General features: G+C 39.0%; 2 protein-coding genes, 1 non-coding gene and 2 pseudogenes across 13 annotated transcripts; 2 read left to right on the top strand and 3 right to left on the bottom strand.

Annotated features, from left to right (window-relative positions):
* Positions 1 to 76588: 76588 nt before the first annotated feature.
* On the bottom strand, positions 76589 to 76690 carry LOC119625976 (U6 spliceosomal RNA). The gene has a single exon (XR_005242189.1). It is a non-coding gene; the product is annotated as a U6 spliceosomal RNA (small nuclear RNA).
* Positions 76691 to 82849: 6159 nt separating this feature from the next.
* On the top strand, positions 82850 to 174373 carry DCBLD2 (discoidin, CUB and LCCL domain containing 2). Of its 2 annotated transcripts, XM_038003220.2 has the most exons (16): positions 82850 to 83441; positions 102876 to 103103; positions 126580 to 126717; positions 147081 to 147132; positions 149689 to 149761; positions 150057 to 150190; positions 152129 to 152169; positions 153014 to 153229; positions 154514 to 154638; positions 159948 to 160098; positions 160863 to 160949; positions 161091 to 161216; positions 164151 to 164244; positions 168372 to 168421; positions 169306 to 169443; positions 170500 to 174373. In XM_038003220.2, the coding sequence occupies exons 1-16, from the start codon at positions 83237 to 83239 to the stop codon at positions 170967 to 170969; spliced, it is 2328 nt and encodes a 775-aa protein (XP_037859148.2). In that variant the 5' UTR covers positions 82850 to 83236; the 3' UTR covers positions 170970 to 174373. The 2 variants fall into 2 exon arrangements, with proteins under 2 accessions (XP_037859148.2, XP_072865776.1); XM_073009675.1 differs by lacking the exons at positions 149689 to 149761; positions 150057 to 150190.
* On the top strand, positions 112539 to 112634 carry LOC119626134 (small nucleolar RNA U3; annotated as a pseudogene).
* ST3GAL6 (ST3 beta-galactoside alpha-2,3-sialyltransferase 6) lies at positions 173291 to 233507 on the bottom strand. 10 transcript variants are annotated; one of them, XM_007986082.3, is made up of 11 exons: positions 233406 to 233506; positions 215203 to 215372; positions 202697 to 202796; positions 199546 to 199623; positions 197618 to 197721; positions 196570 to 196633; positions 185551 to 185646; positions 182377 to 182563; positions 182140 to 182277; positions 178333 to 178485; positions 173291 to 176643 (listed from the first exon to the last, which is right to left on the bottom strand). In XM_007986082.3, the coding sequence occupies exons 3-11, from the start codon at positions 202783 to 202785 to the stop codon at positions 176557 to 176559; spliced, it is 996 nt and encodes a 331-aa protein (XP_007984273.1). In that variant the 5' UTR covers positions 202786 to 202796; positions 215203 to 215372; positions 233406 to 233506; the 3' UTR covers positions 173291 to 176556. The 10 variants fall into 10 exon arrangements, 9 of the variants coding, with proteins under 9 accessions (XP_007984273.1, XP_007984272.1, XP_037859153.1 ...); XM_007986081.3 differs by lacking the exon at positions 233406 to 233506 and adding an exon at positions 232895 to 233083; XM_038003225.2 differs by lacking the exon at positions 196570 to 196633.
* Positions 185800 to 188410, bottom strand: LOC119625616 (PDZ and LIM domain protein 1 pseudogene; annotated as a pseudogene).
* Positions 233508 to 288358: the final 54851 nt, after the last annotated feature.

The following is a 288358-nucleotide window of genomic DNA, read 5'->3' as shown; positions in this document are numbered from 1 at the left end:
ATTCCTCCCCTTCTTCTCCTGCTAAATACTGGTCACAAAGCTTAGATTCAATGTCAAATAAATCTGAAAGCTGGTACTCGAAGTCACTGCTGGGGAAGAGAAAAGCTTTATGCCTGTAGCTGGGCCCATGGACAAAGCCAAGGATTCAGTAAAGTACTGAGGCTTACATTCCAGCTGTGTAATCATCTCCCTCTGTGACCTCGGACAAATGATTATGCTTCCACATTCTTATTTCTTCATCTGTAAAAAATGACAAGAAAAGTTTGGAAGGGGAGATCTCAGTGTTCATACTCAAACTATAGATCAAATTGTTATAATTAAAACCACAACATAACCCAGTTCTACAAACCTATAGCAGATGCCGTAATATTATATCATTTGTCAGTAAAAATCTGCTTATATTCCATCTTATACAGACACAAAGGTGATGTATTCCTTAACAGGCGAAATAAATCCCTGTAGAGCATACTACTGGCATTGTTCTTTCCTTGCATTCAGCTCGTTAAAAACAGAATGATCATGTGGGAACCTTGAAAAAAATGACAGAATATACTAAGTGAAGCACTTCTTTAAGAGTATATAATTTTAATTTTAATCAAAATCCCAATTTTATTTTTAATATTAGCCTTCATCAAGAATGTGAAAAAACAAAACCAAAAAAATCTACTTTGTTTATTCCTTTAGTTTAATAAGAGCAAACTGTTCCTAGTCTTAGTTCTATGAACAACAAGGTATATGACTTGGACAGATATGGCTAATTTATAGAAAAGAATATTGTATGTAATCATGCATTTATATTTAAGAGCCTTTACAGTAACATTGAAGGTAACTATAACGTCAAGTAAAAAATTATTTAGAAGAGTTTTTACATTTTTAATCACTTAGAAAAGTGTTCAGAGAATACTAAGTGAACAGACAAAAAAGAAGTAAAGCACATATCTATAGTATAATATCAACTACCAAAAAATGCCAGGGGTAGTAGAAAAATCTACCAAAATGTTAGCAATACTGGTCTTATTTAATGTGGTGAAATTGTAAATGGTATTTTTCTCTTCTTTCAACTTTTATCTTCATTATAATCTCTAACACCTATATATTATTTTATAATCAGAAAATAATAAACTATTCATGAAAGAAAATATAACTCCCAGGCAATGAGGATTTCAGCTTCCATCTGTTAATTTCTGCAAACAGTAGTACCCATTATTACTGAGAATGCTCAGATACTCTTACACACCAAGGACGTTTCAGAATCAAAGGATTAGTTATATCCCATGCCATACAAAAAAAAAAAAAAAAAAAAATTGATTCCCAGGTATTACTTACTTCCTCTGCTCATTACTGCAGCCAGAGATCAGGGTTGGCAGTGAGGGAATAATTTTCCTTACCTCGGACCAGGAAGCCTTCAATTCCAGGGGAAGAGATGACAATGTGAAGGAGTAACGCAGCTGGGGAATACCTTATTGATGAAGCCACAAAATAGCTTTCTAAATGACCAGAAGTCATGCCTAGCAAATGTATCAGCAAATCTCTGTGGCTTCATCATCCAAACTTCTTCCTCTAGGAAACCACCTACTTCTCCCACAGAGGAGTCATGAGCAGTTAGTGTCAGCTCAGGAGCAGCCGCAACTGCCCACATGCTCCCAAGAGCTTCTAGTGTCTTTCTAAAATATACACACAGCTCTCTCTGAGTATAAGTATGACTCATTTCTTCATTTATTCTATAATTTTTAAGTACCAAGTATGTGTCAAGCCCGGGAGACAAAAATATCTCCTCATGTAAAACAGGTAATTCAAGCATCTTGAGGTTATAATTTGAAGTTTGCCTCAAGGTATTACAGAAAAAGTTTGCATTTTAGAGTAAGGTAGACTTGCGCTTGAACCCCAACAGGAAAATAATATTTATGGTTGGACTTGGATAATTTACTTGGCCTTTCTGAACTTTGATTAATATTCTATAATGGGGCTTGCCATATTGATATTATTTTAAATATCTGGTACATAATTGTGATTCTCAATAAACAACTTTACTTTGTTAGTAACATATATTTATTAACAACTAAACATAAGAGAGGCATATTCTGGAAAAAATCATTACTACTTAAGAAGCATACAGAAAAATAGAATAATCAATACATATAATCAGAGCAGTATGTCCCTGAGGAACTTTGATGGAGAATAGCCCATTAGTCCCTCAATAATTTGAAATAAACTGAAATCCTTCTAGACATTTTAAATATTTTACCTATTTCTGACAGAAGCACTAATTTTAACATAGAATCTCTTCAAGTAAGTTACTAACTGTAAAGTACCCTATTAAAACCATCTCTTTCTGATCTACCAAAACTAAGGAAAAAAGAGAGAGAAACATACTGTTAAATGTTGGCTAAAGCCAAAGTCAAATGCTTCAGAAAAAAAGGTAACCAGCTCCTCTACTTGGACCAGAATCATCAAGAAAACAAATTAGAAAAGTCGCTTTGTATCCTCATTCATTATTTTCTAGGTAGTGGGAAATAACAAAAGTGTTCCTGAATGAAAATAGAAGGGAAAAGTTCTGAACAAGAGTACCCAGGGTCAATCAAATGTTATTTTGTTTTGCTGAGAGGGAGGATATGTAGAGGAATCATGTGGGAACGAGGCTGAGGGAAAAGTAGGATGGCATTTGGAGAGGTTGCAGATTCCAACCTGAAGTATTGGTATTTATGTCCTCATAATTTCATTTAAAATTCATAACATCTGCATGAACTAAGCATTTTGGAGATGAGGAAACCAATTCCCATTAAGAGATTTGGCCAAGGTCACACAGCAAGAAAGGCGAAAACAGGATTGAAACCCAATTTCCTGATTCTTAGGTCAAAGTTGACTGCATACTTCCTAATAGACTCCTTAACAATGACCTAAATTCAAAATCTAGAAGACTGGAATAAGGAAATCTGCTAATATTGGTTATGTTGTTTTATAACCGTATCCCATAGCATGTAAAATGACAAATTTGTTTTGGTAGCATCCTTAGAATTCATGTAAACAATCGGTGTCAAGAAAGTATCATAATGAAATAGAGACAGAAATCACATATGGGTACTAATTATTAAAAAATCACTTAGAAGGTAAGCAAATCATCAAGATTTTCCTTTCTAGAGAAATGATCTAATAGAGGAAAAATATGTTTGTCTTTCCTCGGATGGCTTCCCACAATTTCAAAAGGATTGTTTTGCTTTTGACATATTTTCTCCCATGACATTCTTTGATCTTCAGATTAACTAAAATGTGTGAAGTATCTGTTTGCTGAGAGCAAAAGAGAACTACAACTATTCATAGCCCTTCACCTGCTCTCTTCAAGCTATAAGAGGTTTCAGAGCAAGGAAATATCTGCCAAGACCTGAAAATGCCATCTCTATGTTCTTGCCTATGCTGTTCCAGAAGAGGCAGGTCCTTACTCCTCCTGACCTCTACAACCTTCCTTTCCCCATAAATGGAATTACTGGATCCCCATTTGCAAAATCCATCCCTTATCCCCCATCTCTAAGACCAATTCTGACATTTGGCAGAAAAGATGTAAATCACGTTGATTCTCTATTATAGCATTCATCATCCTGTGACTCTTGCTCCTAGACAGGTCTTGAACTTGTATCTCAGTCTCTAACTGTGAGCAATTAAAGGATAGCAGCTATATCTTATTTTATTTTATGCCCCAGAACCTAATATATTGGTGGCATACACATAGTCAATAAATGTTTGCTGACTGACTGACTGGTGGAATGGAGCTTCTGACCTGTTGGTGAAACCCAGTCGCCACCTGTTTGGTAACTGAATCCCTGTTCTACTCTCTGTGTTTAAGTTCTTGCTTTGGTTACCTTCTTAGTAGTCTAGCCCATCTGGGATGTAGGACCATGTCTTACACCTGGAAATGTACTTCACAGGATATAGTTCCTTTCCCTGAGCTCCTACTGATAAATTTTTGACGATGATAGAATTTACCTTGCTTCTTGAATCTCCACACATCATTTCTCCCCAGCCTCACCACAGCCCTGATATACTGACTTGCTGTTACACTGCATCACTCTGGATGGGTTGAGTTTGTTTAGGCTACCACATTGGTGAGTATAATATATACTACTAGATATCTTCTGCTAATCTGTTTTTCTGGTGGTACATGGATCACTTGTTTTTATAAAAAGTAATTCACATCTTACCACAGACTTACTTCATTAATCTATAAAATCTGTTACTATCCAAATTATATCACGGTTCCATGAAGTAATCTGTCAATTGCCAAAAAAGAGAGATGAGATAGGTAAAATAAATAAATTTATTGACCCACACAAAATAATTGTCACTTTGAAAATCCTCATTGTCCTTAACAAAATAGGATGTGTATATTTGTATGTGTTTGTGTGTCTATGTATGTGTATATTTAATTTTTGTTTGAGTAAGTTAAACAACTGTCTCTGACCTCTGTTTTCCTTCTATTGAAACAATAGGTCTGTAAACACATTACGGCAGATTGAAAGTTTTCATCTTAAGCTCCTGCTTCATCTTATTTCTGAAAGAGCTGAACAACCTAACAAGCTGAAGCAAATCACACTCTGGAGAGCTACATTATTTTAATTCACTAATGATTCCATTTTAAGGCATCTGGAGACCCAAGAGTCTTGTCCATGACAATTAAAACCTCACATCCAAGACAACACCCCAACCAAAAAAAAAAAACAAAACAAAACCCTATGCCAGCTATATGGGTTGAAAAAAACCACAAAGACTTCGAAAAGACTCCTCACATTTGGAAAAATCAAAGGAGTTTGTTGTCTTCACAAAATAATTGATGGCACTGTTATCAGTTTTTCAAAATTATTTCTGAGCCACTAAGCAATGAGTTGTTTAAGAGCATTTTCACTTTCTAAGAGGAAGGATGAGTCATGGTTTCAAAGACAGCTTGGTGCCAAGTTGAGGCAGGGTGGTGATCCCATTTTATCTACCTCAATGCACTTAAACCTTAAACCGATTGTTTAAAAAATATGCTTAATTTTTCACAAAGATTCACATTAGCAGAGGGATCATGAGGTCATGTTTGTCCATCTAACACCACATCCTGCCTCCAGTAATGGCTAGAGAATTTCTCAGAGGAAAGAGTGATGTTTATTTCATAATATTTCTCGTTAGCAATGAGATGAAACACCCAAGTGAAAGTATTTTCTTTTAATATTTCTTCACTACATGAGAAAATACAAGATACTAGATTTAACGTTTAAGGACAAAAATATTAGGTCGATTTTCTTCAGTCCAACTCCAAGATCTAATTAGGTCACTAAATGTTAGAACTGAGTACTTTTAATAATGACTTTGATTTAAAGTTCAGACGAAGTAAACTTTTAAGTTCATATGCAATTATGGTAGAATATGGTAATTATATTCAAATTGATCTCCATGGCTGATTTCTATAGACAGTCACAGGAAGAATCAGGGAGAAGGGATGTAAGACCCCAGAAGCATGCCAACATATAAAACCCCAAGTCAAACCACGCACTTGACTCTCAATTCACCTGCTTGGCCCTCTTCCTTTACTTCCTTTCATTCCTGCTCTAAAGCTTTTAAATAAATGTTCACTCCTGCTCTGAGAAAATCGTAAGAGGAGAAAGGTGAGTCCTATGAACTGAGTATCTGTGTCCCCCCACCAAAACTCATGTTGAACCCCTATCCCCCAGTGTGATAATATTTGGAGGTGAGGCCTTTAGAAGGTAATTAGGTTTAGATGAGGTCTTGAAGGTGAGGCCCACATGATGAGATTATTGTCCTTATAAGAAGAGAGAGGGACCAGAGCTCACTCTATCTCTGCCATGTGAGGACACAGAAAGAAGGCAACCATCTGCATGCTAGGAAGTGGTCCTCACCAGAACCCAACCACTTGGGCACCCTGATCTCAGACATCCAGCCTCCAGAACTGTGAGAAATTGTTCTTGTTTAAGACACTAGTCTATGGTATTTTGTTATGGCAGCCCAGGCTAACTAAAACAGTGGGTATAGTTCAGTACTCAGTTGTCTACTTATAATTCCCATAAACCTTCCTTCCGGAGTAGATCAGACCTTTTTCTCAGAGGTGGGGAAGGGAAAAAGCCCATTTTGTTTTTTGTCTGTGAGTGTGAAGTGTCCATCCCTGGACTAAGTTTAGGGAAATATTCTAAAGCACTTAGTTGTGGCTGCCTATGGCCCACAATGCACAGGAACTAAACAACCACAATGTACAATGCTTTGCCTCTGCACAGATTTTTCAACAGTGTTGTATTATTATATATTTTTAAATACCTCATATTGGTCATTCAGAGCAGCAGAATTTTTTTTTAAGTCCTGGAGTACATGTGCAGGATGTGCAGGTTTGCTACATAGATAAACATGTGCCATGATGGTCTGCTGCACCTATGAACCCATCACTTAGGTATTAAGCCCAACATGCATTAGCTATTTTTCCTAATGCACTCCTTCCCCCAATTCCACCCTCCCAACGGGCCCCAGTGTGTGTTGTTCCCCTCCCTGTGTCTACGTGATCTTGTTGTTCAGCTCCCACTTATAAATGAGATTAAATGGTGTTTGGTTTTCTGCTCCTGCATTAGTTTGCTAAGGATAATGGATTCCAGCTCCATCCATGTCCCTGCAAAGAACATGATCTCATTCCCTTTTATGGCTGCATAGTATTCTATGGTGTATATGTACCACATTTTCTTTATCCAGTCTATCATTGATAGGCATTTGAGTTGATTCCACATCTTTGCTATTGTGAATAGTCCTGCAGTGAACATACGTGTGCATGTATCTTTGTAATAGAATGATTTCTATTCCTTTAGGTATATACCCAGCAATTGGATTGTTGGGTCAAATGGTATTTCTGGTTTTAGATCTTTGAGGAATCACCACACCATCTTCCACAATGATTGAACTAATTTACACTCCCACCAACCATGTAAAAGTGTTCCTATTTCTCCACAGCCTCACCAGCATCTGTGGTTTCTTGACTTTTTAATAATCACCATTCTGACTGGTGTGAGATGGTATCTCATTGTGGTTTTAATTTGCATTTCTCTAATGATAGTGATGTTGAACTTTTTTTCATATGTTTGTCAGGAACATGAATGTCTTCTTTTGAGAAGTGCCTGTTTCATGTCCTTTGCCCACTTTCTAACAGGTTTTTTTTTTTTTCTTGTAAATTTGTTTAAGTTCCTTATAGATTCTGGATATTAGACCTTTGTCAGATGGACAGATTGCAAAAATCTTCTCCCACTCTGTAGGTTGCCTGTTCTCTCCGATGATAGTTTCTTCTGCTGTGCAGAGAAGTTCTTTAGTTTATTTAGAACCCATTTGTCAATTTTTGCTTTGGTTGCAATTGCTTTTGGCAATGTCATCATGATATCTTTGCCCGTGCCTATGTCCTTAATAGTATTGCCTAGACTTTCTTCTAGGGTTTTTATAGTTTTGGCTTTTACATGTAAGTCTTTAATCCATCTTGAGTTAATATTTGTATAAGGTGTAAGGAAGGGGTCCAGTTTCAATTTTCTGCAAATGGCTAGCCAGTTCTCCCAGAACCATTTATTAAATAGAAAATCCTTTCCTCATTGCTTGTTTTTAGCAGAATTTTAAAATTATATTTAATGTGATTGATTCTTTCCCTTTGCCTTTGAAAACTGAGCTAACATGTACACTGGCTTCCTGTTTGTAATTATGAGATCAGAGGCAACTCACTAACAAATAGTTGGTAGTCCAGTCCTTCCCCAAAGAAAACGGTTTAAAGTGCTGAACAAACATGACACCAATATCTCTCAACTTCTGTGGGAACAGGAAATCACTGGGTGCCTAAAGGTTAGTTCTCTAAGGACAGATGCAAAAAGGTGGGTCAGGGACTTGATTTTTTTCTGTATCCCACACCCTTTTATTTATTTTTCCAAAAGAAAAGACCTGTTACAAATGGTAGAACAAATTAGGATAAGAGATTATTAAGGCTGAACTTAAAAAAATGGACTTTTGAGAAAATAAAAGCACTAGTTTAATGACAGCACAATAGTCATGTATTGAGAAGGGGAATATAAATCGAAAAAAAGAAAAATATCATGCATAAGATATAACAAAAAAGGATGAGATTTATCCGTAGTAATAGTTAAATTAGTATACTTTGCTACATGCCATTTAAGTACTGCCATTTGAAATCCTCAGAATAACCTCCAGAGGTAGATGCTATGGTTTAAATGTATTTCCTCCAAAATTCAGGTGTTGCCAAAGTGACAATATTAGAAGGTGGAGCCTAAACCTTAAACAGGTGCTTTAAGATTAGGCCACGAGGGCTCCTTCCTTGTGAATGGGATTAGGTTCCCTTATAAAACGGTCTGACTTGGGGAGTTCATCCTTCTATTAGCCTTCTGCCTTTCTTCATGTGAAGACACAGCAAGAAGGCTCTCATCAAATGCCAGCACCTTGATCTTGGACTTCCCAGCTTCTAAAACTGTGAGAAATACATTTCTGTTCTTATCAATTAACCAGTTCTTGACCAGATCTTGGGCAAGTTACATAACCTCTCTGTGCCTCATCTTTCTCCATGGTAAAATAAAGATGTCAGTAATTTCTATACCAAGGGATTATTGTGAGGATTAAGTGAGCTACTTTTCCTAAAGTGTTTAAAATGGTGACTAGTCCATAATAAGTATTAAAATGTTTTAGTTAATTAAATTGTAAAAATTCACATAGGTTAAGGCAAAAAAGTTTAAAACTTCAGTATTAATTGACTACTTACTGCTTTATAGTCAATATTGACATTACATGTAGCCCATATTTGCTCTCTGCCAATTATTTTGTAAAAAAAATCAATCTCATCCTTAAAAAAAAAAGCTGTTCTGTGAAAGAAATTAAATATGGCCCTTAGCACTCAGTCTTTTTTCTTCTCCTCAACAGTACTTCCTTCTTTTCTGTCTCTATTTTCAGCCTGGTTCTGCCTGTGTGGTGGTTCCCAGTACCTGCAGGCCTCCTTCATCATCCTACAGCTAAACATCGCAGTGAAAAAGATACTTATTACCTTCATGTATAACTAAGTTTCAGAAAGAATTCTCATTGGCCTAAATTAGGTCACATGATAATCCCTGAACCAATCACTGTGACCAGTGGATAGGATGTGTTGATTGGTCAGGCTCACACAGCCAAGGAGGAAGGAGAGTTCGCCCCAGCAATACCACATAAACTGTGAAAGATTATATCTTAAGGAAAATGAAGGTGCTGTTATGAGAAGACAGAGTACCCGAGGCTAGAGAAATAAGACAATAAATCTTTGTATAATGCCCAATAATATTTTTGTGTCACAAAAAAAAATTTTACTGGGAAATAGAAAACTTCAGCTTCATACTTTGAAAAGTTATAACAAACTCTCATTCCAAGGTTAAAAAACGCTAATAATTTTGTTCCTATGGAATTTTCCTTCTGCTAAACTATGCATTATAGTTTTCTTTCCTGTTAAGAAAAGATTCTTTTCATAAACAGAACAAATTTAATGTGTATTTTTTAAATTTTGTTTTGTTAACCATTTGCAGATCTTATTGGAAATTCCATTAACTTTGTTCCTTTTAGGTCTCTCATAAAGAAAAGTGAAATAATGAACACATACTCAAGGAAACAGAGAATGACGGACTTGCTGAAAGTGCAGTGAAACCAGCCTCAGTGTGTGTGTGTGTGTGTGTGTGTGTGTTTTATTTTTCCATGATGACTCCTGGGAAAGAACCTCTGGGATTTATATTCCCTTCAAATCCTTCCCTCCCCCAGAGTGAGATCATAGCTCATTCGGTCCTTTTGTATTTTCTTTACATTGCATTTCAAAACACATTTAATAATGCATCCCGAAAAACTAAAATTAGGGTAACTAGATGAAGAAAATTTAATGTCAAAATTCATATTGGAGAACCGCTGCTTTTTATCTTCTTAAAGTCAGAAAGAACAATGATCAAAAACCAGTTTTAGTTTAATTTCTTAAAATCTTAGTACATATACTTAATCAGAAGCCCAAGATAAAAGTGGTGTCTGGAAACTCCCGATATTCTATTCTGTGGTTAATTTTGTCATGCTATGTTATCTAGGAATTTTTCTGTGCTCTTATAAAGTGCCACTCATCACATTTTAAAGTGTTTATCTTTTGTGGTTGCTTACTTCATCCTTTTCCTAATTTGCTGAAATGATTTTTCTAAAGAATTACTTTAGATAAAATTTGGCATTTGAAATGTAGGCCATTTTATAAGCCATGGTGAATTCTTCACAGCACAAAACTGACATTACATATTAGCTCTGTGTAACGTTACCTCAGGGACCATGAAGTGTACTAAATATTAATTTGCCCATATTTCCCTGACTACCTACTGAGCATGAATTCCCCCATGTGCACACTCGTTGGGCTGTCCTTCTACTGACTCCCTCTACGTCTTATTCTCAAGTGAGATATAAGAATTTTTTAGCTCAGAGGTGCTAGTGCCAGTCCCATGACTCTGACATGTGTGTGTTGTAACCCCTGCCGTACATCGTTCCACAGACAGGGTATAACAAACTGATATTTCTATGAATAGAGGGAAAAAAACCTCATATACAAAGTCCCCAAACCTCATTCAATTATGTGGGTGATTCAACCAAGCCCAACATCCAAGTTCACATCTTGCAAAAAAAGGCCCATTATCTTTCTTTATGTTAGAGGACATTATGACTAAACATCGTGCTCATCAATGATTATGCTCCTCTGATATGTCAAGAACCTCTGTCTCATAACCATGAGGAAATGTCTCATCTAGTAAATCACCCTAACTTTCTGGGGCGATGAAAGGATCAAAGTAGGAATAATAGTTTGTATGATTCATCGGCATGTAATTTAGAGAAGGTATATTGTTAGGATAATCATTTTTAGTGTTTTGGAAATCTTGCCTCACTTCTTCAAATTTCTTATTCTGAAATTGAAGTCCTTAGATCACTAGTAAGTTCTTCAACAGAGCCTTAAAAATAATGGTGACATTTTCAAAACTTCTATTGCCATGTTCTCAAGCACTTTTATTTGCAATAGAGGGCTAAAATATGAAAGGTCATTCTAATGTATTCTTATTTAAAATGAAGCATCAATGGAGATTTGATTTTTTTTTTTTTTTTTTAGATGGAGTCTCACTCTGTCACCCAGGCTGGAGTGCAGTGGTATGATCTCAGCTCACTGCAAACTCTGCCTCACAGGTTCAAACTATTCTTCTGCCTCAGCCTCCCCCGTAGCTGGGACTACAGAGGCCCACCACCACGCCCGGATAATTTTTGTATTTTTAGTAGAGACAGGGTTTCACCATATTGGCCAGGCTTGTCTAGAACTCCTCACCTTGTGATCCGCCTGCCTCAGCCTCCCAAAGTGCTGGGATTACAGGCGTAAGCCACCATGCCTGGCCGAGATTTGATTTTTTATCACCATACAATTAATAACTTAGATGCTACTATGAAAACAAGCAATGTCTTTGAGTGTGCTAATAAATCTCAGTAATGTTTTATGCAAAGGCAACTAAAATAATGGGAGTGTATGAATGCTGTAGGAAGTGAAGGAGAAAGAAATAGAGGAAAATGAAGGGAAGGGAAAGGAGGAAATGGCAGTAAGAAGATATAGGTGTAGCCTACATAAAATATCCTTGACAGGTTAAATAAGCAATTGTTCACAAAGGGAATAAGTGCCTGACCCATCTACACAGAAAATGTGACAGAGTTCTCAGACCTCTGGATAAATGTGAGGAGCATTTTTCAGTTTAGACTAAAGGCAGAGGTTTCTCTAGTCCAAATCTAAGTATTATAAAATCTTCCCATTGCCATAATTCAAAACAAAAAACAGTCATGCCTACTTGCCTTCATTCCTGAATAACTCAATTCAAAAACCATTAGGTGGGGTCTTAGTGAGCTACTAGTCCATATGGGGTAGGAGGGAAGATAGACTACAGTGGCCTACTGCTGGGTAAGAGCCCCAGTGAAGGCGTAGCAGTAGCTGAGCATAGGACCAGGAGACTGATTAAGAATACAGGTTGAGGCCGGGTGAGGTGGCTAATACCTGCAATTTGAGAGGTTGAGACTTTGAGAGGTTGAGACGGGTGGATCACAAGGTCAGGAGATTGAGACCATCCTGGCTAACATGGTGAAACCCTCTCTCTACCAAAAAAACAAAAAATCAACCGGTCGTGGTGGCGGGCGCCTGTAGTCCCAGCTACTTGGGAGGCTGAGGCATGAGAATGATGTGAACCCGGGAGGCGGAGCTTGCAGTGAGCCGAGATTGCACCACTGCACTCCAGCCTGGTTGGCAGAGCAAGATTCCATCTCAAAATAAATAAAAAATAAATAAATACAGGTTGAGCACCCCAAATCCAAAAGTAAGAAATCTAAAATGCTCCAGAATTCTAAAGTTTTTAGTGCCAACATGATGCCCAAAAGAAATGCTCATTAGAGGAGTTCAGATTTTGAATTTTCAGACTTCAGATGCTCACCTAGTAAGTATAATGCAAATATTTCACAATCCCAAAAAATCTGAAATCTGAAACACTTCTGGTCCCAGGCATTTTCAATAAGAGATATTCAACCTGTATATGAGCATAATGGGAATCAGCTTTCTCATTGTCATGAAAAAAGAAAAAACTGGAATGAATCCTGTGGTGTTGGATTGGATTTCAAGGTATTGATATGAACTCATAGTTTTTATCAATTGATAGATAAGTGCATAGATAGAATGATATCAAAAGAGATAAAGAAATAAATATAGATGTTGTGGTAGCCTGTCTCTAAAATGGTCCCCAATTTTTCTTGCCTCAACGTATTCATACCTCCGTGTAGACACCTCCCATACTAAACAGGGTTGGCCTGTGTAAGCAATAGTATACTGTGAAAATGACAAAGTGAGACTTCGAGACCAGGTCATAAAAGCCATTCTGGCTTCTTCCTGGCTATCCCTCTGGGAGAAACCAGACACCATGTTAGAGACACTCAAGCAGCTCTATGGAGAGGTAATGACATGAGGAAATGAGGCCTCTAACCAATAACCAGCCCTAACTCTTCGGACATGTGAGTGAGCCGCCTTGAAAGTGGATCCCCCAGCCTCAGTGAAGCCTTAGGCCGCATCTTGACTGAAACTTTATGATAGTCATGGAGCCAGAACCATGCCCCCTAAATTCTGGATAAAACTACGAAGTAATTAATGTCCATTGTTTTAAGCACCACTAAGTTTTGAGGTAGTTCTTTATCTTCCAATAGATAGTTAATGTACTGGTGAATATATGCCTGTATATAAAACACATGCCTACATATATTACCTAGCTCTATCCATTGACAGACTCTGGATACAATAACACTTCAAAACCAGTGAGCATACCGGTGCCAGATCTTGATTTCTAAAAACAATTCTTTTTCTTTTTTTTTTTTTTGAGACGGAGTCTCGCTCTGTCGCCCAGGCTGGAGTGCAGTGGCCGGATCTTGGCTCACTGCAAGCTCCGCCTCCCGGGTTTACGCCATTCTCCCGCCTCAGCCTCCCGAGTAGCTGGGACTACAGGCGCCCGCCACCTCGCCCGGCTATTTTTTTGTATTTTTTACTGGAGACGGGGTTTCACCGGGTTAGCCAGGATGGTCTTGATCTCCTGACCTCGTGATCCGCCCGTCTCGGCCTCCCAAAGTGCTGGGATTACAGGCTTGAGCCACCGCGCCCGGCCCTAAAAACAATTCTTTACTAAAAGGAACCAGTGCCCCTCAGAGAAATGGCTAACTTCAGGGTGACAGCAGGAAAAATGAAAGATGAGTCTGAATGTTTTATCTAATATATCAAGGAAATGGTCAATTATGAAAGCCATTGGAATAGCTCCCACTGGTGAATCTGGGACAATCCAAGCATCAGAATGAGTAATAACCTACTGAATAAAACAGGAAGTTATACCTCCACACTGATATGAATAAATAAGTCAAAAAATAAATTGGAAAGAATAAATTATTGCAGTAGAATGACAACTAATAAATGCAGAAGAAATGGTTACATTATAAGATAACTAGCTGGCAACCATCATAGTAATAATTAATTCAGCCAAAAAGTGTCAACAGATACTAAAATTACCAAATGTAAGTTTGATGAGAAATGAAATATTGCATAGGCTCAACTATTCACAAAATGCTTATTAAATATAAGGAAGAAAAGAGTGACTGTACAGTGGAGAAATCTGGCAGACACCACCTAAACAAATTATTAAGGTTAACATCATCAGTAATGGGACAAATTGAAAGCATGTGCCATCTAATTGGATGCAATAAGAAGAACACAAAATCATTACTGTGGTATTCCAGCCCTAGGAGAAGCACAACTTGAATCTAATAATAAGGAAACATTAGATAAATCAGATTTGGTGACTAATGTGATAAAAAGAGACTGAGGACTGTTCCTGATAAAGAAGACAATAGAAACACAACAACTGACTGTAACACGTGATCTTGGACTAAATTATTTTTAAGGAAATTATTGGGATAATTGGCAAAATGTTGAATGATATTTGTGATTTAGGTAATAATAATGAATCCTTCTTAATTTCTTGATTTGATAATGTTACTGTGGTTATACAGAAAACTACTTATTTGTATAAAATACTCACTAAGGTATTTCAAGTTATGAGGCTTCTTATTAACAGCTTAGCTCAAATAGTTCAGAATCAGAAAGCTCTCAAATCTAGCTTTGCTAATTCTTTGTAGGTTTTTTACTATTTTAAAATAAAAGGAAAAAAGAAACACATTACAAATGTGAAAATGACAGCGCTCATTTGGCAGAGAACATAAAGGCGGAGAACACAAAGACACATAATGCTAAATAGAAAAACTACACAGAAAAGGCATGCATAGCAGACATCATATACCCATAAAGTGCCAACAACAACAGCAACAATAAAAGACAAAGTAGGAACATGGAGAGTAGATCCAAACAGAGACATCCACTGAATTACCATCTCAAGAGAAAACAGATGGTGTAGTTCAAAATAGAATAATTTCATAAGGGTTTATTTACAAAGAGACTATTTGCAAATATGTTGATTATGGGAACCATACATCCAAGGATTTGTAATGGCCTAATACCTAAGCTATTAAGAGGGGCAGACATAGTACAGGAATCCACAGTCATGCGTACTGTCTTACGGAAATCAATATTCTTTTGGAGAGACACAGCCAGCAGGAAGAGACCTTGCAGCAGGGGTGCCAGGGCCTCACTCCCCTTCCCTCCAATCTACTGCCAGGGCTCCCCACTGGCAAACTGGCCAAACTCGTAGGAAAGAAAAGAGTGTGGGAACCTGTGATGTGGTCCATGTGAATCAGCCTGTCTGGCAGAAAACAAGATATAGAAGAGTTGAAAATGATTGAGGAGGCAAAAGAAGTGATCTGACCTATCCGCCTTGAATTATATGAAATTAAGAACAGCAATGCTTAGTTCTTTAAAAATAACCATACACAAGAACTCTAACATATCTGAGAAAATTTTGTAAAGACTGAAAATTCCTTGAAATTGCCAAAAAAAAAAAAAAAAAGCAAACCAAATCAAAACAACAAAAACCCATTTGGTACACTGGTGGGTCATCAACAGCAAAGATCACAAAAGTCATTGGATGATTCAAAATGGTACAACAAAAGAGAAGAGAACCAGGAAAGCAACAGGAAGGAACTATTAGTCACAGTTCTTTCAAGCACACCTGTCTACAAGTTTTGCCAGTTCCCTAGTCAGAAGAATTGAAAGTAAATATCAAAATTATTGGTAAACATGATTTCACTTGTTATCTGTTTAAACAGATTCAATCCTTTCCATTTTATCTTTTTGTTGCTGTATAAAGTTCAAAAGCTGAAATCTCTCTGGATTGAGTAAATTCCATATTTAAATTTCAGTCAATATGTTTTTTACCCCAGATTGGTAGGTAAAAGTCTGTTCTTAAAAAATGTCACCTTAATCAACCGTCTTCCTAGATGATTGTGCTTAAACTCCTGTACAGAGCAGACAAGTGTAGAGAACCAACATAGTTAGAAATCAGATAAGTCTGTCTCATGGGTTTCCTCAAATTCAAAAGCACTTAATAAAAACAAGCAGAAATTATAGAAAAAAAAAGTGTTCTCTACTAACAGTACCTCTGGTATTTATGGTGATATTAAAAGAGCCATTACAACCATCATATTTTATCTTCACTATATTTTTATTTTCATAACAATACTGTGAAAGACCCAGCATCTATTAGCCCCATTTTGCAGATGAATAAATTAACTAAATTTCCACAGCTAGTAAGTAGCAGAGACAGAATTTAAACCTAGATTTCCTGAATTCAAGCCTGGTGAATTTTCCATTATAATTCTATCTATAATTAAATCCAAATGTACAATCAAGCCACTTCATATTTCCTAAGAATAATATGCATTGTGCTGTTATAATGAAGAAATAATTTTCCTCCCAAAAAAATGAAGGAAGGATAATCTTGAGGCAAGAAAGAGAGGAGAGAGAAAATGAGAAAGAAAGAGAAGTAATGAATGGGTTTGTATTTGAAGGACATTCTGCTAAAATTCACTTGCAGACAGAAATGATGCTTTGAAAGTAAGGTTAAGAGGAGCCATGGGTGGCCCTGCTCATATTTTTCATTATAGCTCCAGGTTGTGCATGCCTACTGGCTTGAATTCTATCCAGGGAACTATTAGAAAATTTGTTTATATTGCTTGGGAACATTGTTGCTAATAAGAGATACCAAGGTACACAAGAGAAATAGTAAAGCAAGTAGAGGAGTCACTTAAAAATCCCTTCAACAGTCATTTGTTGAGTCCCTAGTATTAAAGAAACAAAGATGAAAACATGTAATATCAGTGACAGTGGAATTAAATCTATTTTGCTGATAAACAGTCATGTACATCCCAGAGACTTGAAACTGGAATTTATTTCACATTCTTACTACATGTCTGTGTGATTTGGCTGAGTTTCTGCTTCCTGTCATGCTCACTTATGTCCCCAGGCTAATGCAGCAACCTCTATGTGGAACACCACTGGTCATTGAGGCAGATGGAAAGATAGTACTCAACAAATTGCTTAGGGAGTCCACCTGGAAGAAATACATTTCATTCTGTTTACATTTCATTGCCCAAAGTAATGAATGACCTAAGCACACGACCAATCCATCTCCAGAAAATAGAGAAGTACAGCATGCTGGGGAAAAGAGCTGGAAATGTTTGTTGAACATAACTAATTACTACCTGATACTTTTCTTCCAGGATATTCCTGACTAATGCCTAGTCTTCTTCTTACATTTTTGTATTCCCACAGTAGGTTCCAGGGACAGAAACAGGACTCACCCACTATTTCATATGCTCCTTGTGTTTCCCAACCTCTCTTGCAATTAGGTTACAGCCCGGTGACTAGTTAAGGCAAATAGTCCATGAATAGAAAAGATATTTATTTATAACTCCAGGAGTTGGAAATTAACGTGTAACCTCATCCTTCCCTTCCTGTGCCAGGGAGACCTCAAATGCCAAGTGTTCCCAGTGGTGTAGCTCCATTAGCCTGGTTTCCTGAGTAACTGCGTGGATCATCATGTCCACCAACTCCTCTGAGCATGCAATGTGAATGAGATCAAAGCTTTGTTGTGTAAGCGCTGAGATTTCAGAATGTCTGTTGTGGCAGATAGCATTAATTATCCTAATAAGATAAGTAGTACCTGAATGTGAGGTGTTGCTATAAAAACAACCTAAAACATAAGAATTTGCTTAGTGGGTAATGAGCAGCAAGGAAACTGATATCAACAGCTGAAATGACAATGAGATGTGTTTTGCAGTGGTGAAATATTTGACAAAACCATCACATGCAGTGACTTGGAAGTCAGCTCATATGGGTATTGAGCCAGGAGTTTAGAGACAAGGGTAGAAAATAGAACTTTAGTACTGTGCATTGGTGGCTCTTAAATAAACTCAGAAAGAACTGACCGTGGGAAAGCAGACTGGAAGAGAATTTGTAGGGAAAGACCAGAAATTCAGGGACTTTCAAGTTGGAAAGTCAACTGCTTCTATACCTCAAAAGTAAGAAACAGGACTAAAAAGGCTTTAAGTGACAAATACCCAAGAAAAACTTTTAGTTCATTCAAGTGCTTCTAGGCAAATTCAGATTAAGGGTATAATCTTCCCGCTTAAGCTCAGTAGCCCCAAGATAGCCTCAAGAAAGCAAGGCACGTGTATGAAGAAGCACAGAAAAAGCAGATCTGAAAATCCTATTTTGAAAGGAGCTTTTAGTGTGATTACTGGTACATAAAATTTACTTGCGATATACAGATCAAAAAGCCTACTCTTGATAGATTGCATTGCCAAAGATACGGAACGTTGACCAAAAAAGCATTTGATTGAAAATAAGACTTGAACCTCCAAGCTGTTTTCATGTGAATAGTCCAAGAAAGCTATTCAGCACCCAAGGGAGGCATATACTTCCAATATCCACTTCAGATTCACTGAAGAAGAAAGAGGAAAAGGATATATCCTATAAATATCTATAGAAAAAGAGATGCGTCCTATAAACAGAATCACAGCCTAAAGAATTAAGGAAGCTGTCTCATTCCAGAGTCTACTCCCAATGTCTACTCAGTTGGATTTCAAAACTTCCACAGCCTAATGACCACTGGCTGTCTCCCTTCTCCCTCTCCCCCTCCCCAAATCAGAGTGGGTAGTGCTGTTATCCTGTCCTTTTTATTCATCATTGTCAATTGGGGAGTGGGGATACTGGGAGAAAAGCTGCCTTTGTGGTTAAGTGTCTCAATAAGGGAAGCCACATCTGGACCTAATGGGGAGACTACATTAGGATGTATGCACACTCTGGGTCACAGATGAGGTAATATAAAGGAAGATAAAAAGTCTCTTCATATTTTAAATGATTTGAACTCTTTTGCTATTAGAATTTAAAGCTTTCATTTTTAGATTTTTAATAATTTTGCTAGATTTTGAGAGGAAATTTAGAGATGGTAGAGAACCAAGGTGAATTATTCCTAACTTTGCGTCACCAATGGATAGTGAGGGAAATTTTTGCATAGCATAAAAGCTGATATTTCAGATCCCAGACTACTGCTAGATGCCTGCTCCCCTGCATTATTATACCCTTAGGTAAGGGGTAATTCTATTAGTTAAGATTCCTTTGGTTGCATATGACCACAAACCAACAAAAATTAATGGAAAGGAAAAGAGAAACGAGTTGACTCATATGGTTAGGAAGCACACTGAGATAGATCATAAACTTGGAAGAGAAGCCGTCAGGGGCCTCAGGGATACCACAATGCTGTCGTTCTCTGCTTCTCTTTGTATTTGGCTTCTTCATTTTCTACTCTATACAGTCTCACTCTATGCATGAAATGATGGTCACTGACAATTCACATCCACATTCTTACAGGTTGCATGCTAATCATGAGAAAGTCATTCCTATCTACCTCCCACTGTAAAGTTTGGGGGAATAATTCTGATTGGCCTTGTTTAGTTGATATGTACACTCCTGTCAATAATAACTATTCTAATGGATGTGGTACCGCGATTGGCTCTGCCTGATTCATGTGTTCAACTATGTGCCTGGAAAGGTAGAGGATAGGAATGCAATGATCAATATGTATACCAGGACCATGTAAAGAAGAGAGGAATCTGCCAAAGGAAAGGAAATATTGCAGCTATGAAAAGGAAGATGGCAAAGTTGAGTGGGCAGAAACAAGAGCTACCAGATTCTTCTAAGATAACCTAGATACAAATAGCAATGCCCACCATGGAATGTACCAAAAAAAAAAAAAAAAAAAGGCATACCTGTGAGCAGAGGCACACACTCTTCAATCTAGGGCAGCCTGACTTTAATCAGTTCTAATGATTATCCAGACTCTTTGTCAGGGTTTCCCCATTTCTCCATTTTGAACTACTCCCACTCTTCAGTAGAATACATGGGTCCCCTGGGACAAGTAGTATGATTATAATGATATTCTACTGCCTCCTTCTCATTCTCTTCCAGGCTTGGGAGTGACCTCAGACTGAGTTCACATGCTCTCTTCAGCACTAAAAACCACAATATTTATATAAGCCCATATACATTTTTATTAAATGACTAAATGCTTTGTAATTACCAAATACTTTCTAATACCTTCACCAGATTAATATTTCTACCATGTCACTTTATGTCACCTCTTAATAGGAAAACACATTCTGTTTTCTCTAAATCCTCCTAAATAAACTACTAAGTCCAGGCTTTGAAAGCATTCAATAATCTAACTCACAAATATCTTTGCAGTCTGATCTTTTACTATTCTTTTATTCATGCCTTCCTTTACATCCAAAACAGACTATTCCCTGTCTCTAGGATACATATCATTTTTTCATCCCTCCCCATTTATTTACTAAGTCAACATATATTGGTTGCTTATTTATGTGCCAGATACTATGATAATTAGTGGGGATGCAAAGATGAAAACATGAACCCTTTCTTCAAAGAGTTTGCTCTAACTATAGAAGAAACATACATCGTAGATAATTACAATTCTGTGAATTATATTGTAGGTGAGGTATTAAGAAATGGTTAGACCAAATGATTGCATAAACAGTGGGGGCAGGTTTCCCCTTGAATGTGATATTTAAGCTGAGGCTTGAAAGATAAGCGTAAGTTTGCCAGGTAGAAGAACAGCAAAGGGATATGCAAATGTCCAGCAACAGAAAGATAGGTAGTTTGTTCAGGAAAATACAAGTTAAGTAAAAGCTGCCTTAATTAACACCCACTAAAACAACACGCAAGGTTAAACAGGGCACTACATGCCTGTATAAATGTATTAGCTAACATGTAGGACATGCTAAATGCTTATAGCTAATAGATTATTCTCCTGCCTACCCATAGGATTATATAGACACTAGTTAAATTTTATGTTTGTTAAGAATCAGTGGTCTCTTCCAAAATCTGTTGTATTTGTTGTTATAATTACACAATTGAATTGTTATATAAACCAAGGTTTCTTAACCTAAGCACTATTGACATTTGGGCCAGATAATTCCTTGTTGTGAGGGGAGGCTATTCTGTGCTTTACAGAATATCTAACAGCATCTCTGACCTCTCCTGTTGGATTCAGGGAGCACCCTCCCCTGAGTTGTGACGATTGAAAATGTCTCCAGATGTTGCATTGTTAATGTTCTCCAGGGTACAAAATCACCACTGGTAGAATTGGGCCAAACTATGGAGGACCTTGTAAATGAACTTGATCAATACAATGAGAAGCTATTGAATGTGTTTTAGTAGTAGAATAACATTTGTGGCAATATATTTCCAAGGATAAATTAGAAGAGGTAAGACAATGAGACTTGATAAGGAGGCAGTTACCATAGAACAGGTAAGAAGTAACTAGGGTATTGATGAATACAGTGGCAGTGATAGTCAAAAGCAAATCAAAGAGAGATTTTAGATGCAAACAAGTGTCATTCGCTCTATTGAGATTTTCCCCCACTTTGTCTTCCTTTCTGTGTTCACCTATTAAATCCAATCCAACCTCAAGGCACAACCAAAATCTCATGTCCCTAGATCAAACCACTGGAAATGCCATGTTTTCCTGTGAATCTTGTAGCTCATTATTTGAGCTTCTCTTAGGTCACTTCATGATATTATTAATTTAACGCCTACATTATAAACTAGATTTTGAGTCTAGATTATAATTTGAGTCTAGATTATTTACAGGGCCATATTTTGCTCATATTTGCTTTTAAACTCAGTGCCTAATAATATGCTTTTTACATAGCAGATAATGAATATTAGTTATTGAGCATATTGTAGAATTCTAAACCAAATTGCTTCAATACATTTATGTGTCCCTTGAATTCTTTAGCTCTAAGCATTGGGGGTGGAGGAGAGTCTGGGCTCAATTTAACCAGCACTGCATTCTTTATAGGTCTGTTTCCCACAGTTTCTATCTGCTCACATCACTGGAGGAAGTTTATATTCATTAGTCTTATAGCTTTTCTTATAAACTGCTCCTTGGAGAAATTCACAAAACAACATCGAAATGCCCCCGCAAAAAAAAAAAAAAAAAAGTAACCGAGGCCTAGATGGTATCAAAATAGTAAACGATGATATCAAACAATATTAAGCACTATGTGAATTAATGTTAAGCAAAAACATCCATCTGGATTTTTCTCAAAGTCAGTGTTTTTTTCTGCCCATATAAACCACCTACACCATCATTCGCTGTATTCTCTCAACTATATTTTTATTCATTTGCTCATAGCTATCCTATTAGTTTTTACCAACCAGTGACAGGAAATACTAATTGTGAACAAAGCTTTAGTTGCGTACTTGAGATATATCTCTTGTGATAGAGGTTGGGACAAATATGTAAAATCAAACTGAACCTCTGTCACATTGTACACCCTAATTGTTTTTATCCATGAAAATAGCTAATTCTATTATGTGTTTCATACTTTATTGACAAAGTAGGAAGTGCAAAAAACGCCAAAGTCTCTGCTAATAAAGATCTTACAGGGGGAGACAAATGAAACAAATGTCACTCTTATCAGTGGCAGCAGGGGGAGATGGGTGGCAGGCTTTTCAGTTACATCTGGTTCCAGCTCCTTGTTCCATTTTAAATTATGGACCATCTTGAGGTTTTATGTATGCTGTCCGTATTCCACACCAGATAACTCAGACATAGTATCTGTGAGTTTTCACAAAATTAACCCCACACATACAATGCCTTTGTGCATATTGCACAGTGTACCAATGGGTTAGGGTGACAGCAATGCTAAAAACAATTACAAATGAATATTAGATACACAGATTTAAGAGTCTCTTAGCCATTTCCATCAACTTAGCTTACATCTCCAACCTCTAGCATTCCCTTCAATCACCTGGGAGAAACTATCTTATTAGAGTCAACCCTACCATGGGTAGGGAATCTATCTATTATTATTATTCATACTTAAGAAATAAGAAAAACTGTGGCCAAGGAAGTTAAATGACTTGTCTGAGGTCACAATTCTGACAGTCTAGCCTCAAACTCAGGAATTCTGACACCCTATACACCTCTGTCTACCACAACTTCATGTTCTCTAGTTTCATTACATGGTCCTAATGTCAGTTGATCCTCTGATAAGATCTGCCACTTCTCAACAAAATCTCTTTTTTTTTCCTTGATTTTATCTGAATGTTCCCAATACCACTGATTCTTCAAATGTCTGGTTTTTACATCTATTACACTAATAAACAGTTCTTCTACAGGCAGTAACTGTTAATCTTGTCAATGTAAATGATCAAATTGGAAATTTCAAAATAAAAATAAAACTTCTAACAAAATAAAATTAACTGGCAAACTAATATGACTGTCTTCAAAACACCCCACAATTGATGTCATTGAGTATGTAAAGTGTTCTGGCAAAACAGCCCTTAAGCCAAAGGCTATTAAAGGACTAGGTCTGTGTAGCACTATACAGTATCCCTTATCTGAGCCCCACTCTGTTTACCTATGGAGAGAGAAGGCTCTGCGTGATACAAATTGTATCAGGGAAAAGCCTTCCCAGCTTTTATATGAACAACATGAAATGCTTCTTCATATTTTTGCAACATCCGTCTGATGGGAAGGACCCCAGATATCAACCCTAAGGAGGCTGTTATATTCCCCAAAGTTACAATGATTATCTCTTCCAAGGGGTCTAAGCAAAAGTATTTTTGCTTTTCAAACTTTTAGGTCAAAAGTCTTTTAAAGACATAACACTAGGCAACTTTTGATAAGAAACCTACATACTTTGACTACAAATAGTATTTTGCAAACAATATAAGTAAAAGCAAGCTAGTCAACATTATAATTTAATCTTAGTAATGAGTTAACAAAAAATGAACATTTTCAGTATTTGACATCTTATTCATTATAAATTTTGGTGAGTTTGCCCTCTTACTCATTTTGGTCTGCTTTATCAGAATTTGGCAAGAGTAGAGAAAACAAAAGCGTGTTTTACTTCTAATTGACTTTCAAAAAGTATTTCTGCTTTGAACTGTCTTTAATGTGGAAAGTTAGAACATTAATATCAAAAGAGTCCTATTGTATAAACACAGTAATTATTTGTTTAGTGTAGGGATGAGCCATGCATCCCACCTGACCAAAGACATCCAGTGTCACCCACTCTGGTGCACTGCGGGTCTTTCCCTAACTTTTTCTATGCACTTATTTTAATTTACTTGTACAAAATAATATAAGAGTACACATACTGTTTGTCAATTTTTCATAATTAATTTCATATTATCTGATTGCTCCCATTAATACCTCCTAGTTTATCAAATTAGCCCTCTAATTGCTAGATTAATTTTTTTTCATGATTTTACAGATGAAGAAATTGGAGGCTCAGAGAAGTTAAGCTATTTACCACTTGTTTGACTTCTGGCAGCTTAACTTCTATAATTTGTTTCCAAGTTATGCTACCTTTTTATATGACTCGTTTCTTGTTGCAATGATGGTATTCACTACACTGTTCCAATCTTTTATCTGTGTTCCATTTAGGTCCTTGTGTGGTGTCCAGCTAAATTTAAAATAATTCCTACTTTGAAACAACATTTTTTTCCAATCGATAAGGTCAACTAGGACATATAAAAATTGATCAATAAGAAACACGTTCTCATTGTCAGAATAGTTCAAAAATGGAACTGACAGAACCAACAGGGAGAAATTTTCCTTTATGGGAAATAATCACTAGATGGGAACATTGTAAGAAGAATTCAAACTTCAGAAAAATATTCACCTAAATGACTCTTGAACTCAAGAATGTTTAATGTTGATGAGGATAATGACATGAGTGTGAGAAAGAGAAGAAGGAGGAAGGGAAGAAGGAAAGAGGTACAATAAATGATTTTATTTATTTGTGTTTGTCACCCAGGCTGGAGTGCAGTGGTACTATCACAGCTCACTGCAGCCCCCACCTACTGGGCTAAAGCAATCCTCCTGGTTCAAGCAATCCTCTTACCTCAGCCTCCCAAGTAGCTGGGACTGCAGGTGCAAGCCACCATGTCTGGCTAATTTTTTTTTTTTCAATTTTTTGTAGAGATGGGGTCTCCCTATGTTGCACAGGTTCTTCTCAAACTTCTGGGCTCAAGCAATGCTCCCACCTTGGCCTCCCAAAGTGTTGGGATTACAGGTGTGAGCCACTGTAGCCAGCCATAATTCTTTTTTGTTTGTTTGTTTGTTTGTTTGTTTGTTTGAGATGGAGTCTCGCTCTGTCACCAGGCTGGAGTGCAGTGGTGTGATCTCCGCTCACTCCGGGGTTCAGGCGATTCTCCTGTCTCAGCCTCCTGAGTAGCTGGGACTACACGCACGCACCACCACATCCAGCTAATTTTTGTATTTTTAGTAGAGACAGGGTTTCCCCATGTTGGCTAGGATGGTCTCAACCTCCTGACCTCGTTATCCACCTACCTTGGCCTCCCAAAGTGCTGGAATTACAGGCATGAGCCACCGCGCCCAGCCCATAATTCTTATAAATAACTAACTATATTCTATGTTGAATGCGATTCCCAAAAATAATGATGTTGAGCAGTGATACAGCAGCCTTGAACTGGAATCAAACTTTGCTTAGTTTGAATAAATTTTCTTAAAATATTTGTTTGCTTAAAAAATGAGGGATTTTATTGCTCCAATTTCTATAACATTGCATTATGCACATGCTTGGGAGCTAGTCACGTATAGTTGTAAATAATTACCGTATGACCTTGGGTAAGTCACTCTAACTTTTATAGTCTCAGTTTACTCACCTACAAAATGGGCATAGTAATAACAGCACCTCCCTCATGGTATCACTGTGATAATTAAATGAGCAGCATTTCACACAGTGCCTGGTACATGGCATGTGGAGTATTAGCACCATGTTTGTTACATAGAAAACACTTTATAAATGAGGTGTATTATTAAAATTTGTTACATTAATTAAAAGCTATCTGCCATACCTTGATTTCCCCCATGAGGCCATTTCTTTCTGACATTCTCTAACAATGAAATTATGCTTCATATGGAATTATTTTACTGTAATATTCCTACTGCAGGATATATTATTTATTCAGTGTTCTGTAGATCCATTAAGCGATGCCTCTCTTTCAGAGTTAGCTTCTGATCATTGATCCATTTTCAGATGGTTTATTAACTTTTTTATTTTAAAAAATACAGAATCATATTTCCCTCTGAGAAATCACCACATGATATTAGATCAAAAACAGAATTTTCATAAACTCCAAACTTTTGCATTTCTAGATAGTCAGTAAAGAAAGATGGGCAATGCAGTATGATTTCCAGAACATTTACATTTGTAATTTAAAAGATTTTAGAAAAAATAATCATTGGAGAAAGTGCCATTGATTCTGATTTATATAGAAGTGTTTCAACTTTCCTTTTTCTTTTTCTCTATAATTTAAGTTGATATGTTTGTATTTCAGGCACCCATTCTCTCATTTTAGTTATAAAATAAGATGGATGCACACAAGTTCAAAAATTTACTCCTGGGCAAGTGTGTGCACTATTGATGCCAACTAATTCACTGTCTTGTTGGAAGTGGGGAATAACTGATGTTCCAGCTTAATATATTTTCCTCATAGAGGCTGGATTTATGCTGGAGGCAACTAGTAACTTCTCTCTACCAGTTTTAAAAAGCACAAAGACAAGAAGACCAAATGTCTCCTGTAGGCCTCTCATTCACCAGCAGACACCCTCCCTTGCATATTCCTTGATTCTCCACTAATTTTTCGCCTAGGTTATTTTTTCTCATTCCTATAAATCCAAATGGTCTACAGACACTTCCTCTGAGATCTCATCTTGACTAATCACTATATATGACTCACCCCCAGGAGTCTAACACAAGCCTGGGTGTATAGCTAAATTATTCAATAAATAAGAATTTCTAACAAAGAAACTTTGTAGAGGCAAATGTTGCATTGTAACTTGCAGCTCTCACTCTGGGCCAGCAAGGCACAAGTGTTTTCATTCATCCCATATAAAATCAGCCCTGAATGTTTGCAAGACTAGTGGGGCAAGCTCCACTTTTGTAGAAATTATTCACATACTTCTGTCATCTTGGACATGCATGTTACTCATCTGGCTTTCTTGGAGCCATTCCCGTAAATAGCTAATCCATCAAGAAAGGCACATCCAGATCAGGAGTTTTTTGTTTTGTTTTTAAGAAAATTTCTTACCAGCTTCACACCTTACTAACAAGTTGGTCAGTGAAATCAGCACAATTGAAATGTGTCATGCTGCTTTGCACACTGAGCAGACAATTCATAAATTTAATTTCATATTTTTATGTAAAACAAAGAATTCTATAAATTTATAACATATGAGGGTTTATGCTGAAAACTGATGTACATTTGAATGTACTCAAGAGTTCTAAAAGAGGACACAAATAATGACTTAATGGCATTAATGTTATAGTTGGATACCTCAAAGGAACCACAAGAATTAGGCTTCAAACAAGGAATGACAAACTGACATTTACTGCAGTGTGCTCCAAAGTTGTTTAGTATGAGGACAGGGTATACTGGCATATAACATTCTTTTCACAGTTCATTATGTGACTTAAACTATAAGAAGAACAAGATGGAATGTATGGCTATTTTGTAAGCAGAAAATTTATCCTCCAGAGAAAACAGACTGGTTAGGATGTATTGATATTGTTTTGGTCTTTTTTACATAGAGGAAAAAAATATGATTTGATTTTACATTATATTTCTGTGATTGACTCTAAAATGGTTTTTAAAATATCCCTTGTGCTCAAATTAGTGAGAAAAAACAGAGATGCAAATGAGCCAGGGGCTGCTCAACTTGCTGAAGTAAAGCCTGCTAACAATCCAATAGCTTTAGCTCATAATCTCACATCTCTCAGTATTAAAAGAACACTAAGATTATAATTTTATTAATTTATAAACATAAATACATATATCACAAACTAAAAATAATATTGAATGTGTTTCCTTGGTCCTGATATTAATGCCACTTCCTTGGTAGAGATTTGATTAAAAAGCTTAACCAAGTGTTGCTAAAGAAAATATTCTGATCCCTTATGGATCTCTTCATTTTATCATCTTAGTTTTTATGCTCATTCATTTACTCATTGTAAACTAAAAAAATCTAATAGCAGATTATCCCTCTCCTTTTCTCACATGATCAATATTCAGCTTTGAAGGAAAAATTTTCTGAGGGGGAAGAAGATGGTGGATAGGAGACAGGGCTAATGTGTAGCTCCCACTTGGGAGGGTGGAACAGCATGTGGAGACACACACGTGAAATTTTGCTTCAAGAACCACCTCAGGAACATTCCAGGTATATTAGTCAAGGTTCTTTTAGAAGGACAGAACTAATAGGAGATAGATAGATACATACATACATACATACATACATACATACATAGATGATAGATAGATAGACAGACATAGTATAAGTTACACATGTAAAGGGGAGTTTATTAAGTATTAATTTACACAATCACAAGGTGGCACAATAGGCTGTCTGCAAGCTGAAGAGCAAGGAGAGTCGGTCTGAGTCCCAAAACTGAAGAACTTGGAGTCTGATATTCAAGGGTAGGAAGCATCCAGCACAGGAGAAAGATGTAGGCTGGGAGGCTAGATCTGTCTCTCCTTTTCACTTTTTTCTGCCTGGTTTATATTCACTGGAAGCTGATTAGATTCCTACCAGATTAAGGGTGGAGCTGCCTTGCCTGGCCCACTGACACAAATGTTAATCTCTTTTGGCAACACTCACACAGACACACCCAGGATTAATACTTTGTATCCCTCAATCCAATCAAGTTGACATTCAGTATTAACCATTATACCAGGAAAACTGAAAAAAATTCACAAATCCTTGAAAGAAGTGGCACACCACAGCAAATTCTGCAAAACAGACCAAAAAAATTATAAGATCCCAAAGTCTGAGAGTGGGGAAGCTGCCTCCAAACACACATCGTCATTGGGTAATCTGAAAATCCAGATCATGGGAGAAGGATTTAACCTTACCTAGAGCTGAAACAGATCTAGAGAGCTGCACGAAATATCAAAGTAGAAGCACAATGGGAGGAGCCTCCAGACACTCCCAGTCTCCAGCTCCAGCCCAGGGAAGCCATCCCTGATGGTATCTCACAGGGGCCCTCAGGGAAGGCAGCCAGCAGAATTAGGGAGGGGTCACAGGGTGAAAGAAGCTTCTAACTGAACTTTGCAGTAATTTCAACTGGACACAAACTTTCTTGAGCAGAATCTGAGGAGTGAATGAGAACTGCTACAGATATAAGCAGAAGAGCCACCACCATTAAGAGCCATCTGCCATTGTGGGCAGATGGGGAGCGGTGAGGCCTGAAAGCCATGCTTGCTTTCTCAGTAGGGAAGCCTACAGCCTGGGGTAGGCTGCCTGGATCTAAACTCGATGCTATTAGCACTGTGAGAGTGAAATAAGCCTTGCCAACTGCATGGGAGCTTGGTAAGGCCTTTCACTACCAGTTATCCCCAACTTCCCTGGAAAACTATATGGCACAGCAGAGGTAGCCATGATCCCTTCTGGAACATAACCCCATTGACCTGAGAAACACCCTCGCATCCACAACAGTGGCTGCAGCAAGCTCCGCCCAAGGAGACTCTGAGTTCAGACCCACCTAACCCTGCCCCACCTGATGGTATTTCTCTACTCACCCTAATAGCTGAACACAAAAGACATAAACTCTTGGAAGCTTATGGCCTCACTCATCACCTGAGAAACCAGACGATTCACCCTGGCCAACACAGGGCAAGCTTATGTCCCCCTACTATTACTGCAGCTGGTGCTCTCTTGAAAGCACTAACTCCTGGCTGGAGGAAACCAACTCAAGCCACTACAGCAACTCATTACAGAGTAACCTTGCTCCCAGGAAGGAGAAAAACAACAGGTAATACCACTGACTCCAGCATCCTGGCTAACCAGAGGTCCTGAGTCTGTCAATGTGACAACTTCACTGCTAGCATAACCAGAATTCAAGAAAGCCAGCACACTAAACATATGTATAACCAAGGATTCTCACAGCGTCTGCTTCACTCCACTGCTACTTCCACCAGAGCAGGTGCTAGTTTACACAGCTGGGAGACCTGAAGATGGATTACATCACAGGACTCTGCAGACATTCCCTAGCACCAGTTCAGATCCTGGTAGCCCTACTGGGTGGCTAGACCCAGAGGAGCATTAACAATCATTGCAGTCCAGCTCTCACGAAGCCCCATCTCTAGGGAAAGGAGGAGAGTACCACACTGAGGGATCACCCCATGGGACAAAAGAATCTGAACAGTAGGTCTTGAGTTCCAGACCTTTCCACTGAAATAGTCTACCCAAATGAGAAGGAACTAGAAAAGTAATTCTGGTAATAATGACAAAATAGAGTTCTGTAATACTCCCAAAAGATCATGCTAGCTCCCCAGCAATGAATTCAAACCAAGAATAAATATCTGAATTGCCAAGTAAAGAATTCAGAAGGTTGATTATTAATCTACTCAAGGTGATACAAGAGAAAGGTGAAAAGCAACTTAAAGAAATTTTTTAAATTATAGATTATGGATGAAAAATTCTCCAGAAAAGTAGATATCTTTAAAAAAAAAATCACAACTTCTGAAAATGAAAGACACACTTAGAAAAATACAAAATGCATTGGAAAGTTTCAACAATAGATGAGAACAAGTAGAAAGAATTTCAGAGTTTGAAGACAAGGCTTTTATTATTATTATTATTACACTTTAAGTTCTGGGATATATGTGCAGAATGTGCAGGTTTGTTACCTAGGTATACATGTGCCATGGTGGTTTGCTGAACGCATCAACCCATCATCTATGTCAGGTATTTCTCCTAATGCTATCCCTTTCCCTACCCCCAACCCCCTGACAGGTCCTGGTGTGTAATGGTCCCCTCCCTGTGTCCATGTGTTCTCATTGTTCAACTCCCACTTATGAGTGAGAACATGTGGTGTTTAGTTTTCTGTTCCTGTGTTAGTGTGCTGAGAATAATGGTTTCTAGCTTTATCCATGTCCCTGCAAAAGGCATGAACTCATTATTCAGTTCCCACCTATAAGTGAGAACATGCGGTGTTTGGTTTTCTGTTCTTGTGATAGTTTGCTAAGAATGATGGTTTCCAGCTGCATCCATGTCCCTACAAAGGACACAAACTCATCCTTTTTTATGGCTGCATAGTATTCCATGGTGTATATGTGCCACATTTTCTTAATCCAGTCTGTCACTGATGGACATTTGGGTTGATTCCAAGTCTTTGCTATCTTGGACTCGGGAACGGGAACATCACACACCGGGGCCTATCATGGGGACGGGGGAGGGGGGAGGGATTGCACTGGGAGTTATACCTGATGTAAATGACGAGTTGATGGGTGCTGACGAGTTGATGGGTGCTGACGAGTTGATGGGTGCAGCACACCAACATGGCACAAGTATACATATGTAACAAACCTGCACATTATGCACATGTACCCTAGAACTCAAAGTATAATAAAAAAAAAAAAAAAAAGGCATGAACTCATTTTTTGTTATGGCTACATAGTATTTCATGGTGTGTATGTGCTACATTTTCTTTATCCAGTCTATCATTGATGGGCATTTGGGTTGGTTCCAGTTCTTTGCTATTATGAATAGTGCTGCAATAAACACACATGTGCATGTGTCTTTATAGCAGAATGATGCATAATCCTTTGGGTATATACCCAGTAGTGGGATTGCTGGGTCAAATGGTATTTCTAGTTCTAGATCCTTGAGGAATTGCCACACTGTCTTTGACAATGGTTGACCTAATTTATACTCCCACCAACAGTGTAAAAGTGTTCCTATATCTCCACATCCTCTCCAGCATCTGTTGTTTCCTGACTTTTTAATGATTGTCATTCTAACTGGCATAAGATGGTATCTCATTGTGGTTTTGATTTGCATTTCTCTAATGACCAGTGATGATGAGTTTTTTTTTCATATGTTTTTTGGCCACATAAACGGAAGACAAGTGTTTTGAATTAATACAATCAGACAACGACAAAGTAAAAAAGAAAAAAAAAAAGAACAAAGCCTCCAAGAAATTTGGAATTATGTTAAATGGCCACAACTAAGAATAATTGATATTCCTGAGGAAGAAGAGAAATCTAAAAGTTTGGAAAGCTTATTTGAGGGAATAATTGAGAAAAACTTCCCTGGCCTTTCTGGAGATCTAGATATCCAAATACAAGAAGCTCAAAGAACAACTGGAAAAGTCATTGCAAAAATACCATCACCTAGGCACATAGTCGTTGGGTTATCTAAAGTCAACATGAAGGAAAGACTCTTCAGAGCTGTGAGACAAAAGCATCAGGTAACCTACTAAGGAAAACCTACCAGGTTAACAGCAGGTTTCTCAGCACAAACCCTGCAAGCCAGAAGGAATTGGGGTCCTATCTTCAGCCTCCTGAAATTTAAAAAAAAAAATTGTCAGCCAAAAGTTTTGTATACAGCAAAACTAAACTTCATAAATGGAAGAGAGATAAAGTCCTTTTTCAGACAAACAAATGCTGAGATAATTTGGCACTACCAAGTCACCCTTATGGGAAATGCTAAAAGGAGCTCTAAATCTTAAAACAAAACCTTGAAATACACCAAAATAGAACCTCCTTAAAGCATAAATCTTACAGGGTCTACAAAACAAAAAAAAATATTAATACAATGACTAGCATGATTAATAGAACAGTACCTTACATGTTAATACTAATGCTGAATGTAAATGCCCTAAATGCTCCAGTTAAAAGATACAGAATGGCAGAATGGGTAAAAATTTACCAACCAAGTATCTGCTGTCTTCAAGAGACTCACCTAACACATCAGAACTCACATAAACTTAAGGTAAAGGGGTGAAAAAATATATTCCATGCAAATGGAAACCAAAAGCAAGCAGGAGTAGCTATTCTTATATCAGACAAAACAGACTTTAAAGTAACAACAGTGGCTGTGCACAGTGGCTCACGCCTGTAATCCCAGCACTTTGGGAGGCCAAGGCAGGTGGATCACCTGAGGTCAGGAGTTTGAGACCAGCCTGACTAACATAGTGGAACCCTGTCTCTACTAAAAATACAAAATTAGCCAGACATGCCTGTAATCCTAGCTACTTGGGAGCCTGATGGCAGGAGAATCACTTTAACCCAGGAGGCAGTGGTTGCAGTGAGCCAAGATCGCACCATTGCACTCCAGACTGGGCAACAAGAGCAAAACTCCATCTCAAAAAATTAAATAAATAAATAAATAAACAACAGTTAAAAAAAAAAAAAAAAAAAAAAATGACAGAGGGACATTATATAAGGACTTGTCTAATAGGAAAATATCACAATCCTAAATATATACTCTCCTAACACTGGAACTTCTAAATTTATAGGACAATTACTACTGGACCTAAGAAATGAGATAGACAGCAACGCAATAACAATAGGGAACTCCAGTACTCCACTAGACTTCACTGACAGCGCTAGACAGCTCATCAAGACAGAAAGTAAAAAAGAAACAATGGATTTAAACTATACCCTAGAACAAACAGACTTAACAGACATTTACAGAAAATTCTACCCAACGACACCGGAAAATACATTCTGTTCATCAACACATGGAGTAAATGAGTCACAATAAATATAAGAAAAGGCCGGGCACGGTGGCTCACACCTGTAATCCCAGCACTCTGGGAGGGTGAAGCGGGTGGATCATGAGGTCAGGATATCGAGACCAGCCTGACCAAGGTGGTGAGACCCCATCTCTACTAAAACTACAAAAATTAGACTGGCACGGTGACAGGCACCTGTAATCCCAGCTAATCGGGAGGCTGTGGCAGGAGAATCGCTTGAACCCAGGCAGCAGAGGTTGCAGTGAGCCAAGACTGTGCCACTGCACTCCAACCTGGGTGAGAGAGTGAGACTCTGTCTCAAAAAAAAAAAAAAAAAAAAATTGAAATGTTATCAAGTACTCTTGCAGACCCCAGGAGAATAGAATTGGAAATCAACTCCAAAAGGAACCCTCAAAACCATGCAAATACATGGAAATTAAATAACATGCTCCTGAATGATCACTGGGTCTACAATGAAATCAAGATGGAAATTTAACAATTCTTTTAACTGAGCTATAACAGTTACACAACCTACCAAAACCTCTGGTATACAGCAAGGGCAGTAGTCAGAGGAAAGTTCACAGCATTAAATATCTACATCAAAAAGTCAAAAGAACACAATAGATAATCTAAGGTCACCTTCAAGGAACTAGAGGAACAAGAACAAACCAAACCAAAACCCAGCAGAAGAAAAGAAATAAAGATCAGAGCAGAACTAAATAAAATTGAAACAAACAAAAAAATACAAAAGATAAATGAAACAAAAAGCTGGTTATTTAACAAGATAAACAAAATTGATAGACCATTAGCAAGATTAACCAAGAAAAGATGAGAGAGGATCCAAATAAGCTCAATTAGAAATGAAATTGGAAATACTACAACTGATACCACAGAAATCCAAAAGATAATTCAAGGCTACTATGAACACCTTCACACATACAAACTTAAAAACCTAGAGGAGTTGGATTAATTTCTGGAAATATACTACCCTCCTAGATTAAATCAGGAAAAATAAAAACTCTGAACAGACCAATAACAAGTAGTGAGATTGAAACAGAAATTAAAAAGTTGCCAAGAACAACAACAAAAAAATGCCCAGGACCAGATGGATTCACAGCTGAACTCTATCAGACATTCAAAGAAGAATTGGTATGAATCTTACTGTAGCTATTCTAAAAGATACAGAAAGAGGCAGTCCTCCCTAAAGCATTCTATGAAGCCAGCATCACCCTAATACCAAAACTAGGAAGGGACATAACAAAAAAAGGAAAATTACAGAACAATACCCTGATGAACATAGATTCAAAAATCCTCAACAAAATACTAGTTAACTGAATCCAGAAGCATCCTCTGCTCAGAATGACTAACTGACAGACCATGAGACTGGAATCCCTTGGAAAGAGCTTTAAATAATCTAGCCCTTACTATAGGAAAACTGTGGTCCTTCCTACAACCTTCTCACCTCATTCCCATATTAGCTCCTAACCTCTTGGTCAAATCTTGTCTTTACTTGGATTCCTTTAGCTTTATCTTTACTTCTCAGCCTCCTTCTTGTCCTTATAACCTGAGAATGGATTTGACTTTTTGATTTTGAGTTCTGGAACTCTTATTTCTTCAGATACATTTGTTCTGACTCCATCTTATTCCAACCACCCCAGGGAAAAGCACTGACATTAGTTAGCTTAAGTGACTCCCTGTTAGGAGGCAGAAGAATCCATCGTATTTCATATCTCCTGCTCCATACCAGGGTTTATACACCAGACTCTTAAGCATTCTCCTAAATTGAAGTCATTCTTTTCCAATCCATTCTCCATCACTTTGCTACTGCCATCCTAAAACACTTTAACATCTGCATTAATCTGTTCTCGCATTGCTATAAAGAAACACCTAAAACTGGGTAATTTATAAAGAAAAGAGGTTTAATTGGCTCATAGTTCTGCAGGCTGTACAAGAACCATAGCAGCTTCTGCTTTTTGGGAGGCCTCAGGAAGCTTCCAATCATGTTGTAAGGCAAAGAGGGAGCAGGTGTCTTACATAGCGGAAGCAGAAGCAAGACAGAGAGCAGAGAGGTGCTACACACTTTTAAATGGCCAAATTTAATGAGAACTCACTCAGTGTTGTTGTAAGAACAGTACCAAGAGGGACAGTGATAAACCATTCATGAGAAACCCACACCCATGATCCACTTACCTCCCACCAGGCCCTATCTCCAACACTGGGGATTACAATTTGGCATGAGATTTGGTGGGGACACATGCTCAAACTATATCAACATCTCATTAAAGCTCTGCATAATTCTATACTGCTATAAAATGTAGTACAAACTCCTAAGCCTATGACCTAACTTTACCCACTCAGCTACTTTTTACAACTCCTTTGTTCTAGCCACAATCGTCTTTTCACTGTCTCTTAGAACATATCAACCTGATCCTACCTCCCACTTTGTATGCTGGCTTCACCACCCTCTTAAATTTTACCCAGCATTTTATTCCTAGCTCAAGCTCACCTCCTTCATGCAACTTCTAATGCCTAGTCCATGTTGTTCTACCCCTACTTAAATACACCTAGAAAAGTTTGGAGATTGCAAGGGTTTCCTGTGTGTATTATTCATTGTAGTAATTAACAAAATATAATTACGTGATTACATGTTTATCTAATGTATAATGGGAATTTTAGTTTTACTAATGGTATATTTCATGAAGATAAGAACTATATCTTACAATTATTTAAGCTGTTTATAATATTAACAAAGAAATACTTATTGAAAAAAATCCCAATAATTCAAATGAATTTGAAGATTGTCATTCTAGTCATCACATGGGTTGAAGACAAAGAATCTACTAGGTTATCTCATAAAATGTTTTCTATCTGTGTATTTCTCAGATAGCCTGAGGTGGTTGTTTATGGAAGCTATAATTACAATTCTTGTTTCCAAACAACCAGATGGATTAATATCTCAAGGCATCTGTTAAATTTCTCATTTTGCATGGGCTTTTAATTTCCATGAGTAATTTGTTTTGAGTCGCACAGATTGCTTTCTTTTTGAATATTTCTAAAGTGAGCTCTAATTAAGAGAAAGAAGAGCAGCATGATTAAGATTTGCATTTAAATCCAGCTCTGTCCAATTATGAGCTTCTTAATTCTTAAGCAAGTAGCTTAACCTCACTCTATATTACTTCATCTGTAAAATGGAAATATTAATAATAAGTGATATATACCATTAGGTAGTAGTAAGCAGTACTTATATATAGTAAACATAAAACACATGTTAGATCTTATAGTTATTAATCATTTATCTCTAGGCAAAGAATCAAACATAAAGAGACAACATACGAGTTTTAATATAATTCCTTTTCTGGAACAGGCATAGCTGTTAGCGCTATGTTTCATAGTCTAATCTGATTCAGTTTTGGAGCAGACTAAAGATAATGAGCTTGATTCTTTTCTTAGTCACAGACAGGAAAGGAAGTGAATTTTCCTCACCCACATGGTTCCAAAGCACAGAGACAAATGGAGCCAAGCAAAGAGATAAGATGAGAGCAGAGAAGATGGTATTCTGGCATTCTTTTGGAGGTTCCCCTCTCAGTGTTGTGTTCAAACTTACAAATAAAATATTGAGTAGATCAAGCACCAATATTTCTCATTCTTGCCATCTGATTTGATTGTGCTTTTATCTAACTAAACTAGCATGTTGGCCAACTGAATTTAACGAATTTGGCATAACTGACTAGTTGCTTTTGCCCTGAGTTCATTCAGCCACATTGTATAATAACCACAAACTTGTCAAGATAAAAACTAGTTATTTAAAGCCAAATTTTTAGCCAATGTTCAGCAACCTCAGTATTCTCTATAACTCAACTCAAAAAATAAGAATTCATATTTTAAATGTTTTCAAAAATGCATTCATTGTTAGGTGTGGTGGCTCATGCCTGTAATCCCAGCACTTTGGGAGACCAAAGTGGGTGCATCACTTGAGATCAGGAGTTCGAGACGAGCCTGGCCATCATGGTGAAGCCTCATCTTTACTAAAAATACAAAAATTAGCCAGGCATGGTGGCGCATGCCTGTAGTCCCAGCTACTCAGGAGGCTGAGGCAGGAGAATCGCTTGACCCTGTAGTCCCAGCTACTTGGGAGGGTAAGGCAGGAGAATCACTTGAACCTGGGAGGCAAAGGCTGCAGTAAGTGGAGATTGCACCACTGTAATCCAGCCTGGGCAACACAGTGAGATTATGTCAAAAAAAAAAAAAATACATTCATTATTATTAATTATATTCAATTGAAAGAACACTAATTTGTCATGAAAATACATTATAATCATCTTGCTAGCATTTGTCCTGTGTGTCTTAAGACCACAGTGGAAACAATATAGAATGAAGAAAAATAAAACTCTGAACAACAAACGCAGACATTGAGATACTAAGAATGTTAAATGTTGAGAAAATTATTTTTTAAAAAAAGCTTTTTCCAAACATATTCACATAGACCACCAGATGCGTCTACATTCCAGGTGGGCCACTTATCTCACCTGTGTCTTTATCATCATCCCTTCACTCTGTATTACTTACTTATAGCTCCTCACAAATCAGCAGGAATACATCACTAATAATCAGTTTTTCTTGATTTAAATCAAACACTTTAATGAAGTGCTTGGAAGTACATCGGTACCTAATTCCTGCAGTGTAATATTTTCCTTTCCAAAATATGTCTGAGTTATAAATTTGTTTAAAAACTCCCATCAAATAGGCCTGAAGGAATTGTAATACTCTGTAGACATTTGGAAATGCTGGGATTTAGTTCATTTTATTTACTATTGACTTTACAAAGCTCCAAGAGGCCTATTTCTATGACTGGCTCAGTCACTAGCTTAGTTGTATGACCTTGAGCAAGTCATCTAACCTCTCTGAATCTCAGACTTTTTAAAAACCTGTAAAACAAAATAGTTAAATCAAATAATTTTTAAACTCCTTCCTCATTTATGTCCTTATCTTTTTCACAGGATATTTAAGATCTCCAACTCATATGGTATATTGCTTCTATAAATTGGGATTATAGCTCATCTATCCTTTTGCTATTATCCTGGCTGCAGAGTTTGAGTTGGGAAGATGAAAACATTCCACTCAGATGTGTTTTGTCTGGAAAAATCTGTACTTCATAGAAATGACAACTTGATAATTAAGGATAAAGCACCAGAATGGATAAACACCAAGTTAAACATTAACAATATGCCATACCTTCTTGAAAGGGAACTGGACAGTTATGAAACCTCATGTATAAACTGATCCTGTAGCTGAAATTTATTTTTAATCACATACATTAAAATTCAAAGTTATTGTATTATAAAGACAGGTGAGGAGGTTGGTGGAATCAGGAATAGTAGTTAAAGCAATTCTCATGTTGCTGAAATGTAGCCAAGAAGAATATCTGTAATAGAGGTTTTCTCCTCTATGTGCATTATATCACATAATGCAACTGTGATATAGTCGGTTGCATTATGAATGCTCAGGGATTTAGATGAGGGCATGTGGCTTCACCCTCTAAAACTGAAAGGAGAGAGGTGTCTGGATACACCAAAGTAGAGACTGCATCTTATGTGATGCTTCTACCATGGGAATAAGCAAAAGTTTAAATTTAAATAAACTAGTCTGTTTGGTGAAAATCAGTCCAAGGGCCTAAAAGAAGACTAAGTGGTGACTTTAAAGAAGGGCAATGCACTCTCCTTCTTGCCATTTCTGTTTCCTTTCAAGTATTTTGCCTAGAACTTTGACTTGGCAGAGTTACCACAAAATGGCAGTGCTGTACCTGAAACAACAAGCCGCTGGCTGTACACCAGAACTGTTTATTCTGCCATTCTGTCTGTCCAAAGAGAATGTGACCAAACAAATCTGGACACATGGGACCCAACAATCTTTGTTTATAACAAAAGCTCTTCATGTGTTTATGATGCACACTAAACTTTGAAAGCCACAATACTGAGATTTCATAGTTTCACTATGCTTCTTCCCCACCCCACCCCCCCGAAAAAGTAAAAGGCTTAAATTCACTGGAAATATTAGATCCAGTTTCTAATTTCAGTTGCTTCCATTTTATTGAAGGAATCAGCAAGATCTGACACACCTTGATTTTTGTATCATTATTAAAATCCTATAACTCTGAAATTCATTTCTATTAAAATCGACATTCAAGTATCAATTGAGTTGAATAGAATATGTCAATAAATATCTGCTGATCTGAGCAACCCTATCTTTCAATCTCTGAATTAAAGAGAAATGTGATATTAACAAATTTAGTCTTTCATATTTAGAAGAACCCTAGCAATATGTCACCCCAGATATAAAAAGAAGGAAAATCTCTTCATGTGTTTTCTTCTTTGCTTAGCTAAAAACTGGAGTAACTCTCCAAAAATTATAACTTCCAAACAGATGACAAGAGAGCTATGTGTAACAAAAATAAAATTTTATTTTTCACCTATGCCATAAAGACTAAAAAGAATGATGTGAAAGTGAGAATAAATTTAGCTGCAAGTAGATTAAACAAGTTAGAAATGTATTTCTCTGTCAATATTCTAGAGGTAGTGAGTTCAAAGTTCATAGTACAGGTTTGGGTGTCATGGACTTAGGCCCTTTCTCTCTTTGTGGAAACATGGTCCAAAATGCCTGTTGGATCATCAGATACATTTACATTTTGAGTAGCAGGGACAAATATGGAAGAAAGAGAACATGTCGTTCACTTAGAGAAAACATTCCAGAAACTGCACAGATTGCTTCTTTGTTGATCTCATTACTAAAGCTTGGTTGTATTGCCACATCTAGCTACAGGAGAGGCAAAGAAGAAATCTTTATTGCAAGCAACCTTGTGTCCAGCTAAAGAAAGAAGAGGGGGAAAAACGACTACTGAAATTCTATCACAAATGATAATACCCAGTCCTGGCCAAAGTGTGGGAAAATAGGCACTTTCTTTTTGAACATTGCTGTAGGAGTGTAAATTGCTATAGTGTTCTACGGACACTTGACAACATGCATCAAACACTTCAAAACATGACCCCAACACTTTAGGAAGTTATCCTTTAAAAAAAGAAAACAAATAGATATACTATTAGTCAAGGCTCTCCAGAGAAACAGAACCAATAGAAGATACTTATTAATAATTATTATAAATAATTATTATTATATTTTATAATATATATAATATATTATAAATGATTATTATTATATTTTATAATATATATAATATAAATAATTATTATATATTATATATTTATAATATAATATAAATATTATATATATTTTATAATATATAGTATAATATAAATAAGTATTACTATAAATAATTGGCTCATGCAGTTATGGAAGCTGAGAAGTCTCAAGATCTTCAATCCAAAGACCTTAGAACCCAGGGAGTCCATGATGTAAATTCCAGTCAAGTCCAAGTGTATAGGCAGGAGAAGACCTATGATGTCCCAGCACAAAGACAGGGAGGGAGAGAGAATTAATTATTTTTTCTCTGCCTTTTGTTCTTTCAGGCCTTCAATGGACTGGATAAGGCCCACCCACATTGGGGAGGACCATCTCCTTTATTCAGTCCATGGAGTCAAATGTTAATCTCATCCACAGACAGCCTTACAGACAGACAGACTCAGAATAAGATTTAATCAAATATCTGAGCACTCTATGGCCCAATCAAGTTGACACATAAAATTAACCATCACAGATATATATTACTATGATATTTACCATAGTGGTTTTTTAGTTGTGGTAAAATACATGAAAATGGTTAAGATAATAAATTTTATAAGTGTAGAGTAGTGTTAAGTACATTCACATTGTTGTGCAACCAATCTCCAGAACTTTTCTCATTTTATAAAACTAAAACTCTATACTAATTAAACAACAACTCTCCATTTCCCCTCCCTCTTATTCCTGGCAACCGCTATTCTATGTTCTATCTCTATGAATTTGACTACTATAGATAGCTCATATGAGTAAAATCACACAATATTTTTTATTTTTTCTGGCTATTTCACTTAGCATAATGTCTCCGGGTTTATCCATGTTGTAGCATGTATTAGAATTTTCTTCCTTTTTAAGGCTGAGTAATATTCCCTTTTATGTATATAACACATTTTGTTTATCTATTTGTCTGTCAATAGACACTTACTTGGGTTGCTTTCACTCTTTGGCTATTGTGAATAACGCTGCTATGAACATGGATGCATACCACAGTGATTTTAAGACCACAGGTTTTGCTCTTACTACTATTGGTGGGAATATACACTGCTATAAAATGACAAAAGTTAAATATTATTTCTCATTAAATATATGTTATCTGTAATGATTAACCCAAGAGTAGCCATTTGTTTAGATGTGACCATGATCACTCAAACACATCTGTCCAATTATATCTGGACAGCATCTTATCAGGAATGTGTATAAGGATTTATGTGTTTTGCAGGGAATTGGGTAAAATCACCTTCTACTTCTGAGATCCTATGAAACTCTTTCTCAGAGAAAGTTACAGCTTGAGCCTGAAGATCATATGAGCATCGAAGTCATGTAGTATTAGAGCTGAAAGTAATTTTAATAGTAAACCAGGACAATGGCCTATTTTAAAAGTGAAGATGCTGAATCTGAAGATAATTAATGAATTTCCCAAATTCAAGGTAATTTGCATTAGTTCTAGGACCTCTAAATTATATATGAATGATTTATGGATATGAGAACTGGCTGTAGTAAAGAACCTCTAAATTACAGGAACAAACCTGAACTTCATCTACATTTCTACAGAAACTTATACTAGATCTTCCACATATTTATGTGATAATGTTATACTTGCAATGATTTTTTAAGATTTAAAAATTATTTTAAAATTTATATACAGAAAAATTGATCTTTTTAGGTGGAGTTGTATAGGTTTTAACACATATATAGATTTGTGACCACCATTAGGACCACAGTCAGGACACAGAACAGTTCCATCACACCAAAAACCTTGATACTTTCTCTTTCATAGTGAAACTATATGCCATTCCCTAGACCCTGGCAATCACTGATGTGTTTATATCCATATAGTTTGCTTTTTCTAGAATGTGATATGAGTAAACTCATAAATGTGTTATATTTTATGACCGGCATTTTCACTCAGCATGGCTTTGAGATTCTTCATGTTGCTATAGCAATAGTTCATTCCTTTTTATGTTGAGTGGCATTCCATTGTATTAATGTAGCTCGGTTAATCTATTCACCTGTTTAAAGGCATCTGGGTTATTTCCCAATTTGGAGTGATTGTGAACACAACTGAACACAACTGCTATAAACATTGAGGTACAGGGTTTTTGTGTAAATGTAAGCTTTTACTTTTATATGTGTTTGCATAAACATAAGTTTTCATTTCTCTCATCCCTAGGAGTGAAATTCTAGGTCATATAGTAAACATATATTTAACTTTAAAAGAAAACTGCAAAACTCTCTTTCAAAGTGGATGTGCCATTTTACATTCTCATCAATATGTATGAAAGTTGCAATTGTTCTGCATCCTTGTCAGCACTTGAAATTGCCCATTGTTTTTTAAAAATAGTAGTCTTTCTAATACATGTGTAGCTGGATTGCACTGTGGATTTAATTTGGATTATCCTAATGGCTAGTGATACTGACATTTTTCTTGTGGTTATTTGTCACCTATACATCTTTGTTAAAATATCTGTTGACATATTTTGTTCATTTTTAAATTGGGTTGTTTTCTTATTGTTGAGTTTAGATGGTTCTTTCTATATTCTGGATGTTAGATATGTAATTTGCAAATATTTTCTTCCAGATTAAATCTTGTCTTTTCATTTTCTTAACAGTGTCTTTCACAAAGCAGAAGTTTTTAATTGTTTGGAATCCAATTTATCAATATTTCCTTTTGGAATTAATGCTCCTTTTTTTCTCTTTCCCTTCTCTTTCTTCTTCCTGTTCTTGTTCTTGTTCTTTTTCTTCTTGTTCCAGGGGTACATGTGCAGGTTTGTTGCATGGGGACATTGCATGTTACTGAAACTTGGTGTATAAATGATCTTGTCACCCAAGCAGTGAGCATAGTACACGACAGGTAGCCTTCAGGAAGCACTAAATATGGAAAGGAAAAACCATTACCAGCCACTACAAAAACACGCTGAAATATATGAGCCAGTGACACTATGAAGCAACCACATAAACAAGTCTTTAAAATAACCACATAAACAAGTCTTTAAAACAACCAGCTAGCATCATGATGCTAAATATGGAAAGGAAAAACCATTACCAGCCACTACAAAAACACACTGAAATACATGAGCCAGTGACACTATAAAGCAACCACATAAACAAGTCTTTAAAATAACCACATAAACAAATCCTTAAAACAACCAGCTAGCATCATGATGACAGGATCAAATTCATTCATAATAATACTAAATGTAAATGTAAATGGGCTAAATGTCCCAATTAAAAGACACAAAATAGCAAGCTGGATAATGAGCCAAGACCCATTGGTATTCTGTCTTCAAGAGATCCATCTCACATGCAAAGCACACATATGCTCAATATAAAGGGATGGAGAAAAATTTACCAAGTAAATGGAAAACAGAGAAAAGCAGGGGTTGCAATACCACCTTCTGACAAAACAGACTTTAAACCAACAAAGATTTTTAAAAAAGACAAACCGAAGGCCAATATCACACTGAATGTGCAAAAGCTGGAAGCATTTCCTTGAAGACTGGCAAAAGACAACAATGCCCTCTCTCACTACTCTTCTTCAACATAGTATTGGAATTTCTGGCCAGGGCAATCAAAGAAGAGAAAGCAATGAAGAACACTCAAATAGGAAAAGAGGAATTAAAATTATCTTTGTTTGCAGATGACATGATTCTATATGTAGAAAACCTTAGCATCTCAGTCCAAAAGCTTCTTAAGCTGATAAGCAGCTTCAGCAAAATCTCAGGATACAAAAATCATTGTGCAAAAATCACTAGCATTCCTATACACCAACAGCAGGTAAGCAGAGAGCCAAATTATGAATGAACTCCCATTCACAATTGCTACAAAAAGTATAAGATACCTAACACAGCTAACAAGGGAAGTGAAGGACCTCTTCAAGGAGAACTACAAACCACTGCTCAAAGGAATCAGAGATGATACAAACAAATGGAGAAACATTTTGTGCCCATGGAAAGGAAGGATCAATATCATGAAAATGACCATACTGACCAAAGCAATTTATAGATTCACAACTATTTCCATTAAACTACCATTGACATTCCTCACAGAATTAGAAAAAAAGCTATTTTAAAATACATATGGAACACAAAAGAAGACCAAATAGCCAAGACAATCCTAAGCAAAAAGGTCAGCATCACGCTACCCAACTTTGAACTATACTACAAGGCTAGAGTAACCAAAACAGCATGGTACTAGTACAAGAACAGACACATAGACAAATGGAACAGAATAGATAACTCTGAAATTAGACCACACACCTCCAACTATCTGATCTTCAACAAACTTGACCAAAACAAGTAATAGGGAAAGGACTTCATATTTAATAAATGGTGCTGGTGAGTGCTGGCTAGCCATATGCAGGAAATTGAAAAAGGACTCCTTCTTTACCATATCCAAAAGTTAACTCAACATGGTTTAAAGACCTAACTGTAAAACTCAAACCTATGAAAACTGTAAGAAAATCTAGGCAATACCATTCAGGACACAGGCATGGGCAAAGATTTCATGATGAAGATGCCAAAAGCAATTGCAACAAAAGCAAAAATTGACAAATGTGATCTAATTAAACTAAACAGCTTCTGCAAGGCAAAAGAAACTATTATCGAAGTGGACAGACAACCTACAGAATGGGAGAACGTTTTTGCAATCTACCCATTTGACAAAGGTCTAATATCCAGAGTCTACAAGGAACTTAAACAAATTTACAATTAAAAAAAACTTCTTTAAAAAATGGGCAAAAGACATGAAGAGACATTTCTCAGAAGAAGACATTCATGCACCCAACAAACGTATATAAAAATCTCAACATCATTGATCATTAGAGAAATGCAAATCAAAACCACAGTGAGATACTTTTTCACACCAGTCAGAATGACTATTAAAAAAAGTCAAAAACAACAGATACCAGCAAGGTTGCAGAGAGCAAAAGGAATGCTTTACACTGTTGGTGGGAGTGTAAATTAGTTCAGCCCTTGTGGAAGACAGTGTGACTATTCCTCAAAGACCTAAAGGCAGAAATACCATTTTATCCAGCGATCCCATTACTGGCTACATACCTAAAGGATTAGAAAGCACTGTATCATAAAGATACATGCACATGTATGTACACAGGAACACATGAGGGGAGGAACAACACACACTGGGGCTTGTTGGAGGGTGGGGATGGGAGGAGGGAGAGCATCAGGAAGAATACCTAAAGGATGTTGGGGCCGGGCGCGGTGGCTCAAGCCTGTAATCCCAGCACTTTGGGAGGCCGAGATGGGCGGATCACGAGGTCAGGAGATCGAGACCATCCTGGCTAACACGGTGAAACCCCGTCTCTACTAAAAAAACACAAAAAACTAGCCGGGCGAAGTGGCGGGCGCCTGTAGTCCCCGCTACTCGGGAGGCTGAGGCAGGAGAATGGCGTGAACCCGGGAGGCGGAGCTTGCAGTGAGCTGAGATCCGGCCACTGCACTCCAGCCCGGCGACAGAGCAAGACTCCGTCTCAAAAAAAAAAAAAAAAAAAAAAAAAAAAAGGATGTTGGGCTTAATATCTAGGTCGTGGGATGACCTGGGCAGCAAATCACCATGGCACATGTTTACCTGTGTAACAAACCTGAACATCCTGCACATGTATCCCTGAACTTCGAAGTTGGAAAAAAAATAAAGCATGAAGATTGGAAATGAAGCAATAAAACTCATTCTATTTATAGATGACGTGGTTATCTATGTAGAAAATCTAAAGGAAACTATATGTGAAAACCTGCTCCTAGGATGAATGGGTGAGTTTAGCAAGGTTACAAGTCAGAAAAGCAACATATGGATACCAATTGTATTTCTAAATACTAGCAGTGAATGATCAGAAACCAACATTAGAAAGCAATACCATATTAACAGCTCTATGAAAATAAACTACCTAGGTATAAATCTAACAAGATGTATAGGATCTGTATGCTGAAAAGTATAAATGTTGATGAAATAACTTTTTAAAAATCTAAATAAATGAAGAGACACACCGTGTTTATAGATTAGAAGACTCAATATACCTAAGATATCTGTTCTCCTCAAATTGACCTATAGATGTAACATAATTCCAATTAAAATTCTGGCAGGATATTTGTAGATTTAGACAAGCTGATTTTAAAACTTACATGGAAAGGCAAAAGAACTGGAATGTTTCAAACAGTGACAAAGAAGAATAAAGTGGAAGACTCACACTACCCAATTTTAATCTCACTATAAATTTATAGTAATCAGCAGACTGTTACATTAACAAATAAACAAACACATAGATCAATGGAAAAGAATAGAGAGTCCAGGAATTTACTCACACAAATATGGCTTGACTTTTTACAAAGTTGTAAAGGCAGCCTCAATGGAGCAAGCATAACCCTTTTAACAATTAGTGTTAAAACAATTGGACAACTATAGGCAAAGAATTGATCCTTGGCCTAAATCTCATACCTTATTAAAAAAATTAACTCAAAATAGATCATATATATATGAATATAAAATAAAAAAACTATAAAACTTTTAGAATAAAACAGGAAAAACATCTTTATGGCTTTGAGTTAGCCTAAGAATTCTTAGATATGACACCAAAAGCATGATTTCAGCCACCCAACACGTGGTCCTGTGTTCACTGCTAGTTTCCCGTGATCTGAGAAACCCCAAGATGCTTTGCCAGCCCTGTAACATAAAGGTAAGTGGGAGATCCACAGGGATGACGTCCAGACACCCCAGCGTCTGGGAAATGGTGCCTACATATTAGGAATTTAAGATCAGGGGACAAGACGGCCCACTAGACACAGCCAAGAAAACTCCCACTGAGACAGACCAGAATATTGAGTAGATTAGCATAATCTGAACAGATCTTCTGAGAGAATGCACCGAAAGCCGATAGATAACCCAGTTGCCAGAGTTAAAGGGGGTGGAAGCGAGGAACCCCACACCAGGTCCAGGAATGGCTGCAGTGGAACAAAGCCATAGAGCACATCATCCAAGGTTCTCCATATTCCTCTAGGTAGCTCTGACCTGAACAGTCAGCCAGACCTGGAGAGAGCAGGGCTGTCTTTCTCATAGAACGACAGCTAGTCTGATCTGCTTGCTTCTGTCTGCCAGCATCTCCTATAGTCTCTGCCTGGCTGTGACAGCACACAGAGCCTACCTCTTGAATGAGCCTACCTCAGCTACCCTACTCAAATGCTTTTGCTAGCAGCCACTGCCATACTGCTTTCTCTAGAGGCCCCTGCCACTCTGTTGGAGCACCTTCTGCCTTCAGCTCTCCCGCCACCCCTGCAGGAGCACTTCCCACGTGTGCCCCCCACCCCACACTGCACCTGATGGAGCACTGTTGCCAGTGGTTTGGGAGCAGCCTGGCCCCTCCAGCCCAGCCAGGGCTTGACCTCAAGGGATCAGAGGACAAAGCCATGGGCCTGGTTCCAGCCACTCAAGGTTAGGGCACACAAACCAGGAATGTGGAACTGAGTCCTGGCCCTCAGAAAGCATACAAAAATGAGGCCATTCAACTATACCCAACTTGCACCACACAGTCAAACTCTCAAGGGCAATAAAGAACACAAAAATAAAAAGGCCCATTCAAAGGACAGCAACTTCAAAGGATAAAGGAACATTAGCCCTCAAAGATGAGAAAGAACCAGCACAGGAACTGTGGTAAGTCAAAAAGCCAGAGTGTTTTCTTACTGCAAACAATCACACTAGCTCCCGCTCCCCAGTGGTGGTTTTTAACCTCCCCAGTGGTGGTTCTTAACCTGATTGAAGTGGCTGAAATGTCAGACATAGAATTCAGAATCTGGATGGCAAGGAAGCTCATCAAAATACAGGAGAAAGTTGAACAAGTAACAAGTCCAAGGAAAACAGTAAAATTCTCCAAGAGTTGAAAGGTAATATAACCATTTTAAGAAAAAAACCAAACTGAACTTCTGAAAGTGAAAAATTTGCTACAGGAATTTCAAAATACAATTAGAAGCATTAACAACAGACCAAGCTGAAGAAAGAATTTCAGCATGTGAAGAATGCTTCTTTGAAACAACACAGGCAGATGAAAATAGAGAAAAAAAAAAAGAATAAAAAAAGAGAACAAAATATCTGAGGAACATGGGGTTATATAAAGAAATCAAATCTATGACTCATTGGCATTCCTGAAAGAGGAGAAAGAGCAAGCAATGTGGAAAACATATTTGGGGATATGAAAATTTTTTAATGAAAAAAAGTTTTTAATGAAAAAATTTTCATATTTTCCTGGAGACATTGGCATGAAAATTTAAGAAATTCAGAATCCCTGTGAGATACTATACAAGACAGCCGTCTCCAAGACACATAGTCATCAGATTGTCCAAGGTCACCATGAAAGAAAAAAATCTTAAAGGCAGCTATGAAGAAGAGGCAGGTCACTTACAAAGGGAACCCCATCAGGTTAACAGTGGACCTTAGAAATTCCAACCAAGAATTTCATACCTGGCCAAACTAAGCTTCATAAGTAAAGGAGAAATGAAATCTTTTTCAGACAAGCAAATGCTAAGGGAATTCATTACCACTAGACCTGCCTGATAAGAAGTCCTAAAGGGAGTGCAAAACAGAAATTAAAGAACAATACCTGCCACCACAAAACACCCTTAAGTACATAGCCCATTGACACTACAAAGGAATTAGGCAATCAAGTCTACATAACAACCAGCTAACAGCATGATGACAGAATCAAATCCTCACATATCAATATTGACCTTGACTGTAAAGTGGCTAAATATCTAATTTAAAAGGCATAGAGTGGCAAGTTGAGTAAAGAAGTAAGACCCAACTGTCTGCTGTATTCAAGAGGCTCATCTCACAAGTAACAACACCCACAGGCTCAAAGAAAAGGGATGGAGAAAGATCTATCAGGCAAACTGAAAACAAAATAGAGCAGACCAGGCATTGCTATTCTTATATCAGATAAAACAGGCTTTAAACCAATAATGATCAAAAAGGACAAACAAGAATATTGCAAAAATATAAAGGGTTCAATACAACAAGAAGATTTTACTAGCCTAAATATATACACACCCAATATTAGAGCAATCAGATTTATAAAACAAGTTCTTAGAGATATACAAAAGGATTTACACAAACACACAATAATAGTGGGGAATTTCAACACCCCACTGACAGCGTCAGATCATTGAGGCAGAAAACTAACAAAGATATTTGGAACTTAAACTCAACATTGACAAATTGGACCTGGACATTTACAGAACACTCCATCCAAAAACAACACAATATACATTATTCTCATCTGCACATGGCACATACTTTAAGATTGACCATATGGTCAGCCATAAAGCAAGTGTCAACAAATTTTTAAAAAGCACTGAAATCATACCAACTACAGTCTTGGATCACAGCTGAAAAAAAAAAAACAGAGATCAATACTAAGAAAACCTATTAAAACTACTCAATTATTTGGAAGTTAAGCAACTTGCTTCTAACTGACTTTTGGGTAAAGAACAAAATTAAGGAAGAAATCAAAACATTTTTGGAAACTAATGAAAATAGACACAATATATCAGACTATTTGAGACACAGCTGACACAAATAACACAGTGTTAAGAAGAAAGTTTATAGCTCTAAACATCTACATTAAGAAGTTACAAAGCTCTCAGGAAAAGAAAACAAGAACAAACCAACCCCAAAGCAAGCAGAATATATGAAATAACAAAAGTCAGAGCTGAACTCAATAAAACTGAAATGCAAAAATTTATATAAAAGATCAATACAACCAAAAGTTGGTCTTCTAAACATTAAACACAATTGAAAGATGGTTAGTTTGATTAATGAAGACAAAAAGAGAGAAGATCCCTCAGCAAAAACTCTACAAGCCAGAAGAGATTGGGGGCCAATATTCAACATTCTTAAAGAAAAGAATTTTCAATCAAGAATTTCATATAGCACCAAACTAAGCTTCATAAGAGAAGGAGAAATAAAATCCTTTACAGACAAGCAAATGCTGAGAGATTTCATCACCACCAGGCCTGCCCTACAAGAGCTCCTGAAGGAAGGACTAAACATGGAAAGGAACAACCGGTACCAGCCAAATTGTAAGAAAGAAACTGCATCAACTAACAAGCAAAATAACCAGCTAACATAACAATGACAGTACCAAATTCACACATAACAATATTAACCTTAAATGTAAATGGGTTAAAAGCTCCAATTAAAAGACACAGACTGGCAAATTGGATAAAGAGTCAAGACCCATCAGTGTGCTGTATTCAGGAGACCCATCTCATGTGCAGAGACACATATAGGCTCAAAATAAAGGGATGGAGGAATATCTACCAAGCAAATGGAAAACAAAAAAAGGCAGGATTTGCAATCCTAGTCTCTGATAAAACAGACTTTAAAACAATAAAGATCAAAAGAGACAAAAAAGGCCATTACATAATGGTAAAGGGATCAATTCAACAAGAAGAGCTAACTATCCTAAATATATATGCACCCAATACAGGAGCACCCAGATTCATAAAGCAAGTCCTTAGAGACCTACAAAGAGACTTAGACTCCCATACAATAATAATGGGAGACTTTAACACCCCACTGTCAACATTAGACAGATCAACGAGACAGAAAGTTAACAAGGATATTCAGGAATTGAACTCAGCTCTGCACCAAGTGGACTTAATAGACATCTATAGAACTCTCCACCCCAAATCAACAGAATATACATTCTTCCCAGCACCACATCACACTTATTCTAAAATTGACCACATAGTTGGAAGTAAAGCACTCCTCAGCAAATGTAAAAGAACAGAAATTATAACAAACTGTCTCTCAGACCACAGTGCAATCAAACTAGAACTCAGGATTAAGAAGCTCACTCAAAACCACTCAACTACATGGAAACTGAACAACCCGCTCCTGAATGACTACTGGGTACATAACAAAATGAAGGCAGAAATAAAGATGTTCTTTGAAACCAATGAGAACAAAGACACAACATACCAGAATCTCTGGGACACATTCAAAGCAATGTGTAGAAGGAAATTTATAGCACTAAATGCCCACAAGAGAAAGCAGGAAAGATCTAAAATTGACACCCTAACATCACAATTAAAAGAACTAGAGAAGCAAGAGCAAACACATTCAAAAGCTAGCAGAAGGCAAGAAATAACTAAGATCACAGCGGAACTGATGAAGATAGAGACACAAAAAACCCTTCAAAAAATCAGTGAATCCAGGAGCTGGTTTTATGAAAGATCAACAAAATTGATAGACCACCAGCAAGACTAATAAAGAAGAAAAGAGAGAAGAATCAAAAAAACACAATAAAAAATGATAAAGGTGATATCACCACCAATCCCACAGAAATACAAACTACCATCAGAGAATACTATAAACACCTCTATGCAAATAAACTAGAAAATCTAGAAGAAATGGATAAATCCCTGGACACATACACCCTCCCAAGACTAAACCAGGAAGAAGTTGAATCCCCAAATAGACCAATGACAGGCTCTGAAATTGAGGCAATAACTAATAGCCTACCAACCAAAAAAAGTCCAGGACCAGATGAATTCACTGCTGAATTCTACCAGAGATACAAGGAGGAGCATTCTTATACACTAATAACAGACAAGCAGAGAGCCAAATCATGAGTGAACTCCCATTCACAATTGCTTCAAAGAGAATAAAATACCTAGGAATCCAACTTACAAGGGATGTGAAGGACCTTCTCAACGACAACTACAAACTACTGCTCAACGAAACAAAAGAGGATACAAACAAATGGAAGAACATTCCATGCTCATGGATAGGAAGAATCAATATCGTGAAAATGGCCATACTGCCCAAGGTAATTTATAGATTCAATGCCATCCCCATCAAGCTACCAATGACTTTCTTCACAGAATTGGAAAAAACTACTTTAAAGTTCATATGGAACCAAAAAAGAGCCTGCGTTGCCAAGACAATCATAAGTCAAAAGAACAAAGCTGGAGGCATCATGCTACCTGACTTCAAACTATACTACAAGGCTACAGTAACCAAAACAGATATATAGACCAATGGAACAGAACAGAGCCCTTGGAAATAATACCACACATCTAATACCACACATCCACAACCATCTGATCTTTGACAAACCTGAGAAAAACAAGAAATGGGGAAAGGATTCCCTATTTAATAAATGATGCTGGGAAAACTGGCTAGCAATATGTAGAAAGCTGAAACTGGATCCCTTCCTTACACCTTATACAAAAATTAATTCAAGATGGATTCAAGACTTAAATGTTAGACCTAAAACCATAAAAACCCTAGAAGAAAACCTAGGCAATACCATTTAGGACACAGGCATGGGCAAGGACTTCAAGACTAAAACACCAAAAGTAACAGCAACAAAAGCCAAAATTGACAAATGGGATCTAATTAAACTAAAGAGCTTCTGCACAGCAAAAGAAACTACCATCAGAGTGAACAGGCAACCTACAGAATGGGAGAAAATTTTTGCAATCTACTTATCTGACAAAGGGTTAATATCCAGAATCTACAAATAACATAAACAAATTTACAAGAAAAAAACAAACAAACCCATCAAAAAGTGGGCAAAATATGAACAGACACTTCTCAAAAGATGACATCTATGCAGCCAACAGACACATGAAAACATGCTTATCATCACTGGCCATCAGAGAAATGCAAATCAAAACCACAATGAGATAACATCTCACACCAGTTAGAATGGAAATCATTAAAAAGTCAGGAAACAACAGGTGCTGGAGAGGATGTAGAGAAATAGGAACACTTACACTGTTGGTGGGACTGTATACTAGTTCAACCATTATGGAAGACAGTGTGGCAATTCCTCAAGGATCTAGAAAAAGAAATACCATTTGACTCTGCCATCCCATTACTAGGTATACACCCAAAGGATTATAAATCATGCTGCTATAAAGACACATGCACATGTATGTTTATTGCGGCACTATTCACAATAGCAAAGACTTGGAACCAACCCAAATGTCCATCAGTGACAGACTGGATTAAGAAAATGTGGCACATATACACCATGGAATACTATGCAGCCATAAAAAAGGATGAGTCTGTGTCCTTTGTAGGGACATGGATGAAGCTGGAAACCATCACTCTCAGCAAACTATCCCAAGGACAAAAAGCCAAACACCGCATGTTCTCACTCGTAGGTGGGAATTGAACAGTGAGAACACTTGGACACAGGAAGGGAAACATCACACACTGGAGCCTGTTGTGGGGTGGGGGGAGGGGGCAGGGATAGCATTAGGAGATATACTTAATGCAAATGACGAGTTAATGGGTGCAGGACACCAACATGGCACTTGTATACATATGTAACAAACGTTGTGCACATGTACCCTAGAACTTAAAGTAGAATATAAACAAATAAATAAATAAGTAAATAAATAATAAAAGAAAAGAAAAAAGAAAAAAAGAAAAGAAAAAATTAGCCAGGCTCTTGCAAGGCAGGCCCAGTGGTGACAAATTCCCTCAGCATTTGCTTATCTGAAAAAAATCTTATTTCTCCTTTGCTTATGAAGTGTTGTTCAGCTAGATATTAAATTCTGGGTTGGAAATTCTTTTCTTTAAGAATGTTGAATATTGCTCCCCAATCCTTTTGGCTTATGTAGGGTTTGCACTGAGAGTTCTGCTTTTAGTATGAAGAGTTTCCCTTTGTAAGTGAACAGTCCTTTCTCTCTGTCTGTTCTTAACATTTTTTCTTTCATTTCAACTTTGGAGAGTCTGATGGTTGTATGTCTTGGGGTTAATCTTCTAATGGAGTACCTGACTGGGGTTCTCCGCATTTCCTGAATTTGAATGTTGCCCTATCTTGCTAAATTGGGGAAGTTCTCTTTGATGATATCCTGAATTATGTTCTCCAACTTATTTTCATTTTCCCTGTCTCTTTCAGGTATCCCAATCAGCCATAGGTTCAGTCTCTTTACATAATCCCATATTTCTCAGAGGTTTTGTTCATTCCTTTTAATTCTTTTTTCTCTATTCTTGTCTATCGTATTTCTGAAAGATAATCTTCAATCTCTGAGATTCTTTTCTCTGCTTGGTCCATTCTTCTATTGATGCTTGTGATTGCATTATGAATTTCTCGTGTTGTGTTTTTCAGCTCCATCAGGTTGGTTATGTTTCTCTCTAAACTGGTTATTCTGGCTATTAGCTTCTGTAATGTTTTATCATTATTCTTAGCTTGTTTGCATTACATTATAACATGCTCCTTTAGCTTAGCAAAGTTTGTTATTACTTACCTTCTGAAGCCTATTTCTGTCAATTCAGTCATCTCAGCCTGTCTAGTTCTGTGCCCTTCTTGGAGAGGTGTTGCAGTCATTTTGAGAAGAAGCATACTGCTTTTTTGAGTTTTCAGCATTTTTGTGTTGATTATTTCTCATCTTTGTAGGCTTATCTACCTTCAACCTTTGACGATGCTCACATTTGAATAAGGTTTTGTGGGGTTTTTTTAATGTTGTTTTTTGTTTGTTTGTTTTTCTTTTATAATAACAGTCAGGCCATTCTACCATAGGTCTGCTGAAGTTTCCTGGAGGTCTGGTCCAGATCCCAGTTGCCTTGTTTTTTTTCCCATACCTGGACTTTTCACCAGTGAAGCCTGCAAAACAGCAAAGATAGCAGCCAGCTCCTTCCTGTGGAAGTTCCATCCCAGGGTGGGTTCTGACCTCTTGCCAACCCACATGCATCAGGAGGTCGCTGGAGACCCCCATTGGGAGGTCTTACCCAGTCAGGAGGAACAGAATCAGTGACTTACCCAAAGAAGCAATCTGTCTGCTTTTTGGTAGAGCAGTCCCAACCCAAAGAAGCAATCTGACTGCTTTTTGGTAGAGTAGTCCCAATGCAAGAACCTGGATATTTCAGTTGAAGGTGCTGAATTCACTCTCCTCTTTCATCATTCCTCTCTGTGAATGCCACAGACCACAGCTGCTTCTAATTGGCTATCTTGGCTCAATTGGCCTAATTTCTTTTACTTATCTTATTGCAATAACTAGAACTTTTAGTACATTGTTGAATAGAAGAGTTGAGATTAAATGTTCTTACTTTTTTTTTCTGGAAAGCATTTCATCTTTCACAATTAAATATTAAATTAGGTTTGCCATTTTTATAGTCGCCTTTTATCAGGTTAAGTATATTCCCTTATAGTCTGAGTTTGCTGAGTTTTTATAAAACTCATAAATATTGAAAATGAATTTTTTAAAGTATAAAACTCATGAATGTGAATATTAAATTTTTCAAATGCTTTTGCTGTGTCAATCGTTATGATCATGTGGTTTTCCTTTTTAATCTCTAACATAATGAATTAAATTGATTTATTTTCAAACATTAAATCGACTTGGCACTCATGTAATTAACCTCACTCAGTAATTAACCTCACTCATGTAATTAACCTCACTATTTTACATATGGCTGAATTCAATTTACTAATATTTTATTGAGCATTGTGTATATGTTCATGTGGAATATTGCTCAATAGTTTACTTTCTTTCTTGTAATGTCTTTACCAGATTTTGGCATCAAATTAGTGCTGATCACATAAAATGAATTGGAAAGTGTTCTCTCTTCTATTTTCTGGAAGAGGTTTTACAGAATTAGTATTAGTTATCCTTTAAAAGCCTGGAAGAATTCACCAGTGCAACTGTCTGTGCCTGGAGGGTTTTTTTGGGGGGAAGGAGAAGGTTAAATTATAAGTACAAATTCTTTAATAGTTATGGAGCTATTCAGATTATATATTTCATATTGAGTGAGTTGTGGTAGTTCGTGCTTTTTGAGGCATTTATTCATTTCAACAAACTGTCAAGTTTACGTGTAGAATTGTTTGTAATATTTACTTACTACTCTTATGATGTCTGAAAGGTCTATAATCACATGCCCTGTTTCATTCCTAATGTGAGTAATTTAAATTTTTCTCTTTTTAAATGTTTTTAGTCGTTTAGAGGTATATTAATTTTGTTGACCTTTACAAATAACCAGTTCTTTGCTTCACTGATTTTCTCTATTGTTTTTCTGTTTTCTTTTTTTTTTTTTTTTTTTTTTTTTTGAGACAGAGTCTTGCTCTGCCACCCATGCTGGAGTGCAGTGGCCGGATCTCAGCTCACTGCAAGCTCCTCCTCTCGAGTTCACACCATTCTCCTGCCTCAGCCTCCCGAGTAGCTGGGACCACCGGCGCCCGCCACCTCACCTGGCTAGTTTTTTTGTATTTTTTAGTAGAGACGGGGTTTCACCGTGTTAGCCAGGATAGTCTCGATCTCCTGACCTCGTGATCTGCCCGTCTCAGCCTCCCAAAGTGCTAGGATTACAGGCTTGAGCCACCGTTCCTGGCCTCTTTTTCTGTTTTCAAGATTGTTGATTCTGTTTTATTACTTCCATCTTCTGCTTGTCTGAGGAGTATCTCGCTATTGTTTTTCCAGTTTCTTTAGATAGAAAGTTCAGTTGTTAATTTGAGACTTTTTATTTTCTAAAGTAAGCATTTAGTACTATAAATTTCCCTCTCAGCACTGATTTCATGCATTCCATAGATTTGGATATATTATAATTTTATTTTCATGGAACTCATTGTATTTTTTAAGTTTCCTTTACAATGTAGCAGCATGGCAGACACTAGCTGCCAGGGCTGTTTGATTCACACTTATGACTTATATAAGAAATAAAATTATATAAAACATCCTGGTAATTTTTCCTTGATATTAAGATTATGTTTACCTTAAAAAGTTTATTTTCTATAATTATTTTTATATAAGTTGTGGAAATAAAAATGAAGAGTATAAAACTTAAATGATGTTGACCCATATGAAATGATACTGTTTTACTTATTTAATACACAAAAGCATTAGTCTCCTGCGGTTCAATCTAGTAATTCTTAGAATTTGATACATATGGTTCTCCTTTAATTATTGCTTCTCAATATCTCATTTTAGGAATTAGGGTAACAAAGAAAGACAAAAATTTGTGGTGTATATCAGAGTCAGGGCTAGATGAGGCCTTGTGAGTCTTCTAAGACTTCTAGATTTAAAAAAAAAAAAAAAATTAAATTATTGGCTTAGCACAGTAGCTCACACCTATAATATCAGCACTTTGGGAGGCCAAAGTGGGAGAATTGCTAGAGCTCAGGAGTTCAAGACCAGCCCAGCCAACATAGAGAGATGCCCAAATCTACAAAAAATATAAAAATTATCCAGGTATGGTGGTACACACCTGTAGCCCCAGCTACATGGGAGGCTGAGGTTGGAGGGTAGCTTGATCTTAGGAGGTCGAGGCTGCAGTGAGCCATGATCATACCAGTCCACTTCAGCCTGGATGATAGAATGAGATCCTGACTCACATAAACAAACAAACAAACAAACAAATAAATAAATAAATCTTTTTTTTCTCTCTCTCTTTTTTTTTTTTTGAGATGGAGTCTTGCCATGTTGCCCACATTTGTGCGATCTCTGCTCACTGTGACCTCTGCCTTCTGGGTTCAAGCAGTTCTGCCTCAGCCTCCAGAGTAACTGAGATTATAGATGCGCACCACCATTCCCAGCTAATTTTTGTATTTTTAATAGAGATGGGGTTTCCCATGTTGGTCAGGCTGGTCTCAAACTCCTGACATTAGATGATCCGCCCACCTTGGCCTCCCAAAGTGCTGGGATTAGAGGCATGAACCACCTTGGCCAGTCAATAAATTCTTAAGACCAGGTTAAAGGAGGCAGATGCGGCCTCGACTAGCTAGTTCAAGTTTTCTAGAGTGTCCAAGAAGTTATTTAGACACAAATATCAGAATGAGCATGAAGACAATGCCAAAGATGAGGCCTCAGGTAAAGGCTACTTGTTGCATCTCTAGTTACAGGCCATACTCTAGTATGTTCTAAAGAGGGTAACTTACAGAATCAGCTACATGAAAATCTGTTTTTGTGGCTCACAGTTAAAAACATTGGACAATGTTTTTAACTTTGTTTGTAAAGCAGAGATAATAGTGCCTAACTTGTAGTATTGTTGCAGAGATCTAGCAATATAACACATGGGAAGGCCTGGGGCAAATTAGGGAACCAGTATATGTTAATTTCCTTCTTCCTTAGTCTCTAAGGAAATCGCTGCTCTGGAAGACCCCAGAGTTAGAGGAGTGGTGCATATTAATGGTTCAGGCATGGACTTTCAATCACAGTGCTATATTCAGACCTTGTATTAGTCCGATCTCATGCTGCTATGAAGAAATACCTGAGACTGGGTAATTTATAAAGGAAAGAAGTTGAATTAACTCGAAGTGCCGCATGCCTGGGGAGGACTCAGGAAACACAATTATGGCAAAAGGCACCTCTTTACAAGGCAGCAGCAGAGAGAATGAGAGCGGAATGAAGGGGAAAGCCCCTTTTAAAGCCATCAGATCTCATGAGAACTCACTCAGTATCATGAGAACAGCCTGAGGAAAACTGCCCCCATGATTCAATCATCTCCAACGGATCCCACCCTTAAGACATGGGGATTATTACAATTCAAGGTGAGATTTGGGTAGGGACACAGAGCCAAACCATATCAGACCTCATTAGCCATGTGACCAATGGCAAATTATGTAACTTCTTGATATTTCAGTTTTTCTTCTATGAAAGGATTTATCAGTACTACCTATCTCCTAGGTTGTTGAGAAGATTAAATGAGTCAATATATGTAATGTGCTTAGAACACTGCTCTGCAAATAGCAAGCACTATGTACATGCTATTATATTAGTGGCATCGCAAAACTGATTCGGATCAAAAATTTCATTTTGAAGGTAATCATGGAGTTGGGAGAGGAAGGACAAGGTGGATGAGAAAGAGAAGGAGGAGAGAAAAGGAGAAAGGAGGGGCAGGTAGGAAGAGAAGAAGAAGAAAAGGAGAAGAGAAAAGAAGGAGGAAGAGGAGAGAGGCATGAGGAGAAGGGGAGGAGGAGGAAGGGGGAGAAAGGAGATGTAAAAGAGAAGAAAGAGAAGATAAAATATATATATTTAAAACAGCCCCTTTCTTTGTCTAAGAAGCTGGGAAGAATAGTACTAACACTGTGGCAGACAGGACACTTGCTACATCAAATATTTCTAGTAATGAAATCTTAAAGCTTCTTTTTTGTTTGTTTTGTTTTTTGAGACAGGATCTTGCTCTGTCACCCAGACTGGAGTGCAGTGGTGCAATCTCAGCTCACTGCAGCCTCTACCTCCCAGACCTGGGTTATCCTCCCACCTCAGCTTCCTAAGTAGCTGGGACCACAGGCACATGCCACCATGCCAAGCTAATTTTTGTATTGTTTGTAGAGACAGGGTTTTGCCATGTTTCCCAGGCCAGTCTCAAACTCCTGGGCTCAAATCATCCTCTCACCATGGCCTCCCAAAGTGCTAGGATTACAGGCATGAATCACACCTGGCCTCTGAGAATATTTTTATTGTTTGCTTTTGAAGAATAAAAGCAGGTAATAAGGAACGTCCAGAGAAATTAACCAATGAGAATACAGGTAAAATGGTGAGAAAAAAGAGAGAGGGAAGTTGCTATGCAGCAATGCCACGGCCATTGTGGATTTCATTTCAGGGAGGATAAACTATGAGTGACAGATAATCACTTCATTTACTTTAGGTCTCTGAAGATAAGATAATCCTTCATGCAAAAGTATCTTTGAGGAGCTTAGTGATTTTTCCCCTTAATGGATTATGTCTGCATAGTACACATTGTAATAATTGGTTTTGCTTTGTCTCCTAAATGTATGACCTTATGACTTTCTTTTTAATAATTGTTGGCAGCTAGCTCTGCATGACAGCATTGAACACAAATACCACTGATGATGATGAATGGATTGAGGAATGCGGAATGCATTGTACCAAAAGGGTAAGACATTGTGTCTATGTAATTGCTTCATCTCCGTTAGGATATACAAAGTTCAAAGAAATGTGAACAGAGATGACTCACAAGACATGTTCTTTAGGGTGACCCAGAATGCATTTCTCTGATTACATTAACCTTTTCTCCCTTCTGCACTTATCACAGGTGCACTTGCTGTACAGGGCACCTTGACAGGGTGCTCAGCCACTTAACTTTCCCGCTTTTATTTATTACAATATTTTCCCAAAGACAGCACTCAAAAACACTAAAGTGGCAGGAAAACATTCATTTGAAATTGAGTTTCCAACATTTTTTCAAAACACATATTAAGCAGTTTATATGTTTCATCATAAATATTATTCTTTCATATTTTGTTTATAATATTGCCCATTAGTGTGTACTAGTAAGAGTTCTGAAAAGCCTATGCTAATTTGGTATTTTCTAGTTAACAACTGTGTGAGAGACATTTTGTTGGGGGGGCTAACCTGTCTTTGTAAAACCAGATGCTTAAAACGGTCTTGTTGGAATGGTATTCTAATTGATATAATTTTCCAACAAAGAGTGTTCAACAAATGATGATTCAAATACTTGAAACTTCTATTGCCTGAGAGCTCACTACTTAATGACGTAACCCCGACTATTGTCTTTGAACATTTTGAAGACTTTGAATATTTAGATGATTCTCTCTGGTCTTAAGATATTAACCCTGTAATCTCACAATCTATGCCTCTTCCTTGTGATGATTCTTGGAATATCTGAAAGCTGGCATTACAAGCCCCTTTTGCCAAGCTTTTGTCTCCCCTCATGAGAAGTGGTCACTGGACTGAAGAAAATGTTGGCAAATGTCCTACACATCTTGAGCCTGACAAAATTCGTCATGAACTCTGACACCAGACTTAAAGTATTCCAGCATAGTCCTATGGGTCAAAGTAATTCGAGTATGATAAAATATTCACTTTCTGTCTCCTGAACCATAGTTTTTTTGTCAGAAGACTGCTTCCTTTTTAGAAGCAGCTTACTTATCTGCTGTTCAAATCCAGATTACAACCAACTAAAATGCCTTGTTCTTTTTTATATAGACCATTATATAGTCACCGCCTTCCTGCTGTCATTTTCTATCCCTTGTTTTAGCAAACTAAAGAATCCATTCTATTATATCATGCTAAAGGTCTTCAAAACATAATGATTAAGAACAAGTACTTTAGATCTAGTCTACTTGAGCTCAAAACTTAACTCTATCATTTCCTTGCTATGTGGCCTTGGGCAAGTGACTTGATGTCTGATGTACCATTCCTCATCTGTGAAATAAGAATCAAATGAACTAATGTATGTAAATCACATAGAAGAGTGGATATAGTGAGCACTAGATAAGAGTTTCTGGCTATTATTTTGTGTTCAGCTATTTCCCCCAGCATTGTATCTTCTGCAGACTAGAATACTATGCTCTCTATGCAGTAACCCAAGTGACTGATAAAAAGGCAAACAGTATAGTAGCAAGGACAGACTCACAGAATTCCTCTCAGGTTTCTCTTTGAGTTCCAAGAGTAGACATTTTCCTATCTTTCTGTCTGAAATGTTGGAAGAAGCACCTTCACATAGTCATAGCAAGGTCTATAGAGATAGCAGTACAGCAGATCTCGCCATGAGAGGGCTACAGATTATCCTCCTCATCCTCCCAAGTTGTTCATAACCTAAAGTGGTATAGAGAGCATTTGAAATTACCTGTGGGTTCTGAGTCGGGTTTCAGGAGAGTCCTCTGGAGAGAAAGCAAGATGATATGCCTATTTAGGGCTGTCCAGTCTGAACAAAGAATGCATGTCAGTAAGATCCAGGGTACATAGTGCACCACTAAAGTTTGGACTTGGATTTATTTGTGTCTTTGCAGGTTGTAGAAGCAGGGGTGGAGCATGAGTTGGGTTGTTGTCCACACACCATACCATTGCCAATGCAGCTGGAGCACTATAGTCACCAATGCAAACACCAAAACAGAACGATCACTTCTAGATCCAAAGGCTAGCCAGTGGCACCATAAATCAGGACCTAAAAGCAGACATCTCCCTCCCTAGTGATGTCTTGAGACAGCTGCATTACAGACCTTCTCAATTACATTTTTTGTATGCTTCAGCTTTTCTGAACTGTTGTGATTCCATAAAATGTATACACTACATAACTAAAAACCTCACACATACACACTCTAGCTTTCCCACCCCTCCTTCTTTTTATATGGTAGTGCTCTTTTATTCTCTTACCACTATGAAAGGATTTGGGGCACTCCTACAACTATCTCAGAGAGAAAAGCTAGTTACTTAAGCACTATAGATGAGGTAAAGTACACAAATACATCATATTATCTAGTTATGCTGAAATACTTTTTAAACCCTAATTAGGTCATTTAAGCATTCACTAAGATGTCTCTTTTTTACTGCAGTGTAAACCACTGCCTTCCAAACTTTTGGAGCTATTTGGATATGTTTGGTTGCAAGTGACATAAAACCTTATTCAAGCTTATTTAAATAAGAACATTTATTAGCTCGCAGGAAAGGACGCCCAGACATAGTTCAGGCTTCAGAACATTGTTGAACCAGTGGCTCAACAATGTCATGAAGATTCCAGTTATTTTCCTCTCTTTGGTTTTCCATCCATAGTGTCAGATTCCTCATCTCATATTGTAGGTTGGTTTCCAGGCTGGGCCACATGCTTCCTCAGACACATGCATTTGGAGGAAGGTCAGCTTTTCCCTCTCAAGGGTGAGGGGGAAAAGCTGGGTGATGGGTACATCAGGTTTATTCTATTCTTTCTGAATTTGAAGCAATTTTTGCAAAAGAGCATGGAGTTACCCTCAGATCAAGTATGCTCCCCCAAAACTGATATTAATTCTCAAAACTATAGTGCTGACATACGATGTGTAAGCCATGAAATCAGTACTGGGCAGTTAACTACCAGAACCAGAAGAATCAGACACTCTTGTTGAATCTGAAAAAATCAACGGAATCTGCTCCCAGAAAATACAAATATGTACCAAATTTTGCACTCAACTTCAGGAGGTTCAAAAAGCCTCCTAAAGCACACTTAGAGCTCCCCCCGGAGTCTATGAACTTCAAGGCTATAAACCCAACAAGGCTATAAACTGACCCACGGGGCACAATAATTCTAACAGTATGCCTTTCTTTTCACTCTAGGTCCAGACATTGCCGCAAGTCTCACTTTGAATCTCAGAGGAGCAAGGCCATCATATATAAGCCAGGTTGCTCTTTGATCTTAACCTGATCAATGAAATCAGCTGCTGATATCTCTTCAGCAGGCCCCAGCTTTATTCTTTCTGCTTCCTGTATTGTATACTCTTCTTTCAGCTCTCCACACACTCCACAGACCTCAGCATATACAGACCCATCCAGTTTTCAGGTCACGCTGACCCTTCCTTTCTCTTTGCCTTAGCCTACTCCTTAGTTTCTGCAGCTTGCATCAAAATATTCTAGATTCTAAAGTATAGATTTATTAAGTGTTTACTATGGAGTAGGGTTGCTAGTAGGTATTTTGCCTACATTAAATTGCTAAATGTTGACAACAACTTCATAGGGAAAGGAATATTTACATTGTTCTAAGATGAGGAAGTCATTCTACACAGACATTAGTTACCAAAAGATAGAATTGGGATTTGAACCCAGGCCCTCCTGACTCTAGATTATAATGCTCTTTCCACAGTTTCAGCACATCCCTAGACTTTCTGTCTTTCCCTTATTTACTTCTGTGCACTACAAAAAAGATACCAACATTCCAAAGAAGTTTTTGTCAACTGCCTCTTAGCATTTTAAAAATTTCAGATCCCACATTTATATAAAGCCATGAAAATATCAACTTTTGATAGAGAGCTCATCCTTCAATTCACACTTGCCCTATGGGAGGGGAGTATTTCATCCTTTTTTTAAATTAATGCTCCTAAAAACAGGAGTTTTTTGTTTCATCTCATTTTTTTTCCTTTTCCTCTCTTGCTTCTGGGAAGATCTTAATTTGACCCAATAACTGAAAATATTTTGGTATATGATTTTTAAGCAAAAGACACAATAGTTTTCTTTCTTCTTTTTAGTTATCTAAACATTATCTGTTTTAGTGCCTCTTTGAAACCCTCCTCTAGTTTTTCTAATCTTATTTATATAACTAGTCATCTTCTCCACATTCCAGTCAGGGGAGTAGAATGACAGACAGAAACAATCTTCTACAATGCTGTGATTGTGACAAGAGACAGAGCTCTTTTTTCAAGGCTGCTTGCTTAAAGTAAATTTAATCATACTGCAGTTCTGTGATGTTGATAACAAAATCAAATACCTTCTCCTTGCATCAAAAAATAGCTTGGTATTTATTACATGTATACAAATAACACCTAGAAAATTGGATATGGCACACATGTATGTAGGAATGAAATAGCAAACTAAAGCTTGAGTGTCTTCACAGTCCTGGGACTAGACCTTAATAGAATGACAAAGTTACAGAGAAAAGTGGGGCTTTGTAGATAGATAGAAAATGGCTAGGGTAATATCAAAATTAGTTAGTAACTGGTACAGCACAGGTCCTTATCAGATGCCAACCTCAGTCCCTGTGCAGGGGCCTAGAATCCTTCAATCATGCTATAGGTTGCCATATTAGATGCTAGACAGTAAGGAGATCTGTAGAGGAAGAGCCACAGTGCTGAGGGCACACTCGGGGAAAACAGAACAATGACTACTTACTGAATGAAAATATTCCAAAACTCTAGTATCTGCCCTTTATGGTATAAATCTACTGCATATCAGTTGTAAGAAAAAGGGTCAGAGATTAGATGCCCCAAAGTCCCCAGAAAAGTCTCGGTTTATACTTGATATTCCAGTGCTATTAGCAAAAGCTCCTTTTTACACAATCACGTTTGCTTTTTGTGCCTTTATATTAGGATGACCATATATCTCAAAGTGTCTCTGATTGGGCAATATATTATATAGTCACCCTAATACAAGGACAAAAAGACAAAACATGATTCTCCCTGAATAAAAACACATAGACAGGGGAAGACCTTGACATCCAGAAGAATAAAAAAACGGCAACACAGAGAAACTTTCCCTACTAATTCTTAACAGAGATTGTGGGTATATGAATGCCAGTGTTCAGTGTAATCTAGGGAGTCAAGGACACAGTTGAAGACAGCCCAAGATAACAGAGCTGCCAAGGAACCCCACTGCCATGTTCCAGGAAAAGTAAGAGCCAGAGGAAAGACAGAAGACAAACACAGGGAAACTTGGCAAAGAGACTCTTCAGCCACAATAAGCAAAACAAAAGACAACCCAAAGAATGGACAGGATTGCCTTGTATGGCCATGGAAGTTGTGCACTACCCAGCAACAGAAATTTTATTTCCTCCATTAGACAATGACACGAATGCCATTCCCTAGAACTGAACAGTGCATTAGCGTATGTGGCAGTCTCAAAACTAGCATTGTCTCAGCTCCCATGTGCCTGCACATTGACCTAATTTTTTATACAAATTATCCACTAACTAAATTTCTTTTCTGAAACCCATCTATACAATAATTCAGATGATATGTTCAGGATTGTTATTCAGAGTTATGTGCAAACAATTCCATGGTATTAATTACTTGGTAATTTTGAAGAAGAGTAATCACTTCATCCCACAGTCAAAGAAAAAAGTAAGTCATAGAGTGCATTTTCAAAATAAGTCAGATAAAGCAGTGAACAAAGATTCATTAAGGGTTCTTCCACACTGTGGAACTATTCATAAAGTTCCTACACTTACCAGTTCACTTTATCTCTATCACTTCCTTTATATAATACTTTTTTGCTTGACAAGGAGTGCAATTAAGGACAATTACATGTTATATAGTGGGCAAAGATAATCAAAGAGATTGCAATTATTATGATCTTTATATCATTAAAACAGACATCTTTTAAGTCACCATGGAAAATAAAGATGTCTTAGTATATTCCAAACTCTTTCACAGAAAGTAAGTACAAATAAAAAATTCACATTTATATTATACTCCCAAATTGCAATGTCTTCAAGTTTTACCTTCCTTGCTGGAACTAAATGGAGAAATAAAATGTTTCTCTGACAGAAAGGTCAGAGGTGGTTGAATTAAAATGCAAATGACGAATCAAAGCAACCTAAATAATATTTTGACAGCTGTTGGAAGTTGAAAAAATTAATATAGTTTTCACGGTAGCTAGTAACTCCTAAGACAATACTTTGTATGTGTCTACCTTCATGCGTTTGTCCATGCCATTTGCTTCTTTGATAGTGTCTTAAACTTTCAACTTGCTAAAATCCTGTCCATTCTTCATGGCCTCCTCTGTGAAGATTTCCAGATCCTTCCAATAAAATGCAATATCTCTATCCATTACATCTATACCTATTTCATGGTATGCACTGGACTCTACTTTGTATTATATATATTTGGATGCTTATCTAATCATCTCTAATAAGTTTCTTCAGGGAAGAGTCATTACTTATTCATGCTTATTTTCTACTACAGTATTGAAGACAATATGTTAGACATTCTAAAAATTGCTTAACATTTATTTAATTAAATTAGGGAATAGGGAATAACAGTCATACCATAACTCCATACTCAGTATCCATGAAAGAGACTATTATACCAACTCATAACAAAGTCTTTTCAATAAAAAGTTCTTTTAAAGTCTCCTACCATCTTCCACAAGATGTTCTGGATGCTTGTGGTTCTCTCTGTGGCTCTGAGGGGTCTGGGGTTGGATTTTGTGTCCCTGAAGATGATGGTGTACTGCCAGAGGGTAGTTGTGAGCTTCCAGAGCAGAGACAGTAGATTCACAAAAAGGTGAAGATGTTAGCTTGCCATATCCAAAGCAATCATTGAGCCTACTGCCTAGAGTGAACAAGATTTGGGTGATACTGTCTTCTCTAGAAGCTATCAATTACTGGGTGCTATTGGAAGGTTTGGTCCAATTTTCATGGGGCAGCGGGGGAGGGAGAGCTGTAATTCCAGCATCATCTATGTGGTTCCAAAAGCAAGGAAAATTAATACATCTCTGATCTTCAGAATTTAGCAACTGTCATGAAGTAAAAACTATGCTGTGGCCCCTAAAGTTGCCAGTAGTGAAAGGTTATACTAAGATCCACCAGTGGTTGAGAAGAAATGCCATCAGGACCCAGTTCACTTTGTTGTGACATTCTAGTATTATTACTCAGAAAACTGCATGTTTTTGTGTGGACAAACTGGCTTAGTAAAAATGAGCCTGCTGTTTCTTGACTAGCTTGGCACCAAGTCAGTACATGCTCTTGCCCCACCAAGAAGGCAGCTGTTAAAAGGCAAATGGGGTCTTCAGACTACAGGGATACAGGATGGAAGTATCCACTGATGAAGTCTGGCACACTGAGACTAATGGCAGGCTCAAGACCAAAATTAAGCAGTGTGAATAGTACTGGCATGCAGGATATTCCAGAATCTCAGTGAAATTTCAGAACAGCCTATTTATTTTTTAAGTACACACTATGCCCTGGTCTTTGAAATTGTGAAAGCAGGATGGAAAAAGTTTAATATATAGACATTCATTTATTTGCTTCCCAGTCTCATTTTCAGCTCTGATTCTCAAACTCTAGCTCTTCTGCCTGATGTTCCCTCAACTTATAAAACTGTAGCCCTTGTCCTTATTGACAGATACCACTTTAATTCTTCTAATGTCACTTTAACATCATTTTTAGGGAAGGAAGAGGGAATAAACATTTGTGGTTAATCCCCCATAATTAGCTAGAAATTAATGTCTCAGATTCTTTGAAGCTTGGGAGACTACATTAGGTAAAGTTGAAGAATGCTGATACATTCTTTAAATACAAAATTCAACCCCAGCTAAACTCCGGGACCTGGGCTTGTATGTCTTTCAAAATATTCAGGACTTTAATTTTTATTTTTTCTTTTTTTTTTTTTTTTTGAGACGGAGTCTCGCTCTGTCACCCAGGCTGGAGTGCAGTGGCCAGATCTCAGCTTACTGCAAGCTCCGCCTCCCGGGTTCACGCCATTCTCCTGCCTCAGCCTCCCGAGTAGCCGGGACTACAGGTGCCCGCCACCGCGCCCGGCTAGTTTTTTGTATTTTTTAGTAGAGACGGGGTTTCACCGTGTTAGCCAGGCTGGTCTCGATCTCCTGACCTCGTGATCCACCCGTCTCGGCCTCCCAAAGTGCTGGGATTACAGGCTTGAGCCACCGTGCCCAGCAGGACTTTAATTTTTAAATGAAATGTTAGAAAATACAAGAGATAAAATGAGTATTCACTAACATCGTTATGAAAATAGCCATTTGTACCAAATGACAATTTTATGACCACAAAAATGCACTTTTATTAGGTATTTACCTTGTTACCTGTTGGTAGCAAGCTTTGGAAAGAACCTTGATTGATGCAAGCAAAATTTCCAAAACAACCCAGTTGAGACCTAGCCTAATCACTGAACCAGTGTGCCCATAGTTGTAATTATACTCGCCTCACTGAGATGCCATGAGACATCAGTAATACATGTCGGGGAAATGTCCAGCAGAGGTTGATGCTCACTAATCATGAAGCCCCTTCTCCTTCTCTTCTGGCCAGGGTTGCTGAGCATGGGAGGTGACCCAGTATTAGAGTATATGATTCTTCATTTGCTACAAGAGAATACCTCATCTGGATCACCAACAGCCTTCTGAGGAATCCTGAGGAAACTGTGTGCAACTAATTCCTACAACAAGAATCCCATACCCACTGTGACAGGCGATCTTTTTGCCCAAGGCAGAGGAGCCCATTAAGCAAGCATCACGTTTGACCTGTTCCCGGGGTTTAGATACTATCTGCAGCCTGGCTTGCTGCCCGTTGCTCCTTCTGGCTGTGAATCAACATTGTGACAAAGAGGGCACTGGGTCAGCTACATTCCATTAACGGATCAAAGTGTTTCATTTAGATTCCTACAGCAAAGGAGAAGGAATATGGATGATATGCAGCCTGGGATGGACAAAAGCTTTGTTGGTCGAAACAGACATATAGAATTTTTAAATGTAAATCTGACAAAGCCAAAGCCCCTGATGAATTTACACAATGTGGTTGCCATAATTAAATCTTCCAACCAATTGGTTCTCAATATTTTTCCCACCGCTATTCAAGGAGGCCACAGGGGCTATCAGGGGCTATCAGGACTTATAAAGTCCCCATCAGGTGATTCTGTTGGTACTTACCACCTCAGTAGAGCAGCTCATTTTACTCTACAGGCCAAAAACTTTACCATAATAATTTTAATGCAGCTTGTTTTTAATCCGTTTGGAAACCTGATTTTTAAAATTAACATTCATTGTTCAGGATGTAGAATTTTCAGCTGCTTTGCTTTTTTTCCAAAGACATTTTACATTCTCAATATATCCATAGAGACATAGTGACAATTCATATTATATTCTCCAAAATACAGTTTCTTATCATTTATTAACTACATCAAGTCCATAAAGGCAATTTTTAAAAGAAGATATTTAGCAGCTACTCACTCTACCTTTCATTAATATTATGTACCTTTGGTATCATTTGGTTTGGAAAAATAAAGGTGGGGTTTATTTTACACAATAGAATGAAATTAGACCCACAATTATGAAAATATAAGACCAGGAAAAAAATCTTGATAAAGAACAACTCACATTTTTTACATGCATAATATACATAATATATAAGAGTTGAGAAATAAGTTTTAGAAGAGAAAATTTGATCACAGATGGGATTTGAGTGTAATATTTTAGCATATATTCAAACATGGCTTGTTCGTTTCACTTTTTTCTCCATTAGGCCACAGATGGTGTTAAACGTTTCATTCTGGGCCATGTATAACTATAATTTGTCTAAATTGATGGCTGCCATAAGAATGCATGAATGATTGTGTGAGTTTGTTCACTTGGAGAGAATTTCAATTATATACAGTGTTGTAGTTATTATTAAAATAAAATCTGAGGGCTGATTCAGCCTGGCTTTCTGGTGAGCATACTGTTTTGTAGGTGATTTAATTAATTGCATGCATATATGATTAACAGTATCTAGAGTGAATATATTTATGGGTGAATATATTGATATTGTGATGATCATGTACTTTCTTAATGTTAGTTATTAATATGAGAATAATAGTAAATGACAAGAAGACTAAAGTGAATCCTGAATTAACTTTTGTCTGGTAATTGATCTTAGGGGGAAAAAAATCTTAATATTTCAAATCAAACAGCTAAACAGATTTTGTCATTAGATGGGGCTGTTAATAACTGAGTACCTTCCAAATAAGTCCCAAATAAGAAGGAAATCCATGAATTTTGTTACTACATGCCTCTTTGTGACTCAGTAATTTATGATTTTTATGAAGGCCATATTCTTACCCTCCACTTAGGTCAACTCAGTAGGATAAGCAATGAGCATCAAATATACTGATTATGTTCACAAAGTGAATCTACATATCTTTGGAACCAACCATTGATTTAGAGAGATCACCAATAAATAATGCCAGATATGTGGTTTAAAAAGCGTTCTTTTTAATTCAGAATTGTATAAGCACTAGGCATGTACAGTTCTTTACAACTAAAAGAAAAAATAGCTAAGTCAGGGAAATTATATTCTCCTTTGTTTCTCTTCTAGGAATTATTTTGGTCTGCAATCAATCCTTCTGAAGAATCTCTCACATCTTCACTTTTGTGCAGTATGTTAAGTATGAACAAAATGATAGTGTATGTCAGTCAAATGTAATCCTTATATTAAAACCTGATTATTAATGCAGAAGCTCATGGGAAGTCAGGTTAATCTGAATAATATATTATTTCTCTTAGTCCACATCTATCATTTCACAAACCATGGTTAATAGAATGACAAAAATAAAAAGCTTTGTTTAAATGAAAATGCATAATATATTCTTCATCTGATTTATATCTTATTGTGTTAGTAGGCTAACATAGCTAGTCTGTGAATGTGATACAAAGATGATGATACATTTCTTTGTTTTAAAAATCTTAAGCATTCATGCTAAACAGTGAATTTCCAAAGGCTTGCTATTATTTAAAATATTACTTCCTATTCTATTAACTTATTAAACAAATATTTTAAAGTTTAATTAAAGGATTCAAAAAAGGTGGTTAAAAGAAGAGATCTATGCATTTAAAAATCCCAATTTCTATTTTTAATATTAAAAACATTCCTTTTAAATATCTTTTTTCCAATTTTTATTTTAAGTTCAGGGGTACCTGTGCAGGATATGCAGGTTTGTTACATAGGTAAATGTGTGCCACGGTGGTTTGCTGCACAGACAGTCCCATCACCTAGGTGTTAAGCGCAGCATCCATTAGCTATTCTTCCTGACCCTCTCCCTCCTCCCATCCCCCATCCTCTGACAGGCCCCCAGTATGTGTTGTTCCCCACTATGTGTCCATGTGTTCTTATCATTCAGTTCCCACTTATAAGTGAGAACATGTGGTATTTGGTTTTCTGTTCCTGCGTTAGTTTGCTGAGGATAATGGCTTCCAGCTCCATCCATGTCCCTGCAAAGAACATGATCTCATTCCTTTTTATGGCTGCACAGTATTCCATGGTATATATGTAACCACATTTTCTTTATCTAGTCTATCATTGATGAACATTTAGGTTGATTACAAGTATTTGCTATTATGAATACAGCTGCAATGAACATATACACACATGTATCTTTATAACAGAATGATCTATTCCTTTGGGTATATATACGCAGTAATGAGATTGCTGGGTGAAGTGATATTTCTGCCTCTAGGTCTTTGAGGAATCACCACACTGTCTTCCACAACAGTTGAACTAATTTACACTCCCACCAACAGAGTAAAAGTATTCCTTTTTCTCCACAACCTCACCAGTATCTGTTGTTTCTTGACTTTTTAATGATAACCATTCTGACATGCATAAGATGGTATCTCATTATGGTTTTGATTTGCATTTCTCTAATGATCAGTAATGTTGAGCTTTTTTACATATGTTTATTGGGCACATGCATGTCTTTTTTTTTTTTTTTTCTTTTCTTTTCTTTTTGAGACGGAGTCTTGCTGTGTCACCCAGGCTGGAGTGCAGTGGCGTGATCTCAGCTCACTGCAAACTCCACCTCCTGGGTTCACGCCATTATCCTCCCTCAGCCTCCCGAGTAGCTGGGACTACAGGTGCCCGCCACCACACCAGCTAATTTTTTGTATTGTTAGTAGAGATGGGGTTTCACTGTGTTAACTGGGATGGTCTCTATCTCCTGACCTCGTGATCCGCCTGCCATGGCCTCCCAAAGTGCTGGGAGTGAGCTATCGCACCCAGCTGCATGTCTTCTTTTGACAAGGGTCTGTTCATGTCCTTTGCCCACTTTTTAATGAGCTTGTTTGTTTTTTTCTTGTAAATTTATTTAAGTACTTTGTCAATGCTGGGTGTTAGATCTTTGTCAGAGGGATAGTTTGCAAAAATTTTCTCCTATTCTCTAGGTTGTCTGTTCACTCTGATGATAGTTTCTTTTGCTGTGCATAAGCTCTTTAGTTTAATTAGATCCCATTTGTCAATCTTTGCTTTTGTTGCAATTGCTTTTGTCGTTTTCTTTACGAAATCTTTGCCCATGCCTATGTCCTAAATGGTATTGTCTAGTTTTTCTTCTAGGGTTTTTATAAATTTGGGTTTTACAATTAAGTCTTTAATCCATCTTGAGTTGATTTTTGTATATGGTGTAAGAAAAGGGTCCAGTTTCAATTTTCTCCATATGGCTGGCCAGTTAGTTCTCCTAGCATCATTTGTTAAATAGGAAATCCTTTCCCTATTGCCTGTTTTTGTCAAGTTTGTTGAAGATCGGCTGGTAGTAGGTCTGCAGTCTTATTTCTGGGTTCTCTATTCTCTTCCATTGGTCTGTGTGTCTATTCTTGTACCAGTACCATGCTGTTTTGTTACTGTAGTCTTGTAGCATATTTTGCAGCCAGGTAGCATGATGCCTCCAGCTTTGTTCTTTTTGTTTAGGATTGTCTTGGCTATTTGGTCTCTTTTTGGGGTCCATATGACCTTTAAAACATTTTTTTTTCTAATTCTGTGAAGAATGTCAATGACAGTTTAATGGGAATAGCATTGAATCTATAAATTGCTTTGGGCAGTATGGCCATTTTCATACTGATTCTTCCTATCCATAAGCATGAAATGTTTTTCCATTTGTTTGTGTCATTTCTTATTTCTTTGACCAGTGGTTTGTAATTCTCCTTGAAGAGGTCTTTTGCATCCATTGTTAGCTGCATTCCTAGGTATTTTATTCTTTTTGTGGCAATTTTCAATGGGAATTCATTCGTGATTTGGCTCTCTGCTTGCCCGCTGGTGCCTAAGAATGCTTGTGATTTTTGCACATTGATTTTGTATCCTGAGACTTTGCTGAAGTTGTTTATCAGCTTAAGAAGCTTTTGGGCTGAGACAATGGGGTTTTCTAAATATAGGATCATGTTACCTGCAAACAGAGAGAGTGTGACTTCCTCTCTTCCAATCAAATACCCTTTATTTTTTTCTCTTGTCTGATTGCCTGGTCAGAACTTCCAACACTATGTTGAACAGGTGTGGTGAAAGAGGGCATCCTTGGCTTGCACTAGTTTTCAAGGGTAATGCTTCCAACTTTTACCCATTCAATAAGATATTGACTGTGGGTTTGTCATATAAGTCTCTTTTTATTTTGAGATATGTTCCTTCAATACCTAGTTTATTGAGATTTTTTTTTTAACATGAGGGGATGTTGAATTTTATTGAAGCTATTTTATGCATCTCTTGAGATGATCATGTAGTTTATGTGATGAATCACATTTACTGATTTGCATATGTTGAACCAACCTTGAATCCCTGGGATGAAGCCTATTATTCATTCTCAGAAAATAAAAATTTGATTATATTATTATTTGCTTATCCTAGTGTGAAAGATGTTACTTGCCTGGACGATTCCAAATCTCTAGCTTGCTATGGTTCAAACATCCTCACTTATACAGGGATGGGAACCTAGCTTCTTGTCAAGAGAGTGGGGAGTGGTGTGAAGATTTATGTTTCTCAAAACCTCTGGTTTTTGATGTCTCCAGCTTTGTTCTTTTCGCTTAGGATTGTCTTGGCTATTTGGTCTCTTTTTGGGTTCCAAATTTGATCATGATGGATAAGCTTTTTTATGTGCTTCTGGATTCAGTTTGCCAGTATTTTATTGAGGGTTTTTGCATTGATGTTTATCAAGGATATTGGCCTGAAGATTTCTTTTTTTGTTGTATCACTGCCAGGTTTTGGTATCAGGATAATGTTGATGTCATAGAATGAGTTAGGGAGCAGTCCCTCCTTTTCAATTCTTTGGAATAATTTCAGTACAAATGGTACCAAATCTTCTTTGTGCCTCTGGTAGAATTTGACTGTGAATTCATCTGGTTCTGGACTTTTTTTGGTTAGTAAGCTATTTACTACTGCCTCAATTTCAGGACTTATTATTGGTCTATTCAGGGATTCAAATTCTTTCTGGTTCAGTTATCAGGTTGGGGGTATGTGTTCAGAAGTTCATCAGTTTCTTCTAGATTTTCTAGTTTATGCGCATAGAGGTGTTGATAGTATTCTCTCATGGTTGTTTGTATTTCTGTGGGGCCATTGATGATAGCCCTCTTATCACTTCTGATTGTGTTTCTTTGAATCTTCTCTCTTTTTTCATTAGTCTTGCAGCAGTCTATCTATTTTAATTTTTTCACAAAACCAGCTCCTGGATTTGATTTTTTTATGTGTTTTTTGTGTCTCTAGCTCCTTCAGTTCAGTTCTGATCTTGCTTATTTCTTGTCTTCTGCTAGCTTTGGGGTTTGTTTGCTCTTGGTTCTCTAGTTCCTTCAGTTGAAATGTTAGGTTGTTAACTTGACATCTTTCTAGCTTTTTGATGTGGGCATTTAGTGCTGTAAATTTTCCTCTTAACACTGCTTTCACTGTATCCCAGAGATTCTGGTTCATTTTTCTTCGTTCTCATTAGTTTCAAAGAACTTCTTGTTTTCTGCCTTAATTTCATTATTTACTGAAGAATCATTCAGGAGCAGGTTGTTCAATTTCCATGTAGATGTGTGGTTTTGAGTGAATTTCTTAATCTTGAGTTCCAATTTGATTGCATGGTGGTCTGAGAGACTGTTTATGATTTCAGTTCTTTTGCATTTGCTGAGGAGTGCTTTATTTCTGATTATGTGGTCAACTTTAGAGTAAGTGCCATGTGGCAATGAGAAGAATACATATTCTGTTGTTTTTAGGTAAAGAGTTCTGTAGATATCTCTCAGGTCCACTTGACCCAGAACTGAATTCAGGTCCAGAATATCTTTGTTAATTTTCTATCTGAATGATCTAATATTGTCAGTCTGAATTCAGGTCCAGAATATCTTTGTTAATTTTCTATCTGAATGATCTAATATTGTCAGTGGGGTGGTAAAGTCTCCCACTATTATTGTGTGGGAGTCTAAGCTTCTTTGAAGGTGTCTAAGAACTTGCTTTATGAATCTGGGTGCTCCTGTATTGGGTACATACTCACGATAGTTAGCTCTTCTTGCTGAATTGAACACTTTACCATTTTGTAACATCTTTATCTTTTTTTTAATCTTTGTTGGTTTAAAGTCTATTTTCTCAGAATCTAGGATTGCAACCCCTGCTTTTTTCTGTTTTCCATTTGCTTGGTAAAATTTCCTCCATCCCTTTATTTTGAGCCTATGTGTATCTTTGCATGTGAGATAAATCTCTTGAAGACAACATACCGAAGGGTCTTGGTTCTTTATCCAGCTTGCCATTCTGTCTTTTAATTGGGGCATTTAGCCCATTTACATTTATGGTTGGTGTTTTTATGTATGGATTTGATCTTGTCATCATGATGCTAGCTGGTTATTTTGCAGACTTGAAAAATATGGAATGCTTATTTGTGTGTCATCCTTGTGCAGGGGCCATGTGAATCATCTCTGTGTTGTTCCAATTTTAGTATATGTGCCACCGAAGTGAGCACCCAATTTCAATTCTATTCTCGTCATTCTTAGAAAATAAAAATTTGAATTATTATATTATTATTTGCTTATCCTAGTGTGAAAGATGTCACTTGCCTGGATGATTCCAAATCCTCTAGCTTGCTATGGTTCAAACATCCTGCCTTATATAGGGATGGGAACCTAGTTTCTTGTCAAGAGAGTGGGGAGTGGTGTGAAGATTTAAGTTTCTCAAAACCTGTAGTTACAGTAGTCTTCTGTTTCCTCTGAATCCTTGATCCATGCTTTCATTTCAGCACCTGCTGATTCTTCCCTTGCTTATGTGGAAATAGGCATGTCCTACACTCACAGTGCCGAAAGTCTCCCCCAATCAAGGCTGTGATTGTAGTAAACTCAATGGAGAGTTTGGGAAGAAGGCAAGGGGAAGATTACAACATAGCATATATAGCAAACAGCTTGAAATTATTTATTAGATATCCCTATTTTCAAAGAATCTTTGCATTGAAATGACTGGGAAATTCTATTTCTTATTTCTCTGAAGCTCCAGCTTCCTGCCAAGTTGCTAACTAGCTTTATTTCATCTGACCTGGCCCCATCTCCTCTCTGAAAAGGTTACCTTGCCTGTCCAAGGTTCTGTTTGCTTTTTTCACAGAAAAAAACGGGGGCTATTCACGTAGCCTCCATTCATAAAGACATTGCTGCGATGCAGTTGGGGGACCTGGGGATTATTTTCCAAATCAAACACACCCTTTAAGGTGCACTGGTGTTCAGCAAAGACAATTATTTCCCAGAGACCAATTCTGCAGTTATCAGCTTTTGGTTCTTTTCCCTCCTCATTAGGTAGAAATGTGGGAACTGAAGATTTAGAATTTGGCGTGAGGTGAAAGGGAGATGTGAATAAAGAAAATCTGGAAATATTATCAAACTTCAGATTTAGAATAGGATCCAATCATTTTCTGTTACAGGCAAGGAAACTGAGGCCTAAAGAGATTAGGAGCCTTGCTGGAGGTTACAAAGCGCTTTCAAGCAGAAATTGTATACAAGAGTCTCATCTAGGGCTGTTTCCATGATCTCACAAAACGTAATTTCTCAGAATCCAAAGAGTATTTCAACTCTGTACATTTAATTCTCAACTGTGTTGCCAGCAGAAGTCCCACAGGAAAGGATACAGGCATACAGCAGGGGAGGCCTGCAGGACACCTAAATCATATTATCTCAGATATGCTAGCATGGTCACTATTCACATTTTACTGCTATGTTAACCATCCATGTATAATTAACTTCCTAATTTCTAGGCACGATAATAATGTTATGGAAGGCACTTTTCACATGCTTTTACTAAAATTCTTTGAAAACTCCATCAGAGATAAAATACTAAACTGAAGCCTTCTTGTCATGACCCATAAGAAAATGAATTGGTTAATTTCCTTATGTTCCTAGGAAAACCAAGAGTGTGAGAGAGACTGGGGCAAGAGATGGAGAGAGAGAAAGAGAGTAAGATGGTTGCAGTAGATGAAGATGCAAATGGAAAATGCTAAAAGTGAGTCATGTTGCTGATACATACAAACGTTAATCTTTTAAGAGAAGCATTTAACATTGTCATCCACTGGCAGAAATTAAATACCTTCTATAATAAATTAGATTTCTGACACTTTTGCCTTAAATTTGCTATAACAAATATCTTTTTAAAAGTTTACAAATGTTAAGAAAATATGAGTAATAAACTTAGGAGAGCTGACGGAAATAAGTAACTGAAAAAAGCATGCAAGATAAAGAGAAAAATGTATCCAAACTACTTCTGTTCACAGAAAGAAAGAGTCTTCGGTGGGATTCAGACATTTAGCAGCAAAGCTGGCTGTAAACATTTTCCCAAACAGTCAACAGGACAAAGAAAATGCTCCTGTGAGAACAGTAACCAGATCTTAAGGCTCTGGTCTTTGATGTTTGAAGTATTTCACCAGAACTGCCACAATCTTCTTTCTCTCCTACCCCACTGGAAGATCACAAAAGTACATTCTTATTCATTCCCTCTTTTTGTTATCCTGCCAAAAATACACAGTCACTGATAAAGCTCACCAATGATTCATTACATACCATCATCCTAAGGTTTCCAGTATAAATGCCATTTTTAATGAGCCTCTTTTGTTTCATTAATGCTAACAGACATTTAATAGCAATGATGGGTGCCAAATGATTCTTACCGTATCATTCTATTGAAACCCAGATGTTTCTGTACAGACAGAAACAAAGGCACCAGCCCCCAGGTTCTTTTCCTACATTCTCATTTCCTCAGCAGTTGGCTGAGCTAGGATTCATTTGAAAGTAGGAATAGTGGAATGTAACTATTCTTTTTCTATTTCCCCTTTTCTCTATAGATTAATTCAATTTTCTTTATTTTTCCATTCTTTACTGATTAAGAAACATGAAATAAAGAATGAGAAAAAGAAGAAGAGAGAGAAAAGATAAAAAGAGGAGAAAGGTCTGATAAATTAAAATTTAGGTTGAGAATCTATTTTTATTTTTAAATATCTTAATGTAGAGTAAACAACCATAAATACGTTAAAATAATACACACTTTTGAAACCCTGTAGAAAGAAGCCGGAACCTGGGCTTGCCTTGTGGAGGAACTTGAAGCTTCTGGGAGCCTCTATCTGCTACAATGATGGCCCTCTCCAAACCTATCCACTCTGAGACTTGATTAGAATCCCCAGATCCGCCCCTGGGTTATGCATCTGGGTTGCATGGGTAAAATGGTCCCGGACAACTATTGCTCCCACTGCCTCATAAGATGTCAATCCCCAAATAAAGCAAGTACCCAGAAGCAAAGATCATGACACAGTTGTCTAGAACAGCATGCAGAGAGTAAGAAAGGTACTATAAACTAGAATTCCACTTTACCCAGGCATTGTCTTAGAAATGAACGCCTGTTATATTTCTTTGGTGTGAGGTCCCAGGAGAAAATTTTGGTCATTTCAGAGCAGCCTTCTGTCATTGTTTGGCAACTCCGTAGAGAGACAACAATCAGAAGTAAAGAGAGAATAAGGGTGTAACAGCATCAATCCTCTCCCACATCTGTGCTATATTTGTAATTTCCTATATACATTAAAGCAATAGGGGGCACCACAAATGTTCTCTAGCCAGACTTCCAGACCCTGTCTTCCAAAGCAAACCTCCGGGAGCTGAGGCATAAAATAACACAGAAATAGTCAAATGGCATCAGTCACTAAGACCTTTTGATTTTGCTGCTTTAAATATAACTCCAACTTGCTCTCACCTCCCTCTCTTTTTCCCTGCCAGTGACCCAATTCAGAACCTCTTCACTTCTCTAGTCTCTACTTCTAACAACCCTTTAAAACACTAGGCAGTAAGACAGTGATAAGAAATGTAAGTGCTCCTTCCTCTTGCTTTAGAGGTATGTAGTCTGGATCTTTTCATGCTGTATTAAAGGGTAGGGGTTGCTAGAGACCAAATTTTGCCTCTTCCAGAAATGCTCCATAACTATGCTAGTTCTTAGGTGAATTCTCTGCCTCTGCCACAGTTGTATGTAGTCAATAGAATGCCAGGCTAAGATTCATAATACCTTGCTCTGCCACCACGTCTGTGACCTCAAGCTTCTCTTTCAATGGTCCTATGAAAGGAGTGATTCAGCATGAAATAGGTTGTCTCAGGCACTGTTACTAGAAATCTTATTTCATGACTGACTGCTTGCCACATTAGTACATCATGTTTGATAGGTTCAATTCTGAATTTATGATTTTTATCTTCTACTTCTTTATTCAACCAAACCAATTCTCCTTCTTGTACTCCTTACTGTGGGAAAGACATAACCTTCTATCAGAAACCTGAGGACTTCCTCAACTCCTTACACTCCACATGTAATCAGTCACTAAGTTTAAAAATATTCCGCTAGTTGGTCCCCCCTTCCCAAGACCACTTTTAATGCAGTAAAAACTCACCATCACTCCCTTTAACTGCAGACTGGCTCTCCCTGGCTTCCAGTCTTGCTCTTACACCAATGTATTCCTCACCCTACTGGCTGATTGCGGTTTTTACAATAAAAACCTGATAATGACTGGGCGCAGTGGTTCATGCCTGTAATCCCAGCACTTTGGGAGGCCGAGGAGGGTGGATCACCTGAGGTTGGGAGTTCGAGACCAGCCTGACCAACATGGAGATACCCCGGCTCTAGTAAAAATACAAAATTAGCCAGGCACAGTGGCATATGCCTTTAATCCCAGCTACTAGGGAAGATGAGGCAGGAGAATCGCTTGAACCCAGGAGGCAGAGGTTGCAGTGAGCGAGATCGGGCCATTGCACTCCAGCCTGGGCAACAAAAGCAAAACTCTGTCTAAAAACAAACAAACCAAAAAAAAAAAAAAAAAAACTGACAATGTCATTCTTAGAACCTTTTAGTTACTTTTCAGTGATACAAAGTAAAATCTTCACTCTTAGCTTGCTTTAGATCTTGCCGCTCATAACTTTTCCAGACTAGTCTCCAGTTCCTCCCATTAAGTCAGCAGTAGTCAATTCAGCTCCATCAACACCATTCCCTATTGAGCCTGTGACCCAGCCTATTTTGCCTCTGGCCTGAGATCACCTTTTTCACTTTAGTTTCTTATTCAAGACACTGGAGTTTCAAACTGTGTCGGGTTTTTTTTGAACTTCTTTCACTGTGTTATTTCGGCACCAGTGCACACCTCTAACACGGCACTAGTAACAATAGGTTTGTTGACATGTTACCTCCTCCTCCAGAACGTAAGCTCTTCTCAGTAAACTTTTTATGCCCAATGCCCACAATGGCTTAGAGCATAATAGGGTTTCTTAGGCATTTAATAAGTGCTAATTGAATAAATTTGGTTAAAGAGGTTATTGTATGAGAAATATCCAGGGGAGTTGAAAAATACGACCTCCAAAGTCCTTTCCAACTTAGATTTTCATTTGAGGATATCAGTCCCTTTCATGTTTTTGAATATCACATCTATGTATGACTATGTATACATATGTATATGTATACATGTATGACTACGTATGATTCCCAGAGCCATAATTTCAAAGCAATCTGAGCTTTCGACTAAAATATCCATCTGCCTGTTACGTAGCTTCACTTACTAAGTTGGCATCTCAAATTCAATACGTCCAAAATTAACTTAGTTTCCCACACAACTTGTTCTACCTTAGCAGTTTTTTGTATTTGTTAATGACACCACTGTCCTTTTAGGGGCTGCTGTTAAAAACATCCTAGATGGCCACTCTCTTCTCTCTAAAATAAATAACTGCATAGACCTCTGCATTCCTCTTTTTGTGGTGCCACAGGCTTACAGTCTTCATCAAACTGCTTGTGACTCTAATTAGCACTTACTTCATTCTGACTTGCATGCTATATTTCCATCTCTGTTCCACATTTCAAGATTTCTGTAGCAACGTGTGCAAATAGATACCAGGTGCTCAACAACTCCTTGTAGAATGTTTGAATGAAGGTTAGGATGTTAGGTTTAAATTGCCTTTGGGGCACGGATCCTGTTTTACACTTTTTTGTTCCTCACCCCCCGCCATAAAAAGGGCAAAGAAAACAGGGAACACATATATTAAAAACTGAATACTGCATCTATTATTGTAACTCGGAGCTGTTGCAACAACTGGCGGCAATTTTAACAAAACAAACCACGCTCTGCAATTTAAATAAATAAATAAATAAATAAAGTCCCCTTAGACTCAGTTCCCAGCTAAAACCATCAATCCAGGATCCAGGTTTCCCACCCGCTTCCAGTGGTCTGAGGTGCGGCGGAGGAGCGAGGAGCAAGGAGCAAGCTGGGCCTGAGGAGCAGGGAGCGCGGGATGGGGGACGTCCCGGAAGTCATTGACTAGCTAGCTGCTGCCTCTGCGGGAACAGTTTGGGCTGCGGTCCCAACAATAACTGGCGCCCGGGCCGGGCGGGGGCCACGGGGATCCGAAGCTTGAGGGCGGGACCCGGATTGGAGGAGGCGGGTGGGACGCCTCCAAAGGCCGAAGGGGATTGGAAGAGGGAGATAAGGGGCGGTGGAGCTCGAGGGATGGGCCGGAGAACTAGCGGGTCGACCGAGGAGCGAGCATGCTGATTGGGTTTCGTGGAAGGAGACGGACCAGAGCTGGCCGAGGATTGGCCGTGGCGCCGAGGGGGCGTGGCCGGCGCGAGCGAGAGGGAGCGCGAGGGAGCGGGTGGCTGGCCTGCCTGCCAGCTAGCCAGAGCCGCGGGCGAGCGCGGCGAGCGGGGATCTTGGTGAGGAACGCTGCGCGGGAGGCGCGTCCCCCAGCTCCGCCGCGGCCGCCCTCCGCCGCTCGAGCACTCCGCTTCCTTCCCTCCCCTCCCCTGCGCTCCGGCCTGGGGTCTCGGCGCGGGGAGCGGAGGGAAGGGACGAAGGAGGAGGAGGTGAAAGCGGGGTGAGGGGCGGAAGGGTCCCGGCGCAGGGTGAGGCGAGGGCTGCCTCTCGTTCTCCCGCCACTGCCGCAGTCTCCTGGTCGGGTGCCGCGGCCCGAGGCGCGCGGGGCTCCCGGGGCGCCCGCACTATGCAGGCGGACTGCCGGCTGCCGCGATGGCGAGCCGGGCGGTGGTGAGAGCCAGGCGCTGCCCGCAGTGTCCCCAAGTCCGGGCCGCGGCCGCCGCCCCCGCCTGGGCCGCGCTCCCCCTCTCCCGCTCCCTCCCTCCCTGCTCCAACTCCTCCTCCTCCTCCATGCCTCTGTTCCTCCTGCTCTTACTTGTCCTGCTCCTGCTGCTCGACGACGCCGGAGCCCAGCAAGGTGAGTGAGTGGTCCCAGGGGAGTGAGCGGCGGGGCAGCCTCCGTCGGGGCGCCGGGTCTCTTGGCCCCTGAACGAATCTGCAGACGCTGCAAGGAGGCGCGGTGCGCTTTAGTGCGTGGCCAGACCTGGCTGAGTACTCACAGGGTTGAGTTGCAAAGGCAGGCTCTTGCCCCTCTGTCCCCCAAGTTGGCGCGGCTTTACTTTTTGGCAAGGCCATTTATTTCTCTGAAAGGGGGACGTGAGACTCTGCTATGAAAGCCGTTGATATTAGATCCTTCTGTGGAAAATTTTGGGGAGGAAAAAGAACCTTTGGAGATAATGACCCCTAAAGTTAAGCTGCACGGATGGATGGACGCTGTAGGAAGGCAGGTTAATTAAACAGCACCTTAAACCTATTAAAGGTAAGTGGTGGTAATTATCTTTGTGAAAGAGCTCGGGTTCTGAAGCAAATGGAATAGTTTCTGCTTATCTCTGAGTCTTGGATTCAGAACATGTTCTTTAAAAATCCGTTATTGAGGCTGGTGGTCTAGACTGCCTTGGTCAAACACTGGGTCTGACCCAACGCTATGCTAATTTGCCCAAGTGAAGCTTTCCACATTAAAAAGGTAAGCCTTCCCAGAAAGTGACAAAACTTTTTTTTTCCACCTACAATCCTTGAAAAACCTGTTCCAGAAACAAGCGAAACTGTTTATTAAATAATTATCATAATGGAAAGAGAATGCGGGGTGATTTCTTTTCCCCTTGAGTACTATTTTCCGGTAGTGTAGCACAGTTTTTTGAATCAGTTTGGCATCAGTTTTTGAACAGATTTTTCCATTGCATTTTCCATTTTATTGCAGTGGGAAGGATAAGGATTGGATTGTTACTTATTGCTAGGAAGAGAGTTTTTTAAAAAGAAAATTGTTCTCTACCTTTAAGCCCAGCTTTATGTTGCTTTCATGGTTTTCAGTAAAGTGTGGAATCATGACCTGTCATTGAGAAGATGCTGAACCTTGACAGGCATGTGGAAATATAATCTCTCTAACTATAAGGAAAAAATGTATGTGGCGTACTGACCCCTTAGATCTAGACACATTTCTGTATAGAGTAACTCAAAATTAAATGTTTAGCATTTAGGTTTTAGTTAGATCGTCTTCTAAATTGAACATCATCAGCATTTAATATATTGAAGTATGAAATCCTTCTCTCCATTGCAGAGATGTATTTCCCTCCTGGTAGCCGGGAAAACTGGCTTATATATGGCTAACACTTAGGGCTTACTTTGTGGCGGGCACGACTAGACTAAGTGGTTTGTGTTTATTAACTCCTTGAATCTTCACTACAGCCAGCTGAGATAGTTATTGTTATCCCAGTTCAAACGTAAGGAAATTGAGACACAAAGAATATAAGGTACCTCGATGCAGGAAGGCATATTACTCCATAGGCAGAGTACTCTGTTTTGCTTGTTTCTGGATCTGATAGTGTTTGTATCATGTTATTAAAAAAATCTTGGGACAGTATAGAATCAGTTACATGTCTCCCTTCCAAATGAGGGATTGCCTTGTTTTTAGAAAAGGCCAGTCTACCGGCCTAATCCCAGCACTTTGGGAAGCTGAGGCGGGCGGATCACGAGGTCAGGAGATCGGGACCATCCTGACCAACAATGGTGAAACCCTGTCTCTACTAAAATACAAAAAATTAGCTGGGCGTGGTGGTGCACACCTGTAGTCCCAGCTACTCAGGAGGCTGAGGCAGGGGAATCGCTTGAACCCGGGAGGCGGAGGTTGCAGTGAGCCGAGATAGTGCCACTGCACTCCAGCTTGGCGACAGAGCGAGACTCCGTCTCAAAAATAAAAAAAGGCCAGTCTAATCAGACATGCAACATTAGTTCATTTTTTAAGGTTTAATTTATTTTACCAGAACATTTTAACAAATACATTTCTCTTTAACAATTAAACAATGTCATCTTATATAAACATCAACATAAATAGAAATGATTCTGATAATTATTAAGATTTTATTTCCTTTTTAGTTCTGTTCTTCTAAATTGTTTGGGTAAATTTTGCTAAATCATTTAATATTTAATCTCTTTGTACCTCAGTTTTCTGCATCATTAAGATGAGAATGCGTAACTATCTCATAGCTTGATATAAATGAAATGATAGTATGCAGGAATTTTGCAAAGGGAAAAGCTTAAAATAGCTATAAATGATTATCATTAATCTTGATCTTACTAAATTGATAAATTAAGCGTTAATTAGGTATACATCATCTGAAAACTCAGAAATTATTTGAGATTTGAATTTACTCATTTTTAAAAATTAAATTTTTTACCCAAAGGACCCTAAAGCAGCCTGTGGTGGAATTCCTTTTAAGCCAGTCTTCCCTGTCTAACAGATGTTCTTTTGGGTCTACTGATACTCCCTCACATAACTTGAAAAGACGTCTGTTTAAAACACCTTTAGAATTTTTCATAATGGGGATTTGTACAAGTAGTAATGTTCAGCTACAAGATAGAGTTTTTACTCTATAAGAAGTCTTAAGACTGGAAGGAAATAAACTGTTGACAGTTGTTGTCTTTTGGTGGTAAAATTGGGGGACATTTCTTTATATTTTTCTACATTTTCTGTAATTTGCATATAGTCAGAATAAAAACTAAACTGCAAAAAAGGTTTCTTTGATAGATTTTTTTTCTTCATAACAACTGAAGGTAGAAATGCATCTAGTATGTATGTTGAGGTAGAAATGTGCTTCAGTGTCTTTTTTCTTTCTAACATCATTTTGAATAGCAGAATATATTACCTTCATTCCAATTAGTGTCATACATAGCTGTTCCTCAATAGATTTTCTTTTCACAATGACCTTTCTTTTTATTTGGCTCCGAATAAAATGTATCACTAGTTTGAAAACTTACCGACTTTTCACAGCAGATGTATTTTAACCAGTCCTGTTTCAGTCATAGATTTATAAATATATTGTGTTTGTTTACCTCTATTTATTATGTTGATGTTTCAGATATGGCTCGTATTTGTGTAGAGTTCTAAGTTGGATATCAAGAAGTTGGTCTTCGAAATCTTTTTTATTGAAAACTTTTTTTTTGTAAAATGTACATCTCTAAAAAATTTAAATCGGTGAAACTTATGCTGGTAGCATATTTACTACTGTATTAAATTTATAGGAAGTTGATGATCTATGATTTTATGTCTCTGGTTTCCATTATGACTGTAGGAATTTGGGTTACTTCATTTTAGGGGCTCAGCTTCATTTGTGTCCTGGAAGGCTTGCCTACTGTCTTGGTTAGAATGTGACTTGAACATGGTAAAATATCAGAGAATTAATTTTTAAGATCCATTAAGCCTGATTTGTTTAGGCCTATTAATATATAACATGTTGTGAAGATACTAGTTTTTCTTTTCTAATTTAATCTGTGAAACAAATCAGGTTTATTCTTAAAAAGGATGTTTCAGTTATCTGATCATATTTGGAACCAATATGTGAAAAAGTTTATATTCTGTCAAAGAATGCCTTTATTTGCTTGTGATGCAGGAAATATTTTTGAACAATATTTGTGAGTTGTCAGAAAATAAAAACTTATTTCTCTCTGCAAATAAACATTAGTAATTATTTTTCACATTGACATTAGGTTAATTTAGAAATTTCCGTTGCCTTTTCTTTGATAAACATCAGGGCTCTTATACAGTTTTGTTCAGAAGCAAATAAATCAAAGCATCCTTTTCTGCTATATTTCTAATTAGTTTTACAAAATGAAAATTAGAAACAGCACACATTCCACACGTGTGAATGATCAGATTTAAACACCACGTTTTTGAAACTTGTAAATGAAAAATTGATTGTAAGATTGCAGGTAAATTATAGGTAGATTTCTCAGTGTTAGAAACAAAAAGAACACATTATTTTCCCTGGGGCTAGTTGATAAATCCATTTGAACATCTGAGCTTCATTTTAAATACGAACATGAAAAAATATCTTAAAATGGTGGAATTGGCGTAAGTAAAATACCAGTACTAGAATTAAAATGACAAATGAATTAATTCCCAAAAGTTAATCAGATCACGTATGTGAGAAAGGGCTAGATTTGCATAGGAGTAGAATTTAAATTTAGGACTACACTTCTCAAAGTGACACTGGGAGGTGAAGTTCAGGTAGTAATGTTGGACATTAATTGAATGCATACAAGTAGACAGTTTCTGCTTCCAGTTCTTGATTAGTTGGAAGGATATGGAATGATGACCTAACAGTAGAAGGATTGGGAAAAGCTTCATAAACATAGTGATATTTGCTAAGTGTGATTGTTGAAATATGAATTGAGACAATTTGGCAATTTTTCAGTTTTCTTTATAACAACCTTATGGCCATAGCACTTTGTGTTTATTTTAAAATATTGTATAGATAATGATTATCACTCACAACTAAAAATGTAGATGATTATCCACAGTTCCATCTTCTAATCCATCAACTTGTAATTTTTAATTTTCCTTTCTAATATATATTCACATGCCTGCATAATCTTATGTAGTTGTAATTTTAATAGTGTGTTTATGTAAAATTAATTTATAGGCTAATTTAGCACATGTAAGCATACCTACGGAATACAGTAAGACAAATATTTCAAAATGCGAAATCTTATAAGACATTCAGTATTTATGAAGTAATTACTATATTGTTCAGAGCTGTTATTGTATTTAATTGAATTCTTCATTCTGGAGAAAAATCTCTGAGAAAGTATTTCAGTTCAAAATGTTAGTTTAGAAACAAATACCATGCTAATTTTTCAGTTCATTATTTGAGTTAAATTAGTATAACCTATGAGGACAGAAAATACAGATATTCAGATAAACTAGTATCTAATGAGTGCCAGTGCAGTGCCCACTGAAGCTGATGAGATACTGGATGATTTCCAAGGGCTACTAAAACATCGCTTACCAGCTCAACCTGCAGCCTGACGGGTGTGTAGTTGAAAGAAAAACTTTGATTCGCTACTTGAATTATGGGAGAATCCCAAGATGCAAGTTCCCTCAACTGCTTTTTAAGGAGAGTGGCCCAGAATTCCCTGCAAGGCTTTTGTTGAGTAGGGTGCTTGCAACCTTGCCTTCAAAACTGAATTGCCTGGGATCAAAGAGAAGATATTAGCACTCTTTATTACGATATTGGCACTCTCATTCAGAACTATCAGTATGAAGGGGTACCAACTGTGAACTCTCAAGAGAGTGTGCACGTACCTCAGTACAGTCCTGAGACATTCAGAGAAGAGTAAAACATTGTTACCGTCTTCAGAGAACCTACAGTCTATTTGAGAAAGTAATTATCTTCAGGTTGGAATATATATGATAATAACCAAGGAAGGCTATCAGAAGATTATGTAAGACAGAGAGACCTCACCACTCCGGGAGAAGCAGAAGATGCCTACTCTTAATAGTAATCAAGGAAGATTATAAAAAGGTTATATAAGGCAGAAAGAGCTCACCATTCCTGGAGAAGTAGGAGACGCCCCACTGATAAAGTGGTTTTAGATTGGTAAGCTTTGAAGGGTTGGCAGGTTTCTTACCCACAAGGAACTGCAGATATTTGAAGAATAAGGTCATAAGATTAGAACATGGGGAGTCAGTGAAGTGGGAGTGTGAAAGTCCACCTTTTTAGAATGAGTGGCAAAACTCATTCTGCTCCTGCTCCACTGTTTGCTTCTTGAACCCATGCCCCGTGTCTGCCCAGTTATTGGAAAAACACTTGTTGGTTAATTCCTGTGGGCCAGTCACGGTACCACATGCTGGGACATTTTCCTCTTGGAGCTGTGTTAATGACTTCCATAGTGTTGCCAGCAGCCCCTATATAATCTGTAAGATACCATCCAAACTCCTTTGCATATTTTGTATGTAATTTTTTTCACAGTCTGGTCCCTCCCTTTCTCTCTGACTCAATCTATTGCCAGCACTTATCGCACTGTATAGTTCAAATATGAGACTGAGCTAATTTTGGTCTTCTAAGATATAACTTCATGTTGTTTTGCCTTGTTCCCTATACCAGCCTCTTTATATATGCAGTTTCTTCTACTTGAAATGTCCTTATTTTCCTTATCTTCTCGGTAAACTCTTGATCAGCCTTCAAAACCCTTCTGGGGTATCCTCCCTTTATGAAGAGTTCTCTAACAGTCCCCACACACTCATCTCCAGATAATACATTCCACACTGTACTCTAAGTATTTATTCCTGCCAGTAGAGAGAATTTTATTCATTTTCTTATTTCTAATACTTATCGTCGTGTCTGTCATTTAAATTATGTGAATTAACCCCATTTCTAGAGTTAATCTGCTACCCTGAGCACATTATTTGGTTCCTTCCTGGGCACCGGCATGCACTTCATGCTGTTGTCTTTTGCCTAATCCGCATAATTAGTGGTCAGTTCAAGAGCTAGGAACAGAGCCATGTCTTGACCCTTACTACTTGTTTGCTACCTGGGAAGCCTAACAGTCTTCCCAGCCTTTCCCAGCCCCACCTCTTCCCAGGAGGAAGACCCCTTTGCTGCACACCCTTGACTATGGGAGGAATCCTTCAAGCTGAAATTCTGGAAATAGACATGGCAACTTCTTAGAAAGCTTTGCTCCCCTTAGATGGGCCATCCTTTAGAACGGTGACAGCTTAAATCAGTGCCAGCAATTTGGGCAAACTTTCTCCTTTGCACGCTTTTTCAGCTTCTGACTTCAATAGGCATCTCCAATATTATAAAAGTTCCCCTAGTGTTTGTTCTAGTGGTTGGCCTGTCCCCTTTTTCTTGCCAGTGGATATTCCTGGGGAGCATTCAGGTAGCTTCACTAATCTGGTGTAATAGAAAAGTAATGAGAAATGGAAGCTGGAAAGATTGGTGGGGACCGTATTGTGGAGGACTTCCCATTGAGGGGCAGACTGAGGAGTTTATAGCTGCGATGTTAGGCCTGACATTAGCCTCAGGTGCTTCCTCTTTCACCTGGTTCACTTGTCTGTCACCAGGTTTGGTTACCTCTTCCCAGCTCAGGCACCCCAGATCCATCATCTCAGCAATGCTCTTTCTCTGGTCTTGGACAGTTCCCAAACTTGGGCCCATGTTATAATCCCCACTGTCTGCTTTCTCTGGTTCTGGATAGCTCATAGTTACAAGAGTAAGTCATGTGGTCATCATGATTAGATCTGCCACAAATTAGGACTGGCTAATCAAGTCGAAAGTGGGGATTACTGCTTAGCAGACTTTCTCACTTTGTACAGCTGATTTGTACGGCCGAACTCCTGCCCTGCTGCTAATCCTTGCACAGTATGACTCCCTCCTGCCTGAAACCTTGTCCTCTTCCTCTTTATCAGAGCACTGCTTCATTGGGGAATGTGAGTTTTGTTTTGGTATGCTTTACACTTTTATGGCACTTTTACTTTATATCTGGAAACATGCTCAAAATGCCACTGGCTTTTACATATCTCTTTTTTCAATTGTTTATGGTACCTTATATCTCTGCTTTTTTCAGGGACAAACTTTCTAAACGGTAGACTACATCTGTGCTGTATATTTTCTTAGTGACTGGCACACAGCAGATATTTGTTATATTATTAATTTATTTTTTAACCCTTGCAATAAAAAAGCAAGAGTTTTGTTTCTGCTTTACTGAAACTGTCATTTAAACTGTCAGATTTTTGTTTGTTTGTTTCGGTTTTTGTTTTAGTTTGAAAACCAAGCAGCTTTGTCTATCTTTATTATTAGTTTTAGTTTTTGGGGTTTTTTTTTCTTACTACAGTGGTCTTTGAAAATCTGGAGGCTTTGGACTTGGACATACCTGGATTTAAATAATAGCCTTGTTGAATTTGACATCCAGTTACCACTCTGAATGTTTTAAAATATGTAACTCATCTTTCTTTTTAGACTGTAACGAGGGCTGGGATTGAATCTGGGTAGCAAGTAAATTTTTGTTCGATGAATGAATCAATATGTGAAAGAAAATTTTGTTTCTCTTTACTCTGCAGTTAAAATTTCCATTTTTAAATGTTTCCTTTCCACTAAGACTCACTTTTCCATCCCTCTTCCCCTTATCCCCAATTATTGTTCCACCCCTAGCTCAGTGAGAGGAGTCAGAGTGTGCAGTAGAGGAATGTGACAGAAAGGCATGACTGTTCACAATGATTTGTCCATTCAGAGGCTCCAGCCCACCCAAACCTTAATATGAGTTCTGTGCTCTCCTTTGTGACCTTTGCTCTGCCTTTTCAGCCTTCTGCCTATTGATGCGTTTCAATGTGTTTTGATCCCCACCATCTCAGATCATTTTATCTCTTCCCTCCTGACATGCCTTTGTTTCTGCTTACTCTTGGCCTCCTAAAAGCCAACTTTATAGGTCGGGATGTGAGGTGGATATTCTGTTGCTTGCATGAAGGAAGTGTGTTTTAGTTAGGACTTTTGAGGTTATAGAGAACAGAAATCTGTATCTGATTAAGGTAGAAGGAGAAAGTATTGGGAGGATTGTGAAGTAACTTACAGAGTTTTTTTTAAAGCTGAACCTACCTAAGCCAAGGGGAAAGCAGGAATGCAGCTAGACTTCAGGAACCAAGGACTCAGCTCAGTTGTTCTCTCTTGCTACAGTCTGGCTTTCTCTTTGTGGGAGGAATCATGGCTGCTGGCAATCCCGAAGGCTTACAGTTTTAACACGGAGAGATTCTGTATTTTCCCTATTGTACAAGGTCCGGTAATTGCAGGAAAGGGTGAGTTGGCCTCACGTTGGCCCAGTGTGATTCAGTACCCACCCTTGGACCGGTCAAATAACCAGGGGGCATGAGGTCATATTAAAACTGTTGGGAAACTGCAGAGCACATCCCAGAGAAGGATAAGGCGGGGTACTAGATAAACAGAGACATCCTCTTCTTGGAGAAAGTGTTACATTTATAAAAAGTCCACTGTATTTTGAAGAAGTTCTTATTGAACCTTTACATTTATCTTGGGAGATGGGTGGTGGTATCCTCATCTGTGAGGTAGTCACGTCCTCACCAGTGTACTGGTTAGGGTATGTAAGCTTATGAAGGGTAAGTGTCCAGGATCTTGAAAACTGGCATGTCTAGAATTTGACTCTAAGTCTTTTGGACTCCAAAGCCTATGTACTTTCTTAATGTGTTAGTTGTTTACCGTAACATTAGTTTAGGCTTATTTCTCATTCAATAGCATGTGCTAAGAGCGTTGTATGTTTTATTTCTGTGTGTATGCTTATAAAGGTGAACAGAATGCATTGCCTTTCTAACCAAATTTTACAGCTGGGTATGGTAAACTGACATAAATTTGCATAATTAAGCATATTAAGTACAGAAAGATATTATTATTATTATGGAAATAGGGAGAAACACCAGGAGCTTCAGAAAGGTTTCACAAAGAAAATAACATTGAGTAGGTATTTGCTAGGTGGGTGAAAGGACGAGGGACATTATTCTTGGCAGAGTGCAATGTCAAGTGCGGTGGCACAGAGGTGAGAGCATGCAGCATGTGGGGAGTCACCTATAGTTCAGGACTGTGGAACAAAGAGGTTGTGGGAAAAATGAAGAGATGAGACCAGAAAGGGAATCGGGCCAAATTATGATAGACTCTGTATCCTGGCCGAAGTGTTTGAACTTTGTCGTATCATCAGTGGAAAACAGTTAAAGGATTTCGAAATAAGGGACCTACATGACCCAGATAGTATTTAAGAAACTCTGACTGGTGTGTGGACAGTGGATTAGAGGGAGGAAAGATAGAAAGTGGGAAACCTGTTAAAGAACTTTGCAAGGGCCTGCACTTGTTCAGAGGGACTAAATTTAGAACTGCTAAGGAGAGAGAAAGTATAAAATATAATGACTAGTTAAATTTGAGAGAGCCAAGAGTCAGTTTAATGTTGAGATTTTTCCTTCTGGAATCTTCTTCCTCTTCCTGCTTTCCACTTCTCTCATTCACCAGGATTTCTGCCTAGGTAACTGCTATTCCTCTCTCTCTCTCTCTCTCCCCCACCCCCGCCCCGCCCCCGTCTCTCTTTCTCTCTCCCTCTCCATGTCTCCTTCCATCTCCCTCTCCCTCTCCTTCCTTCTCCCTCTCCCTCTCTCTCTCTGACACACACGCACACACACACACGCACACACTGAAGCACTCATTACTTCCTTTAGACCTCATCATCCCTGGAATGACTCTCTGTGTCTTACTCCCTATATTGTAAACTCTGTAAGGACAGGGGCCTTGCCTGACATTTTTACTGTTGTTCCTAATACCTAATAGCACACTGCCAGGCGTGTGAAGGTCGTTCATTGAATGCGTAGGACATGTGGAGTTTCAAATGCTTCTGAGCAAAAGTGCTTAATATGTATATAGATAAGATTGAAGACTTTGGAGCTTTCTCCATTTGGTGGTAACTGAAGTCAAGGAGTAGGTGAGATTGCCCACATAGAATACAGAGTGGGGAAAGAACTCTGAAGAACAGCAACGTCAACAGCCTGTAGTAACAAGGTTATATACAGTTAAGATGTCTGCCAGATGCAGTTGGAGAGTTAAAGGAACTCAGACATGGGAGGAGAGATGTGAAGGAAGGGAGAAGGAAGCGAGAGAAGGAAGTGCCAGCAATCCCAGATGCTGTAGAAGGTAACAAAAGATAAGGATGGAAAATTCTCCATTGGCTTTTGGCAGCTCAGAAACTGCTTTAGTGAAGAGTTGCACTGGATATGTGGATCTGTGTGTTTCCTAGGGCAGCTGTAACAAAGTACCACAAACTTAGATGACTTAAACTTACTGTCTCACAGTTAGGGAGGCTAGAATTCTGACATTAGGGGGTGCAGAGGGCCATTCTCTTTCCTAAGACTCTAGGGTAGGATCCTTCCTTATCTCTTTCTAGCTTTTTGGTGATTGCAACCCTTAGTGTTCTTTGGCTTGTAATTCATCACTCCAGTCTCTGCCTCTGTGGTTACATGTGGTTCTCCCTGCATCTGTGTCTGAAGTTTCCCCCTCTTAGAAAACACCAGTTGTTGGATTAGGGCCTACCCTAAATCCAGAATGACCTCATTTTAACTTGATTACATTTGCAAAATCCAGTTTCCAGATAAGGTCACATTTGCAGGTACCAAAAATTAGGACATGAACACAATTCAACCCGCAACAGTCTTGAACGTGAATTGCAGTGCACTGACATTAGAAAAGGAGGCAGAGAAGACATCAAGCATTGGCAACTAAAGAAATCTGTGTACAAGAACTAAAAAGTGAGAAAAACGATGGTAGATGTGGGGTGATGAGGGGACACACCACGTGGAAGGAGGTTTTTTGAATTTTTAGTTGTTACCCTTAGTGTTTTAAAGTTTGTGAAACTGCAGATCCAAGGCCCCACTGAAGAGCTACAGTTACAGGTTATAATTTGCAAAAAGAAAGGCAAAATCCATTTCATGCAAATATAAGATGAACACACCAAATATTTTGTTCAACTCATTCATTAATGAGGGAATCAGTAAAATGTTAAAACTGTCCATAGAGTATTTGAGAAGCTAGGTGTTGATAGGCAATGTTAGGATATGATTGCTGCGTTAGATGGTCAAAACTGATTAATGGCCAACAAGGCCTTAAACTTTTAGGTTATTTTTTTTCAACTATACAGAAATTATATTCATCTTTACCAAACAGCAATCTGTAAGTTAACACATAACCAAGACTGCAGCCTTTAATCAGCATTAAGTAGCAGGTGGTAATTATTTTGCCCTGTAACTTTGAGTGGCTTTTGCTTTTTATGACATTTAAAGGATGTGCTGCACACTTTTTTTTTTTTTTTTTTACCCTGTTTCCAAGTTTCAGGTCATCTTTCTGATGTACTTGTTAGAATCCATGGAGGTGGAAATAGGAGCCTGAGAACCTTTAATTAGCCTGTAAATGATTCTAACATTGACTTGAGTACCACCAAATAAGAGAAAACTGAGAGACTTTTAGTGCCCATCTGAGGCTGGAACCCATTACTATCTAATGACATTCATCCCCTGGATTTTGTGAGTTTTTTCTCTTTCTATAGCGCTCAACCTAGGGTGGAGCTTTTCCCAGGCAGATAGATGCTCAAGAAGAATACAGTGGCTAGGAAGCAAAGGTACCAGAAAGAGTGTAGTTAATATATTGGACATGAGGCTCAGACTAGGTAGAGAAAGAAATGAGGACAGGATCAGCTTGATAGATGGAGAGAAAAGAGAGAAATCCAGTTCACACAAAGTATGCAGTGGGTGTGAGAGAGCTGAGAGGTCAGGAGACTATAACCAGAAGAGTGAGATGTTAAAGTTTTTAAGATTTCAGAGTTGGGAGTAGTTTCCAGTAATGGCAAAAATAAAGTCCAGGTTGTGATCCTGAGGGTGAGTTACTGAACTGCAGTAGAGGTCATTGGGGAGATTAGTAAGCAATACTTTCTCATAAATTTATACTTTCTACAAGACACTAGAAGCTTTAAAGCTGCTATACATTTAAATTTCCTAAAATAATGTGCCATTGTTCTCTTAACTTTAGCTAGATTGTAGCCAAGTGTACTGGGTCAATAAACAATGGGCAAAAGCTGTTCTGGTCTTTTATGATAATAATAGTACTCACAGATATTTATTGAGCACATTGTTATGGCTTAGGACCTTGACACCGGTTGTTTTCATATGGTATGTCGTTTAAATCTTAACCTTGGTAGCTCAAAGTGTTAATATTCCCATTTTACCCCTGGCAAAACTGTGATTTAGCAGCAATAAGTAACCTTTTCAAGGTCATAGTGAGTGGTAGATAGGACATTTAAATTCATTGTATGACTCCAGTGTGTTTAACCATTGCATTCTAGGTAGAGTGTGTGCATGGTGGAGTTGAAGAGGATTTATATATAGCTCACATTCCTTCATGTTATTCAGTTTTGTAGATTATCACACATGCAGAGATGAGTTTGAGCTTAAAAAAGAATAAAGCTGGGGGCCATGTCTTTAAAAAAAAATTGTCACATTGACCCTCTTTGGACTCTCAATGCATGTGCATCTTATGCAGTATTTTAAAAATTAAATAAATGATTTATCAAGCCACAAAAAACCATGGAGGAAACTTAAATACATTCTACTAAGTGAAAGCAGCCAATCCGAAAAGGCTACAAACTATATGATTCCAACTGTAAGATGCTCTGGAAAAGGCAAAACTAGGGAGACCCTGAAAAGATCAGTGGTTACCAGGGTTTTGAGGGAAGTAGAGATGAGCAGGTGGAACATGGAATTTTTAGGGCAGTGAAACTACTCTGTATGCTACTATAGGGGTGAGTACATGTCACATATTTGTCCAGACCTGTAGAATGTACACGGGGAGTGAACCCTAACATGAACTGTGGACTCAGGGTGATAACGATTTGTCAGTGTAGGTTCATCAATTGTAACAAATGTATCAGTTTAGTCAGGAATGTTAATAATGAAGGAGGCTATGCAAGTGTAGGGGCAAGGGATATATGACAAATATCTGTTCTTTCTATTCAGTTTTATTATGAACCTAAAACTGCTTTAAAAAGTGAAATGTATTTAAAATACTAAATTTATGTTATATATATTTTACCACAATTTAAAAACTGTAGAGATGGAGAAAGATATATCTTGTGAACACTAAAGACAACTGGAGTCGCTGTATTAGTTTCAGACAAAACTTCAGAACAAGAAAATTACCAGGGTTAAAGAGGACAAAAAATTAAGTGAAATTAGAGTAGTATTTGAATTATCTGAGATTTATAGTGATGCACCTTAACCTCACAATTACAAGGTTGATATGGTACTTCTGGTCTAAAAATTCACAGTACCAAATAATATATTAAAAACTTTATTGTAACCGAATGAAATCAGATGTATTAGTTAACAGTTGCAACTTGCTCTTAACACTTTTATGTTCCATAAAAGCTCCATGCTTTCTCATTTTAAGATCTCACAGATGTATTACGTGACCAAAGTGACACTTATTTAGAGCTAGTATAGTCAGACTCACCAGTTCACCAAAAGAAAAACCTTGAAAACTCACTGGAAAAGTTTAAACCTTTGCTCTCCATTTTTGGCATATTTGTGCAAGCATATCTTGCTTTTGTATTTGCTGTTAAAGGAAATAATTTTGGAAATCACAATGTTCATATTATTAAAATTCAGTTTTATATTATATATATATAAAAGAACGTAATTAATACAATTTATCAGTAGTGATATGGCTAAAATCTGGAGGGGGCTGGAAAGTCATATGGAATCAGTATCACAAGCACATACTTAAACAAAAAATACACTTGATTTGGAGTTTAATTAGAGTAGCCTAAAAAAGCATGCATTCTTTGTTGCAATAATTCATTGTCATTTAAATATGTTGAATTTTCTTCCTATTTTTTCTAGGGATAAGTAGTTAAAAAAAAAAAAGTGTTTTTTCCTGAAATAATATCAAAATTTGTATCTGGCTTAACACATCTGACCTTACACTCTTCAGAGGAAGTGAACACATGTTCTATGAGTAATTCCCTAAATAAATGTGCAGCCAAACAAAGAAGCAGTAAGGTCAAATTCCAGTGTTTTTTCTTAGCTGGAATAAAATTAAAATTCAAAAATTAGGTTAACAGGCTTCTACCCTTTTTGATCAGTTATAGTGTGGTGGAGACGATGTCGGGGAGGAGGAGGGGAAAGAATCTGTCAGTGATAGTGCTGATGGAGTTTGGAGAAGGAGAAAGTTAGTGAAGTTGGAGTTGGTGAGAATGTATGGATTGGTGCTATGAACATTGTTTTTTCCAGTAGTAGTTATACTCTTTTTGTCAATTCTGCCTTGTGAGAAGGAGTAATAGTAGGTGGTATAGCCTAGTCACAGATCATTGTTCTTCCTAGTGTACAAAGCAACTCAAAATTAATAGCAGTCAGGGATGATTACTGTTAGCTCCCTTTCCTCCTGATGTTAAGAGCTCCGACCCAGAAAAAAATATCATTTGAGGCCTATAGACTAGTAAAAAGAATCTTTTTCTTTAATGTAAAAAAAAATAAAACATTCCGTTTACTTTTTTAAAAATTGGAAAGTCGGAACATAAAACTCTTTAGTATAACTGCTGATCTTTGGGGGAAAACCAGTCTCTTAGTGAAGAGAACAGCATTACCCTTTGGGCCAAATGGAACCCAGCCAAGAACTAAACCAGATCTTTTTTCTGAGATTTTCTAGCTTTGACTCTAAGTCAGCACTTAACCTCAGCACTATTCGCTATTCAGGGTGATCATTCTTTGTTCTGAGGGACTCTCCTGTACATGATAAGATGTTTTAGCAGCTTTTCTGGCCTCTACCTACTAGGTGCCAATAATACCCCTCCCCCTCCAGTTGTGACAACCAAAATTGTCTCAAGACACTGCCAAATAGGAGGTAAAATTGCTCCTGTGGGGGTCCTCTTCCCCTCTGCCCTGCAACCCACCTTTTGAGAATCACTGCTCTAAGTGTATTACAGAATTGGTTGATCCAGAATGTTTTCCCAATTTTAGTTCTACTTTTAAATATTTTGTCGTATTTTAAGTATCTTGGTGGAATAAGCTTTACTTTTAAGAACTGTAAAAATAAACTGGAAACGCATTTCTAATTTAGGGGTGAAAATGAGAACGAGGTCTTTCCTTGATTTGCAAATTCAATGTTAAGACCTTTGCATGCCTAACACAGTGTTTTTCAGATTGCAGTTGGGGACACATTAGGGGGTCATGAAATACTTTAGTGGCTCATGTGCGTGCATGCAAGAATGTATAGGGTCACAATGTAAAAGGTATTTCTTTTGGAATAAACAAAAAACATATGTGTATGCCTAGCCTTCCCTTTCAGACTGGAATATTCTGAACATATGCTTCATAGCAGTAGGTGCTTAGTTAAGCTGTTTATCCAGTCAGGTTAAACTTGTCAAATATTTTTTGAGATACAAAACATTCAAATGTGTTCGTTGCTGAAGATTGGAGACCTGTTGTTAACTTTAGTTTCTGGTGCATATCATCTTGCTTGCAAGAGGAGGGAGCTCGCAACTCCATCACATAGTTTAGAACATTCTTGGCACGTTACATGTGGACTGTTCCTGCCCTCCCCCTACACAAAGTGATGAAAAAAGACAACTCTGTAATTATTGTCTTCATCAGCATGCATGCAAAAGTCTTGTTTTTCATCAGTTAGTATTTCTTTTGTTAACTTTTGTAGAAATTATCCTTCATGTTGGAAAGGGCAATAAATGTTTTGTGTATTTATTGAGAATCAAACATGAGTATAACACATCTAAAAATTACTCCTAACACTCTGCTTGTACTCTTTGTAAAAATCATTTTTAAATGACAACCTTGAGTTGAATAATAGCCTACGGGGAATGCCTTAAGTGTGACAGTCTGCCACTACAAAGTCGTAGATTCAGCTGTTAATAGAAAATTCCTGCGTTTCTGAAATTCATCTACACTTTCAATCACCTAAAAAGCTGCCTTTGTTTCTATTTACTAAAAACCATACGTTTATATTTGGAGTTATTTCATTTATTCGGTGGTTATTTTTTGAAGATTGAACCACCTACAGGAAGAGTGTTTTCATCTTTTCAGTAGTAAGGACATTTCAGACTAGTTTTATAATGTTAGAAACTCTGTCTTAGGGTGGTAGTGTTTTCCTCTGAGGAAAAATGTTAATGATTGTTTAAGAGTAATTTATCTTACAATTCATTTATTTTCACAGTAGATTTTTTTTATATCCCTATGTTTTTAATTTAGCTGATATCCAGCAGAGATATTCGAGGTATTTTCATGCCAGTTTCAGGGGAAATTTGTGTTGGGTTTTGTTTTGTTTTGTTTTGTTTTGTTTTTTGTGGACTGTATAACATCCTACATTTTATATTTGCAAGAGACCAGTGGATATATTGCACAAAAATCCACATGTTTGTTACATTCTGCACTTACATATTTTTGTATTACTGAGTTGCTAAGCCTAGTTCTTGTGTGTGAAATGAAAGCAAGTATAGAAGATAGCTAAAATTTAATGTTGATTAAAAACTAAGCTTTGTGTGGACATAATTGTTTCGAAAGCCAGGTTTCTGGTACTGACCTTTAAAAGTAGACTAAGGAGCAATACTAATATGGATTTAACAATAAAATTTCTTTATCAGCCAAGGATATGATTTTTAAGTACTGTCATAAGAATTTAGGTACAAAGTTGTTCCATCATTAAAGTTAGTTTTGAGACTAGTTTGAAATTACTTTTTCATAGATTAATGTATAGTTTCCTTATTCAATTAATAAACATATTTAGCATCCACTAGTTACTAAATACTATATGAAGTTCTTATTCATAGGTTTTTAAAAGTTTTTGTCTTTTCTAGCAAATATTAGCACTGCATTGTTCTTAAAAATAATCAACATAGTAGAAAGTTCTGTTACAGCCCTCTGTGTCCGTGTTGAGTTGGGAACCCGGCAGTGTCACTTTTAACATAGTTGTTGTGTAAGTGCTGTACTATTCCGAAAGGTGATTATAAATAACTCTTTTGAAGGACAAAATGCTATTATTTTAAAAGGATATATTCATCCTCCTACTAGAAAGAGATTTATTTGAATCTCATTGTTACGGAATGCTGAACAGTACAATCAGAGCAGCTGCTGAAACTCCTAAATGAGCATTAATTTTTTCTTCTGGGTACTCAGTGAAAACAAAGCACAAACTTTATGATAAAGAATGCAAATATTTCATTTTTACAAACATGTTGTTATCTAAGTTTCTATATTTAGCTGCTGAATAAATTTCTGGAGCAAATAATGCTGCTGCCAAGATATAAAGGTCATTTTTTTCTAATCCTTAATTTTACTTCTCCTTATTCTGTAGGGAAAAAAATAAGGTGTGTGAGAGGGACTACTAAAAGGTTAAATTTCAGTAAATATAGAATTAAACTTCGTTATATATTGCTTTAATAATTTCAATAAAGTGCCTTGTAGTCTGTTATCCAGTCAGTAATCTGCATAATCTTTAGTACATAGTGTTTTTTAGAAGTCATTCAGCTTCTCACATTTATGCAGCCAACAGACATGTGAAAGAAATGCTCATCATCACTGGTCATTAGAGAAATGCAAAACAAAACCATAATGAGATATCATCTTATGCCAGTTAGAATGGTGATCATTGAAAAGTCAGGAAACAGATGCTGGAGAAGATGTGGAGAAATAGGAATGCTTTTACACTATTGGTGGGAGTGTAAATTAGTTCAACCATTGTGGAAGACAGTGTGGCAATTCCTCAAGGATCTAGAACTAGAAATACCATTTGACCCTCCAATCCCATTACTGGGCATATACCCAAAGGATAATGAATCATGCTACTAGAAAGAAATACGCACATGTATGTTTATTGCAGCACTATTCACAATAGCAAAGACTTGGAACTAACCCAAGTGTTCATCAGTAATAGACTGGATAAAGAAAATGTGGCACATACACACCATGGAATACTGTGCAGCCAAAAAAAAGGATGAGTTCACGTCCTTTGCAGGGACATGGATGAAGCTGGAAACCATCATTCTCAGCAAACTGTCACAAGAACAGAAAACCAAACACTGCATGTTCTCACGCATAAGTGGGAGTTGAACAATGAGAACACATGGACACAGGGAGGGGAACATCACACACTGGGGCCTGTCGGGATGGGGGGCTGAGGAAGGGATAGCCTTAGGAGAAATACCTAATATAGATGACGGATTGATGGGTGCAGCAAACCAACATGGCACACGTATACCTATGTAACCTGCACATTGTGCACATGTACCTCAGAACTTGTATAATTTTTTAAAAGTAAAGAAAAAGAGATTATCATTCAGCTTCTCACAGATATTTTAGTTCATGATTTGTAAATCAGTGAAACTGATCACATATTTTTATATTTTACATTCACTTTTTGAACAATTACTCTTAAGTTGCTCTTCTTTTGAAGATTGGATTTATTGTAACATGTATATGTATACTTAATAACTACTAATTTATATTTACTTTTATTTGTTCAGAATTGAAATCTCCTTGAACTTATAAATTATATAGGTAACCATTGATTATTTTGACCTAACTTGACTTCTCTTGGCGCCTGTGAATAGATATACTAAGAACAATGTTAAGTCTTGTGATTTGTTAAAGGATACAAAGTTACAGCTAGATAGGAGGAATCTACCACTGCAGGATGGATATAGTTAACAAAATTATGTAGTTTCAGGTAACACAAATGATAAATGTTTGAGATGATGCATTTGCTAATTGCCTTGATCTGATCACTATACATTGTATGTATCAGAACAACACTATGAACCCCATGAGTATGTGCAATTATTTGTCTGTTAAAAAAAATAGAAAGGATGGGTGGTATAAAATGTTTGATGTCATGCATATTTTTAAATCTTCACAAAAAATCATTATAGAGGAAGTAAAATATGTGAGAATAATTTATCATTCTTTTCACTTTTTTTTTTAAAGGTGATGGATGTGGACACACTGTGCTAGGCCCTGAGAGTGGAACCCTTACATCCATAAACTACCCACAGACCTATCCCAACAGCACTGTTTGTGAATGGGAGATCCGTGTAAAGATGGGAGAGAGAGTTCACATCAAATTTGGTGACTTTGACATTGAAGATTCTGATTCTTGTCACTTTAATTACTTGAGAATTTATAATGGAATTGGAGTCAGCAGAACTGAAATAGGTAGGACATTTTTTTGTAAATGTGCCTGTAAATACATCATTGTCTCTATGATGTATTTTTTTGGTATGAACATGAAATAACCATGCTGCATAAAGTGCTGTGTGGGAAATTATTGAATATGTGTAAAAATCTTGAATTTGAGTCTTTTGGGAAGAGAAGATTCTTGTCTATTTATTTATTTTCCTAATAAACACATATTGGTACCCTTACCCAAGATGCCACTGTACTACTAAGAAGGAGGAAGTTAATTCTCTCTCTCTCTCTTTTTTTTTTTTTCTTTTTTGATACAAAGTCTCGTTCTTGTTGCCCAGGCTGGAGAGCAGTGGCGCGATTTTGGCTGACTGCAACCTCCACCTCCTGGGTTCAGGTGATCCTCCTGCCTCAGCCTCCTGAATAGCTGATTACAGGTGCCTGCCACCATACCCAGCTAAATTTTTTTGGATTTTTAGTAGAGATGGGGTTTCACCATGGTGGCCAGGCTGTTGGCCAGGCTGGTCTCAAACTCCTGACCTCAGATGATCCACCCACCTCAGCCTCCCAAAGTGCTGGTATTACAGGCGTAAGCCAGTGCGCCTGGCCAGTTATCTCATTTTTTTAAAATGTTTTTGTCTCATAATTTTATTTGCAGTTGAAGAATACATGTATAATTCATGCTTAGGAGACAGTATAGCATGGTGATTATAAGCAAGGGTTTTGGATCCAGACTTCCTGGGATTAAAGCATAGCTCTCATCAGCTTGCTGTGTGACTTTGGCCAGATTACCTGACCTCTCTATTTTTTATCTTGTGAAAAACACAGGGAATGATCTAGTATGTGTAATGTGCTTAGAAAAGTGAACAGCACCTAAGACATAATATATGCTGAGTAAATGGTAGTTGCCATTGTTGTTCTTGATTAAGAGCAGTGGTTCTCAATTATAGCTGTATATTAGAGCCACCTAAGTAGTAAACAATACCGTAAACCCAGTTACCATCCTAGACCAGTTGAATCAGAATTGATTAGGTGGAACCCAGGCCTCAGTATCTTAAACGCTTCCTGGGAAAATCTCTTTTGCAGTCAAGGTTAAAAACCTTTGATTTAGGCATCAGTACATTTCTTAAGCAAGAAAGGTGGAAAATTTTGTAAGGCTTTTTTAGGTGAACTAACATTATAAAATTAAGAATTCTTTGTGAGTTTATTTAGAAACATTTTTTGGTTCCAGTGTGTAAAATATCCTTCAGAACTATAATAGGAATCCAGTATACTGTTCTTTAAATACCGTACTGTGTTCATCCTCTGGCCTCCTCTCCGTCTCTAGTGAAGTCCTTCATTTCTTCTTTACTTTTTGGCCTCTTACCTACCAGAGGAAAAATTCCTGCCCTATCTCCCAGGCTGCTGATTGATAAACTTTGGTGCTTCTCAGTCAGCTCTTGATTAACCTGGTGATTTGAGCACCACGTGCATATTGCATGAATATATGGTGTTGAACAAAGTTTTAGGAACACATCGCCTGAGGATGTAGAAGAACTTACTGTAATATTAACACTAATAGAAGATAACTGGATAGTAAATGTCTCCTGCAGATGCAGTAGAGAGCACACAGTGCCACCTGGGCATTCTTTAAACAACAGTGAGAAAAAGTGAACCACAGTTTGGTCACCCCTCTAACACTTTACAGGAAATAAGGGAGATAGAGAAATACATTCTACTGACTGTAAAGTCTAAATTAAGGATATGAGAAATTCTGTAGAACAAACGACCTAGTTTCTTCAACATATAAATAGCATTTAAAAAAACAGGAGGAGGGGGAAGGGAACTGTTCTACATTGCAACATATCTTCCTAAAGTAATATGTAGACTTTGCTTGGATCTTGATTCAAGCTAACCACTGAAAGAAAATATTTTTAAGATTATCATAAAAATTTGAAGCATTGGGCATTCAGTGATAGTAAAGGATTACTGTTTTAGATGTAATAATGTTAAAATTATTTTTAAGTTCTAATTTGTTAGAGACATTCTGAAGTTCAAATGTCTAGGATTTATGTTTAAGTATATCAGAAATAGGGAGAAGGATAGGAGAAACAAGGGCGTCTTTGGTGAAGCTGAGTAATGGGCAGATGGGAATTGTTACACCTTCTTTCTACTTTTGTGTAATTTTGAAAATTCCAATAAAGAAAAGTGGTTTTGTTAAAATAAGGCAAGAGAATTACATATTTAGACAATACATAGTGGCACTGTTGCTAGAGAGGAGGAGTGGCATGGGGAAGATTCTGAGCACAGGTTTTAAATGGCTTGCTAAGTTCTCAAAGCTCCAGGAGTTACTTACTGAGAGTCCTTTTTCTACAAAGTGTTGAACCTGCCCAGACTTTACATAGTCACTTTCTGTACAGTCTGAAGGTTAAAAGAAGTAACACTTTGCAGTGTTTGGGGTGTAATTAGGTATTTAATAAATCTCAGCTTACCCTTATTTCCATTGCTTTTTCCTGTTCTCCTCATGGGAGAATGGAAAGCTGCAGAAAGGTCAAGGGGCCTGAGTGATGATGGTACCTGTTGGGCTTCAGTGTGTACCCACCCTTCCCCCATCACACCTACCGTATACCCACTGGTCCTCCATTTGGTAGCAGCCTATGGTTAGTGGTAGAAAAGTTTCTTAACATATTGCAGAGAAATAAAGATAATTCAAGAATAGTCATTTAACATTCTGGTTAAGATAGGTCTGCAGACAATTACAGGATAGAAACAAATACATTATGGGCATCAAGATTTCAGTGATAATGACACTGAATCTTTTTTTCTTTTCCTATGTCATGTTTTCTCAGTGCCCCTTTAGAAAACAGGTATTAAAGGAGAAGAGAGTTCGTTGGTCTCTCTGTGTTTCTGATGTTTACATTTGAAGTATATGGGCTAATTATTTTGTGGGATGTTTGTCTGGTGCTTCCTCATGATAAGATTCCAGTGACAGACTTTTGGCAAGAACACCACAGAAGCGATGTTCTCAGTGTATAATATCATGGCACATGAGATTGATTCGTCCCATTTCTGGTGCTGTTAACTTTGATATTTTGGCTAAGGTGATGTCTCCCAGTTTTCTACACTGTAACTATGCTGCTCTTCAAAACCAATACATGTCTGATTGGGAGATTCTTTGAAATGATGGAAATATCCTGTTAGTCATCAAACTTACACCCACTAGATTTGGGATATATTAATTTTGTATAAATCAATTATTTTCTAATTTTATTATTCCATCTATATTTATTACTTTTTTTTTCCTACTGAAAACAGGATCTTTCCCTTCTCTCCCATTTGTTTGTTTATATCAGTGTGAAGTCAGTGGATTCCTATGTTAGGCCATCACTTATCACCCTTTCCTGTTATTATTTTGGTGCTCAGATTGTCCCAAATCTCCAGTGGGAGCCTCTTCATGCTAGCTCCTGTGTCCTTTGGTGATGTCTTTATCATTCTTTGAGTACTTCTTTATATTCTGGCATGGGATATTCTAGATTTATCTTGTGCTTGCCCTACTTCAGCCCTGGAATCAGCCATTTCTTCAAGGAATCCTGGTTCTTTTTAGTGGAGAATGGTATTAGAAATCAATGTCTGGTTGCTAGGTTTAGACCAATGAGCTACCATATGCCCTATCAACAGACAGATTTAGTAAGTAGACATTTGTGTATACATATGTATATACATGTACCTGTGTTATATCTTTTCATATTTATCTGTCTGTATTAAAGAGTATGAGTTTATACTGATACCTTTAGTACTAATGCAACATTGTAGGGTTCATTCTGTCCTTTTCCTCTCTCTCTTTCTAACTCACTTCTCTGACAGTGAGAAATCTTGCTCCCATTACCTGTATTTACTTACTTGTTCAGTGCTATAACCAGAAAATAGTTTTAGAATTGCTAACCCATGACTAGAACTGAAAGAAGCCCACTACCTAGAATTCGTACCTGAGGACTTACAGTCTAAATACTACATTAAAAAATTCTTTGGGCTGGTTCTTACTCCATCACCACCTGCCCTTCAATGTGGTTATGTTACTCATTTGAAATATGGTTTGGTTTATTTCTTTCTGTTCGTCTTCCATTATAAGTTTTTTTCTTCGTCCTTGTTGGTTTTCTTTCTCTTTTGTTGAATATGTTAAACATTAACATGATTCTCAAAGTTAAAACTGTACAAAAAGATAGATAAGTGACGTTCCTCCCCTTTACAGTGCATTTCTTCTATCCTTTTAACCCCATCTCCACCCACTCCCTATAGCTAACCAATTGCATTAGTCTTTATCTTTTCTGTACTCTTTTATACAAATGACATTTATATTTTCTGTTTTCTCCTTTCTTACACAAAATTTAACAGTCTTTCAATATTCTTCTGTACTTTGCTTTCCCCCCACTTACCAGTGTTTTCTGGAAATCACTGTGCATCACTTTGTAGAGATAGTCCTCATTCTTTTTACAGCAGTATAGGACTCCATCATGTGGATGTATCATAGTTTATTTAATTACCCTTTTATGAATTATTCTATCGGTTGCTTTCGATGTTTTACAGTTATAAACTATTTTTGTATTCTTTGAGGTGTCTTTGGTGTAGATTCCTGAAGTACAATTGCTGAGTCTAAAGGTAAATTATATACTTTGTTAGACATTGCCAAATTGGAAGTTATACCAGTTTGCATTTCCATAGCATAAAAATGCTTGTCTTTCACAGCCTTCCCAACAAAGTGAGTTGTCATGTCTTTTAAGTTTTGCTAATTGATAATGATAAATAGTATTCAGTATAGTTGTAATTTGCATTTCTCTTACTACGAGTGAAGTTGAACTGGTTTTTTCCATATGTTGACGGCCCTTTTTTTTTTCTTTTTTTACGTTTTAGCTCTTCCTGTCTTTTGCCCATTTTTCTATCAAGTTTTTTTTTTTTATTATTTTTAGAGACAGGTCTTTCTGTATTGCCCAGGCTGGCCTCGAACGCTAGGCTCAAGTAGTTCGCTCATGTCAGCTCCCTGAGTAGCTGGGACAACAGGCACACACCATTTGCCCATCTGTCAGGTTTTCTTGGTCTTTATTTCTCTCGGGTTTTAGGAGTTCTCATTATCTTTTAGGGATATTAGTCTATAAACATAATGATGGTGTATGCTACAAATAATTTCTCCTAATTTGCCAGTTGTCTTTTGACTTTGTTTATGGTACTTTTTTCAACCATGCAAACTTTTAAAAATGTATTAACAGTTAGATTCATTAGTCTTTTTTAAAATTGCATCTAGATTCTAAGTCATAGTTAGAAAGCCTCTTCCTGTATCCCAACTAAAGATAAATTTACCCATTTTTTTCTGTAGCGGAATTATATTATTTCATTTTTTATATTTAGATCCCTGGTACATCGGGGTTTTTTTCTTTTGTACGGCATGAGGTATAGATCTCATTGTGTTTTCCATATGACTAACCACTTGCCCCATCACCGTGCATTTAAAAGTTTATCTTTGTCCCAGTGGTTTGAAATACTGCCTTTATCATATACTGCAGTTCTCTATGTGCTTGGGTCTATTTCTGGACTTTGGGTTGCACTCCACAGATGTATCTATCCACATACCAGAATGTGACTGTTTTGTAAAGGCTTTCAGAGGCTTTATAGTGTGTGTTAATGCCTGATAGGGCTTAGCCTCCTTTCAGAAATGTTCATTTTTAGTGTTTTCCTAGCTCTTCCTGCCTGTTCGTTTATCCATGTGAAATTTAGTATCAGCTTATCTAACTCCATAAAAAAGCTCATTGGTGTTTTTATTGAGATCGTGCTATTTATAAATTAACTTTATGATGTTGAGTTATCATATTCAAGACCAAGAGCTCTTTTTTTTTTTCTCCTTTCATCACATCTACTTTTGTTGTCTTTAAGGATTGTTTTAAACTTTTTCTCATGTAGGGTTTACACATGGTTTGTTAACACTTAATCCTTAACATTTTGTCTTCTTTGTTGCAATGGAGATGGAGGTGTTTTTGTTTTGCTATTATGTCCTGTAATGGGTTCCTAATTATGTGAAGACTATATTTCTATATGTTGATTTTTTTCTGCTATTTTACTGAGTTTTTAAAATTATTTCAGTTAGTTTTATCATTCACTTTCTAGGGATTTTCAGATATACAATCACATCTGCAAATAGAGATAGTTTTACTTCTTTTTTTTCCAATTCTTATGCCTATGGTTGATTCTTTTATCTAATTGTACTGGCTAATACCTCCAGTCCAGGACTATGTTAAATAGTAGTGGAGATAGCGAGCATCCTTTCCAGGTTCCTTATCTTAGTGGAAATTTAAAGTGTCTGAGCTCAGGTTGCCATAACAAAATCTATAGACTGAGTGGCTTAAAAAACAGCAATTTACTTTCTCAGAGTTCTGGAGGCTAGAAGTCCCACATCAAGATACCAAGCAATTCAGTTTCTGGCGAGGGCTCTCTTCCTGACTTGTGGATGGCCACCTTCTTCCTGTGTCCTCACATGACAGGGTTGGAGGGATGAGGAGAGAGAAACAACAGGTTCTCTCATGTCTCTTTTTATAAGGACACTGATCCTGTGGATCAGTGCCCCACCTTAGGAAAATTAAAACCATTTAATTGTAATTACCTCCCCAAAGAGCCTACTTCCAACTGTAGTCATATTAAGAGTTGGGACTTCAACAGCAATTAATTTTGGGGGCGTACCAGTGTCGGGTCCATAATAGGAAGTATCCACTGATTTCTGTTACGTGTTGTTATCAAGAAAGAATATTGAATTTTGTTGAAAAGCTTTTTTAGCATCTATGGAGGTAATGATATGGTTTTTCTATCTAAATCTATTGGTATGGTGTATTATATTAATGGGTTCCCTAATATTGAACTAATATTTGTTGGAATAAATATCTCTTGGTTATGGTGTAGCATTCTTTTAATGTGGCATTGGATTATGTTTCCTAATATTTTGTTAGTATTTTTGCATAAATATTGATAAGTGATATTAATTTGTAATTTACTTTGCATTTTCTTTATCAGGCTTAGGTATTTATAAATAAAAAGAAATATGAAGTTTTCCTTTTTACTTCTTTGGAAAAATTTACAGAGAATATGAACAATCTAGTATTTGAAGGTTTCACTCTGTGAAACTATCTTAGCCTGGTGAGTTTTTGGTAGCATGCTTCCTTAATGACATTCTCTGTTTCTTCTCAGGAAATTGGTCTGTTTGAGCTTTCTACCTCTAATGGGTCCAATTGTAATAAACTATACTTGCCTGGTAATTACCCATTCACCTAGGTGATCTAATATACTTGTCGTGATGTCTGTAAAATAGAATCTTACATTTATTAAAATGGTTATTTCAGTGTTTTTCCAATAGTTGTTTCCCTCCTGTCATTTCTTGTTTTACATATTTATGCTTCCCACCCTCTTTTTTCATTAAATTAGCTAGGGTCATGCCTATTGTGTTAAATTTTTCCAAAAAGTTCGTTTTGATTTATTAGAGCTATTGTTTTTCTGTTGTCTACATTATTAATCTCTATTTTCATGATTTTAAAAATTTGGGGTTTTTTTTTTTACTTTGTTTTTTTTGTTGTTGTTGTTGTTGTTTTGGTTTTTTTTTGTTTTTGAGATGGAGTCTCACTCTGTCGCCCAGGCTGGAGTGCAACGGCCGGATCTCAGCTCACTGCAAGCTCCACCGTCCGGGTTTATGCCATTCTCCTGCCTCAGCCTCCGGAGTAGCTGGGACTACAGGCGCCCGCCACCTCGCCTGGCTAGTTTTTTGTATTTTTTAGTAGAGACGGGGTTTCACTGGTTTAGCCAGATGGTCTCGATCTCCTGACCTCACGATCCGCCTGTCTCGGCCTCCCAAAGTGCTGGGATTACAGGCTTGAGCCACCGCGCCCGGCCTACTTTGTTAACTACTAGTTTTAGCTAGCAATTTAATTCACTTTTTCTTTCATTTTTATTGATAAAAATGTCTAAGCCTATGAATTTTACTTTGATCACATCCTTAAGAATGATATCACTGATTAATATTGGTCAATTACATAATTTATTAGGAATTTTGTAATTTTGGTTTATGTTTTTCTTTTACCCAATAATTGTTTAATAGGTTTATTTCTAATTGGAAGGACCTTTCTTTGTTATTGCTAATAATGTATAATTTTATTGCATTATAGTCAGAGAACATTGTAAAATTTCTACTTTATGGAACTTTCTAATGACTTCTTTATAAGCTAATGTATGACCAGTTTTTTTGTGAATATTCTATATATAGTTGAGAAGGTTTACTCTCTACTGTAAAAAAGTTTGATGTGCATTTAAAGTATCTGTCTTTATTTTGCTGTTTTGGTCTTCTATATTCTTATTTTATCTACTTGATCTCCTATTTGGTGTGGTTCTTTCTTTCTTTGCTGTGTCTCCTGGAGGTTTTGCTTTTATAAACTTGCTGTGTTGTGTTGACTAGATATTCATAATTCTAATATCTCCATTTTAAATTATGACTTCTCACATTTAAAGGTTTCCTACCCATCATATAGTACTTTTTAGTTTGAATTCTCCTTTGTTTGGCACCAGTAGCACACACATACCCTCCTATTTATTCCTTACTGTTTTCATTATCCTGCTGTGTCTGTCTGTGCCCATCACTTTTATTTTTAGCCTTTCTGAATCACTTTGTTTTGGGTGTGTTTCTTGTATATTGCATATTTTTGGGTCTTCATGAGCCAAATTGCAAATTTTTTTAATGTCTAAGTTAAATCCATTTTCATTTATTTATAACTGATACATTTTGACTCTTTCCATATCTTTTAAAGTTATGTGTATTATATTTGTTGGGTTTATTTTTCTACATTGTTTTCTGTCCTTCTGGGTTTTTTTAAAGTGTCTTTTCGTGTTTGGTAAGGTTTATAGTTTTGTTCTAGGTGCTGCTTTTCAATTTATACTTTTTAAAATGGCTGTGGTCCCTATTGTCTTAATCATTTACTATCCAATTTGTCCATTTTTAATGGTATTCTTTATTTTCTACCTATTGCCTATATAACATTCAATGAACTAGACTTCTTTCCACTTCCTTCTGTACCCACTTTCCTCTGATTTATTCTGTTTAGTGTGGCTACAACAGAGTAACTGAAGCTGGATGTTTTATAAAGAAAACAATTTTATTTGGCTCGTAATTCTGGTGACTGGAAAGTACAAGAGTGGACAGCTCATTGTATAAAGGTTTTGTGCTGCTTCAACTCATGGAAGAAACTGGAAGGGGAAGGGGCTTGTGCAGAGAGAGGGGACTGAGGAGGCCTACTCGCTTTATAACAACCCCATGTCATGGTAACTAATCCAGTCCTGTTCGAGTTAGAACTGATTCCCATGAGATGGCATTAATCAATTTATGAGACATCTGGCCCCATGACCCAAACAACTCCCATTAGGCCCCACTTTCCAGTACTGTCATGCTGGCAGTTAAACTTCAACGTGAAGACTACACTTTCAGAGATCATTTCTGTAGTTTATTATTAGAAAGTTTCTCTGAATGTGTAGAACACTGGAAAAGATGATCTAAGACTACCGTGAATATGTCTATGCACACAAACTAGAAAGTCTAGAGGAAATGGTTACATTCCTAGAAACACACAACCCCACACGTTTGAATCAGGAAGAAACAGAAATCCTGAATGGAACAAGTAATAAGTAGTGAGGTTGAATCAGTAATAAAAAATCTCCCAACGACAACAATAACAACAAATACCCAGGACCAGATGGATTCACAGCTGAATTTTACCAGACATTCAAAGAAGAACTGATACCAATTCTACTGAAACTATTCCAGAAGATTGAGAAAGAGGGAATCCTCCCTAATTCTTTCTGTGAAACCAGTATCACCCTGATACCAAAGCCAGGAAAAGACACAACAAACAAGGAAAACTGCAGACCAATATTCCTAATGAACATAGGTGCAAAAATCCTCAACAAAATCCTAGCAAACCAGATTCAGCAGTATATCAACAAGATAATTCAGCATCAAGTGGGTTTCATACCAGGAATGCAAGGATGGTTCAACATATGCAAATCAAGAAATGTGATTCACCACATAAATATAATTAAAACAAAAAAAATTTCCATAGATGAAGAAAAAGCATTTGATAAAATTCAGTATCCCTTCATGATAAAAGTTCTCAACAGGCTGGGCGCGGCAGCTCAAGCCTGTAATCCCAGCACTTTGGGAGGCCGAGACGGGTGGATCACGAGGTCAGGAGATCAAGACCATCCTGGCTAACGCGGTGAAACCCTATCTCTACTAAAAAAATACAAAAAACTAGCTGGGCGAGGTGGCGGGCATCTGTAGTCCCAGCTACTCGGGAGGCTGAGGCAGGAGAATGGCGTAAACCCGGAAGGTGGAGCTTGCAGTGAGCTGAGATCCGGCCACTGCCCTCCAGCCTGGGCGACAGAGCAAGACTGTGTCTCAAAAAAAAAAAAAAAAAAAAGGTTCTCAACAAACTAGGCACAGAAAGAACATACCTTAAAATAATAAAAGCCATATATGACAGACTCACAGCCAACACACTGAATGGGGAAAAACTGAAAGCATTCTTCCTAAGAACTGGAACAGAGAAGAATGCCCACTTCTACCACTTTTGTTCAACGTAGTACTAGAAGTTCTATCTAGAACAGTCAGGCAAAAGAAAGAAAGAAAGGGCATCTAAGTTAGAAAAGAGAAATCAAACTATCTCTGTTTGCTGATGATGTGATCTTACACCTTGAAAATTCTAAAGACTCCTCCAAAATCTCCTAGATTGGATAAATGAATCAGTAAAGTGTCAGGTTACAAAATCGTCATACACACATCAGTACTACTGCTATGTACCAGTAATGTACGAAACTGAGAATCAAATCAAGAACTCAGTCCCATTTACAATTGCTGCAAAAAAAGAAAGAAAAAAAAAAAAACAACCCTAGGAATATACTTAACCAAAGAGGTGAAAGATCTCTACACATAGAACTGCAAAACACTGATGAAAGAAATCATTGATGATACAAACAAATAGAAAAACCTCCTATGCTCATGAATTGAAAGAATCAGTATTGTGAAGATGACCATACTGCCCAAAACAATCTACACATTCAATACAGTTTCTACCAAAATACCACCAATGCCTTTTTTCTTTCTTTCTTTCTTTCTTTCTTTTAGAGAGAATTTTACTCTTTCACCCAGTGTGGAGTGCAGTTGTGCAATCTTGGCTCACTTCAACCTCAGCCTCCTGGCTTAGCCTCCCAAGCAGCTGGAATTACAGGCGTGTGCCATCATATCTTGCCAAAAACACCATTTTTCTCAGAATTAGAAAAGAAAATCCTAAATTCAAATAAACCAAAAATCCTGAGTAGCAAAAGCAGTCCTGAGCAAACAAAAGAACTCTGGGGTTATCACTTTAACTATCTTTAAATTATACTGCAAGGCTACAGTAATCAACACAGAATGATAACTGGTATAAAAATAGACACATGCACCAATGAAACAGAATAGAGAACCCAGCTATAAAGCCAAATACCTACAACCAACTGATCTTTGACAGAGCAGACTGAAACATAAAATGGGGGAAAGGACACCCTGTTCGGTGGTGCTGGAAAATTGGATAGCCATACACAGAAGAATGAAACTGGATCCCTATCTCTCACTGTCTACAAAAATTTACTCAAGATGGATTAAAGACTTAACCCTTTCCCCATTTGCTCTGAGAATACTCACCAGTGGCGCTTGCGGCTGCATCATTTACCCCAAAGTAAATTTTCCACAAAATAGCACCCTATTATTATTATTTTTGCATTGCTCTAGTATATCAACTTTGGAAACAAAAGACATTATCCTATTTCTAGCACTCCGTTTTTAGTAGCGGTATTTCCACTTACAAAATATAATCTCAATCACTGAAAATGTCAAATCCTAGAAAACAGCGTTCCTACACATGATGTTAATATTGTTCTTGAAAAGTCGTTGGTCAAAGATTCGTTTGATGAATTCAGTATTTCTGAAATAGGTGATTCTGATGATTCAGACAATTCTGATGTTAGTTCTGTTTAGAAATAACTCCAAAAACAGTTTTTATATTTTATTTTCTTTTTTTTTTTTTTTTTTTTTTTTTTTTTGAGATGGAGTCTCACTCTGTCACCCAGGCTGGAGTGCAGTGGCGCAATCTATGCTCACTGCAAGCTCCGCCTCCCGGGTTCACGCCATTCTCCTGCCTCAGCCTCCCCAGTAGCTGGGACTACAGGCACCTGCCACCATGCCCGGCTAATTTTTTGTATTTTTAGTAGAGACGGGGTTTCACTGCGTTAGCCAGGGTGGTCTCGATCTCCTGACCTCATGATCCACCCGCCTCGGCCTCCCAAAGTGCTGGGATTACAGGCTTGAGCCACCGCGCCCGGCCCTGTATTTTATTTTCACATTGACTATCAGTCAGATTTGCTTCAGCCTCAAAGAGTGTTTATGTAAAATTAAATGAGCGCCGGCAGCAAGCTGCACCTTTGTTTTGAAAACAGGAAAAGGGTCAAATGTAAGACCTGAAACCATAACAATTTTAGAAGAAACCCTAGGAAAAGTTCTGGATATTGGCATAGGCAGAGAATTTATGAGTAAGAGACAGAGCAAATGCAACAAAAATAAATAAAGGGGATTCTGTTAAACTAAAACGCTTTGTACAGCAAAAGAGATAATCAGCATTGTAAATAGAGAGTAAATAGAGAACCCACAGAATGGGAGAAAATATTTGTAAACTATACATTTGAAAAAGAATGAATGTCCATAATCTACAAGGAACTCAAATCAGCAAGAAAATAAATAATTCCATTAAAAAGTAGAAAAACAACATGAACAGACGTTTCTCAAAAGAAGATACACAAAAGACTAACAAACATATGAAAAATGCTCAATATCACTGGTCATCACAGAAATGCAAATTAAAACTGCAACAAGATACCAGTTTGCCCTAGTCAGAATGGCCATTAAGAAGTCAAAAAACTTCTTTTTTTGTTGTGTGCAGACAGGGAACACTTATACACTGTTGGCGAGAATGTAAATTAGTTCAACCTCTATGGAAAACACTATGGAAATTTATCAAAGAACTAAAAGTTAGACCTACCATTCAGTTTAGCAGTCTCACTACTGATACCTGCCCAAAGGAAAATATGTCATTATATGAAAAAGATACCTGCACTAGTATGTTTGTCACAGTAGAATTCATGATGGAGAAGATACGGAATCAACCTAAGAGTCCATCAAACCAATGAGTGGATAAAGAAAATGTTATATATATATATATATGTGTGTGTGTGTGTGTGTGTGTGATGCACACATACACACACAGTGGAATACTACCCAGCCTTTAAAAAGGATATATATATATGATGTACACATACACACACAGTGGAATACTACTCAGCCTTTAAAAAGAATATATATATGATGTACACATACACAGTGGAATACTACTTAGCCTTGAAAAAGAATATATATATATATATATGATGTACACACACACAGTGGAATACTACTCAGCCTTGAAAAAGAATATATATATATATATATGAGATGTACACATACACAGTGGAATACTACTCAGCCTTTAAAAAGAATATATATATATGATGTACACATACACAGTGGAATACTACTCAGCCTTTAAAAAGAATATATATATATGATGTACACACACACAGTGGAATACTACTCAGCCTTGAAAAAGAATATGTTATATATATGATGCACACATACACACACAGTGGAATACTACTCAGCCTTGAAAAAGAATATATATATATATGATGCACACATACACACACAGTGGAATACTACTCAGCCTTGAAAAAGAATATATATATATATGATGTACACATACACAGTGGAATACTACTCAGCCTTTAAAAGAAAAAATATATATATATGATGTACACATACACACACAGTGGAATACTACTCAGCCTTTAAAAAGAATATATATATATATTTATATGATGTACACATACACACACAGTGGAATACTACTCAGCCTTTAAAAAGAATGAAATAATGTCTTTGCAGCACCTTGGATAGACCTGAGGGTCATTATCCTAAGTAAAGTAACCCAGGAACAGAAAACCAAGTACTACATGTTCTCACTTCTAAGGGGGGAATAACCTTCTGGATAAATGACAGCATACAGAATGCTGTAATGGACATTGGAGACTCAGAAAGGGGGAAGGTGGTAAGGGATTAAAAAATCACCTGTTGGGTACAATGTACACTATTTGGGTGATGGGTACACTAAAAGCCCAGATTTCATCACTATAAAATTTATCTGTGTAACCAAAACTACTTGTACCCCTAAAGCTATTGAAAAATTTAAAAAATAATATAAATAAATTTCAACATGAGATTTGATGGGGACAAACCATGTCCAAATCATAGCACTCTCAGAATATACATTCATAACATACAACATGTATCATATCTTCTTATTCTTCAACCCTATCTCTAACTGTTCTAGATCTATAATTAAATATAATAAATGATCACTGTCAGTCTTCTTCCTCAAGTCCAACCACTAGTCTATTGTTGGGATGAAGTTCATCTTTGAATAGCTTGATTCCTTAAGAAGGGCTTATGGTGCAGATTTCGCGTGTTGAAAACTGCTTACTTTGTAAATTTTTTATGGCCTTTAGGCTTGAAGGGGCTGCTTGATAATATCTAAATCTTGGATTCAAATGTTACTTCTTTGAGTTAAAAAAAAAAAGTGCTTTTCCATGATTCCCTTACTTCTTATTGTTTTTTGAGAAGTCTGATGGCAATTGAACTCTTGCCATTATAAGGCATTTGGTTTTTGTACAGTGACCATGAGGATTTTTTTCTTTACCTTTAAAGTCTATTAGTTTTCTAAGGATGTTTTGAAGTTGATCATTACAGGTTAGTTTTCACTGGTATCCAGTGGACTCTTTCAGTATGTAAATTCAAGTCTTCCTTTATTTCTAGAAAATTTTCTTGGATTATAGTTTTAATACTTCCTATTTAATGATTTTTAAATGACATGAAAATTGTATGTATTTATGATGTACATTATGTTTTGATATGTGTATACATTGTAGAATGGATCAATCAGACTAATAAATGCATTACCTCACGTACTTAATGTTTTTGTGGTGAGAACACTTAAAAATCTCTTAGCAATTTTTAAGTAAATACACTGTTATACAGTGGTTCTTTTTACCTTATCACTCCTGTATAACTGAGAGTTTTGTGTCCCTTGACCAACATCTCTCCAACTCATCCCTCCAACTCCCCCTTCAATCCGTTCTACTCTCTGCTTCTGTGAGTTTGTCTTTTTTAGATTCTACATGTGAGTGAGATCATGTAGCATTTGTCTTTCTATGCCTTGCTTATTTCACTTAACATCATGTCCTCCAGTTTCATCCATGTTGTTGCAAATGGCAGGGTTTCTTTTGTTTTTTTAGTATAGGCTGAATAGTACTCTGCTGTGTTCATGTACTACATTTCCTTTATCCATTTATCTACTGATGGATATTTAGATTGATTCCATATCTTCGCTATTGTGAATAATGCAGCCGTGAACATGGGAGTGTATATATCTTTTCAACATATTGATTTCATTTTCTTTAGATATGTATACCCAGTAGTAGAATTACTGGACCATTTGGTAGTTCTATTTTTAATTTTTTTGAGGAACTTTCATCCTGGTTTTCATGAACAGCTATACTAATTTAGATTCCCACCAATAGTGTAGAAGGGTATCATTTTCTCCACATTCTTGTCAACACTTATCTTTTGTCTTTTTGATAATGGCCATTCTAGCAAGTGTGAGGTGATATCTCATTGTGGTTTTATTTTCATTTCCTTGGTGTTTAATGGTGCAGAACATTTTTTCATATATCTGTTGGCTATTTGTATAATAGGGGAGGGGATTGTTTTCATAAACTTTTTCTGAAAAGTACCTGCTTAGGTCTTTTTTCATTTTTAAAGTTATTTGTTTTCTTGCTTTTGAGTTGTTTGACCTCCTCATACGCTTTTGGTATTAACCCCTTACCAGATACATAGTTTGCAGGTATTTTCTCTTTCTCTGTCTCTTCACTCTGTTGATTGTTTTCTTTGCTATGCAAAAGCATTTTAGTTTGAGGTAATCCTATATGCCTATTTTTTTAATATTAATATTTGTTCCATTGCTTTGTGTATTTATTTTTAATACTTATACATCAGTTGAAACTTTTTTGCCATTATATCCCCTTTCATTTCAGCCACATTCTCACCTTTTTACTTTCTAAATATTCTTTTTAGTCTGTTTTTTTTATTTTCTTTTCAACATTCCTTATGTTTTCATTAGAATCTGTAATTCCTTGTGCACTTTATAATGTGGTCTTAATTCTTCATTTTTGGTATACTTTTGTCTTTTCTTGTATTTCTTTCCTGAGGTCAACCAACTCTCATTTCTTTCTGCTTTTTTGTCCATTTCTGCCCCTAGTTTCTGAATTTATGGTTCAAGATATTTTATCATATCCCAAATGTTTGAGGACATTTAATTAAGTTTGGAGTGCTGTGCTGTAGTTTCCTTCTGTCGCTGTTTTTATAGGGGGAGAGGGTTTTCATAAACTAAATTTTAGGGACTCACATTTTTTGTTTTCTTTTTATACTGTGTATTTTTAAGTAGATTAACATTGTACCTCTGTATTTCTGTGGATAGGGCTGGCAGTTTGCAGCGGTTTATAAGCTTTGTAGCTCATAATAGGCCTCTTCATTAATGTATTTTTTTTTCTTCTGAGAGAGACCGTAGTTCGGGAGAGATTGCCTATATATATATGTTATTTTGTTTTGTTCTTTCAGTATCCTAAGTGTTTCCTCTGAGATTTTGAGGCAGATTATTGAGGAATTGACAACTGTCCATTTCTCAACAACATTTAACTGGAGGGAACTTACTCTCCTGTGAGATCCTGGCCCCATCCAAGAATTCCAATTTGTGAGCCTTTTAAGTGGATATTAAAAGATTTTGACATCTCCTAAGTAGTGAAGAGTATATTTTTTCAGAAAAGCTTTAAAGAAATTTCTTGATATTCTATGAATGTCTCATCTGTGATGCTTGGCACCACATCTGGTTTTGCTGAAGTCTTCACATTATTATGACTCATTGCTTTTTGTATTAGCATACTTGGCATGAGAAACTGCCAGCTATACTGAAAGAATCTGTCAACTTAGAGCTAGGACCTTGAATCACTACCTTTTCAAGATGTTTTATTAAGAAATAGAATGTGAAGCTTTCTTCTTCACAGAAGTTGGCTTGTTTTCCAAAAGATAACTCTTAAAGTCTTTACTAAAGTAGAAGTTTCATAAGAGAGAAGGAAAGCCCACTTGGAAAATTTCGATGGAGAATTTTGATATTACCTTATTTTTAGCACATCTGAATGCTATAAATTTTTCTGTCAAGACTGTTTGGTTACCATTGTAGATAGTGGTAAAAACCTATGTGCTCTTTTGTCTGAGCTACAGTTCTGAAAGGATTTTAGAAGAGGCAGCTATGCTTATAATCAAAGAAATGCAAAGTTTTAAAACTAAGTCCATTTTTTTCTGACTTTTGGATTCATAAAAAAATTAAAATTTTAATGTCATGTTGGTGTGAGTGTAGTAAAACTGACCCTTTTTTATGTTGAAGATGTACGTAAGTACACATTTGTATATGTAGAAGAGGAATCGCTGGGTTGTGTATTTTCAGCTATAGCAGTTATTGCCAAATGTTTTTGTGGCTGTACTATTTTACACCCTCTACCACTGTATAAGAGTTCCAGTTACCATTCTCTGCTTTTCTCCACGTTAACTGTTCTGGTGTGTGTGTACTGATGGCATGTTATACATAGTTTGCTTTGTATTTCCTTGAGAGCTGATGATGTTGTGCTCTTTTCATACATTTATTATCCATTTGAATATCTTCATTTATAAAGAATCTGTTTACGTTTTCATGCATATTCTCTGTTGGGAGATCCTTTTCTTATTCATTTGTTGGAGTTCTGTATATGTTCTGGTAATGGGTTCTTTTTAGGTGTAGTACACATGTCTTCTCCATTGCTATGGACTGCCATTTTGCTCCATTATTGGTATCTTGTGATAAATAGACATTAATTTTATGTAGTTTGCGCTTAGTAATTATTTTATGGTTAGTACTTTTTGTGTTCTGTTTAAGGAAGTTTTGCCCATTTCTAGGTCATGAAGCTGTTCTCAAAGTTTTCCACTTAAAGCCTTATTGGATTTGTTTCTACATATATTATCGTCAATCCGTCCAGAATTGATTTTTAATTGTGTTGTGTGAGGTAGGAGTCAAAGTATCAAGGTACATTTTCCCATGCAGCATTTATTCACTTTAAAATGTGCAGATATCAGATCTGCTGCTTAAGATGAAAAACACCAAAGTAGCTACTTTTCTAAAATCAAGATGTGCAATAACTATGATATGTTGTAGAATAATATAATTTAAAATACTTTTCTAAAACCACTATATTTTAGAAGAGAGGCAAATTCATTTTTAGTAATATTGCTAAATCCCTTTTAAACCTAGTAAATATCTGTTATGTCCCATTTTAAATATATGCCCAATAGTCTAATTGTTTAAAAAGAAATTAGAGCTATACCTTCCTATCATTATCTTCTGCAGGCAAGTCTTTGCTGAAGCAGCTAAAACTAAGGCTAAATCCAGCCAAAAAGAACAGCTTATTCACAGTATAAGAGAAATGATTATGGGAAGACATTTTAGACATTCAAAAAGAGGACACTCAACAACTCCAAGTCAGGGAGTTAATTTGTACATCTCCACCTCACTCTGGCCCACCAAGCATAAGACAATGGTCCTCAAAGCCAGACTTTTTTAAAGAAACTTTACTGACGGAAGTTATTTAATGATAGCATCTATGGTAAACATTGTCCAGGCACTGTAATGGCCTCTTCTGTACCTTAGAGGATTCAACTGTACATTTGATTTGTCCCACTACACTAAGCTTTCTGAGAGCATCACTGGCTCTCATTCCATCACCGAATCCCCAGTCTACCTGGCTTAGTGCCTGAATATTCAGGGTTTCAATAAATGAGTTCCTTTGAGAATTCCAAATTTTGTTTTTTGAGACCGGAGATGCTCCTATACTAGTAAAAACAAAACACAAACCTGTTTGTAAAGAAGTTTGTAAATTAGAATCTATGCTCTTTAAGCAAGCTTCATTTCCCCCTACTGAAAGTGGACAGAGCTGATGTGCTTTTGTTCTAGCAAGTAACTCTCTGCCCTCTGGTCCATCCTTCTGAGTTGCAGATTCCTAAGGAAAGCATTGTTCCATGGCACACCTCAGCAAGTTGAATGAGCTTCCATTTAATTGAGAACATAAATAAGATTTCTGCAGAAGATTTTATAGTAATAGTATTAACTATACTTCTGGTTTATCAGAGTCAGATGCACTATCTCACCTGTCTTTTGAATACAGAATGTTTCCATTTAACATCTTCTAGAGCTTAATTTATTGCTGTTCATCTACTCTGGTTAATGTGGACATCAGAAGAGGCATGGTGACCATGAGGTCTCTACACTCTATACAAGTGGCTACAAACTCACTGCCAACAGGGTCTAGACAGATGAAATAAAGAAGTGAAATGGCCTAGGCATATGAAGAATAACAGCATAGCTATGATGATAAATGATAGCTGAGCTTCAGGACTGGGGGCATTGTGGAGTGGTAGGGCTGTGGCAAACTAGAGTGTGACTTTCTTTTTCAAAGGGGATAGCTGCTACTTAAGGACAATCACTTAGAAAACTGTCCTAGATTTCCTTTTTTCCTTGTGATTTTTCAAGGAAAGTTGGAAATTCAGAATGTATGTAAAGTTTCCAGATTTTGAAAACTTTAACACCTAATTTAAACATTTTTGAAGGAGAGTATAGCCCAGAACTGTACAGACCAAGAGGCCTGTGGGCTGATTCGGGTCCTGAGCCATCAATTCTAACTTCTCCTCCATACCTCTATCAGATTCAATTATCCAAAAGCATGATATTCTTGGACTATACACTAAATTCCTGGTTGTGTTCCGTTTTATTTTGCTTCATAACAAATTATCACAAGCTTAGCAGCTTAAACGAGCACAGTTTTATCATCCCAGTTTCCACGGATCTGAAGTGTGGGCATTGCATGGCATGACTGAATTCTCTGCTCAGGTTCCTACCAGCCTGAAGTTAAGGTGTTAGCTGGGAATATGTTTCTCACCTGGGGCTCACAGTTCTCTTCCAAGTGTACTAGTTGTTGGTAGAATTCAGTTCATTGCAGTTGTAAAACTGAGGTCCCCATTTTCCTGGTTACTGTTGGCCAGGGACTGCTCTAAGTTTCTAGAGGCCACTTGCAATGACCCTGATAGGCAAGTTGCTACATAGATGTTTGCTTTCTTCCAGGACACCTGGCATGTGTCTCTCTTATTACCAATTCTGCAACCTGAGAAAACAATGTGCTTTTAATGGGCCTACCTGATTAGTTCAGGCTTACCCAGAAAAATCTTCCTTTTGCCATATATGTAACATAAAAGAAGTTAAAAATAAAACTGACAGGGAATCCTGGTAAGAAATACCTTAGAAGGCCGGGTGCAGTGACTCACGCCTATAATCCCATCACTTTGGGAGGCTGAGGTAGGTGGATCACCACAGGTCAGAAGTTCAAGACCAGCCTGGCCAATATGGTGAAACCATGTCTCTAATAAAAATACAAAAATTAGCCAGGTGTGGTGGTGTGCATCTGTAATCCCAGCTACTTGGGAGGCTGAAACAGGAGAATTACTTGAACCCGGGAGGCAGAGGTTGCAGTGAGCCAAGATCACACCACTGTACTCCAGCCTGGGTGACAGAGTGAGACTCCGTTTGAAAGAGAGAGAGAGAAAGAAAGAAAGAGAGAAGGAGAGAAGGAAGTAGGAAAGGAAGGAAAGGAATATCCTGGAAGCATTAAAAGATCACATACTACAGGAAATTTTACAAGTAAACACAGGTTGGAAAAGTTAATCAAGAAAACAACAAGTTACCAGTTTCTTTATCTCCAACAATGCCATTGCTTTTGGTGTTTAGTTATGAAGTCTTTGCCCATGCCTATGTTCTGAATGGTATTGCCTAGGTTTTCTTCTAGGGTTTTTATGGTGTTAGGTGTTATACATTAAGTCTTTAATTCATCTTGAGTTAATTTTTGTATAAGGTGTAAGGAACAGGCCCAGTTTCAGTTTTCTGCATATGGCTAGCTAGCCAGTTTTCCCAACAGCATTTATTAAATAGGGAACCCTTTCCCCATTGCTTTTGTCAAGTTTGTCAAAGATCAAATGGTTGTAGATATGTGGTGTTATTTCTGAGGCCTCTGTTCTGTTCCAGTGGTCCACATACCTGTTTTGGTACCAGTACCATGCTGTTTTGATTACTGTAGCCTTGTGGTATAGTTTGAAGTCAGGTAGCGTCATGCCTCCAGCTTTGTTCTTTTTGCTTAGGATTGTCTTGGCTATGTGGACTCTTTTTTGGTTCCATATGAAATTTAAAGTAGTTTTTTCTAATTCTGTGAAGAAAATGGTAGCTTGATGTGGATAGCATTGAATCTATATATTTGGGCATTATGGCCATTTTCACAATATTGATTCTTTCTATCCATGAGCATGGAATGTTTTTCCATTTGTTTGTATCCTCTCTTATTTCCTTGAGCAGTGGTTTGTCCTTGAAGAGGTCCTTCATGTCCCTTTAAGTTGTATTCCTAGGTATTTTATTCTCTTTGCAGCAATTGTGAATGGGAGTTCACTCATGATTTGGCTTTCTGTTACTGGTGTATAGGAATGCTTGTGGTTTTTTCACATTGATTTTGTATCCTGAGACTTTGCTGAAGTTGTCTATCAGCTTAAGGAGATTTTGGGCTGAGATAGTGGGATTTTCTAAATATACAGTCATGTCGTCTGCAAACAGAGACAATTTTACTTCCTCTCTTCTTGTTTGAATACCCTTTATTTCTTTCTCTTGCCTGATTGCCATGGCCAGAACTTCCAATACTATGTTAATAGGAGTGGTGAGAGAGGGCATCCTTGTGCCAGTTTTCAAAGGGAATGCATCCAGTTTTTGCCCATTCAGTGTGATATTGGCTGTGGGTTTGTCATATATAGCTCTTATTGTTTTGAGGTATGCTGATTTTGAACTTTTTACAGCAATTTTATTCCTAAGTTTTTTGACTTTTGTGATGCTATTATGGATGGAGTTTTAAAAATTTCATTTCAGATTGCACTAGCATATATGGAAATGCAGTTGATATTTGTATATGGATCCTGTGACTTAGCTAAGTTTCTTTACTAGTTCTAGTGAGGTTTTGTTTTGTTTTCTTTGTCAATTCCTTAGAATTCTCTACTCATAAGATCAAGTATCATCCTTGAAAATGATTTTTGGAAGTCCACATGACTCTTATTCAAGTGATGTTGCCATAACTTAAAACATTTTTGAAAGTCCTTATTCAGAATTTCTTACACAAGTTACCAAGCACATAAGAAAATCAGTTTTTATTATTTATTAGTGTATGTCTTGCTTTAATGTCTCTCCTTCTTCTTCCTTTTTATCTTAGTATCTTAGATCTGTATTGAGGATATGTTATTTTTTATAGCCTGTCCAACCTGTGGCCTGCAGGCCACATGCGGCCCAGGACAGCTTTGAATGCGGCCCAACAGAAATTCGTAAACTTTCTTAAAACATTATGAGATTTTTTTTGTGATTTATTTTTTATGTTTGTTTATTGGTTGATTGATTGATTGTGCCCATCAGCTGTCGTTAGTGTTAATGTATTTTATTTGTGGTCCAAGACAATTCTTTTTCCAGTGTGGCCCAGGGAAGCCAAAAGATTGGACACCCTTGTGATAGACATTAAAGGATGGAAGTTAGGCACACAGTTATATATATGCATCTGACATTTAAGGAAAAAGCTGTGGATGGATGGTTAAGCTTGTGAGTTGTCAGATCATAGTTAAAGCCATAGGATCAAATGTGATCACCTAAAGAGATTAACTAGAAATCCAACAACCCTCAGAAGTAAAATTGAGTAGGTCCAAAAAAAGGCTTGAGGTGTAACCTGAGGTCAGAATCTAAGGGGGTTTGAGGGAAGCATGTTAAGAATACTACTAATTAACCATCAGTTCATTTGTGAACCACCTGCCTGTATGAAATATTTTGTTAATTTTTTTTAGTCCCTTATTATTGTTTTTAAAGAGCATATATGTCTCTCACAGGAAATTAATCTCTATAAGTTCAGTGATGCATGTACTGCTTTTCCTTTTGAATCATTTGAATAGACATTACTTGTCATTTTTTTCCTCCAGAGTAATATGATTTATAATCATTAAACATTTTAATCCTTGTTTTATACTAATTTAATAGCCAGCTTGGTATATTATTCTGATTCTGTTATCTACATTGCAAATATTATTGACTTAAAGAGAGTCACAGCAAATAATCTGCTTTTCTTTCATTCCTAGGCAAATACTGTGGTCTGGGGTTGCAGATGAACCATTCAATTGAATCAAAAGGCAATGAAATCACATTGCTGTTCATGAGTGGAATCCATGTTTCTGGACGCGGATTTTTGGCCTCATACTCTGTTATAGATAAACAAGGTAATTTTCACCTTATGCAGTGGCTCCTACAGTTTGTAATTTCTAATAACAAAAATAAAATGCTTTTCTTCAGTAGCTGTTTTCTGAAATTGGAATAGAGCAGAAAGACTGAACAGTTAATAGCATATATATAAATTTGACAAATAAGGTGAGATCAGTTTCAAAGTTCCAAAACTAAAAGTACATGAATGTTACTTCCCTTTCCTTAGTAGAGGAAATACTGCTGAAATACTGATTTTTTTTATTTTTATAAGGTTGGAACACAAACTGTATAACTTTTTTTTTTTTTTGAGACAGAGTTTCGCTCTTATCGCCCAGGCTGGAGTGCAGTGGTGCAATCTCAGCTCAGCGCAACTTCCGCCTCCCGGGTTCAAGTGATTCTTCTGTCCCAGCCTCCCAAGTAGCTGGGATTATAGGCATGCACCACCATGCCTGGCTAATTTTGTATTTTTAGTAGAGATGGGGTTTCTCCATGTTGGCCAGGCTGGTCTCGAACTCCTGACCTCAGGTGATCCGCTTGGCTCGGCCTCCCAAAGTGCTGGAATTACAGGTGTGAACTACTACACCCAACCTATAATAACATTTTTAAAATTTATAAATTATTGAAATGTTTTATATCAATTTAAAACATTATTATTCACAGTTTACTGCTTCATAGTGCTGTGTTAAAGACCATACTACCATTATTTTCAAAGAATAAGATCTCACATCCCCAGGAGTACCTGAGGAGTGCTGAGACAGCATGAAATAAACATGGTGTATTTCTGAATTGCTAATGTTTAGGAGGAAAATGTGGTGTAAAGGGGGAAAATGAAAAACAAGGTTATTCAGGTGCTGGTGAGGTTGTGGGGAAAAAGGAACAGTATACAGTGTTCGTGGGAGTGTCAGTCAGTTCAGCCATTGTGGAAGACAATGTGGTAATTCCTCAAAGACCTAAAGACAGAATTACCATTCAACCCAGCAATCCCATGACTGGATATATACCCAAAGGAATATCAATTATTCTGTCATAAAGACACATGCACGTGTATGTTCATTGCACCACTATTTAATAGCAGAGACTTAGAATCACCTTAAATGCCCATCAGTGATAGACTGGATAAAGAAAGTTTTGTACATACACATCATGGAATACTATTCAGCTATGAAAAAGAACGAGATGTTCTTTACAGGGACATGGATGGAGCTGAAAGCCCTTGTCTGGCAGACTAATTAATGCAGAAACAGAAAACCAAATACTGCAGGTGCATGTTCTGACTTATAAGTGGGAGCTAAATTATGAAAACACATGAGGGGAACAACACACACTGGGGATTTTTGGAGGGTGGGAGGTGGGAGAGGATCAGGAAAAATAAATAATGGATACCAGGCTTAATACCTGGATGATAAAATAATCTGTAAAACAAGCTCCCATGACCCAAGCTTACTTGTGTAACAAACCCGCACATGTACCCCAAACTTAAAAGTTTAAAAACAAAAGATTATTAAATAGAATAGAATCCAAAATTTACCTGAATCTCTAAGATAAAATGCAAGACCTGCATGAAATCTCTCATATGTTTTAGCTGCTGTGGGATGTGTTCATTTCCCCCTGCTATGTAGGGGTACCATGATGAGAAAGTTTAAGAAGTGTTGCTAGTATAAGAATATATCAAAACAATCATTTAAATTTTTAAAAGTTGATATTTTGATATTCAGCATTGAATTAAGTTACCATTTAAAAGTTAAAATTGGCTTTTACTTCATATTGTATTAAATGAGGACATTATCAAGAACCTCCTAATTGTGAGAGTGCTGGGCACTGGGAATTATAGGGGAAAGCAAGCGATTCCTACTCAGCTATGGTGGGTTTTAGATAAACAGGATATGTCTTATTGAAAGTTTCATTTAGAAAGTGATAGAGGAGAGAGCTGTTTCGTATGGAGGAACCTGCCTTTCTTTAGTTTATAAGCAATAGGGCAAGGTGTGAAGGCTAACAAAATCTGTCATGGAAAATGAGAAGGAAAATTCATTTGGATGAAATAGTAGAAAAGAACTAGAAACATTATGCCAAATGAACAATTAATATTTTTGACAGAACCAGGAAAACATATGCAGTGTGATGTTGTGGAAAGGACTCTAGGTGTCTGTTCCTGGAATCAAAGCTTGCCTCTACCACGTGCTAGCTGGCTAACCTCTGGCCAGTCATTTCACTGCTGTGAGTTGTGAGGACTGAATCTAATAAAAACGTGTACCGTTTGTAGGCTCATGACACAGCAGACACATACAATGTTAGTTTCCCCCCTTCTACCACTGTACACATGCATACACATGTTCCCCGCCCCTACCACTGAAAAAAGTAATGTAGAGAGCACAAGTGAGATGATAATGGATTACCGTCCTTTAAGTTTTACTTAAAGTCTTGGGGTTGATAGGTGAGAGGATAGATAATAACATTAATTTGCTTGTTATTTTCATTAAGTTTCTTAACCTTAATATCAGGTTAAATTATTTATTCTGATTCGTATTTTTGCTTTTCTCTGTTATTTATCAAGTTGAAAGCTTCTGGAAAATAAGTATCCTCTTTTTTTTAAAAAAAAAAAGTTTCTCACGTTAGATATTTAAATTATGAGGCTTTTTGACCCACAGAAACCTTAATATCCTGCATTAAATTTACTTAAGAATTGGGTATGACCTCAGATAAAAGAATCAGAATGTTGCGTAGCTTACAAACCTCTGCCAAATTTCAAGTGGCTATATTCTATTTTGGATGAATCTTAGCTTCCAAAGATTTTTGAAACAACCACCTTAATCAGGAATTTCTTTATACTAAAACTTTCAAAGTCATAATCATCTTGGGAAATTCTCATTTAACAGCTCTCTCCTGAAATCTTACTATTTTTTGCATGTCTTTATCCCATCCATCAAGCATGTGTTTTATAGAATGAATTGGCTGAACTATATTCAAGAGAACACTGGTTGAATTTCTTATTACTTCTTCTTGGGTGGCTTTTTGATCACAATTTCTTATAATGACTCATTCATTTGAAGGTTGCTTGGCTTTGGTTGAGGTCCTCAGTGTATTTTTATCCAGGAAACTTAACTGCCACAATGAATTCCATAAATGTTTTCAAGGAACCTAACTATATGTCTCTAGCCTAGAAGTCTAGTTGAAGATTTAGACTATTTGGGAATGAAAAGATTGTGAAAAATCTTGCTTCATCAGCTACTTCATTTGTGAGGCTCTCAAGATGACTTGTGTTATAGTATGTATTGTTGATAGAGTCATGATTTTGCACGAGATAGACTAATTCTCATTACCTTGTGCAAGAGCCCATTGTAAAAATCTATTCCTTTTGATTGCTTATTTCCTGCCCTATATTTGGCACCAAGGAAGCAGCAGTAGATAAGACACAATCATACCTTCATGGGACTTGCAGTATAGGGTTGGAAAAAGACATTAAACGAATACTTAATTGCAATTATGAAATAAAGTATAGTGAAAGAATCAGCAAAGGATAGGGGCCAGTGGTGTGTGAGGAGTGGAAGATTGATAAAAAAGCAGAGTTTTCCTGAGGAAGTCACTTTTAAGCTGAGAAGTGAAGGATTGGAGTTTCCAGGCAGACAAGGAAGGAAAAACATTCTACAGAAGGGAACAGCAGGTGCAAAAACCTGATGGTGGAGAAGAGCTTTGGGAGAACGGGAAAAGAAAGCCAGAGTAGCTAGAGTAGATTGGGTTGGGGGGTGAGTAGGTTTCATTATTCTGAACCTTATAGAAAAGGTAAGGGTTGGAGTTTTTTCCTAAGAGTGTATGGAAGCTGTTAAGAACAGAGAAGTGGTGTGACTGGATTTATGTTTTTGTTTATGCAATCTTCTCTGCTCTGTGAAGAGTGGGTCAAATAAAAGTAAGAATAAATGTAGAGAGGCCCATTAAGAGGCTGTCTCAGGAGCCAAAGCAGAGATGATTGAATTAAGAGGTCTCGTAAATGTAACTAGAATTATGCCAGTTTGTAAAGACTGTAGAAGTCAGACATATCTTCTACAGGGAACACTTCAATGAATTAGAGTTTATCCTGGTGGAATTTAAGCTCTAGGAAGAGTCTTTGAGCATTAGGAAGCCTCTTGGATGAAGCTCTGAACTACAGTAATGCCCTGGTTGTATCTTGGGCTCTCTATCTGGAGTCCTCTTCCACTTTCATTTCTAGTTTTCATTAAATTTTTAATAAAGCTTTTTTTTTCCCCCTCTCTGCTATTTTTAATGATCGTTGAGCGGTAGTTTTCAGCTTTTTTCATTACCAGTTATCTCTTTCCATTTTCACCTATAAACCTCATTTTTGAAAGATATAGTGAAAGGAAAAGTTCCCATTTCCTCAAGCAATTTGATATGTAGAAATATGAATCAAGACTTCCAACAACTGTGAGAGGACTAATATTTCTACTCTAAAGTAGCATAATCTCAACAAATTTCAACCGTTCCACAGAAGCAGCCACTAAATACTTCCTTATACAAACAGCCACATCTATGGTCCTCATAATAGGTATTCTCTCTGATAATCTATTCTCCAGTGAACTATCATAAATACTGTTAATCAATTTTCATCTACTGCAGCCAGACTTTCTGAAAATTTGAAGATGTATGTGGACCTTTGTGGTATGTTGGACATTTATATTGGCAATCCCTGTTTAGAAGTTCTATAAAAACTCCTGAGTTACTGCTGGTGTTACTGAGTGAGGCAGAACCTACCACATTAACGTCCAGACTCAGGTAACTTGGATCTTTTAATTTAGTATAATAATAAATGTGGCCGGGTGTGGTGACTCACGCTTGTAATTCCAGCACTTTGGGAGGCCGAGGCAGGTGGATCACCTGAGGTCAGTAGTTTGAGACCAGCCTGGCCAACATGATGAAAACCTGTCTTTACTAAAAATACAAAAAATTAGCCGGACATGGTGGTAGGTTCCTGTAATCCCAGCTACTCAGGAGGCTGAGGCAGGAGAATCGTTTGTACCCGGGAGGCGGAGGTTGCAGTGAGCCGAGATTGCATTACTGCACTCCAACCTGGGCAGCAAGAATGAAACTCTGCCCCAAAATAATAATAATAATAAATGCTCCTGACATTTTATTCTGAAAAGTAGATTTAAAAACAGCAGTTGTCATTGGAATTGAAAAAAAATTAAAATGAATTTTATAGATGATCTAAATTTCTATTTTTGAATCTGTTCAACAATGACCAGTTCTAGGAACTGGACATTTCTAGAATGGTTCTGGGTGATGATTTTTTTAAGTTGTAGTTATAAAACAGTGAATTCAGAAGAAATATATACATTTGCATTGAAAGCTTCAAGTCCTTCAAGACAGCATTTGTTCATATGTACCATAATTGGTGTGTGTGTGTGTGTATGTGTGTGTGTGTGTGTGTGTTTACATGCATGATTGGAAAGTGGTGATCCTGGTATTCTTTTTGGAGAACATGAAATTGTCACTTAAAACATAATACTAAATCTTACTACTTTAGATTTCACCAACTCAGAATTTTGTAGTGGTCAGTCTAAAGTTTGCCTTTATTTTGGAGGGGAGAAATAGTAAATGGTTTAAAATTTCATGTGAAATAATGTTGATATTAACATACTTCCTAATTGGAACTCATAAACACATGTTCATTCATTGTCTGCCACCCCTTAGAATCTGATGACAGTGCACTTAAGACTTGTGAACAGCTGAGCCTGGAAAATATTCCCATTTAACAAGATTATTGTTGCTATATGATGGATTATTTTTAAAATTAACACCAATAGTATAAAAAAATATTTGCTGCATTTTTTAACCACATCATTTTTGCAAATATTTGCCATTTTTTCATTCTTACATCAGATTATATCAGTTTGCAAATGAAACATAGGGCTGACTAGATAATTCCTTTCTAGCAGAGTCCAAATTTCTGTAACTGGTTATTTTTTGCCTGCATGGAATGTTTTCGGCTTTGAAAATAGAGTGTGAATTCCTTAGATTTTTTGCCTTCTTAACTGTACAGTAATTTTATAGAATCTGTTTTGTTTCCAGTACTACAGTTGGCTAGGTTCCTATTTGTTATTTTTATATTGGTTTCCAAATTTCGGTTCCTGTAGTGGCAAACATTTTAAAACTCTGATACTGTTAAACTTAGTAAGATTTTATTAATGAAGTTTCAGTTTACATTCCTATCTTTAGATATGCTTTTGTTTCCACACAAATGAGTATGTATAATGTTTGTGTGTATAATATAATTAACATGCAGAAGAATATTTGTAGTTTGGTGTGAATTTGTAGAACAAAGGTGCTGATGAACAAAGTGTTACCACTTTTGCAGAGAAAGAAAATTTAAACAGTCTGTTAAGATGGTGTCAACCCAAAGAGGCAATTCACATTACAGGATAGAGTTTATTCCAAGCTGATAGGTAAACCTGAAGAGCATCTTAATGATTTTAATATTTTCTATATGTTTAATTTTTTTTGGCATATTAGGAGTGCTGAGAACAGAATACATATATGTTTGTGCTGTCTTGTGCTATACAGTGGCTCTATCCTTCACTGTTGGCAAATACAAATGTATTTATTAGCTTCCTGGATACTATGTAGGTCACAAAATAATTATGCTACATTTTAATGTTTTGTATTCATTTTTTAGTGTATGGAGATTTAGATAAGGAGTTTGATTGGATCCAGTTAACCATATGTAGCTTATAGCCTGTTTGACTACATAGTTTATTGCTTAGGCAACTGAGCTATGCTTTATATTATCCATAAGAAAGCATTAATTATTTTCATCTGAGAAAATTTTTTCCAGGCTTCTACTGTGGACTCTGCTTTCATAGATGACATTGTTATATTCCTAAAAGAAACATGAGGTGTAGTCTCCACTCTCAGTACATAAAAGGAGAGAAGAGGTAAAATACCTAGTATAGTGTCTGTTACTTAGTAAATGTTAATTGGGTCTGAATCACTATAAATTATGTTGTACTATACTATATATGTGAATTCCTCTTAACAGAATTGCAGATGCTAAAAACCAATGCCAGATTCCTATAATAGAAGCAAGGAATTAGTCTTAGGACCACACAATAATATTGTCAGGAGAATGTAGCTGCAGACCAGGCTTATCCTACATTGTTTAGCACTTGAACAGAGTAGCTGTTCATATATCTACAATGCAAGGCTGTCGACAAGATGAGAACTATGAAAGCAAGACTACATATTGTTTAAGGCTCTGGGAAATTGATTATTTAAAGAATTTTAGATCACATAAGAGAGAAGAATGTGTAGCTGTACATTTTCTTGCTTCTGCCTGTATTTTCTTATTTCTAGTAAATAATATAGTAACTTAGGAATAGTACTTCTGTGCTTTCTTTTTTGAGACAGAGTCTTGGTCTGTCACCTGGGCTGGAGTTCATTGGCGCTATCTCAGCTCACTGCAACCTCCACCTCCCGGGTTCAAGCGATTCCCCTGCCCCAGCCTCCCAAGTAGCTGGGACTACAGGCATGTGCCACCACACCTGGCTAATTTTTTTTTTTTTTTTTTGGTAGAGACAGGGTTTCAGCATGTTAGCCAGGATGGTCTCGATCTCCTGACCTCGTGATCCACCCGCCTCAGCCTCCCAAAGTGCTGGGATTACAGACATGAGCCACCATGCCTGGCCACTTACTTGAGTTAGAATAAATATAGGCACTTGAGTTCAACTGTGCGAAAATGTTTACAGCAAATATAGTTGGTTACATACCAACTATATTGTGGTAAGTGATGGCTACTGACACTACTGAGGGTCTTTTTCCAATTCAGTCAAGAACACAAAACAGTATTAATTGAAGGAAAATCTAAATAAATATATTTTGCAACCCTACAATCTCAGAAATAGCCAACACTGTCAATCAAAAATATTTCTATGATAGTAACCAATGTGCTGATATTTTTTGATTCATTTGTTAACATAAAATATATTTTCTTGGTATTATATATGGGTCAACATAAGATTTCAGGTTTAAATATTTCATGCAACAGTTACAAAGTTCTCTACCCTTTGCAGTTATTATGTGTTGAAATTGTTTTTAATTGTACTTAATTTTTTTTTAAATGTATGTATCAGTTATGGCAGATAATATAGCTAAGTTTGCAGCTGTCTTAGAAAATCTGATGTTGGTATCTTCAGAAAACCTGATGTTCTTCGGACTGTTCTTGATGATTGGCTTGCCGTCACTTTTGTATTCTCTCCTGCTCTTTCTCACAATCACATTATCCTACCTTCAGAGCCCCATCTGAGATCTGCCTTCTCTGGACAGCCCTCTAGAATTAGGGAAGGCAGGTAATGGGGAAGGATAGAAACTCTTTTTATAGATACTATGGTTACACTTCCTTTGGGTTAAACTCTACTGTGAAGACTAGCGTATATTCAACACTGAAGATGCTCTTTTGGGGGCTACACAGAAAAAGAGGGAATGCCAGTTTGCTTCAGCAGAATCCCTGAGGGCATTTCTGTTTACTACTGCCATCGCTGTTATCCACAACACCCAAATGAAGTGTACCATATATGTGATACTTTGTGCAGTAATGTGTTACTGTCATTTGTATGTATTGTTTGATTACAATTACCAGAATAAAATTCTGTGCAGAGGCTGTCAGTTTAAAATGTAGCACATACCAGCGCAGTGGCTCACACATGTCTCCTCAACACTTTGGGAGGTTGAGGTGGGAGGATCGATTGAGGCTGGGAGTTCCAGACCAACCAGGTAGTGAGACCCCCATCTTTACTAACAATTTAAATAATTAGTTGGGTGTGGTGGCACACGCCTTTAGTTTTAGCTACTTGGGAGGCTGAGGTGGGAGGATTGCTTGAGACCAGGAACTTGAGGCTGCAGTGAGCTAGGATCGTGCCACTGCACTCTAGCCTGGGTGACACAACAAGGAAAAAGAAATGTAAATTATATACTGCCCTGTACTTTGAACATATCACTGATTTTTCTAGTATTATAGGACACATTAAAGTGGATCCAGCAAGATAAGTGTTTTCTCAGTATTTATTATAATCTAAGCACTTCACATGTAATAAGTTCATCTTTTAAGTTGCTCAGTCCAGAAAGTTTAGTGTATCTTTGACTCCTCTTTTTTTCTCAAACTTCATATTCACCTGCCAGTTCTTCGAATATGTATGTACATATACCAGAATCTGACTACATCTTAACAGCTCTGCTACTACCACTCTATTTCAGGTTCCAACTTTTACATCAATTATGGCAATAAATTTCTTACCTTTGTTTTTGCCCTTTCTCCCCTTCAGTCTATTCTGAATTCAGTGATCAGTGTGATCTTACTAAATTGAAAGTTTCATCTCACTCTACCAACTATCCTTATCTCCAAGATGCTCTAGCATTCAGCTTGCCATTCATTACTCATCTGACTTCATCTTTTACTTGTCTACTGTGGCCTCAAACATGCTGAGCACATTTCCACACAGGGCCTTTGATTCTCACTGCCTATTCTCAGATTCAAATACCTCACACCTCACTCCCTCACCTATGTTAGAATTTTACTTAAATGTCATCTTCACAATGATGCCTGATCTGACCATTGTACTTAAAATTGTAACTCCCTAACTTTTTAAAACTTCCTTGTTCTCATTATTTTTCTAAAGTACAATACACATTCTAACACAGTATTTTTTTCTTACTAACATTATCTATTTTCTTCTACCTCCCCCGACTCCACCCAGAGGTATATTCCCTATAAGAAGGAATTTTTATCTGGTGGTTGTTTGTTTTATCTCTGGTGCCTAGAATAACAACTGGTCATAATACATGCTTATTAAATATATGCTGAATGAATAAATGAACAAACTGCCAGCCCTGGCTCTTTTACTAGGCTTTATTTCACCCATCAATATAGATATGCTACATATGAAAGGACGTTGTTACTCTATGATAGCTTCTTTTTATTTTATAACAGTCTTATTAAGTTATAACTCACACACCATACAATTCCCCTATTTAAAATACACAATTCAGGGGGCTGGCCAAGGTGACCAACTGGAAACAGCTAGTGTGTGCCGCCTTCATGGAAAGAAATAGAAGGGGCAAGTAAATATAGCACTTCAACTGGAACACCCAGGTTCACACACTAGGATACATCAAGAAAATAACTCTACTCACAGAGAATGGAAAAAAGCAAAGCAGGACAACCACCCACTCAGGAACTGGTGACTGGAGACCAGAGCAGGCCCCTAGTTTGCTGCAGAAGTCATGGAAAAGTGGCCAGACTTTCTTACATGGGTCCCCACTCCCGTATCTCCTCACTGGGCAAGTCCTCCAGGCCTGGGTTTCCAGCCTCCCCTCACTGGGGCTTTGGAGCCAGTAGCAGTTCTGCAGCAACCTGGGACAAGAGCTCAGGTGAGGTTTCCATCTCTCCTGTCTTACAACCCTCACCTTTGCTGTTTCCAGGCTCTGGAGAGTACATGGGACTGCAGGCTGGTCTGAACCCCTAGCACAGCACTCATCTCACAGAAAAGTGGTCGGACGGTTCTCCATGTAGATCCCGGTCCTCACTTCTCCTCACTGGACAGGGCTGCCTGACCTGGGACTCCAGCACAATCACCGTGCCCCACCTGACCAGTTCAATTAGACGCAGCCCAGCAGTTAAAGGAACACCCACACAGAGAGATGAGAAAGAGCTAACACAGGAACTTCAGCAGTTCAAATGGCCAGAGTGTCTTATGTCTTCCTAACGATTGCACTAGTTCACCAACGAGGGTTCTTAACCCTCATTGGCTGGGTTGGCTGAAATGACAGAAATAGAATTTAGAATATGCATAGAAATGAAGAGCATTGAGATTCAGGAGAATGGCAAAACCCAATTCAAGGAAACTAAGAATTAACAATAAAACAATACAGGAGCCGACAGACAGTACAAAAAAGAATCTGACTGACCTGATAGAGCTGAAAAACACTACCAGAATTTCACAACCCAATTGTAAGTTTTAACAGCAGAATAGACCAAGCTGAGGGAAGAATCTTGGAACTTGAAGACTGGCTCTCTGAAATAAGAGAGTCAGACAAAAGAAAAAAAGAATGAAAAGGAATGAATAAAACCTCCAAGAAATAAGGGATTATATAAAGAGGCCAAATCTGCAAATCATCAATATCCCTGAATTGGATGGGGAGAAAGCAAACAACTTAGGAAACATTTTTCAGGATATCATCCATGAAAACTTCCCCAGCCTCAATAGAGAGGCTAACAGTCAAATTCAGGAAATAGAGAACCCCTGCATGATTCTACACAAGATCTCCCCAAGACACATAATCATCAGGTTTTCCAATGTCAAAATAAAAGAATGTTAAAGGCAGCTGGAGAGAAAGGGCAGGTAACCAACAAAGGGAACCCCATCAGGCTAGCAGCAGACCTCTCAGCTGAAACCCTGCAAACTGGAAGAGATTAGGGACCTATATTTGACATTCTTAAAGAAAAAAATCTTCAAAAATTTCATAACCAGCCAAACTAAGCTTCCTCAGCAAAAGAGAAATAAGATCCTTTTCAGATAAGCAAATGCTGAGCAAGTTCATTACCACCAGACCCACCTTCCAAGACATCTTGAAGCTAGCACTAAATATGGAAAAGCAAAACCATTAAAACACCACTAGGAAAATACACTCAAGTACACACACCAGTGACACTATAAAGCAACCACACAAACAAGCCAGCATGATAACCAGCTAACAACACAATGACAGGATCACATGCACACATATCAATACTAACCTTGAATGTAAATAGCCTAAATGCCCCATTTTAAAAAGGCATAGAGTGGCATGCTGAATAAAAAAGCAAGACCCAATGATATGCCATCTTTAAGAGACCCATCTCACATGCAGTGGCATCCATAGGCTCAAAATAAAGGGATGGAGGAAAATCTAACAAGCAAATGGAAATCAGAAAAGTGCAGGCATTGCAACCCTAATTTCAGAAAAAACAGACTTTAAACCAACAAAGCTCAAAAAAGACAAAGAAGGGCATTACATAAGGTAAGGGGTTCAATTCAACAAGAAGACCTAACTATTCTCGATATATATGCACTCAACACAGGAGCACCCAGATTCATAAAGCAAGTTCTTAGAAACCTAAAAAGAGACTTAAGCTCCCACACAATAATAGTGGGAGACTTTAACACTCTACTGACAGTATTAGACAGATTAAGCAGAAAATTAACAAAGATTCAGGACCTAAACTCAGCGTTGGACCAAATGTATCTGATAGACCTCTACAGAACTCTCCACCCAAAAACAGTAGAATATACATTCTTCTGATTGCCACGACACATACTCTAAAAATGACCACATAATCGGACATAAAACAATCAGCAGATGCAAATAAACCAAAACCTACCAGACACACACTCAGACCACAGTGCAATTAAAATAAAAATCAAAACTAAAAAAAATCGCTCAAAACCATGCAATTACATGGAAATTAACCTGCTCCAGAATAACTTTGGAGTAAATAATGAAATTAAGGCAAAAATCAAGAAGTTCTTTGAAACTAACGAGAATAAAGATACAACATTCCAGAATCTCTGGGACACAGCTAAGGCATTGTTATGAGAGAAATTTATAGCACTAAATGCCCACATCAAAAAGTTAGACCTCAAATTAACCCAACATCACAACTAAAAGAACTAGAGAAGTAAGAGCAAACCAACCGTAAAGCTGGCAGAATACATACAACCAAAATCAGAGCTCAACCTGAGCAGAGTGAGATGCAGAAAAGCATTCAGAAGATCAGCGAATCAGGGAATTGTGTTTTTGAAAAAAATTAGTGATAGGCCAGCTAGATTAATAAAGAAGAGAGAAGGGCCAAGAGCAGTGGCTCACGCCTGTAATCCCAGCATTTTGGAGGCCAAGGTGGGTGGATCACTTGAGGTCAGGAGTTCGTGATGAGCCTGGCCAACATGGTGAAACCCCGTCTCTACTAAAAATACAAAAAAAAAAAAAAAAATTGGCGTGGTGGCATGGCCCTGTAATCCCAGCTACTTGGGAGGCAGAGGTTGCAGTGAGTCAAGATCACACCACTGCACTGCACTGCACTGCAGCCTGGGAAACAGAGAAAGACTCCATCTCAAAAAAAAAAAAAATTAACATTTGTATACACCAAAAACAGTCAAACTGAGAGCCAAATCAAGAACACAATCCCATTCACAATTGCCACTAAAAGAATAAAATACCTAGGAATGCAGCTAGCCAGGGAGGTAAATGCTCTCTACAACAAGAATTACAAAACACTGCTCAAAGAAATCGGAGATGACACAAACAAATGGAAAAACATGCCATGCTCATGAATTGGAGGAATCATTAACATAAAAATGGCCATCCTGCCCAAAGCGATTTACAGATTCTGTGAAATTCTTACCAAACTTCCAATGACATTCTTCACAGAACTAGAAAAAAACTACTTTATAATTCATATGGAAACAAAAAGGAGCCCAAATAGCCAAGGCAATCTTAAGCAAAAAGAAAAAAGCTGGAGGGATCACATTACCTGACTTCAAGCTGTATTTCAGGGCTACAGTAACCAAAACAGCATGGTACTGGTACAAAAACAGGTACATAAACCAATAGAACAGAATAGAGGGTACAGAAATAAGGCCACATATCTACGACCACCTGATCGTTGACAAAGCTGACAAAAACAAACAATGGAGAAAGGACTACCTATTTAATAAATGGTGCTGGGATAACTGGCTAGCCATATGCAGAAGATTGAAGCTGGACCCCTTCCTTACACCATATACAAAAATCAACTCACGACAGATTAAACACTTAAATGTAAATCTCAAAACTATAAAAACCCTGGAAGACAATCTAGGCAATAGCATTCTGGTCATAGGAACTGGCAAAGATTTCATGATGAAGACACCAAAAGCAATCACAGCAAAAGCAAAAATTGACACAGGATCTAATTAAAATTAAGAGCTTCTGTACAGCAAAAGAAACTATCAACAGAATAAACAGACAACCTACAGAATGGGGAGAAGATATTTGCAAAGTGTGGATCTGGCAAAGGTCTGATATCCAACATCGATAAGGAACTTAAACAAATTTACAAGAAAAAAGAAACATTAAAAAGTGGGCAAAGAACATCAACAGACACTTTTCCAAAGAAGACACACATGTGGCCAATAAGCATAAGAAAAAAAGCTCAGTATCATTGATCTTTAGAGAAATACTAATCAAAACCACATATGAGATGGTATCTCATACCAGTCAGAATGGCTATTATTAAAAAGTAACACAATAACATGCTAATGAGGTCGTGGAGAAAAGGGAACACTTATACACTGTTGGTGGGAGTGTGAATTCAACCATTGTGGAAATGAGTGGTGGTTGCTGAGAGCGCTAAAAGCAGAGCTGCCATTTGACCTAGTAATCCCATTACTGGGTATATACCCGAAGGAATATAGCACTCAATAGCACTCATTATGTTCACTGCAGCAGTATTTACAATAGCAAAGACATGGAGTCAACCTAAATGTCCATTAATGGTAAACTGGATAAAGAAAATGTGGTACATATACACTATGGAATACTATGCAGTCATAAAAAAGAATGAGATTATGCCCTTTGCAGGGACATGGGTGGACCTGGAGGCCATTAACCTCACAGGAAGAGAAAACCAAATACCACATGTTCTTTTAAGTGGCAGCTAAATGTAACACATGGACACATAGAGGGGAACAATTGGCACTGGGGCTTACTGGAGGGTAGGAGGAGGGAGAGGAACAGAAACAATAACTGTGGGATGCTAACTAGGCTTAGTACCTAGATGACAAAAGATACAGCAAACCCCCATGACACAAGTTTACCTATATAACAATCCTGTGCATATACCCCTGAACCCAAAATAAAGTTAAAAGGAAAACTACCTGTTGGGTGCTGTGCTCACTCCCTTGGTGGTGGGGTCTGTACCTCAAACCTCAGCACCATGCAGTATACCTATGTAACCTGCACGTGTACCCCTGTGTCTAAAATAAACGTTAAATAATAAAGTATCTGTATATAGAATTCATTAATTTTTCAGTGTATTCAGAGTTGTACAGTCATCACCATAGTCAATTTTAAAACATATTTATCACCCTAAAGGAAATTCCTTAGTAGCAGTTATTCCCCATTTCTCTCTTCTTAACCCCCTACGGTCCTAGGAAACCATGAGTCTACTTTTTATTGCTGTAGATTTGCCTATTTGAGACATTTCATATAAATGTATCATATAGTATGTGGTCTTTTGTGACTAGCTTCTTTCACTTAGCATATCTTCAAAGTGTATCCATGTTGTAGCATGAATCAGTACTTCATTTCTTTTTATGGCCAAATAATATTCCACTGTATGTATATACACCCCATTTTGTTTATCCATCCATTCATCAGTTGATGAACTTTTGTATACAAATACTGGTGGGGACATAGGTTTTTAATTCTCTTGGGCATATACTTAATAGTGAGATTTCTGGGTCATATGCTAACTCTTGGTTTAGTATTTTAAGGAACTGCCAAACCATTTTCCAAAACAGCTGCACCGTTTTACAATTTTACTAGTACTGCGTAAAGACTCCAGTTTCTCCACATTTTTGCCAGTGCTTGTTACGTCTTTTTTATTTTCGCCATCTAATGGGTATATGGTGGTGTCTAACTGTGATTTTAATTTGCATTTCCCTGATGGCTAATGATGTTGAGCATCTTTTTATGTGCCTTTTGGCCATTTGTATATCTTCTTTGGAGAAATGTCTGTTCATATTCATTGTCTGTTTTTAAATTGGTTCCTTTGTCTTTTTAATGCCACATGATGTTATGTATTCTGGATATTAGATACATCTATTTTCATTGACATATCATTTGCAAATGCTTTCTCCCATTCTCTGTGCTATCTTTCTCTTAATGGTGTCTTGTGAAGTACAAAAGTTTTTGTTCTTGATGAACTTCCATTTATTTTTATTTGTTCTCTTGTAGTTTTGGTGTTTTATCTAAGAAATCACTGCTTCATCCAGAGTTGTGATATTCTCATATATTTTTTTCTAAAAGTTTTATAGTTTCAGCTCGAGTTTAGATCCACTTTATTTTGTATGTGGTGTGAGGTATGGGTCCAATTCATTTGTTTGCTTGGTGGATATCCAGTTGTCTCAGCATCATTTGTCTAAAAGATTATTCTTCCCCCCATTGAATTGTCTTGGCACCCTTGTTGAAACTCAGTTGACTATAAATTTGAGGGTTTATTTCTAGACTTTCAGTTCTGTTCCTTTGATTATGATAACATACATTGCTATTGAGAGGTGACAATGTGCTAGCAGCCCTCATTCTCAGCGCCTCCTCGGCCTCTAGCCTCGGCGTCCACTCTGGGGGCACTTGAGGAGCCCTTCAGCCCGCCACGGCACCGTGGGAGCCCCTCTCTGAGCTGGCCGAGGCCGGAGCCTCCTCCCTCTGCTTGCCGGGAGAGGTGTGGAGGGAGAGGCGCGGGTGGGAACCCGGGCTGCATGAGTTCCGGCAGGTGCGGGTGCAGGCTTGGTGGGGCCCGCACACGGAGCGGCCAGCCGGCGGGCTGGCAGTGAGAGGCTTAGCACCCGGGCCAGCAGCTGCGGAGGTTGCACCAGGTCCCCCAGCAGTGCCGGCCCGCCGGCGCCGCACTCAAATTCTCCTCGGGCCTTAGCTGCTTCCCCAGGGGGCAGAGCCCAGGACCTGCAGCCCGCCATGTCTGAGCTCCTCCCCCTGCTGTGGGCTCTCCAGGTGGCCTGAGCCTCCCCGACAGGCACCGCCCCCTGCTCCATGGCGCCCAGTCCCATCAACAGCCCAAAGGCTGAGGAGTGCAGGCGCCGATGGGGACTGGCCGGCAGCTCCACCTGCAGCCCAGGTGCAGGATCCACTGGGTGAAGTCAACTGGGCTCTTGAACCAGATGGGGACTTGGAGAACTTTTATATCTAGCTGGAGGATTGTACGTGCACCAATCATTACTCTGTGTCTAGTTCAGGGTTTGTGAATACACCAATTGGTACTCTGTATCTAGCTAACCTAGTGGAGACTTGGGGACTAGCACTCTGTGACTCCGTGTCTAGCACAAGCATTGTAAATGCACCAATCAGCACTCTGTGTCTAGCTCAGGGGTTGTAGATACACCAATTGGTACTTTGTATCTAGCTAACCTAGTGGAGACTTGGAGGACTAGCACTCTGTGACTGTGTCTAGCTCAAGGATTGTAAATACACCAATCAGCACTCTGTGTCTAGCTCAAAGTTTGTGAATACACCAATTGGTATTCTGTATCTAGCTAACTCTGTGTCTAGCTAACTAGCACTCTGTGACTCTGTCTAGCTCAAGGATTGTAAATGTACCAATCAGCACTCTGTCAAAACGGACCAATCAGCTCTCTGTAAAATGGACCAATCAGCAGGATGTGGGTGGGGCCAGATAAGAGAATAAAAGCAGGCTGCCCCAGCCAGTGGCAACTGCTCGGATCCCGTTCCCCACTGTGGAGGCTTTGTTCTTTTGCTTTTTGCAATAAATCTTGCTGCTGCTCACTCTTTGGGTCCATGCTGCCATTAAGAGCTGTAACACTCACCACGAAGGTCTGCAGCTTCACTCCTGAAGCCACTGAGACAAGGAACCCATTGGGAAGAAGGAGCAACTCCAGACCCACTGTCTTTAAAAGCTGTAACACTCACCACGAAGGTCTGCAGCTGCACTCCTAACAGCGAGACCACAAACCCACCAGAAGGAAGAAGCTGGAGACACATCGGAATGTCTGAAGGAACAAACTCCGGACACGCCATCTTTAAGACCTGTAACACTCAGCGAGTGTCTGCGCCTTCATTCTTGAAGTCAGTGAGACCAAGAACCCACCAATTCCGGACACACTATCAGAAATCTCTGGGGCAGATGGATTTTTTTGGAGCTAGGCTGTGTTCTTATTAGCTGGGAGCATCGTAGTAATGACAGGTTTCTGGAAGGCTGTTTACTTGGGAAAAGATTTTAAGAAACATTTTAAAGCTTCTTAATTGCCTGCTTTATTTGATGTTGTTTTCTTTGCCTTTGTAAAGTCATAAAGGGCAAAGTGTATACTTAAGGCTTTCTTTATCTTCAGTCTTCTTGGCTCTCCTTGTAGCTATCCCTTTTGAATTCTTATTTTTCTCCTTTAGAACTCTTTTGAGCTTCCGCGAAATTTGAGAGCAAGTTTAGTGAGTTGCACATTTGCATGGCATAGTTTTGGAGTCTCAGTACTGCATGGACTTACAACCAAAGCCCTGTGCTGATCAAATAATCCATAGTTGACCAGATTTCTGGCATGTGGCTGAAAGGTGATGGGGCCAGCTGGCAATCTTCTTGTGGTTTAAGTGCCATTTTGGACCACACAGTCCCTTTCATCCCAGGATATTAATCTTAGAAATTCAACTTCTAATCTTAGAAGTTGGAAATTTTTTTGGTGGAGCAGAAAGTGGAAAATTGATTCTTGTTGATGCTGGGCAAAGATTGACAGGAATAACTAGAGTACCGATAATTCAATTTGCCTGCTCTTCTGGTTGGTCAGCTAGGTGGTAGTGAACCCCTATTTAGACATCTATCCTCTTAAATTCCTAAAGCACAGATTAGCTTAACTGTCATTCAAATGCCTAGTTTATTAATATTAATTTATACAGTTGCCTTGAAAATACCCCTTTCCTACTGGTACAACAGTTATTAAGCTCTAGTTCAAGACACATTTTAGTTGAAGAGTAAACACAAAATTTCTTCAGAATTGTAGCATAAAATGATCTATGCTTGCTGTGGTAACCATTAATTTAACAAATATTTACATACTGTTTAGTGTGCTAGGAGCTATCTCCATCAGTATATTGGCCACCCTTGACACAGTTCTTTAATGAAGCATTTATATGTAAAATCTTTTGTGATTGCCTTGGGGTCTTCTTCCAGCTTTTCCTCCCTGCGGGTTAGTAAATAACTGGATTTAGCCAAACATGCTAATGATCAGAAACTTTTATTCATCCATTGATTCAATAAATAAGCCTCTTGTATACCATATGCTATTATTGCTACTGGAAATACAAAGGTGAGGACAAACAGCCTCAGGCTCTGTCCGGGGACTAGGCTTTTATAGAGTGATTTTGCTTATAACTCTATAATTACATCAACAAGTCAGGCTTATGTGTTAACATAACCTTTGACAACACAGAATAGTCATCCGTTTATTAAAACTTAAGTGCCTACTATGTGCTAAAGGAATTTGACTTGTGAAGGTGAGAGACAGCTTCTGTGAGGAAGTGGCAGTGAAGCTGAGCTCTTAGAGAGGAACCTGCTAGACTAAGGAGTAGTGGGAAAGCCTTCCAAGTCAAGAGAGCAACTTGTGCCCTTGGGACCAAAACAAGGTTGGAGTGGCGAGAAACCAAGGCAGGTACACACAAGACTGCAGACTAAGACAAGGCCAGCACTTGAAGACTGTGTACGCTGTGTTGAAGACTTTGCTCTCTATCCTAAGAGCAGAAGGAAGCCATTGAAATGGTGTTTTTTTGTTTTGTTTTGTTTTTTTGGGTTTTTTTTTTTTTAACCAAAACCACTTTTTACATAGCCTGTGAACTTGGTCTTAATTAGAAGCAGATTAGCTCTTGCTCAGATGTATTGATTTCTAGGCAGAAAATGTTAAATTTAAGAAGTTTTGTTTCTTTAGAGCAATGCTACTCCAACTTCACTGTGCTTAAGAAATTACCAAGAGGACTTGTTAAAACAGATTTTTGGGCCCCACCTCCAGAGATTCTGTAAGTCTGGATGGAGTTCAAGAATTTGAATTTCTACTAAATTTCCAGAAGATGCTGATGCACCAGTCCTGTCTCTCGACCAGATTTTAATTAGCAGTTATTAATAGTTAGAGCCATAAAATTAACTCACTTTCTTTGTCATTGTTTTCCTTGTGTGCAAACAGCAGAGGATCATTTTTAGTTATATAATAACCCAGAAATATTTGTGTGTGTGTGTGTGTGTGTGTAGCTATATTTTACAGAAACCACTTTAAAGCTATAAATTTTACTTATCTATGCATGTTCTAAATATATATATATATAAAAATTACATATACATACACATGTGTATATGGTATGTGACTTCCTGAGGTGATGTAGTAAACAGTATTGAAGAGACATTGCTCCAAAAATCAAGAAACTTAATATCAGAAAGAAATTGTGATTAACAAAAATTGGTAAAGGTTTTAGGACCCCCTTGACAGTGCTATTGAGATTTTTGAAAATTAAAGCAGTACAGTTTGGAATTCTGAGACACTTGGAGTTCAGCAAGGTAATCCTGTATATTAATGCAATCAGTTTTTTATTTTTGTTTTTCTAGATCTAATTACTTGTTTGGACACTGCATCCAATTTTTTGGAACCTGAGTTCAGGTATGATCATATTTGTGACTTTTTTTTTTTGCTTAAATGTTACTCTTCATTCACTTCTTCATTTTCATTCCGTATACTCTTAGGGTTAATGTGTATTGTGTGATACATATCATTGTTCCGAGACTTCAAAAAATTAGAGCTTATTTAAAGCTTATTTAAAGCATAAAACCATTTAGTTGCATGTTTACATTTTGCTTTTATTGTAGCATTTAGATCTGCAAAATGAAAGTATTTTAATATGCTTTGAAAGTAGAACTAGTTGCTTTTCAAAATCTGGCAAAACTGCTAATAAAAGTTGAAAAGGTATTTATCTTTTTTCAAAAAATTGAAAGAGCATGGTTTTGGCTGTTTAGAATTCTCTGGTGTTGTTACTCAAGTACCATTTCTACTTTTTTTCTTCTTTATGCCTTTATGCCTCTAATCGAGTTCCTATTTCTGTTTGCTGGCTGCCATTCACACTCCTGCCAAGTTGTTTTCCAAATACATATCTGACCGTTTCCCTGCTTAAAAATCTTGAGAAACTACTTGTTATGAGAAAAAACAGTTGTTCCAATTTCCTTAACCTGGTCTTCTGGGTCTTTCACAAGCAGTCCTCAGGCTGTTTTTCCAGTCTCATCTTATGTTCTCCATATTGAAATGACTCTGAGTTATTTACACTGCTCTGAGCTCACAGAGCTTTTACCAGAAAACACTTGCCTCCTCTCTGCTTGGCAGATCATTCTCATCTTTCAAGAGCCATCTTACTAACTTCCTCCAAACTTACTACCACTTCCCCCAAGAACCTTAATTTTGTCTTCAAGAATGGTTCTGTGTGGGAAGGGGGCCCTCTTCAGCATTTGAGGGGGACCCTGGTTAGCTGGGGTAACCCTGGCATCAGTGTATGGTAGACAGCTCTGGCAGAGGGTCAGCTGCACTCATGCCACTTTCCAACTCCATGATCTGCCACAAATCCGAGCTCCCATTGTCCCTCTCCGGGGCTACTGTACTATCGCCTAATGGCGTCCCAGCCTCCACTCATGATTCCTTGCTATCTCTTTTCTTCCCAGGAGCCAGAATCATCTTTTTTAAAAATACTAATCAGATTATGTGTGTAAGCTGCCAAAATCCTTTACTGGCTTCCTATTTTTACTTAGAAATATATTCCATACTCTTCACCATAGCCCACAAGGCTCCTGCATTACCTGCCCATCTGTCCAGTCTTCTCTCTGACTAACCTTAGTTTTGCTCTCTGCCACCTACTTGCACTGCTGTCCTCACTTCCAGACACGCCCCAGGCCGTCCTGCCTCATGCTGTTCTCTTCCCTCTGACAAGTGTGCATTTCCCACCACTTGTTCTAGTGACATCCCTTAACTCACTGCTGAGGCTTCAGTTTCTAAGAGACCCACTCTGCCACCCCCATTCCCTGATTGGGGGCGGTACAGAGTCCTGCGTAAGAGCACGGACTCCAGAGCCCATTTGCTACCTGCTAGCTCTGTGAATGGGCATACAGTTCCTTAATTTCCCAGTTCCCTAAAATGAGGACGACACTAGCATCTCCTCCATAGGGGTCTTATATGGATTACCTAAAGCACTTAGGGTGCTACCTGGCAGTTCATTTAGTTTACTGAATTATTTTGTTACTTGTATTAAGTTAGATTTCTTCCGGTTCAGCATGACTTTTCTTCATAGCAGAATCAAAATCAATTCTTTGTGTAAGTATTGGTTTAATGTCTTCTGCCACTGGAATATAAACTCAGTGAGGACAGGGGCAATATTTGTTTGACTTTTGTAAACCCAGTACCTTGTACCGCCCTACACTCAACAGACAGCATAATAGACATTCAAATAAATGTGTTGGGTGGATGGGTAGCAGCGGGAGTGAATGTACCTCTTTTAATACAGCTTAAATTGGATCAATAGAGGGTTGGTAAAACATATTATGTCATATCTACAGAATAGAATATCATGTAGTTCTTAAATTTGATGAATAGGTCTTATAGTAGAAACATGTCTACCATTCATTATGAAATAAAATAAGGCAGTATGTAATAAGAAAAAAAATGTTGCAAATGTGTGAGTAAAGACACATTATATATGTATGGATGGAAGAAAGTCTGAAAGGGCTTTTTAGAATTGGTGGTCCTGGCCGGACACGGTCATTCATGCCTGAAATCCCAGCACTTTGGGAGGCTGAGATGGGCGGATCACCTGACGTCAGGAGTTTGAGACCAGCCTGGCCAACATGGTGAAACCCCATCTCTACTAAAAATACAAAAATTAGCCAGGGGTAGTGGTACGCACCTGTAATCCCAGCTACTCGGAAGGCTGAAGCAGGAAAATCTCTGAGACCCAGGAGGCGGAGGTTGCAGTGAGCCAAGAAGGTGCCATTGCACTCCAGCCTGGGCGACAGGAGTGAAACTCTGTGTCAAAAAAAAAGAACTGGTGAGTCTTTCAGGGTAGTGAAATTATGGTATTCACCTTGAACTGAAAAATGTGTCTGTGATATTTCTGGGGGGTTGCTTTTTTCCCTGTAAAATGCAGCATTTTGTAACCTTTTGCTTGTTTTCATTTCTCAGTAAGTACTGCCCAGCTGGTTGTCTGCTTCCTTTTGCTGAGATATCTGGAACAATTCCTCACGGATATAGAGATGTAAGCTGGATATAAACTTATTTGAAAATTGTGATATAACTTTATTTTTTTAGAACTCCAGAGTAGTTAGAGGTGTGTTAATTATATATCCTTACATTTTACTTTTTTAAGACATTTTTTAGTAATATGCATTTTATTCTTTTTTTCTGCTAAAACTGTTGTGTTCCAGTACCAATAATCTGTGTTTATGAAGAAACTGCCTAGATTAACTGATTTCTCGAGGAAGTAGAGTGTCTTGTTTATGAATTATTAAGAGAAAATTAAAAACGAATCTTTTCTTTTTCCCTTCCTTAAGTCCTCACCATTGTGCATGGCTGGTGTGCATGCAGGAGTAGTGTCAAACACGTTGGGTGGCCAAATCAGTGTTGTAATTAGTAAAGGTATCCCATATTATGAAAGTTCTTTGGCTAACAACGTCACATCTGTGGTGTAAGTATATATGCAATTTAAAAAATATATACTATCTATAATTAGCATTCTGGGTAGCAGTGGGCTAAGAACTAGCTAGATCTCAGCAACATCACTGTTAATGGTGTTCATGAAAGAACGTTGAGGCAGTAAGCACTCACATTAGCGTGCTCAGTGTCTGTTTTTTGTTTTGTTTTGTTTTGTTTTGTTTTGAGACCGTTTCGCTCTTGTTGCCCAGGCTGGAGTGCAGTGGCGTGATCTTGGCTCACTGTAATCTCTGCCTTCTGATTTCAAGTGATTCTCCTTCCTCAGCCTCTCCCAAGTAACTGGGATTACAGGTGTGTGCCACCATGCCTGTACAAAATAACTTTCATATTTTTAGTAGAGACGTGGTTTCACCGTGTTGGCCAGGCTGGTCTCGAACTCCTGACCTCGTGGTCCACCCTCGGCCACCCAAAGTGCTGGGATTACAGGCGTGACCTGCCATGCCCGGCCAGTGTCTGCATATTTTGAAGAGTATAGGCAGTGTTGTACTACCTTAGCTTATTGTTCTTCAAAAATGTAGTCCTTTGGAAGAGTAATGTGTTTCTTCTGTCTTTTCTAAGTGTTAAAGTCTACATACGAGTCTAGAAGTTTGTTGCGAGATGCTTATTTATTTTACAGATTGAAAGGCTTAACTACTGTGTTCCTTATAGCACATGGGGATTCAAGATAATTGAAATACTTTAAATATAAATTTAAATTTGACATAAAGTATTACATCATACGCATCATTGTGAATCTTCTTTTCATTCTAAGAGAATATTTTAAGGATGTATTTTTGTAGTATCTCTAGTGTTCTACTGTTTTACAAAACATAGAGTAGGCATCAAAATCAGGAGAAGTTGAAACATTAAATAGAAATGCAGTGTTAGCAATCTGTTTTTATAAATCTTGTCTCTTAAATATGCTCAGTCTTTCAGACAACACTAAGCCTAATTGAAACCAGCTTTTCTTCAGAGGTCCTAGGCCAATTTTCATTCAGAAGACTCGAGTATCATCCATATCCAGATTGGTATACAACAGGATTCAGCAAACTTGTTCTGTAAAGATCCAGCTAATAAATATTTTAGGCTTTACAGGCCACATGTCTCTGCATCTTATTCTTTTGTTGTTTTATTTACAGTTCTTTAACTATTCTTAGCTCACTGCGCATACAAAACAGGCCATGCATGGGCAGTCATTTGCCCATCCCTGGTATAGACTCAACTACCTTCCCTTTTTTTTTTTTTTTTTCCTAGATTATTTTGTGCAGACCCTTTCATTCCTTTACCATGTTATACCTTTAGAAAGATTTAGTGTGTGTGAATTCTCTTTCATGCTTTAAAAAAGAAAACAGGGAAAAATTGCATCCTTTTGTAATGGTTTGCAAGTTGGACTAAAGGCAGGAGTGTACACTGAGACTTCTTCCATGAGATGTTGATTTCTTCTTAAAAAAAAAAAGAAAAGAAAAAGAAATCTATTAGTACCCAACTTTTCTTACGTTTATCCCAAAAAACTTGAGCCTCATTCTCTGAGAATTAGACCTTTTAGTGTAACATTTGCCACAGAAAAGTGTTAAGAATCCGTTTATTTCATGAAAGAAAGTAATGAGAGATTGACAATAAACAATGAGTAAATAAATTACGAAAAAGAAGTACCTATTAAAGATTACATAGAGAACATTTGCACAATCACATGTGAAACTGGGTGCTAGATACTGGTAGAGAAAGTTGTTTATGCTGATTTCAGAAGTTGTCCTGCTTAGAAATGAGACTTTTTCCCTAGGAACAATATTAGTTGTCTAATTTTTAGCCATACAGTCTTCTTGGTTCTTTTGTTGGGTGGGGAGTACCAAATCAAGAGAAAATGTTTCACTAAATATGCGGCAATCATGTGTTATGTGAGTATCACCAAAAAAAAAACCCTTCTGTCTTTCAGGGGACACTTATCTACAAGTCTTTTTACATTTAAGACAAGTGGTAAGCCTTTTATGGACTTTATAATTTTTTATTTATATGATTAATATTTTTGAACACTGTCAGGCACTGTGTCACTTGCTGATTTATTGTACTTTCTCACTTAGTTGTCATAGTAACACCGTAAGGTAAGATAGTTATCTAATAATATAATGAATAGAACAAATTGGAAGTTTTATATTTATAGAGAAATGGTCATGTAAGCAAGGAAGGTTCCTTAAGAAAGATGACTTTTGAACTTGTCTGAAGAAGTAATCAATTCGTTCAACAGAAAATATTTACTGAGTGCCTTTTTTATGTGCCAGGCATTGCTCTGGTTCAAGTGATAGAACAGCATTAAAGTGAACAAGATCCTGCTGTCCTGGAGATTACATTCTAGTAGTGAGAGATTGATGATAAGCAATGAATAAATTATTGTTTATAAATAATATACTGTTTACAATATGATAAAGATGTAGGAAAATAAAGAAGTAGAACTGGACCTTAGTTGGGAAGGGCCTTCCTCCCAGGGAAGGCCTCAGGGGGAAGGTAACATAGGCCAAAAACCTGAAGGAGGTAAAGAAGTGAGTTACTCAGTTATTTGGGAAGAGTGTCCCAGGGAGAAGATAATGTATCTCCATTAAACTAACAGTCATGCTTGTAAATGAGCGTGTTTGTAGGTTTCCTAATGATACACAAAGACATATGCCCAAGAAACACTTGCCTAGTTTTGAAATTTCTCTGTTACAGTGTATTATCAGCATAGTATATGTTAATTAAAGATGGAATAGAAAGTTTTCAGTGAGCAGGTCTACATGCATTTTGAAATTATACCTGGAAACCAAATTTAGTCTTTTCTTTGTTTCAGGTTGTTATGGAACACTGGGGATGGAGTCTGGTGTGATCGCGGATCCTCAAATAACAGCATCATCTGTGCTGGAGTGGACTGACCACACAGGGCAAGAGAACAGTTGGAAACCCGAAAAAGCCAGGCTGAAAAAACCTGGACCGCCTTGGGCTGCTTTTGCCACTGATGAATACCAGTGGTTACAAATAGATTTGAATAAGGAAAAGAAAATAACAGGTTAAGAGATAAAATTTTCTAGAGCAATTTGTAACACTTATTTTATTTGAAAAACTGGTAATTTTCAGAGAAAATTAAGACATTAAAATTTTAATTATATGGTTTTATGTGTTCTTCACTGATGTTAATATTACTGGAGACACATTTAATGAAACATGGCAGAGAAAAGGAGTTATTTGTGTTGGTCAGGGTTCTCTAAAGGGACACAACGGATAGGACAGATGTATATGTAAAAGGGAGTTCATTAAGGTATATTGACTCACATGATCACAAAGTAAAGTCCCACAGTAGGCCATCTGCAAGCTGAGAAGCAAGGAAGCCATTCCGAGTCCCAAAACCTCATAGGGAAGCTGACAGTGCAGCTTTCAGTCTATAGTCAAAGGTCCAAAAGTCCCAAAGCTGAGAACTTGGGAGGGTGATGTTCAAGGGCAGGAAGCATCCAGCATGGGAGAAAGATGTAGGCCAGGAGACTTAAGCCAGTTTAGTCTTTTCACGTTCTTCTGCCTGTTTTTATTCTGGCGGTGCTGATGCTGATTAAATGGTGCCGACCCACATTGAGGGTGGGTTTGCCTTTCTCGGTCGACTGACTCAAATGTTAATCTCCTCTGGCAACACCCTCACAGACATACCCGGGAACAATACTTTTCATCCTTCAATCAAGTGACACTCAGTATTAACCATCACAGTATTTAATTCGTAATAGCTTTTTGTTTCCATTGTACTGAAACTCTTTTTTAAGGTAGTGTTTCAGTAAAGTGGTCTTGAGGCATCTAAAATAACAGTCTCTTACAGTCATTAAGAAAAATTCGTTAAAGGAGTCCATTTTAAATGATGAAATCATCAATTTTCCACATGTGCAGAGTATAAATTTAATTTAGGGGAACTTAGCCAATGGTCAGAATAATTGGTTGGGATTGGTTTAATTTTGTTAAAATATTTATTTTGTTTTGGTACTGTAAATAATACCAATAATCATCTTTAATCTGTTCATTCCCAGGAATCATCTTACCCAGTAGTCAAAATCTATTTTACGACATTATAAACACAAGACACCAAAATAGAACAGTTCTTTACTTAATCCTCACCCGTAATTCTTCCTATCTCTCCAAGGGAATAAGGCCAAGGATTTAGTAATTGTTATGATGAAAACGTGCACTTGGATATGGAAATGAGCCATAATTAGAAATGTTTGAGCTGTGCATTTCAAGTGTTTATACTTTGATGCTGAACAAACTTAGAGAATCAGACCATGTGCATTAATGAAAGCAACTCTTCATTCCCCAGGCATTATAACCACTGGATCCACCATGGTGGAACACAATTACTATGTGTCTGCCTACAGAATTCTGTACAGTGATGATGGGCAGAAATGGACTGTGTACAGAGAGCCTGGTGTGGAGCAAGATAAGGTAAAATAAGGTATTTTTAAAAAACATTTTTAAAATGGGCGGTTGCCAAAAGTCACAGAGCTCTCCTGTATAAAAGAGATGTAGAAGTTAAGAACATCTTATACTACCCTCTTGTGGTTATTTTAGGTAGTGTTATTGGCCTTACTCTTCTGACTTTAGAAAATTCTCAGTGGTTCTAGGTTCCTTTTGGTGATTGTAACGGTGAGTACTTTTCTGATTTTTGTCATTGCATTTTTAATTGAATTGTTCAGACACTTTATTAAGCAAATCTAAAAGGGACCTCGTAATTTCTTATTTTTATGAAGCTTTTTACAATTCACCGGATGATGGAGAGCCTTTGTTCCCAGATTTCTACTCTGTAGGCAAGAGGTAAAAAAAAGAATAAAGCTGAAAACCAACATGCATTAAATTATGGGATATTATAGACTTGAAACTTCATCTGAAGATCATCTCACCAACTTTCATCTGGGAAACTTCTGTTTTTTCTTACATGAAGAATTGCTCTAGCATCTAATTATAATTACGGAATCTTTGTTTTAGTTAGCAACAAATTATGAAGATGTTGGAATGAGCCAGAGGAAATGATAAGGGGTGGGGAGCAGGCAGAGATGGATCTTATTCAGATGTGTATCCCTTTGTATCCTTTGATGGAGGAGTCCTCGTGCCTAAGGAAGACAGATGTCTCCCATCAGTACCGAAACTATGGGGCTGGGCATGATGGCTCACTCCTGTAATCCCAGCACTTTGGGATTGCTTGAGCTCAGGAGTTTGAGACCAGCCTGGGCAACATGGCAACACCCTGTCTCCACTAAAAATACAGGAAATTAGCCAGGCATGGTGGCGCATGCCTGTAGTCCCAGCTTCTTGGGAGGCTGAGGTGGGAGAATCACCTGAACCCAGGAGGTTGAGGCTGCAGTGAGCTGTGATCACTCCATTGCAATCCAGTCTGGGTGACAGAGGGAGACTCTGTCTCAAAGTGGAAAAAAAGAACTGAAATGATGACATTTTTTCAAACTTTCCTGAGTTTGATTTTGATTATATAATTTTATTTTTTATCATGTATGATTTGCTAAAAAGTCTTCCATTACTACTTTTCTCATCTCTCTGTTCAAAACCCTCCAGGGGCTCATTGTCTTTCATATGCATCTTAACTCCTTGCTTTTATTCAAGGCCTCTTTCTTCTCTTCTTCTTGGCGTCACATGAACTTCATCTTTGGTGAGCCTCTCCCTGTGACAGTAACAATACCATCTCCATACATATCTTCTACTTCCTGCCCCTGCACTTGACTGCTCTTTCTTCCTACCATGTCCATATTTATTTGTGTCACATTTATTGTGCTTGTGGAATATAGCTAAATTTTTGGAATTTTAAGAATTGTTCAGGCTTATACTATAAAAACTTCTAACAACATTAAATGATATTTCTGAAAAAGATTCTTTGTTGCATTCATTTTTGAAAGGTAATTTCTCCAAGAGTAGAAATCTGGGTTGGCCAGTGGTTTTTCTGATGTTGTTTTCTCCTTTCAATAATTGAAATACGTTGTCTGTTGTTTGCTGGCTTGCATTGTTTTTGACAAGAATTCTGCTATTATCTCTGTTCCTCAATATGTGATACATCTTTTTTTCTGTGACTCCTTTTAAGGTTTTCTTTTCATCATTTGTTTGAAGCAGTTTGATGGATGTGGCTTTGTAATATTTTTCTTCCTTTTTTTTTTTTTTTTTGCTTGGGGTTCTTTGAGCCCTTTGGATATGTAGGTTATGATTTGCATCAAATTTAGAAATTTGTAGTTCTTTTTTTTTTTTTTCAAATATTTCCCTTCCCCAATTCTAATTTTATGAATATTATGACCCTTAAACGTATCTCACCATTCACCAATGCTCCGTTCTTTATTTTTTTTTCAGTCTTTTTCTCTGTGTTTTAGTTTGAAAGTTTTCTGTTTTGTCTTCAAGTTCACTAATCTATTCTGAATTGTCTAATCTGTTAATCCCATCCAATGTATTTTTATCTCTGATACTGTACTTTTCACCTCTAGATGTTCAGTTTGGGGGTTTTAAGATGTCTCCAATGTGTCTATGCTTTTCTCTATCTCTGGAACATGGAGCATATATAGTAGCTCTTTTAATATCCTCATATGCTAATGTTATCCTGTGTCATATATGGGTCTTTTTATATTGATTGATATTATAGATCATATTTTACCTGCCTGAATTTTTTTTATTGGATGCCAGACATTGTGTTACATTGTTTGGTACTGGGGTTTTTTGTTATTATTACTCCCTTAAATATTTTTGAGCTTTATTCTGGGATGTAATTAAGCTACTGGAAACAATGTGAGGTTTTCAAGGCTTGCTTTTAAACTTCATTAGGCAGGACCTGGACAGCCTTTAGTTTTCTCATTTTTCTCCACCACTGAGACAATACTGTTCTAAGTACTCACTGCAGTGTCCCATGTATTACGAGGTTTCTCTGTTCTACCTGTTGGCAGTGTAAGGAATTCCCAGACCTGGGGAGCTCTGAGACTTGTCCTGCTGACTCCTTCCAGTGTTCCTTTTACTGGCCATAGGTCATTTCTTTACATGCAGCTGAAGATTTAAGGGAAAACTCCTTATACATCCTAGAAGTGCCTCTCTCTCACACACACACTCTATCTTTATAGTTCTCTTCTCTCCTAATCTCTGCCTACAAATTCTAGCTACCTTGTTGGCCTCCCACTCTCAGCTCTGTCTCCGCAACTCAGTGAGAACGGCAGGCTCTATTAGGGATCTCTCTCCCTGCATTGTGGCCTGGAAACTCTACAGACAGTACTGGGACAATAAATAGCAGGCCTCACCTTATTTGTTTCCCTTCTCTCGGTCATTATTGCCCGAGGCAGCCTGTTGGCCAGAGTCTGAGAACTATTGTTCCAGTTTCTCCAGGTATGTTTAGAGCAGAACGATAAGTCTAGTCCGTTACTCTCATGGTCAGAAATGCAAGTCCTCACATTGAATTGTATGAATTAACAGACTTTTCCCGCTCATCTAAGTCCATCTGCTCCCTCGTCACCTCCAACTCAAGGGTAATTGGTGTATTCATTGTACCCTTTTCTGAGCCTGCACATGTGCATGAGCACACGGAGACTGCATTTGGTTTTGTTTTCAGAAAATGGGATTAGTATATATACAATTTGTTTTCATAATATGTCACTTTCTAACATTATACCATATTTATGTGTGGTAATCAATAAAATTTCAGTTTCTTGAGGGCGGGAACTGTAGCGTCCATATCCATTTTCTCTTCATGACACCTCACATACTCCCCTGTACATGCGGATTCTCAGTAAATGCTCATAGGCTGACGATAGCAAATCTTTTTTACTCAGTTTTTATAAAACCGAGACAGCAATATAGGGGAAGATCTTAAAGATAGTTGTTATGTGTTAAAGTAATGATTTGTTATCATCTCGGTTCCGCCAATATAGTAAGAATGAAAATAATTACCTTTCATTTTATTTCAGAGTAATATCTGAGGAAATCACGGGAGCTCACTAGCATGGAAGCTATTGTAACTGCAAAACAAACTTTTTAGGAAATGAAGGATATTAACACATTTTTCAAGATATATAGTCTAATGCCAAGTGAATTAGCCAAGAAGAGATAGAGCCACAATACTTGGAAGTAACTTGATTGAGAAGTTAAACATTTATTTAATCTCACCTTAGCTGCTTAAAAAAAAAAATCACTTTCATTTTAGGCAATATATTTATTAATTATAATTAGATTTATTAATTAATGGTCTTTAGAAACTACGTAGTTGATCTGACCTAGAGAACAAACAGGGCTCTTTTTAGCTTATTGGAGGCTATGCTTAAGTCAGAAGACCCACAGTCAAGTTGTTGCCCTGTCATTGACTAGCTGTGCAATCCATTTACAGATTCCTGTGCCCTCCTATTTCATAGGGTTGTCTGAATTAGTTGCATTGAAATGTTTTATAAATAATTTAAGTGCTGGTCCATTATAAGATACTATCATGATTTGCTTGAAGTAGAATGAGACTCACCTAAACTCATATTTTTACCTAGGGGTTATTTTTATAATGCATTTGTTGCTATTTAGTTACAATCATTAAATTAGTCACAGGTCAAGCGTGGTAGCTTACACCTGTAATTCCAGCACTTTGGGGGAGGTCTAGGCGTGAGTATTGCTTGAGGACAGGAGTTTGAGACCAGCCTGAGCAACATAGCAAGACCCCTTTCTACAAAAATAAAAAGTCACCAGGTGCAGTGGCTCACTCCTGTAATCCCAGCACTTTGGGAGCCTGAGGCAGGTGGATCCCTTGAGGTCAATATGGTGAAACCCTGTCTCTACTAAAAATACAAAAATTAGCTAGGCGTGTTGGTGCACACCTGTAACCCCAGCTACTTAGGAGACTGAGGCAGGAGAGTTGCTTGAACTTGGGAGGAAGAGGTTGCAGTGAGCCAAGATCACGCCACTGCACTGTAGCCTGGGCAACAAAGCAAAACCTCTTCTCTAAATAAATAAATAAATATTGCCACACATGATGGCATATGCCTGTGTAGTCCTCGCTACTCAGGAGGCTGAGGTGGGAGGATCGTTTGAGCCCAGGAGTTCTAGGCTGTATTGCACTATGATCCTGCCAATGCATTCCTTGGATGACAGAGCAAGACTCTATCTCTGAAAAAATTAATAATTTAAGCATAAAGTAGCATTTCAAAGTCACTTCTAGTTTAAATAGCAGCATGGAACGAAAACCAGGATTATAATAGGAGAGCTGTCTTATGCAGTTTATCCAGTAGGTGGAGGTATGTACCTGTTACATGTTTGTTAGTATATGTTCCTTAGTATATGTTCACCTTCAGCCTGTTGAGAGAAAAATTATGAAAAGTACACAAGCAAAATATTTCCCCTAAGACCTGGCATGATCAATTTTGTTTTACTTTAAAAATTAATATATTTAAATAGTTGCTAATTCCACAGGACTAGAGTTACTAATTTATTAATAGGATAAATTGTCTCACTGGATTTGAAACCTTTTACCCAAATGCCAAGTTAGCCCTCTTGTTAAGTTCTTAAATCATCTTAAAATCATTTCTGTATTAAATATTTTCTTTTATAAACTTTTGATAAAAGTGTGCAGCATCTTAATAGTTTTCCAAATTGTGATTATTTTCTTAAAAATTAATCCTTATTGTCATACTTTACAGATATAATTTAAGGCCTAGAGCAAAGAACAAAAACATGTTTAAGTGGAGAAATTTAGCCCTAACCACTGTTGATTTAAAGTACCAATGTTTTTGTTGCTTTTTTTAAAGGTATTTCAAGGAAACAAAGATTATCACCAGGATGTGCGTAATAACTTTTTGCCACCAATTATTGCACGTTTTATTAGAGTGAATCCTACCCAATGGCAGCAGAAAATTGCCATGAAAATGGAGCTGCTCGGATGTCAGTTTATTCCGAAAGGTAAAGAGATGGTGTGTTTAAGATATGTTACTTTTACTGGATTGCCAATTTAAAATGATTTTGCTGTTCTCAGAGAGAGTAATTAATAATGTGAGTGTTTTTCTGGTTAAACTCTAATTACAGTATCTTCTTAAAGGGATTTTTAAAAAATAAATGGTTACCATATTAAAAAGTTACTTATCAGAATGGTTTCCAAAATTATAAGTGGAAGAAGAAATAGCATCGTTCATGAGATAATGTAAATGAGATCACTTTCCAAATTTAGTCTCAATCCTAATAATTTTAAATCAGGTCTCATGTAGTATAATACTTGTTTAACATAAGCATGAAAGATTGTAAAAATACATTTAAAGCAAGAATAATTTATCTCAATATTACACATTTTAATATACTGTTTACTGTTGTACCCCCAAAGGCTACCACAGTGCCTGACACATTGTTGACCCTCCATAAATAATTATTAAATGAATTGAATAAAGTGGATGACTCCTTTATAGCTTTAGCACTCAACATCACTTTCCACCCCATTATTCTCCTTCCTAAGATTATTTTCAGATGATTTAGTTATTTAAAAACTGAGAAATCCTGGCATGTTTGTGCATTTATTGCAGAGTATAATATTTATCCTTCCAATATATTTCTCTCTGAGAGTTAAAATTATTCTGCAGAATTAAGTAGAAAATATCGAAGACATTTAACATTACTATTTTTAACTATGATTTTTAAAAACAAAATGTTTAAATTTTTCTAAACCATTTTTCAAGGTCGTCCTCCAAAACTTACTCAACCTCCACCTCCTCGGTACAGCAATGACCTCAAAAACACTACAGCCCCTCCAAAAATAGCCAAAGGTATGCCTGTTTTTAATGTGAGAATTTGATATTCCTTGGATTTATGGTGCAACTTTCCAAAAATATATTCAAAGCATTATCAAGTAAGTTTATGTTAATCAAGTTGGTACAATAAAAAGAGCTTTTAAAACTTTTTTAAAGGTCGTGCCCCAAAATTTACGCAACCACTACAACCTCGCAGTAGCAATGAATTTCCTGCACAGACGGAACAAACGACTGCCAGTCCTGATATCAAAAATACTACCGTAACTCCAAATGTAACCAAAGGTATGCAAACATGAAAATGAACGCCTAGTACATAGGGTATTGTTTTGTTTTTAACTCAAGTTTTCACGGGCATTTTTAAACCCTCAGTTTCTTTTCTTCCAACTATAGTTTTTAAGTATAGCAAAAAAAAAAATGATTTTCTTTCATTGGAAAAGACTGCTTTGATCTAAGTTCTAGTCTCTGCTGCCGTGTAGAATTGCTCTTTAAATATTTAGAGAAGGCCACTGTGTTGCAGGCCTCCTCTTGTGATCTATTTTTCCTTACAGCTAAACATGTTGACTCTCAGGCTTCGAAATACAGTATTTTCTAGAAATAACTGAAATCATAGCAGGAAACAAACGTGTTTCCCTTGATAATATATTAATTTGATGGATAGGGAACTTGATGGCATAAAGGGGAAAATAAAAACAGAATTTTAGTGGAAACTAATTGTTAAAAAATACTCTTGAGTTAACATAGTCATTAAAAAAACACAAAAAAACTTTGGTCTCTTTTTAAGTGTTTGCAATTATATTTTTTAAGATTATAAATACAAATTTATTAGAATTTACTTTCAAGTTTTGTTATCAGTGATAAATAAGGTCTCAAAGTATATAAAACATAGTAGTCTTGTTGAAAAACAAAATTTCAATTGAATTCAAAAAAGTGTCAGTGTCATAGTAGACTAAGTATTAGGGTTTCAGCTACTCGGTTTTAGGAAAGTGCAGAGAGAGAAAGCAATTCATTCAAAGTAATTTGTGCCACCTAGAACTTCAGTCATTCTCATTTTTTGAAAGTTTGCCTGGATTCAGATAACTTTCCCTGACTTGCCCAAAGAGAGAATCAAGAGTTCCCAGAGGCAGGAGATCCTCAGCATCTTTTAGCTGCTTACCGTTGTCAGAAGGTGTGTACTCAGGCAGAGTCCCAGACCACATGCCTGAACGGAGATCGGTCACTGAAAAGTGTTGCTCATCTTAAAATCTGATTGCATCTTAGAACCTCAAGGCTAAAAGAGTCCTTAAATAATCTCCTTCCGGAATTAGGATCCTTGTATGCCCAAAAAGAATAACAAAGAATGAGCTGGTCTTCTCAGAGACCTCCTGTCTCTTTCTGGGGGGGATGGTAGTATATGAACTTATTTTTTGAACCTAAGAAGATGTTTTAAAGCCTCTGATTAAATCACACAGCATCCATCTAAACTTGAGTGTCCTCTCCAGTCTCGCAAATCTTACGGAAAAAGCACATTTACTGTTGTGAATTCTGAGTACTTTCTAGTCTAAGTCATTATTTCTGTTTACACACTTCTCCATTTTTACAGCCAGGCTGAGAGTGATTTCATGGAAAAGATTATGTCATGGTCAGATTTATGCCTCTGTAGTTTCCAGGTCCTCCCTCAGTGGGGCCTGTGGCACCAGCTGGCTGTCCTTCTAAAAGACTGTAGTAGCTCTTCTGTCTGTTCTCAACTGTAGCTATTTTAAATATTCCCCTTATTTTCAAACCCTTCACCCAGATATCTTCACCCACTCTCAGTTACTGCTCCAACTTCACAGAGAAAGTAGGGAGTTTCCTTCCAGTGAAACTCCCTTTTTGTGGTGCCTACAAACCTATCTGTAGCCTCTGTTCACTGCAGTGAAAAGGGGGCTTCTTTATGTTGCACAAGGCTGATTATATCACCTGTGCCCTGGTTCGCCTCCATCCACCTCTCAGGGACCCGATCTTACTGATTATCCTCTCCCTCTCCTGTATCTTCAGCCTCTCTCTCTTTTGAATATAGTTGTTTTAAGGAATAAAGAAGATGCTGCAGATTAGACTCATTGCAGTGTCCGGCTCTGAGCCCCCAGTAAATATCAGCAGGTGCTGCTATTGTCATCTTCATGGCAAGTAGGGGGTTGAGGGACAAAGGAAGAAACTAATATCCCAAATGACCTTAGGCAGATCATTTTCTATATCTGGGCCCCGAATTCCTTATCTCTGGAGTGAAATTAGGGGATTAAATTATCCCGAAATCTCTCCCAGTTCCAGCACGTGCTGGCTTCTGACCTGTTCACACACACATTTCCAATTGACTTTCTTAACACCATGTTGTTACCTTCCCATATATATATGAATGCTTTGCCATTATGATTTAACATCATTTCAATTGCTGGATTATTTTATCTTGTAAGGAGGATACCATGATTTATTCCCTCTCATTTTTGGGCATTTGGATTATTTCCAATTTTTCACTCTTATGCAGAAACAGGGAGAACATCTTTAAGGATGCACCTTTTTTTAGTTTCTGAGAGTAAATTCTAGGCACGGAATTGCCAACAGATGTTTGCACATATTGCCCAAAAATGCCAATCAGTGAGATAGTATCAGTTTATATTTCCATTAAAAAATACCTGTTTCCCAGTAGCCTCTTCATCAATTCGTTGTTTTAAATATTTGCCACTTTGATTAGCAAAAGTAGTATTTTGTTCTTGTTTTAACTTTTTTGTGTTGGTTGTTTAACTTATATTTCTTTGAATTCTAGTGAGGCTAACATATTTAATGGTTACTTGTATTTTTTAATGTACTGCTAGTTAATCTCTACTGATTTTTCTCTTAAATGTTTGGATTTGACTTGTAATGCCCTACATTATAATAATTATTTACAGTAACTCTTCACATATGTAGAAAATATATTTTCCCAATTTTTCATTTGTCTTTCAGTTTTATTTTAGTGATTTAAAAACTTAGGAAAATTTCAAATCTATACACAGATGGAATGAATAGTGTAACAAGCTTTTGTGTATCTGCAAAAACTGTATTCTGCAGTTACCACCACATGCCATAGTCCTGACAAATAATGTTTATGGTATTTCTGTGAGGTAGAAAAATGTTGAAAGATGATGTGGTTAATTTTCCCTAGTGATTTCTGCCTTTGGTGTTAATATGGCTTTTGTTTGTCTGTTTTTGTCTTTGTAACTTCAGATGTAGCACTGGCTGCAGTTCTTGTCCCTGTGCTGGTCATGGTCCTCACTACTCTCATTCTCATATTAGTGTGTGCCTGGCACTGGAGAAACAGGTTAGTACATAACTAGTTCACCTGAGCCCAAAACCACCAAATGTGAAGTAGAAGCTAAATATAGAATATGAACTACATACAGTGTTTACCTGTTTGAGAGTAAGAGTTAAGGTAGTTATTAGAATGAAAATTTCATGCTTCTCCTTTATTCCCATTAAAAATAAGTCAGTTCAGTTCCACAATCAGTTACCAAGTACCTTTTTTGTATCAAGTTCTGCATTATACACTGGGATATGTACATTAATAGGAACAATTTCTGACACATGATAGTTACATTTACTTAAAGAATGAGACACAATTCCTTTCTCTGAAGTGTTTAGCAGGGTTGACTAACAAGAAACTATGTCATGTGGTTTGATGAGTTATTTATGTTTTACTAAGGAGAACCATGAGAATTAACTGAAATTTTTTCTTCAGGAAAGGGGAATCCTTAAGTTCAGCTTGCTTTGCCTTAAAGGAATTGTAGTTGGCTAGGTAGAAGAAGGTAGATGTCTTTGTTTGGGCTGCTATAAGAAAATACCATAACCTGGGTGACTTATAAATGATAGAATTGATTTCTCACAATTCTGGAGGCTGAGAAGTCCAAAATCAAAACACTGCAGATGTGATGACCAGTGAGACCCTGACTTCTGGCTCATCCATCGACAGTGCCTTCTTGCCCGATCCTCACATGGTAGAAGGGATAAACAGGCTTTCTCAGGCCTCTCCTGTAAGGGCACTAATCCCATTCATGTGGACTCTGCCTTCATGACCTAATCACTTACCAAAGCCCCACTTTCTAATAGCATCACTTTGAGGATTAGGATTTCAACATACGAATTTTGGAGAGATGCAAATATTCAGACCATAGCAGTACAGAATGGCCCAACCTGAGCGAATTGTTTGAGTGAAGGCACAGAGATACGGAATGTAGGCAAAATAGTGAGTCATCGCATGTACATTTGGCATGGGAGAGTCCTAAGAAGTAACCATAGAGGTACAGTCTGGGCCTGGATCAGGAAAGGCTTTTCTGGAAGAGAGAAATTTAGATTTTATTCTATAGATGGAAAGTCACTGAGTGTTAAGCAAAGAGGTGATATTGTCAGATGATCGTACAGAGATGGTGGCAGTTTTGAAGGTAGATTGAAGAGGAGGGAGGCTGAGAGACTTAGCAAGATGAGTTAGGAAACCACTTAGGGCAGGCAGGCACATAACACGCTGATTCTAGGAAAGGGAGAAGAGTTGAAGAGAAGATGTTTCCCAGTAGCATTGACAGGATGCATGACTAGTTGTCTAGTAAGGAAGAAGTGATACAGGAGGAATCTGAGGTTTCTGGCTTGTGCAGTTAGACCAGTCATGAGTTGAGATAACAGAGCAGGAGGGACAGGTTTGGTGGAGAATGAGAATGACTTCATGTGTTCAGCCATTCAACAAATATTTGAATACTTGACTCTTACCCTGTCCCAAGTATTGAGCCATGTGCTGGGGATTCCAGTGATGAACCCCAAAGCTTACAGATTAGGAACAGATGCAACACAAAAAAAAAAAAACAAAAAAAAAAACAAAAAAAAAAACTTGCAGCTGTAACACGAGCCATACAATATACGCCACAGGAGGAAGCTGGCGGATCCCACCTTCATGAGCAGGCTGTCTGAGCAGAGACACAGTGAGTTAGTATGAAAACAGTAGGGAAAGGAAAGAGCTTTAGGAAATGCCAAAGAGGAGAGAGCATGATGCATTTAAGGAACTTAGCAACAGCAGTGATAACAGTGATGAGGCCCGCAGCAGCAGTAGCTAATTTTTATAGAAAATTGAATGCTAGGCCGGGCGCGGTGGCTCAAGCCTGTAATCCCAGCACTTTGGGAGACCAAGGCGGGCGGATCACGAGGTCAGGAGATCGGGACCATCCTGGCTACCACGGTGAAACCCCGTCTCTAGTAAAAAATACAAAAAACTAGCCGGGCGAGGTGGCGGCGCCTGTAGTCCCAGCTACTCGGGAGGCTGAGGCAGGAGAATGGCGGAAACCCGGGAGGCGGAGCTTGCAGTGAGCCGAGATCGCACCACTGCACTCCAGCCTGGGCGACAGAGCAAGACTCCGTCTCAAAAAAAAAAAAAAAGAAAATTGAATGCTAATCTTAGACACTATTCTACATAATTATTCTAAATACATGTATTAATTCATTTAATCCTCAAAACAATCTGTGAAGCAGGTATTATAATCCCCATTTTACAGGAGAAAATGAGACACAACATAAAGAACTTGCCCAAGGTCCCTCGGCTGTTACATAGCAGAGTGTATGTAATACACACTGTATTGTTTCTGCCATATTTGTGGTATGTATAGGAGGGCATCCAGAATGAATTTCCACATACTGAAAACAACACAGAAACATAGCAGAGTTTTGGACCAGGCTTGAGAGATCGTGCTCTTACCCACTGCTGCTCTGAACACATAATAAATAAAGTATAACCTACTGTTACTAAAGCACGGCGTGAAGGGGACTGAGGAGTGCTGCTGTTGAGGGGGCAGTAGGCAGGCAGAGCCTGAGGTCAGTTTGGCATAGAGTTGAAAGGACCCTGTGGACATCCAGACTCCTGAGGCAATTCGACCACACACCTGGCGTTAAGGACACAAGATCTGAGCTGGAGAATTGAAGTTACTGTTAGGAATGTAGTCGAAATCACTGATGAGTGGCTTTATGACAAGGAGTAAAGGAGCAGATGCCATTAATGTGCTGTGGAAAATAGGGAGGAGGAGAATGATAATAAAAACAGCTGCAGCTTATTGAATCCAGAGCTCATTCTAAGCACTTTATATGTAATGAATACGTAACCCGAAGCTTTGTCACTTGAGATTAAGTATATGAAATCCTTTATAGTACAACCTATGGCTAATATTCATGCCCTAAATGTGTTGTCCTAGCCATATAGGGCATCTAACTTCTATTTAGAAAAGATGATTTAATTATTTTTTTGTTTCTAAATCATATGATTAGAGCATTTTCAGGGAGAAAGGTGTTTAATCAGTATATTTTATTTTCCATTCAAGTTTTTCATTAACATCTTCAACACTTACTATCTTTTCCACAAATTTTATACTGCACTTTGAAATAATGAAGTAAGTATAGCTACACTTTAAAATGAGGATGCATTTAGTATCAAAAATATAGTCTTATACTGGAGAGTGTTTCCTAATAGGAAAAGCACATGGCTTGGGCTTTTTATGAAAACCGCATTTGTGACCTTGAGCAGTTCGCATAGCCATCTTGTCCTCATCTGTAAACTAGAATAATATCTGCTTTCTCCTTAGCTTGCAAAGACTAATTTGAATTAGATTTACACCCTTGAATCAGAAAATGTTATTTCATTTGCTTGGTTTTTCTTTCTAAAGGGCACTCGGTAAATACTAGTTCTTAATGGAGGGAAATTTTTCCTGGGGAGGAGAAGTTACAATTCTGAGAGGTGGACTGAGGAGAATCTTCTTTGATGCATACGTGACTCTCGCTTCCCCCAAGAGAATTTCAGTGCCTCCCAGGCCTGGAGAGTCATGTTCTCTTCCCTCTGCACTTGTCACTGTTAGTGGGAGCATTGATTTATCCTGGGATGGTTGGAGGAATCAGATCTATGCAATTAAGGGTATGAGGCCCTTTAAACTTCTCTAGGGAAAAAGGCTGTAGAAGCAAGAAGTTGGAGGAAAAAAATGCAGAATAGAAAATCAGAAGAAGATGGGTTTTTTAGATCTGCGAATTTTATGACTCAGTTAATTTTTGATATCTTTATTTGAAACCAAAACAGACTTAGCGTAATTTACCTATCATAACTCACATATCAGAGGTGATTCTTTGATTTGATTCAGTCTTTTCATCAACAGACTTCGCATTTTTACATTTGTTTTATCCCTTTTGAGTGGGTAATAGGTAGGTAACAAGGTAGCTATGGCAAAAGATGGTTGTTTACTGAGAGTCCAGGAGTTATAAACCTCAGCATAGCAACTTTGAAAGTCAGATGAAATGGAGGACTCCCTTGGGTAGATCAGCAAATAGAGAAATGTACTCTAGACTAATTATTAACTTTGGTGTTTGTTCTGTAGTTTCATAAATGTCTTACCAGTGAATTTACTCTATTTGCTAACTTCTGTATTTTTCCAGAAAGAAAAAAACTGAAGGCACCTATGACTTACCTTACTGGGACCGGGCAGGTAACTCACATGGTCTTTGCATCTCATTTCCATCAGAGGGATGTCTCTCCCCTACAGCGGGCAGTAGTGAAAAAAGAGAGTCATTCTCAGGCCCAGGTGAACTCCCCGACAGTTAGAACAATGGCATTACTCTTCAGTTCTCACCATTTTTACTCTTCTGCAAAATCTCTTGTAGTTCGTAAGTAATGAAGTGAAAAGTACACGTTTCTTATAACAAGCTCTGTTCTTTTTCTTCTGGAAAACTTGTATAGTTTTTCCTGCGTATCTGTTTCTCATGAGGGAGACTGGCTTTCTGTGGCCCATGTGAACCCTGAGTAAGACACAAAAGACTGTGGTCTTCAGGACCCAGTGTGTGTTTGTCCTCTGCCATGGTTATTCACCAAGTGGAGTCCAGCAGTTGAGGAATTGGGAGGTCTCCCATGATGAGTTGTCATCTTCTGAATTGCTGCTAGTGACACCAAAGGGGGCCCCCCTACCAGTCTTTCACTTCCCAATCTCACTACTGGATCAGCTCTTAGGAGCCAGGAGAGTTCACTGCTGTGGCTAGGGTAGAAAAGGGCAGCTAGTGCCCCAGGGTAGATCTTGGAAAATATTTTTTGGGAAAAACGTAATTAAAGCCACCCCTAAAATAGATACTCTATCCGGCTGTATTTTACTAACAGTGATTTGCCTGCGTGTGTTTGGTAGAGATTTCTGCCATGTACTGCTTGGTGCTGGATAGTCATCACAGCGGAAAAAAAAAAAAAAGTTTGATTATAAAGGCAAGTTTGTAGAGATATTTGTTATAGAAATGGCCTAAATGCAACAGGATTCCTCTCTTGATATTACTGTTTGAGATACAGGTTTTTATTTAATGGTCTCTTTGGCTTACCGTCACAATGAAGGTTGGTGGAAAGGAATGAAGCAGTTTCTTCCTGCAAAAGCAGTGGACCATGAGGAAACCCCGGTTCGCTATAGCAGCAGCGAAGTTAATCACCTGAGTCCAAGAGAAGTCACCACAGTGCTGCAGGCTGACTCTGCAGGTAGCTATGTTGCAGCCTTCTGGCACCAGGCACAGGGAGAAACTGCTTAGGCTTGCTATAAAGTGCTTTGGGATTGACAGTATCTTCGATCCCCTTCATGTTTAAGAAACTAATTGTTTCCTAAAGGTAGAACCACTTTTTAAAAGGTGACTCTTAGTGATTTCTGTGTCTTGGATGTTGTGTGTGTAAAGTTGGGACACTCATTTCTAAAGACGCTGGGCGTTATGTACATTAACTGAGGCTTTGCTTGTTTGGTTTGTGGGGAGACCTGAGATGTTAAGAGGAGAAGAGGAAAGACAGAGGAAGCTTTACAGTATTTATCCTGTTAGCCTAGTATATATTCATTTTAAATATTTCCTGGCCGGGCGCGGTGGCTCAAGCCTGTAATCCCAGCACTTTGGGAGGCCGAGACGGGCGGATCACGAGGTCAGGAGATCGAGACCATCCTGGCTAACACGGTGAAACCCCGTCTCTACTAAAAAATACAAAAAACTAGCCGGGCGTGGTGGCGGCGCCTGTAGTCCCAGCTACTCGGGAGGCTGAGGCAGGAGAATGGCGTAAACCCGGGAGGCGGAGCTTGCAGTGAGCTGAGATCCGGCCACTGCACTCCAGCCTGGGCGACAGAGCCAGACTCCGTCTCAAAAAAAAAAAAAAAAAAAAAAAAATATTTCCTAATGTTTGAAAAAAATCTCTGAAATTATTTTTCAAGATTTTTATTCCAGTAATTGAATGTTTCTTTTCCAAGGAAATATTCTGAAAATAATTCAGAAAGGAAATATTCAGTAAAGAAATATTCTGCCTGTAAATCTAAAGAACATATGTGAAAACTCTTTATGCAGAATTACATGAATGAGACTTTCTGGTATATTGTTACTATGAGAAGTACTAGACAATATGTTTAATTTTAATTTTTGAAGTTCTTACAGATTAAGTATTGATGGCAACAAAAGTACCCTAAAGAATGTTTGCTTTTAGTGTAGTCTGCAGCCGCCACCCTAAATTATGCAGTCCCTTTACTAGTAAAATGACCTCTCTGTTGTTTTGTGATACCCACAGAGTATGCTCAGCCACTCGTAGGAGGAATTGTTGGTACACTTCATCAGAGATCTACCTTTAAACCAGAAGAAGGAAAAGAAGCAGGCTATGCAGACCTAGATCCTTACAACTCACCAGGGCAGGAAGTTTATCATGCCTATGCTGAACCACTCCCAATTACGGGGCCTGAGTATGCAACCCCAATCATCATGGACATGTCAGGGCACCCTTCAGCTTCAGCTGGTCTGCCCTCCACATCCACTTTCAAAGCTACGGGGAACCAACCGCCCCCGCTAGTGGGAACTTACAATACACTTCTCTCCAGGACTGACAGCTGCTCCTCAGCCCAGGCCCAGTATGATACCCCGAAAGGTGGGAAGCCAGGTCCACCTGCCCCAGACGAATTGGTGTACCAGGTGCCACAGAGCACACAGGAAGTATCAGGAGCAGGAAGGGATGGGGAATGTGATGTTTTTAAACAAACCCTTTGAAGGTGATGCTGCTTTTTACAAAGCATCGTTTTAAAGCACATGGCCCTTTTTTTTTTTTTTTTAATTATTAGTGGTAGTAATATATAGAATGTATTACATATCTGTCACTGAAGTAGTTGGGGAAAATGTGGTGACTGAGGTACAGGAAACTACTAATCTTGCCATCTTGCTTTAAAGGTGTTACGGTGGCACAGTTACTGCTCGCCTGTTAAATTTCAAATGTCCTGTTTGATACTACTGTAGAACACTATTTTTAATACAGAAAAAGCTCCCTATAATGCACTTCAGAGAAATGAAAAATCACTGAGAGTATTTATTACCAATGCTGCAGGTACATTAATGAACTCGAGACGGCTCTGTAAGCCTGACTGGCAATGGCGCACGGTACTGTTCTTGAAATACCTAATGGCTTGAAATTCTAGTCTTGTTTGTGAAAGATGGGTACTATCATGATTTCCTCTTTTATTCCTATATTCTTTTCTGGATTATGTTTTTTTTTAATAATTACTGATATAAGCATTGTTTTGATTGCAGCCGTATCCACTTATCCATCTTAAGATCTCTAGCTGGGATTCTCTGACTTGTAATGAGCAGGGGGATTGCTTTTTCACTTTGTGACACTCTTTAGAGCTTTAATGCTTCACAGTATATGGCCTGGTCTCATCCTTGCGTGTTCCACTTGAGGCCCTTGGTGGCTTGCCCCATACTTGTGTTTGTAAAATGTTTATTTCTGATGAGTGATGCTTGCCTTAGTCTCATGAATTCAGATCCCTTCATGTCTTTAAGTATGTTCCTCTATGTGTAAACAGGAACAACTTGACGATTTGAAAGCTTTAAAGGAGATTCTTCTCCCACCCCCAACTTTATTTACAATGAGATTTTTCCTAGGAGAGTTATGAAAAGTTGAAGGCTTCTAAGGGAGTGCTGTAAACATGATCCACTTACATTTATCACAGTGAAAGGCAAAATTATTCACTCAGAAGTAATATAAATTACCTCTTTAAAAAGTAACCAGAATTTGTCCTTTTGGGTTTTATACATTCACAAAATATACATTTTTCTTGAGTCTCAAGGTATTTTATATTTTTAGTCAGAAAAAATAATTTTTCATTTCAGTTTTCCATAAACTATTACACACAATATAAACCTAACGTGTATTTTTCAGGACTGCATGATCGTGCACTTAGTCTGTGTGGTAAGAGGTTTGAGTAATCCTGTATGTCACCTAGGGAACAGACATTATAGCTTCCTAGCAAATGAATATTCATGCCTTGTTTTTGATACCTCCTGGCAGCTTCCATGTCACCACTTGTTCATACCTGCCCAGAGCTAGTTTTAGACACAGCAAAATAGAAATCCTCTGTAATTTATTAGCCAACAATGTAAAACCATCTTTAAAAGCCTTCAGACTGGCAACATGACATGAGCAGTTCACCATATGATAAAAATATATAAATTTGACATTCCCTCTTCCATAAACCTTTGTCTGTAGATTTAATGTAGAACAGTACTTTTCCATAAAGTTCGAGTCACTTCTGTTGGCCTGAGCCATCAGATTATGTTGTTGCCAGAATTCACTCAATTTGAATAATGATGAACAGTATTTGTTTTCTTGCTTCCATGAATTATATCAGTATTCTAAAACATTGCTTCAGAAAGAGAGCTGTTTCTTTCTGCAGGCTTCCTGCCCTTTTGTGGTATGGTTTTGTTGGCCTTATTTTCACTGGTTTTTCCTTCTCCAGACTTTGAGGCGCAATTTCATTCATTGAAAAATCAATAGCTATTTTGTTTCAAAATGTTTGAAACAAAAGACATAGATGTTAGACTTTTATTAAAACACACATGGATGTGTAAAGCACATGTATTATTAACGCAGTCATCCCTTTTCAGGTGGGAAGAGAGCAAACCAGTTGATTTTTTTAATTCATCCTTAACACAGAGAATATACTTTTCCTCAAGTAATATACCTGTTTGAAGCTTTAAGAGAGATGTTTTTGGTAACTATTTCATTTTCCCAAAGAAGTTTGCTATTCTTATGTTAATTGTGTATACCTGATTGTTTTTTCCTGGAGGTTTTTGTTGTTGTTGTTTAGTTTTGGGTTTTTTTTTTTTAAGAGGCAAGTGTTTCTGAAATGATGCATATTTTAAGACTCAATTCATATTGCCACTGTGCTATCCTTGAACTACCAATAATTTTTATAAAATATCTAGTTTTTACTACTTTTATATAAACTTTACTTTCCAGATGAAGAGCTGAGCCTGATTCAAATGGTTTTTCTGCTTTGTACTTCTTTTTAGTTTATTGGTTTTTATAGTAGAGGTTTTCTATTTTTTTTTTTTTTTTTTTTACTACATTTATATCTGATACATATATAGCTTTGGAGACAATCAAGTAACAACTGAAAATGTGAAAGTAACTGTATCTGACAAAATTCCCTTGTATTTTTATCCTTTGCTTGCAACATTTAAGACTTAAAGTCACTGGTGTATTGGATTAAGTTTTTTCTTATTAATACAGTTATAGAAATACATCCGACACACAACAAATGTGGCCATTACAGGTTTCATAAAATTACACTGACTTGGCTGTTACTTGATCTCAGGAAACAGCACAGTTTAAGATATTGTGAATTCTGACTTATGCTTTATTAAATGCTGTAAATCTAAATAGATCCTGTTGTATGTGCTGGGTCTAGTCCAGTTTATTTAAGTCCACGTTTCACTGTTTGCACTTTGCATTGAACAATGGGTTTATTCACTGATGTAAATGGTTCGAGTGAAGAATTAATGCAGTAATTACGACAACACATACACTTGCCTCTCCCCATCCCCAGAAGAGGGGAGCAGAATCCGAGCTTATCTAAATATGAATGTGGCCACAAAGCTGTGGAAAGTGACAAAGCTTGAACACCTTTGCCCTGGCTCTGCATTGTCACCTAGAGAGCAAGAGGTCTATAGAAACATCATGTCAGATGAGACGATTCTCTGCTTTTTGGTTCTGAACTTGAAGTCCCTAAACTGCAAAATCTAAATAAGAGTTGGATGGTTGTTAAAATGCTTTTAAAGTCAACTGTGGCACCAATTCTCATGTAATCCAACTTGTTAATTTTTTTTTTTTTTTTTTTGGTGGCACTGGGCAAAGTGGAAACAAACATGTATTGAAATACATATTGGAAATAAAAATGGTTTGAGCGTCAGTGATTTCTCCCAGAATGTACTTTTCTTACCTCGGCATGTACTGTAGTCACTCAGTATTTGTATATGTTGCTAGAATTTAGATTGTAAAATAGTGAAATTTTAATGTGTTCATTTGTTTTTAATAAATTGTATATATGTTTTGCTCAGATTATTTGGTTTAAATAAAACAACCTTGAGGTTTGTAGCTTTTCCTTATACTATAAAAATGCCAGATTCTTCGATTTTAACATCACTCATTTATGGCCAATATTGTGCTTCCAGCAACATTTGAAAATGCCACTATTGGTTTTTGACTTTTTCTATGACCAGCAGCATCCTTTTTTTAAAAAAGTAATTTCGCCTTTTATTTTAGAGTCTAAGGGTACATGTGCAGATTTGTTACATGGGTATATTGTGTGATACTGAGGTTTGTGGTGTGAATGATCCTGTCATCCAAGTTGTCAGCATAGTACCCAATACATAGTCTTTCAGCCCTTGCCCTTCCTCCTCCCCTCACTCCCCCCGCCCCAGTCCTCAGTGTCTATCGTTCCCATCTTTATGTCGTTGTGTACCCACAGCACCATCCTTTTTGAAGCCTGATTTACTTTATATCAACTGAACTTCAGCAGCCACACTGCAGCCTGTAGCTGTTGGTATGAGGGGAAAATCACACTGATTACATGTGATTCCAGTTCTGGTACCTTCCTTTTGCACCTCAAAGTTAGAAGAAGAATCAAAACTGTGGCATTCTGCAAACATATGCTGGTATTCATAGAACATAGTCCATAATTAATGTCTGATCTGGGTTAAATCAGCTACTACTATTCTCCCCTTTATCCTGCTTTATAAGTACTGCATTCTGTTTCTGAGCCCGATCTAATGTATTTCACCCTTTATACACCCTCTTTAGAGAGGCAGGTTGGTTGTCAGTAATCAAGCCATGATTTTCCAGTGTTTTCCAATTGTATTTATTGTTCAAAAGAGAGTAATTCTTTCTTCAGCTCATACCTCTTCTGAAAACTTTTAGTTCCATCCTTATAACCTCTATTGTTCTGTTCCTTCACCTCTCATTCCCCCACCTCCAGATGGCCTTTGGTTACATTTATTAAAATACAGGAAGGGAGACTACCTCACCACATTTGTAGGCTTGACTGGCTTGCATTGGATCAGATTCTCTGGTGCACCCTAGGTAGCCAGGCAAGCTTTCCATCTGAAGATTAGCTTTAATCATGGGAAAATGAGATTTTCTTTTTTTACCATTTAAATCCAAAAATGCCAACTTCACTTTTTTTTTTTTTTGGAAGACAGTCTCGCTGTCACCCAGGCTGGAGTGTAGTGGTGCAGTCTCGGCTCACTGAACCTCTGCCTACCAGGCTCAAGCAATTCTCATGCCTCAGCCTCCTGAGTAGCTGGGACTATAGTGCGTACCATGACGCCCAGCTAATTTTTTTGTATTTTAGTAGAGATGAGGTTTCACACCATGTTGGCCAGGCTGGTCTTGAACTCCTGAGTTCAGACAATACCAGCTGCCTCCCTCAGTCTCCCAAAGTGTTAGGATTACAGGTGTGAGCCACCATGCCCAGCCTCAGCTTGACTTTTCTTAAGTGTTTACTTGTTCTGTTATCTTATGTACCTTTCCTAATTTACTTCAAGTGGAAAACCTTCAAAATTTAATAAGTCAGGCAAAAAAAAAATAATGTTGAAGATTATTTTCCCTTCTTGAGCTTGCCTAGCTTAGCTTCATTGTATAAAGTTAAACTTCATTTCTTTAAAATAATACAAAGCCATCAGACTTTAGTAATTGTATTCTTTAGTTATTTACTTATCTAGAACTTTATGTTTAGCCTATTTCCTTTAACTTAAAAACACTGCCTTCATTGTACCAAATTACTCTTCACAATCATGGTTCATTTAATTCTGGGGTTGTCAAGGGAGAGCTTAAACCAGTATGAACTTAGATTTCCAGAGCCAAGTGGTTTCAGCTTGCCACATCAAGCCACAATCATGTGATTTTCCACGAGCCATGTTTACAGTAGCCAAATATACTTCTCAAAATATCTTACTACAGTCAGAATTGTTGTGGTAAACTAAATCCTTAGTAGGAAGTCATATCCCTTCAAAAATCTAAGATGAAGTGACTATAAAAAGACATGTAAAAACACCTCAGAAAACTAGCTTATTTTAAAAACAATGCAATCAAAACTTATTTGCCCGATATCTTAACCTTTCTTGGTTTTCATAAGTTAAATATACAGTATTCACAGAAATTAAGCTGCTGGTTATGAATCACCAGGCAGCAACAGACAATAAACATAATTCTTTGACGAGTGCATCCAACATATTTTAAACTAAAAATTGCAGTACAAAAATAAAACTAACACTGTTAGCATCATCTTCCGAGTCTGTAGAGTCAGTCTTGAGTCAAGTTGATTACCAGGTTTTTGTCTATAATGTCCTTCAAAAAGAGCTGCTCTGCAGTCACATTGTGATACGCGTTCTAAAGAAGAAAAATGCAGTTACCGTCTTTCCCAGTCTCAGCGTGTTAGCAGTACCGATGGAATACTTCATATTTAAAAAGTCCTGAATGAAGAACTCGAACGTTAAGTAACGAGTTGCATGGACTTTTAACTTTTGATAGCCTTTTAAATTACTTTCCTTGCTGGTTCTTGTGCAAAAGCTTTCCCTACAGCCCACTCTTTCCACTTCAACTCTCACATAAGTAAGGCTCCTTCATATCAAACGCTGGTAGACTGAATCATGGTACAATACAAATCTGGAGACCAAAATTTTGAGTTGTTCACTTTAATAGAAGAAGCCCCTAGAGCTCAGTTTAAGAACAAACAAAAAAGTCAGCCTGGAGATAAGAAACTTATAATGCCTAGTTCAGTTTAAGATGTGTTAAAAATTACTGTTCTATACATGAATATCTAAGTTTTCTTCCTGAGGAAGTTGTTTTAATATTCTGCTTTTTAGGTGACACTTGAAATACCACAAGTGCTACAGGAAAGTTTAGGGCTGAGGAGAAATGAGCCTAATCCAAAGTCTGTTGGGGCACCTAATTCTTGAAATACTTAAGTGCTTGTCTTACGTGGTGGGGACAGAGGATGAGGATGAGGGACAAAAGACAATACTAAAATCTAACCTGATTTATGCCACTTCCTCAGCTTATATTATAGTGGGATGATTCAAGGGGACTCATTTCATGAGATATATCCCTATACTTTATATCAAGTAATATTTCAATATTAAAAGTATACAGATAACATTTTAATCCTATCACTTGTGATGCACTACTAATTTACATTAGAATTAGAAAACTAGGAAACTCCTTCCCAGTCAAGTAAAATACAAATCCTTAGTCAGGCACAGCAGCTCATGCCTGTAATCCCAGCACTTCGGGAAGCTAAGGCGGGCAGATCACATGAGGCCAGGAGTCCGAGACCAGCCGGGCCAACATGGCAAAAACTCGTCTCTACAAAAATACAAAAAAAGAAAAAAAAAATTAGCCGGGCATGGTGGAGGGGGTGCCTGTTATCCCAGCAACTAGGGAGACTGAAGCAGGAGAATCACTTGAACCTGCAGGCAAAGGTTGCAGTGAGCCGAGATCGTGCCACTGCACTCCAGCCTGGACGAAACAGTGAGACTCTCTCAAAAAAAAAAAAAAAAAAAAATTAAAGCGAAATTGTTAAAAAAACAAAGTACAAATCCTCACTATTAATCCCTATTCAAGAGAAGTGTGATCCAGTATGAAGGTTTGTAACCTTTTTGACCATGAAGATTCTCTTGTAGGGTTAAAATATTCTAGATCATCTTGTCTACTTATAAACAACTGAGAATAATTAAGCATAGCAATGCAAGGTGAATTTGTAATATCTCAAACATAGCAGGTTGGCTGAATTTCCATAGTGCAAATATGATAGAATATCTAAAGTAAGGTTCTGTACTTATATGGATTTGATGACACTTGGCAATAACCATGAGGCCCATAAATTGGGATTTGATGCTGTAGTAAAATGATCCTGTACATGAGTTCTAGTTGCAGCCCTTGCTAGCCCTGTAATCCCCATCAAGCCCTCAACCACTCAAAACCTGGTCCCTTAGTAATGAGTGTGAGAAGAGAAAATATGGGATTTCCATCCCTCAAGGATTAGTCCAAAGCATATGCATATTACCTAAAGTATATTACCTTACTCATCAAAGACATGGTGGCATTCCCATAGTAGTGCAAAGGACTCTTGAGGTCAGAAAAGTTGTATTTAAAACCAGCTAGGTGAACTTCGTGACATATGTAAAATGCCAATGTGATGGCAATAATTCCTGTTGTTGGGTGTTTAGGTTTCTGGGGGAGGGAACGAAAAAAAAAATTTTAAGCAAAAGGAGCTACTTGTTTGCAAAGCATATTTAGTTGGCTGAATCATATAAAACAGGGATTTCTAAACATTTAATAAGGAGAAAAATAATTAAGCTCTCATATAAGGCTCAAGCCCCAAAGAGTATGCATATATACCTTAACTCTAAAAAATATATAAACTGTGACTGAAATCTTAGGAAGTCTTTAAAATAAAATATAGCTGCGGTATTAGCCCAGAGGACAACTATCAAATGAAAGAATACTGTGAGGCTTAAGGAAGAGAATGTTACTGTCTTGTTTTAAAAAATACAAAAACATGATGAGTCAGGCTCCTTAAGGCAAAAGCAAAGCCTGGGAATTTTGAACACATGTATGAATTTTAAGGACAGCTTAATTTGCAAATGGATGGAATCATGATAAAAGACTTCATATAAATTCGCCTTCGAATAGCTATATTTTCTACTCACCATTTAACTCTAGGGAAAGGCTAATCAAGCACTTCAATGACAAATTGTAATAGTATCTGACTAGAAAATAAATATTCCAAATGCATACATAGCAATATCACAATCTCAACTGCACCATTAGTTTTTTAGAAAGAAAAACCAAGCATCCTCTTTCCTTGTCTTACATATATCTTGAAAACCAGTCTGACAGGTATTTGACAAGAGGGTCTTGGCTTCCAGAAATTATAATTTTCACTGAGATGGGCTTCAAAGCAAAAAAGATATATCGTAAGCTTTTTATATAACGCTTTCAATAAAGTGTTTCTTATAGTTCCCATTGAAATTACATATGACTTAGTATGATTTTGAGGAAAAGAAAAAAAAAAAAATCGAAGAAGCACAATCAAATCAAATCAACTCCAGGAGGCAAACTTGTCTGAAAGTGTTAACTGCCTTCAGCATAAACTTTTCTTTATCCTATGTACCACTGTAACCTAGGAGTCGTTCAGCCTCAGTGATCCCATTACTTTTTCCTTCTCCTTGCCCCTTTTCATGTCTTCTGCTTCCTTTCTTCACATCTTAAGAGTCCTTCGGCCGGGCGCGGTGACTCATGCCTGTAATCCCAGCACTTTGGGAGGCCGAGGCGGGCGGATCACAAGGTCAGGAGATCGGACCATCCTGGCTAACACGGTGAAACCCCGTCTCTACTAAGAATACAAAAAATCAGCCGGGCGTGGTGGTGGCGCCTGTGGTCCCAGCTACTCGGGAGGCTGAGGCAGGAGAATGGCGGGAACCCGGGGGGCGGAGCTTGCAGTGAGCCGAGATCGCGCCACTGCACTCCAGCCTGGGGGACAGAGCAAGACTCCGCCTCAAAAAAAAAAAAAAAAAAAGAGTCCTTCATCCGTCTTTATAACCACTCCTTTATGTAGACCAGCTCTTCTGCAGCCATCACTCACAGAACCTATATTACCACCTGACAAAACTCTTAGAATAGGAATAAGCACTGCAGTCACCCTGGACCCACACCCCAGCAACAGAATAGGGCAGCAGAAAAATATGCTTATCACCCAACTCTCAAACAGGCATTAAGTATGCCCAGCAACCCAGTTACGTTTGACTAGTACATTTCCATTCTTACTCTCCAAGATGAGAATGTATAACTTTGTATCCTCCAACAGCCCTACTCTCCTTCCTAATTTGACTATTTAATCTCTATTTTTTTAAGGAAACAAAAGCAGTCAAAAGAGTGACGTCATCATCCCAACTCCAAATCTACCATCTTACCTGTATCTTTACTCACATTTGCAGTGCTTATTCTCCTATAATGGATGAGATGTAACTTCAGCAGCTTTTCACTAGTCTATATTTTATCCCATTTCACTTCTCAACAATTTTACTTCTATACTTATCTACTTTCTCCCCTCATCATGTGTTTCTTTCTGCTGAACAACTCCCTTCAGCATATACACAGACCAAAAAAGAACAAAACACGCTTCTTCAATCCTGTATCATCTTCCAACTACTGCTTCATTTCTCTGATCCTTGTTCTAGCAAAAAGTCCACTAAAGATTTGTTGCTGCTTGCTCATGTCCCAGGTTCTCTTCAACCTAATTCAAGCAGGCTTTTTCCTTCTTTCTTGTTGTCAATATATATCACCAATATGACCTCCACGTTTCTAAAACCAGGGTTTATTATTTACGTTCAACCTCTGGACAGCATCCGATATGGCTGACTTCTCTTGAAATACCGCATTTGGTTTCTGGGACACCATGTCCCACTGGGACTTTGATATAGCTACAGTTTGTTCTAATGTTATCACTAAGTATGTTCAGGGTCTTCCTGTGCTTTTGGAATTAAAGATATTATCTAAAATGAAGAAGCAAGAGATGTACCTGATCATACTTCACTTAGAAAGATAGGAACTGAAAAGTCACAAAACACATTCAGAAGTTGTCCTTTACCCTGAAAATTACTAGGAAGTCAGCTTTAAAATCAAAACACGGATGCTTTTTGACTTGAGCATTCCACTTCCAGCAGTCTATCCTACAGAAATCCGACAAATGGGCAGAAAACCCCTATAAACACAGGTACTACTACATTATTTAAAGAGAAGACAATGTTGGATATATCTGAGTGTCTATAAATAGGGGAAGAGTTAAATAAAGGGAAAAAAGAAAATAATACCTATGGTATAATCATAATTATACTGAACAAACAAAAAGGGTGTGTGTTTATGAATGCATAGCAAATAGTCTGGAAGCACATAAAAGGTAGAAAAGCTTGAGAGATTACATGGGTTACAGAGGGAAGAGAAAAGAATGGTGACTTCCTTTTTGATTTTTAACATTACTTTATTTTCAGTGTGCAACACTAACTTATTTGTTTTCAGCATATAACACTTTTGAATTTCTTAATCATGATTTTTATCATGCTAAATATACATCATGAAAATACATGATATATATTTATTTCTTTGGATTTTTCCCTACTTTAAAAAGGGGGAAAAAACTCATTTCAGCCAAGGAATCATGTTATACAGTTACTCAAGCTTCCAGTGAAAAATATATCTGCCACCGTATGGGTGGAGAGTATTGTTTTCTAGGGAAAGTAGGCAAACAGGAGTGAAAGTCAATGAGATTTCAATTTGAAGTTTCAAGAACTCTTTCAATATGGCTGTAACTGCCATTTCTTGAGAATTCAGTGCCAACATTTCCTCTGACCACAGAAATGTTTCTGGACTACTTTATTGTCCTTCCTCACCTTTCCTCTGGCTTTCCTGTGATATTTTTATCAGAGCATCTCAGACAGTTCTTTTCAGCTTGCAAAGCCATGCACTTGTCCTGAAGCCAGGCCAGCTACTCTGAGCACAAGCCTGCCCGTCAGCCCACCCAGTCAGACTCTTCTCACTGCAGAACACTGAAGACAGAGTTATGAAAGAAAAACTGTTTCGGCATGCGCAAAGAGACCCCAGGAAGGCCCTACAAGGGCAAGAAAAAACCCAACTTAAAATTGTATTTCCTTGCAACATAAATGAAAAACATAAAGATAATATCCACAGATAACTACTTTTACTAACTCAGAGATGACCCTCAGAAATCATCTCACGAGATGATTTTTTTTTTTGAGAGTTCCCAGGACCCTCTATCCTACCTCAGCCAGATCTGTAGTTTGAAACCATGCAGAGATAAATACATACCTGATTTTTGGGGAACACTTTTGGAAAATGAAGCAGTTCATAAGCTGCTGTTCTGATAATGAAAGGATCTAATATTCGGATTTGATAAGGTTTATAAATCAGGTTTAAGGCTGGTTTCTTCCAAAAACCATTAGTGTTCTGAAAGTAAGAATATAGAGAATAGAACAGTGTGGCTGTCTTTTTAAGGAAAAAAAGCACTAAAGGTAATCTGAAGGCAGAACAATTTTGCCTACTTACTATTTTGTCACCCATCAACAATTCCAACAGCCACCTTAAATCATGTGGCTTAAAAGCAGTGAGAATCACTGTCGTATTAGGGTCATTGTGAATGGGATCTGAAAAAACAGATTCTGGATAAAAAAGTCGGAAGGTTGTCCTTCTCCCAACTTCTTCTTCGTGTCCTAAAACAGGACCATTATTCATTCTGTGGATAGTAAAACATACAAGATATGTAGACCAAGTGCAGTATGTGCCATTTCCATCACAGTTCTCAGAGGTTTCAGAGTTGGACAAACATCAGCCTTTATCCTGCACTCTGAAGCCACAAAGCAACAGATCAATCTTTCACACATAATGGCCAAGAAGATCATTCCTTTTCATTAAATCATTGGTTGATCAAAGGCAGAAATACTCATTTGTGTTTAAAAATTAATTGTGGAGCCAATGATAATTCAGTCTTCCCTCCAGGGGAACTGAAGACTAAATTTTAAAAATGGGAACACAGAGCCCCAGGATACCAGAGTTGAAAGAGACCTTGGAGGACAAACCCCTGGAGAGAAAATTACTTGCTCAAAGCCACACAGTCATATAGCACATGGATGTGTGTGACCAACAGGTAAGAAGAATCACATTTAAGTTGGTTTAAAGACCCATCAAAATTGTTGTACTCTGAAATAAAGTTAACAATATAAATTTGCTATATTATATTCAAGCACAACCAAATGAATGTCTATTGCTAGAGTAAACTAAAGAACCACAAAGGATCTACTGTTGAGTTTGTGTATGCTGAAAGCCAAGGTTGGACATGTACTATTTATGTACACATTACGAAGGAATGCTATAAAAAAAGAAATGCTGTTTCCAAAACAGTGTCCCCAAGGAGGATAAATACTGTTTTGCCCTTTGCCACTGACTCTATGTAATATAAGACGAACAGACTTAATAACACTTGAGATGACTTTCAAAATATTGTACCCATGGCATTTTCCTGTAAGGGCTTCCTGTGGCTCTAAATTATCAGATTTAGACCATTATGGGTAGAGAAACCTGTGATTGCTCTAAAATTGTTTTGTAGGTAAATTATCACAGCTTCCTCAAAATGGATATTAAACAGAAAATAAGGTGACCTCACCATGCAGAAACCCTAGGCAGCTTGAAACCCCACAAAACCCCCAATACTGCCAAACCATCCTAATGTATTGCCTCAGTATGCTAACTTTGCCATTCTTTAAACTATTCATAGCTGCTCCTAACACACACACACACACACACACACACACACACACACACACACACCCCAGATGACCTTATCTCAACCTTTCACTAAAAAAACAGAGATAGAAAGGGCCGTATTTTCCCCTCACTACATCAGAGGGACTCTTGGTAGTTGTAACCATGATTCTGGCCCTCCTTTCCATTACAAACCATTAACCACACTTGTATTCTGAACCCCCTCCCCTCTCTTTTACCAGACCAATCTCTTTCTCATTTCCACCAGTTAACCAATATGCTATAGAGCCTCCAATCTTTTCAAAAGAAGAAAGCAAAAAAAATCTCCCCTGACTGCATAACCATCTCTAACTGCCATCTGATTTCTCAACTCCTCTTTGAAGCAAAACTTTTGGACTACATTGGTTTCTCTACATCTTCATCTGTACATTCAGCTGTACATTCTCTGCATTCCCTCTTCAACCTATTCCAGCCGGACTTCTTGCCACATCATGCCTCAAAGCCTGCTTTTGTCAGGAGTGTCAATGAGCTTCAGGTCACCAGTCCAATGGTCACCACTCTGTCCTTATCTTGCATGACCTCTCACCAGCACTGGGACACAGTTGGTCACTCCTTCTGTCCTGAAACACTTTGCCCTCTTGGCTTCTGTGATCACTTTCTCCTGATTTTCGTCTTACCTCACTGGTGGATCCTCTTCATCTCCTTTACACATTCCTTTTTCTTTGCTCAACCTCTACACTTTTGAGTTCTCCAAGACTCAGTCCTCTCTCTTCTCTCTCTCAGTCTCTCCTTGAGAAATCTCACCCAGTCCATGGTTTAAATACAGCTTATAGGCCATACACCATCAAGATTGTAACCTGTTTATCCAACTGCCTACTCAACTTACCCACTGCAAATCTAATAAGCATCTCAAATCTAACATGTTCATATCATGGTTTTCCTCTAAACCTGCTCCTATACCAGTCTCCCCCAACTTAATGATACCACTCTCCAGTCAATCTCCTAAGCTGAAAACAGAGTAGGAGGCATCCTTGATTTCTTTATTCTCATTACTCTTCACATCTAATACCACAACACATCCTGAAAACTCTATGTCTAAAACACATCTGTAGTCAGTCCACATCTCTTCCTCTCCTATGACAATCCTGCCCAAGCCACCATCATATTATACCCGAATGCAGCAACCTAATTGGCCTCTTCATTTCCACCCTTGTCCCTCACCTTCCATTGTCCATGCCACAGCCAGAATATTTAAGAGATGACCAGATTGCATTGTTCTCTTGCTTAAAACCCTTAAAAAGCTTCCTGTTGTACTTAAAATCCAAGTTTCTAATCCTAGCTTACAAAGTCCTCTGCAGCCTGATCTTTGCTCACCGCTTCAGCTTCCGATTGCACCACTCTCCGTGTGCCTGCTACTTTCCAGCCTCACTGGGTTTTTGTGCTGCTCCTCTCAAACTCAGGATCATCTCCTCCTGAGGCCCTGCAACAAACATCCTTTCTGCCTGGACTGCTCTACCATCATCTTCGTATGGCTATTGCTCCGTGGTCACTTGGGCCCTGCTTAGATGTCTCTTTCTCAAAGTGGTCAATCATTACAAACGAGCCATTCAAAGATTCTCTATTATATCCTTTTTAAATTATGTATGGCATTTATAATTTTTATATATTTAATTACCCATTTTCTTCCCTCCACAGGGAGCACAAACATTGCTCTTATCCACTGCTCTCTCTCCTGTGGCTAGAAGCATGCTGGCATACTAAGGAAACTTAACAAATATTTGCTAAACGAGTAGCCTGAAATCTAGGCCTAACTCTAGCCAACAACCAAGAGAGAAGGTTGTGCAATAAAATACACTAACAAACGGAAACATCTCCCCTTCCTTTTAAAACACAGCTGTATTAAGGTAAGAAACCATATTCTTTTGAAACAATTCCAGGGTAGCAAATAGAAAATATATTTACCTTATTATTACATCATAGGAGTCGATTTTTTCTCCCAATGTCTTATTCTTCAAAACTCCTCCATTACCAACCACCACACACTTTTTACAGGGTATGCTGTTGGACAGATGGACAAGTGAGAGATTGAGCCATCTTTTACAAAACTGGTTCCAAGAATCCACGCGTACTGTCAGACACCCAGTGCCACATTCCACTTGTTGCGCAAGTAGAAAAACAACCAACTGCGACTTAGCAGTCTAGAGCTGTATTAAAAAGATACAAGATTCAATGAGTAACATTCTATAGGAAGAGCATATCATTGTACGCAACTAGTATCAGCCCATACACGTTCTCTCATTCGATTCTCATAGCCACCTACTGAGATAAGTAAGCCTGATATTCCCATTATACAAATGAAGAGGGAGGTTCAGAAATCTATTACGTAACATTTTAAAGTCATACTCCAAAGTGGAACTAGCATGTGGATCCAGAACTTGAGACTGAAACACCCCTCCATATAGGACTCTGCATGTGTGTTTTACATTATGTAGGTCTACATTTTCTGCCAGCATCACCCACTCCTCGAATATGCTACCTCTGGCTCTCTGCTGCATAAATGTGGATGGACAGTTTGGAATCTGGTGAGAAAAGTGCAGTTTTGTGTACCCTGCCCATGCTCACTTCAATTTCCCCAACATGGACTGGTCCTTGGAGCTTAACTAATACAAGCTAAAAGTTCATGCAGTGTTCCTGGCAAAGAGCTTTAAAGTAGAACACAAAGGGGAACTCCATGTTGCTGGTCCATCTGTCTCCCAGCTCTTACCCCCACCCAGGCAGGCCTGGAGAAAGGACAAAATAGACCGTGTCCTTGCCCTCCAGGAACAAAACTACAGAAGGGAAAGTTGTTGAGGCTGTCCTTCCAGGGCCCTCATGGCATGGAAAGTCTAAAGAGAACACGGTTTCCCTAAGACCTGTGAAATTGGCAGTCCAGATGAACTTAAGACCTTAAGGCTTTTAGGAAATAACGAGGAGCAAAACTGTACAAACACTGCGGAACACGGAAACATGGAGAACGCAAGAATTCAGAAACTGTTTAAAAGAGCCAAGCATTGGCTTTGTCAGGTAAACAGGAAATGGTGTACACACTCCTATATTCATTAAATTTACCTTTTTTGAGTAGTACATCTGATTATAAGGTTTAACACTGTAACATTTAAAAAACACTTTTAGCATATTTTAATTGGAAGCTCTAGGCTCTCGAATATTATAGAGTCATGCGTAAATCAGTGTCTACCTAATCAGTCAAGAAAAGTAAGCACCAGTGGCACAGGTTGGTAAGGACTTGGGGGTGGGAGGACTAGCCAGCAGATGCTCCTTCAGTGTGTGCCTGAAACCTTGCACTGTGGACACGTCTCATGTCACAGTGGCTTCCAGAAGGGTCTGTTTGTTCATTTAAATTCTCTTTGTTTTCATTTTTTTCTTTCTTTTTTCTGGGAGTCTATAGATTGAGCAAAAATGAAATCAGTGTCAGACATATTATATTTGATTTGGTTCAAATGTGGCTGATGTCCATTTGCAGCAGAGAAGAACTGAGGGGAGGAAGGTACATAGTGTTGCCAGCAAGGGGACGCTGAACAAAAACAGTTTGCCATTCATTGTAAAAGTGGGCGGGCACCACATAGTCAGGGTGAGTCACTTAACCAAGACAGGGGACTCAAGGTTCAATGAGCAGGGATAAAACCAAGGTAAGGGGGGGAAAAAAAAGGTAAGTACAGAACTTTCAAGAAACAAGGCCAGAACATTTAGAGAACAAGCTGCAGCGGAGGCTGGCTGGAGAACAGTGGTCAGTGCGGGTCTGCTGAATCACTTGGGGAACATGATGACCACATCATACCCTCAGGTGGTGTGACTTGCTCCTGGGCATGCTCTTCCCAGTAGATTCGATGGAGAAAAGAAAAAAAAAAAAAAAAAAAGCCCTTCTCTTTTGGGTGAATGCCACAATCAGTGCACACGTAACATTCAGGGAGGGGATGATGGTCTCCACAGCTTTACAAACACGCCTACAATGCCAGGACCGCATCTGTCACACACGGGCACATTCTGAGCATTTCCAATTGATGCAGCCACTTCGGGGTCAGGAGTCTTAACACTTCTGAATCATGAGGGTTGCTGAGATGCCCTTTTATCTCAGACGCCAGGATTTCCTGCAAAATCAGGAAAGAGGTGGACTGTTTCAGGGGTTCGTTCAACTCCTGTTTCTCCTGAAGCATCTTGTAAATTTCAGATTCTTCGTTGATGATGAGGCCACTTGGAGGCTGAACATGAGCTATGGGCATGCCATTGGCCTCCTCCCCGCTGGCAGCAGTTTTTGAAATACCAGCAGTATGTTATCTCAAGGTGTTGTTGAAGTTGGAGATGTTTTCAGAAGAAGAGAGGCCAGCCAGGTTGCTGTACTGGTTTGGATGACCCCAGGGAAAGTGCTGGAAGCAGGAGAGGCAGTAAAGAGCACAGTATTTGGATTGTAGGCACTTTCTATGTGCAGGACCTCGTGGGGTTCAGAGTGTAAATTCATCTTGTATGGATGACACTTCCTTTCCTCCGTCACCAGAAGAGACTAGATTTTATATTCAGATCTGGCTACTGTGACAGTCATGTTGTCTGTGTAGCCTTTGATTTTTTTCTGAGCTTCCAAGTGCATCATATGGCTGATATTTTCCCTATCAATGGCTGCAATTACATCTTTCATACATCAATTAGCTATAGCAGCCTTGCTTCTGAAAGTGACTGGGAAACAGCTGAGAGGCTGCTGGAGGTCCTTGCTGTCCAGCAGGCGGAAGCCTCATGGTCCTGGGCTCTCTGTTTCTGAATAAGAAAGTAACATAACTCTAGATGCTTTTACAAGCAAGTTTGACCTCAATCCCTACTCTAGAAAGCCAACTTTATCAAAGGCTCTCTGCTGTGGGGCCATGTAGTATGGCTGAGATGGGAGCTGCTGAATATTCAAAACCCTTTCCTCTCAGGGTATTATTGCCATTATCCTCCCCAAATCATCCCATGAATGCGCCATAGCAGGGGGCAATTCTCACGCTCTCAGCTTGCTTGCCCTTTCCGTAACCTCAGGGTCAGTTCAATTCAGATCAGAGGCTGCACCTCCTAAAGCTGGCTCCATCTCCACTAGGAATGCTAAGCAAGGCTGGGCACTGGGGAAGGCATGGCTAAGAACAGACAGGATCAAAATAACAACTGTTCCCATGAGATAACCTGCGTAGGAGTAGAGGGTGAATATCTATAGATGGTATCTAGTCCAATCCTCTCCCTCCGATGAAGGCTGTAGGCCAATCTTCTGTCAAGACAAGGGGCTGCCTTGCCCTGAGCCCAGGTGCCTCCCTGCATCCATGCTGGCCTGGAGTTCCCAGTCTGACACTGGGCTACCTGACTCCAACTACACAGAACATGCAGGGGCAAAGGTCAACAAGCCACCAGCATACCACCAGGGCTCCTATCCTTACAAAAGACTCCTGATCCACAAGCCAAATCTCTAAAGTTGACCCCAGAAAGGTTACTCAGCTCAGTCTATTTTTTTATATATATATATACTTTACGTTCGGAGATACATGTGCAGAATGTGCAGGTTTGTTACATAGGTACACACGTGCCATGGTGGTTTGCTGCACCCATCAACACGTCATCTACATTAGGTATTTCTCCTAATGCTATCCCTCCCCTAGTCCCCAACCCCGCGACAGGCCCCAATGTGTGCTGTTTCCCTCCCTGTGTCCATGTGTTCTCATTGTTCACCTCCCACTTATGAGTGAGAACAGGCAGTGATTGGTTTTCTGTTCCTGTGATAGTTTGCTGAGAATGATGGTTTCCAGCTTCATCCATGTCCCTGCAAAGGACATGAACTCATTTTTTTTATGGCTGCATAGTATTCCATGTTGTCTATGTGCCGCATTTTCTTTATTCAGTCTATCACTGATGGGCATTTGGGTTGGTTCCAAGTCTTTGCTATTGTGAATAGTGCTGCAATAAACATATGTGTGCATGTGTCTTTATAGTATAATGATTTATAATCTTTTGGGTATATACCCAGTAATGGGATTGTCTCAGCTTAGTCTTAGACGCAGTCAGTTCTATAACATTGCTCAACAATGAACTGATAGCTTAGATCTTAGTGCTCACAGAAGTTCCACTCTATCACACTGAGATACAGATGGTCATCAAGCCCTAGATAATGCATGGCCCAAAGAGTATCACAGTAAGAGTAGCTACCATCTGTCATATACATGTGCCATGTCACTGGTCATCACTCAGACTCAAGGTCCTGGACCGCCTCCCACATACCCTACAAGCCAAGAAAAAAGAGGGGTCTAGGGGTTTTGGGCAGATCTCTTCTGCAGGGCAATTCCTCACACTCAGCCTCTCCTACTTATGGTCCCAGCAGTTCAAGGACTTTTAAAAAACAGGAAGAAATAACATAGACATTGCCTCCTCATTCAGAACGCCCATTCCAAAGATTCTTTACAGCTCTACTTCACCATGTTTTTAGGAGTTTCACTTTCTATTTTTTTTTTCCTCTCAGCTTATAGGGGACAAGCAGAAAGAGAGAAGGGCCTTTACTATAGGAAATCATACCAATGCTTTTGAAAGGAAACCTTATCAATGAAAGTCCACCTTTCCTCCTGGTCAAGGATACTGCAAAGATTTACGCATTTTTCTGAGAATCATGTAGAAACTCTTTTGAGGGCATCTCTAGGACTAGTCTTTGGCAATAACACCTTATCTACAGCTAGTATTCATAGCACCACCACGGCTCTGGGAAGTATGGAATGGTACAGATCAGCTGTCTGAATCACACTCCTCATTACTCATTGCTTCCCTCGCTCCCTAGCAAGTACCCCACACTCTGAAAGGACTGATTCATTCTCTCCTTGACTTCATCCATTTGGCTTGTGATCCTGGCTTCCTCTGCCTTTTTATATGTGGAACAATGACTTTCAGTGTCCTTTGGGTGACTGTAAAACTTCACATATTTAATTAACATAACTTTCATGTAGAAATAGCTGCAGTAAATTGGGAGTCCCTAGAGGAAAGAATAGTATCATTTATATCTCTGTATGGTCCCATCTAAAACACTTCCTGATCCACAGGCTATGCATGTTACAATTCAGTTTGGTTGTTACATTAAGTATACGGAGGTTATTTCCCTACTTTGTGTCTGGAGAAGCAATTACCTTTAACTCCTCCAACCACCCTGGAAACAAGTAGGGAAATGCATATGCTCTACACTGCTTACCCAGAAAACAAAATAATTCCAGGGTTCCTGAACCTGTTAATGGAAAATCTGGAAAGCTGCTAAAGCAGTGGTAGTAAGAGATTACACTTCCCCCAGGTGAAAGGCGTGTTTCTCATAAAGTCAGGCAAAAGCCGGAAGAGTCATTACCTTATGCAGAGGGGAACATCAAACACAATCAATACAGAGCAAGCAAACGTGAGTTGCCCATTTCAAATGATCTATGATGTGTTTTCTTTTACAAATGCTTTTTGACATGCATTTTTCGTTCAATACCATCATGTACATTAAAACACATGACTCTACCTTCAGTGTAACAGTCTATGGCAAATCATGCTGGTCACATTCCCAACACCCATTACCCCATGTGCCTTGCTAGCAGATCCCTGCTTTCCTAAGCCTACAATAGTGAGCTCATTGCCTCTGCCAATGTTTCGTCTAGACATAGCCATGTGACCCATCCCTGGGCAATAAGATATTAGGGAAGTCTGTTAGGTGCTTTTGGAAGAGATTCTGCTGCTGCCAAAAGAATCATGTGAACAGGATACTGCGTTACTCACTTCTTCCTTTCTGCTTAGACATTGACATGTGATAACAAAAAAAGCAGCTACACATCAGAGAAAAAGACAGCCACAGAAAAACTACCCTGGAGCCTTGACATTACTGAGCTACTAATTCAATCCCCCAACCAGGGCCACTCCAAACATATGTGCAAGTTGTACACAGTCCAATGTCAGCACCATTCAGATAACTATATGAATGAATCGGTCCTCCCTGGAGTTGTGCAATCCACAGTCTGTACAGCCATAAGCAGCCCCACACTGCAAGCTGGAACCACAAATATGCAGACCTGAATCCACGTCTATGCAATACAGGAGGCAATAAATGTCCACTTAGTTTAAATCACTCCTAGTGAAGACTATTACTTGCAGCCAGAAGATCCTCAAACTACACAAGGAACTGTAGTTGGAGACCTGGTTGCTAGTTCTGGCTCCTCCGCTTAGCACCTCTTAGGACCTTGGTCTAGTAACCTGACCTCTCTGATCTCAGTCTGCTGTTTTGTGAAGTCAGGAAATCACTTAGGTCTTGTATGTTACTCTCCGATGGAAGTGACCACTTTCTTCGACAAAAGTACTGAGACTTCTGTATCTTTACCCAACATCTGACCACAGCAGATGCTAGAAAGCAGGCAGGGGCTGCTTCTGCATATTCACCACATATGATTCACTCTGTTGATGCAGAATCACAACTTCCCCTCATCCTCAAGCTCTCCTGGCTAAAACTCCTGCAATGTAAAGAAACTGCAAAACAGCAGAATGTCTAAAGCAGGGATGCAGATATTGATATTGCTTATAGAGTGAGGACTCTTTTTAATAAATACACCACTCATGTCTAATTCTTTTTTCAGTTTTCTAAGGGCTTTGCTCCCGGCCAGGCTGATGGCCAGTCTACCCCAGCTTTGCTGATGCTGACAGAATGGATGCTGCTTGAGAGAGTAACCAGACAGCTTTTACAAGTCCTTGTCCACGTAGCAGGCAACTGACTTGACACAGGTGCTGTTGTTAGGTAAGATATTCATGTGTAGTTACTATATAACCACCTGTGCTGCAGGACTCAAGCATTCTTCATAAAACTTGGCATGCCTTCAGAAGGCAATGGTGGTGGTTGGGGAGGGGAAGCTTGTCTGTGCATTTTAAGTGGCAGCTGAGATTTGATAATTTACAGTTGCTGCTGTTTCTGGCTGTGTGAGGATGCACTTCCACTGGGGAGAAAGCAATAATCCTTAGGGCTAGGGGGCAGACGGGTGCTAAGGAGCTACATGGACAGCCAGGAAGGATTAGGGTCTTGGAATATAGGCACATTTTTAGTATGCCTTTTCTGTGTTGCAATTCTCTTTAAAAATCCTCAGTCTTCAGTGAAGTTTGTTAAACTTAGTCGCCTTACGTTGGCTGTGCTTTGGAGAATAAAGAGAAGAGCCTGTGTCCATGAGAAATCAGTAGCAGCAGCAGATAAAAAAGATGCACTGAGATTGGTTGTTAGACAGCAGGGTCATATATTTGACTTCAGAATCCTGAAAGTGACCAGGCACGAAAACAGATGGGGACCAGGGAAATGATGCAGAATATTAGTAAAGACAGCTATTTGTTCCCCAATAATCTTGTTTCCTTCATCTGTTAAAATCACGTTTGTTTTTAAAGGTGAGCACACACTCACCTGGAATACAAACTACATTTTCCAGTCCACATCCCAGCTAGGGGTGGCCTTGTGATGGAGTCCTATCCAATGGGATGCAAACGGTGGTTGCTAGTCAATGTTTAACAATCAGTTCTGGGGGAGGGGGAGGAGTATGAATGGGTAAAGCCCTGATTTGTAATGTCTGCCAATTCCCATGGTACGAACACTCTCACCTTGGGTATTTCAAGCTTTGACCTTGATGGCACTAAACATGGAGCTGAATAGGAAGAGATACAGCTCTCACAAGTTGGCACCAACTGGTTCCAGCACATCGTTGGACGTAAGGAAGTGTTATATATGATTTCTGGGAGATGTCCTTAAAGAAGGAATGTCTCAAAGGGTTGGGGTATGCCCTTCGCCCTTTCCTCCTGCTGGCTGGCAGCGAGGTAGGCGTGATTGGTGGAACTCCAGCCATCATACCGGACCAGAAGGAACAAGTCACATATTTAGAAATGGTGGCGTCAAGACAGAGAAGCAGCCTGGGTCCCTGATGCTCACTGAACCAGCCCCGGAAAGTTTACCTGCAGAGTTCATTTACACGAAAACTGAACAAAAGGAACACTTCCTTCTTACAATCACAACTGATATTTTGAGTTTACCCTTTCACAGCAGAATCTATCCCAACTGAGGGCATCATACATGCTGGACAAGATATCTGACAAAACTACAACTTATATCTGGTAGAATCTTAAAGGATTCAGATTTGAAACAACAACAACAACAACATCTGAGCCTTTCTAGCAGGTACAGAGAGGATGGAAGGAGAATAAAAAGAAAAAAAAAAAAAAAAGTGCTTAGCTGTTACAACTCAAAATATATCAAGCACCTCCCAGAGCACAGGCAGGAAAAAAATAAACACAGAGCAAAGTCAGCAATTATATAAATATCAGTAAAGAAAGCAGAAAAAGGAGGAAAGTAACTTGAAAGTAATCCCTGTCTACCTCAGCTCCTCCTCTCTGACCTACAGACCCACGATGAAGGACAAGCCAGCCTAAATATCAATACCTTCCTCCTTGGACGTGTGGACCCAGCTCACAAATCCACAAGCCAGGGGCTCAGGGAGGACTCTCCTGCCAAGGGCAGTCTAAATCCTCTGCCTGAGAAAGAAAGACTGTTCTCAGACATCTTTCTTCTAGAGCTTTATTCCCAGGCTGAGAAGACAAATGAGGAACATATGGTCACTTGGGAACGAAGTTGACTCAGAGGCAGCATTCAGGCAATTCAGTCCGTTCTGCCGTTCTGGAGTTTAAATGTATGGCTCAGGCAGAGCCTGGCTGGTTTTTTTCTATGTGTTGTACACTGGGCACATGATAAAGGCAGAATGACTCACTTAAAATATAGGCAAAATGTAACAGGTGAACCCCTCTGAAAAGTGCTATGCAAAGAGAAGTTAATAGTGTCATAAATATATTCCTATCTATTTTCGAAATACTCTATGGTTTTCCCAGGTCCAACACGCAACTCAGCAATGCTAACTGAATATCTGTGATGTTACAAAACATGGGTCACTGTGCTCCCTCTGTGGGGATCCTACGGGGATATTTGTCATTCACTCCTTATCTAGAGTCTTTGACTATACATTTACTTCCCTTCAGACTCTTGGCCACTTGAGACTATTAGGACTTCTGCAGTCAGCATGATTTTCAATCCCTCCTCACCAACTACACACTAGTTCTCTCCCAACAAAGGGAATGCTAAGAAATGAACTTGGCATGATGGTGGGGAGTGGGGAGATTCTGGTTACAGGAGAAAAGCAGCAGGAAAGAGCAAGACCAAGTCAGCAAGAAGAGAAAAATTAGCCTGATGGAGGCATACACAAACAGATGAACACCTGTGGGACAAGTGGCTGTGAAAGCAGCAAAATAAAGCACAGCCCAGTTCTTAGATAAAAACTAGGCAAGAACAAAACTTCTAGTCATATATCCTCCAGAATCCTGACAGTAGCTTGCATTTAGAGTCAAGCATCTTTACAAATATTTGCAGATAACTGCTGCAAACATTTAAGGATTCACAATTATCTTTTTTTTTTTGAGACAAAGTCTCACTCTGCCACCCAAGCTGGAGTACAGTGGTGGATCTCAGCTCACTGCAACCTCCACCTCCCTGGTTCAAGCGATTCTCCTGCCTCAGCCTCCCAGGTAGCTGAGACTACAGAAATGCGCCATCATGCCCAGCTAATTTTTGTATTTTTAGTAGAGACTGGGTTTCACTGTGTTGGCCAGGCTGGTCTTGAACTCCTGACCTCCTGATCTGCCCGCCTCAGCCTCCCAAAGTGCTGGGGAATTTCAGGCATCAGCCACAACATCCAGCCACCTTTATTATTCTTAACTCAGACATCCAGGCACTGGAGTTAGAACTATCTAGGTTTACATCCTGGGCCTGGCATTTACCAAGTTTAACAAACTGTGTGCCTAGCCTCAGTTTCTCCAGAAACTTACAGAATTAGAGAGAATCAACATAAAGCACATATGTGAAAGGTCTGCAAAAAACAATATTCTACAAATCAGAGCTATACAAATTTGGGGGTTGAAAAAATTTATGGTTGCTGTTGATATGCAATCAAAATTAAAATTGATTAGGTTGATGGCATAGTTTGAAATTATAAAAAACTGAAATGAACCAAAACATATTACACAAATACACACTTCAAGCATCTTGGTCTCCAAATGAGATAATGAGATAAACCTGGACAAAATCTAATGCTGCTCTTACAGTAAACTCTATCTCCACTTTCAGACCTCCATCCACTACCCCCACTCTCTGCACCCCACTCTCTGCCTATTCTCTTGGGCAAAGGGGTAATTTCTGTCATTTTCCTTTTTAATGGAGGCCTGACATCTGTAGATTACCCATATTATCACACTGGCACCCTGGCCAAATTCTAAAGTGTGGCTTGAAACTTTGTGAAATAAACCTACCTCTGTAAAATAAGCCCAACAGTGAAGAAGCCTATTTTTGGCAATTCAGTTTATATGGGGTTAATTTAATGACAAAACTGTCTAAAAGCTAAATTACTTTTGTAGTCAGAAAACATCAAAGCAAGTATATTTGTCCCTCAAATATAATTCTGATTAAAAAAGCAGAGAGCTGCTTCCAAAATCTAATAATCTCCTTAACAAGTGAAACAGAAAGAATCTCATCAGTAGTTTGGAGGATACATGGCAAAGTATGGGAAACAGCCTGTAAAGGGAGCCCATGAGCTGATTAGCAGCGGGTGAACTAATTCTTAAGTAGGAACAACTTAGAAAAAAATGAATGTAGGTTGAAAATGTCCTAATTTAGGACCAGTGTTGATCATCATCAAGACTCTGCAAACTTCTGAGCCAACCAGTTACGCAGCATCTAAATTAATGTTGTAGGTTTTTAAGGTCAAATTACTACTAGAAATTTTGGTTATACACAAAAGCTATGAAATTTTCCTGAGTAAATACACCTTACATTTCTGGGGTATATATTTTGAACCAGTTTAGCTGAAGCTAAAAGCCAGACTAGAAGCAAGGAAATAAACTCACTTGTCAAACTCATCAAAGAGATCACAACTCTGCAGTTTTGAAAGAGCAAGTCGAAAATATTCCGCTAGAAAACAAATGGAGTGTTATGAATAAAAGGGTAATTGTGTCTTTTTAGTACTTAGTAAACCACCTTACTCCCTCCCCCACAAACCCATTTCCAACCAGCCATAGCCTCATTGATTTAGTCTGTGAAAAATTAATGATACAACTGCAAGTAGCCAGCACTACTCCCATTCAAAATGGTAAATGTTCTAAAGACACTTTCCAAAACCTCCCCAAAACACAACACATTTAATCTGAAAAACAATCATATAATTTTAAAATAGCACGATTCTAAAATCGAGGTTAGAATAGAAATAGTAAGTTTAACCCAATTAAATTTTCAAATTCTCTGCAAAATAGTTTTAAAACACAAAATAAAACAAGACAACCCCCGCCCTCACAGGATCAGTTGAATAAGCAAAATCTGACTCACAATGTTGTAGGCTTGTCACCCTGGGCTTTTATGATCCCTCAAAAATCTAGAACTTAATGCTATATAGGGCCAATCACTTATCAACAAGCAGAAGGGGAAGTGTTTTATCATTAGAAGATGGAATCATTATCTCTTAACTTAACAAAAATAAAATATCCACTGGTTAAATTAAAAGACTGCTTAAGGAGATAAGAAATGCCGATGAAATAAAACTCACAGGTAAAAAGAAGCCATGGGAAGCTAGGAAGGAAGCTAACCCTCAGGTTTTCCTGCTAATTCTAAATCAGAATAAAGTTAAGGCACCAGAACTTACATGGATACATGCTGGCAGAGCAAATGTAAAAAGTAGTTTCTCAACAACAACAACAAATCTACCCCTGTTATCCTTTGGTTCTCTACTGCCTCAAAAGGAGTGGAAATTTATATTTTAAAATATAATTCATTTCATTTCATCCCAAAATCATATCCGTTGGAAATCATTAGGAAGCAGAAAGAATAAAATTATATTAACATGCCATTCTCATCAAACACCAGTCAAATTTAACAGAACCAGGTAAGAATAGTACTACTGACCTGATGTTCTCATCCCATAGGGCAAATCAAACTTATCGCTACCATACAAGGAAGCAATCTTTCTAAAATCAGCTGCACACAGGAAAGGGTGAAACTGATGAAACCTGGAAGGAAAGGATAAAGAATGATTTTGCCAAATACCTACTATATTTGCAAGCTTTTAAAATCAAAACTAAAAATAACTATAGCATATAATTCATATCGTTATACTGGCTATATGAAAAATGTATAATTTTTTTTTTAATTTTTAAAAATAATGTTAAACCGTGCTGAAACATTGCATAGAATGGGGTAGTCAATGGAACTACACAACTGAAATGAAAACGCTTTGCAGCTGCTAAGATGAAAATTATGTTACAACTCAGGAAGTAAAAATAAAACTTAAAAACAAACCAACAGCAAGTGATAAAATAATAGCCATACATAGGAAAAAACAAAGTCATATTATATAAGTACTGATGCTAAGCTATTTCTAAATTTAAAAGTACCATATATGTGAAGTTGTGTCAGCTGTGACGAGTCTGGGGTCACTAACCCATAAATAACAAAACTGAAATCCACACCCAAGCCTAATTATAAGGAAAGATGTTCTCTTTATAACACTGAAGATAAAAGGTCCAGGTTTCCCAGAAGAGCTTCTCCAAATTGCTGCTGGCCTTTCTGTTTCTGAGAAAGTGGCCTCAAGTACGCTCTAGGGGACGGCCCTCAAAGAATACTGTCCACATGACAAGCACAAATCTACTTGTCACTTACGCTGTAGGCTTATCTACCTGCTGGATAATCTTGCATAAATACCTTAACCCTTTTGGGTTTTCTCAGAAAGGAAAAGATGATCTTTTTTGACTAAAGTTAGGGAGTACCTTAATTCTAGAGTCGCATTTTAACCTGTGGTCTGCAACCCATATGTGGCTCATCAAATTAATTTTGTGAGTCATGATCAGCATCTTTTTAAACAGTGAATGGGACAGAACACAGTATATCTGGAGTAGTAAAGGTACAAATTGTTTTTTTTCTTATTATAAATATGTGTTTGCACTATGTCCCAAGTAAAATGTATTTCTTCCTGTGAGTCATGTTCAAACAAGTTTTAAAACACTATTCCAGTTTTGTAGTGGTCCTCACTGGACGCACACCCCTAGAAAGACTACAAGCAGCCATAGCACACTTGGAATCATATACCAAAAAGTCTGATGTATTTGCAGTTTCCCGGAGAGTTGATTGATTGTAAAGGGATCTGTAGCCCCAAAGAGTTAAAAATCAGTAATAAAAGACAATAGGGAAAAAAATGAATTCTTAATGCTTCATAGAAAAATTGCTGAACAGATTGTGCCTGTTTTACCCAATTAAACATGCCTAGAACAGACTTTTATTTCTTGTTATCTAGAGCATTTTGACCAGCAATCTGTCAAAGTCAAGGTGACAGAGGAAAAAAACATTTGTGAATAGAAAAGTAAATTCTTTACAAAGCCCAAGAGCCACAATCAACAATCATTATTTGCACTCTATGTAGTTCATTAAAAGTTAATAAAAGGGAAAATTTCTACTCAAAAAGTTTAACCTAGAGGCAAGGAAGGAGAAGCCACAAAATAATAAGGGTGGAAAATAACATGGGAGCAACCAGGGGGAAAAATGAAACCCTAAAGAACAATTCGCTTTTTTATAGTCAAACACAAACAGACCTCTCTAGCCTCACCTGTGTGAAAAGAATACTGGTTTGATTGAGTTCCTCAATGCCTTTTCTTAAAATATATGCAGAGTTCTGACTAAAAGCACAAAAAGAGACAGGATATTCAAGCTCTTCCTTAAATATGGGGTGTCCACTTTATACTGCTAAGATTTGCATTAAAAAAAATAAACAAGTGTGGAAAATGATTACAGACACATTTGGAATATTTTGTATGCCACAGGTTTTTTTGATATATTTTTACCTCAGCAGAGAGGCAAAAGCTGGCTTTGATAAACAAGGCTGGATCTTATTTCTCCGTTTCATTTCCACAGGTGCCACCCTATGAGACAAAAACAACATCAGTCAGAAACCAGAACCGGGCACCCTGCCCAAAGGGAAGCAAATAACCTGGGAACTCATTCATGCCACCACTGAGAGGTTCTCTGGCAGCAAACAAAAATACTCCCTGCACCCCTTGAGGTGTGCCAGTACCTTCTCCAAGCCCTACGAACACCTGAGATTCATGGAGGTAAGGCAAGGGAGGGTGGAAAGGCTGAGGTGATTAGCAACCCGTAAGTGATTCCAAGAGCAATGATTCAAAGGACCTTCAGAGAAGGGCCAGGATTACTGCATTGTAGAAGCTGCAACCAGGCTCACTTTTTAGAAGTCCCTGAAAGCTGGAGAAACCCAAACTCACCCCAACGGCACGTGGCTATTTACTCCTCCTGCCACACCTGCTGGCGCACACCGGCAGCAAACACCACAGGAACACCTGACCTGAGCAGGTTCCACAGACCCTTGCCTTGGGATCCGGGGGACTCTACAAATCACACTATTGAGAGTCATTTCTAACTGTCCTCTATTCTTGGCATAGGTTAGCCCTCGTGTGCTCCTGAATGGAGTACGTGTCTCCACAGTTTAAAAGGGTATGTGAAACATGACAGAGCACAACCAGGAAAACAAATGAAAGGGGTGGTGGATGGCAGGATCCAGACTTAGCCGGGAAAAGGAAAACAGCTTAATACAAAAACTTATTAATGATCATCAATTATGTGAAGAATTAGTATTTAAAAACTAATCAATTTTCTTCTATAATCAGCAGAATTCAAAATGAAGGAAATATCCTAAACCCTTCTTGGACAGACACAATTTTCCATTTTTGTGGGTACAAAACTCCCCATAGTTAGAACTGCTCGGTTTCTGAACTATGAGGCTAGTAAACTCCTTACGCAGGAAAACATCTTTTGTGAATACCACAATGGCAAGGGCTCCTTGATTTAAACATAAGGAAGATACATAAATATGGTGGACCAGCATACTAGACCAAGAAATCTCAATTATATTTGGAGGATAACATGAAGATACTGATTTCTAAAGTCATTAAAACATAGAAAACAATTTTAGGATATCGTGAAGACAACCTTTGGGTGACTTTTTTTTTTTTTTTTGGAGAAGGAATCTCACTCTGTCGCCCAGGCTGGAGTGCAGTGGCACGGTCTTGGCTCACTGCAACCTCCGCCTCCTGGGTTCAAGCAATTCTCTGCCTCAGCCTTCCAAGTAGCTGAGATTACAGGCATCCGCCACCACGCCCAGCTAATTTTTTGTATTTTTAGTAGAGACGGGGTTTCACCATCTTGGCCAGGCTGGTCTTGAACTCCTGACCCACCTCGGCCTCCCAAAGTGCTGGGATTATAGGTGTGAGCCAACGCGCCCGGCCTTGGGTGACTTTTTAAAAGAAAAACACAATTGTCTGTCTTAAATCATTTTTAAGGAAGCAAGTTCATTGACAAACAACTGAGCTAATATCCCAAGGTACTTCCTGTGACTATAGTAATGTGTTAGCTGAGGAGTGACATGGTCACTTCAACCCTGATGACAAAAGACTGCTTGATTGAGATCCTTTTCATCACCTTCTTTATCATTTTCCCTGTGACCAACAATAGGATTTGTAGGAAAGTAGCAATCTAGTAAGCTTTTTGCTTTCTCTTCTATTTTTGTCTTCCACTACTAAGGGTAAGACAGAGAATGTGGCAAAAATGTAGGGATAGATCCCCTTGATGTAGTCCTCATTTAGTACATAATCAGACTTCACAATTCTCTAGCCTGATATTTGGGTCCGAAGCCTAAAACTTTAGGGCCAAAACTATCCACCTGGCATTGGGTTTTTTCCAGTGGCCATTTGCCTAACGCCCTTCCGTGAAAAGCATTACAATTATTTTTCAATCAACCAGTAATGAAATCAAATGCAGAAGCATCAGCTTTTTTCCATCAAGTAAGCACAAGTTAGAAACATGCTCTAAGATCTACTATGACACACTGGCAAAAAGGACTGATTCTTTGTCTAAGACAGGAAGTTATGTGATTTATTTTAGCATAATTATATACTGCCACCCATTTGGGATTTAAAGGTCATCAAAACATTTTTCCTAGCCAAAGGACTGACAATGAGAAGGTTAAAATCCCTATTACAGAGGCTTTCTCTTCAGTGGAATTATCTGTGCCTCATCAAAATTTTACATGTGGTATTTCAAGTCAAAGCTATTTCAAAAGATACATATATCATCATTCACCAAATATTTTTAAACAAAGGAAACCATATGTAACATCTGTAGTTTATCAATAATCTATTATGCAAGCATTTTAGGTTCTAAAAGTTAAGTACCACTGAGCCCAGTGATTACTCCATTAACTCAAGGAGATGATCTATGGCATAAATAAAGAATGTTATAACCCAAAGATGGTTAATACCATGCCTTCAGTGGGAAGTCACTAGAAAGTAGGTGTTGCTTGTCAAATATAATTTAATTTTTTTTATAATATAATTTTTTTTTATAATATATATTAAATATATAATTTTTTTTATAATTTTTTTTTATAATATAATTTTTTTTAATTATACTTTAAGTTCTAGGGTACATGTGCATAACGTGCAGGTTTGTTACATATGTATACTTGTGCCATGTTGGTGTGCTGCACCCATCAACTCGTCAGCACCCATCAACTCGTCATTTACATCAGGTATAACTCCCAATGCAATCCCTCCCCCCTCCCCGCTGCCCATGATAGGCCCCAGTGTGTGATGTTCCCCTTCCTGAGTCCAAGTGATCTCATTGTTCAGTTCCCACCTATGAGTGAGAACATGCGGTGTTTGGTTTTCTGTTCTTGCGATAGTTTGCTGAGAATGATGGTTTCCAGCTGCATCCATGTCCCTGCTTGTCAACTTTTAAATTGTTCCAGATACAATCTATAGGACACTGGAATGGTAAAACCCCAATTTACAATGAAAAGCAAGAAAATATTCAAAATGTTACAATGGTACAAGTTTTTTTTTAATAGGACCCTCTACTATAATTTGTGGATTTGTGTGAAAGACTAGGTTGAGAGTTATTTTTAAATAACAAAATGAAACTTACCAATAGACATTCGTTCCCCATAGTATACAATGCAGTACATAATAGAGGAAGACAGCACTCAGGAATATGGCCACAAGATACCCTCTCATGGCTGGCTCACCTGAAACACAAGGAATGAAGTCCAGAGTGAAGGTCAGGTTGTTACACAAATGGATTTGTACAATGGCTCAAAGATAAGCATTATTGGGAAAAAATATAGAAAAGGAACTATAGAAAAAAATGATGTGGGCCTGTAATTTTGGAAATACTCAATGTGCAGAAAGAGAATGTTTTTTCTGTCTCTCCTCTTATCAATAAGCATAACATAATGTATGTTTAGGCCAATAAACAGTTCCATGGTCTCAAAGGTAGGGGCCTCCCTACTACTTTCTCATGTTAGGTAAGAAAGAATTCCTCCAGAATAAAATTTTACACATCTGTTCCATATCCAACACTTTTTTGACAAACATTAAAACCTATCTCTCAGTAGAAAGTGAATAGATGCCTTAAGCTGTGAATAAACATTTCATTTCTTTAGTGCTTGAAATGATGTTAAAATGTTATATATTATAATTTTTACAAGTCATTTTTCTAATTTTTAAAAACTGAGGAAAAAAGCCACTGAAAAAACATTTCCCTCATCCTCAATTTTTATATACTTTTAGATCCAACTATTTGATTTTTTTCAACATCATAATTCAGGTATATTCAGCTACTTGCTTGTTTTGTATTAAATTGACAATACCGTTCATTACACATTTCCAGACAGACAAAAACCTTGACACAATCCTCTCTAAAATGTAAATGCAAAAAAAAGCCTTTATAGAATATATTTTAAAAACCTGTAAAACATGTTTGTTTAGTTTTCTCTTTTGCTTCAAAGAAAAAAAGGAGAAGTTTCCACTGTCTTATGTAATTAAATGTAAAAGACAAATTTAATACATGGTTCCATAACAGACTTATTTCAATGCATGTGACTTTAAACAGGTATACTGCTTCTCTGTCTCCCTATCAAGTTTCTAGTTCATCTGAACAATTGCATGTGCCACTCCTTTCACTCCTATCCATGCCTATTAACCTTAATCAAGGCAATGCAGTACAGAACCTGGGAGTCTGGTTGAATAAATTTCCAAATAATGTGGCATTGCCTTCTTTTCAGTGGTAAATATGTTCAAATGGAAATCTTAAACCACTCCCTTGCCTTCATAAGTAAAATATAATACTAAACATAATTTAAACTTTCCTTGATAATATGGGGTCAGCTCAACAAATATAATTGTTCTGGGCTTTCTTACAGTTGAAACCCTCTGCAGCTAATGGGTGTGTGGGGCTATTTGCTAAGCAGTCCTAAACTGGCATGATTATCTGGTTGAGTTGTTTTTCACTCCTCCCTTGCTGTCAGCTGTTGTTTCTGGCTGCTATTAATGCAGTCACCACTCCCACATGCCACTATTCTAAATTAGTTAGAAATGAAAACTATGTCAGGAGAAAGCAAATAAATAAGCAAGTTAATGAGCAAACTTTAGTTTACACATACTTCTAATTAGGTATACATAATCCCTGTGAAGAGTCAACACTGGTTGGAAACCAGAAGACAAGATTCACAGCTAACTCTACATACGGTGTGGGGAGCCTAAGGTCAATCAGTCTACCTCTTCTCACCTGAGGGTCCTCACATGTTTACAAGTCAGAACACACCATCTACCTCTTTGGGTTATTAGACTGTCCTGGAAGGCAGTTTACCATGGGCCAAAATAGTGATGAACATCTTCTTAAATGCTCAAATTAAACATTTAAGGCTCCACTAAGAATAACATCATTTGGCCAGGCGCGGTGGCTCATGCCTGTAATCCCAGCACTTTGGGAGGCCGAGGTGGGTGGATCACGAGGTCAGGAGCTCAGTACCAACCTGGCCAAGACAGTGAAACCCCATCTCTACTAAAAATACAAAAAAAATTAGCCGGGCGTGGTGGTGGGTGCCTGCAATCCCAGCTATTCAGGAGGCTGAGGCTGAGAATTGCTTGAACCCAAGAGGCGGAGGTTGCAGTGGGCGACTCCAGCCTGGGCGACGGAGTGAGATTCTGTCTCAAAAAAAAAAAAAAAAAAAAAAAAAAAAAGAGTAACATTTATGCAAAGATCCAATGAGGATAAAACTTACCAGTATCAGCAATTTTTTTAAATGTATTTACATCTAAGACAGTATATGAAGGTCTAGGGAAAGAAGTCAGTATTTACGAGTCAAAATTCCTATGTATTCTCCAAAACATACTCTTTGGGCAATTTATGTATTATTCTACAGAACATGGAGGTATGGGTAAGCGAGACTTGTGTTACTGTTTTGTTGTTTTTCATTCACTATTATGTGGTCTAACTAAAAACAAAGAAGTGTGACAGAATGCTCTTCTTTCAAACAATAAAATGAACCCACTCTTGAACAGCTACTGCATACACGACCTGAAAAACATTTAGGAAGTTTAGGCACTCTCATATTTCATGTACAATTCACAGCTTCGGTTTTCACGTTGCAAAGCTTTGAGACGGGCCAGCCAGGATATCCTTGTGATAAACATGGTTCCTCTGCTTGCTCACAGGAAAAAGCTTCCACAAATAAACCAATTCTCTAATTATATTCTATAAATGGAAAGGCCATTTTGCTTTGAGCAAAAGCTTTCAAAGAAAAAACAGAATTTAAGAGATTATCTGCTTTTAAAAAGACATATGCCTTTTAATATAGCTTTGATTACCAAAACAAACAGTTTTCAAGATCTTGACATTAAACAGGACCAATGCCAGCTTTGTGGCTGGCTGCAGATGCTCCTAAAATCAGGGTCCCTAAAACATCCTTTACAAAAATGTGGGTAGAGGATGGTAAGGGAGAGAAGGACTCACCAGTAGAAGACAAACGTTCACACATTCTCCAACTAAGATATGTAACCCAAGGTACAAGTAACCTACATATGCCAAATTAAACTCAATCTTGACAAGTTTCACTTTTCTTTAATAGTAAGAGCATATTTTGTGTGGAGCATTAAAGTTCACAAAAAATCTTTTATGTGTCCATCCCTCCATTTAAGGCTCAAAACAAGCTTGTTAGATGGGTGTGCAGGTATTGTCTTCTTGATGAATGAGGAAAACTGAAGGCTTATAAGGTTGAGTTGTCTGAGGTCACACAGTTTAAGGAAGACAGAAATAGATTTATAGTTCAATCATTTCTTTCTCAGAGTTCCATTCCTGGAGTCATCGTGTCTCTCAAGATAAAAAGCACAAGGCAAATCTAAAAGAGATAATTCTAATCTGAAAATTCCTGATGGTGTTCCACTGGTATCTTGAAGTCTGGAAGGGTAAATTCAGATATTGGTGAAAGGAAGTGACTCTAGGGCAGGCTCAAAAGTCTGCTCCAGGAGGGGACTTGTTAACATGCACGCTCCTGAGCCTCTACTCAATCTGAATCTCTGGGGCTCAGGAATGTGCATTTAAACAGCATCCACCAATTTGATTCTTACGCACACTAAATTTTCAGAATCACTGCTCTAAGACACACAATAGAATCATGGAAGAATTTCTGAAATACAGAGACTGTAACAGATACAGATCCCATAACTAGATGCTTTGTATTTTTTTTTATTTTTATTTTTTACCCTAAATGGTAGATGCTCAATGAATAACAACTGATTAGAAGCATTAAGATGTGTGAGTGCTAAGCCTGTGCCAAGGCATGTGATAATTGCTTTTGGTATATTGCCTCATGACATCCTGACAACCACTTTGCAAAAGAAGTAGCAAACTTACAATTCCCATTTTATAGAGGAGGAAACTAAAACTCTGAGAGAAGCAATGACTTTGTTCAGCTGACAAGTAGCAGAATGAGGACTCAAATCTGTCTCTATCAGGCCACAGCCCATTCGTTATACTACCACCCCCTAGATGTCAGCTTTCACAAACGAGCACAGGCCCCTTTTGCTACCAGACTAAACATTACTCAGCATTTCTCCAACTTGTCAATCCTGCAAGCTCCTTAAGCAATATCAATTCTAGTAACTGATGAAATTGAGATAAAGCTTATAGTACTTTTGATTCAAACTCAGCTGAAATAAAAGCCTGTTACTCCCAACCCTGTTCCCAGTTCTGCTCCTCCCAACCATGCTAGCATTGTTTATAAAAACAAAACAAACTCTATGGAGAAACACTTGAAGAAATGTCAGGTTTTTTTCAGACTCTCCTAATGCTTTTACAAACCAAAGGGAGCTTGCTTTTCCAACCAGCTAGAACAAAGCATGTTCGGCAATAAATTCTAGAAACATTGTTCTACTGATCAGGTATTAGGTTAGTGCAAAAGTAATTGCAGTTTTTGTCACTTAAAACCAACCTAATAGAAAAACTCTGTGGGTATCTCAGTCAATATGCAACACCAAGGAAGAAAGACCCTTGGCATTCTCTATTCCAGATGCTGAGCACACACAAACCTCACCTGCCTGTCTCCTCCATCCCCAGTTCCGTCTCAGTATGGAAGCAGGTGCTTCCTAATGCCCATCTGCAAGCCCAGCCACCCCAGGCACTGGGACTGATTCTAACCCAAGGAAAGAAAGTCTGAGGAGTCCTTGACTAGCAGCTCAGCAGTTGGGTCAGGTTCCTGTGGATCCAGTAGTGATCCTGGTCATCTCATCCACTGGACCTGGGTTCCTGCTGCTGGGTGCTTAAACTATATCATACTTTTCCAACGTCTGCATTCTCTTTCCTAGTCACCCTAGCAGTTCTGCAGCCAAACTTCCATTTTTTTTTTTTTTTTTTTAGTCACTAGAATCCTAAACCATGTCCCCATCCACTCTGGGGTGAGGCACCCTTCTGTTTCCTGCTTCCTCAGTGACAGACACCCTACTCTTTCTACTACTAGGTCTCTTCTCACACCCAATATGCTGTTGTTCAATAATAATATTCAGTAACTCACATCTTTGTGCAAATAAGAGAAGCAGATCCCCCTTCTACCTCCACACAGCCTGTGGGCACCTAATGTCTAATATCTCAGCAGCATCTAGATTTCAGCCACAACCTTCCCCTTAAGCAGGTAACCTTGTTCATGGCTCACCTCCATACCTTTACTAGGTGGCCCTGCTGACACCTGAGTCCATTCAGCCCCTGGACAGGCCTTCGTCCATCCTGGTCTCTGCTGGTCCTTAGCTCACACTGATGTACACTCCAGACTGTGTGGAACATGGCCAACAGATTTCACATCCTGCCTTCCTTCCTCTTTGCACTTATTACTCAGGGTTGTGATTATAATCTGCAGTCATACGCCCACATGAGCAAACCTACCACAGCACCTCCAGCTCTAGCCCTGCATTAATGTCTAGATTGTTTTTGGTCCAGCCTCATAGGTCCCCTAAGCCTAAGCCTCAAAGACCCAGCCATCTCCATATAACCTAAGCCTTAATGGAGACATACAGGACTCCACAGTGCCAAATGGAAAGGCCCTAGTCCGCCTCAACTCATTTACTACCTCTCTTTTGGGTTTGGTCCTTATTACTAATCAGATAGTCCAAATGTGTGAGGGCAGCTTCATTCAAATCCCAAGGATCTCCAACCTCTGGCAGCAATGATCAGGAAATTGATAGCACAGCTTATTAACCACTTACTAAATGGCCAGCACAGTACTAAGCCCTTTTCCACATAAGGATGAAATCACAGATATTTTCATCCCCATGCTAGATATGTTTAATACCCAGAGCACTGGCCAGAATTCAAACTGAAATCTGATTTCAAAGCCTACATTTTTAAATTGTGGCTTATAGAAAACTATAACCACCATATTTTTAAGAGTATGAACTGTTAAATAATCATTTAATAGTATCTTTTAAAAATAAAACAAGGGGATGATACACATTAAATTATGCATTTATCAAACACACTTCTTTAGAAACATTATAATATGAAAAGCTATTAATCTCATAATTAAAGAGAGAAATCTTAAGGGATCAGTAGTCTGGTTGATGGGATTTTCTGCTGGAAGGATGAAGAAATTCTCAACTGGCCATAATTAAAGAAATAGGCCAGGCGCGGTGGCTCACGCCTGTAATCCCAGCAGTTTGGGAGGCCGAGGTGGGTGGATCACGAGGTCAGGAATCAAGGCCATCCTGGCTAACACAGTGAAACCCCGTCTCTACGAAAAAATACAAAACAAAATTAGCTGGGCGAGGTGGTAGTCCCAGCTACTCGGAAGGCTGAGGCAGGAGAATGGCGGGAACCCGGCAGGCGGAGCTTGCAGTGAGCCGAGATCGCGCCACTGCACTCCAGCCTGGGCAACAGAGCGAGACTCCGTCTCAAAAAAAAAGAAATAACAAACAGCACGTACAGATTTTTTAAACACACAATATTACAATGAAAAGGCTAAATTTAATCTGAAGTTATAAACTAATGCCATTTAATACAAATTAAGAAAAGACGCTGACATTGCTGAGTAAATTAATAGAAAATCTGATGTATGCCCCCTCCAAAAATATTGAGTTGTGTAGTTGCAACAAATTAGATCAACTGTATACATTTTGACTGATTTCTAAGTACATAACTGTTTCCTTTCTGCACTGCAGAAAGGAACATGTATAATTAACTTTCTTTCCCTCTCCTCCCCCAGCTCTTCTGCTAATACAAGGATACAAAGCTGGTTCCTACACGCATATGCACACACACCCTTCTCTGTGAGCTTTTCAACAAAGCCAGTGCTTTCACCAGATATCACCCTTAGCATATGTAGACAGATCTTTTCACTTAATTAAAAAGAAGCCCTCTGCCAAAGCAGATGACCAGATCCTCTCCTGAAAGTGGGGTGTGCTCACTGCAAAGAATATAAAAAGGAGAGAAATGACTTCTCAGCAGAATTTTCTTCTTTAATAGCACAGCAGGACACACTAAAATTATTCGGCTAATAGCAACTATATGGGATGCTAAAAATAAATGAACCGGAGTTCCTGTTTTCAAGATCTCTCTTCGGACTTAGGTTCATTGCAAATACACAAGTAACCTTTTAGGGAACTTCTTTTGTTCCTCCTGTTTATTCAAATTTTCTTTCCACGCCCATTTATTCTCTTAAAGTAAAAATTGCCCCTGTGTTCTCATATTAACATCCTGCTAATAAGATATCAGCTTCCAAGAAGCATTAGATGTTGTTAACAGGTTGATGACTGTGGCTATTTTTTTTTTTTTTTTTTTTTTTGAGATGGAGTCTTGCTCTGTTGCCCAAGCTGAAGTGCAGTGATGAGCTCTTGGCTCACTTCAACCTCCATCACCTGGATTCAAGCAATTCTCCTGCCTCAGTCTCCCAAGTAGCCGGGATTACAGGCATGTGCCACCATGCCCGGCTAATTCTTTGTATTTTTAATAGAGATGGGGTTTTGCCATGTTGGCAAGGCTGGTCTTGAATTCCTAACCTCAAGTGATCCACCCACCTCGGCCTCCCAAAGTGCTAGGATTACAGGCATGAGCCACCATGTCCAACCTGTGTCTAATTTTTAAAATTGGCTTTACTCATTTTTTTTCCTTTTTTTGAGACAGAGTCTCACTCTACTGTCCAGCCTGGTCTCTAACTTCTGGGCTCAAGTAATCCTCCTGCCTCAACCTCCTGAGTAGCTGGGGATAAAATTTTTACACACTAAAATTCACCACTTTTAAGTGTATCAGGTAACAACCACTGAAGTCATGATTCTAAACATTGTCATCAACCCCAAAAGTTCCGTTGTTGGCCGGGCGCGGTGGCTCAAGCCTGTAATCCCAGCACTTTGGGAGGCCGAGACGGGCGGATCACGAGGTCAGGAGATCGAGACCATCCTGGCTAACATGGTGAAACCCCGTCTCTACTAAAAATACAAAAAACTAGCCGGGCGAGGTAGCAGGCGCCTGTGGTCCCAGCTACTCGGGAGGCTGAGGCAGGAGAATGGCGTGAACCTGGGAGGCGGAGCTTGCAGTGAGCTGAGATCCCGCCACTGCACTCCAGCCTGGGCGACAGAGCGAGACTCCGTCTCAAAAAAAAAAAAAAAAAAAAAAGTTCCTTTGTTCCTCTTTGTAGTCACTTCCTTCTTCCCACTTCCTGGCCCCTAGCAGCCTGATCTGCTATCACTATAGTTTTGCTTTTCTAAAATTTCATATAAATTGAATCATATTATATATATCTTATTTCTGACTTCTTTCAATTAACATAATACTTCTTTTTTTAAAATGCTCAAGTTGTTGCTTGTACCAGGAGTTCATTCCTTTTCATTGCTAAATAGCATCCTATTGTATGGTCATACCACAATTTATTTATCAGTTCAACAGGCAAATACACATTTGGTTTCTTTGCAATTTTTGGTTATTGTAAATAAAGCTGCATTAAACATTCCAGTACAACTTCTTGGGTGGATATATGTTTTCATGGGCCATGTAGTAAACACGTTTATATATGTTTTCATGGGCCATATAGCAAACACTTTATATGAAAACTTGATATTGCATGCTGGTGCCTATCTCAGTTTTAAAAAAAGCCCTACCTATAGCAATTCAATTACTACTGCTATTGAATAATACAAATCACTGACCAAGGTAAGAATTTCTTAATCTATCTCTAAATTAAGTACTCGACTTCAGGATATGGAGAATAGAGCTCACAGTCTAGTGAAGGAGCTGTTATACTGTTTCAAAATGATTTCCACTATCTGCTAAGAGAATTAAAGCAAACTATTTTACACCTCTGTTATTCCAAGTGTGGTCCATGGACCAGCAGTACTGGCATCACCTGAGAAGTTGGTAGAACTGCAGAGTCTCAGCTGCAACCTTTGATCAACTGAGTCAAGTGGATTTGGCAAACCCCATGGGATCTGTGCGTTTGAGAAGCACTGCTAGAGAAGGTCAGAGAAAAAAGGAATTGTATCCAACCGAGAAGATCAGGGCTTCACAGAAAATAGTTTTTGAGGGGAACTGGCAGCTCATTCTAAGTTTTATGCTACATCTTTTAAGAGTCTTTAGAGCTTGACCTTTTAAAGTTTTCAATCAACAGAAGTTTCTCTGAAGAAACTAGTCAGATTTCCTTTGAAAATAAGTGGCTTTGAGAAAAATTTCCCTCACCACTCTAGGGAATGTTTGTGGGCTGTTTTTTTGTTTGTTTGTTTTTGTTTTAATTCCCTGGACACTGTCTTTCCTGTATTATTTTCAGTCTTATCCTTCCATCCATTATTAGTGTCAGTATGATACTACCGGTAATATGTAGGATTCCTCCATCCACATTACACCTATAGGACACACACCTTATTTTGTATCTCCTGATTCACCTAAGTGCCAGTTGAATTACTGGCCACATATTTACAGTATTTCCAATTATTGCAATTTACAACTTGAACCCAAGAATTACAGATCGTAGAGCTGGGAAGACCGCAAGAGTTGGGGGCATTTAGACACAGTAATGACTTATGTATACTACAGAAGAGGCAACCAGGATTTTGAAAAGTTTAAAGAAAAAAAAAAAAAAACTTGTCAAAGGCTATCTTGCTAATAGTAGCAAAGTTGGTAATAAAGAAGAACATTTTACATGGGTTCCCCTCCAGCACAATTCCTGTCCCATTATGGGTGCACAATATTTACTTATTTGATGAGTAAATAAGTCAATAAATGAAGAAATAAATTACTATCTCCAAACCCACTCGTCTGTTTTTGTTCCAGTCCTCTCTGATCTCTGTGGTTTTCAGTTCCAGAATCTCCCCTTGGGTGGCACTACACGGCCTCCCTCCTCTACTTCTCTGCCTGTTTCTAGATTTCCTCTTCTTCCTCTGTCCTCCTAAATACAGGTGTTCTCAAGCTGTTATCTTAATCCTGTTTCCTAAACCCATGTTCTCATTACTTCTCACCTTCGCTACTAGCAATGATCTCTAATCTTTCTTCCCTTTAAACCAGCCCACATGCTGTACTTGGCATAAAATCCTCAAAGCGCAGCTCTCACCTTGTCACTCTGCCTGGTATTTATGACTTCCATGATTTGGTCTTAATAATTCGTTGGTAATTTATTCTTTGTAGGTAGTAGCTTAATTGGGTGTTAAGATTGTTTGCTTGGCAATCAGACCGCCTGAGTTTGAGACTCAGCTCTTCCTCTGATGAGTTGTATCACCCTGGGAATTTGCCTAATCTTTTTATACTTCAGCTTCCTTGACTGTAAAATAAGAATACTACTACTTCCTAATAGAGCTATTACAAGTAGTAAATACAAAATACTTAGGTAAGTATCTGGCACATGGTAAAGACTCTCCTAATCTTGTTTTAATTCTTCTTTTAAAATTAGTGAAGTATTAGCTTCCCATACACCAAGCCCTCCCTAAAAAATTAGCTTCCTAATGTCCTGGTAGAGATCCTGAAGAACTCATGACTTTGTGCTAATAATAGCCACAAAAAATTAAGTTTCCATTACTGTGCTATTATTGCTGCACGATCATTTTAACATCTTAAAGTATCTGTGACAGGAAGCTTTACTCATCTGCTTTTGAATATGAAGTGAAAGGCATTCAAAATAGTATTAATTCACTGGCAAAACTCATCTTAGAATTAGACCCTATTTCTGGCTATAGAAATCTTTTTTATGCTTTTCATAATAAAGCTGCTCTGAAATTTAGTAAAAACAAACAAAAAACTCAGATTTGTAAACGGCATTTCAAATTTAGGTTTTGAAGCAAAAAAATAAAAATCAAGAACTCTACAAATAATCTGAGTTGGCAAATAGGTTTCATGAAATAGGTTTCATTCCATTTGGATCCATTACAATGTTGAGAAGGATTCAGATATTGTGTCCTAGGTGTTGAAGTAAATACCATGGTGACTTAAGCAATGCTTAACAAGGTAAGGATAAAGACTGGAATTGTTCTCACCCTAGGCAGAGATTAAGGACAGAAGAATAAACACTGTGCAACAGGTGCCAATAAAAACAGTTAAAATTAGGGTTGGGCACGGTGCCTCACACCTGTAATCCCAGCATTTTGTGAGGCCAAGGCAGGTGGATCACTTGAGGTCAGGAGTTCGAGATCAGCCTGGCCAACATATAGTGAAACCCCGTCTCTACTAAAAACCACAAAAATTAGGTGGACATGGTGGTGCGCACCTGTAATCCCACCTACTTGGGAAGCTGAGGCAGGGGAATCGCTTGAACCTGGTGGCAGAGGTTGCAGTGAGCCACAGTCGCACCACTGCACTCCAGCCTGGGCAACAGAACAAGACTCCGTCTCGGGGGGGGGGGAAAAAAAGTTAAAATTAACTAAACACTTATGTAACTGTTCTAAATGCTTCAGACATAGACTTATTTTAATCCTCAAAACCAAACTTTATGAAAGGCTTTATCGTCATCCCTATCATACAGATAAAGACATTAAAGCACACAGAAGTTATAACTTCCCCCGGGATACCCAAGTAGTAAGTGACAGTGCTGAGACTTGAACCCAAGCACACACTAGAGTCCAGGAGCATCATAAAGACTCTCAAAATACTTCCATCTTTTTGATGCCAGAAATTGTAAAGAATGACAGGAGAAACAGCTTTACAAATCACCAAGATGATTACAGTCCAGATTCCACTATATTGAGATGTTGCTGGCAGTAAAACCTGAGGACCCAGCCCTACCTCCAGCCTTGATTCAGGTCCTCAACAGTTCTGCAAGTCCAATGGCTCAGGACCATGTTGGGGAAGGACTTTGAAACCCTCATGAGCAATCTCAGTGGGAACAAGCAAGAGCTTAAGAGGTTCCCTAGGACTAAGTCACAAGACCATTGTGAGTGTCCATATTGGCCAGCACTACTAAAGCATAATGTTATCAGTCAATAAGTGTCTTTCCCAAAAAGATCTCCAAACAAATTTGCTAGAATAATCATTCTCTGACGAACTTTAATAAATCATTGAGTGCCTGCATATATTCATGGGTAAAACATGTAGCTCATTCCTGGTGGACATTTGAACTCTAGATCTCTTTTCAGAATAATGTTATACATTGATGTCTGAAATCTGTGCAAAGGATTCCAAAACAGTACAAAAAATCAGCCTAAAAAATTAAAAGATACTTTAATGAAACTATCATTAATTGTTGCACTTAAAGACAGAGAGAGAACTAGAACTAATTCTATTGAGAAAACAAGGCCCAAAGAGGGAAAGCCTCTTGCCCAAGGTTATAAAGCTGGTTAACAGCAGAATTTCTATAATATTTGTGACACATATAATATTCTAATTTTAAGAGTTTTCTTACTCCTAAGTATCGGCTAAGAAGAGTCCCAAAGAAGGCCCATTCAATTGAGGAAAAAAACAATATTTAAGACTCTCATAGCTCAACCATGGGATATGCCGAAGGATCATGGGTTACATTAGCAGTCTTATAGGCCCCCAGCCTGCAAAACTAGTAAGAGAAAAAATAGTAGGCACCTGTCTTCATAGAAGAGGGGATTTTAACATCACCCACAAGAGAAACATTGTATAAGAACATTACAAGTGCTCAAGTTTACATTTAAGGAATTTGAGATAATGGTGGTGTTGCCTTTGCTTACCTGCACTTTTAAGAATCTGTGTCCTAAAGACCCTCTGTTCGCAAAGGTGGAGAATTTGCTAAAGAGGGACCAGGATCCCAAAGACTCAGGATGCTGCCTGCTGAATTGCTGGGGCCTCTGTTAGAAATTATCTAAGACCCGGGGTTGTGCTGCTTCCTCACTTGCAAATGCTGAAATAAAACATAAAGATAGTATGTTTCTAAGAATGGCTTAGCTGCCCCAGAAAAATGTAAAGTCATTTTTAAAAATTTAAGGAAAATGCCATTTTAGTAAACTCACTTCTGATCGCCTTAAAAATGCTTTACAGGATGACGAAATTACCAAACACCAAAAACAAAACAAAAAAATCCAACAGTACATATTACATTACTGTCTTCCTTTCAGAACTGGCTTTCCAAAGGACCCAGCTCAGTCTCCTTAAAAATAATAACATACCCAGCTCAATTAATCCCAAGTAACCTGGTAATGAAAGAAACATCTGTCTTATTTTCCAGCTTCTCTCCACACGTACACACAGCTTTCTTTTGAAATGCAGAGGTGAGGTGAGAGAAGTAGCTGTTTCTCTGAAAACCATTAGAAGAGGAAGGGACGGACAGAGGGAGAGAGGAGAATGAGGAGGAGATCAAGAGGAATAAAAATATCTAGAAGAAAGTGAGGGACAAAGAAGTGTGGGTGAAGTATTAGAACAACTAGTTTAAAAATGTGCCGTGGGCTACTTTCTTTAAAAAAAAAAAAAAAAAAAAAAACAAAATTGAAAAAAATCTCAAACCTCTCTTGCTACAGCTATTTTTACACAAGACTAACACACACACACACACACACAGTGCATGCTCTTTAAGAGGTTAAAAACAATTATGCTAAATTGACTCTGCCTGTGTGCTATAAAAGGCCAGCATGGTTTACAGGGTATTTCAAGTCCATTATTATGGTATTAATATTCCGGTATTTTGCCTATTTAAATTAAAGGCACTTGGAAAATAGCAGGTGCATGAATATCTCATTAACCCTGTGCTGTTTCTTAGAAGCAGAAAATGAAATTCCCACACGGAAGATACCCTCCCTATACTAGAAAAAACGGCAACATCTTTATTTTCAAAGACAAGATGTTGCGACAGATCTTGTTGAAATAACTCTTATCTTTTAAGCCTCCCCACACAATTTAGCTGCATTTTCACAGTCTATTATGCTTTCTTCAATCTACTGTATAAGTCAAAGCCAGGTGCAATGGCTCATGCCTGTAATCCCAGCACTTTGGGAGGCTGAGGCGGGCAAATCACGAGGTCGGATCACGAGGTCAGGAGATCGAGACCATCCTGGCTAACATGCTGAAACCCCATCTCTACTAAAAATACAAAAAATCAGCCAGGCACGGTGGCAGCCGCCTGTAGTCCCAGCTACTCGGGAAGCTGAGGCAGGAGAATCACTTGAATCGGGAGGCAGAGGTTGCAGTGAGCTGAGATCGCACCACTGCACTCCAGCCTGAGCGACAGAGCGAGACTCTGTCTCTAAATAAATAAATAAATAAATAAATAAATAAATAAGTCCAGACACGCCGAAGAGATATGCATGTTCAGTTCCAGACCACTGCAATAAAGCAAATATCCCAATAAAGCAAGTTACAAATTCTTCAGTTTCCTAATGGATATGTTATGTTTACATAACACTCTATTAAGTGTGCAGTAATAGCATTATGTCTAAAAAACAATGTGCATATCTTAATTTTAAAATATTTTACTGCTAAAAATGCTAATGCTTGATCATATGAGCCTTCACTGAGTTGCAATCTTTTTGCTAGTGGACGATCTTGCCTCAGTGCTTATGGCTGCTAACTTACCAGGCTGCTGGTTGCTAAAGGCTGGGGTGGCTGTGACAATGTCTTAAAACAATGACGTTTGCCGCGTCAACTGTCATTTCCCTTTACGAAAGATTTATCTGTACCATGCAATGCTCTTTGACAGCATTTCAGCCACAGTAGAACTTTCAAAATTACAGTCAATCCTTTCAAACCCTGCCACTGTTTTATCAACTAAATTTATCTACTATTCCTAACCCTTTGTTGTCATTTCAACAAAGTTCAGAGCATTCTCACTAGTTGATTTCATCTCAAGGAATCACTTTCTTTGCTCCTGCATAAGAAGCAATCCTCATTCATTAAAGTTTTATTATGAGTTTGTAACAATTCAGTCACTTCTTCAGGCTCCACTGCTAATTCTAGTTCTCTTGCTATCCCCATCACATCTGCAGTTTCCTCCTCCACTACAATCTGGAAGCCCTCAAAGTCATCGATGAGAGTTGTAATCGACTTCTTCCAAACTGCTGTTAAAGTGGATATTTTGACCTCCCATGAATCACAAATGTTCTTAATAACATATAGAATGGTGAATTCTTTCCAGAAGGCTTTGAATTTACCCACATCAATCAGAAGGGTCACTATCTATGGCACCTATAGCTTTACAAACTATATTTCTTAAATAATAAGACTTGAATGTTGAAATTATTCCTTGATTCATAGACTGCGGAATAGACGTAGTTTTAGCAGGCATAAAACAACATTAAACTCTTCATACAACACCACCAGAGCTCTTGGGTAACACTGTAGAGCAATAATATTTTGAAAACAATCTTTTTCTTCTAAGCCGCAGGTCTCAATAACTGGCTTAAACTATTCAGTAAACCATGCTGTTCCTTTATAGCACACAGGCAGAATAGATTGAGGATAATTATTTTTTAATAGATGGGGGGGTCTCCCTATGTTTCCCAGGCTGGTCTCGAACTCTTGTGTTCAAGTGATCCCTCTGCCTTGGCTTCCCAAATGCTGGGATCACAGGCGTGAGCTACCGCACTTGGCTGATTTAGCATCATTTGTAAGGGTTGTAGGATTTTCGGCATGGTAAATGAGCACTGGCTTCAACTTAAAAGTCACCAGCTGCATTAGCCCCTAACAAGAGGGTCAGCCAGCCCTTTGAAGCTTTGAAGCCAGGCATTGACTTCTCTCTAGCTATAAAAGTCCTAGAAGGCATCTTCTTCCACTTCTATAGAAGGCTGTTTTGTCTACAGTGAAAATCTATTGTTTAGTGTAGCCACTTTCATCAATTATCTTAGCTAGATCTGGATAACTTGTTGCAGCCTCTTCTTTAACACTTGCTGCTTCACCTTGCACTTCTGTGTTATGGAAACAGTTTCTTTCCTTAAACCTCATGACTTCCAACTTTTCTGCAGGTTCCCCTAGTCTTCATGGAAAAGAGAGCCTTGTTTGGGATCAGGCTTTGGCTTAAGAAAATTCTGTGGCTTGTCTGATGTTCTATTCAGACCACTAACACTCTATATATCAGCAACAAGGCTTTCACTTTATCATTTGTGTGTTGACTGGAGTAGCACTTGTAATTTCCTTCAAGAACTTTTCCTATGCATTCACAACTTGGTTAACTATCTCCAGAGGCATAGTTTCTGGTCTGTATTGGCTTTCAACATGCTTTCCTCACTAAGCTTAATAATCATTTCTAGCTTTTGATTTAAAGTGAGAGATGTGCAACTCCTTTCACTTGAACACTTAGAGGCTACTGGAGGATTATTAATTGGACTAATTTCAATGTTGCTGTATCTCAGGGACCACGGAAGCCCAAGGGGAGGAAGAAAAACAGGGAAAAAACTGGTTGGTGGTCCATTCAGAACACATAAACATTTATAGATTAAGTTGACTGTCTTATAGGGGTGTAGTTTGTGGTGTCCCAAAACAATGACAACAGTAACATCAAAGATCAGTGATCACAGATCACCATAACAGATATAATAATAATGAAAAAATTTGAAGTATTAAGATTACCAAGATGTAACACAATGGTAAGAAGTGAGCACATACTGTTGGGAAAATGGTACCAATAGGCTTATTGGACAAATGGTGGCCACAAACCTTCAATGTGTAAAAAGCACAATATATATGAAATACAATAAAATGAGCCATGCCCGCATCTGGCTCTAACTGCTTCTTTGCATCTTTACTTCTTTATGAGGGCTCCCATGACAAACAAAACTTGTAAAATAAATGTGCATGCTTTTCTCCTGTTAATCTAACTTATGTCAATTTCATTATTGGACCCAGTTGGGACCTTAAGAGGATGAAGGTGGGGTTTTTCTAACACTACATTCTCTGTTAGAATATACTTATTTTTAAAAATTCTTAGAAAACGGATACCTTAAAAATGGCAAATATTTTATTTCAGAGGCCATTTATGAACTCTAACGGCCTTCAACAGGGAATTAATTATGCTTGGCTATTATGAAAATCATATAGTAACATAAAAAAATAGATTTTACCAAAGAAAGTTTTTAAAAGCTTACTACATGAAGATTATTTTTATGTGTTAGATATATGTGTATGTAACATCTTATAGTTAATCCTCACTTATTATTCATAAGTTCTTGGAAACTATGACTTTGAGCAAAGTAAGGTATACCAAAACCAATTTTTTTCCATCAACAATAAAATAACATTGAACAAAAATGTTTTCCTTACGGTTGTGGTTTCCAAAAACCTATTAATGACATTAAATGAGAATGTGCTGTACCGAAAGGCATTAAAGAAAAACAAAAAAAACTGATGTGCTGAGTTGTAGATTACAGAGAATTTTTTTAAGTACATAAATGTTTCAATTTTCAAAGAAACTGAAAGTGCTTCTTTTCATATATCTCTATATACATTTCACTTTTGAAGTGCTAAGTAGCAAACCCATTTAGAAATCAGGAGAAAAGCAAAGGAATGCTGTTTAATGCCTACTACTAGAGAAGTCTTCACCATAAGACAGAATTTTGAACCTAAAGAAATTATGGATCATGATATATTTGTGCCTCAGGATTATTCTCTCCTTAAAGGCACAGAAAGTACAGTTCCTGAGTTTCTACCATCTTCTATCTACTATTACTAATTACTAACTAAAGAATCCATCACAATTTTAAACTTGGAAGGGTCCTTCAAGACTATTTAGTCTGAGCCGGGCGCAGTGGCTCATGCCTGTAATCCCAGCACTTTGGGAGGCCAAGGAGGGAGGATCGCCTGAGGTCAGGAGTTGGAGATCAGCCTGGCCAACATGGCAAAACCCCGTCTCTACAAAAAATAGAAAAATTAGCTGGGTGTAGTGGCAGGCACCTGTAATCCCTGCTACTCGGGAGGCTGAGGCAGGGAGAATTCTTTGAACCCGGGAGGCAGAGGCTCCAGTGAGCCAAGATCTTGCCACTAAACTTCAGCCTGGGCAACAGAACAAGACTCCATCTCAAAAAAAAAAAAAAAAAAGTCGTAAGGCAGTTTAAAGTCAATCTTTTGCTAGTATGCTCTGCATAGTTCCCTATTACTAACCAAAGTCTAATTGTTGGGCTGCTTTTTAAACTGAGGGCTCTTCTATTTTATCAAAGAAGAAGGAATCTTCGATATGCCAAAGTTCAGCATAATGAAGCCTTTATTTACAACATGCCACACTATTTGGAAAATCAGGATTTCATTTAAAAAATAAAGTGAACTGGTTTTTTTTTTTTTTTTTTTCCTATCAAAGATGTTTTTGGGGCCAGGGGAACTGGGAAAAACTGGACACCAGAGGTGTGGCCCCAATCTGGGACTGGGAGGATAAATAAGAACACTTCAGCAGAGACCCAGGCAAGGTGCAGAAGGGCAGGCCTGCAAGGCTCAACCTGGAGCATGTCAGGAAGCAAACTGGCTCAATCTCAAAGTGTAGTAAAGAGCAGAGTCAAGAAATGAAGAAAAACCAATATAATCGTAATGAAACTTCTGTTTGCCCCTGGGGCACATCACAGACAGGGAGTAACCAGAAGCAAGAGAGGCAGTTTGTGAGTCAGTTTAGAGAGCCACAGCTTGGACAGGATGTAGCACTACTCAGCTGGGCCATCTTCAGGACCAAGAACCAAGTGTACTCAGGGGATGCAGAGAAGAGGGATCAGAGCACCAGTCCCACAGCAGAACCTCTGTATTAGTGCCTAGGACTGCTGAAACAAAGTGCCACATACTGGGTAGCTTAAAACAACAGATATTTACTGTCTCACAGTTCTGGAGGGTAGAAGTCTGAAATCAAGGTGTTATCAGAGTCAGGCTCCCTCTGAAAACTGTAGAGAGGAATCTTTCTTTGTCTCTTCCTGGCTTTGGTTCTGCCACCAATCTTGGGCATTCCTTGGCTTGTGGATGCATCACTCCAATTCTGTCTTCACGTGGTGTTCTCCCTGTGTTTCTGTCTTCACCTGGACACTAATCAAATTGCATTAGGGACCCACCCTACTCCAGTGTGACCTCATCTTAACTAATTACATCTGCCATGACCCTATTTTCAAATAAGGTCACAGTCTGAGGTACTGGGGATGAGGACTTCTAAACATCTCTTGGGGTGGTGGTGGGGCGGGGGAAAACTGAACCAATTACACCCTCGTTGAGGTGCCCAAGGCTCACCCTCAGCCAGAGGGATCCTAATGTTCTAGGTCATTCTGAATACCGGGTGCTAATTAATGTGAAAGAAAAACAGGAAAGAATTTATCTATGGTGTCAAAAGTCAGAATAGTGGTAACATGTGAGGAGTAATAGTGACTGGGTGGGAACACATGGTACCCTTCTGGAGGGCCAGTACTGTCCTATTTCTTCATCTGGAGGCAGCCTGCCTGGGTGCATTCACTGTAAGGAAATTTACTGAACTATACTTACATGCTTTGTGTACTCCTCTGTATGTCTGATGTATTTCCATAAAAACTTTACAAAACATTAGAGAAGATGGAGCTATCCAAGAAATAGGGGTCTTGGAAGCCCAGCTAGGACCTCAGGGAGGGGCATTATCTGGGAGGAGTTACACAGCCAGGAGTTGGCAGCTCAGCCCTGCTGGTTCAGACACTTGAGTTGTCTGTTCACCTGAGAAGCAGAATTCTTAAGAGGCTGCTTTGTAACTGGAAATGAAGTAATTCATTTAAATTAAGAAAAAAAATGGGCCAGGCATAGTGGCTTATGCCTGTAATCCTAGCACTTTGTGACGCTGAGGTGGATAGATCGCCCAGAGGTCAGGAGGTGGAGAACAGCCTGGGTAACATGGTGAAACCCCATCTCCACGAAAAATACCAAAAAAAAAAAAAAAAAAAAAATGCGCTAGGCATAGTGGCTCACATCTATATTCCTAGCTACTCTAGAGGCTGAGGCTTGAGCTAGGAAGGGAGGTTGCAGTGAGCCAAGATTGCGCCCCTATACTCCAGCCTGGGCGACAGAGCAAGACCCTGTCTCAGAAAAAAAAAAGAGCATGGCATGGTTGCTGATGCCTGTAATCCCAGCACTTTGGGAGGCAGATCACCTGAGGTCAGGAGTTTGAGACCAGCCTGACTGACATGGGCAAACCCAGTCTCTACTAAAAATAAAAAACAAAATTAGGTGGGCGTGGTGGCACATGCCTGTAATCCCAGCTACTCAAGAGGCTAAGGGAGCAGAACCGCTTAACCCAGTAGGCGGAGGTTGCGGTGAGCTCAGATCACGCCATTGCACTCCAGCCTGGGCAACAAGAGCAAAACTCCATCACAAAAAGAAAAAGAAAGAAAAAAGAAAGAAAGAAAAACAAAAGAAAAAGAAAAATATAAAGGCCAAGAAGTTTGTATATTTGAACCGGTAGATTGGCAACTTCTACAGGCAAATCCATGAGTGATAATTTAAAAGTTGTTTAGTAAGCATGGACCCCACAATAAGGGTATGATCTCCCCTGCACAGTGCTGGAAATATGCTGATATTCTGCTTCGCTCTGTTTTCCTAGCCTCCTTGCAGATCTCTCCCCGACATTCCACTTTCAGGCTAATTAAAGTTCAAGTAAGTTATAGAGTTGTTTCTTTCACATCTAATTCTTCTCCGGGAATTTTGAGCTCTTGTGGTTAGGATGTTTGGGGTCCTAATGCTTAATTTCCAAGGAAGAGGAAACACCACAGAAAGACAGAGTTAAAATCTACTGGACAACACTCAAACTTACGAAACATATTTTTGGAGTAAAAATGTAAAATTTTTTAGAGCTAAATATTAACATCAGATATTGTATAAGCTATGAATAACACATTGATATATCAAATCAAAGGAGTGGAGAGGGGAAGGAAGCCAAAACTTAATTGCAATGCCAACAAAGAAATACAAATCAAATATTGATGAAAATGTGTATGTACATTATGATACACATAATTGTGGAAAATGAAACAGTGAATAGAAAGCACTTGGCTTTCTACTGTGGAAAATATATGAAGAGGGTACTGAAAGGTTCAAGGCCACACATTTGTAGTGATCCTCTTGACTTCTCATTGGATGTCTCCATCCCGTCAAAGCCCATCTCTGCTATCAAACTTCATACAGAATCCCCTGCCTCAAAACTCACCAATGACACTTCACATTTCTATCCTTCAAACACTCAAGTTATTAAAAGTGAGAGTGCTAAGTATCAATTATGTATTACCTTACTAATGTTTTCATCATATTCTGGTAAAAACAGCAATTGCAAGGAATGTATTACATGCTATATTGTAAACCCCAAGTCCAAGTTTAGAAGCAACTGCAGAATTTACCTGTTATAAATTGTTTATATAGACCTACTTCCCTAAGTGCCTTATAGAGAGGTATAAATACATAAGCCATAGGCCTCTAAGTCTGTTCCAGTTGGCTCCTATGGCCTGTCCTGTCTCATCTCCTGAAATGCTTGACTCTCGACAATGTGCTCTAGTAACACCAAATTTTGTGCACTTCTCAATCCTTCTTGGCACTGTTTCATGTCTTAGCACCTCTGGTCATACTGTTCCTGCTGCCCGGAATGTTCTCCCTCTCCTCTCACCCTGCCCCCCAATTCCCCTCCCACAACATTCCCACTCCCTGATATAAACTGGAATCATCTGTTGGGATTCCGTTCTTCAAGGAGGACTTCCCTTTCTATCTCTACCCTGTATTTGGATGATGACACACAGGAGTCCAAGCAAGCACATGTAAAGCTGTTTCAATGACAGAGATAACTACGATGCTCCTACGTTTTGAATCACAAAACAACCACATCTCAGATTTTAAAATGTTAAGTTTTTCAAGGACATTTGGAGAGAACGGTTTTTGCTCCTTAAGCCTAGTTTATTCTGAAACATTCACAGCTCTATTCGACCTACAGATTTTCTTCCCCCAACTCCACTTAAAAACATATGTACATACATGCATGCTCACACACACACACACACACACACACACACACACTGAATCCCTCTACTATATGTCCATGGATCCCTTTATAATAGCAGAGTACTTGGCACATGATAGACATCAAGTATTTGTTGCTATTCACTAAAGAATGATGAAATATAATAACATAGGTAGTTTAACATAGTCCAAAGGGAAGCCAGGTGCTAAGAGGAAACAGACCTGAGAAAAAATTAGAGGTATATAAGACCAATCAGAAAGATTTTCTGGAGAAAGTCAATTTTTAACTAATTGAGGAAGAATAGAATTGTCATAATAGCTATAAAAACAGAGTTATAATAGCAATAGTGGCAGATAACACTGATTAAATATTTGACATTTGGCAGAAACTATGCTCAAATATTTGTATGTGTTTTTTCCATTGTCGTAATTACTGTGATGTGGATATTATTTCAAATTTATAGATTAGGAAAGTAAGGCTCCGAGAAGTTAGGCAAATTGTTCAGAACCATGCAATGATAAGCCATGAAGCTGGAAACTGAACACATGTTCTAATCTGGCTTAGATGGTAGAGTGTGACGGGGAGAATGGCACTGAGTGTCAAAGAACAGCCTTAGCTACAGCACTAGGAGGCCTGTGTGGCTACAGGGTCAAACAGGACAATAAAGTTAGCAAGTTTTGAGATGGCAGAAAACCTCAAAAATCAGCGGGAGAAATTCTCTGGATTTTTGAGAAGAAAAATAACAAAAATCATGCTTGAGGAAGGTTATGATGAAAGGTATATGTCCAGGAATATTGATGGTCATAATTAGAGAGCTTGAATATAAGACTTTTGTAAGAATATGATCTTTTATTCTATGACTAAAGCAGAAGAGCCACACACAGCAAATTTGTAAAAAAAAAAAAAAAAAAAGTTTTTTGCAATAAGAGAGTCAGACTTGTCCTCCAGAAAATTCAGTACCTGCAAAATACTTATAGTTACTTGATGATCAGAAAACACACATATCTCCTTACATACTGTTTATCAAAAAATCCAATTATTTATCATTTAATTGTAGCATAGCTGGGATAAAACAAGAATAATTAGCTAAATCACTTTGACATCTACTTGAAATATCAGCTTTAAATATTAAAAATATTTTGACAGCAATGTCCTTTATCTCACTAGATCATTTACAACAGAAAGCTCCTTTAACTATCACAATCTATCAAGTAACTAAGATTATAAATTATATTTAATCGCTGCTCTAAAATGTAGTTGAAAAATGCATTTGTACCCTATTGAATGCCTGTATTATCTATCACCTCACTGCTCTCCTCTAAATGCAACTGGATAACCCATCTTACAGCTTTTAAATGCAATGAGTTATCCACAAAAAAGAGGGAATTAAAAAAATAAAATCTATGATTGGCCCTATGCGAACCATAGAAAATGTACACATTCCCTATATCTGCTTTCTCCACCCCTTAATACATTAAGGACTCTTACATATTAGAGTTGCATAAGAGTTTAATAAAAGGATTTGAGACTTCCTTCTAGGTTTCCTGCCTAAATATTTGCAATGGAATATTTCCTAAGCTTAAAACTCCATTAAGAAGTCAGAAGCAACAGGCTGATACCTCTTAAGACTACAATCTAATGGTATGAGAAAGGGGATTTCATAGAATCAGCTCAAAGACAAGAGGTCTGTGTTTATATGGCATTTTGCATGGGGGTTTTGTTTTTTTTTTGTTTTGGTTTGGTTTTTGTTTGTTTTCTGTCTAATTTCCATCCGTTCAAGTCTGCTACTGGTTATTTCTTGTGTTCTGCTAGCTTTAGGCTTGGTTAGCTCTTGTTCCTCTAGTTCCTCTAGATATGAAGTTAGGCTGCTAATTTGGGATCTTTTTGAATTTTTGATGTAGGCATTTAGCACTATAAACTTCCCTCTTAGCAGTGCTTTAGCTGTGTCCCAGAGATCTGGTATGCTGTATCTTTGTTCTCATTAGTTTCAAAGAACGTTTTGATTTCTGCCTTAATTTCACTGTTTTCCGAAAAGTCATTCAGGAGCAAGTTCTTTAATTTTCATATAATTGTACGGTTTTGAGTTATTTTCTTAGTATTGATTTATATTTTTATCGTGTTGTGGTCTGAGAGTGTGGTTGGTATGATTTTCGTTTTTTTGAATTTGCTGAGGATTGTTTTATATCCATTTGTGTGGTTGATTTTAGAGTATGTGCCATGTGCAGATGAGAAGAACGTATATTCTGTCATTTTTTGGTGGAGAGTTCTGTAGATGTCTATTAGGTACATTCTTCAAGTTCAGGTCCTGAATATCTTTGCTAGTTTTTGGCCTTGATTATCTGTCTAATACTGCCAGTGGGGTGTTAAAGTCTCCCACTGTGATTGTGTGGAAATCTAAGTCTCTTCATAGGTCTTACCTTGTGAATCCGGGTGCTCCTGTGTTGACGGCATATATATTTTGGACAGTTAGGTCTTCCTGTTGAATTGAACCCTTTACCATCATATAATGCCCATCTGTATTAGTTCATTCTCACACTGCTATAAAGAAATACCTGAGTTTGGGCACAGAGGCTTATGCCTGTAATCCCGACACTTTGGGAGGCCGAGGCAGGAGGATTGCTTGAGCCCAGAAGTTCAAGACTAGCCTGGGCAACTCAGTGAGACCCCATCTCTACGAATAACTTTTTTAAAAATTAGCCGGGTGTGGCAGTGTGTACTGCAGTCCCAGCTACCTAGGAGGCTGGTATGGTAAGATTGCCTGTGCCCATGAGGTTGAGGCTTCAGTGAACAATGATTGTGCCACTGCACTCCAGCTGGTTCAACAGAGTGAGACCCTATTTAAAAAAAAAGAAAGAAAGAAATACCTGAAACTAGGTAATATACAAAGAAAAGAGGTTTAATTGGCTCATGGTTCTGCAGGCTGTACAGAAAGCACAGCTGGGAGGCCTCAGGAAACTTACAGAAGCCTCCTGGCAAAAGGTGAAGGGGAAGCAGGCACATCTTACACAATTGGAGTAGGAGGAAAGGTGGGGCTGGGTGGGGGTGCAGCAGCTAAACAACCAGATCTTGTGAGAACTCACTCAATATTACAAGAACAGCACCCACGAGGATGGTGTTAAACCATTAGAAACTGCCCCCCATGATCCAATTACCTCCCACCAGGCCCCACCTCCAGCACTGAGGATGATAATTGAATATGAGATTTGGGTGGGGACACAGATCCAAACCATATCACTATCTTTGTCTTTTTTCGTCTTTGTTGGTTTAAAATCTGTTTTGTCTAAAATTAGAATAGCAACCTCTGCTTTTTTCTGTTTTCCATTTGCTTGCCAGACTTTTCTCCATCCTTTTACTTTAAGCCCTTGGATATCAATGAATGTGAGATCAGGCTCCTGAGGTTTCAGGTTTTATGCCACTGTGTTAATCGGAAAAGCCAAAAGTTAGTTGTTTTGTATGCTAGTTAAGTATGTAAGTTAACAATAGGCCAAAGAATCTCAAAAATAATTTTCTCTCTAAAAATTGTGCCAAGCCTCCCTAGATACTAATAGAGTGGTGATGATGAGACATCCTGAAATCAAAGGACAAGAGGATAAAAGGAATACTGTACAGGTTTCTCTGAGCCCTGCCTGTCTTTGTGATATTCCTGTGCTCTGCCATAGGGAAAAGAGAGGGGAAATCAGTTATGGCCAATTAGTGGGAAGAAAAAAAGGCAACTATGAGTAGAAATTTGTGTGTTTGTGTGTGTGAGAGAGAGAAACAGAGACAGAGAGACAGGAAAGGGCCGCGTGTGGTGGCTCACACCTGTAATTGCAACACTTTAGGAGGCCGAAGTGGGTGGATCACCTGAGTTCAGGAGTTCAAGACCGGCCTGGCCAACATGGCGAAACCCCATCTCTACTAAAAAATATACAAAAAAATAGCCAGGTGTGGTGGCGTGTGCCTGTAATACCAGCTACTTGGGAGGCTGAGACAGGAGAATCACTGAAATGCAGGAGGCAGAGGTTTCAGTGAGCAGAGATAAAGCCACTGCACTCCAGCCTGGGCGACAGAGCAAGACTCCATCTCAAAAACAAAGAAAAAGAAGAGACAGGAAAGCCCATCACCACTGGGTGAAGACTGAATTAGGCTCTCATCAAAAATCTCCAGGCATCCCATTTTAATTAGAATACAATTCAAATTCCACAAAATCTGCCTTCCTATCTTACTGACGGCATCTCCTCCCACTCCCTCTTTTGCACTCTTTTTTCACTACCTGTTGTCTTAACTACTCTCTTCTCACACTGCACCTTCTGTTTCTCAAACAACCCAAATTCACTCATGCCTCAGGGCCTTTGCAGGTGCTGGTACCTCTATCTGCCATGCCCTTAACCTTCTGTGCTCCACTTGCCTGGCTCCTTCTCATCATTCACGTCTCAGCTCAAATATCCCCTCCTCGGATAAGCTCTCTGACTGCTCTAAAGTAGCTTCCTCTATACCCCTCTCGATCACACCTCCATAATGTACTGTCTTTCTGACAGTCATTCTATCTGAAATACAGTTTCATGTACTTGTATCTTATTTATTGACTCTGTCCCCATAAAACATATGCTCTGTAAGAGCAAGGGCTTTGCTGTGTCCAACACACCAACACGGGACACAGCAAAGCCCCTGCGTCCCCCCACCCCCCGCTCCCCCGCCACAAGAACACTTCTTGTTACATGGTGGACACTCAGTAAATGTAGGATGACCATTAGGGAAGTCCCACCTCAATGTTCACATGGAATAACACCCAAAGTCCACTGAAAAAAACACTTTCTGCTGGGCGCGGTGGCTCAAGCCTGTAATCCCAGCACTTTGGGAGGCCGAGACGGGCGGATCACGAGGTCAGGAGATCAAGACCATCCTGGCTAACACGGTGAAACCCCGTCTCTACTAAAAATACAAAAAACTAGCCGGGCGAGGTGGCGGGCGCCTGTAGTCCCAGCTACTCGGGAGGCTGAGGCAGGAGAATGGCGTGAACCCGGGAGGCGGAGCTTGCAGTGAACCGAGATCCGGCCACTGCAGCCCGGGCGACAGAGTGAGACTCCGTCTCAAAAAAAAAAAAAAAAAAAAAAAAAAAAAAAAAACACTTTCTGCTCCCTTATTGCCCCCATCTTTCAGCATAGTGACTCTGACCCACAGCCATAAGAACTCCAGGCCTGTTTCCACAACGTGTGGAAGGTGAGAATAACCCTGCCACCTCTGGAGGAATCTCCAGCTTCCTTGCCATCTCCTCATCTGGGGGCCTTGTTCTTACCATATCCTAAAGATCTTTCCATTCCCAACCAAATAAAAAGTAAATCAATGTTTAAAACATCTTTCAAAGCCCAGCACTAAATACATTGGAAAGTATGCAACGATGCTATCTGTATACTTTGTCTAAGGCCAAGCATATAAGAACGGGAAAAAGAAAATGGGGGAGAAGGTAACTTTTCACTCAGCTTTTCAATGTTTTTAAGAAAATCTCCTAAGGGCTGGGTGCTTTCCTTTCCCTCTTTCTCAGTGGTCCAGGAAGAGGAAAGCCCCTGGTCAGATACGAAAGTTTGTGGCAGTAAAAAGGTAAACTGGACAATCCCCCTAGATGACCAAAATCTCTCCAAGAAAAAGAAACATGGGCACAAGGAAGAAAACCAGATCTTACTGATCCTGTTATCTTTTACTTTCACAACGTCACCACCAGAATCTCAGCCCTTCTTAGCCTGATTATAGGACAGTCAAGTTCCTGACCAAGGCTGAGACACTGCAGCTAATTCAGTACTGAGGTGTCACCATCAGGGGAAAGAACTCCAGCTACCCCACAATGGTGTGGGGAACCCCTAAGGGTTAAATTGGAAACTGTGATGTGTGATGTGTGCTATTATCCATCACAGTTGGGACAGACAGGAGAGAATGTTTCATTTCAACTGTGAGGGTGGGGATGTAACCCTGGGAAAATGTCTTCCAGGTAACATGTAGCTTGAGGTGTATTCAGAAAGGAAAGGACTTTTGGAATATGCCCATTGAAGACAGCATAAACTCCTAGATTTTGCCAGACCCTGCTCACCTAAGTGGCACATCAGAGATGTGCGGAAGATAGAAGGTACCTGGCTGGTGAAAGTCTAAAGTTGTCACAAGGAAGGCAAAATACACAGACCACCTATTCAAGAAGCCCAGCCTGGGGATAACTAGAAAGGTATATTCAGACTAAGGTATATATAAATTGAGGATATGCCAGGCAAAGGAGAAAGATATGCACAAGAAATGGAAGAATGTGTGCATAATGTACACTACAGAGGATTCCTGCGATGGTGTAGGCAGAGGTAGAGTCAAACCTTTATGTGAGCCACTGCAACTCAACCTAAGGCAATCTTGGTTTTTTAAGCTATAAATGTGGCTAAAAATTCCTTTCTTGCAGGAGTTTTGTCAGGAAGATTAAATAAAATAGCATATGAAAACACACCGAAAATCAGAGTGGGTGCCAAATAGGAGTTCCATGCTTCCTTCACCTTCTCAATAAGCATCACCTAAAATGCAGGCTAAACAGATCTCTGGTCCCCAAACCTGGATGGAAGCACAATTTCCATGGAAGCCATCTGGCAGTCTGCATGGTTAGCAGATGACGCTTATCAGGGAAATGTGGGAAACACGGCAGTACTCACTTCTTCTCCCATAAGGTTCCACATGATGTGGAACACAGAAATGTCTCCAACAGAAGAAAACAGCTGTGAAATCCAGTCCTCTGCCACTGAATAAGAACACCTACAATTTACAATTTCACAGGAGAAAGACTGATGTTTTTAAACGGTATGTCTCTTAATGGTATTCTTCTGTCAATGCTGTCTATTCTTGAGCCTCAAAGGTTTTTATTATTTTTTTAATTGATTTAGGGCATAAGAACAAACTATCTCCAACAAATCTGCTGAAATGTAGTCAAAATTGCAGTCCCATTTTACCGCACCATGTAAACAACATATGGTGCTATCTGGGACTTGAGGAACTATAGTAAAAACACAGTTCACATCACAAGGAATGAAGATCTCCCCTCCCAGGCTACATGACCAGGAGAACAACTTAGGAAACCAGACCAAGGCAACACTTTCTAGAAAAATTCTCTTCTTATAAGCAAAGTTGCCATTATCTAAAAAGCCTCTGTGGAATTTGGCGTTACTCAGAGACAATAAACTAAATAACATCTTTTTTCGCAGATCTTGGTATGAAAAGCGTTCTTAGTGAAACAAAAAAGAAGCAACAACCAACTTGCAAAAGTCAAATCGGCATGCTTTCAAACAGAAAATAACCTGGCAGCCTGAGCAGATTTTCCCAAATATTTAACATCTCCCTGTAAATAAAAAGACAGCTTTATGGTCTGCAACTAGGTGAGGAAGATTGAGGACCGGAAAGTCAAACATTGGGGCTAGCCTAAAAGAGGTGGCCCCTGGAGACCCGAAGAGTTATGAGGCTCAAAGGTCAGCGTGAACACCAGACCACAGAGCACGAGGAGCTTCCAGCAGAGCTGCAGTTTCCTTAACTATCCACCCACTCATAGCACCCAGCTGGTCCTCGTAAGGCAAATGGGACTTGCGAGTTTAGAATCGGTGTGATTTCGGATACACTAGCAGTCACCATGTTATTTTCATCCCTACCCCCACACAGTGTTTTTAAACATCATCTTTCAACGGCAACCTCTTCTCCCCCGCCTGCTCCTCCCCAGCGCCCCCGCCAACCCCCGCTACTGAAAATCCCAAAGAAGGTGCTTTGGGTTTGTTTTTGGTTTCTGGGCGTCGCTTTCCATAGGTTTTCTTTTAAGCCAAAATAACAGCACACAAGAAAGACGCTTGAGATTGCTGGGATCTCCGGAACCGGCGGCCGCAAAATGACAAGTTGCTTCGCCCTTATCTTGAAAATTAACAGCAGCCCAAACACTGCAATTTACTCACCGTCCTCCTTTCTCCTAAGCTGCCTCGCTGCTTGTTTTGTTAGGTCTAGTTCTACTGTGGAGGGAAGAAGGGTTTCTCGAAAAACTTTATACGGTAAGAGACCCGAACCTTCCAGACCCCTCAACCCTCCTCGCGTACAGACCCTTTTACAAGAAAACAATAGTGAACGAGGAGCTGGACACTCCTCTTGGCTTCCCAATTGCATAACCCCGCCGGCGATTCGACAAAAGAGGGTCCCAGAGCACACTATCTCGGCCCCCACGGCTCCTGGGCTTACCCGCGAGGCTGCGCGCCCCTCCCGCCCTTCACTGGGGCTCCAGGATTCCCGGGCGCCCTCTCGGCGGTGGCTGCTGCGCACCCCGGGTGGCTCGCGGGTCCCAGCGCTCATGGCCCCTTTACGCCTCCGCACGCCACCTCCTTGGTGCTGGCAGGGTATGTGGAGGGGTAAACAGCGCTCCGTGTCCCCACCCCCAACCCTGAGCCTCAGAGGCTGCAAAGCCGGAGGGTCCGGGCAGCACAGACCCTAGGCCGCCCGGACCCCGGCCCAGGACGCGGTCTCCCCGCACCCCAAATCTCCCTCACCCGGGCAATGCAAACCCGCAGCGAAGCCGGCCGGCGAAAGGGACCCGCCGAGGCCCAGGAGCGGCGACCGCAGAGGCGCGCCGGGCTCCGCGACCTGGGGGGCCGCTGCTCTCAGCCCGTCCGCGCCGCTCACTCCAGCCGGCTGCTGCCTCTCTCGCGGCGCCTGCCGCATCGGGCCGCAGAAGCCCGAGGCCGGCGGAAACCAGAGGAAGGTGGCGCGGGCCAGGGGCGGCGCGGGCACGATTCCTTCCCCCCGGATCCGGCGGGGGAGCAGAGGAGGGAGCAGCGCTGCCGGGACTCTCAGGCTCCCGCCAGCCAGGATCCCGGGCGACTGCGCTGAGCGCCTCCGGAGTCGCGGGAAGCTCCTCCTGCTCCGCGGCTGGCGCCAGTTGCACGGTGGCCGCGGTCGCCCCCAAATTCGAGGAGGAAGGTGCAAAGTGGTGGGAGGCTGCGGGCCTCGCTATTCCAGGGGAGGTAGGGGGCCGAGGCGGGAGCGCAGCCAAATCCCTACCTTTCGGGCGGGGCGGACACCAGCCGCGCGCCCTCGCCGGGCGCCGGGACCGGAAAATCACCGCGAAGGGAGGGACGAGGAAAGGCGGCGGGTGGCTTCAGGACAAGGTAGGAGGATCGATTTCCACAGCCAAGAAGACACTCCCATCCCGCCCTGGTTTGTTTGGAAAGCTGCAGGAGCTAAAGTGAGGGGTGGCCGGGTACTCCCCTTCCCCGCCCGGCTGGCAGGCGGCAGAAGTAAATACTGAGGCGTGTCGCGCCGCGGACTGACTGTGACACAAGGCTCAGCAAAAGGTTTGGTCCCTATCAGAAGAGGCGGAGTGTTCAGAGAGCTCCTTAATTCCGTGGCTCTGCCCTTCAAGGGCAAATGTGTTCCTACTTTTTATCTTTTGAAGGAGATAATTAGGGAGAACGAAGGTGGAACGTGCTTTTTGCCTTTTCTTTTCTCTCCATAGGAAAAAACCCTACGTTATTTATGTCCTCTTACTTGGATGGCTCTGACTACTTTTTATAATGTGTTTGTCAAATAATTCCTTGTCTAGAAACATTCAGGTCATAGCTCCAACCTTTGGGCACTGAGCAGTGTAATCACGTGTGATCAAATGACCCCAGAGAGAAGACCCACGGACTTGGATGTAATTCAAAGTTGGCAACGTGTCACGAACTGGAACAAAGTCCTTCATCTGTGATGAATTTTCTGGTATTTGTCTTTTTTTTTTTTTTTTTTTTTTTTTTTGAGACAGAATCTCGCTTTGTCACCCAGGCTGGGGTACAGTAGTATGATGTTGGCTCACTGCAAACTCCGCCTTCCGAGCTCAAGCGATTCTCCTGCCTCAGCCTCCCGAGAAGCTGGGATTACGGGCGCGCCCCACCCCGCCCAGCTAGTTTTTGTAGTTTTAGTAGAGATGAGGTTTCACTGTGTTGGCCAGGCTGATTTCAAACTCCTAACCTCAAATGATCCACTCGCCTCCACCTCCCAAAGTGCTCTGGTATTTGTCTTCATTGTAACAACAGCCCTAGGAGGTACCATTTGTTATTTTCCCAATCTTACTTAAAAAAAAAAAAAAAAAAACATAAAACATAAAACAAAAAAAACTGGCGGGGCGTGGTGGCTCACACCTGTAATCCCAGCACTTTGGGAGGCTGAGGCGGGCGGATCACGAGGTCAGGAGTTCCAGATCAGCCTGACCAACATGGTGAAACCCCGTCTCTCCTTAAAATACAAAAATTAGCCAGGCGTGGTGCTGCGCACCTGTAATCTCAGCTACTCAGGAAGCTGAGGCAGAAGAATCACTTGAACTCCGGGAGGCAGAAGTCGTAGTGCACTGAGATGGCGCCATTGCGCTCCAGCTTGGGCGACAGAGCGAGATTCTGTCTAAAAAAAAAAATCTCAGCAGGTTCAGATTATTTATATTCTTTGCCCTTTCTACAGATTGCCTTTGACATAACCCACACAGATTTTGTAATTTTAAACGTGGCTCTTGAGACATCAAGATAGTGAAAGAGTTTGGGGGAATTTATCTGAACTGACTGGTATTGAGGTTTACTTTGCTCTTTTAATTTCTCCTGGATTCTTCTTTGACCTCTTCTTCATGATCTTAAAAACCAAAACTGGGCCAGGCGCGGTGGCTCACGCCTGTAATCTCAGCACTTTAGGAGGCCAAGGCGGGCGGATCATGAGGTCAGGAGATCGAGACCATCCTGGCTAACGTGGTGAAACCCCGTCTCTACTAAAAAATACAAAAAAAAAAAAAATTAGCCGGGCGAGGTGGCGGGCGCCTGTAGTCCCAGCTACTCAGGAGGCTGAGGCAGGAGAATGGCGTGAATCTGGGAGGCGGAGCATGCAGTGAGCCGAGATAGCGCCACTGCACTCCAGCCTGGGTGACAGAGCGAGACTCCATCTCAAAAAAAAACCAAAACTGTATTTCACCTCATCCACCCTAGCCTTCCGGACTTTTTGAATCTGCAAAGTAACGTGCAAAGGAGAGAGGCTATCTGCTGTTCTGAGGTGATGTTTGTGTTTCCTATGTGGTAGTGGCCAGTAGTGACTACTGTTGACCCCAACCTAGTTCAAAAGCTGCCTCTTCTGCTGACCTGCTGTGTGACTTTGAGCAAGTGGCATCACCACGGTGGGCTTCTTTTGTGTCAGGTGTAAAGTGAGATAATACAGCTTTTCTTGAAGGGCGATTAGGATTAAAGCAGTCTCTGTTGTAAAGAAGGTTTGGCACGGTGCTTGCCCCCAAAACCATCAATTCAGGAAGTAAAATGTTGACTTTAAAAATAACACTAAAAATATTAACTACCAGTCATTGCCCACCATGAGTCAGCCACCCCCCATGCATTGTACCTTTTCCTCTCACTCACCCTGCAAGCCAGTCATGGTAGAAAGGAAGGAACAGAGTCAGGTGGTCTAGGGCTGTACTGCCTACATTGGAGCTGTGACTCAAAGGAAAGCACCCGAGGCCAAAATCATTGTTCTTTCTCAGATATCACCGCTATGTAACTCTCTGTGATGAGAGGGGCTTTTGATCTGTGTAACATTAATTTTTAAAAATTCAAGATATATTATTGTATGGGCACATGATTGCTATTATGTAAATATTTTATATTCCTGTGGAAACTGACAAAGGCTTAAGTAGGGCGATGTAATTAAAAGTCTTTAGTCCTCTCTGGGTTAGTGTTTTTGGTCATTGTTTTGGAGAAATGCTTTCCCAATATATGTATATTTAATTCAGCCTTTTGGTAGAAGATTTCTTCTACTAAGCTGGGAGGGGAAAAGCCACAAAGGAGGGGAGGACTCTTGGGACATGCAAGGTCTTTGAAAGGTCCCTAAAATTATAATTTTCAGGCAGTGTACATTTAGGGCTGGCCCTGTTTTGCTGGGTTTGTTTTTTTATTATGGTGGGGCAGTCTCTTTGAAATAAATGGTATTGTTTCATAGACTGTGGCCTCTGCACACCAGTGACAGGTGAAGGCCAGGTTCCCCCACATTACCATGGGAGGCCATTCAGCACTAAATGTGTACTCTAGAACACACCAAAGTATTTCTTCCTCATCCCCATCGTAGGGCCTGCCTTCTAAATTCTCCTGTTCTGTGCCAAGTACAGCCTTTTCTACCATGATTGATGGCAAGAATATCTACTCCTTGTAGGAGAGACCTACTCATAAGGGTGTTCTCTCAGCAAGACAATCAGATCAGATCACAGTAGGTGAACCCCAGGACTGGAGCTACCTATAAAGTGACACAAGGCCACTTTCTTATAACATCCTCTTAGAATAATTTTTAAAACTTTAAAAAAAACTTTTTTTTCCTTTACAGTACATGATGTTCAAAAGGTTTCTTTTTAAAAACAGTTTTCAAGGTCGAGTTCCATTTTTTTTTTAATTTGACACATTGGTCAGAGAACATCGAGTTCAATTTTAAACACTATCTGACTCATGACCGAGCTTGACCAAGCTAATGGTTTTTAGATACAATCCTTGCTCCAACTCAAGGAGAAAATCCTGCCGGTGCAGTCTTCTGGCTGTCTTGGAGTTTTATCTCCTATAAGCAATTATTTAAAGAACATGTGCATCTCAAAGAGAATAAGCCACAGTGGACCAGGCGCAGTGGCTCAAGCCTGTAATCCCAGCACTTTGGGAGGCTGAGGTGGGTGGATCACGAGGTCACGAGTTCGAGACCAGCCTGACCAACATGGTGAAACCCTGGCTCTACTAAAAATACAAAAAATTAGCCGGGCGTGGTGGCGCACACCTGTAATCCCAGCTACTCAGGAGGCTGAGACAGAAGAATCGCTTGAGGATGGGAGGCAGAGGCTGGAGTGAGCTGAGATCGTGCCCCTGCACTCCAGCCTGGGCTACAAGTGAGATTGTGTCTCAAAACAAAAGAATAAGCCACAGTGTCTAAGCAGTCTAAATCCTGACTTAGAGCTATGACTGTCCACGGCGTAGAAAATGTATCACATTAGCAAAAAGCAGTTTAGTTACAGTAAGCAGAGTCATACTTCTCCAAAATCTCTATTTCAGACTAGAGTCTCAGCTACATTTTTGCATATGTAAATATCCATAGTGATGATTTTCCCACTATTGTGATTGTACAAAAAAGGAAGTCAAGTCTACCAGGAAGCTTATTTGCAACTTCATAAATGATGATGTCCTTATGTTCTGCCAGTTTTGCCAGAGTTTCAGGGGTCTTAGTTGCTCAGTCTCTTTTACCACAGGCTGGAGGGTGAGGGGAGGTGGGATGGTGGGACAGGGGACAGGTTCATCACAGACTCCTGAACATGTAGAGCATCTGTACGGTGGAAACCGTAAATAGGGCAACGGATAGAAAATAAGTGCAACGTATTATTTTTTTAAAGGGAGACTATCCAGAATACGTTACAAAAAATGCCTATGGATCAGTACCCAAAAAAACCTATTTTAAAATAGAACACAAGCCATAAACAAGCAATTCATACAATAAATACAAGGGCCAGGTACAGTGGCTTACGCCTGTAATCCCAGCACTTTGGGAGGCCAAGGCGGTCAGATCACCTGAGGTCAGGAGTTTGAGACCAGCCTGGCCAACATAGTGAAACCCCGTCTCTACTAAAAATACAAAAATTAGACAGGCACAATGGCAGGCACCTGTAATCCCAGGTACTAGGAAGGCTGAGGCAAGAGAATTGTTTGAATCTGGGAGGCAGGGGTTGCAGTGAGCCAAGATCGTGCCACTGTACTCCAGCCTGGGCGACAGTGAGATTCTGCCTCAAAAAAAAAAAGAAGAAAAGAAAAATACCAATAGTTTACAAGCATGTGCAAAACTTTATGTCCTTTTATAATAACACTACTTTTAAAAATAAAAAATATTGAGAAATAAGATTGGCTGAAACGCCGGGCGCAGTGGCTCAAGCCTGTAATCCCAGCACTTTGGGAGGCCCAGACGGGCGGATCACAAGGTCAGGAGATCGAGATCATCCTGGCTAACACGGTGAAACCCCGTCTCTACTAAAAATACAAAAAAACTAGCCGGGTGAGGTGGCAGGCGCCTGTAGTCCCAGCTACTTGGGAGACTGAGGCAGGAGAATGGTGTAAACCTGGGAGGCAGAGATCCGGCCACTGCACTCCAGCCTGGGCGACAGAGCGAGACTCTGTCTCAAAAAAAAAAAAAAAAAAAAAAAAAAAAGGTTGGCTGAAATTAAAAAATGAATGAGATATAATTTTGTCAAAAGACGTCAGAAAACTTTATGGAATTATAAAGTGCTACTTCCTTTTTAGAGGGCAATTTGGTGATTGCTATCAAATGTACGAGGTTCTTTAGGGTTTGAATTTCAAAACCCTGATTAAACTTCCTTAACTTTTCTCCTTAGAAGGCATTTTGGCCTCAAGTCAACAAGCAATGTAATAATGTAGGGGGTGGAAAAGCTACCTTGGTCAACACAGGAGGAAAGCTTCCAGTTGCTGAGCAGTTGCCAACACAGATTCAGAGATGGTGGGAGCTCTTCCTGGAGTTGTGTGAGGGCAATCTACAAAATAATGGCAACTTGGGGCAAGGCAGCTTCCTCAGAGCTCTTACTCAATTATGGGAAGGACTAGAAGCCTGAACTACTGTATGAGTTGATGGGCCCCCCTTTCAGGAGAGGAGGGAGGTATCCCACCCTTCCCACCTGTCTGTGGAGCTTTTCTCCTCATTTCTGCTTCAGAGTCTCATAACTAATCATTCTATCAAAGTATTACAAATAGCTTTACTTTAGGTATACACTTAATTCATTAGTTATGCTTAACCTTTTTAGCTTACACCTTTGTCTCCTTTTGGGGGGTTTACAGAGCTGGACTTAAAGCAACTTCATGTGAATGTTTATAAAATTATTTCCAAATGCGTGATTTTCACAATAATCCCCTGTTGACTTTGTAGCTGAAAATTTTGTTTTTTTCAAAACATTTTACACTTAGAAAGTTTTACATGCAATTGCTTAGAGACATCAAATTGACTTTTACTTGTTGAGGAAAGGAGATAAATTACTTTTCTGAGAAGCTGTGACAACAGCTGATACTGTAAAGGGGTGTGTGCGCGATTATCATTAGGATCTTGATAGTTACAGTACTTTGGCTATTTATTCTCATCCTCGGAATTAAAAGAACTCATCTACCCCCAAACTTAAAGGAAATCCTCTCATCATTGTAGGGATACTTAGAGTGGCTTGTCAAGCTGAGACAGTAATAGGATACAAACTTAGTGCTGGGGAATACACAAGGAATTGCCACCCGTTCACACTGGGGGCCCTCTCTCAGCTTTTGGTCATTACACCTGGAGGTAAATGGAGTGGCAGCAAGAGAATAGGAGGAAAAAAAAAAAACCTCACATGTGAGTTCAGATTTATTATATCCTTCTAGATGCTAGGAGATTTTCTATATATTGCTTATCACACACATCAACCCTGAGGGCTACCATTATCCCCATTTTCCAGATAAGGAATCGAAGATTCAGAGAAGTTTCATAATTTGTTCAAGGATCTAGAGCTAATATGTGTCAAAACAGGGACACAGTGCTTTTCTGTTCAAGAAATGAATGATATGAGAAAAATTAATACCTATTATTCTACAATGTGACATTCCAGGAAAACGTTTACAGCCATAGTAAATTTAATATGAATCCTGTGAAGCCTTAATTAGCCTTTCGTGAATGGGTACCAAGCTGTCAGCTGAAATGGAATTGCAGTCATTTCCAGTTTCCATTGTTTCAGTTCTGGTTCTCAAACACCATCGTGTTTTCTTCAGGGGTGTGTAGAATGTAGATTACTGAAAACTTTCTTCAGGACCACAGGCATCATTCCTCCTAGCTGAGTCAATGATCTCTTTCACTCACTCTCGGGGTGGATCCAGTTTTTAAGGTAACTGTAGCGGCATCAGGCTCATCATAGAGAAAATATGTTTAGCAGCTCCCTGGGAGCATGCAAAGCCAGTACTTCAATTCTTCATTTCTGCTTCTTATGGGGAACTGTTTATTATACTACAGAACATTATGAATACAAGAGAAACAGCATTAATAATTAAGCAGCCATACATACAGGGAACATCTTGCAATGAACTGAATGTGTGCCCCAAAAATTCATACATTGGAACAGCTTTCATTCGTCCCTAAAGGAAGTGAGCCCTTTGGGAGGTAATTAGGTCATGAGTGGGGAGCACTCATGATTGAGAATACTGCCCTTATAAAAACGGCCCCAAAGATCTCTCTCACACTCCTTCTATCATGTGAGCACGCGACAAGAGGATGGCAGTCTGCAGCCTCGAAGAGGATCCTCAGCCGAGCTCAACCGTGATCTCAGACTTCCAGCCTCTGGAACTAAGAAATAAATATCCACAGTTTCCAAGCCACCCGAAGTCTATGGTACTTTGCTGTAGCGACCCAAACTAAGACTTGTGAACATCTGAAATAGAAGTATAAAGAAAGATTTAAATTGGCTATTTTTGCCGAGTGATTTTGACTACTAATCTGTTTTACTACAGCTTTTGTTTGTTTTTACTATATCTTCTTGTAAACCTTTTAATTTACTTTTTGTACTCAAAAGTGCCATGTTGGCAAAAGTTTTCTAAATCCTGTTCATTAATGGCAGTGACTGTTACTTGTGACGAGTATGTTAACCATATAGTGACATACTGACCACCCAAACAGCTATCTGCAATGCTTCCAAAGTGGTAAATACTGATAACTTCAATCATCATTATAATTTTTTTACTATCCCAAAAAATGAAGGGTCTTATGAATCCTTGCCTAAGGACTAACAAAGAACACATATAATTTGTGCTCTTTGGAGAAAGGGAAGGATGTAAGCACAATTTAATTGTATGTCTGTGCTTATCCCGTAATAAATTAATGCATTTTAACCAAATCAAATGGGTCCTGGACTTTGGACCCACAATATTTTGTATAACTGAGAAAAGATTTTACTGGCTGTAGACTACAAAGTTGAATATTTAGAATCTTCCTGGGACCTTTGTAGTGAAGAGTCCTGCTTACTGACAATGTCTCAGATAGATAAAACTCTAATCCACAGGCTGGAAAACAGTAACACACCAGTACTAAAGATTTGGAAGTTGTTCCTAAATTTTACTTAACCCTAGGATTATTCACAGGTTCATTTGAACATCACTTCAGAAAAGGTGCATGTGTCTTCCAGTTCAGTACCACCCACCTCCAACATTTATTCTGTATCTGAGATCTCTCAAGGATTCATTAACCAACTTCCATTGAGGGACTAGCGAGTCTTCTATTCCTAGCCCTGACTACTTTCTGTTTTGTTTTGTTTTTTGAGATGGAGTCTTGCTCTGTTGCCCAGGCTGGAGTGCAGTGGCTCAATCTGGGCTCACTGCAACCTCTGCCTCCTGGGTTCACGCCATTCTCCTGCCTCAGCCTCCCGAGTAGCTGGGACTATAGGAGCTCGCCACTATGCCCAGCTAATTTTTTGTATTCTTTAGTAGAGACGGGGTTTCACTGTGTTAGCCAGGATGATCTCGATCTCCTGACCTCGTAATCCACCCGCCTCGGGCTCCTGAAGTGCTGGGATTACAGGCGTGAGTCACCGTGCCCGGCTGCTCTGACTACTTCCTTAACTCTTTGTCTTGTATCTCCAATTGCCTGCTGAACATTCAATTCAACATGTGTTTATCAGTTCCCAATGTAAAGCTAAACTCTTTAGGCTTCCAGCTCAGCCAGCTGTTTAACTTAACATTTTTATTGGTGATAATGATTTTTCTTCCATTTCCCCACTTATGAAACCTCAGTCATCCTGACCTCTCCTTTTTCCCATCTTACTTGATCTTTCCTCCTTCATGTCATTAACATACTTCATATTCAATTATTAAATACATCTTTACTTAGTGCCTTTACTTTGCCAGGCACTATAGTTCTAGGTGCTAAGAGTACAATTTACCAGCAGAAAAATAAAAATAAATTATTACTTGCTGCCTCTCTCTAGAGGCTCTCTCTCTGTCTCTCTCTGTCTTTCTCTCTCTCCCTCCCCACCCTCAAGAGAGAGCAAATTTTTTATTTTTTATTTTTAAAAATTTTTAGAGACAGGGTCTTGCTCTGTCACCCAGGCTGGAGTATAATGAATAACACAATCATAGCTGACTGTAGCCTCCAATTCCTGGGCTCAAGTGATCCTTCCACCTCAGCCTCCTGAGTAGCTGGGACTACAGGTGCCCACCACCACACCGGCTATTTATTTTTTGTAGAGACAAAGTCTCACCATAGAGCCCAGGCTTGTCTCCAACTCCTGGCTTCAAGTGATCCTCTGCTTGGCCTCCCAAAGTAATGGGATCACAGGTGTGAGCCACCATGCCTGGCAGCTTATAGTCTTTTAATGGTGTCCAGAAAGAGTCTTCAAAGGTCATCTTGTTGATCCGTTTATCTCTGTTTCACTTGTGCTTCCCCTCCCATAGTGTTCATTCCCGTTCCCTGTGTGAGGTCTCCTCACCTAGAGCTGGGATCTGTGTGATGTTATCCCAGGGATCCACAACTCACCATTCTACTTCTCAGTGTTGGGCTAGTCGCCCAAGCTCTTTCTCTGCTTAGGCTTCTTTTCTGTTTCTCCCTAGAATAACCTGCCTCTTCCACCTCACCACACTCATTCCCCAAAAACAAAGCACAACAGTGGACTCTGGCTTCTCTGACTCAATCAGTGTAAGATTTTTTTTTTTTTTTTTTTTTTTTTTTTTTTGAGACGGAGTCTAGCTCTGTCGCCCAGGCTGGAGTGCAGTGGCCGGATCTCAGCTCACTGCAAGCTCCGCCTCCCGGGTTCCCGCCATTCTCCTGCCTCAGCCTCCCAAGTAGCTGGGACTACAGGCGCCGCCACCACGCCCGGCTAGTTTTTTGTTGTTTTTTTTAGTAGAGACAGGGTTTCACGTGTTAGCCAGGATGGTCTGGATCTCCTGAGCGCATGATCCGCCCCCCTCAGCCTCCCAAAGTGCTGGGATTATAGGTGTGAGCCACGACGCCTGGCCTCAGTCTAAGATTTTTAAACAAAAGAAACACGAGTTGTCTTCTGGATATCTGGTGACTTTTAGTTTTTATTCTGTAACCAAAAAGTCACTGAGCCAACAGAACACCAAAGCTCTGTTACCTTCTTGAGATGGAGGAGTGATAAATGTTTACAGCAGGGATATATATGGGAACATAAAGAGATTTAAGATAAATTCCTGTTTAACATCCTCTATCAACACAAGACAAAAAATGGCCGCCCCAAGTATATGAAAGTCCTCAACAGTCAGATGAAGCAGGAAAAAACAAAACAAAACTGTTGAGCACTAAAGAGGGGCTTTGGGCGAGGCACGGTGGTTCACATCTGTTATCCAAGCACTTTGGGAAGCAGAAGGATGACTTGAGCCCAAGAATTCTAGACCAGCCTGGGCAACATAGTGAGACTCCTTCTCTAAAATATTAGCTGGGTGTGTTGGTGCATGGCTGTAACCCCATCTACTCACAAGGCTGAGGCAGGAAAATCTATTAGTCCAGGAATTCAAGGCTGTAGTGAGCTGTGATTGCACCACTGCACTTCAGCCTGGGCTACACTGCAAGACCCTGTGTCAAAAAAAAAAAAAAAAAAAAAAAAAAAAAAAAAAAAAAAAAAAAAGCCAGGCGCTGTGGCTCATGCCTGTAATCCCAGGAATTTGGGAGGCTGAGGCAGGCGGATCATGAGGTCAGGAGTTCGAGACCATCCTGACCAACATGGTGAATCCCTGTCTCTACTAAAAATACAAAAATTATCTGGGCATGGTGGCGCGTGCCTGTAGTCCCAGCTCCTTGGGAGGCTGAGGCAGGAGAATCTCTTGAACCAGGGAGTGGGAGGTTGCAGTGAGCTGAGATTGCACCACAGCACTCCAGCCTGGCGACAGAGCAAGACTCCATCTCAAAAAAAAAAAAAAGAGGGATTTTGCGTTGATTATCATATCTAATAGCAACAAATCTGGCAGTTAGATATTACCGAGGTAATATGATGAGAGCAGAAACAGTCAAGGACAGAACGAGAGGCAAACCTAGGTCTCTGTGGGTCCAAAGCAAAGACACACAAATGCACCTGACGAAAGGGAGGGATCCAGTGCTCTTTTAGGAACCCTCTCAATTGACTGTGACATAAAAAGAAAAATTTTAACTGAGGAGAACAAATATAACTTAACTCCCAACTTTCTGAGGTTTGATGAAATATTGATAACAAGTAACTAATTCATGTCATTACTTTTTCTTTTTACTTTAAGACTAAATTTCACGTTTGTCATTACATTAACATTTCCATTTTTTTCCTAGTAAAAATTGTGCTTTTCTTACTATCCTTAAAAAGAAAGATCTGGGGATAATGGCCTGTTAAGTAAAAAGTGTCTGAGTGCAGCAGCCCGGACCTTACAGTTTCCTTTCTTTGTAAATGTTATTTCGGAAAAGATTCAGTACTTTAGGAATTGAGTCGCCTTTTCCAAATTGTGTCATGCTGGGAGATGCTGATCTGAGTTCCAAGAACAAAGGATATCTCGCAAACAAGATTGAGTGCTAACCTCGCCTCCCACACCCCCGCCTCCAGGCCATATTCAGTACATATTAGCATATTAAAGAATCAGGTAAAAACAGCAAAAAGGAAAGGTGTTTTAACCTGCCTTAAATGTTAAACAGATCTAAGCAAGCTTGTTTTTGTGTCAAAGACTTTTTTATTCAGTATTCTATCATAATTTCCTATCTCTATCTCCCAAAGCAAATTAAAACAACAATAAGAAACCAACTGCTGTAGATTTGGGTCTGTATATATCCAGTTAGAGAACCAAGGGCTGGGATCTTTGATAAAACTGTGACTATAAAGGGTTAAAGATGAAAGTCACTTTATTTCATTAGGAATGTATTTCTCAATCTATTAATTTATTTTAGAGACGGGGCTGGAGTCAATGGCACAGTTATTCACTGCGACCTCAACTCCTGGGCTCAAACAATCCTCCTGTCTCAGCCTCCTGACTATCTCGGACTAAGAGATAACACTACCACACATGGCATATCTATCTTTCTACCTGTCTATCTATCTGTCTATCTATCTATCTTTATTTATTTATTTTATTTATTTATTGTTATTATTATTATTTTGTAGAGAGGGAGTCTTGCTATGTTGCTCAAGCTGGTCTTAAATATCTGGCCTCAAGCAATCTTCCCGAGCTGGCTTTACAAAGTACTAGGATTATGGGTGTGAACCACCGCACCCAGCTCTAGAAATATATTTAGAAGAAAATTGCATGGCAAACTTGCAGTGACAGGTATAATATAAAATCATCTCTGTATTTTCAAAACCATACATCTATCAGCATTTCCTTTTTTTTTTTTTTTTTTTTTTTTTTTTTTTTGAGACAGAGTCTGTCTCTGTTGCCCAGGTTTGAATGCAGTGGCGTGATCTCAGCTCACTGGAATCTCCACCTCCTGGGTTCTAGACATTCTCCTGCCTCAGCCTCCTGAATTCCTGAATAGCTGGGATTACAGATGTACGCCACCACACCTGGCTAATTTTTGTATTTTTAGTAGAGATGGGGTTTCACCATATTGGCCAAGCTGGTCTTGAACTCCTGACTTCAAGTGATCCACCCACCTCGGCCTCCCAAAGTGCTGGGATTACAGGCATGAGCCACCGCACCCGGACAGCATTTTCTAATATTTTATTATGTAAGTATGTTTTAGTTCATACATAATAAAATAGATTCTGGTCCAAATTTGGATAAATGTCTGAAATAATTTTCTATTATTTTGCCTGCTGGCTTTTCTCATTTCTGTAGAAGCAGCTTGTGCAATGTAAATTATCTAGCATTAAATACTTTTACAATCGAAGTCTTAGTGCAACATAAATTCCTTTGGCATCAACCTATGTCTACTTATTTCCAGCACAACTTTATAGCACATCAGAATGTGAACTGAATATTGGAATGATATTTGATATGTGTGTCATGCCTTCATTAATTTATTGCTTTACCTGTTTCATGAGAACCTATGTGTCCAGCACAGTGGCATTGTAGGCACTGGACATACAGAGTTCTAGATGGAGTTTCTGCCTTGGGAGGTGATATGAGAAAAACAGGCACCAAGACTAAAAATACTTACTGAGATTAATACGTGTCATGCACTGAGCTAGGTTCAGAGAATACAGTGGTGAACAGACAGGTTCCCTGTCTTGATGATGCTTGCAGACATTGTTCATTCAAGCTGCTATAACAAAATACCACAAACTGGGTAGCTTGTAAACAAAAAACATTGATTTCTTATAGTTCTGGAAGCCAATAAGTCCAAGATCAGGGTGCTGGCAGATTTAGTGTCTAAAGAAGTCTTACTTTCTCATAGACGGCAACTTCTTTGTCCTCACCTGGTGCAAGGGGCCAACCAGCTCTCTGAGGCCTTTTTGATAAGGGAATTAATCTCTTATAAGGCTCTTCCTTCACGACCTAATCACCTCCTAACCCCACCTCTTAATACTATTGCATTGAGGACTAGGTACAACATATGTTTGGGGGAAGCACAAACATTCAGGCCATAGCAAATATGTAGACTAATACTATTTCAGCATGTTGCAACTATTAGACATAAACAGAATTAATAGAAACAAAAGGAAACAACTTCCTAGGTACATCAGGAAAGATGGCACTGGTGATTTACTTTATGTAGAATATAATTGTCTCTTTTTTTTCTTAATTTTTCTTTACTAGTACTTCCTTATCTTTGCTTTAAATAAAGCATGCATGTACCCAAGATTTGCCAGAAGAACAATTCTATCTGAGGATTCTCAGCCACTGAGATGTGAAATGGCTTTCCAAAAAAATCTTTAGTGCTTGGACACTCTGATTCATACCACTTAACATAGCTCAAAGCCATAGCATGGATTATTGATGCCTCCCCAGGGTTTCTGATTCTGTAAGATTAGAGTGTGATATCAGACTTTGTACTATTAACAGGCTCCCGGAAGTTGCTCATGCTGCCTGTCCAGGGGCCACACTTTAAAAGGCATAGTTTAGAGGATTAAATATACCAACTTAAAAGTTAAAATAATTATTGGAAGACTGTAAGGCAGATAATATCTGTTTCACAAGATGAATAACAAGCCTAGGTTATTTAGAAAATGCAAAGTTATAAGGAGGTAGACAAAACTCAAAACAGTAATAAATATTTCATGTCCTCCGTGTAACACTCTATTAACTTGAAGCCCAAAGCCTCCATCTATCACTGATTGTCAGAATCCAAAATACTTTGAGGTTGAAATGCTTTGTTATTTGACTTGAAATCACTCTTTTTTTTTTTAATCTCATAGACAGATGTTTTCGAAATTTAGATATTAAAAAGTTATGACCACATCTGTGACCAGTAGTATAATGTTGGACTTCATTATGAGGCCTCAAGGCCACTGCTTTAATGTAGGGAGGCAAACTCCTTTTTTCTTTCTGCAGTCTCAACCTCCTAGGCTCAAGTGATCCTCTTGCCTCAGCCATCTGAGTAGCTGGGGCTACAGGCATGCGCCACTATGCCCAGCTAATTTAAAAAAAAAAAAAAAAATGTAGAGATGAGGTCTCACTATGTTGCCCAGGCTGTTCTTGAATTCCTCAGCTCAAGCAATCATCCTGCCTCCGCCTTCCAAAGTGCTAGGATAATAGACGTGAGCCACCGTGTGTGATTGCAAACGCCTTTTAAGACAGCATCAGGCTGGGTGCGGTGGCTCATGCCTGTAATGCCTGCACTTTGGGAGGCCGAGGTGGGTGAATCACCTGAGTTCAGGAGTTGGAGACCAGCCTGGCCAACATAATGAAACCTCGTCTCTACAAAAAAATACGAAAGATTAGCCAGGCATGGTGGCAGGCGCCTGTAATCCCAGCTACTCAGGAGGCTGAGTTAGGAGAATTGCTTGAACCTGGGAGGCGGAGGTTGCAGTGAGCCGAGATGGCGCCACTGTACTACAACCTGAGCAATGACAGTGAAACTCGGTCTAAAAAAAAAAAAGAATCAATGAGAGCAAACAACAGGGACAATGATGGTGGTAACAGTCCAGAGCAATTTGGCAACATGAGGAGACAGATGCCAACTAAGTGACTTTAAATGAGAAAAGCAACATGAACATGGAGAGAATTTATATTTTCAGATTAATCTATTTGAGGTCTGAAAATTCAGTGTACCCGGTATCAAGAGGACTATACTGATAAACAGAGTTGTAAATAGAAACATCATACCCAGGTCAGAAAAGAAAGTATCTATACTGTATTTTCCTTCTGCAGCTGCTGTGACAAAGTATCACAAACTCCGTGGTTTAAAACAACACAAATTAATTTTTCTTTTAGTCCTGGAGGTCAGACGTCTGAAATCAAGGTGTCAGAAAGGCTATGTTCCCTTCTGGAGGCCCTTGGGGGCAACTTTTTCCCTGCCCTTTTCAGCTTCTAAAGGCTACCTGCATCCCTTGGCTTTTAGCCCCTCTGTCCACCCTCAAGGTCGGCACACTGTGTCTTTAGAGAAAGAGTTCTCTGACTACCTCCCCTGCTTCCCTCATCAGATCTCCTTCTCTGACTGTCTGTCCTGCTTCCTTTTTGTCATCAGGTCTCCGTCTCTGTCTGTCCTGCTTCCTTTTTGTTATCAGATCTCCTTCTCTGTCCTGCTTCCTTTTTCTCAGGACTTTGTGATTACACTGGGCCCATCCAGATCATCCAGGACCATCTTCCCATCTCAAGATTCTTCACTTAATCACATCTGCAAACTTCTTTTTGCTGTGTAAGCTGACATAGTCACAGTTTCTGGGTTAAGGATGTAGACATCTTTGTGGGTGGAAGGAGGAATTATTTTTCTGCATATGCTGTTTATTTTGTTCTATCAAAAAACTCTTGGGGGTGCTGAGCACGCTGGCTTATGCCTGTAATCCTAGCACTTTGGAAGGCCAAGGCGGGTGAATCATTTGAAGTCAGTAGTTTGAGACCAGCTTGTTCAACATGGTGAGACCCCAGTCTCTACTAAAAATACAAAAATCAGCAGGGCATGGTGGTGCATGCCAGCAATCCCAGCTACTCAGGAGGCTGAGATAGGAGAATCACTTGAACCCGGGAGGCAGAGGTTGCAGTGAGCCGACATCATGCTACTGCACTCTGGCCTGGGCAACAGAGCGAGACTCCGTCTCAAAACAAAAAAACCAACAACAAAACACTCCTGGGGTAGTGTTTTCTGGGCATATTTTCAGGAGGAAATTGATTAATGGTGTTATATGGAAGAGTATAGAGAATAACCATGAATCATTCATTCACTTGACAAACATTCGTGAAGCGTTCCCTATGCACCAGACATAGTGACACACAAAGCCAGACTTAGGGCAAGGATAACTCTGGGGAAATGGGTAAGAACATGCTGAAGCTGTAGAATGTGGTACTAATGAACCAGGACTCTGGAGTCTAATGATTTGGCTTTGAATCTTGGCCCCACCATTTATAAACCTTATGACCTAAGCAAATTACTCATCTGTGTGTGCCTCAGTGTTGTCACTTATGTAGCTGAGAAAATTAATATCTGTACCATAGGGTTCTAGTGAAGGCTAAATAAGGTTATTGATAAAGTTTTTAGCACACTGACTGGCATAAAGAGTTCGAGAAATGTGGGCATAGAGGAGGAACTAGAGAGGACTATAAACAGAACATGGAGTGCTTACTGCCATAGGGACTTTGGAAAGGCTTTCCAGAGGTAAGCCTTGAAAGTTGAGTTTCATGTCATTAGTTGGGAGTTGAAGAGATGAGGGTTATGCCAGGAGCAGACATAGTGATCAATTTGGAAACCATGAAGAAGGGCTGAGGTGACCAGGAGGAAAAGACCTAGGAGTCCAGGAGGAACAATATTCAAATATTGTGCTTCAGCCAGGCACAGTGGCTCATGCCTATAATCCCAACACTTTGGGAGGCCTAGACTGGCGGATCTCTTGAGGCCAGGAGTTTGAAACCAGCCTGGCCAACATGGCAAAACCCTGTCTCTGCAAAAAATACATAAATTAGGCCGGGCGTGGTGGCTCAAACCTGTAATCCCAGAACTTTGGGAGGCCGGGGTGGGCGAATCACAAGGTCAGGAGATCGAGACCATCCTGGCTTAACACGGTGGAACACTGCCTCTACTAAAAATACAAAAAATTAGCCGGGCATGGTGGCAGGTGCCTGTAATTCCAGCTGCTCAGGAGACTGAGGCAGGAGAATGGTGTGAACCCAGGAGGCGGAGGTTGTAGTGAGCCAAGATCGCGCCACTGCACTCCAGCCTGGGCAACAGAGACTCTGTCTCAAAGCAAAAACAAATGAAAAAAGACATAAATTAGCCAGGCGTGGTGGCATGCACCTGTTGTCCCAGCTAACGAGAGGCTCAGGCATGAGAACTGCTTGAACCCTGGAGGTAGAGGTTGCAGTGGGCCAACATCCCACCACTGCACTCCAGCCTGGGCAACAAAGCAAGACCCTATCTCAAAATACCTATATATCTTTAGATAGATATAGATGTAGACATATAGTGCTGGGATATTGACACAACAATAAAAAATTAGACTTATTTTACTTCTATCCAGAAAAATACCCAAGCCTAAGTGGAAATGACAGAAATAACTTTTATCTCCATATTTGAAAGAAATTGTGATTAATAAGGATTTCCTTAATTTTTTGAGGACAGTATAAACCCTTCTCTGTGCGCCACTCACTGTGAAAACACACTGCCTTCTTTGTGGGGTATCTACATCCATTTTCCTCTTCACTGTTGTTAATAGGAGCCCAAGTATTTTTCATGATCGGTGGACTGTAAACTTTAAAGGAGGCTGGGCTTTTCTCCCGCCCCAAGGATGTAAATCAGGATTGGTTTGAGCCAATCACGACAACCATTGCCTTTGTCATTGGTTAGGACAATGGACATTGGTTAGGATGGACGTGTGGCACAATTCTTGCTGATGACATAGGGGAGGAAAGGCTTTGGAAAAACTTTTCTTATCCCTTAAAAAGATAAATGAAGCTGGGTGCACTGGCTCACACCTATAATCCAGCACTTTGGGAGGCCAAGGCTGGCAGATCACTCAAGCCCAGGTGTCTGAGACCAGCCTGGGCAACGTGGCGAAACCCCATCTCTACAAAAAATACAAAAATTAGCTAGGCATGTTGACATGCACCTGTAGTCCCAGCTACTTGGGAGGCTGAGATGGGAGGATCACCTGAGCCTGGGAGGTCGAGGCTGCAGGGAGCCGAGATTGCACCACTGCATTCCAGCCTGGGCAACACAGGCTGTGTCTCAAAAAAATAAAAAATAAATATATAAATAAAAAATAATAAAAAGAAAAAAGATAAATGAGGGATGTGGCTGCACTCTCTTCTCTTCCAGCTGTGAGATATCAGTGGGCAAGGATGTGATGCCTGAAGATGTGGCATCTACCTGGAAACAGTCAAGGACCTGAAGATGAAGCCAGCATCTGAGGAAGACAGACAGAAAGGATCTGGATACATGATGAGGTAAATGAGCTGCTAAATTATCCAAACCTGGAATAATAATATGTCATTTAGTATGTTTATGTGTAGTATATTCAAGTACATTCAATGTTAAAGTCAATTATGATATTCTTCCCCTTCTTACAGCCTGAAAAGTATCTTTCATACACTACTGGCAGCACAGAATCCTGACAAACCCCTCATCAGAAATCAACCACAGACTTTCTATGCTCTTACCAAAACGCTGGCTTTGAGAACTAATTTTTTTTTTTTTTTTTTGAGACAGAGTCTTGCTCTTGAGTAAAACATGGGGAAAAATATCTTTCTCAATTTTATGTTTGAATCAAACTATATCATGAAAGGGCTATGTTTTTATCCATTACAATTAATACCATGAAGGGTCCAGCAATAGAATACATCACCTGTATTAACTATATAACTATCTTTCAGAATTAATTCCTGCATAGGTAAATGAGTAATTCTCTAATTCCTACAATTTCTACAACTCTAAGATTCTGTGATATCAAAATTTTCAAGTATTATACTAAACTCTCAATATATATTGATAAGCTGGTTCTTTTGCTATTGCAAAAATTCAACCAAGAGATAGGAAAATGGATCAACGGCAACAACAAATTCATGGAGACTGCGGCAAAAGATTATTTAACAGACTTTCTTCCCTTATATGGAAAAGAGAGCTGTTCTCCTTTTTGAACCATATTCCTCTAAATACCCTCACAATCTTCTTAGGCCTCTCACTCCTTCATTTTCTTTTCTAGCCCCTCCATCTCATCCTTATTTTGAATTCAGATGAGTTAATACAGTTTGATGGCCTAGTTCAGATTCTAGAAAGGGACAGCTATTCAGAGATGATAGTGACATGCTTTTCTCTTCTCACATTGCTTCTCTTTAAAGAATTTACAGGACCTCTGCCTACATTTACATCTCAAGAGAATAGTTTCATTTGGTGTCACATCCTTGCCAAAATTTATTGAGAATATTGGTAAAGGACAACATATTTACAAGGATTTCTTTATTAAAAACTGGGGAGATTGGCAAGTGACACTGTCACTAAATAAATAAAAAATAAAAACGGAGAAGAGCAATAACATTTGATTTGTTATTTCCCAGTCTAGGGAAGAATATCAAGTAATATGAAGTCCGAGACAATGGGAAAAGAAGAGGTATTCCTGTCCAGGCCCTCTTCCAGTTAGAAGGTGATGGTTTCCAGAAGTCTGCACCTGTGTTTCGATTACCTATATGGAGTGTGTAGGACTAAACTATATTCACTATATTTTCTTATTTGTGTGTGTGTGTTTGATGCTCTGGCAACTGGGGCCTTGGTAATTGGGGAGGGATAAGTCTTCTCAGGAAGAGCTAATTCTTAGAGATAGAGGGAGCATGCTTTTCACATGCAAACTGCTCAAACTGGAGTCCACACTCCCCCAGCCTCCTCTATAGGACTCTTACTCTCCAGCCCTGCTCTGATCATCTTGGGACCAGGAACCAGGCAACTCAGGATGGCCTCTACACCCCCAGAGCCCCCCGACATTATTCAAACTAGACAATTCTAAGCTGCTTGCCCTACCTTGACCTTATTCCTTTCCTTGCAAAACGCAACAAAGGCTCTTGCCACATTTTCCTTCTGCTTCCTCTGCCTCCTGACTGACCCTGGTGCTTTCCTTTGTGGGCCTTCGTGGCTTACCTCCTGTTTCTAGGAACCTGCAAGTGTAAAAACTTCTTTCTTGGCCGGGCGCGGTGGCTTAAGCCTGTAATCCCAGCACTTTGGGAAGCCGAGACGGGCGGATCACGAGGTCAGGAGATCGAGACCATCCTGGCCAACATAGTGAAACCCCGTCTCTACTAAAAATACAAAAAAACTAGCCGGGCGAGGTGGCGGGCGCCTGTAGTCCCAGCTACTCAGGAGGCTGAGGCAGGAGAATGGCGGGAACCCGGGAGACGGAGCTTGCAGTGAGCTGAGATCTGGCCACTGCACTCCAGCCTTGGCGACAGAGAGACTCCGTCTCAAAAAAAAAAAAAACAAAAAAACAAAAAAAAAACAACTTTCTTCGTGACAGTCATTTCCATGTCTGCGTGTCTTACTATACCTGTTTTAAACAAATCCAGAGCACATTTTAAAATATAAATTCAACTGCTGAACCTGCTATGTAGAGCAATTCAGGCAGAGGGAATGGCTCATGCACACTCTCCAGGTACTATTAGATATGAGTTCTAAATTTCTCTCCAAAGAATCAATATGTCAGTATGTTCAGTTCTTTGCCTTCTACTTTTAAGCTTAACTTCCTCATAAAGCAACCTTTTTCCATTACCTGCTCCACCCTGACTCATTCCGATTACCTGCTCCACCCCGAATCATTCCGATTACCTGCTCATTCTCCACCCTGACTCATTCTGACTTTCTGCTCTGCCATAACCATTTTTCCCCGCCAAACTACTCATCCCATCACTCTCTTTAAATTAGCAAATTGGAATTAGTTTAGCCTGTGCGGTCTAACCCAAGCCAATAGGGGAACAACACAGCAGCAGGGGCCACGGGCGTCAGGGATAAGGACCTCTTCCCCTCTCTTGTCCAAGTGTGTGCTCACCATTGCTCCATCTGTAAGGGCACACCCTTCTATAGAAGTATGTTGCCTTGCTGAGGATTAAAAAGAAAATTTTATATTCGAGTACTATTTCTTTTGCAGCACTGAAACTTTATTTATAATAGTACGAATGAGCCTGGTATGTGGGGAAGAACCAGCAGATCGGTCTGGCTGGAGCATATCATACGAGGGGAGCGTAATGGGCAAGGAAGCCAAAGAGGAGGTAGGAGCTAGATCGTTCATCACGCAGGGTCTTGAAGGCAAGGGTAAGGAATTTGGATTTGATTCTAAATGTGAAAGGAAGTAACTAAAATATTTTAAGCAAGGAGTGATTGAATCTGACATTTTTTTTTAAAAAAAATCACTCTGGGGTCTACATGGAGAAAGAATTACACTGATGCAAGAGTGGAAGCAGAAAAGCCAGTCCGGAGACTACTGCAGGACCTGAGGCAAGAGACGACAGTGGCTTAGACCATGCTGGTGGCTATGGATATGGAGCCCAGTGCCATCTAAATTTATCCTAAAGAATGCAGAAAATCAAAGGCTAGTCTCATATGAGACAAACTCAAGCCCCAGTAGAATAACAAATGGGACCCTAAGAAGTATAAATAATGCCAGATCATTTCTTTCTTTGATAGAACGATGAGTCCCTTTAATCAGGGGAAGAAGAGTTTCTGGTAAAAAATCTTGAGTCAGGCACTTTTTCTTTTACGTCTTGAGATAGAATTGTCTAATGCTTAGGTGGCCCACATCCTACAGGTTATCTAGTTTGGTTCCCATGTTTCATGAGTAAGAAAAATGAAGTGAGCTCATCCTGGTGAGGGTTTTGCCCAAATTAAACCTCCGGAGAGTAGATTCTTTAATGCTCAAGAGGCTTTTTGCAAGGAAAGGACGTACTCTTTGGGCTGTGTTTAATGCTCAATTTATTAGTCTAATATTCTATTCCCAGTAAAATGCTCAAATTCAGGAAGGATTCTAAAAAATCAGTTCAACGTTTTTTCTCTTCTTTTTTGTGCCTCTGTTTTTTAACCTCTTCAAGATAAGACTGGATAATGATACCCATCCAACTTATTTTCAAAATGTTTTGGAAAACAAAGATATTGATAAGCAGGTACTATGCAGAGTGCCAGATTAAAACCTTTAGAGACTCAAAGTTCAAAAATATTATAGAGTCCATACTGGATACGTAATTCCATATACAAATAATACTAGTCCATAGTGTAAGTGGAAGACCAGCAAGATCCTGATAATTTTCAGATGACTTTTTCCGTAGTTTAAAAATAACCACTTTTTAACTTAAAAAAAGTTCTTTTGATGCCTCTGTTTTTGGTGCCCTAAGAATGTATCTAATCTGCATTTGGGTAATCCAGTTGCCGTTGAGCATCTGTCATGCTAAGCACTGTGCTTCACACTGGATGAGGAAATGGGATGTGACAGAGAATGACTGGAGGGCTTCTTGATTGTGTTATCAGAAAAGACTTCTCTGAGGAGGGAACTTTCAAGTTGAGGTCTAAATGATGAGGAGAACCCAGCTACGTAAAGATCAATGGAATGAGCAACCCAGGAAAAAGAAAGAGAAAGAGAAAGGAACGGAAAAAGAAAAGAAAAGAAAGAAGAAACAGGATCCTGCACATCAAGTAGCTCCCCATCTAGTCAGGGAGACAGACATAAAAAGCATTCAGTTTGGACGGGCATGGTGATTCACACCTTTAATCCCAACACTTTAGGAGTCTGAGGTGGGTGGATTGGTTGAGGTCAGGTGTTTGAGACCAGCCTGACCAACATGGTGAAACCCTGTCTCCACTAAAAATAGAAAAATTAGCTGGGCATGGTGGCGGATGCCTGTAGTTCCAGCTTTTTGGGAGGCTGAGGCATGAGAATCACTTGAACCTGGAGACAGGGCTTGCAGTGAGCAGAGATCGTTTCACTGCACTCCAGCCTGGGCGACACAGAGAGACCCTGTCTAAAAAAAAAAAAGGGGAAAAAAGCTGATTTTAACACAATGCAGTTCCTGCTGCACTAGGCGTGAGAACAGGAACCCAATAGAAGGAGTGATTAATTAGAACTGAGAATTGAGAAAGGGCTGTGACAAGCAGAATGTACAAAATTATAGAGTAGCATTGTAAAGATTTAAACTCTTGCTTCAACGGAGACATTTGTTAAAAAAACAGATTACTGGGCTTCACTCATTTACTCAGTCAGAATCTCTGAGTTGGCTGCCTGGAAATCTATGTTTTTGACCAAGCACCTTTCTGATGCGAAGACATTTTGTGATCCTCTGATTTATGGAATAGGTTTTGAAGTTAGGTGACTCGGACATAGGACCTACATCTCACTTTTGTCACCTGCGAAATGAGGATAATAATACAATCTTCCTCAGTGGGTAACTTTGAGGATTAAACGAGGTTGTATTTATAAAGCGTTATCTATCATGGCTATTATGTGAAAAGTATAGCTTTGATCATAGCCGAGTGAAGAACTGAACAAGCTGTCTCTGAGCTCACTTGACATATCTCAGAATCTTACATGTAGGTGAAATGATAGAGGCAAGGTCACAGCCATTGGGATAAGCTAGGGAGACTAGAAGAGCAACATTCAGGGTTGGGGAGGAAGCCAGTTTCTACTGGAGCAGAAGAGTGCACAGCTGTTGTGTCAAAGATTTGCAGAAAACAGCTGACTTTTCCTCTTTCTTGTTGTTGTTGTTTTTTTAACTTCCTCCTTTAATTAAAGTACAAATTATTTAAAGACTTCCTTCCCCACACCTGAGCCTTGCCCTTGGCTAAATCAAAAGAGAGTTATCTCCTTAAGAAAGGGAAGCCCCCAGGGAAGTGAGGAAGTTAGCTGGGCCAAGTTTGGCCGAGGAGAGTCAGGACTAGGAAACACTGGATTGATTCAAACCCTTTCTACAGTCCACAGGGCCTGAAAATTGCTTCCAGCAACTGACAAGTTCATCCCCTTCCAACTGGTCTGACAAGCCCTGAGGAAGGAGGACAGTGATATCCACCCTCCCACCGCGCCCCCACCCCCTTAACTGTAAAATTGTCCATCTCATCTTGGACTATCCGGAAACCAACATGGGACGACACAAAACCGCTACTTGAAGATCAGCACCAAAAGAGTTGTTTGTGGAAAATGGTTTACCAGGGTCAATGTTATGTGTAGATGTGCAAGAAACTGCCTACCTTCTAGTCTCCAATTATCTACATGTGTATAGGAGATGTTGGAAATTTCTTTTTGGACTGATTCTTTGAAGCCTTACCTCCTTGCATAGTCCTGATAGAATAACGAATTAGGTTCCCAGTGTTGAGTGAGAAGAGTGGGTTTCAGGAGTCATTCACACACTGCATTCTGCCTTCCCGAGGCAGTGAGGGGCAAGAATAAGAGAAGGATCATGGGCTTTGGGGTTAGCCAGGACTACACCAAAATTTCTGCTGGGCTTGGTACTAGTTGGGTCCTGGAGCATGATGCATTCCCTGTTGTTTTTTTTTTTTTTGTCTGATCTGGTAGCCTGCAGTAAATGGTTATTCCCTTGGCCTTAGGATTTATAGCCTGTGACCAGTTACCAGATTATCTCACCACTGAAGGCCCAGATAGTACTGTGTATAATGAAAGCAAGTACCGTTATTAACACTTGAAGCTTTCTAACCATAGTATTTCTCGGTTCAAAGCAAAGAAACCGGATCCACCTATTTAGTTTTGCATGACTGGTATAGATATCTATAATATTGAGAGGAGGGGCCAGCTGGGCTTCCTGGGTCCAGCAGGGGCTCAGAAAGCTGTGAAACTCACTCATTTCGTGCATCAGGACTGACTTTGGTCCTGGATGAATAATATTGAAGATATATGCTTAAAATATTCCCAACACCAGGATGTGTGCATGTGTTTTCTTGCCCAAGAAACGTATAAACAGCGAAAATTTTGCTGTAAGTTTCCCTGTGTCCTTTCTCCGTCTCTCCCTTCCCCCTCCCCTAAAACTAAAAGGAATGTTAAATGCCCATTTTCTGTGACCAGCGGACCTTATCTATGCTCCTAATTCCAATTCCTTGTAAACATACTTTGTAAAGTCCTGTGAGATCCTGTCTCCTTTGCCATGCCACTACAAGGTCATAAAGTAGATAAAACCTAAGTTGCAATTCTGGTTTTCCTCAAAACCTAAAACATGTCACACAATAATTTACTGCCTTTGTTTCTCGCTCTGGTAACATCTTCCCTCTGCAGGCACGTATTTCCCGCCTTAAAGAGTTTAAAAGGCAACTGCATAATCTAACTCTGGCTACCTGCTGGGGACCCCTTCCACGCTGTGAAAGCTTTGTACTGTCACTCTGCTCAATCGCCGCAGGCAGCCGCCACACAATTGTTTGGTGTGGCTAAGGCAAGAGCCTTTGGCATTACAATATGTGCTACCATATTTTGTTTGTTTCTTTGTTTAGTAATTTTTTCTTTTTTTACTTTTTATACGATTTTTTTCTTCTTTTAGAGATGGGGTTGTGTTGCCCAGGCTGGTCTTGAATTCCTGGACTCAAGGGATCCCTCCCACCTCAGCCACCCACAGTGCTGAGATTACAGGCATGAGCCACCATGCCTAGCCCCATATGTTTTTTAATGATAAGAAAAATGTAAGTTTTATTATTTAATCAGTGTTTAATGGCTAGTTCTGAAAAGATGATATTACTTATATTTTGCAAGTTGATTCTGTTATACATGTACAGAATAACTACAGTACAAAACAGCAATCAAGTCTGAACAGGAAATCTCTGGACAAAGAGAAAAATACTACCTTTATAGACCGTGACTATCATTGAAATACAGGACAAGAGATTATGGCAACATTAGTGGCACTGATTAGTGAAATGATTCTAGGGGGAAATGTCGGAAGATTTTCTAAAGAACATGTACTGAGCAGATGACCAGTGACTGAATAATTGCCCTTTCTGGGTAGATGTGTAACACACACACACATACGTTTAGGGGAATTGTGACCATTGGGTTCCATAGTAACAAGATAAGTTATAATAGCCACCTTTCATTGAGCACCTACAATATGTCACAAACTGTGATAGGGACTTTATGTATTTTCAATACACTATCTGTTATCTATTTTCTTTTCTTTTTTTGAGACTGAGTTTCACTCTTGTTTCAGGCTGGAGTGTGATGGTGCGATCTCAGCTCACGGCAACCTCTGCCTCCCGGGTTCAAGTGATACTCCTGCCTCAGCCTCCTGAGTATCTGGGATTACAGGCATGCACCACTATGACTAGCTAATTTTGTCTTTTTAGTAGAGACGGGGTTTCTCCATGTTGGTCAGGCTGGTCTCGAACTCCCGACCTCAGGTGATCTGCCAGCCTCTGCCTCCCAAAGTCCTGGGATTACAGGCGTGATCCATCTCGCCTGGCCTGGTTACCTATTTTCTATTGGTAACTGAGGTACTGGAGGCTTAGCCAATAGGTTCATGTGATTGTACATTTTGGAGAATGTAAGAGAGAATCAGGGCAACTGATTATTGCCTTTATGGGTTGAAAGCAGAAACACAGCAATAGTTTGCTGATTTGAAGAGTGAGATGACCTGTAGAGTAAGAAGCAATCTAACCATTAACATCAACTCAACTTGGGCAATAACATTTGATATTTTATTTATGGGACAAATATTTATTGAGTGTCCAGTTTGTGCCAGGTACTAAATACGTAAGCTTTACTGATCCTACTTCTACAAGAATGATTTCTTTTTCTTCCTGAAATAACACTTTAGCAGAGCACCAGATTGTTTCAGACTTAAGTTTCCTTTTCCATTTTGTTGACAGCAACAGTGTTCTTATAATAGTAATTCACTAATGTTTACTCTGTATAGATGATTGCCAGCGATGTGGCAATTTGTCCTTGGGAGCTTCAAGCCATATATATCTGGTTCATCTTTTAGAAAGTTCATGGCATAGATGGGCAAGGATACAATTTATACTCAGGAGATGCAGCCACCCTAACAGAGTTACAAATGAATGTTAAATGGTATAAACTATGCGTAGCACAAGCACAGAAGCATCTCTTTGGTCTGAGGGATATTTGCAGGGACCGTGAATAGGCAGAGAGAGGGGGACATGTGGTCTAAGCCTCTGAGTTGGGAGAGGACAATGATGGGCATGGGGGAGAATGTATATGCTGTTTGACTTGAGAGGATGACATGTAGGCATTCTGGTAGTCTTTTTCTTGACATCTGATACACAATCACTTCTTTCTTTTCTCCATGAAATCTAGCTGCAAAGATGAGTTGCTGTGCCGGGCGTGGTGGCTCACGCCTGTAATCCCAGCACTTTGGGAGGCTGAGGCGGGTGGATCATGAGGTCAAGAGATCGAGACCATTCTGGCCAACATAGTGAAACCCCATCTCTACTAAAAGTACAAAAATTAGCTAGGCCTGGTGGCACGCACCTGTAGTCCCAGCTACTGGGGAGGCTGAGGCAGAAGAATTGCTGAGATCGCATCACTGCACTCCAGCTTGGCCACAGAGTGAGACTCCATCTGAAAAAAAAAGAAAAAAGAAAAAGAAAAAAAAAGATGAGTTGCTCAAATGTCAAGGTCTACCCCTCTTTAAAGGCCCCATGATTGGCACTCACCGCAGTCGTGGCCTGGATTGTCCTTACTTGCCCTTTCACTGGTGGGTTATTTACTACTTATCATTCAAGGGCTGGGTAGAATTTTACCTATTCTGAGACTCCTTTTCAAGAATGAGTCTTTCCTTTGCTGTGCTCCCATGACACAATGCTCGCCTTCAATAAATAATTACAATTTTTGGGCCGGGCGCGGTGGCTCACGCCTGTAATCCCAGCACTTTGGGAGGCCAATGCGAGTGGATCATGAGGTCAGGAGTTTGAGACCAGCCTGGCCAAGGTGCACTGAAACCTGTCTCTACTAAAAATACAAAAATTAGATGGGCGTGGTGGCAGGCACCTGTAATCCCAGCTACTGGGGAGGCTGAGGCAGGAGAATCACTTGAACCGGGGAGGCAAAGCTTGCAGTGAGCCGAGATGGTGCCACTGCACTCCAGCCTGGGCAACAGAGTGAGACTCCATCTCAAAAAAAAAAAAAAAAATTATATATTTTTTGTACCTTCAGTGTATCATGCTCGTCTTTGCATCCCCAGTTTCCTCCAGAATCCTCACGTGAAAGAATATGCTTGTTGAGTGAACAAATTGGCTGATTCTAATGTTTGTAAGTCAAAGTTCACCTCTCCTAATTGCTGATTCAATCCAATTTGACAGTGTCTTTTACAGATTCTGAGTGAGTTGGGATATTTCCTTTTGTCCTAACATTGGAAACCCTTGGAGAAAAGTACTGTTATTTTCTCCATCAAGTACTTTATCTAAGACATGGGCAGCTAGATAAAAAATTGACACCTACTTCCTGTTTTTTGCTCATGTTCTTTTAGCATTCTATTTATATGCCAACAGTACCATTTTAGACCCTTGAAAATCATTTTTTTAGCATCACTCTATATATGGTGTGATTTAAGGACAGATAGGGAGGCTGTGTCCTCAGTCCTCATCCTATACATTTTTCTGATGTATATTAGTCCATTATTAGTGATACATTCTTTAGGTCAGGATTTCACAACCTTGGCACTATTGACAATTTGGGCTGGATCTTTGTTGTGAAGGGCTGTCCCGTGCATTGTAGGATGTTTAGCAGCATTCTTGCCCTATAGCCACTAGACCCACTAGATGCCAGTAGTGCCCTCCTCCCAGTTGTCACAACCAAAAATATCTCCAGACATTGCTAAATATCCCCTGGAGGATAGAATCATCTCCAACTGAGAACTTCTTTTTTAAAGAAGAGAGTTTCCCCCTTATAGACGCACATATACTTAATTTCATTCTTCTTTGAGCCCTTTCTCTTCCCTTTCACCTCTTCTTCTTCTACCTCTGTCTTTTCCATTACATTTCCCCTGAGATTGTCTCTTTTTCTGAGCACTATATTTGTCTTCTCTTGCAAGCAGGAGAAACAGAAATTCAGACTCTAGATTAGAATCCCAAGAACCACTTGTGGGTATGTAAAATGTATCATAAGTGATTGCTTTTCAACTGAAGATAAGATTTCTATGGACATCGCTGAAAGTCAAATGCCATAATAGTTTCTTCATCCTCTAAGCCTTTCTTAGGAAAACCAAGAGCTTACTATTCTCCCAAAAAATGTAACACATGGAGCCATTATTAGTCACTAACAACTTAGCGTAAACAACCATCCCAGTTTGACAAAGACTGAAGGAGTTCCCTGGATATGAAAATTTCCGTGCTAACGTTGGGGAAGTCCTAGGAAAACTGATACAAGTTGGTCACCCTAAACTTAGTGCATAACCCTTTTAGCCTTTGACCTATATGGTCCAGTCCATGTATACAGTCTCATCCATAGAAGCTCAGACCAAATATCTATTTAGTAAGAAAAATAGAATTATGTTCTAATTTTTGAGTTTTGAAAATGTATTAAAGTTGATTCTTTACCAACCCCCTGGCAACAACCCGTTTACCTTTTTCCCTCTTCCCCAATTATGTTACCTCCACATTATTCTAGCACCTTTCATTCACCCTCAATTTCCAAACTCCTCTTTATCTGCTTATTTTGAAGGTTAGCTTAACTTCATTCCTTTCTCCTCCACCTCCCAGGTTTCACCTTCATTGCTAACATTCAACATGAATGTATGAAACTGATTTGACAGGGACAGGAGAAAACACTTCTTGGGTCAATGGATTTTTTTTTTTTTTTTTTTTTTTTTTTTTTTTTGAGACAAAGTCTCATTCTTATCCCCCCGGCTGGAGTGCAATGGCACGATCTCGGCTCACTGCAACCTCCACCTCCTGGCTTCAAGCAATTCTCCTGTCTCAGCCTCCAGAGTAGCTGGGATTAGAGGCACCTGCCACCATGCCCGACTAATTTTTGTATTTTTAGTAAAGATGGGGTTTCACCATGTTGGCCAGGCTGGTCTCGAACTCCTGACATCAGGTGATCCACCCACCTCAGCCTCCTAAAGTCCTGGGATTACAGGGGTGAGCCACTGTGCCCAGCCAATGGATGTACATTTTGAGGAGAAAAACAAAGTCATCGGATCATCATTCTCTTCTGCGAGAGAAGGAAAATTCCAGAATCGTAGAATATTACATATGTGATGAGTTCCTTCCCAATAAGAATAGCTGGAAGTGAGGTCAGGCGCAGTGGCTCACACCTGTAGTCCCAGCACTTTGGGAGGCCGAGGCGAGCAGATCACCTGAGGTCAGGAGTTCAAGACCTGTCTGGCCAACATAGTGAAACAGTCTCTACTAAAAAAAAAAGAGAAAAAAAAAAAAAAAAGAAAATTAGCTGGGTGTGGTGGCGCTTGTCTGTAATTCCAGCTACGGGGGAAGCTGAGGTAGGAGAATCGCTTGAACCCAGGAGGCAGAGATTGCAGTGAGCCGAGATCATGCCATTGCACTCCAGCCTGGGCGATGAGAGAAACTGCATCTCAAAAACAAACAAACAAACAAAAAACCGGAAGTGGAAGCAGGGAAATTAGAACATCATAACAGTTGAGATTTGATGAGATGCAAGGACGGGAAATAAGATATCCACAGATAATGTACTGCCTGGAGTAGTTGTGGAGGATACAAGGCTGGCAGTACTCAGTTCCTGAGTCTTTGGCGAGGGACAGAGGTAAAGAGTAAGAGCACTAAGGCCGGGTGTGGGGGCTCACGCCTGTAACCCCAGCACTTTGGAAGATGGAGGCAGGCAGATCACGAGGTCAGCCTGACCAACAAGGTGAAACCCCGTCTCTACTAAAAATCCAAAAATTAGCCATGCATGGTGGCGCGTGCCCATGATCCCAGCTACTCAGGAGGCTGAGGCAGGATAATCGCTTGAACCCGCGAGGTGGCGGAGGTTGCAGTGAGGTGAGATCGCGCCACTGCACTCCAGCCTGGGTGACAGAGCGAGACGCCATCTCAAAAAAAAAAAAAGAAAGAAAGAAAGAGTAAGAACAGTAAAAAGGGAAGAAAATTTGCTGTCTCACAGTCCTAGATTAAGCCAATGTTGTGGTCCTTTGGTAACACTCTTTTCTTCAGCTCCTTTCCTCACTCAACATTGAGCCATTTCAAACATAGCTACCATTTTGCCAACTAAATTGCCTTTTCTTCAGTGATTTGAAGTCAGTACATCTCCCACCACAAAATCTTTCCTTTAGCAAACGTTTTCTGAAACACAGGGCATAGACACTCTTAAACTTTGAAAGAAAAATATTAAACTATAAAGTCACTACTGTGATATCAAAAGTCCATGGACTTAAAAGAAGATCTAAGGAGGCCAGGCGCGGTGGCTCATGCCTTTAATTTCAGCACTTTGGGAGGCCGAGGCAGGTGGATCACCTGAGGTCAGGAGTTCAAGACCAGCCTGGCCAACATGGTTGAAATCCCGTCTCTACTAAAAATACAAAAAAATTAGCCAGGTGTGGTAGTGGGCGCCTGTAATCTCAGCTACTCAGGAGGCTGAAGCAGAAGAATTGCTTGAACCCAGGAGGTAGTGGTTGAGTGAGCCAAGATGGTGTCATTGCACTCTAGCCTGGACAACAAGAGTGAAACTCCGTCTTAAAAAAAAAAAGAAGAAGGCCGGGCGCGGTGGCTCACGCCTGTAATCCCAGCACTTTGGGAGGCCGAGATGGGCGGATCACGAGGTCAGGAGATCGAGACCATCCTGACTAACACGGTGAAACCCCGTCTGTACTAAAAAATACAAAAATTAGCCGGGCGCGGTGGCGGGCGCCTGTAGTCCCAGCTACTCGGGAGGCTGAGGCAGGAGAATGGCGGGAACCTGGGAGGCGGAGCTTGCAGTGAGCTGAGATTGCGCCACTGCACTCCAGCCTGGGCGACGGAGTGAGACTCCATCTCAAAAAAAAAAAAAAAAAAAAAGGAAGAAGATGTAATGTTTCTCATATGTAGAAGCAGTAGCACTTTTTTAAAAAGACCCAGAAGAAGGAGTCCTGGAATTTTTTTTTTTTTTTTTTTTTTTTTTTTTTTTTTTTTTTTTTTTTGTTGAGACGGAGTTTCACTCTTGTTGCCCAGGCTGGAGTGCAATGGCGCAGTCTTGGCTTACTGCATCCTCTGCCTCCCGGGTTCAAACGATTCTCCTGCCTCAGCCTCCCAAGTAGCTGGGATTACAGGAACCCGCCACCACGCCCAGCTAATTTTTGTATTTTTAGTAGAGGTGGGGTTTCACTATGTTGGCCAGGCTGGTCACAAACTCCTGACCCCAGGTAATCCACCCACCTCAGCTTCCCAGAGTGCTGGGATTATAGGTGTGAGCCACTGTGCCTGGCCTGGATTTTTTTACTCTGTGAATTTCAGTGCTCTGTTCCCCAAATAACCCTCATAATTCATATTTTGAATGTCATAAAATTGAAATTATTTCCTTAACTTACAAAAACCATTTCTTCCATTTGGGACGCATGATCAAAGCATCTCGAAGATAGGAAGGAACTCATTGCTGGGAGGGGCATCTATTTCTGTTTATAAGATCCTGAATTCTGCAGAATGAAGGTATTTTCAGGCTTCAGGCATAGTGACTCAGCTCTTCCTTTTCCAGTAAATTTAATTGTTAATGAATCTTGCCCTGCCTTTCCCAGAGGCAGATGACACTTTTAATTTCATTAAATCAAATTCAATTAGTAAGAGTGCTTTGAACTCCTGAGTAGGTTGGATATGTTTTTGTGTGTTCCATCTTAACTTTTTTTTTCTTTTTTTTTTTGAGACAACGTCTTGCTCTGTCACCTAGGCTGGAGGGCAATGGCACAATCTTGGCTCACTGCAACCTCCGCCTCCCAGGTTCAAGTGATTCTTCTGCCTCAGCCTCCTGAGTAGCTGGGATTACAGTCACGCACCACCATGCCCAGCTAATTTTTGTATTTTTAGTAGAGACATGGTTTTGCCATGTTGGCCAGGCTGGTCCGGAACTCTTGACCTCATGATCCACCCACCTCAGCCTCCCAAAGTGCCGGGATTACAGGCGTGAACCACCACACCTGGCCCCATCTTGACATGTATTATAAAAATTATTCTGTTTTCTTCATAACCATAATTTCCACCAACATTTCTGTATTGAAGACATATTATCCCTTTGGGCTCTGTTTTACTTTTGTATTGCTGTTGTAATAAATTATCACCAATTTAGTGGTTAGTAACAATGCAAATTTATAATCTTATGGTTGTAAAAGTTAGAAGTCTGGGCTGAAATCAGTGTCAGCAAGTCTGCATTGCTTCCGGAGGCTATACTGGGGAATCTGTTTCCTTGCCTTCCCCAGTTTCTGAAGGCCACATGCATTCCTTGGCTCATAGTCTTTTCTTCCATCTTCAAAGTCAGCAGCATAGCATCTTCAAATCTCTCTGACTCTTGACCTTCTTCCTCCCTTTTGCACACTTAAAGAGCCCTTGTGCTTACACTGAGTCCCCTGGATAATCCAGGATAATCTGTTTATCTTAAAGTCAGCTGATTAGCAACTTTAATTTTATCTGCAAACTTAATTCTCCCGCTCTATGTAACCACATATTTGTAGGTTCTGGGAATTAAGACATGGCCATTTTTGGAGACCATTATTCATCTACCAGTTTTATGCAGAAAGTGATCCAATTAGACTTCCAATGTTGATGGAAGCTTTATGTCACCAGAACTGGGCTTTATGTCACCAGAACTGAGCATTCATGAAAGCAGAAACTCAGAGTCATTGGGCGTGGGTGGGGGTTGGAGGAGGTCTGAATGTGTCCTCAGGGAAACACCGGCTTTGTTTTTTGGTTACTTCTTAGATTTCCCACTTTTACTTTGATTTTTTTGGCTTTTGTGGCTACCTCAGTTTGCTTGCCATGCCAGAGCAATATTAAATATGTGTTATACTTTTTTTAAAGCTTAAGTTATTTTTATTGATTGAAACATTTAAGAGAGTAATGTTCCATTGTGCCAGAGATTTTACAATTGTTCTTAGAAAATACAAGTTCAGTCTTATCTAATATAATTTACCTCTATTCCCTGCAGTTGTAATATCAAAACTGAAACTCTTACCCAAGTAGCTACTCATTTTCTCTTCCTCAGTCTGCTTCAGACTTGCAAATTTATAGGGGAAGAAAAGGGCACTTTGACTTCATTTCATTTCTTTCCCTTCTGCTTCCTCCTGTATTTGCAGCTGTTACTTTGGACTCACCCATTATCCAGTGTAATGGGAAGAGAGAGAGAGAAAGCTATTTTCTCTAGATTATTGTCTACATAGAAAATTTTGGCAGGGGCATGGTGTCTCATGCCTGTAATCCCAGCACTGTAGGAGGCTGAGGCAGGAAGACCTATTGGGTCCAGGAAACCAGCCGGGGCAACATAGTGAGACCCTGTCTCTACAAAAAGTGAAAAAAAAAAAAAGAAAGAAAAAAAGAAAGAAGGCCGGGCGCAGTGGCTCATGCCTGTAATCCCAGCACTTTGGGAGGCCGAGGCGGGCGGATCACAAGGTCAGGAGATCGAGACCATCCTGGCTAACACAGTGAAACCCTGTCTCTACTAAAAACACAAAAACTTAGCCGGGCATGGCGGCGGGCGCCTGTAGTCCCAGCTACTTGGGAGCCTGAGGCAGGAGAATCGCTTGAACCTGGGAGGCAGAGGTTGCAATGAGCCAAGATCACACCACTGTACTCCAGCCTGAGAGACAGAGTGAGACTCCATCTAAAAAAAAAAAAAAAGACAAGAAAAAGAAAAAATCCAGGCATGATGGTGCTATTCTGTAGTCTCAGCTACTCAAGAGGCTGAGGCAGGAGAACAGCTTGAGCCTGGGAGGTTGAGGCTGCAGTGTGCTGGGATCCTACCACCACTGCACTCCAGCTTGTGTTGTGACAGAGTGAGACAGTGTCTCAAAAAAAAAAAAAAAAAAAGGAAGGAAGAAGGAGGGGAAAAAATTTCAGATACCCACAGACAAATTATTACAATTAATAAAAGTCATTTGCACTTTGATACACTGGCCACAATCATTTGGAAGAGTAGAATTTTTAGAATTTTTAAAATCTAATTTATATTAGCAACAAAATAATATAGTTATAAATAAATCTAAAAGAGATGTATGAAATGTTTGTGTAGTACATTACAAAAGTTTATTAGAAGAAACCAAAGAATGCTTAAATAATGGAGACATATTTATGGATAGAAAGAGTCAACATTAAAAATATGCCAGTTCCTCTAAATGTATCTATAGATTTAACACAATTCCAGTGAAAATTTCAACAGGGTATTTTTTAGTTCCATTATACTTGATAAGCTCGTTCAAAATGTATAGAGCTGAAAGAAAAGCCAAGAATAGCCCCATGACTCTTCTGAAGGAAAAGGTGTGTATGGTGGGGAGAGATTTGCCTCCGCAGATATCAAGCTACATTGAATTTTTGTATCCAACTGGTGTAGATACAGACAAGTAGACAAGTCACCCTCCAGCCAACTCATTTGCCTGGAATAACAGTTATGTTTATTTTATAATTTTTAAGTCATCTATTTTGGCTGGGATCTATTGGATGCTTTTCTCAACTGGCTCAGTTAGTTCAGAGTGCCTCTGAGCAGGTAAAACTTGCTCTGACAGCTCTGCTCCTGAGGGTTGATCAGCTGTTGGCTGGGTGACAGGGGTGGCTGGGACACACATCTCTTGTCATCCAGCAGGTGCTCCCTGTGGGTTTGCAAGGGGGAGGCTGTTATGTTTACAGCCAAAGTGATCTAGGCCTGAAACTATTCCTTCTGCAGATGAGATCCTCACACCACAGTCTCATCTAATAATGGCAGTAGCTAGTTTGGGATCTTGTAATCTAAATCAGATCAGATAAGTCTCTTCAGCTATTGCTCTTCTAGTTGTAGAAGCCAATCAACTAAAAAGACAAATTATCTGCCCCCAACACACGTGATATATAATGATGAAGCAAGGACAGGATTATTTCAATAAACATATTGAAATATCTGTTCAATTCTTCTTGTGTAATTTTTACAAGTATTTCTTTGTCCACCTGGTCAAACTCAGATTCAAGGAATAGAACAGAATTTACCTCTTCATGGGAGTAGTTGCAAAGTCACATTGTGAATAGATAAGCATACAGGGACAGATAGAATTTGTGGCCGCTTTTGCAATTTATCAATAACATGGAATTTTTTTGTGGGGGGCGGGGAATGGAGTCTCACTCTGTTGCCCAGGATGCAGTGCAGTGGCGCCATCTCAGCTCACTACAACCTCCGCCTCACGGGTTCAAGAGATTCTCCTGCCCCAGCCTCCCAAGTAGCTGGGATTACAGGCACCCAGCACCACGCCCAGCTAATTTTTGTATTTTTAGTAGAGACGGGGTTTCACCATGTTGATCAGTCTGGTCTTGAACTCCTGACCTCATGATCCTCCCGCCTTGCCCTCCCAAAGCCTGGGATTACAGGCCTGAGCCACCACGCCCATTCAATAACATGAAATATTTTAAAGTAGTAGTTTTAAAATTCATTTTGTGGCCGGGTGCAGTGGCTCACACCTGTAATCCCAGCATTTTGGGACGCCGAGGCAGGTGGTCACGAGGTCAGGAGTTCGAGACCAGCCTGGTCAACATGGTGAGAGCCTGTCTCTACTAGAAATACAAAAATTAGCCAGGCTTGGTGGCAGGTGCCTGTAATCCCAGCTACTCAGGAGGCTGAGGAGAACTGCTTGAACCCAGGAGGTGGATGTTGCAGTGAACCGAGACCATGCCACCGCACTCCAGCCTGGGCAACAGAATGAGACTCTGTCTCAAAAAAAAAAATTATTTTGTATATTAATCACCCATCATAATGATAATGTATATAAATAGATATTTCAAATAATATTCTTGATAATTTTAGTTTTTCTGGCAACAGCTTGTAGCAGGAATAAAAGTGTCAACGCCGCAGTTTTCTAATTGTTCTCTCATACACGCGTTATTAACACCTTCAATTCTTTGCTGGAATAGATTTTTTAGTCACCTACCCATTTTGTGGGGACTAGTTAGGTTAAAATCAGAGCCAGAATATGTATATTCACTTAACAAGGCACCTGTGTTCTGCAATATATAGCAAACCAATGATCAATGGTGCTGTTGTCAATCCGTTGTCATTGTGTATCTTCTACTTGCCCCTTAGGCTCTTTTCACATTGTACATGACAGGTGATTGGCTGACAATCATAACAGAAGTGTCAATATAATTTTTAAAAATATTTTAAACTAAAACTATTTACAAAGAGAATGCATCTATCTCCATACAGCATATTCTACTTGCACCCGAATGGATTGTCTGGTGTACTCCCCAGAGATAGTTTGCACCAGCATTTAGATAATTTCCTCATCATCAAGGCTACCCACAACATTTTGGGGAAAATTGCATCACTTTATCTAAGTCATTTGTACATAATTTTTAAGCATGGTAGTGGGAGGTCTGGTCATTCTCTTTTTGGAAGGCAAAGAAGCCAGCATGTATTATCCAGTCTGCCCTATTTTCAGTTCTGGCTGAGGTAGAATGTAGACCTACTTCTAAGTCTCAATAGATAGATGAGCCAACAGACAAATAAATAAATTAGATTATTCATAGGCAGAAATGTATCGTTTTGATTAATCTGATTTTTGTTTTATCTGTCCTCAAGCTTTAGGAGAAGGAAATGAATCACAAGAAAAGCTAATAGTCAGAAGTTATTCATGAATCTAAATTCCTGGTTATGTCTGGTGGTCAGTACAGAATTTGACCCAATGCTTTCTATATCTTTAGCCCTTCGACAGTGATTTCAAATGTCCTTATTCATAATTCCTAAGGTACTACAAAAATATCACCTTTCCTTTATGAAAAGTTTATACAGAGATTATGTATGAGATACGTGTGTGTGTACCTATATACACACACACATATATGTATATACACATATGTGTAAATATACATATGATAGTTAATTTTATGTGTTAACTTGATTGGGTTACACTGCTCAGATATGTGATCAAACATTATTCTGGATATTTCAGGGTAGGGGGTTATGGATGAAAATAGCATTTAAATTAGTGGACTTTGAGTGCAACAGCTTGCTCTCCATAATGTGAGTAGACCTTATCCAATTACTTCGATAGAACAAAACAATAGTTTTCCCAGAGAAGTGAGAATTTTCCAGAAGATGGCCTTCAGTCGTGAACTGCACCATTAACTCTTCCCTGGTCTCCAGCCTGCTGGCCCAACCTGCAGATTTTGGATTTGCCAGCCTCCATATTCTTGTGAGTCATTTCCTCTATCTATCTTTCTATCTACATACATATACATGCACATACACATCATGTTGCTTCTGTTTATATATAATTTGTGTATAAATATACACATGAAATTTATGAGAAAAGGAAGTAGACGAGTTTAAAGAGAGGTTTATAGCAACGCATTGTCATAGAAAGGAATTTCTGGCCTAATAGAATATGCCATTCTTTAATTATACTAAATAAAGATTCTCCTGTGCTTGCTCAGAATTCACCAGTGCTTATGAAATTCTGGTTTGGGGACACTCATTTAGGTTTTGAGTCCTTCTGCCTGTTAGAATCCTGGTTCTGCCATTTTCTGTCACCGTGACCTTGGGTAAATGACTTCATCTCTCTCACCCATTTTTCTCATCTACAAAATGAGGCCATTTATACCTACCCTATGGCTAGGACAGTTGTGAGGACTGAATGAGGTAATTATGAGATGTTTTGAGCAGTATCTGGCACATAGTAAGCTAAGTACATGAAAGTTCTTTTACTCTCTTCTTTAATTTTGTGTGAGCTTATTTGGTTTCTATCCAGAGGATACTTGTCTTTTTTTTTTTTTTTTTTTTTTTTTTTGAGGCAGAGTCTTCACTCTGTCGCCCAGGCTGGAGTGCAGTGGCACCATCTCGGCTCACTGCAAGCTCCGCTCCCGGGTTCGTGCCATTCTCCTGCCTCAGCCTCCCGAGTAGCTGGGACTACAGGCGCCCGCCACCGTGCCCGGCTAATTTTTTTTTTGTATTTTAGTAGAGACGGGGTTTCACCGTGTTAGCCAGGATGGTCTCGATCTCCTGACCTCGTGATCCGCCCGCCTCGGCCTCCCAAAGTGCAGGGATTACAGGCGTGAGCCACCGGCGCCCGGCCTGATACTTGTCTTTTTGCCACACTTAGTACTTTGATTCCTGAAAGGAAAAGTATCATAACCCCTTAGGTTGTGGCAAAAGAATTATCCAGAGATATATGGAAAAAATAGTTTTTATAGAGATGATAAATAACATCCTGAATTTGTATTAGGCGGCCAAAGAGGAAGATGACTCATGAGTCATATTAAAATTCTTTCAGAAATGCAAATATTTCTCATCAACTGTTTTAAAGGTCTGGGTATGTTCTCTTTTTCCCCTCATCGAATTTAAATTTCCTGAGGGCCAAAGAGTTTCAAAGAGGAATTTGCATTAAAAAAATTATTCCTGATATTTGATAGAATTTCTGCTTCTTTGGTAAGTGGGAGTAGAAGGGAGCTGTGAAATTCCTATTTCATAAATTTCTGATGGAATCTTATTATTGACTGTATGAGTAATCAGGGGAAAATTTTTATATAAAATACTTTTATAATCATGATAGGCACAAGGTAGGAGCAAAATGTTATAGATTTATAAGAGGATTGGAAGGAGAGATTAATGTAACGTGGATTTTTTTTTTTTTCTTCATTCTGTCACCCAGGCTAGAGTGTAGTGGCGACATCTTGGCTCACTGCAACCTCTGCCTCCGGATTCAAGTGATTCTCCTACCTCGTCCTCCTGAGTAACTGGGATTACAGAATTACAGGCCTGCGCCACCACATCCGGCTAATTTTTGTTTTTTTAGTAGAGATGGGGTTTCGCCATGTTGTCCAGGCTGGTCTTGAACTCCTGACCTCAGGTGATCCACCTACCGTGTCCTCCCAGAGTTCTGGGATTACAGGCATGAGCCACAGTGCCCGGCCTCTAACATGGATTTTTAGAGTATTTTTTTGAGAGAGTTTGGCGATTCGTGGGATTTTGTCACTGAGTATACCTGTCAGTCTATGTTTAATAAGGAAAAATATAAATTAATATGTTCATATAATTACCTCAACCTAAACTTATTTCCCACTTCACAGAATGCCTAGAAGATCCTATAAGAGGAAAGTCTACTTGACAGAAAACTTCAATCTATCTTTTCTTTTCTTATTTAATTTTAGTTAAATAATCTAAATCACACATTACATAATTGATTACTTAATAACCACTCTTGAAATGGTCTCTTACTGTTCCAGTGACTGAGCATTATATCCACAACTAAATTATCAGCTCTTTGAGAGTAGTGATAATGTTTTAATACTTAAAAGCATTTGTCCACTTTGTGAAAGGAAAATATCTTGGGCCCCCAAAATCTCTAAGGAAAAGTCAAGCTGGGAACTGCTTAGGGCAAAGCTGCCTCCCATTCTATTCAAAGTCACTCCTCTGCTCACTGAGATAGATGCATATTTCCTTTGGAGAGGCTAATCAGAAACTCGAAAGACTGTAACCATTTGTCTATCACTTACCTGTGACCTGGAAGCTCCCTCCCGCTTCCAGTCTTCCTGCCTTTGCTTCCAGTTGCCCCGCCTTTCCAGATGGAACCAATGTACTTCTTACATATATTGATTGATGTTTCCTGTGTCCCTAAATGTATAAAACCAAGCTGCGCCCTGACCACCTTGGGCACATGTCATTAGGACTTCCTGAGGCTGTGTTAAGGCGCATGTCCTCAACCTTGGCAAAATCAACTTTCTAAATAAACTGAGACTTCTCAGATTTTCTGGGTTCACAACTGGTTAAAAAACAAACGAAAAATGCTATGTTCTTTTGGTCTGATGGGTTAAAGAGAGGGGAAAGGGAATGGATATTTCTACTCAGTCACTCCTTGCCTTTCACGTGATGGACGTCCTTTCTCTTAAATCTTTTTTTTTTTTTTTTTTTTTTTTTTGAGACGGAGTCTCGCTCTGTCGCCCAGGCTGGAGTGCAGTGGCCGGATCTCAGCTCACTGCAAGCTCCGCCTCCCAGGTTCACGCCATTCTCCTGCCTCAGCCTCCCGAGTAGCTGGGACTACAGGCGCCCGCCACCTCGCCCGGCTAGCTTTTCGTATTTTTCAGTAGAGACGGGGTTTCACCGTGTTAGCCAGGATGGTCTCGATCTCCTGACCTCGTGATCCGCCCGTCTCGGCCTCCCAAAGTGCTGGGATTACAGGCTTGAGCCACCGCGCCCGGCTCTCTTAAATCTTAAAACCCTCTTAGGTAGCCATCATAACCTTCATTTTGGTGATGAAACAATTGAGTGATATTTAAAGAAGTTGACCAGCTTGTCCAATGTCACTCTGCTAAAACACGTGGGAGCCAGTATGAAAACCAGATTTGTAGGTCTTCAAAATCTGTTCTTTTAAAATAAACTGTGTAATTTTATACGCTCTTAAGTGTGGGGTTTATTTAAGACAGGAGAAAGATGGTGAGTAAATGAAGATGGGGTAAATAAATCTTACATATTATTAACAAGATGCTAAGAGTGAGCACATTGGCAACCTGTAATGAAAAGAAGGGTAAAACAACAGTTTCTTGTTAGTCACAAAAATCAAACTGAAGTACATTTATGAATTCCCCTCTCCCTCCCAGAGGGCTGTATCAGGATGGGACAAAGAAATGAAGCTTAATCCAAAACATTACTTTGGTCTGGCCAGAGACAGGGGAGAGCTTTCTTGTTCCCTGACCCTAGGACAGCTTCAGATAGCTATAGCAGAGGGCAAAAAAAAAAAAAAAAAAAAAAAAAAAGAGGCTGAGAAGCTGGGTGAGTGTTTCCTGCTCTCAGGGACTCTGATTTCCCATCTGCCAGACTGTCAGCACTTCTCAGTGACTGACCTCACGAGGAAAGCTGCCAACCTCATTTCCTATTTGGCTCTGCTGTGTTGAGTCCAGAGGGAACCTGTTCATGTCACCTTTCTCCCAGAACCACCCACGCCATGGGCAGGAATGACATGGGGACAAGAGAAAGCCAGAGGTGGGGCTGGTCTTTGACATGAGGGGTATGTTGGTAAAGCCCTTTGGAGCACGTCCTGGAAGTGGGTAGGCAAATAAGTGAGACTGGGCCTAAAGAGCCTGAAACTGTTGGGAGAATTTGAAATCAAATGTCCAAGTCCCTGGGTGGAGAGGAGAGAAAAAAGTGTCCTCAGAGAAGAGAAACCGTAGTGATGCAATCCGTGACAACGTATAGTGATGCAATCAGTGACAGCAGTTTGGCTTAGTCTCTGCTAGTCCTGTTGGCAGGACAGGAACATTTGCCCTGTGCTGTTTCCCAGTCTGTTCTAGAATGTATTCTGTCACAGCAGAATTGACAATAGTGACAGCACTGTCTGTCCTGTTCCCTTGCCCTGTATATACAGTTCTTTCTTCCTTCTTTCACTGCTTCCCTCCTTCTTATTTTTCCTCTTTTATCCATGTATTCCATTTAACTGCTAACACCTAAAAACACTGTATAGACTTTTTGTTTGTTTGTTTTGAGACAGAGTCTTGCTCTGTTGCCCAGGCTGGAGTGCAGTGGTGCGATCTCGGCTCACTGCAACCTTTGTCTCCAGGGTTCAAGTGAATCTCCTGCTTCAGCGCCCCCGGGTTGTGGGGTCTATAGGGATGCACCACCACGTTTAATTTTTGTATTTTTATGGAGACAGGGTTCTGCCATGTTGGCCAGGCTGGTGTCGAATTCTTAACCTCAAGTGATCCGCTCACCATGGCCTCCCAAAGTGACAGGATTACAGATGTGAGCCGCCATGTCGGCCTCTGTGTATAGCCTTCTTGATGCCTTTAGAACAAAAAAAATTGTTTGTTACCTATTTGAGGATACAGACCAAACCTACCACAAGAAGTACCACACTCACATATATATACACACATATATGCACATTTACATATATTTCACAGAATTTTCTATTGGCTAGTGAAATTTATTGTGCTATAGGAGAGTCAAATCAGGAGCTTTTTATATGGGTGCCATGAGAAATTGAACTTAATCTAACCTTACTGAGGAATGTTGACAAATGTGACTAATTGTATGTGATAGATAGTGTTAGACAACTGTAGGAAGTGCTGACAAAGAATTATGAAGAACAAAATGCCAGTCAGCCTGATCAAGAGGTATGGTAAACAGGATGTCAGAGTAAGCTCAACATATCTACCGATGCAAATTGAGTAATTGCTTACTTTCTACTAAAAGTGCAATGATAGTTATAAATAGATCTGAATATCCATCATAGCTTTGTAGCCATTTGATGATTTCTTATAAGAATTCAGTTTTCTTGTGGGTTTTTTCAATAATAAGCTTAGCTAATTCTATGTTTATGAGTTACAAATTTGCCTGTTCCTTTGGGCTTTGATTTCTCCCGACCCGGCCCACCTGCCCCCGGTGTTAAATAAATATCATTATGACTGCTAGTTTGGGAATCAGATATATCTGGGCTCAAATTCCCTGTTTTGCAACTTACTAGCAGAAATATCAGATAAGTTTTAAGCTGAGTTTCAGTTTTCTCATTTGTAAAATCAGAATGATAATAGCTACCTTGAAAGATTGTTTTAAGGATTAGAGGTACTTGTGTAAAGCCTCTAGCATATATTTCTTTTTTCTTTCCTTTTTTTTTTTTTTTGTTTTTTTTTTTTTTGTTTGTTTGTTTTGAGACAATCTCGCTCTGTTGCCCAGGCTGGGGTGAGTGGCGCGATCTCAGCTCACTGCAAGCTCCGCCCCCCGGATTCCCGCCATTCTCCTGCCTCAGCCTCCCGAGTAGCTGGGACTACACTCGCCCGCCACCAAGCCGGGCTAATTTTTTTTTTTTTTTTTTGTATTTTTAGTAGAGACGGGGTTTCACCATGTTAGCCAGGATCTTCGCAATCTCCTGACCTCGTGATCAGCCCTCTTTGGCCTCCCAAAGTGCTGGGATTACAGACTTGAGCCACCGCGCCCGGCCACTAGTATATATTTCTTAATACCCAGGTATTCCATAAACGAAAGGGATGCTGTTTATTACATTAAGTCAATTACAGTTTTTGGTTTTTTAATACAGAGTCTCACTCTGTTGCCCAGGCCGGAGTGCAATGATGTGATCATAGCTCATTGAAACCTCAAACTCCTGGGCTCAAACTCTTCTCCTGTGCCTCAGCCTCCCAGATAGCTGGGACTACAGGCATGCGTCACCATGCTAGCCTAATTTTATTTCTAGTAGAAACCAGGTCTCTCTATGTTGCTCAAGCTGGTAACTCCTGGATTTAAGTGATCCTCCTGCCTTGACTACCGAAATGCTGGGATTACGGGCATGAGCCACTGGGCCTGTCCAACTGTAGGGTGTGTGGTTTGTTTTTTCTTTCTTTTTCCTTTTTTTCTTTTTTTGTCGTTGTTGTTTTGGGTTTTTTGAAATGGAGTCTTACTCTGTCGCCCAGGCTGAAATGCAGTGGCATGATACTGGCTTACTGCAACCTCCGCCTCCTGGGTTCAAGCGATTTTCATACCTCAGCCTCCTAAGTACCTGGGATTACAGGCACCTGCCATCATGCCCAGCTAATTTTTGTATTTTTTAGTAGAGACGGGGTTTTGCCATGTTGGTCAGGCTGGGCTTCGACTCCTGACCTCAGGTGATCCAACCGCCTCGGACTCCCAAAGTGCTGGGATTACTGGCATGAGCCACCGTGCCCAACCTTTCTTTCTTTCTTTCTTTTTTTTTTTTTTTTTTTTTTGGTATGGAATACGTATCACCATTGAAAATGAAGGTTGAGGCCGGGCGCGGTGGCTCACGCCTGTAATCCCAGCACTTTGGGAGGCTGAGGCGGGCGGATCACAAGGTCAGGAGATCGAGACCATGGTGAAACCCCGTCTCTACTAAAAAATAGAAAAAAATTAGCCGGGCGCAATGGCGGGCGCCTGTAGTCCCAGCTACTCGGAAGGCTGAGGCAGGAGAATGGCGTGAACCCGGGAGGTGGAGCTTGCAGTGAGCCGAGATTGCGCCACTGCACTCCAGCCTGGGCGACAGAGCGAGACTCCGTCTCAAAAAAAAAAAAAAAAAAAAAAAGAAAATGAAGGTTGAGTCCGGGCGCAGTGGCTCATGCCAATAAATAAATATAAATATTTAAAAAATACACACACAAAAAAACAACCTGGGCATGTGGCACACACCTGCAATCCCAGCTACTCAGAAGGCTGAGGCAGGAGAATCGCTTGAACCTGGGAGGTGGAGGTTGCAGTGAGCCGAGATCATGCCATTGCACTCCAGCCTGGGCGACAAGAGTGAAACTTTGTCTCAAAAATAAATAGCCAGGCGCGGTTGCTCACGCCTGTAATCCCAGCACTTTGGGAGGCCGAGGTGGGCAGATCACGAGGTCAGGAGATTGAGACTATCCTGGCTAACAAAGTGAAACCCCGTCTCTAGTAAAAATACAAAAATATTAGCCAGGCGTGATGGCGGGCGCCTGTAGTCCCAGCTACCTGGGAGGCCAAGGCAGGAGAATCGCTTGATCCTGTGAGGCGGAGGTTGCAATGAGCCGAGATCGTGCCCCTGCACTCCAGCCTGGTGACAGAGCAAGACTCCGTCTCAATAAATAAATAAATAAATAAATAAATAAATAAATAAATTAAATAAAAGTTCAAAAGACTTACTATGGAGTAAATGCTTCTGGTATAACATGTATAAATGCAGGTTATAAAATCTGATAGATTTTGGGGGCCCAAATACTGTCATATTTATATGTCTCATCTTGGAGGGGAGAGCCATCTTGCAAGTATGAAGGTACCGAGCCTTCATATACCAAGGAGGGTGGGAGGAGGGTCCCACCTACTAACGAAATTGCTGAACCGCTCTAATAAACTTGGAAATATTTCTCTCCATACTTCCTGGTTCCAGACTTCTCCTGTTTTTAAAGCTACTTTTAGCAGTATATTGCTACTTGAAGCTGAGTGCATATTACCTGACGAGAATATTCAGTCTTTTTTAAGACTGAATTTTTTTAAAATTAATTTTTATATTTTTCTTAAGTTTTCCACTACATATTATAGGAAAAGGAAAAAAAAAAACCTCTGCTCTCTCTATATGTGTGTGTGTACATATAGTTCCATATATATAACATATATTATATATCTGCTATATATGTATATATGTATTTGTATATATGTGTGTATATATACACACATATATACTATAGATCTACATATATAGCAGATATATATACATATATATTATACTTTAAGGTCTGGGATACATGTGTAGCATGTGCAGGTTTGTTACATAGGTACACACGTGCCATGGTGGTTTGCTGCACCCATTAACCCATCATCCACATTAGGTATTTCTCCTAATGCTATCCCTCCCCTCGACCCCCACCCCCCAACAGGCCCCAGTGGTGTGTGATGTTCCCCTCCCTGTGTTCATGTGTTCTCATTGTTCAACTCTCACTTATGAGTGAGAACATGTGGTGTTTGGTTTTCTGTTCCTGTGTTAGTTTGCTGAGAATGATGATTTCCAGCTTCATCCATGTCCCCGCAAAAGACATGAACTCATCCTTTTGTATGGCTGCATAGTATTCCATGGTGTATATACACAACATTTTCTTTATCCAGTTTATCATTGATGGGCATTTGCGTTAGTTCCAAGTCTTTGCTATTGTGAATAGTCCTGCAGCAAACATACGTGTGCATGTGTCTTTACTGTAGAATGATTTATAAGCCTTTGGATATATACCTAGTAATAGGATTGCTAGATCAAATGGTATTTCTGGTTCTAGATCTTTGAGGAATTGCCACACTGTTTTCCACAAAGGTTGAACTAATTTACACTCCCACGAAGAGTGTAAAAGCGTTCCTACTTCTCCACATCCTCTCCAACATCTGTTGTTTTCTGACTTTTTCATAATCACCATTCTAACTGGCGTGAGATGGTATCTCACTGTGGTTTTGATTTGCATTTCTCTAATGACCAGTGATGATGAGCTTTTTTAATATGTTTGTTGGCAACATAAATGTCTTCTTTTGAGAAGTTTCTGTTCATATCCTTTGCCCACTTTTTGATGCGGTTGTTTATTTTTTTCTTGTAAATTTGTTTAAGTTCTTTGTAGATTCTGGATATTAGCCCTTTGTCAGATGGATAGATTGCAAAAATTTTTCTCCCATTCTGTAGGTTGCCTCTTCGCTCTGATGATAGTTTCTTTTGCTGTGCAGAAGCTCTTTAGTTTAATTAGATCTCATTTGTCAATTTTGGCTTTTGTTGCCATTGCTTTTGGTGTTTTAGTCATGAAGTCATTGCCCATGCCTATGTCCTGAATGGTATTTTCTAGGTTTTCTTGTAGAGTTTTTATGGTTTTGGGTCTTACATTTAAATTTTTAATCCATCTTGAGTTAATTTTTGTGTAAAGTGTATGTAAGGGACCCAGTTTCAGTTTTCTGCATATGGCTAGCCAGTTTCTCCAACACCATTTATTAAATAGGGAATCCTTTCCCCGTTGCTTGTTTTTGTCAGGTTTGTCAAAGATCAGATGGTTGTAGATGTGTGGTGTTATTTCTGAGGCCTCTATTCTGTTCCTTTGGTCTATATGTCTGTTTTGGTACCAGTACCATGCTTTTTTGGTTACTGTAATCTTGTAGTGTAGTTTGAAGTCAGGTAGCGTGATGCCTCTGGCTTTGTTCTTTTTGCTTAGGATTGTCTTGGCTATGCCAGCTCTTTTTTGGTTCCATATGAAGTTTAAAGTTTTTTCCAATTCTGTGAAGAAAGTCAATGGTAGCTTCATGGGGATCACACTGAATCTACCAATTACTTCGGGCAGTATGGCCATTTTCATGATATTGATTCTTCCTATCCGTTAGCATGGAAAATTTTTTCATTTGTTTCTGTCCTCTCTTATTTCCTTGAGCAGTGGTTTGTAGTTCTCCTTGAAGAGGTCCTTCACACACCTTGTAAGTTATATTGCTAGGTATTTTATTCTCTTAGTAGCAATTGTGAATGGGAGTTCACTGAAGACTTGGCTCTCTGTCTGTTATTGGTGTGTAGGATTGCTTGTGATTTTTCCACATTGATTTTGTATACTAAGACTTTGCTGAAGTTGCTTATCAGCTTAAGGAGATTTTGGGTGGAGAAGGTGGGGTTTTCTAAATATAAAATCATGTCATCTGCAAACAGAAAATTTGACTTCCTCTTTTTCTATTTAAATACCCTTCATTTCTTTCTCTTGCCTGATTGCCCCAGACAGAAGTTTCGATACTATGTTGAATAGGAGTGGTGAGAGAGGAAATCATTGTCTTGTGCCATTTTCAAAGGGAGTGCTTCCAGTTTTTGCCCATTCAGTATGATATTGGCTGTGGGTTTGTCATAAATAGCTCTTATTTTGAGATACATTCCACTGATACCTAGTTTATTGAGAGTTTTTAGTATGAAGGGGTGTTGAATTTTGTCAAAGGCCTTTTCTGCATCTATTGAGATAATCCTGTATTTTTTGTCATTGGTTCTGTTTATGTGATGGATTATGTTTACTGATTTGCATGTGTTGAACCAGCCTTGCACCCCAGGGATGAAGCCGACTTGATCATGGTGGATAAGCTTTTTGATGTGCTGCTGGATTCGGTTTGCCAGAATTGTATTGAGTATTTTCGCATGAATCAGGGATATTGGCCTGAAATTTTCTTTTTTTGATGTTTCTTTGCCAGATTTTGGTATCAGGATGATGCTGGCCTCATAAAATGAATTAGGGAGGAATCCCTCTTTTTCTATTGTTTGGAAAAGTTTCAGAAGGAATGGTACCAGCTCCTCCTTGTACCTCTGGTAGAATTTGGCTGTGAATCCGTCTGGTCCTGAGCTTTTTTTGGTTGATAGGCTATTAATTACTGCCTTAATTTCAGAGCTCGTTATTGGTTTATTCAAGAATTCAACTTCTTCTTGGTTTAGTCTTGGGAGGTTGTATGTGTCCAGGAATTTATCCATTTCTTCTAAATTTTCTAGTTTATTTGCATAGAGGTGTTTATAGCATTCTCTGATGGTAGTTTGTGTATCTGTGGGATCAATGGTGATCTTCCCCTTTATCATTTTTTCATTGTGTCTATTTGACTCTTCGCTCTTTTCTTCTTTATTAGTCTGGCTAGTGGTCTATTTTGTTAATCTTCTCAAAAAACCAGCTCTTGGATTCATTGATTTTTTGAAGGGTTTTTCGTGTTTCTTATCTCCTTCAGTTCTGCTCTGATCTTAGTTATTTCTTGTCTTCTGCTAGCTTTTGAATTTGTTTGCTCTTGCTTCTCTAGTTCTTTCATGATGTTAGGGTTTTCATTTTTAATCTTTCCTGCTTTCTCCTGTGGAAATTTGGTGTTATAAATTTTCCTCTAAATCCTGCTTTAGCTGTGTCCCAGAGATTGTGGTATGTTGTGTCTTTGTTCTCACTGGTTTCAAAGAACTTATTTATTTCTGCTTTAATTTTGTTATTTACCCAGTAGTCATTCAGAAGCAGGTTGTTTAAGTTCCATGTAGTTGTGCAGTTTTGTGTGAGTTTCTTAATCCTAGTTCTAATTTGATTGGACTGTGATCTGAGGGACTGTTTGTTATGATTTCCATTCTTTTGCATTTGCTGAGGAGTGTTTTACTTTCAATTATATGGCCAGTTTTACAATAAGTGTGATGTGGTGCTGAGAAGAATGTATAGTCTGTTGACTTGGGGTGGAGAGTTCTGTAGATGTCTATTAGGTCTGCTTGGTCCAGAGCTGAGTTCAAGTCCTGAATATCCTTGTTAATTTTTTGTCTCATTGATCTGTCTAATATTGACAGTGGGGTGAAAGTCTCCCAGTATTATTGTGTGGAGTCTAAGTCTCTTTGTAGGGCTCTAAGAACTTCCTTTACGAATCTGGGTGTCCCCACAGCTGCCCCTTCCCTTAGGTGCTCTGTGCCAGGGAGATGGGAGTTTTATCTATAAGCTCCTGACTGGGGCTCCCGCCTTTCTTTCAGAGGTGCCCTGCCCAGAGAAGAGGAATCTGGAGGGGCAGTCTGGTTATAGCAGGTTTGCCAAGTTGTGGTGTGTTCCACCCAGTTTGAACTTCCCACTGGCTTTGTTTACACTGCGAGGGGGAATCCTCCTACTTAAGCCTCAGTAATGGTGGACACCCCTCCCCTCACCAAGCTTGAGCATCCCAGGCCAACTTCAGACTGCTGTGCTGACAGCGAGAATTTCAAGTCAGTAGATCTTAGCTTGCTGGGTTCCAAGGGGGTGGGATCTGCTGAGCTAGACCACTTGGCTCCCTAGCTTCAGCCCACCTTCCGGGTAAGTGAAAGGTTCTATCTTGCTAGCATTCCAGACGCCAGAGGCAACGCCCCACGCTGCTTTGGCTCACCCTCTGCGGGGTGCACCCACAGTCTAACCAGTCCCAGTGAGATGAGCCAGGTACCTCAGTTGGAAATGGAGAAATCACCCACCTTTTGCATTGATCTTGCTGGGAGCTGCAGACTGGAGCTGTTCCTATTCCATTGTCTTGTCAGCCACACCAACTCTTCTCGCTCTCTCTCTCTCTCTCTCTCTCTCTCTATATATATATATATATATACTTTTTTTTTTTTTTTTTTCTGAGACGGAGTTTCGTTCTTATTGCCCAGGTTGGAGTATAATGGCATGATCTCGGCTCACTGTAACCTTCGCCTCCCAGGTTCAAATGATTCTCCTGCCTCAGCCTCCCGAGTAGCTGGGATTATAGGTGTGCACCACCATGCCCAGCTAATTTGGCATGTTTAGTAGAGACGGGGTTTCTCCACGTTGGTCAGGCTGGTCTTGAATTCCCAACCTCAGGTGGTCTGTCCACCTCAACCTCCCAAAGTGCTAGGATTACAGGCATTAGTCACTGCACCCGGGAACTCCACTGTATTTTAAGGAAGAGATTAATCACCTTTTTTATGGCTTACCTATGATTAATACTTTAGTCATAATGGGAATTTCTGTAAGATGAATGATACAGTTAGTGATTAATCTGAATACATTACATGCAATTAGACATTGAAAACATCTACTGAACTTATGTGAAGAGTCAATATATAGATATGAGTCAATTTATTGCTGTAAGTGAGAAACTGACCTGTTGGTGACCCATTAGTTGTACTGTGAGGATAATGTCAACTAGTTTTTAGCTATGTTTAGATGTTAGTGGCATATGGGGTTAATACTTTATATTACTTTAATAAGATCTTTGAAAGACAGCAGAGATTTCTTTCCCCCTATAACGTGTAGTAGTTTTTAGTTGTAACTCCAGAAACAACTAAATTGCTGGTCAAGTTAAAATTAATGTTCCTTTTACCTGACTTTCGAACAAAAGTGAATTATCTCTGGAAGATAATATTATCTAGATTGTTAAAATATCTGTACAATTTATCATACACACTGTCAAGTTGTCAATAAAAAATTACCAGGCATATCAAGAGATGAGACCACAGAACTGAAAATCGAGAATACAAATAGGTTATAAAAATATACCCATTGAAGATTCAAATATGGAAATCATTGTACATGGACTTTAAAATAACTGATATTAATATGTTCCAGAAATCAGATGACAAGATGGAAAGTCTCAACATACAACTAAAAAATCTAAAAATTCTTCAAATGGTAATTCTAGAACTGAGAAAATGTATAATAACTGAAATAAAAAAGTTAATGAAAAGCAGATTAGAAGCAATCGATGAAAGCATTAGTAAATTGGCATATAGATGGAAGAAAATATTCAGTACAAAGCACAGAGAGAAAAGAGAAAGAAAAATATAAAAAATATTTTTAAAAAGATAAAAGATGGGAAATAGTGAAAATATTTAATATATATGCAGTTTAAATCCTAAAATCAGAAGAAAGAGGAAGAGGAGAAGGGGGAGGACGAGGAGAAGAAAGTAATGAACAAGAGATGTATGAAATAGAGACATTTGAAGAACAAAATGGCAGAATTTTATAAAACATCAAGGCATAAATTCAGGAAGTCATCAATCCCATGCAAAAGGACAAGAGAAAGGATAAGTACATGAGTAAATCTAAACTATGAAATATTTTAGTTTAGTATGGTTTTGCTTTAAATTAACTTTTTTTAAAATTCAATTTGGGTGACAGAGTGAGATCCTGTCTCAAAAAAAAAAAAAAAAGAAAAGCACAAAGATTAAAAGGATGGAAACATACAACCACGCAGACACTAAGTAAAACAACGGTGGTACATTAATATCAGATAATTCTTGATAAAAACATTTACTTAGAGATAAAGGACATTACAAATGATTTTAAAAAAAAAGTTAATTCACCAGAAGATACAATATTCTAAGTGACAGAATATTAACAACAAAGCCTTCAAAATATTTAAAGCAAAACCATACTAAACTAAAAAATCCAATCAAGCATATCCACAATCATGGTAGAAAATTTTAATACAAATCTCTCAGTACTGATGAAGCGATTAAAAAAAGTAGACATTCAGAACATTTGAACATGATTGTAACCCACAGCTATGGAACAGACATTCTTCTTTTCACGTGTCCATAGAACGTTTATCAAAATTGATAACATGATAGGCCACAAATGAAGTTTTAACAAATTCTAACAAATTGAAATGATACAGAAGATATTCTCTGAACACACATTAATTCAGGAAAAAAAAAAAAAAAAAAAACAGTAACCAAAAGATAAGCAGGGTTTAAAAAAGCCTCAACCCACACCTCACTTCATAGACAAAGATGAACTCAAAATGGACTATACACCTAAACGTAAAAGGAATATTTAGAAATTTTTAATAAAAAATATAGGACTTTTGTTACCTTTTGTAGGCTAAGTTCCCTTATATGAGACACTAGGTATAAAAAATAAAAATTATAAACTGGACTTCATTAAAATGAAAAACATCTAGTCTTCAAAAGACATCATTAAGAAAATAAAAGAAGATAATATAAAAAGAACATTTGCAACCGAATAATAAGAGGACAAACAACCTGAGTTTAAAATACGTGCACACGATTTGAATAGACATTTCACAAAAAAAGATAGAGAAATGACCAAGTACATGCAAAATGCTCATCATCATTAGTCATCACAAGAAATATAAATTAAAAACAATTATATACCACTGCAAAACAATTAGAATGATTAAAATTAAAAGGGTTGACAATACCAAGTATTAGGATGTAAAGCAGCTGGAACTCTTATGTAGTGGGAATAAAAAATGGTACAATCAATTTGGAAAAGGGTTTCATAATTACTAAGTAATTAGTAAACACCATCTCACCCAGGGATTTCACATTAACCAACAGAAATGGAAGCGTATGTGCACAGAAATAAATATACTCATATATCTTCACAAATGCTCATATGAGCTTTATTCAAAAGCCCCCAAACAGAAAAATCCAAATACTTATCAACAGGTGAATGAATTAATAAATTGTGGCATATACATACATAAGAATATTTCTCAGCCATAAATGGTAACAAACTGCTAATACCCACAACAAAAGTAGATGAATCTCATAAACATATGTTGACAAAATAATTCAGACAACAAAACATAACATTCTGTATGATTCCATTTATATAAAATTCTAAAGCAGGCAAATCTTAATCTGTAGTGACAGAAACAACAATAGTGTTTGCCTGGGGTCAGAGGTATGGGAATTGACTGCAAAAGGTCATGAGGGAACATGTTAGGGTAGATGGCGAAGTACAATATCTTGGATTTGTTGGTGGCTAGATAGGTACATACATTTGTCTTATATACTTAAAATCAGTACACTTGTTACAGTTAAATTATGTCTCAATAAAGTTGAATTAGAAAAGAGAATTAAGGCCGGGCACGGTGGCTCAGCCTGACTGACAAGGTGAAACTCTGACTCTACTAAAAATAAAAAAATTAGCTAGGTGTGGTGATGGGCACCTGTAATCCCAGCTACTTGGGAGGCTGAGGCAGGACAACTGCTTGAACCCAGGAAGTGGAGGTTGCCGTGTGCCAAGATCATGCCACTGCACTCCAGCCTGGGTGACAAAGTGAGATTCGATCTCAAAAAAAAGAAAAGAAAAGAAAAGAAAGGCCGGGCGCGGTGGCTCAAGCCTGTAATCCCAGCACTTTGGGAGGCCGAGACGGGTGGATCACGAGGTCAGGGGATCGAGACCATCCTGGCTAACCCGGTGAAACCCCGTCTCTACTAAAAAATACAAAAAACTAGCCGGGCGAGGTGGCGGGCGCCTGTAGTCCCAGCTACTCGGGAGGCTGAGGCAGGAGAATGGCGTAAACACGGGAGGCGGAGCTTGCAGTGAGCTGAGATCCGGCCACTGCACTCCAGCCTGGGCGACAGAGCGAGACTCTGTCTCAAAAAAAAAAAAAGAAAAAGAAAAAAAAAAAAGAAAAGAAAAGAATCATTGAGCATAATTAAAGAAGATAAACATAGAAGAAAACCCATGTCCATGGATTAGAAGACTCAACATTTTCAATATGTAAAATACATCCTAAATAGTTCTATACATCTATAGACCTAATGCAATTTCAGTGAAAGCCCAAGCAGATTTTGTGAAAAAATTGACAGACTAATACTAAAATGCATATAGCAATGCAAGAGACAAGAAGAGTCAAGGTAATCTTGAAGAAAAATAAAAGAGTTGTAGAAGTTGTAGTACCAAATATGAACACTTACCATAACGTTACAATAGTTAAGAATAAACAACTGCCTACTGGAATGAAGTAGAGAATCTGAACAGACTCATACCTACAGAACTGAATTAGTGAGAAAGGTGGCTCTGCAGAGAAGTGAGGAAACAATATTCTTTATAAGTAGAAGGTGCTACGTCTATTGGATCTCCATGTGGAGAAAGAAAGTGAATCCTGACCCCATTTTAATACCATGTTAAAAAATCAGTTCCAGGTG

This window comes from Chlorocebus sabaeus, chromosome 22 (assembly GCF_047675955.1).
Source record: "Chlorocebus sabaeus isolate Y175 chromosome 22, mChlSab1.0.hap1, whole genome shotgun sequence".
NCBI lineage: Eukaryota > Metazoa > Chordata > Mammalia > Primates > Cercopithecidae > Chlorocebus > Chlorocebus sabaeus.
This window is presented reverse-complemented; position numbering and strand designations above follow the sequence as displayed.

Excerpts from the sequence above, each read along its gene's own strand:
- DCBLD2 (XM_038003220.2), top strand. The coding sequence starts at position 83,237 with ATGGCGAGCCGGGCGGTGGTGAGAGCCAGGCGCTGCCCGCAGTGTCCC. Across the intron at positions 83,442-102,875 it reads CGACGCCGGAGCCCAGCAAG|GTGATGGATGTGGACACACT; the intron begins GTGAGTGAGTGG and ends TTTTTTTTAAAG. Across the intron at positions 153,230-154,513 it reads TAAGGAAAAGAAAATAACAG|GCATTATAACCACTGGATCC; the intron begins GTTAAGAGATAA and ends TTCATTCCCCAG.
- ST3GAL6 (XM_007986079.3), bottom strand. The coding sequence starts at position 233,066 with ATGCGGCAGGCGCCGCGAGAGAGGCAGCAGCCGGCTGGAGTGAGCGGC. Across the intron at positions 182,564-185,550 it reads TCCTATGATGTAATAATAAG|AATGAATAATGGTCCTGTTT; the intron begins GTAAATATATTT and ends TACTATCCACAG. Across the intron at positions 176,644-178,332 it reads CCATGTCTTTGATGAGTAAG|AACGCGTATCACAATGTGAC; the intron begins GTAATATACTTT and ends TTTCTTCTTTAG.